Here is a 249,415-nt window from a genome sequence, read left to right on the forward strand (position 1 = left end):
CTTGGGAGACTGAGGCACGAGAATCGCTTGAATCCAGGAGGCAGAGGTTGCAGTGAGCCAAGATTGCACCCCTGCACTCCAGCCTGGCGACAGAGCGAGACTCCATCTCAAAAACAAACAAACAAACAAAAAAAACAAGGCTGGTTGCCGTGGTTCATGCCTATAATCCCAGCACTTTGGGAGGCTGAGGTGGGTGGATCACCTGAGGTCAGGAGATCGAGACCAGCCTGGCCAAGATGGTGAAACCCCGTCTCTACTAAAAGTACAAAGAATTAGCTGGGCGTGGTGGCAGGCGCCTGTAATCCCAGCTACTTGGGAGGCCGAGGCAGATAATTGATTGAACCCAGGAGGCGGAGGTTGCAATGAGCTGAGATTGCGCCACTGCACTCCAGCCTGGGTGACAGAGCAAGACTATGTCTCAAAAAAAAAAAAAAAAAAAACAAACACACACACAAACCAAGACCCTAGCGGGCACTCACACAGGCAGCTGGACAGCATAAAAGTGCACTGACAGGTATGGGCAGGCCAGCAGGCCATCCACGAGCCGAATGATGTAGAGTTTGGCCAGAAGGTGGGAGGAGAGCCGCTGAGTGGCCTGACTCAAGGGGAATACCACCTTCCCACTCCATCTCCCTCTGGCTCACCCATCTGCTGAGAGCTACTTCCATTTAATAAAGCCTTGCACTCATTCTCCAAGCCCACGTGTGATCTGATTCTTCCGGTGCACCAAGGCAAGAATCCTGGGATACAGAAAGCCCTCTGTCCTTGCGGTAAGGCAGGGGGTCTAATTGAGCTCACTAACACAAACTGCCTATGGATCCTACAAACGGCAAAACTAAAAGAGCACCCTGTAACACACGCCCCCTGGGGCTTCAGAGCTGTAAGCTTTCACCCGTAGACACTGCCGTGGGGTCACAGCCCCACAGTCTGCCCATCTGCTTGCTCCCCCTAGAGGATTGAGCAGCGGGGCACTGAAGAAGCAACCACACCCCCATCACATGCCCTGCGAGGGGGATAGGAAAGGAACTTTTCCCATTTCAGTTTCATACATTCAGCATTTGCTGCATGTCTAGCTCTCTTTAGCACTGGAGGGACAATACTCTCCTGAAAGAATAGCGGGAATTAGCAGATTGAGAGGAAAGAAAGGAGGCCATTTTCGGTAGAGGGAACAGTATTGACAAAATCCTGAAGGCACTAAAGTTCAGGGCACATTCAGTGGCTGGTCTGTTGGGGTTAAAATATAGCAATGCCTCTGCACACACCCTAGCTGTAACCCTTGTTTTCCCTCCTCCATCCTCCTCCTTCCCTCTCTTCGGTCTCTCTCTTTCCCCTCCTCCCATGTCTTCTCTCCACAGAAATTGAAACAAACAAAAAGAATGAGACAGAGCGATATGCACTGATACAGAATGAGCTGCGAGATATATGAATAATGAAATAAGATGCAGGAAACACTAGTAGGGATAGATATGTTCCAGGTAGACACACACACACACAGACACACATACACACCCTGATCTATATAATTTATATACACACACACAATACACACATCTATCTATATCCTTTCTCTCTCTCTCTCTATCTAGTCATTCCTTGGTATCCTCTGGGGATTGGTTCCAGTACTCCTGGGAGATACCAAAATCTGTCCATACTCAAGTCCCACAGTTGCCCCTGTGGAACCCGTGGTTACAAAATGTGGGCCCTTGGTATACACGGGTTTCAAATCCAATGAATACTGTTATTTTTGGTTGGCATTTGGTTCCAGATGTGGAACCCACCTGTATGGAGGATTGACTGTATTTATTGAATAAAATCCACATATACATAGACCTGCACATGGTTCAAGGGTCAACTGTGTGTGTGTGTGTGTGTGTGTGTGTGTGTGTATACACAAAGAGATATGGAGAGAGAGGGCACAAAGCGACATCTGGAAGATAATGCTATAAACTGACAATTGTGTTTGCTTCTACAGAGAAAAGCTGATGAACCGGAGGTCAGGGCGGGAAAGAAACATTTTTTCCTGCATATTCTTTTTCTTCCTGTGTATTCTGTTGTATCATTTACATTTTGTAATAATGTACACATACTATTTAAAAGTAAAGAGAGCCAGGCGCGGTGGCTCACGCCCGTAATCCCAGCATTTTGGGAGGCCGAGGTGGGCAGATCACCTGAGGTCAGGAGTTCTAGACGAGCTTGGACAACATGGTGAAACCCCTTATTTACTAAAAATACAAATATGAGCTGGATGTGGTGGTGTGTGCCTGTAAATCCCAGCTACTCAGGAGGCTGAGGCAGGAGAATTGCTTGAACCCATGAGGTGGAGGTTGAAGTGAGCCAAGATAACACCATTGCACTCCAGCCTGGGCAACAAGAGCAAAATTCCATCCCCCCCCAAAAAAAAGATATTTGTGGATTTACAGATGTACAATGAGCCCTGAGACAGAGTTTTGCTCTGTTGCCCAGGCTGGAGTGTAGTGGTGTGATCTCGGCTCACTGCACCCTCCACCTCCTGGGTTCAAATGGTTCTCCTGCCTCAGCCTTGTGAGTAGCTGGAATTACAGGCATGCGCCACCACGTCCGACTAATTTTTGTATTTTTAGTAGAGATAAGAGTTTCACCATGTTGGTCAGACTGGTCTTGAACTCCTGACCTCAAGTGATCCACCCGCCTTGGCCTCCCAAAGTGCTGGGATTACAGACGTGAGCCACTGTGCCTGGATGATACTCATTTATTTTTATTTTTTTAGAGACGGAGTCTCGCTATGTTGTCCAGGCTGCCCTCAAACTCCTGGGCTCAAGTGATCCTCCTGCCTTGGCCTCCCAAAGTGTTGGAATTGCATGTGTGAGCCAATGCTCCTGGCTTCAATATCCCCTTTCTAAAATAGATATCTCAAAAGACATTCGGGCTGGGCATAGTGGCTCATGCCTGTAATCCCAGCACTTTGGGAGGCTGAGGTGGGCGGATCATGAGGTCAAGAGATCGAGACCATCCTGGCCAACATGGTGAAACCCCATCTCTACCAAAAATACAAAAATCAGCTGGGCATGGTGGCGCGTGCCTGTAGTCTCAGCTAGTCGGGAGGCTGAGGCAGGAGAATCACTTGAACCTGGGAGGCGGAGGTTGCAGTGAGCCGAGATCACGCCACTACACTCCAGCCTGGCAACAGAGAGAGACTTAGTCTCAAAAAAAAAAAAAAAGACTGAAATTCACGGATAACATAACTTTCTGACACACACAATTTTATTGTATTTTGCTTTGTGTTTAATTTTCTCAAATAGACCTCGAGTACCTTGAAGACAGGAATGTCTTAGTATCCCCCTCGGTGCATTTCACATAGTACATGTTCAATTTATTATTATAAATTTTTTCTTTGGAAACAGAGCCTTGCTCTGTCGCCCAGGCGTGAGTGCAGCGGCACGATTTCTGCTCACTGACACCTCCGCCTCCGAGGCTCAAGCAATTTTCCTGTCTCAGCCACTGGAGTAGCTGGGATTACAGGCATGTACCACCACACCCAACTAATGTTTATATTTTTAGTAGAGACAGGGTTTCACCATATTGGCCAGGCTGGTCTCAAACCCCTAGCCTCAAGTGCTCTGCCCGCCTCAGCCTCTCAAGATGTTGGGATTACAGGCATGAGTCACACACCCTGCCCATTATTGTAATTATTGAAAGACAACGTACATAGAGCTAAATGAACCAACTGCACTAATCAATCACTGGTTTGGTGTCTATCGTCTTCTATTAGTTTTGCCTGTTTTTTGATTTTTTTTTTTACTAGAGACAAGATCTCACTTTCTTGCCCAGGCTGGTGTGCAATTGTGAGATCCCAGCTCACTGCAGCCTTGAACTCCTGGGTTTAAGGGATCCTCCTAGCTCAGCCTCCCAAGTAGCAGGGACCACAGGTGTACACCACCAAGTTCAGCTAATGTTTTTTGTGGGGTTTTTGTTTTTTGTAGACATAGGGGCCTTACTATGTTCCCAGACTGATCTCAAACTCCTGGCCTCAAGCAATCATCCTGACTCAGCCTCCCAAAGCACTGGCATTACAAACGTGAGCCACTGCGCCTGGCCAGTTTTGCTGGTTCTTGAGCTTCATATAAACAGAAATTAAGGCATATACTCTTTTATACCTGGCTTCTTTTGCTGACCATAATACTTATGCGATTCATCCATGTGAAGTGCACCAGTATGGTAGGACATTCTTGTTTGTTTGTTTGTTTGTTTGTTTTTTGAGACAGAGTTTTGCTCTTGTTGTCCAGGTTGGAGTGCAATGGCGCGATCTTGGCTCGCCGCAACCCTGCCTCAAGCTATTCTCCTGCTTCAGCCTCACAAGTAGCTGGGATCACAGGCATGCACCACCACACCTGGCTAATTTTACTTTTTTTTTTTTTTTTTTTGGAGATGGAGTCCCGCTCTGTCGCCCAGGCTGGAGTTCAGTGGCCAGATCTCAGCTCACTGCAAGCTCCGCCTCCCGGGTTCATGCCATTCTCCTGCCTTAGCCTCCCAAGTAGCTGGGACTACAGACGCCCGCCACCTCGCCCGGCTAGTTTTTTGTATTTTTTAGTAGAGATGGGGGTTTCTCCATTTTGGTCAGGTTGGTCTCGAACTCCTGACCTCAGGTGATCTGCCCACCTCGGCCTCCCAAAGTGCTGGAATTACAGGCGTGAGCCACCGCGCCTGGTACAGTCATTCTTTTTAAATTCCTGAATGGTTTTCAGCTGAATGATGATACCACAATGTATCCATTCTCCTGTTTTTTTTTTTTTTTTTTTTTAAATGGAGTCTCACTGTGTTCTCCATGATGAAGTGCAGCGGCACAATCTTGGCTCACTGCAACCTCTGCCTCCCGGGTTCAAGAGGTTCTGGTGCCTCAGCCTCCGAATTAGCTTAGATTACAGGCATGCACCATCACACCTGGCTAATTTTTGTATTTTTAGTAGAGACGAGGTTTCATCATGTTTAGTAGAGACCAGGCCAGGCTGGTCTTGAAATCCTGATCTCAGGTGATCCTCCCACCCTGGCCTCCTAAAGTGCTGGGATTACCGGTGTGAGCCACCATACCTGGCCACATTATAAATAAAGCTTGTATCAACATTTTTTTCAATATTTACATCATATGTTTTAAACTTTTATTATTACGTACAGAGTAGTTTTTGTTATACATCCCTGTTGAATTGAATATTTTATTTTTTATTTATTTATTTTTTGAGATGGAGTCTTGCTCTGTCACCCACGCTGGAGTGCACTGGCATGATCTCAGCTCACGGTAACCTCCACCTCCTAGGTTCAAGCGATTCTCCTGCCTCAGCCTTCTAAGTAGCTGGGATTACAGGCACGTGGCACCACACCTAGCTAATTTTTGTATTTTTTAGTAGAGATGGGGTTTTGCCATGTTGGCCAGGCTGGGACTATTTTATTATTATGAGATGACACTCTTTATCTGCAGTAATACTTTTTTTTTTTTTTTTTTTTTTGAGACAGAGTCTCGCTCTGTCGCCCGGGCTGGAGTGCAGTGGCCGGATCTCAGCTCACTGCAAGCTCCGCCTCCCGGGTTCACGCCATTCTCCTGCCTCAGCCTCCCGAGTAGCTGGGACTACAGGCGCCCACCACCGCGCCCGGCTAATTTTTTGTATTTTTTTAGTAGAGACGGGGTTTCACCGTGTTAACCAGGATGGTCTCGATCTCCTGACCTCGTGATCCGCCCGTCTTGGCCTCCCAAAGTGCTGGGATTACAGGCTTGAGCCACCGCGCCCGGCCTGCAGTAATACTTTTTGTGTGAAAGTCTATTTTTTCTGATATTAATGTAGCTTTTCCAACTTCATTTTAGTTGGTATTGGCCTGATGTTTTTTATTAATTGCTTTTCAATATTTCTGTATAATAATGATATTTATACACATCTTGAAATAGCATATAGCTAGTAGCTAGATTTTTTCTTTTTTTTTTTTTGAGATGGAGTTTCACTCTTGATGCCCAGGCTGGAGTGCAATGGCATGATCTCAGCTCACTGCAACCTCTGCCTCCTGGGTTCAAGTGATTCTCCTGCCTCAGCCTCCCAAGTAGCTGGGATTATAGGCACCCACCATCACGCTCAGCTAATTTTTGTATCTTTAGTAGAGACAGGGTCTCACCATGTTGGCCAGGCTGGAATCGAACTCCTGATCTCAAGTGCCTCAGCCTCCCAAACTGGTGAAATTACAGGCGTGAGATACTGCACCTGGCTTATACTTATCATTTTTATACTTAGAATCATGGTGACTGAGGCACTGCAGTGCAGCTGGTAAGCAATGGATTTTACTATGTGTGTTGCCTTCAGTAAAGGAATTGTCCAAGTACAGCGAACAACTCTTGGTAAAGATCCCAATGAAGCAAAATACATCTTCCTTCAATGACCTGAGATTTTAGTCAGCTCAGGCTGCTATAACAAAATACCATAAACAGGGTGGCTTAAAAAACAATATTTATTTTTCACAGTTCTGGAGGCGGGAAGTCCAAGATCAAGGTGCTGGCAAAATTGATTTGGTGTCTGGTGAGGGCTCTGTTCCTGGTTTGCTGACAGCTGCCTTCTTGCTGTATCGCCACTTGGTGGAGAAAGAGATTACTTGTCTCATTCTCTTTCTGCAAGGGCATTAATACCATCATGAAGTCTCCCACCCTCATGACGTAATCTAGCTCCAATTACCTTCCAAGAGCCTCACCTTCTCACCTTCAAATACTATCACATTGGGGCTTCAACATATGCGTTTGGCAGGAGGACACAAACATTTAGTTCATACTAATACGTGATAGTTGAATTCTTGAAAAATTCAATGTATATTAAAACCAAGTAAGAAATACTTTGGGTTTAGACTGGGCACAGTGGCTCATGCCTGTAATCCCAGCACTTTGGGAGGCTGAGGTGGGTGGATCACCTGAGGTCAGGAGTTCAAGACCAGCCTGGTTGGCCGGGCGCGGTGGCTCAAGCCTGTAATCCCAGCACTTTGGGAGGCCGAGGCGGGCGGATCACAAGGTCAGGAGATCGAGACCACAGTGAAACCCCGTCTCTACTAAAAATACAAAAAAATTAGCCGGGCGCGGTGGCGGGCGCCTGTAGTCCCAGCTACTCAGGAGGCTGAGGCAGGAGAATGGCGGGAACTCGGGAGGCGGAGCTTGCAGTGAGCCGAGATCGCGCCACTGCACTCCAGCCTGGGCAACAGCGTGAGACTCCGTCTCAAAAAAAAAAAAAAAAAAAAAAAAAAAAAAAAAAAAAGACCAGCCTGGCCAACATGGTGAAACCCCCTTCCCTACTAAAAATACAAAAATCAGCCAGGTGTGGTGGTGCATGCCTGTAATCCCAGCTATTCAAGAGGCAGGGGCAGGAGAATTGCTTGAACCTGGGAGGCTGAGGTTGCGGTGAGCTGAGATCGCACTATTGCACTCCAGCTTGAGAGACTGAGCAAGACTCCATACTGAAAGAAAAAAAACTTTGGTTCATATATAATGTAAAATGAAGTTAGATTCTTAGCACATATTGTTGGATGTCCGGGGGTGGATATTAAAAAACCACTAAAATGTAGAAGAATCTCTCTTCATCCAGGACCATACCATGCATGGCAGGATGGCTTTGCTCTCTCCCTTTAAGGACACTGTCACATTCACGGTGAGATCAAAGCCCCCACAAACAAGCTTCCAAAATGACCCTAGGGGGCAGTACTACCCCACTGAAAGAAAGAAAAAAGAAAATATAGGAGTAAATCCTCATGACCTTGGATTTGGCAACAGTTTCTTAGATGTGTGTGGGGTTTGTTTCTTTGTTTTTTTTTTTTTGTTTTTTTTTTTTAGTGGAGTCTCGCTCTGTCTGCCTCCCAGGTTCACACCATTCTCCTGCCTCAGCCTCCCGAGTAGCTGGAACAACACAGGCGCCTGCCACCACGCCTGGCTAATTTTTTGTATTTTTAGTAGAGATGGGGTTTCACCGTGTTAGCCAGGATGGTCTCGATCTCCTGACCTCATGATCCGTCTGCCTCGGCCTCCCAAAGTGCTGGGATTACAGGTGTGAGCCACCGTGCCCAGCCCCTCTTTGTTTTTTAAGAGATAGGGTCTTTCTCTGTGCCCAGGTTGGGGTGCATTGGTATGATCATAGCTCATTGCAGCCTCGAATTCCTGGGCCCAAGTGATCCTTCCACTTCAGCCTCCTGAGTAACTGGGAGTACAGGTATGCAGCACAACACCCGGCTTATTTTATTTTATTTTATTTTTTGAGACAGGGTTTCATTCCTGTCACCCAGGCTGGAGTGCAATGGTTCAATCTCAGCTCAATGCAAGCTCCACCTTTCGGGCTCAAGCAATTCTCCTGCCTCAGCCTCCTAAGTAGCTGGGACTACAGGCATACCTTGCCTGGATAATTATTATTATTATTATTATTATTATTATTATTTTATTTTTTGGTAGAGACAGGTTTTTGCCATGTTGCCCAGACTGGTCTTAAACTCCCGGCCCAAGTTGTCCTCTTGCCTCCCAGAATGCTGGGATTATAGGTGTGAGCCACCACATCCAGCCTCATTTTATCATTTTTTAAATGTTTTACAGAGATGGAACCTTGCTATGTTGCTCATGCTGGTCTCGAACTCCTGGTCTCAAGCAAACCTCCCACCTTGGCCTCCCAAAGTGCTGGGATTACAGGCATGAGCCACTACACCTGGCTCCCACTTAGGTATGTTACCAGAAGCATAAGCAACCAAACAAAAAATAGATAAATTGGACTTCATCAAAATAAGTGTCTTTCCGTACCAAAAGACAATATCAAAAAAGTAAAAAGACGGCCGGGCGCGGTGGCTCAAGCCTGTAATCCCAGCACTTTGGGAGGCCGAGACGGGCGGATCACGAGGTCAGGAGATCGAGACCATCCTGGGTAACACAGTGAAACCCCGTCTCTACTAAAAATACAAAAACTTAGCCGGGCGAGGTGGCAGGTGCCTGTAGTCCCAGCTACTCGGGAGGCTGAGGCAGGAGAATGGCATGAACCCGGGAGGCGGAGCTTGCAGTGAGCTGAGATCCGGCCACTGCACTCCAGCCTGGGTGACAGAGCGAGACTCTGTCTCAAAAAAAAAAAAAAAAAAAAAACAGCTACTCGGGAGGCTGAGGCAGGAGAATGGCGGGAACCCGGGAGGCGGAGCTTGCAGTGAGCTGAGATCTGGCCACTGCACTCCAGCCTGGGCGACAGAGCGAGACTCCGTCTAAAAAAAAAAAAAAAAAAAAAAAAAAAGTAAAAAGACAATACAGAATGGGAGAATCAAATCATGTATCTTATAAAGGACTTCTGTCTAGAATATATGAAGAAATCTCACAACTCAAAAAGACTTCAGATCTCTGGCTCTTCAATAAAAAAAGACAAACAATCCCATTTAAAAATGGGCAAAGATCTGAGTAGACATTTCTCAAAGAACTATACATACAGTCAATAAGGACATGGAAAGATGCTCAGCATCATTAGTCACCAGGGACATGCAAATCAAAACCACAATGAGACACCACTTTACACTCACTAGAAAGGCGATAATGAAACCCAAACCAGCCAACCAAAACAAAACAAAACAAAACAAAAAAACAGAAAAGAGGCTGGGCACGGTGGCTCATGCCTGTAATCCCAGCACTCTGGGAGGCCAAGGACGACGGATCATCTAAGTTTAGGAGTTGGAGACCAGCCTGGCCAACATGGCGAAATCCCATCTCCATAAAAAATACAAAAATTAGCCGGGTGTGGTGGTGGGCGCCTGTAATCCCAGCTACTTGGGAGGCTGAGGCAGGAGAATAGCTTGAACCCGGGAGCAGAGGCTGCAGTGAGCAGAGATTGTGCCACTGCACTCCAGCCTGGCGACAGAGCAAGACTTCATCTGAAAAAACAAAAAACAAGAATTAGCCGGGTGTAGTGGCGCATGCCTGTAATCCCAGCTACTTGGGAGACTAAGGTGGGAGAATCACTTGAACTCGGGAGACTGAGGTTGCAGTGAGCCAAGATAACACCACTGCACTCCAGCCTGGGCAACAGAGCAGACTGTCTCAAAAACAAAAACAAAAAAAAGGGCAGGGGAATCGCTTGAACTGGTGAGGCGGAGGCTGCAGTGGAAAAAGAATGGAAAAGAGCAAGTATTGGTGGGGACATGGATAAATTAGAGTCCTCCTACACTGCCAGTGGAATGTAAAATTGCAGCCACTTTGGGAAACAGTATGGTAGTTCCTCAAAGGATCAAACAAAATTACCACCGACCCAGCAATTCCACTCCTTGATATTATCCGAGAGAAATGGAAAACATGTGTCCACACAAAAACTTTATACGAACATTTATAGCAGCATGATTCATAGTAAGTCAAAAAATTGAAACCCAAATATCCATCAACTAACAAATGGATAAATAAAACATTGTGGCTGGGTGTGGTGGCTCATGAATAATAATCCCAGCTCTTTGGGAGGCTGAGGCAGGTGGATTGCTTGAGGCCAGTAGTTCCAGTCCAGCCTCAGCAACATAGCAAGACCTCGTCTCTACAGAAAACATTTAAAAATTAGCCAGGCAGGGCCGGGCGCAGTGGCTCACACTTGTAATCCTGGCACTTTGGGAGGTCAAGGTGGGTGGATCACTTGAGCTCTGGAGTACAAGACCAGCCTGGACAACATGGTAAAACCCCATCTCTACCAAAAATATAAAAATTAGCCAGGTATGGTGGTGCGTGCCTCCAGTCTTAGATACTCAGGAGACTGAGGCAGGAGGATCCCTTGAGCCCAGGAGGTTGAGGCTGCAGTGAGCCATGATCATGCCACTGTACTCCAGCCTGGGTGACAGAGCAAGGCTCTTGGTCTCCAAGAAAACAAAAACAAAAACAAGGCCTCCAGTGCACACTAAGGCTTGAGAAACATGGGTATAATGTAATGCAAAGGTGAGAGGCAGGAGTCATATCATAGCATGATCAGAGCTGATGTTTATTGGGTGTTGACGTGATCTCATGTAGTTTCCAAAAGCACCTTATGAAGTGCTGGTGCTATTATTATCCCATTGGAGAGATCAGGAAACTGAGGTGCAGCGAGGTGAAGTGACTTGCCCAAGGTCATACAGCTAGTGAATGGCAGGGTTGGCACTTGAAAGTCAGTTCCTTCTGCCCTCCAAGCCCATGCTATTAACCAGTGGGTCAGCATTTCCTAGATCTGGGTCCACAAACATCACTGGTCGTGATGGAGTAGCCTCAGGGGGAACTTGTATGTTCATTTTAAACTCCAATAGTTACATAACTATTTAAAGTATAGTAGAAAATACATATATATCACTTCAAACTCATGATTTTAATAATGATGCTTCCCTTTAAAATAACTGAATTTATATTAAAGGTTAGTTGCTTTAATGAAAACTATTAAGTAAATAAAAGTACTACTGTTAGGTTCAAATATGGTAAATATATTAGAAAGGGTAACAATGAAGTATGAGAAACACTAAGCCAGACTCAGTTGTTTTTCTTTTTGAGACAGAGTCTTGCTCTGTCACTCAGGCTGGAGTGCGGTGGCACAATTTCAGCTCACCACAACCTCTGCCTCCTAGGATCAAGCAATTCTCGTGCCTCAGCCTTCCAAGTAGCTGGGACTACAGGTGCATGCCACCACACCTGGATCATTTTTTATATTTTTAGTGGAGACAGGGTTTTGTCACATTGTCCAGGCTGGTCTCAAACTCCTGACCTCAGGTGATCCACCCGTGCCTGCCTTGGCCTCCCAAAGTGCTGGGATTATAGGCGTGAGCCATGGCGCCTGGCCCAGACTCTGTTTACTGTAAAAATATGTAACAATTTATACTTTTTTTTTTTTTTTTTTGAGATGGAGTCTCGCTCTGTTGCCCAGGCTAGAGTGCAGTGGCACAATCTCGGCTCACTGCAAGCTCCGCCTCCTGGGTTTATGCCATTCTCCTGCCTCAGCCTCCCGAGTAGCTGGGACTACAGGCGCCCGCCACTATGCCCGGCTAATTTTTTTGTATTTTTAGTAGAGACGGGGGTTTCACCATGTTAGCCAGGATGGTCTCCATCTCCTGACCTCGTGATCCGCCCACCTCGGCCTCCCAAAGTGCTGGGATTACAGGCGTGAGCCACCGCGCCCGGCTAACAATTTATACTTTTTACTGTGTATATAAACTGTACCTAATAACAGGACTATAGGCCAGGAGCAGTGGCTCATGCTTGTAATCTCAGTACTTTCGGAGGCTGAGGCAGGATTGCTTGAGCTCAGGAGTTCAAGATCAGCCTGAGTAACATAGGAAGATCGCATCTCTACAAAAAAAAAAATTACCTGGGTTTGGTGTCGTGCACTTGTAGTCCCAGCTACTTGGGAGGCCAAGGTGTGAGGATTGTTTGAGTCTAGGAGGTCCAGGCCACAGTGAGCCATGACTGTGCCACTGCACTTCAGCCTGGGTGACAGAGTGCAACCCTGTCTCTAAAAATAAAAAAAATTATAAAAAATAAAATGCCTCAGCAGGGTGTGATGGAACAGTGAGAGGATAGATTTGATGGGGGCTGGACTACATGATAAAGCAACTGTAACAAAATGTTAACATAGAACCTGGTAGTGCACACTCAGGGTGATTCACTGCACAATTCTTTCCACTTCTCTGGAAACTTTCATGCTGGAAAGAATGTCCAACATGATTGTTTATAGATTGTACCATACAATGAATGCATGAATGAATGAATACATAAGGCCTAAAAATGGCAGAGGCCAGGCACAGTGGCTCACACCTGTAATCCCAGCTCTTTGGGAGGCCAAGGCGGATGGATCACCTGAGGTCATGAGTTTGAGACCAGCCTGGCCAACATGGCAAAACGCCATCTGTACTAAAAATATAAAAACTGGCTGGACGTGGTGGTGCACAGCTGTAGTCCCAGCTACTTGGGAGGCTGAGGCAGGAGAATTGCTTGAACCGGGAAGTGGAGGCTGCAGTGAGCCAAGATCGCGCCATTGCACTCCAGCCTGGGCGACAGAGCGAGACTCTTGTCAAACAAAACAAAACAAAAAAAAAAACAAACAAACAAAAAGAGAGGAATCTGCTGACATACCTTCCTGATGCTGTCTATATATAGGAAAGTGGTCATGTATTACTTTCATAATAAAAGTATTTTCTTTTTAGAGACAAAAACAGCACAAGAAGTCCATGGATAAAATCGGCATTTATTCAGAGGGCATGATGCCAGGAAGAAGCTCCCTGAGCGGGAGACAATGGCTAGGCCCCCTGCAAGGGGAACAAGGTCTCAGCCCTTCCCTACTCCCAGCCCTGCTGGAAAGGCCAGGAGCACAGTTCGTGGAGGGGCTCTAGGGTGGGCCTGGGTATGTGACCTGCCCCTCTGCCCACGGGTGAGTGTGACCTGCGTCCCAAGGATCCTGAGTATCAGGAGAGCTGGCAGAGGAAGTCGTGCAGAGGCAAAGCCAGGAGCCCCGACAGGGAGATCCCCAGCGTGTCAGAGATGCAGGTGGTCGCCATTGCAAACTCCCGGTGCTCATCACTGGTCTGGGAGGGCAGAGAGCAGGGGTGAGGCTTCAGTCCCAGACATCCCTGCCCTGGGTGTCCCTGGACAGGCCACCCACAGCCCTTGCCCGGCCGGTGCTGACCTCCAGGGCGATGTTGTGGAAGGTGTTCACATAGGCTGCGCCTCCCAGGAGCCCCTCATACAGAATGATCAGGAAGACGAAGTAGATGCTTGGCAGAAAGCTGAACCACACGTCCGCGAGCAGGAATGCCAGGTTGAGGGACTGTGAGCAGAGGGAGAGGCTGAGCCTGGGCCCAGGGTGGGGCAGGGAGGGAGAGGGGACCTCTCCTCCAGGGGCCCTTGGTTCTAGGAGATACTGGTGAAGGAGAGGGCTGCCAGGCCTAGATAAAATCTCAACACCAGCCCAGGGTGGTGGCTCACACCTGTAATCCCCAGCACTTTGGAAGGCTGAGGCAGGCAGATTACCTGAGGTCAGGATTTCGAGACCAGCCTGGCCTGGTCTCTGCTAAACATGGTAAAACCTCATCTCAACTAAAAATACAAAAATTAGCTGGGTGTAGTGGTCCTGTAGTCCCAGCTACTTGGGAGGCTGAGGCAGGAGAATCGCTTGAACCTGGGAGGCAGAGGCTGCAGTGAGTCAAGATTGCACCACTGCACTCCAGCCTGGGCAACAGAGAGAGACTCCATCTCAAAAAAAAAAAACCCAAAAATGCCAACCTCAGCCTGGTGCGGTGGCTCATGCAGGTAATACCAGCACATTGGGAGACCGAGGTGGGACGATCACTTGAGGCCAGGAGTTTGAGACCAGCCTGGGCAACATAACAAAACTCTGTCTCTATAAAAAATTTAAAAATTAGTTGAGCGTGGTGGCATGCACCTGTAGTTCCAGCTACTCAGGAGTCTGAGCAGAATTGCTTGAACCCAGCAGGTGGAGGCTGCAGTAAGCTGTGACTGTGTCACTGTACTCCAGCCTGGGTGACAGAGCAAGATCCTGTCTCAAAAAACAAACAAACAAACAAACAAACAAACCCGGAGGCTTCCTAAAGGAAGTGGGACCATTGAAACCAGGATTTCTCAATTGCAGCACTCTTGGCATTTGGTGCTGGTCGTTCTGTGTGGTGAGGGCTGTTCTGCGTACAGCAGTGCATTTAGCAGCATCCCTGGCCTCTGCCCGCTAGATGCCCATAGCATCCCTTAGTTGTAACAACCAAAGAGGCCGGGCGCGGTGGCTCAAGCCTGTAATCCCAGCACTTTGGGAGGCCGAGGCGGGTGGATCACGAGGTCAGGAGATCGAGACTATGCTGGCTAACATGGTGAAACCCCGTCTCTACTAAAAATACAAAAAACTAGCCGGGCGTGGTGGCGGGCGCCTGTAGTCTCAGCTACTTGGGAGGCTGAGGCGGGAGAATGGCGTGAACCCGGGAGGCGGAGCTTGCAGTGAGCCGAGATCACGCCACTGCACTCCAGCCTGGGAGACACAGCGAGACTCCGTCTCAAAAAAAAAAATAAATAAAAAAACAACCAAAGAATGCCTGCAGACGTTGCCCAACATCCCCTGGGCAGCAAAACTGCCCCTGTTTGAAAAACCACTGGTTCACTATGGTAAAACAAAGTGGGAGTAGGCGGGCATCCTATTCAGCTGGGCTTGAACTCCTGGCCTCAAGCAGTTGCTGCCCCTCTGCCTCAGCCTCCCAAAGTGCTGGGATTATAGGCAGGAGCCACCGCACTTGGCCAGGAAGCCTCCTTGATCCCCACCCCAGGGTGTAGGTCCCACCTCTGTATCCCAGTCTCTCAGGGAGGTGCCATTCTCCTAGCCCTGACCATGCCACGTTGCCTCTTGTGCGGTGTGTAGGCCACCTCCTGGCGGTTCATACTTTTCGTACACGTAAACATCGCCTGGGGATCTAGGTACAAATGCCCCAAGCAGGGCTTACCCTAGAGGTCCTGATTCATTAAATCTGAGGTGGACTTAAAGCTGAGCATTAAAAAGGACACACCCCTAGCCAGGTGTGGTGGCTCACGCCTGTAATCCCAGCACTTTGGGAGGCCAAGGTGGGTGGATCACCTGAGGTCAGGAGTTCAAGACCAGCCTAGCCAACATGGCGAAATCCCATCTCTACTAAAAAATACAAAAATTAGCCAGGTGTGGTGGCACGTGCCTGTAATCCCAGCTACTCAGGAGGCTGAGGCAGGAGAATCGCTTGAATCCCAGAGGCGGAGGTTGCAGTGAGCTGAGATCACGCCATTGCACTCCAGCCTGAGCAACAAGAGCGAAACTCTGTCTCTAAAAAACAAAACAAAACAAAACAAAAAATTATCCGGGCGTGGTGGCGTGCACCTGTAATCCCAGCTACTCGCAAGGCTGAGGCTTGAGAATTGCTTGAATGTGGGAGGCAGAGGTTGCAGTGAGCCAAGATTGCACCACTGCATTCTAGCCTGGGCAATGGAGCGAGACTTTATCTCAAAAAAAAAAAAAAAAATTATAGCTAAAAACATGTAGTTTAAAACCATAAGCTACATATTTCAGTGGTATCTAGAAGCACCCCAAGTTATAAATCTGGGGTTTTGTGGGTACAAACCCTGGGCTTGCAGCACTGCTCAGATAAATAAGGCAGAAGGTTGGAGAATATTTACATGCTTTTGCCATAATATTAAAGTGTAATTTTTTTTTTCTTTTTTTTTTTTTTTTTGAGATAGGGTCTCACCCAGGCTGGGATACAGTAGCATGATTATGGCTCACTGCAGCCTGGAACTCCTGGGCTGAAGCGATCCTCCTGCCTCAGCCTCCCAAGTAGCTGGGATTACAGGTGAATGTCACCACACCCTGTTTTTTGTAGAGATGGGGTCTCATGACGTTACCCAGGCTGCTCTCTCAAACTCCTGGGCTCAAGCAATTCTCCCGCCTGGTTTTTTTTTTTTTTTTTTTTTTTTTTTTAGAGATGGGGGTCTCATTATGTTGCCCAGTCTGGTCTCAAGCTCCTGGCTTCAAGTCCGCCCCCCACCCTAGCCTCCAAAAGCATTGGGATTATAGGTGTGAGTCACAACACCTGGCCTAAAGTATAATCTCTATTTCTGTATTTTGCTATCACAGAATTGAATTCCTAAGGTTTTTTTTTTTTTTGGAGATGGAGTCTTGCTCTGTGTGGCCCAGGCTGGAGTGCAGTGGTGCGATCTCAGCTCACTGCAACCTGCATCTCCCAGATTCAAGCAATTCTCCTGCCTCAGCCTAGTGAGTAGCTGGGATGACAGACAGATGCCACCATGCCCGACTAATTTTTGTATTTTTAGTAGAGACGGGGTTTCACTGTGTTGGCCAGACTGGTCTCGAACTCCTGACCTCAGGTGATTCGCCTACCTCCGGCTCCCAAAGTGCTGGGATTACAGGTGTGAACCACCACTGGCGGAGTTCCTAAATTTCAAGGGCAGAGGACTTTCCTGTCACAGTTGACAGTTTATTGTAACAGTGACCTCCAGGGACTGTGGATTTTTTTTTTTTTTTTTTTTTTGAGATAGAGTCTTGCTCTGTTGCCCAGGCTGGAGTGCAGTGGCCGGATCTCGGCTCACTGCAAGCTCCGCCTCCCGGGTTCACGCCATTCTCCTGCCTCAGCCTCCCACGTAGCTGGGACTACAGACGCCCGCCACCTCGCCCGGCTAGTTTTTTATATATTTTTTTAGTAGAGACGGGGTTTCACCGTGTTAGCCAGGATGGTCTCGATCTCCTGACCTCGTGATCCGCCCGTCTCAGCCTCCCAAAGTGCTGGGATTACAGGCTTGAGCCACCGCGCCCGGCTGGGACTGTGGATTTGTAACCTTGAAACAATGAATACTGGTTATATGAAACTCCTTTTATTAGACTGTTGTAAGGAAGGGTGTTTGTGCCCTTAAAGCTGTAAACTACTGTTTACCAAGGGCAGTGGAATTTGCTCACCACCCTTAAGATAAATAACCCATTGACTACAAAGTCACCAATTCTATTATAATTAACTATCTAGAATAAAGGAACTGCGCATTTTCTTATAGTTAGAAACATCATTTGAAAGCCTGTCTCTTTGCATGAGGTAAGTGACCTATGATCATGCCACTGTACTCCAGCCTGGGCGACAGAGGAAGGTCCTGACTTTTTCTTTCTTTCTTTTTTCGTTTTTCGGGAGACAGGGTCTCGTTCTGTTGCCTAGGCTGGAGTGCAGAGGCATGACCTTGGTTCACCGCAGCCTTGACCTCATAGGCTCAAGTGATCCTCCCACCTCAGCTTCCTAGACTACAGGTGTGCACCACCACACCTGGCTAACTTTTGTAGAGATGTGATTTTGCCATGTTGCCCAGGCTGGACTTGAACTACCAGGCTCAAATGATCCACCTGCCTCAGCCTCCCAAAGTGCTGGGATTACAGGTATGAGCCACCTGGCCCAGCCCAATCACCACACGGCTACACACACACACACACACACACACACACACACACACACACACAATACAAAACCTTGTTCTTCCATTCTTTCTTTCATCTCTATTTCTTACAATTACTCTGAAAAATAGGTATTGGCCACATCCAATTTATACATGAGGAAATTGCGGCTCAGAGTGGTTCTGAGACCTGCCCTAAGTCACTCAGTGGCTGAGTACTTGGCTCCTGAGGCTATACATTTTACATGGAGCCCTGCTGGACTTCAGTTCCCTGTGCTAAGAAATGATAGTATACAATTTCCACTTCCCTGTAATCCCAGCACTTTGGGAGGCTGAGGCCAGCACATCACCTGAGGTCAGGAGTTCAAGACCAGCAAATATGGCAAAACCCCACCTCTACTAAAAATACAAAAATTAGCCAGGTATGGAGGTAGGCGCCTGTAATCCCAGCTACTCGGGAGACTGAGGCGGGAGAATCACTTGAATCCGGGAGGCAGAGGTTGCAGTGAGCCAAGATTGCACCACTGCACTCCAGCCTGGACGACAGAGTGACACTCTGTCTCAAAAAACAAACAAACAAACAAAAAAAAACTACACTTCCTACTGATAGTGGGAAGCAGGGGAGTTTGGGGAAGCTGGGAGCCAAGGTGGGAATGGAGTGAGGGGCAGGGGTTTGGTACCTGCAGCAGGGCCAGGGCCCAGGTGAAACGGATGTGACAGCAGCGGAGAGAAGAGCGGGAGGCAAAGACGCCTGCCTGGTACAACATCTGGTACCTGAGGTTAGGGTAGGAAGTAGGAGAGGAGGCTCCTCCAGGGACCATCCCACTCCCCGGAGTCCCTACTGAGCAGGGCAGCCCCATCACCACGGCGCCCTCCCAGCCCACCGCCCTCGCTCCTCTTACCAGCGGTATTGCTGAGCGTGACTCAGGGAAGTGTTCCGGAAAAAGAGGAGTTCAAACTGCAGCAAAGACCAGACAGGGGAGATGGACGGGGCTGTGTGGGTCCCAGCCCCAGTCACCACCTCCACACCCCTCCCAGCACCCCTCACTCACAAGTCCCTGGTTGATGAAATATTCGGCAAAGTAAACCACGACCAAGGGGACGATGTACCACAGCAGACCCTGGAAAAGGCAGAAGATGTAAGTGGGGGGCCCGGAGGTGAGCAACCCCCATGGGGACACACCCCAGCCATCATCCGAACCTTGAACACTGTCCACCTTTCCCGAAGGGAGAGGCTGGAGCTGGAGCCTGCAGGGGAACAGAAAGAGAAGAGCAGATGAAGTTTTCACACTGAAGACTCGGCAAAGAGGCGCCGGGTGTGACAGAATTAACCAGACCACGCAACAGTGGGAAGTGACTTACATGCCACTGGATTGGATGTAACAAATTTTAAGAATTGTTAAAATGTTAAAATTTGTTAAAATGGCTGGGCGCAGTGGCTCACGCTTGTAATCCCAGCAATTTGGGAGGCTGAGGTGGGCGGATCACCTGAGGTCAGGAGTTCAAGATCACCCTGGCCAACATGGAGAAACCCCATCTCTACTAAAAATACAAAAATTAGCCGTGTGTGGTGGCGGGTGCCTGTAATCCCAGCTACTCAGGTGGCTGAGGCGGGAGAATCACTTGAACCCGGGAGGCAGAGGTTGCAGTGAGCTGAGATTGCGCCATCGCACTCCAGCCTGGGCAACAAGAGTGAAATTCTGCCTGTAATCCCAGCACTTTGGGAGGCCGAGGCGGGTGGATCACAAGGTCAGGAGATCAAGACCACGGTGAAACCTCGCCTCTACTAAAAATACAAAAAATTAGCCGGGCGCGGTGGCGGGCGTCTGTAGTCCCAGCTACTCTGGAGGCTGAGGCAGGAGAATGGCGTGAACCCGGGAGGCGGAGCTTGCAGTGAGCCGAGATCACGCCACCGCACTCCAGCCTGGGCGACAGAGCGAGACTCCGTCTCAAAAAAAAAAAAAAAAAGAGTGAAACTCCGTCTCAAAAAAATAAAATAAGATAAAAAAATAATAAAATGGTAAACTTCGAGTAATATACATACTTTTTACCATGATGGAAAAAAAAAAAAGCTAACCAGGTGAGACCTCTTCATATCTCTTTTTAAATTGTTTTTATTTTTTGAGACAGAGTCTCACTCAGTTGCCCAGGCAGGAGTGCAGTGGTGCAATCTCGACTCACTGCAACCTCCGCCTCCTGGTTCAAGCTTATCCCTTTGAACACTTCCAAAGGATCACTTGAGCTAGAACATCCCAGCTTATCCCCACCGCAGGACCTCAGCACTTGTGATTGGAATGCCTGGCACATGGTAAGTACTCACTTAATACCTCTCCATCCCTCCCTTTCTTTTCTTTCTTTCTTTTCTTTTTTATGACAGGGTCTTGCTCTGTTGCCCAGGCTGGACTCAAACTCCTGAGGTCAAGAGATCCTCCTGCCTCAGCCTCCCAAAGTGCTGGGATGTTATAGGCGTGAGCCTCTGTGCTGGGCCTCAACAAGTATTTCTCAAATAGACAAAGGCTTTTCCCATAACCAGTACACTCACTCTCTTTCCCCTCATAATTGTGTCCATTGCAGAGAGGAAAAGGCCAAACCCAGAGAGAAAGTGACCTCTCTAAGGGTGTCTCCTACCTGGCTTCGACTCCGGGGCCTCGGTTCTTATGAGGGGCTGCCGGGCTGAGCTCTCCGCCTCTTCTTCCCCTCCAGGGTCCTGGGCCTCAGGAGATGTGAGCAACAAGAAATAGCTAGGAGTAGGATGAAGGCAGGGTCAGAGAACCCTACTGGCTGGGAAGGTCCCCAGGGACTGTCTAGGCCACTCTTTTCCCAGGGAACACCTCTACCTTTGAACACTTCCAAAGATGGGTAGCTCACTGCCTCTAAGGTGCCTACAGTGTGGGGGAGAGCCCCAATTGTAGACAAAGGCTTCCTTCTTTGGAGCTGAATTTATCTCCTTGTTGTTCCTATTCATGGGCCTTTGTTTTGTTGTGATTTTTTTTTCAGAGACAAGGTCTTTCTCCATTACCCAGGCTGGAATGCAGTGGTGCAATCATAGCTCACTGCAGTCTCGACCTCCCAGGCTCAAGCAATCCTCCTGCCTCAGCCTCCCAAGTAGCTGGGACTACAGGCATTTGCCACTAAGCCCGCCTCATATTTTCCATTTTTTGTATAAATGGAATCTCGCTATGCTGCCCAGGCTGGTCTCAAATTTCTCACCTCTAGTGGTCCTCCAGGTTCAGTCTATTAAAGCACTGGGATTACAGCCATGAGCCACTATGCTCAGCAGGCCCTCATTTGGACTGCTGGCTCATATCAAGCGAGTCAGTTCTGTTTTCTGGCCATTATTATTCTAATGGTTGCTCTAGTTCCCATTAATTATACGTTCACTCTGTGCTAGGCCAGAACTTCCTCGATTTTAGTCACTTAGGTTCTGGCTTCATGTTATTTGCCATATCCACATTCCTCCTCTGTGTGTGTGTGTGTGTGTGTGTATATATTTACTTAATATCTTCCTTTAAATGGACTCACTTTTTCTACCTGGACTTGTCCTAAGCACTAATCTTGTGAAGGGTCAGGTGTGATTGGCTAGTTCAAAGTGTTTCCTTTTTTTTTTTTTTTTTTTTTTTGAGATGAGTCTTGCTCTGTTGCCCAGCCTGGAGTGCAGTGGCATGATCTCGGCTCACTGCAACCTCTGCCTCCTGGCGATTCTTCTGCCTCAGTCTCCCGAGTAGCTGGGACTACAGGCAAGCGCCACTAAGCCTGGCTAATTTTTGTATTTTTAGTAGAGACGGGTTTCACCCTGCCACCATGCCTGGCCAAAGTGCTTCCTAATATGCATGAAAATACAAGAACTATATCAGGCCAGGCATGGCGGCTCACGCCTGTATTCCCAGCATTATGGGAGGCCAATGCAGGTGGATCACTTGAGGTCAGGAGTTCAAGACCAGCCTGGCCAACACAGTGAAACCCGTGTCTACTAAAAATATAAAAAATTAGCCAGGCATGGTGGCATGGGCCTGTGGTCCCAGCTATGTGGGAGGTTGAGGCAGGAGAATCACTAGAGCCCGGGAGACCGAAGTTGCAGTGAGCTGAGATCACACCAGCCACTACACTCCAGCCTGAGTGACAGAACGAGACTTTGTCTCAAAAAAAAAAGAACTAATCAAAGTCCACCCTCATCCTATTTCTAATCACCTTGGGAACCACACTGTGCTGAATGCATTACCCTCATCACCTCCCACGAAAGCAAGAATGACTGCCATTTGAGATATGGGGAAACTGAGGGTTCAGAGGGGTGGAGTAACTTGTTCAACACCACACAGCTAAAAAGTAGCAGCTCCAGGACTCACACGTGGGGCTATCAGAGTCCAGATTCCACCTCCCTTCAGAGCAAGGTAGGGACTTGAAGGTTGCAATCATAATCAAGTTTTCTTTTTTTTTTTTTTTTTTTTTTCCTGAGACAGAGTCTTACTGTCGCCCGGGCTGGAGTGCAATGGTGAGATCTCAACTCACTGCCACCACTGCCTCCAGGGTTCAAGCCATCTTCCTGCCTCAGCCTCCTGAGTAGTTGGGACTACAGGCACCCGCCAACACACCTGGCTAATTTTTGTATTTTTAGTAGAGACGGGGTTTCACCATGTTGGCCAGGCTGGTTTCCTGACCTTAGGCGATCCGCCCTCCTTGGCCTCCCAAAGTGCTGGGATTACAGGCGTGAGCCACCACGCCTGGCCATGGCCAAGTTTTCTCTCCTTGGACCCCTCTCCCTCCCAGTTCAGGGCAGCTCACCTGGCCAGCAGCAGGGCAGGGATACCCAGCATGGAGAGCAGGGTCTGCTGGGGGGAGAGGCCAGCCTGGGTGAGGCCCAGGTAGGACAGGGCCCCCAGCAGCCCAGCTCCCCCAGTCCCTGAGGACCACCAGGAGATCACAGCCCTGGGAAGGAGAACACAGGAACATTCAGGAGGACCAAGGCCGACCATATGACAGCCTCTCCCCACATTCCCTGCTCCACCTGCTTACCTGGGGTAGAAGGCAGTGAGGGAGAGGAAGGTGACCTCCCCGAGGCCTGATGAGATGCTAGCCAAGACCACACCTGGGGGGAGGACAAGCAACGGGGTGGTAACACCTCGCCTTGCCACATCGCCCAGGCCCCTAAGGTGTCTAGCCATGGCCTCCTCCGTCACCTCATAGAGGCTCCAACAAACAGATCTCGCGTACAGGCCAGGTTCCAGGTCTGAAGCAGAGTCCCCCTCCCCTGTGTGTCCCTTCATGAAGAGTGGCACCTCCATCCACCCAGTTATCAGACCAGGAGCAGACATGCACCCTTGATGGCTCTGCCCCTCCATCAGTCTTTTTCTTTTTATTTTCTTTTCCTTTTGGAGATGGAGTCTCGCCCTGTCACCCAGGCTGGAGTACAGTGGCGTGATCTCGGCTCACTGCAACCTCTGCCTCCCAGGTTCAAGAGATTCTCCTGCCTCAGCCTCCTGAGTAGCTGGGATTACAGGCTCGTGCCACCACACCCAGCTAATTTTTGTATTTTTGGTAGAGACACGGTTTCTCCATGTTGGCCAGGCTGGTTTCGAACTCCTGACCTCAGGTGATCCGCCCACCTCGGCTTTCCAAAACGCTGGGATTATAGGCATGAGTCAACGTGCCTGACCCATCACAGAGTCTTGACTTTGTTCACCTCCATCTCCGTCTAATTCATCCATTTTCTCCCATCTCCTCCACTGCCTACCCCTTCAAATTTTCCCAGTATCCCATCTCCTACTGCTGATAGCCCTAGCAGGCTTCTGACGGTGACAGAATGAATCTCTTTCCTCTGGGAGGCTGGGGAGACTCTTCCCACAAATGCTCTGATGCGGTTCCTCAGGGACCCCCATCTGACACAGAACCGCACACTCACCACACAGGCCGGTCCCCACAGAATGAGAAAAGGCAACCAGGACGAAGCTTCCAGCAGCACAAATCCCACTGACAAGAACCCGGGGGCTGAGGGGGCCAGAACGGAAGAGAGAGGGAAGGTCAGTCTCTACTCTCAGCATCTCAGCCCTCCCAGCCTCCCCATTCTCAGCTCCTGCCTGCCCTGCCTCCTGCTACTCCCACCCAGACCTGTAGGGCAGCAGGTGAAGGCCAAGAGGAGCCAACAATTTGATGACGAGCGTGGGGAGGATGTCTGCCAGGAGCACGGCCTGGGACAGGAGAAAGGAGTGAGACCCCAGAGGTTCCAGGGGACAACCCTCCCAACCACGTGGCCAAGGAGAGGTAGGAGCTGGCCTGCTACAAACACAGGCTCTGGGGTCAGGCACACCTGGGTTCAAGTCTCAGCTCTGCCACTCCTTAGCTGTGTGTCAAGAGTTTATATTCTATCAGCTTCAGTCTCCTCATCTGGAAAATGGGGATATCATAGCGCCTAGCTCACAGGACTGCTGTGTGGATTAAATGAGCTAATATATGCTACATACAGAAAGGGCTCAGAAACTTTATATATATGTATATATATCTTTTTTTTTTTTTTTTTTTTGAGACTGAGTCTCACTCTGCCACCCAGGCTGGAGTGTAGTGACTCGATCTTAGCTCACTACAACCTCCACCTCCTGGGTTCAAGTGACTCTCCTGCCTCAGCCTCCCAAGTAGCTGGGATTACAGGCATGCACCACCACACCTGGCTAATTTTTGTATTTTTAGTACAGATGGGGTTTCACCATGTTGGCCAGGCTGGTCTTGAACTCCTGGCCTCAAGTGATCTGCCCGCCTCAGCCTCAGAAATTGTATTAAGGTCTCGATTATTACATATACCCTTTTTTTCCTCTTTTTCCTTAAGATGGGGTCTCACTATACTGCCCAGGCTGGTCTCAAACTCCTAGGCTCAAGTGATCCTCCCACCTTGGTCTCCCAAAGTGCCGGGATTACAGGTGTGAGCCAATGCGCCCAGCCCAGGTCTCAACGGTTTTAATCATGACAGTCCCAGTTGGGTAGTGAAGGGCTGGGAGTGGGGTCTATAGACCCAGGGGCCCTGGGTCAGGAGAGGACCAGGTGAGATTAGTACGCACAGCCGTAGAGACAGAGTTGCAGTCAAATCGTGATGAGCTGTTGTGGGGGATGGGCGCTGGGCCTGGGTCCACCTGATGGAAGAAAACGATGTCTTTCACCCTGGAAGCAGAGGGATAGACACCCAGAGCCAGCTCCCAGCCCAGCTCTGCCTTCAATTGAAGGATGGCTTTGGGTCGGCAGTGACTGACCTCTCAGGACCTCAGTGTCTCTGCATGCACGATGAAGAGGGGGTTTCCATATGAGTCTCACCCTACTAGACCACAGGCCACAGATGGCCCTGTAAATGGACTTTGTTTAGATAACACATTCAAGAGTTTTCTTTTTTTTTGAGACGGAGTCTCACTCTGTTGCCCAAGTTAGAGTGCAGTGGTATGATCTTGGCTCATTGCAACCTCTGCCTCCTGGCTTCAAGCAATTCTTCTGCCTCAGCCTCTTGAGTAGCTCAGACTACAGGTGTGTGCCACCACACCCAGCTAGTTTTTGTATTTTTAGTAGAGTTGGAGTTTCACCATGTTGGCCAGGTTGGTCTCGAACTCCTGACTTCAAGTGATCTGCCTGCCTCAGCCTCCCAAACTGCTGGGATTATGGGTGTGAGCCACTGTGCCCAGCCAGAGACTGGAAACTTTACCCCACCTTGTGCCATCCCTTGGCCACCCCATTCCATGAGTTTTTCAAGGGGGCCTCTGTCCCACAGGGACTAACCATGGTAGTGGTGGTAGAGAGTCACTTACATGGCTCTGGTTTCCTGATGTCCTCTCGTGGCTAAGGATGTCATGGGCAGCACTCAGCATCACCACATAAGAGAAGTTGTTGCAAAGGCCCAGCAGCCTGGAAGGAGCAGGACAGGTCTCAGCTCCCTCCTGATCCTGCAGCCATCTGTAGACTTTGTGCCAAACCTCCCCTTACCTGTGCCCTTCAATCAGCTCCCTCTTTTTTTTTCCCTCTATCACCAGATCCCATCTTCATTCAGTGTTGGGGTCAGAAATACAGGCTTTGGTGCTTGGGCAAGACAGTGAGACCCCCATCTCTACAAAAAATTAAAAAATTAGCCAGGTGTGGTGGCTCAAACTGTAGTCCCAGCTACTTGGGCAGCTGAGATGGAGGATTGCTTGAGTCCAGGAGTTAGAGGCTGCAGTGAACTGTGATCATGCCACTGCACTCCAGCCTGGGTGACAGAGCAAGACCCTGTTACAAAAATAAAAAATAAAAAGGAAGAGGCCGGGTACGGTGGCTCACACCTGTAATCCCAGCACTTTGAGGGGCCAAGGTAGGCGGATCACCCGAGGTCGGGAGTTTGAGACCAGCCTGACCAACATGGAGAAACCCCGTCTCTACTAAAAAATATGAAATTAGCCGGGAGAAGTGGCACATGCCTGTAATCCTAGCTACTTGGGAGGCTGCGGCAGGAGAACCACTTGAACCTGAAAGGCAGAGTTTGCGGTGAGCCGAGATTGCACCATTGCACTCCAGTCTGGGTTACAAGAGTGAGACTCCATCTCAAAAAAAAAAAAAAAAAAAGAAAAAAAAGAGGAAGAAATAGGGTCTTTGGGATCACAGAGTTGGATTCACTTCCAGCCTCCCAGGCCTCTCCCAGAAGCTCTCCATGACCACTCTCTCCTCTGAGCTCCCACTGTGACTCAGTTCCTGGGGCATTTCTCATCCTCTGATGCACTGCAGTACAGTAAAAAAAAAAAAAAAAAATCCTGGGGAAGTCGGGCGCGGTGGCTCACACCTGTAATCCCAGCACTTTGGGAGGCTGAGGGCGGTAGATCACTTGAGGCCAGGAGTTCGAGATCATCCTAGCCAGGAGTTCGAGATCATCCTAGCCAACATGACAAAATCCCGTCTCTACTGGAAATACAAAAATCAGTTGGGCGTGGTGGCTCACACCCGTAATCCCAGCTACTTCAAAGGGTGAGGCACAAGAATCGCCTGAATTGGGAGGCGGAGGTTGCAGTAAGCCAAGATTCTGCTTTTTTGAGACTCTATCTCAAAAAAAAAAAAAAAAAAAAAAAAAAATCCTGGGGCTCGAAACCAAAAGGACTGTGTTCAAGCACCAAGTCTGCTGTTTAGTAGTCTCAGTCTACTCATGTGCAAAATAGGGATACAAATTTATCTCCTGACTATCCCCCCCACAGAATGCTATATGGATCAAAACAAGATAAGACCAAAGGCCTTTAGGATTCAGGAAAGGTTCTGTTTGTTTACTCTCATCTCCCAGAGTTGCACTCAGTGATGGGAGGGAATCTGGGTCCGGTGCCAGAGATTTCATTAGGGGCCTTTTCACAAGACTTCGAAGTAGAACTATAATACTACTCTTCCCATTTGACTGTAGAGGAACCAGGGTCAGAGAGGTTAAGTGACTCTTCCAAACAGTACATGGGAAGCCACTTCTAACCCAGTCCGGAAGTGGGTGGAGGATCCAAGTCCTCAATGTTTAGGTTAATGCTAGAAGTATTTCCGGAGACTTGGTATTTGTATGATTTTAGAAAGTATATGGATGACCTTTTTAAAGGTTTCAGGGCGGGGCACGGTGGCTCACACCTGTAATCCCAGCACTGTGGGAGGTGGAGGCAAGCGGATCACCTAAGGTCAGGAGTTCCAGACCAGCCTGGCCAGCATGGTGAAATCCCATCTCTACTAAAAATACAAAAAATTAGCTGTGTCTGGTGACGCGTGCCTGTAATCCCAGCTATTCAGGGGGCTGAGACAGGAGAATCGCTTGAACCTGGGAGGCGGAGGTTTTGGTGAGCCAAGATCGTGCCCCTGCTCTCTAGCCTGGGTGACAGAGTGAGACTCTGTCTCAAAAATAAAATTAAATGAAAAAAAGGTTCAGGCCCGGCATGGTGGCTCATGCTTGCAATCTCAGTACTTTGGAAGGTTGAGGTAGGAGGATCACTTGAGGCCACGAGTTTAAGACCAGCCCAGGTCCCATAGTGAGACCCCATCTCTATAAAAAAATTAAAAAATTAGCCAGGTGAGGTGGTGCACGCCTGTAGTCACAGCTACCTGGAGGCTGAGGTGGGAGGATCACTTGAGCCCAGGAGTTCTAGGCTGCAGTGAGCTGTGATTGCTTTACTGCATTCCAACCTGGGCAACAGAGCAAGACCCTGTCTCAGAAAGAAAAAGAATAAGATAAAATAAATTTAAAAAATAAAAGTTTTAGTAGTGATGCATTTATTTAAACGTTCATTAGGAAAATGCTGGTTTTCCATGTGGAGTCGTGATTTAAAGTTTTCTTTTAAAAAATATGTGCATTAAAAAACTTTAAGGCTGAATTGGTTGAAGGAAAAAAGTAAATAATCCTACAGATGGTATGAGGATCTGGCTAAATCCCGAAGGTGATAAGGAGTGAAGTTTGGAAATTTTACATGCTGCCCCCGGGCAAACCAGTGGATTCAGTAAATATTTGTGGGTTCAGCTCCTTTGCGCAGCTTAACTCCTTCTTCCCCCTTTCCTCCTGTCACTTCCTTCTTCCCACGCCATTGTCACTTGCTGAACTCTCAGGCCACTCACCAGAAGCCCACCGCGTTCTTCCAATGCGCGCCCTGATGGTCCAATAGAGGGAGCCGTGGCTCCGGGACGGTCTCCTCACCTGGGAGAGCGAGAAGAGGGCATGACCCCCACCCACTCTCTGGCGCACGACGGCCCCATGCGTGTCCTCCCGGGGCCGAGTCAGCTCTCACTCCCCTCAGGTGGGCTGCGAGCCAGAGGTGGTCGCTCCAAGAGGGTGGGCCAGATTACTCACCCTCGGAATCCGAAAGGCGCCGCCGCGAGCCCGCACAGCCTCCCATCGCATCAAGTTCAGGTCCCCCAAGGGTCTAGGGTCATAGAGTGTCCAAAAGGGGCTCCCACGGGAGGGATGAGGGTCTGCGACAGGCGACAAGGATCAACGCCCGATTGCCGGTCCCAGCTCCGGCTTGTCTGGGGCACTCGCGCCCCGCGATCCATCAAGGAAGCTGGGGGCTCCATCTCGAGCGCCCTACGACCCACCACGCCCCACCCATCGCACTCTGCCCCCGCCCCGTCTACAGCAGGGACCCTGCGGCCTGTACCTTTAAGAGCAGCAGAACATTCTGCACTTTGCAGAGGCCGGCTGTCGGATCACGTGACAGAACCCGCGTGTTCCCCCATCACGTGCTCAGAGGTTTTCCCTACTTCCGGGTCCTCTCTATCTTCGCTTTGGGCCTTCTCGGCTTCGGAGCGTGAGAAAGGGAGGGGCCGGAGAACCTTGGAACCGCAGGTTTTAAACTGGAGCGGGTGGGAGCAGCAAGCAGAGCTATGACCTTAGATCAGTGGCGCTCAAGACCGAGACGGTATCCTGCCAGGACCAGTTATGGCTGTGGGAGGCTTCAGTTCCTTTCCTTCAGCACTCACTTGCCAGAAACAAATATGGACCTGCCTACTCCTCCCTTTTTGGTTTTTTTTTTTGTTTTTTTTTTTGTTTTTTTTTGAGGCAGGAGTGTTTCTGGTTTCGAACAAAGACGACTAGCTTCAGGTCATTCTTATCCCCATCTGTTGACTTTACAAATTGTTTTAGAGACCTAAATAAACATAATACCCATCTAAGGGGATTTCATGAATTATCTATTAGCAGTATCCAAGATGTTAAGAGATCCCTATTTCCAAATTATCCTAGAACCAAAAAATATCACAGCACTTCAACCCCTGGTGTTACAGATGAGAAAACCAAGGTACAAATATATATATAACTATATATATGTATAATATATATACATATAAAACAAAAATTAGCCAGGCGTGGTGGTGCATGCCTGTAGTCACAGGTACTTTGGAGGCTGAGGTGGGAGGATCACTTGTGCCTAGGAGGTGAAGCTACAGTGAGCTATGATCATGCCACTTGCACTCCAGCCTGGGCGACAGAGTGAGATCGTCTCTCAAAAAAAGATCCTCTCTCAAAAAAAGATCCTCTCTCAAAAAAAGAAAAAGTAAAAAAGAAAAGAAGAGACACATATATACGTGTGAAAAAAATTGGAAAATTGCTGACGATCATACAATGTTACACATAAAGGTGACTTTAGAGACCTGTATAGTGATAAGAAATAGAGCACCAGAGGGCCACTGGGTTGGCTCCAGGCTGCTGCAGGATTCCTGCCTCCATCAAAGGTGGTGCTTAGACCAGATTTTTTTTTTTTTTTTTTTTTTTTTTGACAGGGTTTTGCTCTGTTGCCCAGGCTGGAGTGCAGCAGCAGGATCTTGGTTTGCTGCAACATTGACCTCCCAGGCTCAGGCGATCCTTCCACCTCAGCCTCCTGAGTAGCTGGGACAGCAGGTGCGCACCACCATGCCCAGCTGATTTTTGTATTTTTTGTAGAGACGGGATTTTGCCATGTTGCCCAGGCTGGCCTCAAACTCCTGAGCTCAAGCAATCCATCCGCCTTGGCTTCCCAAAGTGCTGGGACTACAGGCGTGAGCCACCGCACCTGGCCAGACTAAATGTTTTTAAGGCCTAAGATTCTGATGCTGTGATTTCATCCAATTGCCCTAATTGGAATAGGAAAGTGGGGCTGGAGAGGGGAGAAGGAGGGTATGGGGAAGAGAAGTAGAGCAAGGTCACTTTATGTAGTTCCAAATAAGGAATCATATTCTTACCTTCCTCTAGGTGGAAAGTGGCATCCTGCATTCTCTTCTTGTCCTCGGCCTCATCTCTGCTATGGGCTGTGCCAGCTCTATCCGCTCTTTCTCACCACCAGGCCTTCAGAATGCTGTTTGAAATGTGCCCTCTGGTCTAGGCGTGGTGGCTCACATCCATCATCCCAACACTTTGGGAGGCCAAGGTGGGCAGATCACCTGAGGTCAGGAGTTTGAGACCAGCCTGGCCAAATGGCAAAACCCTGTCTGTACTAAAGATACAAAAATTAGCCGGGCATGGGAGGCTGAGGCAGGAGAATCACTTGAACCAGGGAGGCAGAGGTTGCGGTGAGCCAAGATCTCGACACTACACTCCAGCCTGGGCGACAGAGTGAGACTGTCTCAAAAAAAAAAAAAAAAAAAGAAAAGAAAAGAAAAAGAGGCCGGGCGCGGTGGCTCAAGCCTGTAATCCCAGCACTTTGGGAGGCCGAGACGGGCGGATCACGAGGTCAGGAGATCGAGACCATCCTGGCTAACACGGTGAAACCCCGTCTCTACTAAGAAATACAAAAAAAAAAACTAGCCGGGCGAGGTGGCGGGTGCCTGTAGTCCCAGCTACTCGGGAGGCTGAGGCCGGAGAATGGCGTAAACCCGGGAGGCGGAGCTTGCAGTGAGCTGAGATCCGGCCACTGCACTCCAGCCTGGGCTACAGAGCGAGACTCCGTCTCAAAAAAAAAAAAAGAAAAAAAAAGAAAAGAAAAGAAAAAGAATGTGCCCCCTCTAGCGTGCCTCCCAGGTCACTCAACTGCTGGAAAATGGAATCCTACTACCGTGCAGGGCTCTAGAAATTCAGCAGCGTTTCATACATGGCATCTGCCATCAAGGAAGTCACAGGAAGGTGGGAGGAAGACACAGATAGCCACAATATAAAGTTTAGCCAAGTTCTCTTTTGCAAGGCTAATCATAGATGAGGGGATGCACCCTAGAGCCACCAATCCGGCCCCTTCCGCCCCTGGCGGAAGCATTAATGACACTGAAATGTGTCAGAGCTCCCACCAGCCCCCTCTTCACTGCTACTCTTTCTTCCCAGGCAAAACAGGAACCACAAACCCCAGCTTCCTCTTGCAGAGTGGCTGTGGCTTGTAGGGGAGACGGAAATGGCTGAGGTGCGCATACAAGACCTGAGTCACTTGAGCTGCTATTGCCGCATGTCTCCTCCCTCTCCCCCTCCCCAGTTCTAAGGTCTCCTGCTCCCACTTTGACTTTTCTGGCCTCTCCCTTACCCTTTATTTCCAAATGTGCACCTGAGTCCCCTGTGTGATGTACACCCATTTCCCGGGCTGCAGTGGGGGCTGCTGTGGGCATCAGGGGCCGTGGGCAGGGCCTGGGGTGGGGACACATCAGGGAGACACAGGGGAAGAGGAAGTGCCTTCGGTCCTCGGGAAGATTGGCTTGTCTTGGTGGGTGGGGACGGTCATTATCAGCTTTCTGGACACACAGACACAGACAGGATGGACTTCCTCCGGCTACACCTCCCTGGGCTGCACCAGGCCTTGAGGGGGGCACTGGTGAGAGGGGCAGACAGCTGCCAGAGACTTGCACCCCATTCCCTGGGGCCTCACCTCCGGGCACCTCCCCTGGGGCCTCACCTTTCCCCTCCTCCTCCTGATGTCCTCAGACTGGAGATTGCTTTCTCAGGATCAGGCAGACTCCTGGCCTAATCTTTTCTGAATTTTAGACCCCACCTCCACCCATGCGTCCTCATACCCCCAATCGATGCCCTTTCTGGCTCCTTCTGCAAATCCTCTTCTCCTCTCAGATCTCAGTACCCTGTTCCTTAACCTGGGCTCCTCCAGCCAGGACCCCCAGGGAAAGGACTGGGACTCCCCTTAATGCCTCTCCCCTCCCTCTTTTTTCCTAGGATTCCCTCGGCACCTTTGTCTCCTACCTCTTGGGAGATGCAGTCCCCACTGTAGAGCGGGAGGCACAGGCGGCTGAGGAACTGGGGGCGGTGGCCGTGGGAAGGACAGGGAAGATTGTAGAGGAGGAAGCCCAGGAGGCCCTGGAGGGCCTTAGAGGCAGCCAAAACGAGGGGGCTGGAGGGCTGAGAGGGCCTGGAGAGGACAGAAGACGTGAAGCGGGGAGCTCAGCTGTGGAACAGACCTGGAGCTGGGGAGATGGCAGCTCCCATGGGTCCCAAGCAGAGAGGCAGGACAGTGGGGCTGGTGAGACAGCCAAGGCTGCCAGGTGCCAGGAGCCAAGTGCCCCCTTGGAGGCCAGAAAGAAATCCAAGGCAGGGTCTGGGGCTTGCCAAGAGAGGAGCGGCCAAGCCCAGGAGAGGCAGGAGCCCGATGAGCAGGAAGTGAACAGAGAGGAGAGGCTGAGAATCTGGGAACAGGAGGAGGAGGAGGAAGAGGTCAGGGCAAGAGAGCCAGGGATGGCCAGAGGGGCGGAGTCAGAGTGGACCTGGCACGGGGAGCCAGAGGGGAAGGCTGGTGCTGGCGGGCCAAAGGCGGCGGGGGACAACCGGGAGACGGAGCAGGGGGTCAGGAAGGCAGATGCAGGGGAAACTGAGGAGCCTGGGGCCGAAGGGGCTGGGAAAGGAGAAGAGGTGGTGGTGGTGGAGAAGGCCTGTGAAAGCACTAGGGCATGGGGGACGTGGGGCCCAGGGGCAGAGCCTGAGGACTGGGGAATCTTAGGCAGAGAGGAGGCCAGAACAAGCCCAGGCAGGGAAGAGGCGAGGACAATTTTAGATGGGGAGGAAGCCAGGACAATCTCAGGTGAGGAGGAGGCCGAGACAGCCTCAGGCGGGGAGGAGGAGGCCGGGACAGCCTCAGGCGGGGATGAGGCCTGGACAACCTCAGGCAAAGAGGAGGCTGACCTCCCGGGAGTCAGACAGACAGAATATGGAGCAGTCCCAGGAGAAAGGCTCCTAGAGGCTACTGGAAAAGTCTGGGTCCTAGAGGAGGAGGGGGATGAGGAGAGAGAGGCTGAGGTGAGCCCTTTCCCCAAACAGGCCCAGGTCCTGGGCACTGAGAGAACAGAAGAGGCTGCTGAGAGCCAGACAGCAGGGAGGGAGGCTGTGGGAGGCCAGGAGGCAGGGGAGAGCTTTGAGGGTCAGGCGGACCTGTGTGGGAAGGAGGCTGAGATGAGATGGGACTTGGAGATCAGGGCCGACTGGGCCAGGCTGGAGGAGCTGATACAGGCAGAGGAGGCCCAGGAGGAGAGAGAGAGTGGCAGGGATCTAGCGGCTGAGCTGCCCTCAGATGGAGAGGCTGAAGGCGCTGCTGACTTGGAGGTAACTCCAGAGGCCAGGCCCGAGGAGGAGCTCACAGGGGAGGAGAGCGAGGCGGCCCAGACTAGCTGCGGCCCACTGGGGGTGGAATGGGGTGGCCTCACACACAGGGTCACCAAAGGCCAGGGACCTGAGCTGATGGGAGGCGCCCAGACCCCAAGTAAGCAACCCGAGGAAAGAGAGGCAGGTGAGGTGGAGCTCCAGGGAGTTCTGGCCCGGAGCAAAGAGGAGCAGGAGAGGAGCCTGGAGGCAGGTCCCAGGCACGCAGAGTCTGTAAAGCCCGAGGCCTCCGAGGCCTTCCCAGGAGCCTGGGAAAACCGCACGAGAAGGGACATGGAGAGAGGAAATACCCAGGAGGATGCGGCCGATGGCGAGCAGTGGGAGGAGGAGGCTGCGGGAGGCCAGACCCCGGTGGCTGAGGCCAAAGGAGACCAAGAGTCTGAACTATCAGAAGTCCCAGAGGCAGGCGGGGAAGGGCCGACAACCCAGGACACGGGATGTGGAATTGAGGAGGGAGAGGCATCTGTCTCAGAGAACCAGGATCTGGATGGAAGCACAGGAGCAGACGCAGGGCCTGGCCTGTCACTGGGAGAGGCCTATGCCAGAGAAACCAAGGATGGGGAGGCGGAGGCTGACAGAACGCCCAGGAGAGGCTGGAGGCTGCAGGTGGTGGCTGTGGACCTCCAGGACCATGAGGACGCACAGACTGGCACTGTGGCTGCTGAGGTTATGGGGGGTGAGGTGGACCCAGACGTCAGCGCTGCTGGTGCTGGTGAAGCTTTGGAAGGGGCGCTTGGGCAAGGCTGGGACTTGAAAGAAAGGGAAGAGACAGCAGCAGGAGAGCATGCAGGTGGGCAGGAATTTGGCCTGGAGGGCTCAGCAGAGGAAGAGGTGGCAGGCAGAGGTGGCCAAGCAGAGGCTTCTGAGGCCAGGGAGGGAGGACCTGGGGGAGGGCGGGTAGAGGCAGAGGAATCTGCAGGTGCAGAGGACAGCTGTGGGCTGGATCGCGTGGGCTCCCAGACAGCGAGGGCAGACGGGATGGGAGCCACGGTGGAGGCTGCAGGGCTTCTAGAAGAGTGGATGCTGTTGGAAGAAAAGGCTGTCAGATGGCAGGAGAGAGAACAGAGGGAAGACAGGGAGGGGCGGCGTGGGGACCACCACCCTGAGGGAGAGGCACCAAGGCTCCTTGATGCAGAGGGTCTCATGGTGACCCGGGGCTGGAGGGCAGAGGCCAAGGAGACTGAGCCAGAAAGCCTGGAAGACGTCAGGGGCCACGAGGAGTGGCCAACACACCAGGCCCCTGCAGAAGCTGCGCCAGGGTCAGTCGGGGAAGCCGAGACGGCTGAGGCCACAGGCAGTGCCAGAGGAGGTGCTGCCAGCAGCTGGAGTGAGGTGAGGGCTCTTAGTGGGGTCTGCGGGGGGGGAATGAGTGGAATCCCGAAGCCAGTCCCATGGTCCTCTGTGCTCTCTTTCCTACAGGCCCCGCTCCCTGGGTTCCTCCTAGACGTCTCTGTCCCAAGGAGCCGCGTGCACCTCTCGAGAAGCTCCTCACAACGTCGCTCCCGGCCCTCTTTTCGTCGGACTCCAGCCCTGGAGCAGCAGGAGGAGCCCCCAGCCCCCAATCCTCCTGAGGAGGAACTGTCGGCCCCTGAGCAGAGACCCCTCCAGCCGGAGGAACCCCCAGAGCCAAGCCCTCTGAGGCATGATGGGACCCCGGTGCCAGCCAGGAGAAGGCCCCTGGGACATGGGTAGGCACAGGGCAACTCGGCTGGGGTGGGGAAGAGACCATGGGCACCTGGGAACCCGTTCTCATGGGCCTAACTTCTGCCTTCAGGTTTGACCTCATGCACCCCGGCATGATGCAGGAGCTGCAAGCCCGTCTGGGCCGGCCTAAGCCCCAGTGACTGAAACCCGGCGCTCTGGGAGCCAGGCCCTGAGTGGGGGCCAGAAGTCTCGCTCCGACGCCACTGAGCCCTGCTCCCTCTGCCACCGTGGACACATCCTCTCCACTCTCTGGGCCTCAGCGTCTTGATGTATCATTCATGGAGCAGGCAAAACCAGACGTCTGGGAAGACCTTGACTTAAGGAGTCTGATTCTCCAACACAGGCTGGTGGACCACCTACTCCACTGAGACCACGTCTCAGGGTGCCTGCCCTGGTTCCTCTCCAGACTGAGTCAGCTATCTGGACTGCATGGAGGCTGGGCACGGGGGCTCATGCCTGTCACCCCAGAGCTTTGGGAGGCCAAGGTGGGAGGAGCGCTTGAGACTAGGAGTTTGAGACCAGCCTGGGCAACATAGCAAGACCCCCATCTTTTAAAAGCAAAATAAAAAAATAAAGACGGCAAGGAAGACTGAGAGGGAACAGCGATCATTCTCCTTACAGGCCTCCCTCTCTGACTTCCGCTTCCCAGCCCAACTCCCTGCACCAAGACCCTCAGAACTGAGCAGGCGTAACATTAACCTCTGGAGTCGCATCCAGGCCAAAGGAAGGTGGTTAGGGGGGCTTAAGGAGCACTGCTCAGAATCAAAGACGAGCTGCCTTGAGCTTCCAAAACGGTAGCTCGGCCTCAGGATGCCACTGGTTACTATGGCAACTGCCTGGCGGAGCAGGACATAGTAGGGGAAGATGGGCCAGGGACCCCAAAAATGTAGGAGCAGAGAGGGGTTCAGGATGGCTAGAGGTTGCTGACCCCGTTCCAGGCTGCCCTGCCCTCTGGGTGTCAGCAACCCTTCCCAGAAGATAAGCGGAGGCCAGGGGTGGATGAGAGTGCTTTATTGGGCACCCAGCATGGGGGCTCGGCCCAAGGAGGACCAGCAGGCTCCGAGACAATAAATAAACCATCATCTCTCTAACAATAAATAAATATCCAAGAAATAAATAGCTGGCAAGGACCAGAGGGGCTTTCAGTTACTGGGTAGGGCCTGGGGCAGGGGGCTGGAAGAGCCCTCCCTTGTCCAACGCTGATGATGCGGAGGCTGCCCTGATGCCAAGACTCCAGTCCTAAAGTACTAAAGGGTGAAGGGCAGGGGGCTAAGAAGCCACCCAATCAGGGCTGGGGGCCCAATGTTGGGAACCCCAAGGGCCAGACTGAGTGCCCGGCCTTGGACAGCAGCAGCAAGTCCCGCACGGCCCGAGATAAGACGAGCTCCAAGGAGTGCAGCAGGCGGTAGGTGGAGAGGAGTTGGGGCCAGGACACCTGGGCCGGCCCCTGTGAGGCATTGCCCAGTGCCCCTGGGAGCAGCCCCTTCCTCTCCTCCTCCTCCTCCTCCTCTTCCTCCTCCTCCTCCTCTGGGAGGTGGAATCCTGCAGCCAGCACCTGTGAGGAGAAGCCATGGGTTAGGGAGGGGCCAGGCCGAGAACCTGAGCGAATCCTCATTCCCTATTTGTGCCCAGCGGCTTCTAATGACATCAGTGACCACAAGGTCATGATTTCCCCGGACATTCCCTACTTGATCTTCCATGATGTCACCCGCTAACGCGTCTCACCTCATCTTTCAGTTAGAGAAAATGGAAGTCAAGGAGCAAGAGGATGCTCACAGAGCTAGATCACCCCAAGGACTGCCCCGAGGGGTGGGTTCAGGAAGTTTCTGCTGTTAAGGTTGCTCTTGGGTTGGATCAGCAACAGGCAGAGGGTGGCATAGCTCAGATTCCCTGCTGCTTGCCCTTCCTTTCTCTCTCTCTCTCTCTTTCTTTCTCTCTCTCTCTCTCTCTCTCTCTCTGTCTTCCTTTCTTGGAGTCCCGCTCTGCCGCCCAGGCTGGAATGCAGTGAGGTGATCATGGCTCACTGCAACCTCTGTCTCCTCAGTTTAAGCAATTCTCTCCTACCTCAGCCTCCCGAGTCATTGGGATTACAGGTGCCCACCACCACGCCTGGCTAATTTTTGTATTTTTAGTAGAGATGGGGTTTTACCCTGTTGGCCAGGCTGGTCTTGAGCTCCTGACCTCAAATAATCCACCTGCCTTGGCCTCCCAAAGTGCTGGGATTCCAGGCGTGAGCCACCACGCCTGGCTCTGCTACTTGCATTTTCTATTCTCATTTCATTAAGTGTAAAATTCTGATTTCCCTTTGAAAGGTTCTGGAAGATCTGGGTGACATCAGAGAATCACAGGGAGAAGGGAAACAGGAGGCAGAGGCTGTGCTGGGCGCTCAGGACAAACCCCGAGTGACCTCACAGCCCAATGGCCTCCTGTTCAAGATGGAGCCCCAGGAGAATGCCAAGATTGAGGGGTGGCACCAGGGCCTGGTGTGGCTGCACGCGCCCGCGCACACACACGAACACACTCACACACATACTCATTCTCACAACGCAGTCACACTCATTCCCATACAGTCACATTCACACAAAACACATTCATGGCTGGGCACAGTGGCTCACGCCTGTAATCCCAGCACTTTGGGAGGCCGAGGCGGGCAGAGCACAAGGTCAGGAGTTCGAGACCAGCCTGGCCAACATGGTGAAACTAAAAATAAAAAAAAATTAGCCAGGCGTGGTGGTGCATGCCTGTAATCTTAGCTAGTTAGGAGGCTGAGGCAGGATAACTGCTTGAACCAGGGAGGCAGAAGTTACAGTGAACTGAGCGTGCCACTGCACTCCAGCCTGGGCGACAGAGTGAGACTCAGTCTCAGAACAAAAAAAAATTCGTTCACATACCCACACAGTCACACTCACACTCATCCTCACACACTGACACACCTATACCCAAACTCTCACCCACACACCTCACTTTGACACAACACTCACATTCACACACCCACCCACACACTCACACACTCTCACACTCAGACCCACACACTCACACACTCACACTCACAGACCCACACACTCACACACTCTCACACTCACAGACTCACACACTCACACACTCTTACACTCACGGACCCACACACACACAGTCATGCTCACACTCATACAGACCCCCCCCACACTCACAGTCACACCCACACACTCTCACACAGACCCACACACTCACACACTCACAGTCACACACATACAGACCCACATACACACAGTCACACACTCACACAGACCCACACACACAGTCATGCTCACACTCATACAGACCCACATACAGTCACACCCATGCTCACACTCACAGACCGACACACTCTCACACTCATGAACCCACACACACACAGTCACACTCACACTCATACAGACCCACACACAGTCATGCCCACACACTGTCACACTCACAGACCCACACACAGTCACACACACACTAATGGACCCACGTACACAGTCACAGTCACATTCATACAGACCCCTCCACACACTCACACCCATATACTCTCACAGTCACATATACTCACACAGACCTACACACTCACACACTCACACTCATGGACTCACACACACACAGTCACGCTCACATTCATACAGACCCCCCCACAGTCACACCCACACACTCTTACACTCACAGACCCACACACACACTCTCACTGTCACACACACACACTCACGGACCCACACACTCACAGTCACGCTCACACTCATACAGACCCACACACACAGTCACACCCACACACTCTCACACTCACAGACCCACACACTCACACACTCTCACAGTCACACACTCACGGACCCACACACACACAGTCATGCTCACACTCATACAGACCCACACACACTCACTGTCACACCCACACTCTCACAGTCACACACTCTCACACTCACAGACCCACACACTCACAGTCATAGTCACACTCTCACACTGTTGGACCCACACAGTCACAGTTATGCTCACACTCTCACACTCACACACACTCAGAGCATGGGATCACTGGATGAGCCAGCCAGTCTTCCTTCCCACGTGGTCTGGGGTGGCCGGGCTTTACCTGGAAGCGCAGGTGCCGCTGCAGATCGCGGAGGTCCAGCCTCATGGCCCACAGCTGCATCCTCTCCGTGTTGGTCCAGCGGCCCTGGGTCCCCAGCCCTCCCAGCAGGGCACGGAAGGGTTGAAGCGTGGTGGAGAGGAAGCAGAGACGCTCCAGGTCCTGAAGGGAAGGCAGATGGTCAGGAAAGGCCCACAGGCCAAGGATGGACATGTCACACCCACCCCCTCCCTATCCAGGTCTCCTTCCCATTCCACACTCCAGCCTCCAGTCTATCCCCATAGCTCCTCCCCACCTCAGCCCAGCTCCGTCCCCACCTCAGCCCAGCTCCGTCTCCATTCCTTCCATCTCCACTGTCTGGGACATTTGCCCCATCTCCTTTTCCAGCCTCCCTTTCACTCCCATGCCCATGATCTTCTCTAACCCACCCCTCTCAGTCCCTGAAGCACTCTCCTTCTGCAACCCTGTTCCCTTCTCTCCTTCACCACCCCATCATACCTCCTGCCCACGCGTTTCCATCCCATCTTCAGCCTCATTCCCATTTCTAACCCCAACTCCGTCCTTCCTCCATGTGCCCAGACTCACTCTTTCAATTTTTCCATCCCATCTCCAACCTCATTCCCAACCCCGTCCATTCCCTTCCCCACCAGCAACTCCCATCCCTTCTCCATCCCCTGCTTAATGTTCAACCTCATCTCCAACCTTCTCATCTCTAGCTATCCGCATTCTCACCCCCAGTGCCACCTCCACCCACCCTCCATGCTGCTGTGATCTCTCTCCAGTCTCATGCCAGTCCCCTGCCTGCCGCATTCCATGCCCAGCTCCACTCTTACCTCTTCCTAACCCCACTTCCTTATTCCAGCTTCATCTTTATTGTTTGTTTGTTTGTTTGTTTGTTTTGAGATGGAGTCTTGCTCTGTTGCCCAGGCTGGAGTGCAGTGGCGCGATCTCATCTCACTGCAACCTCTGCCTCCTGGGTTCAAGCAATTCTCCTGCTTCAGCCTCCTGAGTAGCTGGGATTTCAGGCACACGCCACCATACCTGGCTAATTTGGTATTTTTAGTAGAGACGGGGTTTCTCCATGTTGGTCAGGCTGGTCTTGAACTCCTGATCTCAGGTGATCCGCCCTTCTCGGCCTCCCAAAGTGCCGGGATTATAGGCATAAAGCGCCATGCCTGGCAGTTTATTTATTTTTCTGAGACAGGGTCTCCCTCTGTCCTCCATCCTGGAGTCCAGGATTATAACTCACTGCAGCCTCCAACTCCTGAGCCCAAGCAATCCTCCCATGTCAGCCTCCTGAGTAGCTGGGACCAAAGGTGTGTACCACCATGCCTGGCTAACTCTTAAATTCTTTTGTAGAGACAAAGTCTCACTATGTTGCCCAGGCTAGTCTTGAACTCCTGGCCTCATGCAGTCCTTTCACCTTGGCCTCCTAAAGTGCTGGGTTTATAGGTGTAAGTCACCGTGCCTGTCATCTTTATGTCCAATGACATATTCAACATCATCCAGGTTCTATCCCCAATGCATCTCCAGCTCAATCTCCAGCCTCATCTTGCACCCTGGCCCCAGTCTATCACAAGCTTCCCGCCCCATTCCACCAGCCCTCACTCACAGAGAGGCGGCGCCAGGTCTGGAAGGTCAGGGAAACATCAGGGAACTGCTCTCCCAGGGGCAGGAGGTCCAGGTTCACTCCTGGCAGGTGAGATTCCGCCTGGGGGGCAAGGTCTGTTAGTGGGGGCCAGAAGGGATTGGGGGTCTGCCCGTCCCCAGCACCAGCTGCATTATGGGGACTTACAAAGCGGTGGGCCTGGCCCCGAACCTCGGAGAGCAGCTTCCTGGCGAGATGCAGGCTGACCGTGAACTCCCTCTGCAGCTTCTGCACGCTCAGCTGGGGCCTCCCTGGGGGCCTTGGGAATCCCCAGACACCAGCTTGAACCAGGAGCAAGGGAAGCAGCAACAGGCTGAGCCCTGGAGAGGTGGGGAGAGGGTGGGCGAGACAGGGAGAGAGCTTGAGAACTCGGGAGAAGGAACGGAACATGCCTTTTCTGAGCCTGTGCTAGCTGTGAGCATAGTGCAGCCACTTTCACCATCATCATTCCTCTGCCTCCTCAAAACCACAGTGGAGGCCAGGTGCGGTAACTCATGCCTGTAATCCCAACAATTTGGGAGACTGAGGCGGGCGGATCACCTGAGGCCAGGAGTTCAAGACCAGCCTGGCCAACATGGCAAAACCCTGTCTCTACTAAATATACAAAAATTAGTCAGGCATGGTGGTGCATGCCTGTAATCCCAGCTACTCAGGAGGTTGAGGCAGGAGAATCGCTTGAACCCGGGAAGCAGAGGCTACAGTGAGCTGATATAACACCACTGCACTCCAGCCTGGGCGACAGAGCCAGACTCCGTCTCAAAAAAACAAAACAAAACAAAACAAAACAAAACCCCACGATGCAGCCAGCATGGTCCCCATATGGCATCTCTGTATGGAGTGCCCACTTTTGCAAAAAGACCAGAAGCCTGATCCTGTTTTTTTTTTTTTTTTCTTTTGAAACAGAGTTCTGTTCTATCACCCAGGCTGGAGTATAGTGATTTGATCACAGCTCACTGTAGCCTTGAACTCCTGGGCTCAAGTGATCCTTTCGCCTCAGCTTCCCGAGCAACTGGGACCAAAGGGACACACCACTGTGCCTAACTGTTTCTATTGTTTTGTAGAGACAGGGTCTCACTACATTGCCCAGGCTGGTCTTGAACTCCTGGCCTCAAGAGATCCTCCCGCCTCAGCCTCCCAAACTGCTGGGATCACAGGCATGAGTCACTGTGCTGGGACAGAGCCTGGATCTTTGACCCCCATAAACTCCCTTGGCCAAATGCCTTTTTCAGTGAGCAACCTGCACAACCACATGTGGCAGCCTCAGTGCTATTGTTCTCCCCATTTTGCAGATGAGGCTCAGTGAGGTTGACTTGCCCAAGGTCAAATAGCCAGAAGGTGGGAAACCAGGACTGGATTCCAGATTTTTCCAAATGCAGGGCCCATGGGTTTTCCCCAGAGAATGCAGAGGGAGGCAGCCACCTGCCCCAGGAGTGGGCACACCATGTTCTGCCAAGGATTCTTTGGGCTCAGTCAAGCGGCTCTGATGGCTTGAACTGGCCATGAGGTCCCCAGGGATGGGTTAGCAATGCCAGAGGCTCTATCCCAGGGAATCAAAAGGACAGGTTGGTCCAGTTTCCATAACGGCAGGTGGATCCTGGCAGGGTAACCTGCCTGGGGCGAATCCACAGTGTGGGAGCTTTTTTTTTTTTTTTTTTTTTAAGACAGAGTCTCACTCTGTTACCCAGGCTGGAGTGCAGTGGCGCGATCTTTGCTCACTGCAACCTTCATCTCCTGGGTTAAAGCAATTCTCCTGCCTCAGCCTCCTGAGTAGCTGGAATTACAGCCATGCGCCACCACGCCGGGCTAATTTTTATTATCTTTAGTAGAGAGGGGTTTTGCCATGTTGGCCAGGCTGGTCTCCAACTTCTGACCTCAGGTGATCCACCTGCCTTGGCCTCCCAAAGTGCTGGGATTACAGACATCAGCCACTGCGCCCAGCCCAGAATGGCTGAATTCCGAGTGTGCTTCCTGACCTGTGTTTTCCTGGAAAGAGGGGCAGCGGATGGGCGCTCTAGGAAGAGGGCAGTATTCATCAATTTCCCCCTCAGGGAGAGGAAATCTAGCAAGCACAAGAGTTACACAATTCTCCTCGAAACACAAACCAAAACTGGCCCGAAGTCCATCCTACTCTCCCTACTCTCCCTACTCTCCCTGCCTCTTCCCTGTCCTCTCTCAATCTCTAATCCCTGAGCTCTGCTCTTCGAAATGTCCCGATAAAGGTGAAGGGGAGCTTTTAGGGATGTCTACCTCCCTCATGGACTTCTAGATGTGGTGGGCATTGCCTAACCTAAGATCTCTGGCATTCAGACTCCCTGGCTTGGGGGCCACTCGGACCCTCTGACATCCTGGAGACTTAAGGCAGAGTGGGGTTCTTCCTAGCTCAATGTTAGGGACAGGGTGGTGCCCCCAGGCCCTGGTGGATCAAGCCCAACCATAAGTGAGCTGTGCCATCTCCGACCTGAGCTCTGGAGCCCCCAGACCCCCTCCTTACCTCCTTACCCTCTGCAGCCGATCCTGGGTCATTGGCTCTGGCCTTTGAAGGTTCTGTCTCCATCCTCCAGCCTTTGGTCCCTACCTGCCCTATGTAGCATGTTACCTTCTCCTCTGCCTACTGCTCTGGTTCTAGCCCCTGAGTTCTGCAGCCACCAGCCACAGATTGGACCTCCTTCTAACATCAGACTAAAGACCTTTGACCCAGTGAGGCTGCTGACATCTTGGTCCCAGTGCCCCACTTGTGCCAGCACTTGTTCTGTTCTTCCTTCAGCCGGCCCCATTCTCAGTCTTAGCCAAGCTGTTTGGCTTCTGCTTATTCACTCCAAACCCTTCATTTATCTGTCTAGACCTGGTCCTTGTCAAATCGCTGGTCCAACCCTCCCCATTCCTGCTAGCCAAGGCTTCCTTCCCATCCTCTGCCCAGCCCTGGGTCAAAACACCACCCCACTGCCCCAGGCCCCCAGCCAGTCACTCCAGCCTCCCCTGCCATCCAGCAGCCAGCCAAACCCTCAGTCTTGGCCAAGTTGCTGCTCTCAGCTCTCGACCCCATGCACCAGCCAAGCTCGTCCATCCTCTGCCCAAACTCAACCAAGCCCCCCATCCCTGGCTTCAAACTCACGCCAGCCAAGGTTGCCTGCCGTCTGGCCCATGGCGGGGCCCGGCCTCTTTGGTCAGCCATCTCCTGGGTAGGGGGGGTCTTATACTGGGGGCTGTGCCCGGTTTCACTTTCCGTCCTGCTTGTACTTTCAGCTTTGTGTTCACTCACTCTTCCCTCTCGCCACCCCTTGCTAAAATGGGGAAATGTAATTTCCCTTCCCGGAGGGGGTGGGAGGTATGATGGGGGGTGACGGGAAGCTGGGGTTTCAGGACACCCAAGCTCCAGACTCACTGCTAAGCTCCCACGGCCAGCTCTGCCCTCAGTGCCCCATGCTTGGGTGAGCCATCCAGCCTTATTCACTGGTTGATCCCAGAGTCCCAAATCCCCTCCTGATTCTCGGCTCTGCCACCACCATCCTAGGGTCTACTGTCCTTCCAAAGATGGATGGCCAGGTAAGGGGATTGCCCACCCGAGGGGACTCGGGGTTTTGAGTCATCTGACTCCCTTATGGTTTACCAGATGGCTGAGGAAGGTGGCACAAAGAGAGTCAGTGCTTAATGGGTGGCTGGGATGCACCCTTGCTTGGGGCCAGGAAGAGGCTCAGTGTGATGGTGGGATTGGAGCTCAGTTTGTAACTAGGATCAGGGCTGGATAAAATTAGGTCCGAGGCCATATCTGGGACCAGGGTTAGGGCTTTTTCCAGGGTCAAGGGCTCTGTCTCCATCTTTAACCAGAGTCAGATATAGGATTCGAGTTCAGTCTATAATCAGGATCAGGGACTCAGTGTACAGCTGAACTCACGGCCTAGTCCCCGGCCAATATCCTGGCTGTGTCTGTGTTTAGGGTCACAGCTATCGGTGACCTGGGGCTTTGCTTGTGGCCTGTAGGGTTGGGTCTAGAGCTTGGTCTTTGGCCAAGGTGCTGACTGGGACTGGGACTCAGTAGGGGGTCCAGGCCTGGGCTGGGATGAGAGCTCAGTCAGTGACCAGGATCGGGGCTCAGCTCGTGGCCAGGCTCAGGTTGAGTGAGGTCAGGATCAGCGCTCAGCCAGGCCCAAGAATAATCTTGGTGTTTCTGCTCTGTAGAAGCCATGGTCAGGGCTGGGCCGCATGGACCACAGATCTCCCTTCCAGCACAGCCCCACCCTCAGCCCCGCCCTGGATTTCCCATCTTCAGGGAGAGGATGGGGTTTCTTGGTCTTCCCCGAGAACAACTGCTGCCACTTTCTTTTTAGGACCTGTGGGGTTTCCCTGCCGGGTCCCTGGTGTGAGATAGAAACCAGGGGGGGCTTCCCCTTCCTGCTCTCTGCCTCCTTGGCCTGCCTGGGCACTGCCCACCAGGCCACGTGGGAATAAGTGCGCCAGGGAAATACCAACATCTGCTGAGGGAGCAGCCCCACAGGCCACTGGAGACGGACAGGGAACTGGGGCTGTAGTCCAGACAGGTTTCCCCTGCAGCACCCCCCAGTGGTGGCAGCTCACTCCCCGGCAGCCCATGCAGCTGGGGCTCCCCACAGCGGGTCCTAGAGGCATGCCACCTGCTCACCCCCTTGACCACATGGGGCCTCCCTTTGGCTCTCTCCATGGTCCCTCCCAACCTCTACTGTCACCCAGAACTTCCTTACCTCTCAAATCTTGAACCCTGGCTGGGCAACTTGGCTCTCACCGGTAATCTCAGCACTTTGGGAAACTGAGGTGAGAGGATCCCTTGAGGCCAAGAGTTCCAGACCAGCCTAGCCAAAATAGCAAGACCCCATCTCTATTAAAAACAAAATAGGCCGGGCACGGTGGCTCAAGCCTGTAATCCCAGCACTTTGGGAGGCCGAGACGGGCGGATCACGAGGTCAGGAGATCGAGACCATCCTGGCTAACACGGTGCAACCTCGTCTCTACTAAAAAATACGAAAAACTAGCCGGGCGAGGTGGCGGGCGCCTGTAGTCCCAGCTACTCGGGAGGCTGAGGCAGGAGAATGGTGTAAACCCGGGAGGCGGAGCTTGCAGTGAGCCGAGATCGCGCCACTGCACTCCAGCCTGGGCGACAGAGCAAGACTCCGTCTCAAAAAATAAAAATAAAAATAAAAAAAATAAATAAATAAAATAAGGCCAGGAAAGGTGGCTCACGCCTGTAATCCCAGCATTTTGGGAGGCCAAGGTGGGCTGATCACGTGAGGTCAGGAGTCTGAGACCAGCCTGTCCAACATGGTGAAACCCTGTCTCTACTAAAAATACAAAAACTAACCAGGCATGGTGGCTCACGCCTGTAGTCCCAGCACTTTGGGAGGCCAAGGTGGGCTGATCACGTGAGGTCAGGAGTCTGAGACCAGCCTGTCCAACATGGTGAAACCCTGTCTCTACTAAAAATACAAAAACTAACCAGGCATGGTGGTAGGCGCCTGTAGTCCCAGCTACTTGGGAGGCTGAGGCAGGAGAACTGCTTGAACCTAGGAGACAGAGGTTGCAGTGAGCCAAGACTGTGCCACTGCCCTCCATCCTGGGCAACAGAGCAAGACTCCGTCTCAAAAAAAAAAAAAAAAAGAAAAGAAAAAAGAAAGGGTAGGGGGCGGTTGGCTGGGTGCTGTGGCTCATGCTGGTAATCCTATCACTATGGGAAGCTGAGGCAGGAGGATCACTTAAGCCCAGGAGTTCAAAGTCAGCCTGGGCAACATAGTGAGACCCCCCCTTCTCTAATAAAAAAAAAAAAAATTCTGCCGGGCGCGGTGGCTCAAGCCTGTAATCCCAGCACTTTGGGAGGCCGAGACGGGCGGATCACGAGGTCAGAAGATCGAGACCATCCTGGCTAACACGGTGAAACCCCATCTCTACTAAAGTACAAAAAAAAAAAAATTAGCTGGGCATGGTGGCGGGCGCCTGTAGTCCCAGCTACTTGGGAGGCTGAGACAGGAGAATGGCGTGAACCTGGGAGGCGGAGCTTGCAGTGAGCTGAGATCTGGCCACTGCACTCCAGCCTGGGTGACAGAGCGAGACTCCATCTCAAAAAAAAAAAAAAAAAAAAAAAAAAATTCTTAGGCTGGGTGCAGTGGCTCATGCCTGTAATCCCAGCACTTTGGGAAGCCGAGGCGGGTGGATCACAAGGTCAGGAGTTCGAGACCAGCCTGGCCAGCATGGTGAAACCCTGCCTCTACTAAAAATACAAAAAAATTAGCCAGGCATGGTGTTGCGCACCTGTAGTCCCAGCTACTCAGGAGGCTGAGGCAGGAGAATTGCTTGAACCTGGCAGGTGGAGGTTGCAGTGAGCCAAAGTCACGCCATTGCACTCCAGTCTGAGTGACAGAGCAAGACTCTGTCTCAAAAAAAAAAAAAAAAAAAGAAAATCTTGAACCCCATCTTCTCTTAGGGCTCCCTGACACCCCCCAATCCCTTGCTGCTCCTTTGCGCTTCTGTTTTTTTTTTTTTTTGAGATGGAGTCTCTATCACCCAGGCTGGAGTGCAGCGGTACGATCCCAGCTCACTGCAATCTTTGACTCCCCGGTTCAAGCGATCCTCCCACCTCAGCCTCCTGAGTAGCTGGGATTATAGGAGTGTGCCACCATGCCTGGCTAATTATTTTACTTTTATTTTTATTTTATTATTATTTTTTGAGACAGAGTCTTGCTGTGTCACCCAGACTGGAGTTCAGTGGCACGATCTTGGCTCACTACAACCTCCGTCTCCTGGGTTCAAGTGATTCTTGTGCCTCAACCTCCCCAGTAGCTGGGACTGCAGGCATGCACCACCGCGCCTGGCTGATTTTTGTGTTTTTAGTAGAGACAGGATTTTACCATGTTGGCCAGGCTGGTCTTGAACTCTTGGCTCCAAGTGATCCACCCGACTCAACCTCCCAAAGTGCTGGGATTACAGGTAAGAGCCACTGAGCTTGGTCTGTAGTTTTAGTAGAGACGAGGTTTCACCATGTTGGCCAGGCTGGTCTGGAACTCCTAACCTCAAGCAATCTGCCCACCTTAGCCTCCCAAAGTGCTGGGATTACAGGCATGAGCCACTACGCCTGGCCTCCTCTCCTCTTCTTAACCTGGCTTCAGCCAATGCCTCCAGCCTCATGCCTCATTTTCAACCTATGCTAGCTCCAGCAACTTGCTGCTTGTGTGAAGGTGATGAGCCATCTGGTACTTCCTGGCCCTTGTGCAAGCTCTTCTCTCTGCCTGGAGTTCCCTCTCCCCAATCCCTGTACCATACCCCTCGTCTCTGGCTCCCCCACTGAATGGCTATCCTTTCCTGCCATAATTCTTGTCTCGAATGAACATTTCACTTTTACATTTTTTTTTTTTTACATTTTAAAAAGTTTTTTCACTTTTACATTAATTTAAAAAATTATGTATGTATTTTTGTAGAGACTGAGTCTTGCTCTGTGCCCAGGCTGGAGGCAGTGGCGCAATCACGACTCACTGAGGGCTCAAGCAATCCTCCCACCTCAGCCTCCTGAGTAGCTGGGACTACGGGTGCGCGCCATCACACCTGGCTATTTTTTAAATTTTTTGTAGAGATAGGGTCTTGCTATGTTGCCCAGGATGGGCTCGAACTCCTGGTCTCAAGCAATCCTCCTACTTTGGGCTTCCCAAAGTGCCGGGATTCTAGGCTTCAACCAACACGCCTGGCCCCATTTACTTTTTTGTCTGTCTCTATTCATTAGAATACAGGTTCCACAAGCCGGGTGGGTCTTGGCTGATGGGCTGAGGCTTGGGTTAGTGCCAGCAGGAAATGGAAGGAAGGTAGTGAGGGGTAAGGACAGAGAGAAGGGAAATTGGGAAGCCTGGGATGTAGACACCTGTGTGTAGCCACCCCTTCTGGTCACCCCAAGGAAGTCACTGGCCTGCTCTGGACTTCATTTTCCTCATTGAAAAGTGAGAACAGGCTGGGCATGGTGGCTCATGCCTGTAATCTTAGCACTCTGGGAAGCCAAGGTGGGAGGATCACTTGAGCTCAAGAGCTCAAGACCAGGCTGGGCAATATAGCAAGACCTCGTCTCTACTAAAAACCAAAAAAATTAGCTGGGCATGGTGGTGCACACCTGCAGTCACAGCTACTCCGGAGGCTGAGGCAGGAGGATTGCTTAAACCCAGGAGGTCAAGGCTGCAGTGAGCCATGATCACACCACGGCACTCCAGCCTGGGTGACAGAGTGAGACCCTGTCTCTAAATAAAATAAGAAATAGCCGGGCGCGGTGGCTCACGCCTGTAATCCCAGCACTTTGGGAGGCCGAGGTGGGCGGATGACAAGGTCAGGAGATCGAGACCACGGTGAAACCTGGTCTCTACTAAAAATACAAAAAAAAAATTAGCCGGGCGCCGTTGCAGGCACCTGTAGTCCCAGCTACTCGGGAGGCTGAGCCAGGAGAATGGCTGGAACCTGGGAGACGGAGCTTGCAGTGAGCCGAGATCGCGCCACTGCACTCCAACCTGGGCGACAGAGCGAGACTCCGTCTCAAAAAAAAAAAAAAAGAAATAAAAAAGAAAAGTGATAGCAAACCATTATTATTACATAGGGAAATTAAAATGTGGACAACAACAACAAAAAAAAAAAAAAAAAAAAGAGAGAGAGAGAGAGAAGAAAAGAAAAGACCCACGCACCAATTTTTGGGTTATTTTCCAAGTCCTGTTACGGCTCTGACCCTGTGGGGCACTCCGTGGGCTTGCCTGGGAATCCTGAGCTCAGTACAGAAGTTGGAGGCTTCAGATGTGACATGAGGATGGAATCAGGGAGGGGAAGTCTCGTTCAAGGTCACAAAGCCGGTTGGTAGCAGAAGGAAGACTGGAACTCAAGTCCCCTATTTTCAGCGTGGGCCAGCGCGGGGAATCCCTGCACTCCATGATGTCAGCTGCAAGGCCTGGAACTAACCCCTCGGTGAAACCAACATGGTTTTGTGAAGACAGGAAGGCTGGGGGAAAGTAAAGCCAGGCTGGAGCGGAGCTCTCGCCTCAGAGGCTCCCGAGCACAGATGGTGAGATCCCGAGGCTACGACAGCTCCTGTCCCCCAGGAAAGGTGCTGTGGCTGAGACCCACAGTCCCTGGACCTCTGATACCTGGACCTCCCTCCCTTCATGCACACAAACCTCACACCACACTAGGCCTGGACTCTGCCCAGACTTCTCCAGCAGTGTGCACTCAGACAGCAGCAAGAGGCTTGTGGGTCCAGCCCCCTCCAGCCCACTGTTGGGACTGTCCCTACGTGTTTTTTTTTGTTTTGGTTTGTTTTGGTTTGTTTGTTTGTTTGTTTGTTTGTTTTGAGACAGAGTCTGGCTCTGTTGCCCAGGCTGGAGTGCAGTGGCCGGATCTCAGCTCACTGCAAGCTCCGCCTCCCGGGTTTACGCCATTCTCCTGCCTCAGCCTCCCGAGTAGCTGGGACTACAGGCGCCCGCCACCTCGCCCGGCTAGTTTTTTGTGTATTTTTAGTAGAGACGGGGTTTCACCGTGTTAGCCAGGATGGTCTCGATCTCCTGACCTTGTGATCCGCCTGTCTCAGCCTCCCAAAATGCTGGGATTACAGGCTTGAGCCACCGCGCCCAGCTGGTTTGTTTGTTTTTTTTGAGATGGAGTCTCACTGTCTCCCAGGCTGGAGTGCAGTGGCACAATCTCAGCTCACTGCAACCTCTGCCTCCTGGGTTCAAGAGATTCTTCTGCCTCAGCCTCCCAAGTGACTGGGATTACAGGTGTGTGCCACCACACCTGGCTAATTTTTATATTTTTAGGAGAGACGGGGTTTCACCATTTGGCCAGGCTGGTCTCGAACCCCTGACCTCAGGTGATCTGCCTGCCTCAGCCTCCCAAAGTGCTGGGATTACAGGTGTGAGCCACCGCGCCCAACCTGCCCTTAAGTGTTATATCTGTCATGGGACCAACAACCCTGGGAAGGAGAGCCTGGAGAGGGGGAAAGGGTTCTCTCCCTTGGTCTTATCTCTTTTTTCCTTGTAAGGGGGATGCCGGCTACCCCCATACTCTTGCAGCCATGGTAGGCACCTGGGGAGGCCTGAGAGGAAGAGATTGAGGGGCCACTCTTCCCGGATATAAATGACATGTGAACGCAGGCCTGGGAAGACTGAGATCTGAGGGTGTGGGAAGGTGAGAGGCCAGGAAGAGCTTGCAGGAGGCAGGGGCTGCAGAGGAAGATCACCAGCCTGTGCATGAAAAGTCCCAGTTCAATTTCTGGCTGGGCTCTGCCACTTCCTGTGTGTGCCCGCTTGGGCAAGATGGCCACACACTCTAGGCTTCAGTTTCCCCCTCTGTCAAATGAGGCCTATGCTCCCAGCCTTGCCCACCATCTGTCCCAAAATGAACTTGGAGCCGGGTGCGGTGGCTCACGCCTGTAATCCCAGCACTTTGGGAGGCCAAGGTGGTTGGATCACCTGAGGTCAGGGGTTCGAGACCAGCCTGGCCAACATGGCCCTGTCTATACTTAAAAAAAAAATTAGCCAGGTGTGGTGGCAGGCATCTGTAATCCCAGCTACTAGGGAGGCTGAGGCAGGAAAATCACTTGAACCCGACAGGCGGAGGTTGCAGTGAGCTGAGATCGTGCCATTGCATTCCAGCCTGGGTGACAGAGGAAGACTCAGTCTTTAAAAAAAAAAAAAGACGAGGCTGGGCGTGGTGGTTCACATCTGTAATCCCAGCACTTTGGGAGGCCGAGGCAGGTGGATCACGAGGTCAGGAGATCGAGACCATCCTGGCTAACGCGGTGAAACCCCGTCCCTACTAAAAATACAAAAAATTAGCTGGGCGTGGTGGCGGGCGCCTGTAGTCCCAGCTACTTGGGAGTCTGAGGCAGGAGAATGGTGTGAGCCTGGGAGGCGGAGCTTGCAGTGAGCCGAGATTGCACCACTGCATTCCAGCCTGGGTGACAGAGCGAGATTCCCTCTCAAAAAAAAAAAAAAAAAAAAAGACAAACTTGAAAGTGGTCATGGATCCAAGACCCTCCGGCTGAGTCGGGAGCCAAACAGACCTCCACCCCTTCCCTCAGAACTGCAGCGCTTCCCAGTGTGTGACCTTGATCAAGGCCTGAAGCTGCTCTGTGTTTGTCGGCTCAACTGCCAGTTGAGTACCATGCTTATGGCAGTTGGAAGGGACCTGCTGTGACCATTATGCATCTAAAACAGCTCTGCCACTGAAGAGCTCTGTGATCTCAGACAGGTTACTCAACCTCTCTGTGCCTCAGTTTCATCATCTAGAATGTGAGGGAAATAATACAAATGCATACAACTGCTTAAAGGATTCAGTGAGTTACTGTGTGTAAAGCACTTAGAACAGGGCCTGGCCTGTGGTAAGACTCACAGGTTTTAGCTGTTATTAGCAGCACAAGGCCTGACCCACAGGAAATTCTCCAGACACATCAGTTGTCATAAATAAATGCAAGGGAAAAAAGAATTAGCTGGGCTGGTGGCACATACCTGTGGTCCTAGCTACTCGGGAGGCTGAAGTGAGAGGATTGCTTGAGCCTGTGAGTTCGAGGCTGCAGTGAGCTGTGATTACACCACTGCACTCCAGACTTGGTGACAGAATGAGACTCTGTCTCCCACCTCCCCCTGCAAAAAAAGGCAAAGGAAAGCCACACAGGGAGAAGTGGATGGAGTCGTAAGTCAGAGCAGAGTTCAGGCCAGAGGCAGAAATCTCAGGGGCCCGGCCAGTCAGGCCCTGGGACAGCGTGTGCGCAGCCTCAGATGCAAGGACCACTGGGTGGGACTCAGCTCCCAGACCAGCTGGGTGGGGTGGGCTCTACCCCAAGTGCCACTTGTATTCAAAGCCCTCTCCTTGCACAGCGGCAGGCACCTCTGGCCGGCTCATCGGCCTCCCTGGGATGAGGACACAGACAGGCTGATCACCCCAGGACAGGCCCTGCCCAGGGTCTGAGAGGGGCAGCAGGCCCTGGGCCGACACGCCTGGTCCTCCAGTGGCCCCTGGCTCCCAGGCTAATACGGGGCCCCATGCCTGTCCCAGCGCCCTCAGCTGGCTGCCTCCATGGGGGCTCAGTCACTCCTGACTGTCATGTCCTGTCCACTGCCGTGGAACCCCCAGGCGAGTGCACCGTTTACTCCTCGAGGACACACCTGAAACATGTGTCCACTCGCTGCTCATATTTTTATGTATTGGTTGATTTGTACAAAAGAATCTACGGGCCAGGTGCAGTGGCTCACACCTGCAATCCCAGCACTTTGGGAGGTCGAGGCAGGTGGCTCACTTGAGGTCAGGAGTTCGAGGCCAGCCTGGCCAACATGGCAAAACCCTGACTCTACCAAAAATAGAAAAATTAACCAGGCATGGTGTCTCACGCCTGTAATCCCAGCTACTCAAGAGACTGAGGCAGGAGAATCACTTGAACCCAGGAGTCGGAGGTTGCATTGAGCTGAGATCCCACCACTGCACTCCAGCCTGGGCAACAGAGTGAGACTCCGTCTGAAAAAAAAAAAAATCTATGAACCATGTATGTTTCTGCTGCCCCCCCCACCTTGCTTCCTCTGCCTCAGTTCTGGTTTGGGGTCCCAACAGGCTGCCTACAGGATTTGCTCCCTAATTCACATGGCTCCACGTTCCTTTTCTCTTTTTTGAGACAGTGTTTTGCTCTGTCACCCAGGCTGGAGTGCAGTGGCACAACCTCAACCTGCTGTGTTCAAACAATCCTTCCGCCTTAGCCTCCCCAGTAGCTAGGACCACAGGCATGCACCACCATGCCAGGTTAAATGTTTTATTTTTTGTAGAGATGTGGGTCTTACTATGCTGCCCAGGCAGGTTAAACTCTTGGGCTCAATCCTCCCGCCTTGCCCTCCCAAAGTGCTGGGATTACAGGTGTAAGCCACTGTGCCTGGCAAGAATTTTTTTTTTTTTTTTTTTTTTTGAGATAGTGTGTCCCTCTGTCACCCAGGCTGGAGTGCAGTGGCACAATCATAGCTCTCACTGCAGCCTCGACCTCCTGGGCTTAAGCGGTAAGAATCTTGATTATTATTTACTCTGAGCTCCTAGATCCAACCATTTCTTTTTTTTTTTTTTTTTTTTTTTTTTTTGAGACAGAGTCTTGCTCTGTCGCCCAGGCTGGGGTGCAGTGGCCGGATCTCAGCTCACTGCAAGCTCCGCCTCCCGGGTTTAGACCATTCTCTTGCCTCAGCCTCCCGAGTAGCTGGGACTACAGGCGCCCGCCACCTCGCCCGGCTAGTTTTTTGTATTTTTTAGTAGAGACGGGGTTTCACCGTGTTAGCCAGGATGGTCTCGATCTCCTGACCTCATGATCCGCCCGTCTCGGCCTCCCAAAGTGCTGGGATTACAGGCTTGAGCCACCGCGCCCGGCCGATCCAACCATTTCTGAAGTAATTACTTCTGAAATGTTCAGTTTCATGAGTCAGTCCTGAGTTTTTGTTGAGCCAGTTCGATCTGTTTCTGCCACTTGCACCACATGTTCCCCTTCATTTTGATCTACTCTTCTAAATTAATTTTCTAATGTTAAAAATCAGACTAGATAGGCTGAACGCAGTGCTCATGCCTGTAATCCCAGCACTTTGGGAGGCCGGGGCAGGCAGATTGCTTGAGGCCAGGAGTTCAAGACCAGCCTGGCCAACATAGTGAAGCCCTGTCTCTACTAAAAATATAAAAATAATTAGCTGGGTGTGGTGGGAACCTGTAATTCCAGCTACTCAGGAGGCTGAGGCATGAGAATAGCTTGAACTGGGAGGTGGAGGTTGCAGTAAGCCAAGATCGCACCACTACACTCCAGGCTGGGCGACTGAGCAAGACTCTGTCTCAAAAAAAAAAAAAAAAAAAAAAATCAGACTAGATAAAGAAATCATGGCCGGGCACAGTGGCTCATGCCTGTAATCCCAGCAATTTGAGAGACTGAGGCCGGTGGATCACTTGAGGTCAGGAGTTTAAGACCAGCCTGGCCAACATGGTGAAACCCTGTTTCTTCAGAGAAAAAGAAACCTAAATACACAAAATTAGCCAGGTGTGGTGGCATGAGCCTATAGTCCCAGCTACTCGGGAGGCTGAGGCAAGAGAATCGCTTGAACCCGGGAGGTGGAGGTTGCAGTAAGCCAAGATCATGCCATTGCATTCCAGCGTGGGCAACAGAGCGAGACTTCATCTTTAAAAAAAAAAACAAACAAAAAAAACATGACAAAGTCAAACAGTATATTACAGTGGAAAGAGCATCATGTCAGAAGCCAGCAGCGAGGGCAATTTAGATAAAAAAAAGTGTCAATATTTCAGTCAATATTTACTGAGCACCAAGTCAGCATGCCCCAGTCATTGTTCTAGGCATTGGAGATACAGAGGTGAATGAAGGTGATACAAAGCTCTGTCTGTGTGTTTATATGGAATAAAATAACCACTAAAATAGAATCAAATGCTTATATGTGCCAGGCACTTCTCAACTATTGGCTTATTTAATCTTCACAATAGGACAGGCACAGTGGCTCATGCCTGTAATCCCAGCACTTTGGGAGGCCGAGGTGGGAGGATCACTTGAGGTCAGGAGTTTGAGACCAGCCTGGCCAACATGGCGAAACACCGTCTCTACTAAAAATACAGAAAAAGTAGCCGGGCGTGGTGGCAGGTGCCTGTAATCCCAGCTACTTGGAAGGCTGAGGCAGCGCAATCGCTTGAACCCAGGAGGCAGAGGTTGCAGTGAGCTGAGATTGTGCCAACGCACTCCAGCCTGGGTGACAGAGTGAGACTCTGCCTCAAAAAATAATAGCAAATAAGTAAATAAATAATACATAAATAAAATCCTCACAATAGGTTATATATTATCTAGGTTATTGCATGTTTTACCTACAAGTAATATTATTGTTCATGTTTTTTTTTTTTTTTTTTTTTGAGACGGAGTTTTGCTCTGTCGCCCAGGCTGGAGTGCAGTGGCCGGATCTCAGCTCACTGCAAGCTCCACCTCCCGGGTTTACGCTATTCTCCTGCCTCAGCCTCCTGAGTAGCTGGGACTACAGGCGCCCGCCACCTCACCCGGCTAGTTTTTTTGTTTTTTTGTTTTTTTGTTTTTTTTTTTTTTTTTTTGAGATGGAGTCTCGCTCTGTCACCCAGGCTGGAGTGCAGTGGCCGGATCTCAGCTCACTGCAAGCTCCGCCTCCCGGGTTCACGCCATTCTCCTGCCTCAGCCTCCCGAGCAGCTGGGACTACAGGCGCCCGCCGCCTCACCCGGCTAGTTTTTTGTATTTTTTAGTAGAGACGGGGTTTCACTGGGTTAGCCAGGATGGTCTCGATCTCCTGACCTCGTGATCCGCCCGTCTCGGCCTCCCAAAGTGCTGGGATTACAGGCTTGAGCCACCGCGCCCGGCCGTTTTTTTGTATTTTTTAGTAGAGACAGGGTTTCACCGTGTTAGCCAGGATGGTCTCGATCTCCTGACCTCATGATCCGCCCGTCTCGGCCTCCCAAAGTGCTGGGATTACAGGCTTGAGCCACCGCGCCCGGCCATTTGTTCACGTTTTTTAAATATTTTATTTTATTAATATTATTGTATTGTATTATTTTATGTTTTATTTCATTATTTTATTGTTTCCTGAGGCTGATGCTGGGGCTGGAACCAGGGCTGGGGCTGGTTATGTTCATTTTATACAAAAGATGAAACAGGCCCAGAGAGGTTAAGTGACCTGCCTATGGTCACAGAGCTAGACTTCAACTCTAGGCAGTCTAGCTTTCTTTCTTTCTTTTTTTTCTTTTTTTTAGACTGAGTCTCACTCTGTCACCCAGGCTGGAGTGCAGTGGCACAATCTCGGCTCACTACAACCTCTGCCTCCTGGGTTCAAGCGATTCTCCTGCCTCAGCCTCCTGAGTTACTGGGATTACAGGCGCACGCCACCACACCCAGTTACTTTTTGTATTTTTAGTAGAGACAGGGTTTCACCATGTTCGTCAGGCTGGTCTCAAACTCCTGACCTCGTGATCCACCTGCCTCGGCCTCCCAAAGTGCTGGGATTACCGGCGTGAGCCACCATGCGTGGCCAGCTTTCTTAACTACTGTACGATGCTGCCTGGTGTGGCGGCCAGCATTTACTGAGCCTCCCCTGTATGCCAGACACTCTTCTAGCAGCTTTACATGCAAAACTCATGTACAGTAGCCCCCTTATCTGAGGTTTCATTCTCTTGCTTGAGTTATGCTGGGTCAACTGTGGTCCCAAAATAGGTGAGTCCGTGAGTTTTAAGTCAAGGCTAAGTTAAAGATAGGTGAATATATTACAATAAGATATTTTGAGAGACAGAGGGAGAAAGAGAAACTACATTTACATAACTTTTATTACAGTGTATTGTTATAATTGTTCTAATTGTTATCTATTGTTATTATTTTATTATTACTTATTATTGTTAATCTCTTAACTGTACATAATTTATACATTAAATTTTCCCATAGGGATCGGGTGCAGTGGCTCTCACCTGTAATCCCAGCACTTTGGGAGGCCAAGGTGGGTGGATCACTTGAGGTCAAGAGCTCGAGACCAGCCTGGCCAATATGGCGAAAGCTCATCTCTACTAAAAATACAAAAATTAGCCTGGCATGGTGGCAGACACCTGTAATCACAACTACTCGGGAGGCTGAGACAGGAGAATTGCTTGAATCCAGGAGGTGGAGGCTGCAGTGAGCCGAGATCTCACCACTGCACTCCAGCCTGGGTGACAGAGCAAGGCTCCGTCTTAAAAAAAAAAGAAAAAAAGAAAAAAGAAAAAATTCCCATGGGTATATATGTATAGGAGAAAACAGTATATATAGGGTTTGGTTTCAGGCATCCACTGGGGGAGGGGGGGAGTCTTAGAACATGTGCCCCATGGATAACAGGAGGCTACTCAGATAATCCATTTTACAGATGAAGAAACTGAGATTAAATAACAGTGACAGAACTGACATTTTTTTTTTATAGAGATGGGGTCTCACTCTTACCCAGGCTGGTCTTGAACCCCTGGGATCAAGTGATCCACCCTCCTTGGCCTCCCAAAGTGCTGGGATTACCAGCGTGAGCCACTGCACCTGGCCCAGAATTGAACTTAAAATTTTTTTTTTTAAATTTTTTACTTTTTTTCTGAGACGGTCTTGTTCTGTCACCCAGGCTGGAGCACAGTGGCACGATCTTGGCTCACTGCGACTTCTGCCTCCCGGGTTCAAGCAATTCTCCCATCTCAGCCTCCCGAGTAGCTGGGATTACAGGCATGTGCCACCATGCCCTGCTAATTTTTGTATTTTTAGTAGAGACGAGGTTTCACCATGTTGGACAGGCTGGTCTCGAACTCCTGACCTCGTGATCCACGCTCCTTGGCTTCCCAAAGTGCTGGGATTACAGGCATGAGCCACCATGCCCAGCCAACTTTTTTTGTTGTTGTTTTTGAGACACAGTCTCGCTCTGTCGCCCAGACTGGGGTTCAGTGGTGTGGTCTCGGCTTATTGAAACCTCCACCTCCCGGGTTCAAGCAATTCTCCCTGCCTCAGCCTCTTGAGTAGCTGGGATTACAGGCACTTGTAACTATGCCCAGCTAATTTTTGCATTTTTTTTTTTAAGTAGAGATGTGGTTTCACCATGTTGGCCAGGCTAGTCTTGAACTCCTGACTTCAGGTGATCTGCCTGCCTTTGCCACCCAAAGTGCTGGGATTACAGGTGTGAGCCACTGCGCCCAGCCCAGAACTGAAATTTGAACCAAAGCAGCCTGGCTTAAGTGTCCACATGCTTAACCACTAGTCCATACTGCCTGTAATGGATGAACAAGAAAATGAAGAGAGGGCAGGGCTGGGCCCAGTGGTTTATACCTGTAATCCCAGCACTTTGGGAGGCCACAGCAGGCAGATCACTTGAGGTCAGGAGTTCGAGATCAACCTGGACAACATAGTGAAACCCCGTCTCTACTGAAAATACAAAAATTAGCAGTGTGGTAGCAGATGCCTGTAATCCCAGCTACTCTGGAGGCTGACACAGGAACACTTGAACCTGGGAGGCGGAGGTTGCAGTGAGCCGAGACTGCACCACTGCACTCCAGCCTGGGCCACAGATTGAAACTCTGTCTCCAAAAAGAAAAGAAAAGAAAAGAAATGATCCTACGCATATTCATTCTGAGAGCGCGGTGGAGCCTACTCTCCCCACCTCCCACATCTTGACCCAGTGGCTGGACCTGTTCGTGTTCCTAGCATAGAGTCTTGCTGTGATGACAACAGTGTGTAATGGAGGTCAAAAGCAGCGCAAGGGACTGGGGGTGGTGGCTCATGCCTGTAATCCCAGCACTTTGGGAGGCCGAGGAGGGTGGATCATGAGGTCAGGAGTTCGAGACCAGCCTGGCCAACTCTTTGAGACCCTGTCTCAAATTTAAAAAAAAAAAAAGTTAAAAAGGCAGGCAAGGAACGGAGAGACAACGAGAGGGTAAAAGGGAAGAGTTGGGCGTGGTGGCACAGACCTGTGGTCCCAGCTACAGTGACTCAGGAGGCTGAGACAGGAGAATCACTTGAACACGGGAGGTGGAGGTTGCAGTGAGCCAAGATCATGCCACTGCACTCCAACCTGGGTGACAGAGCAAGACTCCGTCTCGAAAAAATACACAAAACAAAACAAAACAAAAATAATAAATAAAAAAACATAAATGAGAAGGTAAAAGGGAAGAAGGTGTGGGAGTCAGGAAGTCTCCCAACCACCTGGGACTCCACACATTCCCCACCAGAAATCTCATAGCCATTCCCCCAATTCTCCTATCGCTCTGGTAATTCAGGGGTATGAATAGGCATTCCAAGCTTTCTCAGTAAATGCCAGGAAATTCTTAAGAACCTAGCTGTAGGCCGGGCGCGGTGGCTCAAGCCTGTAATCCCAGCACTTTGGGAGGCCGAGACGGGCGGATCACGAGGTCAGGAGATCAAGACCATCCTGGCTAACACGGTGAAACCCTGTCTCTACTAAAAAATACAAAAAACTAGCCGGGTGAGGTGGCGGGCGCCTGTAGTCCCAGCTACTCAGGAGGCTGAGGCAGGAGAATGGCGTGAACCCGGGAGGCGGAGCTTGCAGTGAGCTGAGATCCGGCCACAGCACTCCAGCCTGGGTGACAGAGCGAGACTCCGTCTCAAAAAAAAAAAAAAAAAAAAAGAACCTAGCTGTCAGAAAGGGAGCTGGGGCAGGGGTCAGAGGTCACAGCCACATTAGGCTTTCCCAGTGCACTTCTTTGACCCCCATCCTGGCTCACACCCACCTCTGCAGGTGATGCAGCTTGTAGGTAAACTGTTCCTGCTCACCAGGTGTCTCCCACGCAGAGCTAGTTGGTCAGGACATCAATGTCTTCACCACCATTGTTGCTGCTCTGAGCCTCAGAAGACTACAGTCCCACTTGGTACTGAAGGAGAATAGAGCAGGCCCACCTAACTCAAATAGCAGCAGCAAAGTGATACCGACCAGCCCTGTCACTCTGTTCTCATTTAAAGGGGAAGCAGGCCTGTGTGGTGCCTCATGCATGTAATCCCAGCACTCTGGGAAGCCAAGGTGAGCAAATCCCCTGAGGCCAGAGTTCAAGACCAGCCTGGCCAACAGAGCAAAACCCTGCTTCTACTAAAAATACAAAAAGTTAGCTGGACGTGGTGGTGCATGCCTGTAGTGACAGCTACTCGGGAGGCTGCGGCAGGAGAATTGCTTGAACCGGGGAGGTGGAGGCTGCAGTGAGGTGAGATCGCACCACTGCACTCCGGCCTGGGCGACAGAGTGAGACCCTGTCTCAAACAAAACAAAACAAAATAAAACAAGGGGAGGCAGATATAGACACAAACTACCCTAAAGTAGGTGGGACTGTAGCAAGAGGTGCAAAGAGTATAAGCTCTGGGTAAGGAGAGAGTCATTCTTATGAGGAGATGTGGCCGGTGAGCCTCGTCCACCTGTGGGCAAGCCATGCACGATGTCGCTCATACACACTTGCTGTCTTTCACTGTCCACTCGAGGGAAGCTAAGAACCCTCCTGAGCTGAGGGCTTTGCCTGCATCATCCTGGCAACTACAAAGGGATGAACAAGATACAGGGGGCTTTGCTCATTGCAGATGGGAGCTGGGGAGCTATAACTCTAGGGCTGTTACCACTGGAGAGCTGTGCTGGACCTAAGGGCTCTTTTCACAGTGGTTATCTTTCCTGGAGACTAACAAGCCATGGGAACCCTGGGAAAACCTTTACCAGGACCCCAAATTAAAGGCCATTGGCACCATTTGGTGTCCATGGACAGGTGAGTGTCCTCTTTGCCTCCCCTCGACACCTGGTGAACCAGGACATGAGAACAGGGCCCCTGGCTTGGTGGCCAGTTCATTGTCCCCATGCCCAGGATGGGAGCACAACTCGCTGGCTACGTCCTCGTTCTCCCTCCCTTTTCTCTCTCTCATTCTCTCTCTCTCTCTCTCTCTCTTTTTTTTTTTTTTAGAGACAGGGTCTTGCTCTGTGGCCCAGGCTGGAGTGCAGCAGTGTGATCTTGGCTCACTGCAGCCTCGATGTCCCAGGCTCAAGCGATCCTCCCACCTCAGCCTCCTGAGTAGCTGGGATTACAGGTTCGTGCCACGATGCCCATCTATTTTTTAGTTTTTTAGAGATGGGGGTCTCACTGTGTTGCCCAGGCTGGCCTTGAACTCCTAGGCTTAAGTGATCCTCCCATCTCTGCCTCCCACAGTACTGAGATTACAGGCCTGAGCCTCTGTGCCAGCTCCGTCACCCCTTCCCTCAGATGTTTTTCTCTTTAGTTTCCAATAACCGAGCGATTGGCGATTGCACTTTTCCTGTTCTTAGTGCAGAAATGCACGCTTATACGTATTTTGTGCCTTTGTAGTCTGCTTTGGCTATGTGGGCAATTGTTTCTATTTTATGTTAGGCAGGATATGTTGAATTGTTTTTTTTTTTGTTTTTTTTTTTTTTTGAGATAGAGTTTCCCTCTTGTTGCCCAGGCTAGAGTGCAATGGTGGGATCTCGGCTCACTGCAATCTTCGCCTCCCAATTCAAGTGATTCTCTTGCCTCAGCCTCCCAAGTAGTTGGGATTACAGGCGCCCGCCACTACACCTGGCTAATTTTTGTATTTTTTTTTTTTTTTTTTGAGACGGAGTCTCGCTCTGTCGCCCAGGCTGGAGTGCAGTGGCCGGATCTCAGCTCACTGCTGCAAGCTCTGCCTCCCGGGTTTTTACGCCATTCTCCTGCCTCAGCCTCCCGAGTAGCCGGGACTACAGGCGCCCGCCACCTCGCCTGGCTAGTTTTTTTTTTTTTGTATTTTTTAGTAGAGACGGGGTTTCACCGTGTTAGCCAGGATGGTCTCGAACTCCTGACCTCGTGATCCGCCCGTCTCGGCCTCCCAAAGTGCTGGGATTACAGGCTTGAGCCACCGCACCCGGCCAATTTTTGTATTTTTTTATAGAGACAGAGTTTCACCATGTTGGCCAGGCTGGTCTCGAACTCCTGACCTCAGGTGATCCACCCAAACTGCTGGGACTACAGGCGTGACCCACTGCGCCCGGCCCTGTTTTGAAGCTTTTGTTATTTTGAGAGGTCCCACGCTGGGGTGACTCTTGGACACCAGAGTCATGTGTTTCCTGCTAGGATTGTGGGCTGGAGTCCCACTGTAGGGGGATATTGTGGGCTGGAGTCCTACTGTGACTGTTGGCTGCACCCTTCCTCCCACCTTACTGCTGGCAGTGGGGTGGTTTCCAGGCCCTCGGTGGCTGAAACCTGAATGCTCTGAATTCTTTGGCATCTCTCTATGCTCTGTTAGCATCTTTTTTGGTCATCTTTGTCATCCCTCTTTTGCCCAACACCATAACACTATCTTTACTTTTTGTGGAACTCAGACTATGAGTCCTGTCCCCTATTTTCACCTCTCCTTCCTATTTTCACTGCTCTATCTGTACTTTGCTTATTAAAACACCTCTTTGGTTGCATTCCGTTTGCTAATCGTGTCTCATAAGTCACTTTGGTTGCACCCTGCTGACTATACTCACTCCCTCTTTGCAGGAATTGGTGGTGATTGCCCTGCTGAGCTTTCTTGAGGAAAAAGAGAGGTGGGAATTTGAATGAAAAAATAACTGCACTCTAGCTAGACTTAGAAAACTCCCAGTGTCTAGTAGAGCTCCTTGGTGTTTTTTTCTATTTTTATTAGATATGGTCTCGCTATGTTGCCCAGGCAGGTCTCAAACTCCTGACCTCAAGTGATCCTCCCACCTCGGCCTCCCAAAGTGCTGGGATTACAGGCATGAGCCACTGCGCCCAGCCTAGTTGTAGAGATCCTTGTTAGACAGGGGGACAAGAATGAATGACTTGCCACCAGAGTGCCTTTTAGGCTATTGGAGCAGATTCCTTCATGAACCCTTCCTATCTGCTTCCCCTAGGACACCCATGCCTGCCCCTCTGCCTCGACTCCCTGCCTCCTCAGTTCCCTGATTCTCAAGAGGGTTCTTCCAGTCTTCTGGTGCAGGATTCTACACCAGGTCATCAGACACCCCTCCTTATCCAACGAGCCCCAGCCTATAACCCCTGCTTCTGGAGGAAGTAAGTTTAACCAGTACCACCAGGAGTGGACCCCATATCAGCCCCTGAAGTCGAACCTGTGTTCATTGAGGGAGGCAGCTGACAGAGCTGGAAGGACATTCAGAGCACACGTGCCTTTTTTTAATGTCTGATTTAGCTTTTTGCCAGGAGAAATTTGGCCGGGTTTTGGAGGATCCAGGGAAGTTTATAGAGGAGTTGTTAAGTCGACCATGTCCTTTGACTTAAGTTGGCATGACTTGCAAATATTGTTTGCAAGTAGGTCACTCCTGACTTCAAGTGATCTGCCAGCCTCAGTCCCCCAAAGTGCTGGGATTACAGGCGTGACCCACCATGCCTGGCCTGGGACTTACTTAATAGAAGGTATGAGGCTGGGCACAGGGGCTCACGCCTGTAATCCCAGCACTTTGGAAGGCCGAGGCAGGTGGATCACCTGAGGTCCGGAGTTTGAGACCAGCCTGGCCAACACATCGAAACCCCGTCTCTACTAGAAATACAAAAATTAGCTGGGCGTGGTGGTGCATGCCTGTAATCCCAGCTACTTGGGAAGCTGAGGCAGGAGACTTGCTTGAACCCAGGAAGCAGAGGTTGCAGTGAGCCAAGATCGTGCCACTGCACTCCAGCATAAGTAACAGAGACTCCATCTCAAAAACAAACAGACAAACAAACAAACAGGATGTTGCAGAGAAGCCAGCTCAAACCAGCTAGGACTAGGAATTATAATACATTTGCATAAGACACTTCCACCAGCACCATGACAATTTACAAGTCCCATGGCAATAAACCCAAAAGGTACCTTATCTGGTTCCAGGAACACCCTGCCCCCTTTCCAGAAAGTTTGTGAATAGCCCACCCCTTAATTAGCATGTGATTAGAAGGAGGTGTCAGTAGAGCCAGCTAGCAATCAGGGAGTGCCCTCTGCCTGTGGGACAGGCCTGCTCTGTCTGTGGAGCAGCCATCTTGTTGTACACTGTTGCGCAAATAAACTTGCTTGCTTTCACTGTCTGCTCACTCTTGAATTCTTTCCTCCGTGAAGCCCAGAACCCTCCTGAGCTGAGCCCTGATTTTGGGGTTCTCTTCCATCCTCACCAATGGCTGATCCTCCAAGAGGCCTTTCCTGGTCATCTGACAAAGATTCCCTCCTTGGCCAAGCTAGCCAGACACCAACATAGTTTTTTCTGTATTTTTATTTTGAGATCAGGTTATGATGTAGCAGGACCAGCTGCAGACAAAACTCCTCAGATGCCGGATTAAAGAAGGAAGAGGTTTATTCAGCTGGGAGCGTCAGCAGACTTGTGTCTTAAGAGCCGAGCTCCCTGAAAAAGAAATTATTGGCCTTTTGAAAGGCTTCCAGCTCTAAGAGGTCCACATGAAAAGGTGATAAATCGAGCAAGCGCAGAGAATGTGACTGGGGGCTAAACGCATCAGCTAAGAGAACAGAATGTTTTGCAATACTTTTTCATACAATGTCTGGAATTTACAGATAACACAAGTAGTTTAGGTCAGGGGTTGATGTTATTATTATTACTTTTTTAACTCCTAGGGCTGGGTGGTGGTGCCAAGGTTGTCTGGCTATTTATCTTACTTTTGTTTTTTTAACTTTCTGCTTTTTTTCTTTCCTCCTGTCTTGTAAACTAGGCAAGGTGGGGGAAGGAGGACAGTAGGAGTAGCAGTGGTCTCCTTCCTTATCCTGCCCTTATTAAAAAAGTAATAATAATAACATCAACCCCTGACCTGAACTACTTGTGTTATCTACAAATTCCAGACATTGTATGAAAAAGCATTGCAAAATTTTCTGTTCTGTTAGCTGATGCATGTAGCCCCCAGTCACATTCCCCATGCTTGCTCGATTTATCACGACCCTTTCACGTGGACCCCTTAGAGTTGTAAGACTTTCAAAAGGCCACAGATTGCTTTTTCAGGGAGCTCGGCTCTTAAGACACAAGTCTGCTGATGCTCCCAGCCGAATAAACCTCTTCCTTCTTTAATCTGGCGTCTGAGGAGTTTTGTTTGTGGCTCATCCTGCTACAGTGAGACTGGCTAATTTTTGCATGTTTTTGTAGAGATGGGGTTTCACCATGTCGCCCAGCCTGGTCTCGAACTCCTGGGCTCAAGTGATCTGCCCACCTTGGCCTCCCTAAGTGCTGGGATTACAGCCATGAGCCACTGTACCCAGCCAAACACTGACATAGTTTCTAATAGTTCAAGGTCTCATCCCTGGAATGATCCCCTGAAAGTTACCTGCATGAGAAAACTCAAGGTTGCCAAAAGAACTCACTGTTTGTTCCAGCCAACACCTGAGGATAGGGCCCGTCTCCCAGCCCCTGTGGGAGAGTACAAGCCCAACGTCGCTGCTGATAAGCACCAGTTAGCAAGCCCAGATCTGGGCCAACGCCTCCCCTCTTCATGTGTTTTGTAATTTTTCACTGCCTTAACTTTACTGAGCCCCTGCTCCTCACCCCCACTCCTGTTCCCTCATTCTCTGTACAAATAGAAGTTGAATTCAGTTCACGCTGGACTCTGTTCCCTATTACAACAGTATATTACAGATTAAGATCTGTCCTTGTGACTTTAACTGCTGTCTGGCTTTGTTTCCCTCTCTCTTGCCCTCTTCTTTGGTTTTTGGTGTTTTTCTTTTACAGATAGGGTCTCGCTCTGTCACCCAGGCTGGAGTGCAGTGGTGCAGTCATAGCTCACTGCAGCCTCAACCTCCTGGGCTCAAGTGATCCTCCCACCTTAGCCTCCTGAGTAGCTGAGACTACAGGTGCATGACACCATATGTGGATAATTTTTTTTTTTTTGTAGAGGCGGGGTTTCACCATATTGCCCAGGCTGGTCTCAAACTCCTGGCCTCAAGCAATCCTCCCACCTCAGCCTCCCAAAGTGCTGGGACTACAAGCGTGAGCCACCATGCCTGGCCCTGCTTATTTCCTTCAAAGCATTATTAGTCCATCAATATTTATTAAGCACCTACTATGTTCAGGCACTGAGGAGACAATGGTAGAAAAAAATCAGCCAATAAATAAATAAGTAAAATACATAGCATGCCAGATGGTAATAACCTGCTCTTAAGGAAACAAACAGGAATTTCAGCATGACTGAAACTTCCTTCTGACCTTTGCTGAAGTGCCTCCTCAGTGAAGCGTTGCTGAAATTCTTATTTATTTGTTCACTTGTAATTGTTTGTCTGTCCCCACTGGAAGGTAAGTTCTACAAGGAAAGGACAGTGTGTGTAGTTACCATGGTGTCTGCAGTTTTAGACTATTCCCTGGCGTATGATAAGTACTCAGAAAGTATTTGTTGAGGGAATAAATGATATTTCCCCGAACAGTTAAAGAAATGAAACTTTCCAGTCAGGTGTGGTGGCTCACGCCTGTAATTCCACTACTTTGGGAGGCTGAGGCAGGCGGATCACCTGAGGTCAGGGGTTCAAGACCAGCCTGGCCAATATGGTGAAACCCCGTCTCTACTAAAAATACAAAAATTAGCTGGGTACGGTGTCTCACACCTGTAATCCCAGATACTTGGGAGGCTGAGGCAGGAGAATCGCTTGAACCTGGGAGATGGAGATTGCAGTGAGCTGAAATCATGCCACTGCACTCCAGCCTGGGCGACGGAGCAAGACTCCACCTAAAGAAAAAGAAATGAAACTTTCCAAACTAGTTTCCAGAAAAGAGAACAGGATATGGTTGCACAGAGCTGATATGAGAATTCCATGAAGTACTGATTCCATGAAGTGCTGAGAGAGAAACATTAATTTTATAATTTAAATGTTTTTGCAGGCCTGTCATGGTGGCTCATGCCTGTAATCCCAGCACTTTGGGAGGCCAGGGCAGGAGGATCGCTTGAGCACAGGAGTTTGAGACCAGCCTGGGCAACATAGTGAGACCCACCCCCTACCCATCTCTACACACACACACACACATACACACAGAAATATATATATACACATACAAAAATTAGCAGGGTGTGGTGGCATGTGCCTGTAGTCCCAGCTACTCAGGAGGCTGAGGTGGGAGGAACACTTGAGACCTGGGAGGTCAAAGCTTCAGTGAGCCGAGATTGCACCACTGCACTCCAGCCTGGGCGGCAGAGCAAAAGCCTGTCTCTAGAATAAAACATAAAATAAAAGTAAGTGTTTTGCAAAAGTTGGAGTTCAGTCATGGGGACAAAGGACAGACAGACCAGAGGATGGAGATTATCTTGCGATTCCACAGCAATAACTTCTTTTGTAATCAGAAAAGAAAACTTTTGTTTTACAAAAAGAAGAAAATGTTTCTATAATAGTTGACAAAGCCCTGGGTGCTGATTCCAGCTGCCAAGGAGAGATCTCCTCTGTCAAGGCCGCTGATAGCAGGGTACTTAAGGACTGGGTGCTCTAATCTTGCTCCCCTGGGACTCCTTGAAGGCCACAGAACTCTCTAGAAATCAGAGGCATGGGTATCAGCACACTTGGTTCGCTCTTGGCTCAGCCTCCAACCAGCAGTGAACCCATGACCCAGGTGTTTTTCCCTCCTGCAGGCTTCGGTAAATATCCAGTGTGATAATAATTGCTGTGGCTGGAATTTTTTTTTTTTTTTTGACAGAGTCTCACTCCCAGGCTGGAGTGCAGTGGCATGATCTCGGCTCAGTGTGACATTTGCCTTCTGGGTTCAAGCAATTCTCGTGCATCAGCCTCCCTAGTAGCTGGGATTACAGGCACGAGCCACCATACCTGGCTAATTTTTGTATTTTTAGTAGAAATACAAAATTTCTACTAAATATGGTTTCGCCATATTTACAGTTAATTTCTTTATTTTATTTTATTTATTTATTTTTTTGAGATAGAGTCTCGCTGTGTTGCCCAGGCTGGAGTGCAGTAGCGCGATCTCAGCTCACTGCAACCTCTGCCTCCTGGGTTCAAGCGATTCTCCTGTCTCAGCCTCCCGAGTAGCTGGGATTACAGGTGCCTGCCACCATGTCCAGCTAAATTTTTTTGTGTTTTTGATAGTGATGGTGTTTCACCATATTGGTCAGGCTGGTCTCAAACTCCTGACCTCAGGTAATCCACCCTCCTCAGTCTCCCAAAGTGCTGGAATTACAGGCGTGAACCGCCGTGTCTGGCCTACAATTAATTTCTAATTATGACATATGACCGTGGGTTTCCATTGGTAGTGGTTATATGCTGTAGCTTCCTTTTTAAGTATATTTGAGTGAAAAAGATAAGGAGGTAGTTTTGTTTTGTTTTTTTGAAACACGGTCTTGCTCTGCTGCCCAGGCTACAGTGCAAGGGAGCGATCTCGGCTCACTGCAACCTCTGCCTCCCAAGTTTAAGCAATTTTCCTGCCTCAGCCTGCCGAGTAGCTGGGATTACAGGTACCCACCACCGCACCTGGCTGATTTTTGTATTTTTAGTAGAGATGGGGTTTCACCATGTTGGCCAGGCTGGTTTCGAACTCCTGACCTCAGGTGATCTGCTTGCCTTGGCCTCCCAAAGTGTTGGGATTACAGGTGACTGGCAGGAGGTAGTTTTTAAATGCTAAGTAAATATAGCATAATAAATAAAGTATAGTTTGAATGTACAGACAGCAGAAATCAATCACAAAAGTGCTATGGGAAAAATTAAGTTGGGAAAACCCTAAGGTAGATCATCAATAATGGTAGCTGGGACTATTACTGTCATTAGCGTTAACTTTAGGGGATTCTAGTTACAAAATCAATTCTGGGGCTGGGCACAGTGGCTCATGCCTATAATCCCAGCACTTTGGGAGGCCGAGGCAGGAGGATCACTTGAGGACAGGAGTTTGAAACCAGCCTTGGCATCATAGCAGCGAGACCTCGTCTCAACAAAAAATTAAAAAATTAGCCCAGGAGGTTGAGGCTGCAGTGATTGCACCACTGCACCCCAGCCTGGGTGACAGAGTGACACCCTGTCTCAAAAAAGAGAAAACTCAGGGTGATGCTGAAATTTAAAAATGTACTCCTGTATCTGTGAGCTGGCCTTTGAGAAAGGGGAAGGTGGAAGAGAATCAGGTTGTTTGCAGAACAGACAGACAATCCCACAGTGAGTTTCTCAGTTCTCTGCAGGGAGTCGGGAGTCCTTTGAGTTATAGAAGCCTGACAGGGCCCATTCTGTAAGCCCCTGGGGTGGAAGAGAGGTCAGTGATGGCTCTGGTTCTCAAGGGGATCCCCCCAAAATGGGGAAACAAATATTGCATGCAACCAGAAGAAAAAGAAAGGGTTTAGGAAAGGGGATGGAGACAGAAGAGGAAGATTCTGGGTAGGATCACTTCGGATCCAAAAATTCTGCAATTACAAAAATTGCCTTAATTCCCAGAACAGCCACTTAAAGGCCTCTCAGGCAGAGGCTGTGCCAGGCAAGGGCGAGGCCAGGAAAGGCCAGTCAGAGGCCAGGAGGGAGGGGCACTGTGTGAGGCCTCCTGGCTGGTGTCAAAGGACCCAGGACAGGGAGTCGCCATTCCAGCTAGGGACACAATGCTCCCCAGTCTCCATTTTCTCTTTTGACACAAGAGAGGCCAGTCTCACCATTTGACAGGTGAGGAAATCCAGGCCCAGAGGAGTAATTTACCAGAAATTAACGAGAGTTTGGGATTCCTCATTGTCCATACATGGTTCTTCCCAGGCATGTAGCAAATAGGAAAAAAATCCAGGCTTTAAAATTCAGACAGACCTGAGTTCATAATCCCAAGTCCTACAGGTTGTGGCTGTGTGACTTTGGGCAAATTACTTAACCTCTCTGAACCTCAGTATTCTGGTCTGAAAACAAAGGGGATCATTAACAGTATGTCCTATTGGGTTATTGTAAGGACTAAATGGAGCAAAGCCTATAAAACACTTGTCACAGAATAGGAGAGATGTTTCTAGGATTTTCTGAAGCCAACACGCCAGGTCTGTGCTGGGCTGAGGGCCGACTGCCTGGTGTTGTTCCTGCTATTTGCTCCCTGGGTTCTAGAGCTGATAGTGGCCCTAGACCTGGTTCCAGTCATATCAGGATTCTATTTGTCCCTCTCAGCAGCACAGGCCTCCAGCAGGGTCCTGGTAACTCAGTAGGCATCCAATAAGCATTGACTGAGTTAATACATAATTGGTATGGAAAGAGGAGTTGGAGGCAAAATCTGAAGGATTTCCAAGATAGACTGTAAGATTCTGGGCCCAGGCTTCTGTGTGATCCCAGAGGAGGGGTCGGCCCGGGGTGGAGGTCAGGAGATGGGTGGAGGATCGCAAGTCAAGGAAAACTTTGGTTTTGGGTTTTTGTGGGTTTTTTTGAGACAGGGTTTCACTCTAACGCCCAGGCTGGAGTGTGATCATGGCTCACTGCAGCTTCCACCTCCCAGGCTCAAGAAATCCTCTCACCTCAGCCTCCTGAGTAGGTGGACCCACAGGTAAAAGCCACCACACCTGGCTAATTTTTTTTTTTTTTGAGACAGAGTCTTGCTCTGTCGCCCAGGCTGGAGTGCAGTGGCCGGATCTCAGCTCACTGCAAGCTCCGCCTCCCGGGTTCACGCCATTCTCCTGCCTCAGCCTCCCGAGTAGCTGGGACTACAGGCGCCCGCCACCTCGCCCGGCTAGTTTTTTGTATTTTTTAGTAGAGACGTGGTTTCACCGGGTTAGCCAGGATGGTCTCGATCTCCTGACCTCGTGATCCGCCCGTCTCGGCCTCCCAAAGTGCTGGGATTACAGGCTTGAGCCACCGCGCCTGGCCTAATTTTTAATTTTTTGTAGAGAGAGGGTCTTGCTATGTTGCTAGGCTGGCCTAGAACTCCTGGGCCCAAGCAATCCTCCCACCCGGCCTCCCAAAGTGCTGGGATTGCAGGTATGAGCTTCTGCACCCAGCCATCAGGGAGGACTTTGAAGAGACGGAAACACCTAAGCTGAGCCTCACGAGGTGGGGTAGGGGGAGGAATTAAAGTCATCTCAGACAGAAAGGACCAGAAAAACATAAGCTTATTTAAGGGCAGGTATGAGAGACAGATTTCAGCCCACATGAACGATTTGCCCTGAGATAGAATTAGGCAACCTTTGCCGGGTGGTGTGGCTCAAGCCTGTAATCTCAACACTTTGGGAGGCCGAGGCGGGCAGATCATCTGAAGTCAGGAGTTCAAGACCAGCCTCGCCAACATGGTGAAACTCTGTCTCTAGTAAAAATACAAAAATTAGCCGGGCATGGTGACACACACCTGTAGTCCCAGCTACCAGGAAGGCTAAGGCATGAAAATCTCTTGAACCCGGGAGGTGGAGGTTGCAGTGAGTCGAGATTACACCACTGCACTCCAGCCTGGGCGACATAGCGAGACTCTGTCTCCAAAAACAAAACAAAACAAAACAAAAACATTCGGCAACCTTCAAACACAGCAAGTTTCCCCTCCATAAGTGGTATTCAAACAAGCAGAGGCAATCCCACTGTTGAGTGGGGAGAGTTGGGCCAGAGGTCTTTAAATGTCCTTTCCGGTCATGGATTCATTCTATGACTGTGATTAGGCTGGACTCAAGGGAAGCAGATAGACACAGGTCTCCAAGGGTTCAAGCTGGTCGTAGTCTGACGTGCATCTGTTCCTGCTCTATCAGGTACCTTGGTCCTCTGTGAATGTCCTTGGGTCCCCAAGAACCACTGACTCCAAGTTCTGCAGGGTGGGACTTACGTGAAAGGGACAGGCGAAAAGGAAACAGGCTCTGCCCGGGGCCCAGTCTCAGAGTTTTCTCTCCCCCAACATCTGTTGAGTCTGCATGTGGGCAATGTTTCTTGCTAGCTTCTTCCTGCATTCACTCTCTCTGGTTTCCTTTCATCATAAAACCCTGCCTTTGCCCAAGTTTTGGCTACCACGTGGCTAAGTAGCTAAATGCTACATTTCCCAACCTCTCTTGTAGTTGGGTGTGGCCGTGTAACCACATTCCCAGCAGATGTGATGTGTTCTACTCTTAAGTTATGCCCTAAAATTGAAGAGGTGTGGCCTCCTCTGTCTCTTCCACACTCTGTTTCCACAGGCTGATATGCAAATGTGATGGCAGGTCCTGGAGTAGCTATTTTGGGCCTCAAAGTGGAAGCCATGTTTTGGATGTGGCAGAACAATGAGTAAAAACAGCTGGAATCCTCAACACAACGGAGCTTCCATTTGAACCCAGGAGGACTTGGGGCTAAGTAAGAGAGGAATAACTTTCTATCCTGTTTGATTCTTCATAACAGCAACCCACCTGTATCTCAATCAATGAATCATCTCAGCTCCAACCACACTTCTTGTTTGCCCCATATTTTTCTGCAACTCTGGTCCTGAGACACAGCACTGGATAAGAATCTCCCTCCCCCATCTCACTTCCCAGAACCCTGTCCCACAGCCCCCTTGGCCTGGGGACCCACTTCACATCCGAAGACAATAAGATCCCTGAATATGAGCCCTGAGTGAGCAAGGGCAAATCCCTCAATATTTCCTTCCCTCCCTCCCTTCCTTCCTCTTTCTTTCCCTGCTTCTCTCTCTCTCTCTTTTTTTTTTTTTTTTTTTTTGAGATGGAGTTTTGCTCTTGTTGCCCAGGCGGGAGCGCAATGCGCGATCTCGGCTCACTGCAACTTCTGCCTCCCAGGTTCAAGCGATTCTCCTGCCTCAGCCTCCCAAGTAGCTGGGATTACAGGCATGTACCACCACGTTCAGCTACTTTTGTATTTTTAGTAGAGACAGGGTTTCTCCATATTGGTCAGGCTGATCTCAAACTACTGACCTCAGGTGATCTGCCTGCTTCGGCCTCCCAAAGTGCTGGTGTGATTACAGGTGTGAGCCACCGTGCGCACTCTCTCCCTCCCTCCCTCCCTCCCTCCCTTTCCTTCCTTCCTTCCTTCCTTCCTTCCTTCCTTCCTTCCTTCCTTCCTTCCTTCCTTCCTTCCTTCCTTCCTTCTCCTTTCCTTTCCTTCCTTCTCTCTCTCTCTTTCTCTTTCTTTCTCTCTCTCTCTCTCTCTCTCTCTCGCTCTTTTTCAATACATGGTTTCACTCTGTTGCTCAGACTGGACTGCAGTGGCACCATCATGGCTCACTGCTGCCTCCAACACCTGGGTTCAAGATCAGCCTCTGGGCAGCTAGGACTATAGGCATGAGCCACCATGCTTTGATAATTTTTAAATTTTTGTACAGACAGAGTCTTGGTATGTTGCCCAGACTGGTCTTGAACTCCTGGCCTCAAGCAGTCCTCCCTCCTTGGCCCCCCAAAGGCTGGGAGGCTGAGGTGGGCAGATCATTGGAGGTCAGGAGTTCGAGACCAGCCTGGCCAACATGGTGAAACCCCATCTCTACTAAAAATACAAAAATTGGCTGGGCGTGGTGGCTCACACCCGTAATCCCAGCACCTTGGGAGGCCGAGGCGGGTAGATCACGAGATCAGGAGATTGAAACTATCCTGGCCAACATGGTGAAACCCCGTTTCTACTAAAAATACAAAAATTAGCCAGGCGTGATGGCAGGTGCCTGTAGTCCCAGCTACTCAGGAGGCTGAGGCAGGAGAGTGGCTTGAACCCAGGAGGCGGAGGTTGCAGTGAGCCGAGATCATGCCACTACACTCCAGCCTAAGCGACAGAGTGAGACTCTGAATCAAAAAAAAAAAAAAACAAAAAAACAAAAAAATGTGTAGAGATGAGGTCTTGCTATGATGCTCAGTCTGGTCTCGAACTCCTAGGCTCAGGTGATCCTCCCACCTCAGCCTCCTAAAGTGCTGTGATTTCAGGCATGAGCCACTGCTCCCGGACTTTAGTTTTTTTTTTTTTTTGAGACAGAATATCCTTCTGTCACCCAGGCTGGGGTGCAATGGCACGATCTCGGCTCACTGCAACTTCCACCTCCCAGGTTCAAGTGATTCTACTGCCTCAGCCTCCTGAGTAACTGGGATTACAGGCGTGCACCACCATGCTTGGCTAATTTTTGGTATTTTTAGTGAGACGGGGTTTCACCATGTTGGTCAGGCTAGTCTCAAACTCCTGACCTTGTGATCCGCCTGCCTCAGCCTCCCAAAGTGTTGAGATTACAGGCATGAGCCACTGCGCCTGGCCCTGGCCTTTAATATTTTAAATCTCAGTTTTCTCCATCTTTTAGATGGCATCCATAAGTAGCATTCCCGTCTATGAACAGGACATAATCAACAAAAACAGGCGCTGGGGAGGGCCGTGTTTCATGGGCAGTATCGCAAAAAAGCAGAAGAAATTGTTTTCCACTACGTAGGAGCCCACAGAAAAATGTATGCACTAAAATATATGCAAGCAAAAACAAACGAACCAAAAGCCACATTCACAGCGTAGACCCCTGTAAGAGCAGGAATACTCCCTGCCCCAGATACATATACCAAACACTAATACACACCAAAGATGCTCTCCCGGGCTCATGCATGTGCAGGCACAGGCAGGCACACACGTGCCCGAACAAAAACACAGAAAGAGCAAGGATGAAAACACACCCAAGCTGTGGCTGCCGTGCGCGTCTATTTATTGGTGCTGCTGCCCTAGAGGAGCCCCAGCTTCTTCTGTAGCTTTCTTTTCTGGGGGTATCTTCCTGGCTCTGCCTCTCCATTCCCTTCCTCTCACTCCCCATCTTGCACTTTTGCTGGGGTTGGAGGTGCTTTCCTGGTAGCCCCTCAGAGACTCAGTCAGCGGGGATAAGTCCCAGGGGTGGGGGGTGTGGCAAGCTGGCCTGGATCCTGTCTTGGTTCTTCCTTCCTCCGCAGTCCTGTCTCCATTGCTGGGTGTAGTGTCCATGGTCCGGCCTCATCTAGGGGGCGAGGAAAAGCAGGTGATGAAAGGGACAGAGATCTGGGTTCTAATTCTGCCTCTCCCACTTACTTGATTTGTGACTACAGGGAAGGACCCACCCTCTCCAGCCTCAGTTTCTGTCTCTGTAAGTCAAATTTCCCTCCAATTGGAAAGGTTCTGTGTTCCCCTTTGCTCTGGCCGCTAGAAAACAGCCAAACGTGTGTCTCATTTTATTCTGCATTGAGATAACAGTTGTCTGATCCCTCCTCCCCACCCAACCGCGCACCTTCCGGCTGTCCTTCATGGCAGAGGCGCCACCTTGAGCTCTCTGGGCCCCCCGACTCCTTACCTCCAGCTCTGTCTCAGCGTCGTGCCCCTCGCTTCTTCCTCTCTGAATTCTGCAGCTTGGTCACCAGTTTCCTCTCGTGCCCGCCAGGGCTGGGGCGGTTGGTGTTGGCAGCAGCTTCTCTCTTGGTGCGACCTTTCCGGCCTCCACCTCCTGTAACCAAGGCAGGAGGCAGAGGTGAAGTGGGCAAAGGCACGATGAGACGCCCTGTCAGAGGAGAGGCAGGGGGTTGGAGTTGCGGGGATGGGAAGAGCAGGGGGAATTCTGCTGCTTCCCCTCTGTGGAATGTGGGACCCCAGATGTGTGTGAGGTCCCAGGCTGAGTAACACAGCACTCTTGGGATAAGGGACTAGACAGGGGTGACGTGAGGGTCCAAGGAACACGTTGGCTAGAAAACGGTGAGTGGGCTGGGCAGGGTGGCTCACTCCTGTAATCTCAGTGCTTTAGGAGGCCAAGACAGGAGAACTGCTTGAGCCCAGGAATTTGACATCAGCCTGGGCAACATAGTGAGACCCCACCTCACCACTACAGGTGGTGCACACCTGAAGTTCCAGCTACTCGGGAGACTGAAGCAGGAGGATCACTCGAGCCCAGGAGTTTGGGGCTGCGGTGAGTTGTGATCACACAGCTGCACTCCAGCCTGGGTGACAGAGTGACTCTCTCAAAAAAAAAAAAAAAAAAGAAAGAAAGAAAGAAACGAAGAGGAAAGGAAAGGAGAGGAGAGGAAAGGAGAGGGTGGGAAGTCTATGGAGGGGTCCTGATTTCGGGAGAGGAGGAAGGACCGTGGAGATGGCCGAGTGGGCCTTACCCAGGTAGGAATGGGCCAGGCTGTAGAGGTCAGATTCATCCAGGCTGGGGTCCTCGTCCTCTGGGCCTCGGGGCTGCTGGGGGGCGCTGGTTGCTGGTGGGAAGGTGGCCATCGTGCCCGGCTTGTCCTCCCTGCCTGTCTTCTTCTCCTAACGCTTTGTCTTTCTCTGCTTTCCTGGCCCCGTGCCTCTCCACTCCCAGTCCACTCCCTCAGCTTATAAGGCTGTGTCTCCTCCTCAGACCACAGTCTGGCTCCAGCCCATCAGGCCCTGTCTGATGCAATCTGGCCCCTTCTCAAAATCCAGCCCAGTAAACACAGTCATGAGACGGGAAGAGTTGGTCCCTGAGTCCGGCCCCACTCACCTCCTGCCTCCCAGGCTCGCCCAGCTGGATATTTTCCACAGAGGAGGTCCCGCTTCTCGGCAGAAAGCAGGGAAGAGGCAGGATCTGAGCTTAAACACTCCTTGGGATCATGGCCTCACCTGATCGAGGGCTTCACCTGGGCCTGGGGTGATGGCCACATAGCTAACCCCAGCACGCCAATTCTCGCTGAGATGCAGGATGTGAGGAAGGAGGGGGAGGGGATATCAGCACACTTGTGCCAGGGACAAGTCAGCGGCTTCCACCCAGTCACACTCAACATCTTGTTTTTTTCTTTTTTTTTTTTTTGAGATGGAGTCTCTGTCGCCTGTCTGGAGTGCAGTGGTATGATCTCGGCTCACTGCAATCTCCTCCTCCTGGGTTTAAGCAATTCTCCTGGCTCAGCCTCCCCAGTAGCTGGGATTATAGGCCCCTGCCACCACGCCTGGCTAATTTTTGTATTTTTAGTAGAGATGGGGTTTCACCATGTTGGCCAGGCTGGTCTCGAACTCCTGATCTCAAGTGATCTGCCTGCCTCAGCCTCCCAAAGTGCTGGGATTATGGGCATTAGCCACACCCTTTTTTTTTTTTTCTATGAGAAACATCTTGGAAAACCCCTTCATATCCTGAAACAGGGTCCCCAGTAATGTAATCTCCCTCACCTAGGAGGAGGGCGGCAGAGGGTTGGAGAGTTCAGGGTCTGGAGCCAGATGCCCTCGGTTCAATCCCCTGACCCACCACTTTCCGTGTGACCTTAGGTGGGTCCCTTTACCTCTCTGTGCCTTGGTTTCCAATTCTGTAAAACAAGGATGATAATAATTGTATCTTCTTCCTAGAGTTGGGGAGAGGATCAAATGAGATAATGTTTGCAAGAAACTTGCCACAGTGCCTGGTGACAGAGAGAGACCCTGTCTCAAAAACAAATTATTATAAAATATTATGTATTTCAAAATATGTATTTCAAAATATGGATTATACTGAGGCAGAAGACATAATGAGGTCAAGCGCAGTGGCTCACGCCTGTAGTCCCAGCACTTTGGGAGATCCACAAGGCAGGTGGATCACCTGAAGTTAGGGGTTCAAGACCAGCCTGGCCAACATGGCGAAATCGCATCTCTACTAAAAATAAAAAAATTAGCCGGGTGTGGTGGCAAGTGCCGGTAGTCCCAGCTACTCAGGAGGCTGAGGCAGGAGAATCGCTTGAACCTGGGAGGCAGAGGTTGCAGTGAGCCAAGATCGAGCTGCTATACTCCAGCCTCAGCGACAGAAAGAGACTGTGTCTGAAAACAAAAACAAAAACACAAAAAGCTGAACTTCTGCTTGTGTTTCTCCCTTGCCTGAGCTGGAATTGAATTTAGCCTTTGTTTTCCCAGATTTAGATGATGTATGAGTTGCTTAACATCCAGGAAATGAAAGTGAAGACAGGATACTTTAATGAAAACAAGGTTGGGGCAATAATAACAGACCAGGTGATCAGAGAAAGAGGAAAATAATATTAAATTAAGCAAAGATTGGCCTAGTGTGGTCGCTCATGCCTGTAATTCCAGGGCTCTGGGAGGGTAAGCTGGGAAGATTGCTTGAAACTGGGAGTTCAAGGCCAGCTTGGGCAATAGAGCAAGACTCCGTCTTTTTTTGTTTGGTTGGTTTTTCTTTTTTCTTTTTTTTTTTTTTGAGACGGAGTCTCGCTCTGTCGCCAGGCTGGAGTGCAGTGGTGTGATCTCGGCTCACTGCAACCTCCACCTCCAGGGGTTCAAGTGATTCTCCTGCCTCAACCTCCCAAGTAGCTGGAATTACAGGCATGTGCCACCACGCCTGGCTAATTTTTATATTTTCAGTAGAGACGGGCTTTCACCATGTTGCCCAGGCTGGTCTCGAACTCCTGACCTCAGGTGATCCGCCCGCCTTGGCCTCCCAAAGTGCTGGAATTACAGGCGTGAGCCACCCGGCCAGTATCTTTTTTATTGTTTACTTCTCCATTATTTGTCCCCACTGGTTTAGTTTAGTTAATGGTTAAAGGAGTAAGCTCTGGAACAGGGCTTCCCGGGTCTAAAGCTTGGTTCTACCCCCTAGTTAGCTGTGTGCCCTTAGACAAGCCTAGCCTCCACGTTTGTTTACTCATCTAGACAATGGAGTTAATGGCACCTAGGCTGGGTAAAGTGAGGCACACCTGCAAACCCACTGTTTGAGAGGGTGAGGTGGAAGGATCACTTGAGGCCAGGAGTTCGAGGCTGCAGTGAGCTATGATCGTGCCACTGCACTCCAAAAAGAAAAAGAAAAGAAGGCCAGGGTCGGGCACGGTGGCTCACACCTGTAATCCCAGCACTTTGGGAGGCCGAGGTGGGTGGATCATGAGATCAGGAGTTTGAGAGCAGCCTAGCCAAGATGGTGAAACTCTGTCTCTACTAAAAGTACAAAAATTAGCTAGGCGTGGTGGCGGGCGCCTGTAATCCCAGCTACTCAGGAGGCTGAGGCAGGAGAATTGCTTGAACCCAGGAGGCAGAGGTAGCGGTGAGCCGACATCGCGCCACTGCACTCCAGCCTGAATGACAGAGTGAGACTTGGTCTCAAAAAAAAAAAAAGAAAAGGCTTAATGCAGTGCCTAGAAGATAATCAGTGTGCAATAAATGCTTGCTATTTTAATTATCATTATTCTTGGGGCAGGAATCTTGCCTGACATATTGTATTCTCAATGCCTGGCACTCAGTCTCAGCTCAGTAAATGTCTAGTTGAATACACAAGGCTCTGCTAAGATCAGTGTTGCTTGTTCAGCTTGCACCTGCTCTGCAATGCAGGAACTGAGAGACCAATTCTAGCCTCAGAGGGGACCACAGAAACACTGTGATTGTCCCAGATGGAGCCAGGGAAGGAGGTCTCCCTGGCCTTGATCTTGCAGGTGCTGGAAGAAGGAAGCCTACAAGAGAGAAGGAGGCGGGGCATGGTGGCTCATGCCTGTAATCCCAACACTTTGGGAGGCCGACGAGGTTGGGTGGGTCTCCTGAGGTCAGGAGTTCGAGACCAGCCTGGCCAACATGGTGAAATCCCATCTCTACTAAAAATACAAAAATTAGCCGGGCATGGTGGTGGGCGCCTGTAGTCCCAGCTGCTGGGGAGGCTGAGGCCGGAGAATGGTGTGAACCTGAACCTGGGAGGTGGAGCTTGCAGTGAGTCGAGATCGCACCACTGCACTCCAGCCTGGGCGACAGCGTGAGACTCCGTCTCAGAGAGAGAGAAAGAGAGAGAGAGAGAGAGAGAAGGGACTGCGGGAACCCATCTGGCATGGACCTGCAGGGCTCTAGACATGGCTCCATGGGAAAAATAGAGGTGTGTTTTTTGTTACAGGACCAATAGATTTGTATGCCCACTGCCCTGTCACAGACCTGTTACACTGGACAGCAGGGATGCCGTAGAGAGAGTTTCATGATCACAGGGCACTGTGTGAGGGGATGGGAGGAGACCCGCAAATGCATCTCCCCAGGGAATTCTGGGATGGGGCTTTTTTTTTTTTTTTTTTTGAGACGGAGTCTCGCTCTGTCCCCCAGGCTGGAGTGCAGTGGCCAGATCTCAGCTCACTGCAAGCTCCGCCTCCCGGGTTCACGCCATTCTCCTGCCTCAGCCTCCTGAGTAGCTGGGACTACAGGCGCCCGCCACCTCGCCCAGCTAGTTTTTCGTATTTTTTAGTAGAGACGGGATTTCACCGTGTTAGCCAGGATGGTCTCGATCTCTTGACCTCGTGATCCGCCCGTCTCGGCCTCCCAAAGTGCTGGGATTACAGGCTTGTGCCACCACGCCCGGCCGGGATGGGGCTTTTAAGGGGATTATGGAGAGTGAGGGGCTTGAAAATTGGGGTCACTGGTAATAGCAAGGGAGATGAAATCATCACGATGTGAAAAAGACATTTTTGGGGAGTCAGCTCCCGGTGGGGTCCTTCAGGTTGGCGGAATCAGTCGCTTCACTGGCACACAGGACCTAAAGGAATTTCTCAAAAGGAACATTTAATGTTTCATAATGTTCAAGTTGCTATCTATAGTGCAGTTAAGGGGAACTATGATCTTGTAACCAGGTCTACATGATTCTAGAACAGCAGGCACCAGACAACTAAGAGGAAGCAGATCAGGGGCAGCTGACCTCATGGTCAACGCTGGGTGTGCTGCAAGCCTGGCTTGTTTCCATTTCTCCTCTCTGTTCTCTGATTAATTTCATGAGGTTTACAGGGACGGTCTCATTTTCCCATTCTCAAGCCTCCAGGTACATGTAAAATCTGCCACGAGGAAGTTGATTTTCTTCCTGCTTAGGGTGATACCTTCGTGACGCTGCTAGGCACACCCATGACAACGCAGCGCCATCATCCTGGAGTAAACGCAGAGCTCCCAAGAGGGCGCCTAACCTCTCTGGTGATAGGGAGATGAAGGTACACTTCCTGGAGGAGGTGAAACTTGTTTTCTAATTCCTTTATTTTAAAATTTTTTATTTATTTATTTTTTTAATTTTAATTTTCTTTTCTTTTTTTTGAGATGGAGTCTTGCTCTGTCACCCAGGCTGGAGTGCAGTGGCACGATCTTGGCTCACTGCAACCTCTGTATCCCGGGTTCAAGTGATTCTCCTGTCTCAGCCTCCTGAGTAGCTGGGATCACAGGCATGCACCACTATACCCAGCTAACTTTTGTATTTTTAGTAGAGACAGGGTTTCATCATGTTGGCCAGACTGATTTCGAACTCCTGACCTCAAGTCATCCGCCCGCCTTGGCTTCCCAAAGTGCTAGGATTATAGGTGTGAACCATCGCGCCCGGCCTGTTTATTTATTTTTGAGACAGGTTCTCACTCTGTCGTCCAGGCTGAATACAGTGAAGCAATCTCGCTCACTGCAGCCTCAACTCCTAGGGCTCAAGGGATCCTCCCACCTCAGCCTCCCAAGTAGCTGGGACTTTAGGCATGCACCGCTATGCCCAACTAATTTTATTTTTTGTAGAGATGAGGTCTCCCTGTGTTGCCGAGACTGGTCTTGAACTCCTGGGCTAAAGTGATCCTCTTACTTCGGGCTCCCAAATTGCTGGGATTACAGGCATGAGCCACCACGCCAGGCCTGGAGGCAAAGTTTGAACAAGAATGGCTGTTTGTGGGCCAGATGCAAAGGCTCAGCACTTTGGGAGCCTGAGGCAGGAGGATTGCTTGAGCCCAGGAATTCAAGACCAGCCTGGGCAACATAGCAAGATCTCATCTTTACCAAAAAAAAAAAAATCCAAAAATTAGCCAGGTGGGGTGGTGCATGCCTGTAGCTCCAAGTACTCAGGAGGCTGAGGCAGAAAGATGACTTGAGCCTGGGAGGTTGAAGCTATAGTGAGCCGTGATCACACCACCACACTCCAGCCTGGGCAACAGAGCGAGACTTCCTCTCTGTTGGATAGCCTGAGGGATGTACAAAGTCACTAGCTCAAAGAAACAGAAGCTTCCCAGGCTAAAGGCAGGATATGTAATTAAGGCAGATTGGACATTGCTGTGTTCCAAAAGGACACAAGAAATCTAAATGAGGTTAAACAAAATATATCCATATGATCTCACAACCCCATTCCAGATAAAAATGTCAAATCTCACAGCTGCATTTGGAAGTTTTCTTGGCTGTGTGATATCATCGTTTTAAATGTCAATGGATGCTGTCTTATTTATTTTATTTTATTTTATTTTATTTTATTTTTTGAGACACAGTTTCGCTCTTATTGCCCAGGCTGGTGTGCAATGGTGCAATCTCAGCTCGCTGCAACCTCCACTTCCTGGGTTCAAGCGATTCTCTTGCCTCAGTCTCCCTAGTAGCTGGGATTATAGGCAGATGCCATGATGCCTAGCTAATTTTTGTATTTTTAGTAGAGACGGGGTTTCACCATGTTGGTCAGGCTGGTTTCGAACTCCTAACTTCAGGTGATCCGCCCACCTCAGCCTCCCAAAGTGCTGGGATTGCGGGCATGAGCCACCACACCTGGCTGGATGCTGTCTTGAATGGGTGGTTTGGCAACATTGATAAGATTTTGAAATGCTCATATCCCCCTGATATTGCAGTTCCACTTTCAGGAGTCTCTCCTACAAAAATCCTCCTAGCGGTGAGTAAAGAGGCAGGTACAAGGAAGTTCACTTCTTTGTAGTAGTGAAAAACAGGAAACCCAGCCTGGGCAACATAGCGAGACCCCATCTCTTTAAAAAAAAAAAAAAAAAAAAAAAAAAGGCCTGGCGTGGTGGTGTGTACCTGTAATCCCAGCTACTCAGGAGGATGAGGCAGGAGGATCACTTGAGCCATGATGGTGCCATTGCACTCCAGCCTTGGCGACAGAGTAAGACGCTGTCTCTAAAAAAACAAAAAATGGGAAACAACCTAAATGTCCATCAGTAGGTGACTGATCAGTTTCCTTCTGTGAAACACTAGCCATTCAATACTCTTTAGAGAGAGTCTGTGTCTCTATCTCTGATGAGGAAGGCGTCCATAATACATTGTTAATGAAAAACACAGGTTGCAGAACATCATGTACACTACAAATCATATTTTTGCATTAAATATATAGATAACTATGAGTAATACACAGTTTTCACCATAACAGAGGTGTGACACTTTTCTCCTGACAACTAAAATAGACAGATAGCCAGATAAAACACAGTAGTAGAAAAATCTAGAATAAGGCCAGATGCGGTGGCTCATGCCTGTAATGCCAGCACTTTGGGAGGCCAAGGCGTGTGGATCACCTGAGGTCAACAGTTCGAGATCAGCTCGACTAACATGGTGAAACCCCATCTCTACTAAAAATACAAAATTAGCCGGGCTTGGTGGCACATGGCTGTAATCCTAGCTACTTGGGAGGCTGAGGCTGGAGAATTGCTCGAGTCCTGGAGGTGGAGGTTACAGTGAGCTGAAATTGCACAACTGCACTCCAGCCTGGGCAACAAGAGTGAAACTCCGTCTGAAAAAAAGAAAAGAAGAAGAAGGAGGAAAGGAAAGGAGAGGAAAGGAGAGGAAAAGAGAGGAAAGGGGGAAAAGAGGAAAGGAGGAAAGGGAGAAAGGAAGAAAGGAAAAGGAAGGAAGGAAGGAGAGAGAAGGAAAGAAAGAGAAAGGAAGGAAGGAAGGAGAAAGGAAGGAAAGGAAGAAAGAGAGAGAATGGAAAAATCTAGAATAATAAATTATATTACTGGTATCTTCTGAGAGATCAGCAAACCCAACCCCATTTAACAGAAGAGGAAAATAAAGACCAGAGAGGCATGCATTCTCTAGTCTACAAATGTTTAGGGTACTAACGATATGCCAGGCACTTGCTTGGTGCTGAGGCTATAAAACTAAACATGGGGCCGGGTGCGGTGGCTCATGCCTGTAATCCCAGCACTCTGAGAGGCCGAGGCGGGTGGATCACCTGAGGTCAGGAGTTCGAGACCAGGGTGGCCAACATGGTGAAACCCGGTCTCTACTAAAAATACAAAAAATTAGCCAGCGTGGTAGCAGGCACCTGTAATCCCAGCTACTTAGGAGGCTGAGGCAGAAGAATCACTTGAACTTGGGAGGCAGAGGTTGCAGTAAGCCGAGATGGCGCCATCACACTCCAGCCTGGGCAACAAGAGTGAAACTCCATCTCAAAAAATAAAAATAATAAATATAAACTTGGGCCAAGCGCAGTGGCTCTTTCCTGTAATCCCAGTATTTGGGAGGTCAAGGTGGGAGGACCGCTTGAGGCCAGGAGTTTCAGATCAGCCTAGGCAACAAAGCAAGACCTTGTCTCAACAAAAAATGAAAAATAATTTTTTTTTTTTTTGAGATGGAGTCTCACTCTCACCCAGGCTGGACAGCAGTGGCAGGATCTCAGCTCACTGCAACCTCTGCCTCCTGGGTTCAAGCAGTTCGCTGACCTCAGCCTCCCAAGTAGCTGGGATTACAGGTGCCCGCCATGGTGCCCGGCTAATTTCTGTATTTTTAGTAGAGACGAGGTTTCACCATATTGGTCTGGCTGGTTTCGAACTCCTAACCTCAGGTGATCCACCTGCCTCAGCCTCCCAAAGTGCTGGGATTACAGCTGTGAGCCACTGTGCCCGGCCAAAAAATAAATTATTAATAGCTGGGTGCAGTGGTACGCTCCTACAGTCCCAGCTACTCGGGAGGCTAAGTTGGGAAGATGACTTGAGGCCAGGAGTTTGAGCCATGATCGCACCACTGCACTCCAGCATGGGCATCAGAGTGAGACCCTATCTCTAAAAAATAAAAATAAAGTAAACAAAACATAGTACCTATTGTCAAGGAGTTCACAGCAGAGTGGATGACTGTGCGCCATGAGCAGGACATTATCATACAGCTTAATGAGTAATGAGAAAAACATGTTCAAGTTGCAATGCGTACCTAATCTAGGCTTGGGAACAACTCCCAGAGAAGGTCATGTGTGAGCTTTCAGACCTGGAAAGAATAAATAGAAGTCATATCAGGAGGTCAGGGAACAGTGTCCCAGGAAGGCCAAGGTGAGAGAGGACACAGTGCATTTAGTTAACCAAAGGATTTGGAATACAAGGGAATTTTAGTCCTGATTTAGGGGACAATAGCTTCCTGACTCCCAGTTCGGTACTGTTTTCAAAATACTTTCTGTCAGCCAGGCGTGGTGGCTCATGACTGTAATCCCAGCACTTTGGGAGGCTGTGGTGGGCGGATCACCTGAGGTCAGGAGTTCAAGACCAGCCTGGCCAATATGGTGAAACCCTGTCTCTACTAAAATTACAAAAATTAGCCAGACGTGGTGGTGCATGCCTGTAATCTCAGCTACTCGGGAGGCTGAGGCAGGAGAATGGTCTGAGCCCAGGAGGTGGAGGTTGCAATAAGCCATTGCACTCAAGCCCGAGCGACAGAGCAAGATTCTGTCTTAAAAATAAACAAAAACAAAACAACAACAAAAAAACTTCCTGTCTCTCTAGGTCTATTGACAAGTATGTGATGATTCAGCACATATAGCAACACTCTTGCACAGAAAAAAAGGAAACAGCTGGACCTAGTGCTGTAATCCCTGCAATTTGCCAGGCCAAGGCAGGCGAATGGCTTGACCCCAGGAGTTCGAGACCAGCCTGGGCAACATGGTAAAATTCCCATCTCTACAGAAAACACAAAAGTTAGCCAGGTGTGGTGGCTCATGCCTGTGGTCCCAGCTACTCAGGTGGCTGACACCAGAGGATCACCTGAGCCTGGGGAGGTCACGGCTGCAGTGAGCAGTGATTATGCCCCTGCGCTCCAGCCTGAGCAACAGAGTGAGATCCCGTCTCAAAACAAAATTTAAAAAAAAATTTTTTTTTTTTAAAGAAAGAAGGAAAAGGGGAATATGCATGGCTTGTGCTTACCAGGTGTAGACATAAAGATTTTTCCAAACCCTCTTGCTTAAAATGTATCTTTAAAGAAACAGTTACTTCATAGTGTAGATTTTCCTTCAAGCTAAAATGTTTATAGCAATTGGGTCATGCCATAAAGCTCTTAAATATCTGGAAAGAATTTTAAGGGAGCATTTTGGGACAGGGCAGTGGGAGCAGTCCCCCACCCTGGTCCAGGCTGTCTGTAAAGAACTTCAACATTAAACTCATCCAAATCATTCTGCCTTTTATTATCACTATCAATTCCCAACAATGTCAGTAATAAAATATGCTTCCCTGCCACTGCGAACTGCTCCTAGGGACTCCTCCTTACCTCTTAGTACTGTTTAAAAAAAACGAGGCCAGGCATGGTGGCTCATGCTGTAATCTCAGCACTTTGGGAGGCTGAGGAGGGCAGATTGGTTGAGCCCAGGAGTTTGAGACCAGCCTGGGCCACATGGCAAGACCTCGTCTATACAAAAATTAAGACCGGGAGTGGTGGCTCATACCTGTAATCCCCACACTTTGGGAGGCTGAGGCAGGCAGATCACTTGACGCCAGGAGTTCCAGACCAGTCTGGGCAACATAGTGAAACCCCTGTCTCTACTAAAAATACAAAAACTAGCCCAGCATGGTGGTAGGCACCTGTAATCTCAGCTACTCAAGAGGCTGAGGAAGGAGAATCACTTGAACCCCCGGAGGCAGAGGTTGCAGTGAGCCAAGATCGTGCCATTGCACTCCATCCTGGGCGACAGAGCAAGCCTCTGTCTAAAAAAAAAGAGGAGGAAAAAAAAAACCCACCACACACAAAAAGCAAAAATTAGCTAGCCATGGTGGTATGTACCTGCAGTCCCAGCTACTTGGGAGGCTGAGGAGGGAGGATCGCTTGAGCCGTGGAGGCAGAGGTTGCAGCGAGCTGAGATTGTGCTATTGCACTCCAGCCTGGATGACAAAGCAAGACCCTGTCTAAAAAAAAAAAAAAAGAAAAGAAAAAGAAAACCCTGAGGTACCTATATTAGCCATTGATTCAGCCCATTCACTTTCTTTCTTTCTTTCTTTTTTTTTTTTGAGACGGAGTCTCGCTCTGTCACCCAGGCTGCAGTGCAGTGGCGCGAACTCAGCTCACTGCAAGCTTCACCTCCTGGGTTCAAGCAATTCGCCTGCCTCAGCCTCCTGAGTAGCTGGGACTACAGGTGCCTGCCACCACACCTGGCAATTTTTTTGTATTTTCAGTAGAGACGGGGTTTTACCGTGTTAGCCAGATGGTCTCGATCTCCTGACCTTGTGATCCGCCCGCCTTGGCCTCCCAAAGTGCTGGGATTACAGGTGTGAGCCACCGCGCCTGGACCAATTTCTTCTATAGACAGGTTGATTAGTCAAGATCATACTTACAAAAAAAAACCATAAAAATGTCTACCGTCCTAAACTTACGATATTTAAGCTCCAGTGAAAATTCTCAAGTCTCAAATGTGTCTCCAGCTGGGGTCACTGACATCTGATGTCCAATGCTGTAACTTCTGGGTTTTCAGGTTCCTGGTCATCTTCTCCACTGGGTTGTCTGGCCCATGCCCCACAGGGTCAACATGGAGGGGTCTTTAACGCCCAGGTGTATGTCAAAAAAACAGGGAGGGCAACACTGGACTGCAATTTTTGGTAAAGGCTTTTTGATTGGGATAGCAATTCAGGTTTCATCTGCTCTGGCTGACTTTCTGCCTGAGCGCCCCTGGATAGAGGCACGCTCATTGTGCCGCTTGGTGGGTACTGGACTTCAAAGGTGGAGTTCTGCTGAAGGTCAAGAGGATCCCAGGGCTTGGTTGGGGGGACCTTGGAGCTCTGCTTGGCGGTTTGTCTAGCCTGCAGCATCAGTCCATCCTCTTAGGGAAGATGTATTCAGTTTCTTGCAGGTCAAGTGCGTCTTCCTGGTGTCCTGTCCCTAACACAATGGGTGGACCTGGGCCGGCTCCACTGGGAAGCGGTGTGGGTGTAGACAGGGTGCCCTACAAACAATGCGTTGTCCCACCCCACCCACCCCTGGGTCACAGACACCGTCCCCTACTCTCCCCCCTCAGGCCAAGGGGCCGTGCTCCCCTACCCCATGCTCCATCCCATGTAGAATGAAGTGAACCCAGACATCATTGTTGCCCCTGGCAACGGCACATCTATGCTCCTATTTTTGTAAAAAAAATTGTTTTTTCTTTTTCTTTTTTTTTTTTGAGACGGAGTCTCACTCTGTCTCCCAGGCTGGAGTGCAGTGGTGCGATCTCGGCTCACTGCCTCTGCCTCCTGGGTTCCAGCGATTCTCCTGCATCAGCCTCCCAAGTACTGCGTAGCTGAGATTACAGGTGCGGGCCACCACGCCTGGTTATTTTTTGTATTTTTAGTAGAGACGGGTTTCACCATGTTGGCCAGGCTGGTCTCAAACTCCCGACCTCAGGTGATCCCCCCACCTCGGCCTCCCAAAGTGCTGGGATTACAGGCATGAGCCACCACACCTGGCCAGAAAATTATTTTCAGTATTGAAAATAAAAGTGGGGGGGGGGACAATGAGATGTGAACCAAACTCTCCAAAGTGGTTATATCCTAGACTGGGGTTCTGGATAATTTTTACTTTCTCCATTATAGACTCTAGATCCCTGCAGTGTTGGATTTTTGCAGAATGTGTATCTATTTTATGATCAGAAAAAAAGGCAACATTTAAGAGTTAATGTATTTCATCTCCTTTTTCCCTTTGGATTGCAGGCATACTATGCCACCTTCTGGTCATGATATGGCTACATGTGCCTGCAGCAGGGACAAAAACCATTAAATTGTGAATAGTTACAATTTCCTCTTTGCCATGGGAGATCAGATCCTGAGACAGCTCTGTGTGTGTGTGTGTTTGTGTGTGTTTGTGTTCTGAGAAATGGTCTCACTCTGTTGTCCAGGTTGGAGTGCAGTGCAGTGGCATATTCACAGCTCATTGCAGCCTCAACCTCTTGGGCTCAAGTGATCCTCCCGGCCCACCTCCCTGCCCCCAACCATACTCGACTGATTTTTTTTTTTTTTTCTTTGAGACAGAGTCTTGCTCTGTCACCCAGGCTGGAGCGCAGTGGTGCAATCTCAGCTCACTGCCATCTCCACCTCTCGGGTTCAAGCAATCCTCCTGCCTCAGCCTCCCGAGTAGCTGGGACTACCGGCGAGCATCACCGTGCCCAGCTAATTTTTTTTTTTTTTAATGAGGCTGGAGTGCAGTGGCACCATCTCAGCTCACTGCAACCTCCGCCTCTTGGGTTCAAGCAATTCTCCTGCTTCAGCCTCACCAAGTAGCTGGGATTACAGGCATGTGCCAGCACACCCAACTAATTTTTGTATTTTTAGTACAAACAGGGTTTCACCATGTTGGCCAGGCTGATCTCCAACTCCTGACCTCAGGTGACCCACCCGCCTTGGCCTCCCAAAGTGTTGGGATTACAGGTATGAGCCACCCTGCCTGGCCTGATTTTTAAATTTTTTGTAGAGATGAGATCTCACTCTGTTACCCAGGCTGGTCTTGAATTCCTGGGCTCAAGCGATCCTCCTGCCTCAATTTAAGTAGTAGCTGGGACTACAGGTGCATGCCACCATGCCTGGCTAATTAAAAAGAATTGTTTTGTAGAGACAGGATCTTGCTATGTTTTCCAGGCTGGAGTGCAGTGGCACAATGATAGCTCACTGTTGCCTTGAACTCTTGGCCTCAGTGATCCTCTAGCCTCAGCCTCCCAAAGCAGTGGGATTGTAGGCATGTGCCACTCTGGCCAGAATAGATGAGGGGAGATCATTTAAGACGGCATTGCTCAGTCTCACTAGTGGGCATACATCTCAGAGAAATCTTCACATAGACCACAGGGAATGAGCGTGAGGTTGTTCACTGTGGCATTGTTTGTGGTAGCCAGTAGTAGCTGGAGGCAACTTACAGGTCCATCATAACTAAAATGTGAGTGCCCACTTTGAAATACTGCATAGTTGCTATAAGTCATAGGTAAAGTGTGCACACAGTAACAGGTGTTGAAAGCAGAGGGCTGAGGCCTGGCACGGTGGCTCATGCCTGTAATCCCAGCAACTTTGGGAGGCTGAGGTGAGTGCATCACCTGAGGTCAGGAGTTTGAGACCAGCTTGGCCAACATGGTGAAACCCTGTCTCTACTAAAAATACAAAAAGTTAGCTGGGCGTGGTGGTGGATGTCTATAATCCCAGCTACTCTGGAGGCTGAGGCAGGAGAATCGCTTGAACCCGGGAAACAGAGGTTGCAGTGAGCTGAGATCATGTCATTGCACTCCAGCCTGGGCGACAAGATTGAGACTCCATCTCAAAAAAAAAAAAAAAAAGGAAAGAAAGCACAAGGCTGAGTAGAAAAAGAAATCAATGAGGTTTATAGCACAATACCATTTAGGTAAATTGAAAATACACACACACACTAAACAACACATGTTTTACAAAGACATTCCCACACACTTGGCAAAGGGGTGAGGAGAGGAGGAAAGGGTTAAAATGACATAAACATATAAAACAATGCCTGGCACGGTGGCTCACACCTGTAATCCCAGCACCTTGGGAGGCCAAGGTGGGAGGATCACTTGAGGTCAGGAGTTCAAGACCACCCTGGCCAATATGGTGAAACCCCCATATCTACTAAAAATACAAAAATTAGCTGGGCATGGCAGTGGGCACCTGTAATTCCAGCTACTTGGGAGGCTGAGGCACAAGAATCGCTTGAACCTGGGAGACAGAGGTAGCAGTAAGCTGAGATCGTGCCACTGCACTCCAGCCTGAGTGACAGAGAGAGACTCTGTCTCAAAAAAAATTTAAATATAACAAATAAATAGAGAGGCCATGCAGAGCCCAATGACGAAGCATGTCATTAAGTAGAAATAAGTAACTCAACCTTAGCACCAGTGATTAAAAAACAGAAAGCCTTTGGCCGGGCGCGGTGGCTCACATCTGTAATCCCAGCACTTTGGGAGGCCGAGGCGGGCGGATCACAAGGTCAGGAGATCGAGACCATCCTGGCTAACATGGTGAAACCCCATCTCTACTAAAAATACAAAAAATTAGCCGGCATGGTGGCAGGCACCTGTAGTACCAGCTACTCAGAAGGCTGAGGCAGGAGAATGGCGAGAACCCAGGAGGCAGAGCTTGTAGTGAGCCCAGATTGTGCCACTGCAGTCCAGCCTGGGCAACGGAGTGAGACTCCGTCTCAAAAAAAAAAAAACAAAACAAAACCAGAAAGCCTTTGCAGTTGTTTAGGGAAGGTGTCCCTACCTTGGCCTAGGGTGGATGTGGTGGAAATTAAAAGTAGGTGGATTGTGTTATATGAATGAATAAGTATAAAGGATTTTGAACCCGGTGCATAGCAAGTGCCCAACGAATGCATTTTTATATTGCAGACATGTGGTGGATTGAATGAGGAAGGGGAGGGAAAAGGTGATGTCAGGGATAACCCCCAGGTGCTGGCTCAGGACATTGTACTGAGTAGGAGGCGGGACATGAAAACTGAGTATAGATCATTCTTTTGAGAAATGCGGATGTGGAGAAGACAGAGCAATTCCTTACATGTGGACAACACTCTAAAACACTTTTTAAAAAGTTAATCAATACATGTTTATTGTAGAAAAATCAGAAATTAATAAATTTTTAAAACGGGGCAGAAACCAAAATAATTTAAAAAACAACTGTGAGCTCCAAATCTCTCCTGATCAGTGACTAGGGTTGATTTTTAAAATTTATTTTATTTTTTATTTTTTGAGACAGAATCTTACTCTGTCGCCCAGACTGGAGTGCAGTGGCGCAATCTTGGCTCATTGCAACCTCTGCCTCCTGAGTTCAAGTGATTCTCTCCTGCTTCAGCCTCCAGAGTAGCTGGGACTACAGGTGCGTGCCACCACACCTGGCTAATTTCTGTATTTTTAGTAGAGACACGGTTTCACCAAATTGGCCAGGCTGGTCTCAAACTCCTGACCTCGTGATCCCCCTGCCTTGGCCTCCCAAAGTGGTAGGATTACAGGGGTGAGTCACCGCGCCTGGCCTTGGGCTGATATTTAACAATCAGGAGAAAGAGCCCATAAGACCTTTACAAATGCAAAATTCACAAAATCCCTCAAAGCATAACCTTCATAAAAAGTAGTAAGTCAAACTGCAGCTGGGTGGGTGGGCATGTCATTCACTGACCTGGAGCCCACAGAAAGAAATGCAAGTGTGATGGAAAAAAATGACGCATTAATTTTTGGATTAAAATAGTTTCAGTGCTAACGCCTGAGATTCTCTAATAAACAGAAAAATACTGACGAGGCTGAGCATGGTGGTTCATGCCTGTAATCCCACAACTTTGGGAGGCTGAGGCAGGAGGATCGCTTGAGCCCAGGAACTCAAGACCAGCCTAGGCAACATAGCAAGACCCCCATCTCTACCAAAAAAATTTAAAAATCAGCAGAATGTGCTGGTGTGCGCTTGTAGTCCTAGCTACTCAGAAGCCCTGATAGCACCACTGCACTCCAACCTGGACAACAGAGCGAGACCCTGTCTTAAAGAGAAAAAAAAGAAAAAGAAACGTGATGGCTAGGCACTGTGCTAGGTACTAGGAATACACAGGTGAACACAAGATGATCCTAATCTCATAGGACTTGCAAGTTTATCAAATAATCTACAAATAATTACAGACATTTGTAGGGTTATGTAAGAAATTATAAGATACCAAGATGGATTTCGATAAATACCACTGAGGCTATGCGTCCATTGCACGTCCATATCCTTAATACTTTCCTGAGAAGACCCCCTAAAAGTGCTATTTCTGGGTCTAAAGGTCTGCTTGTTTTTTTGTTTTTTGGTTTTTTTTTTGAGATGTAGAGTTTCCCTCTTGATACCCAGGCTGGAGTGCAATGGCGCAATCTCCGGTCACTACAACCTCCGCCTCCTGGATTCAAGCGATTCTCCAGCCTCAGCCTCCCAAGTAGCTGGGATTGCAGGCACCCACCACCACGCCCGGCTAATTTCTGTATTTTTTAGTAGAGACAGGGTTTCACCATGTGGGTCAGGCTGGTCTCGAAGTCCTTAACTCAGGTGATCCGCCCGCCTCAGCCTCCCAAAGTGTTGGGATTACAGGCGTGAGCCACCGCGCCCGGCCTGTTTTTAATTAATTTTTTAACAATAGACTTTATTGACTTTAGTTTTTAGGGCATTTTTAGGTTCACAACAAAATTGCGCAGAAAGTACGGTTTTTGTATTACCTGCACCCACTCCTCTCCAGCAAGCAGCAATCTCTTCGTTTTCAAGTTGGGTTTTTTTTTTTTTTTTTTTGCATTTTGTTTTAAATAGTCTGGGGGAATGGGAGAACGCTGAAAACGCACAAGCACTTTGGCTGGTTAAATTAGGGTTCCGACAAGAGCCGGAGCGGTGTGCCAAGTAAAAACTACATTTCCCACCCGGCAGCGGGTCACGTCACAGAGGAACGACTGCGCATGCGTTCAAGGTCCTCCGCGCGCGACTGCGCTCATAAAAGGAAAAAAAAAAAACGTGTGCGGCTCTCGACGTGCCGCCAATCTTCGAACGCAGGTCCGTGATCATCCGCAGACTCCGAAAAAGCGTTCAAGGAACGCGCCAGCTTCCCTCGTCGCAGTTTCCAGCCCGAAGACCTTGTTTTCTGCGAGACTCGGTAGGTGGGGACGGGCCGTGGCCTGAGACCTCCGGCGAAGCGCGGGAGCGAAGGGCTAAACCCTCCCTCAGCGCCCAGGCTCCCGTCCTCCTTCAGGCGGCGCTCTAGGGACGGTGCGTACGTGCTCTGAGCGGGAGGGGGGCGGGAGGGGCGGGGCTGGGGGGCGGGAGGGGCGGGACTCGACGGTGGGGCGGGCCCTGCGCCCAGCCGTTCGAGGTCTGCGCGTGCGCGCTTCCATCCCGGGCTAGGGTGGGAGACAGCAGCACGCCGGGCTTGGCAGGGAGGCAGCCCCCAGGTCGGGTGCATGGCCCGGGTCACGAAGATGCGGACAGAAGATGGGCCCCGAACTCCAGCATTTATTTTATTATTTGCACAAAAATTATCTTTTTTTTTTTTTTGAAGATACACTAACAGCTCGTAATTTGCCCAGGCTGGTCTCGAACTCGTTGGCTCAACCTCTCGCCTCGGCCTTCCAAAGTGTGGGGAGTATAGGCATAAGCCCCCGTGCCTGGCCAAAAAATGCCCATCTTAGGAACAACAAAGCAGCCCCCTTCACCCTCGCTGTCCTCCAGTTACCTCCTCCTCGCCTCCGGTTTGCAGCCAGAGGCCTCAGTCTACCCTCATTAGTGCCTTTTCTCCTTCAAGTCTTGAACCTTGAGCCTCTAGTCAGGCTTTGGTCTCCACCACTCCACTAAACCGGCTTCTTGTCAAAGCCACCAGTGATCTCTAGATGGCCAAATTCATTGTTAAGTTAGGTCTCAGTCCTGTAGCAGCATCTGGTGCTGTTGATCGCTGCACTTTCTTGAAACACTGTTTTCATTTGGCTTGCTGAACGTTCTCTTCCTTTGCCTCTCCTCACTCTGGCTTCTCCTCTGCTGATTTTAACCTAGGCATCTCACTTTTTTTTTTTTTCTTAGAGACAGGTTCTCTGTTGCTCAGACTGGAGAACAGTGATGCTATCACAGCTCACTGCAGCCTCTTGCAGCCTTGAACTCCTGGGCTTAAGCAGTCTTCCTAACCAAAGCCTCCCCAAATGCTGGAATTACAGGCATGAACCACCACAATCCCAGTTTCACATTTTAAATGTAAATGCCAGCCAGGCGTGGTGGCTCACACCTGTAATCCTAGCACTTTGGGAGGCTGAGGCAGGCAGATTGCCTGGGCTCTGGGGTTTGAGACCAGCCTGGGCAACGTGGTGAAATCCAGTCTCTTCTTAAAAAAAAAAAAAAATTAGCCGGGCTTGGTGGTGCGCACCTGTAATCCCAGCTACTTGGGAGGCTGAGGTACAATAATTGCTTAAACCCAGGAGGTGGAGGCTGCAGTGAGCCAAGATCGTGCCACTGCACTCTAGCCTGGGTGACAGAGCAAGACCCTGTTTCAAAAAAGTCCTAAAGGTGGAAGAAAATCCACATATAAGTGGACCTGCACAATTAAAACCTGTATTGTTCAAGGGTCAACTGTATAGCTATATTGAAAGAGATTTATTGTGATGGATTGGGTCACACAATTACAGAGGCTGAGAAGTCCCAAGATTTGCCTTCTGCAAGCTGGAAGCCCAGGAAAGCAAACCCTCTGGAAACTCACAAACACACTCAAAAGTATTTCACCAGCTATCTGGGCATCCCCTAGCCCAATCAGGTTGACGCATGAAGTTAACCATCACATTTCCCTAGCTTTGTTTTTCAGTTGCCTCAGTCATCATTTTACTGGTGATACTTTGAGTGTTGTCATAATAGCCTAATGGTGGTTTGGCAGCTTCCACTTCCATGATCTCTTTTACTCTTGAATATGCTGAAGTCCTGACAAAACTTGGAATTGAGAGGAAGAGCATAGATTTTAGAACCTGCAGCCTTGCAGCCCCAGCTCAACTACCTATTTTTCCTGAGTTACCTAGCATAACCTATCTGAACTTCAATTTCCTTACTATACGTACCATTCTGTTATCTATTTTATAGGATTGCTGTAAGGTTTAAATGAGAAACACTGGCATAAGTTGCAATACAGAGGCATGAAGGAAAAAAATTGTCTTCTTAATGTCTCTTTAACCAATTGATGAATATAGATTGTATTTATTTATTTATTTATGGGATGGAGTCTTGCTCTGTCACCCAGGCCGGAGTGTAGTGGTGCAATGTTGGCTCACTGCAACCTCTGCTTCCTGGTTGTAGCTGGGATTACAAGCATGCACCACCATGCCTGGCTAATTTTTTTTTTTTTTTGAGACAGAGTTTTGCTCTTTGTTGTCCAGGCTGGAGTGCAGTGGCGCAATCTCGGCTCACCACAACCTCTGCCTTCCGGTTTCAAGCAATTCTCCTGCCTCAGCCTTCTGAGTAGCTGTGATTACAGGCATGTGCCACCACACCTGATTAATTTTGTATTTTTAGTAGAGACAGGGTTTCACCATGTTGGCCAGGCTGGTCTTGAGCTCCTGACCTTAGTTGATCCGCCGGCCTTGGCCTCCCAAAGTGCTGGGATTACAGGTGTGAGCCACTGCGCCCAACCTATTTATGTTTTTTTTAGAAACAAGGTCTTACTGTGTCACCCAGGCTGGAGTACAGTGGTGCCATTGTAGCTCCCTATTCCCAAACTCCTAGGCTCAAGGGATCCTCCTGCCATAGCCTCCTCAGTAGCTAGGACTACACATGTGCACCACCATGCCCAGCTAATTATTTTATTTTGTTCTTGTAGAGACAGGGCCTCCGTGTGTTGCCCAGGCTGGTCCTGAACTCCTGACCTCAAGTGATCCTCTCATTTCGGCCTCCCAAAATGCTGGGATTATGGTTGTGAGCCACTGCACCCAGTTTGCAGATTATCATTGCTAGTGACTGGATTGAGAGTGTGGGATCTGAGTGTGGGGTATTAGGTTCCTCTTTCCCTTTGACCCAGAACAAAGCTCTTACTGTTTTCAGCCCTGTGGAATTAATCTTAGAGTGGCTTAAGTGTAGGATGTTTGGATTTGTTTATTTGGGGCCTTAGATGCTATTACAGTAAAAGGGCCAGCAATTTTAGGCTAGGTATTAGTGGTTAACACGCGCTTCAATCCTGCAGCCTTTGTCCCTCAGAATTGGCTGTCTCTTCAGACTGTGCTTAATGAAAGTTCTTCTTATTAGTCAAGCTACTCAGTTGCAGATAACAAAAAGCTACTCTGACTAGCCTAAGCGTGAAAGGGGTGTTTGTTGACTCTGTGATATTGTAAAATATATGTCTGGTCTGTATCCCAGTTTGGAGCTTCCTGGAGGGTGGTGTGCCCAGGCAGGGCATGGAAGCTCCTCACTCTTTCACACGTGCTTTGCCCTGTGCACCTCTTCCTTCAGCTGTATCCATTGTGACATCCTTTATAATAAGCCAGTAAACCTAAATGTTTCCCTGAGTGCCAAGAGCTGCTCCTGCAAATTAATGGAACCCAAGGAGGGAGTCATGGAAACCCTGATTTATAGTCAGTTGGTCAGAAGCACTATTAAAGCAACTGGGGGCTTGTGACTGGCATTGAAAGTTGGGGGGACATGCTCATGGGACTGAGCCCTCAACCTGTGGGGTTTGACACTCTGTCCGGGTGGATAGTGTTGGACATAAACTGAATTAGAGGACACCCAGCGTGTATCCACTGTAGACTCGATGGATTGATTGTTGCTGGGGAGAAATCCCCATGCATTTGGCCACAGAAATCTTCCGTGTTGATTATTGCACATTGTGACAGCAGAGGAGAAAATTTGTTTTTTTTCCCTCAAACTCGAGCTGAAGAGTCTTGGAGTAAATCAGCTCCAGGTGGGACTCTATCCAGAAGCCCAAGTTATGTCACCAGTATTTTGTGTTTTTCTTTCTCTCTCTCTTTTTTTTTTTTTTAGAGATGGGGTCTTGCTGTGTTTCCCAGGCTGGTCTTGAACTCCAGGCCTCAAGAGATCCTCCTGCCTCAGCCTCCTGAAAGCTGGGACTACAAGAGTCCACCACCACACCTGGATACTTTTTTTTTTTTTGAGACGGAGTCTTGTTTTGTCGCCAGGCTGGAGTGGTGCAGTGGTGCAATCTCTACTCACTGCGACCTCCGCCTCCCAGGTTCAAGTGATTCTCCTGCCTCAGCCTCCCGAGTAGCTGGGCCTACAGGTGTGCACCACCACGCCCAGCTAATATTTGTTTTTGTATTTTTAGTAGAGATGGGGTTTCCCCATGTTGGCCAGGCTGGTCTCGACCTCTTGACTTTGTGATCCGCCCGCCTTAGTCCCCCAAAGCACTGGGATTACAGGCGTGAGTCACCACACTTGGCTGTACACCTGGGTACTTTTTATTTTTGATGGAGTTAGAGCCTGGCTATGTTGACCAGTTTGGTCTTAAACTCCTGGGCTCAAGCAATCCTGTGTACTTGGCCTTCCAAGGTGTTGGGATTACAGGCATGAGCCACTGTGATCTGCCTGTTTATTGTTTTTTTTTGTTTGTTTTTTGTTTTTTTTTGAGATGGAGTCTCACTCTGTCGCCCAGGCTGGAGTGCAGTGGCGCGAACTCGGCTCACTGCAAGCTCCGCCTCCTGGGTTCACGCCATTCTCCTGCCTCAGCCTACCGAGTAGCTGGGACTATAGGCACCCACCACCACACCCGGCTAATTTTTTTGTATTTTTAGTAGAGACAGGGTTTCGTCGTGTTAGCCAGGATGGTCTCGATCTCCTGACCTCATGATCCACCCGCCTCGGCCTCCCCAAGTGCTGGGATTACAGATGTGAGCCACCATTCCTGGCCTTATTGGTTTTGTTAAATGCCTTGTCATGAGGCGTTAAAAAGTCCGTCATGGAAAGAAAATAGCCCTACAGATGGGGTTCCAAATTCTTCATATAAAAGTCTTCCCCAACCGCTTAAATGTCCATCAACAAATGAATGGATTAAAAACCAGATCTATCCATACAATGGAATGTTATTTAACCATAAAAAGGAGTGAAGTTACCGATATATGCTGTGACATTGATGACCCTTGGAAACATGCTAAGTGAAATAAGCCAGACACATAAGGTCACAGAGTGTACGATTCTATTTATATGAAATGTCTAGAATAGGCAAATTTACAAATATGAAAGTAGAATAATGGTTGCCAGTGACTGAGAGGAGAAGGAAGTGGGGATTGACTGCTAATGAGTATAAGGTTTTAAGGAGAGTTGGTGAAAATGTTCTAAAATTAGATAGTGGTGATATTTGCACAACCTTGTGACTAACGTAACACTGAATTGCACTGAATTGGGGTGGGTGCGGTGGCTCACATTTGTAATACCAGCACATTTTGGGAGGCTGAAGCAGGAAGATGGCTGTCTCAGATAGATAGATAGATAGATAGATAGATAGATAGATAGATAGATAGATAGATAGATAGATAGATAGATAGATAGATAGATAGATAGATAGATAGATAGATAGATAATTGTATGGCATGCGAATTATCTCCATTAAGCTGTTTTTGTTGTTGTTATTGTTGTTTTGAGGCGGAGTCTCACTCTGTTACCCAAACTGGAGTGCAGTGGTGTGATTTCAGCTCACTTTAACCTCCGCCTCCCGGGTTCAAGCGATTATCGTGACTCAGCTTCTCAAGTAGCTATGATTACAAGTATGCGCCACCACACCCAGCTAATTTTTGTACTTTTTTAGTAGAGACAGTGTTTCACCCTGTTGGCCAGGCTGGTCTCAAACTCCTGGCCTCAAGTGATCCGCCCACCTTGGCATCCAAAAGTGCTGGAATTACAGGCATGAGCCACTGCACCCAGTCCATTAAGCTGTTATTTTAAAAAGTCTGCCTAAATCTCTGAACTAGACAAACATGGGGCACATTCCAAGCAACTTAGCCAAGTTTAAAAGGTGAGTACAGATTTCAGCTGATGCGTGCCTCAGGGAAGCTGGATTTGGAGTTTGAGTTCAGCTGTGATTAACTGCTTGCTAACAGAAACAAAACACCAAACTAACTCTCAAGAACATAACAGAATCCAGAGTCTACAACACATCATCTACAATGTCCAGGATATAATCCAAAATTCTTAGACACAAGAAACGGGCTGGGCGTGGTGGCTTATGCCTGTAATCCCAGCACAGCACTTTGGGAGGCTGAGGCAGGCAAATCACTTGAGGGCAGGAGTTTGAGACCAGCCTGGCCAACATAGCAAAACTCCTTCTCTACTAAAAATACAAAAAAAATTACCTAGGTGTGGTGATACACAGGAAACTCAGGAGGCTGAGGCACAAGAGTTGTTTGAACCCAGGAAGCGGAGGTTGTAGTGAGCTGAGATCACGCCACCACTCCAGCCTGGGCAACAGAGCAAGACTCTGACTCAAAAAAAAAAAAAAAAAGGCCGGGTGCAGTGGCTCACACCTGTAATCCCAGCACTTTGGGAGGCCGAGGCGGGTGGATCACAAGGTTAGGAGTTGGAGACCTGCCTGACCAACATGGTGACACCCCGTCTCTACTAAAAATACAAAAATTAGCTGGACGTGGTGGCGCATACCTGTAATCCCAGTTGCTCAGGAAGCTGAGGCAGGAGAATTGCTTGAACCTGTGAGGCAGAGGTTGCAGTGAGCCGAGATTGTGCCATTGCACTTTCAGCCTGGGCAACAGAAAGAGACTCTGTCTCAAAAAAGAAAGAAAGAAAAAAAATTTTTAAATATATTTTCACAGAACAGGAAAATATGATCTGTGTTCACAAAAGAAGGCAATCAATGAAGATCAACCACAAGAGGACGCAGATGTTGGTATCAACTGACAAGAATTCTAAAGGAGAATCAAAATAATTAGTTAAAATTTAAAAAATTCTTTTTTTAATTTAAAGTAGTTATTAAAACTTTGTCAGGCCAGGTGTGGTGGCTCACACCTATAATTCCAACAATTTAGGAGGCTGAGTTGGGAGGATTGCCTGAGCCCAGGAGTTAAAGACCAGCCTGGGCACCATAGTGAGACCCCATCTCTACAAAAAGTTTAAAAATTAGCTGGAGGACAGACACAGTGGCTCACGCCTATAATCCCAGCACTTTTTGGGAGGCTTAGGCCGGCAGATCACCTGAGGTCAGGAGTTGGAGACCAGCCTGACCAACATGGTTAAACCCTGTCTCTACTAAAAATACAAAACTTAGCTAGGTGCGGTAGCCAGCCCCTGTAATCCCAGCTACTTGGGAGGCTGAGGCAGGAGAATTGCTTGAACCTAGGAGGTGGAGATTGCAGTGAGCCAAGATCGTGCCACTGCTCTCCAGTCTGGGCGATAGAGCCAGACTCTGTCTCAAAAAAATTAAAATTAAAAATAAAAATTAGCTGGGCCTGGTGGCATGTACCTGTAGTCCCAACTACTCGGGAGGCTAAACTGAAAGAATTACTTGAGCCTGGGAGGTCGAGGCTAGAATGAGCCATGATTGCACCACTGTTGTCCAGCCCAGGAGACCAGAAACGAGACTGCCTCTAAAAAATAATAAAATAATAATGATCCCAAACTATCACCAAAGTGCCATCAAAAGAGAACTGGCTAAACTAGTGTGTTCATATGATAGCCTGCTACTCAGCAATGAAAAGGAACAAACTACCGATATAAGATGGATGAATTTCAAAAACATGTTCAGTGAAAAAATCCAGGCCCTAAAGAATACATACTGAGTGATTATGTTTATATGAAGTTCCTGAACAGGCATAAGTAAACTATAGTGTAAAATGTCGGAACAGCTTGTGTATCTATGTGTAGAGATAAAAGGCGTGTATCTATGTGTAGAGATAAAAGGCATGGTGGCTCACACCTGTAATCCTAGCACTTTGGGAGGCCGAGGTGGGTGGATTGCCTGAGCTCAGGAGTTCGAGACCAGCCTGGGCAACATGGTGAAACCCTGTCTTTACTGAAGTACAAAAAATTAACCAGGCGTGGCAGCGTGCGCCTGTAATCCCAGCTACTCGGGAGGCTGAGGGAGGAGAATTGCTAGAACCCAGGAGGCAGAGGTTGCAGTGAGCCGAGATCACACCACTGCACTCCAGCCTGGGCGACAGAGCAAGACTCTCTCTCTCTAAAAAAAAAAAAAAAAGGTGGGGGAGGGGGAAGAAAGAAAGAAAAGATGTGGCCTTCTAAGTCAGTGGGAAGATGAGCATGCTAGGAGCCAAAAAGTTTAGGGTACTGGGCGTTGCCTCAGCATTCCTAAGAATGCTTGAAACCTTGCTGGAATTCCTGAGCCTCTCACAGTTTGGGACTTTTTGTTTATACGAAGGAATTGTGATAAGATTAGCTGGCACCGTTGGACTCATAAAACCAGCAGCTTGGCCTGGAAGTGCAGTGTCTGGCCTTCCAATTCATCATAGTTCCAACCCCAGGGCCTCATTCCCACTTGCTTTGCACCAGCAGGCTTGGCATTTGTTCTCAGAAGGTCACAGAAACCTTCGCTTCTACTTAGAACACGTTTCCTGGGGAAGTTTAGATTTATGACTGACCAGATCCAGAGATAGCAGCACTTTGATGTAAAATCATAGGAAGAGCTTGTTCTGTCAGACAAGCCACTAACCAATAGGCAAAGCTCAAACAAGAGAGCCCTTGAACGGTGTGGTCTTTGGCCAGGCCGTCATCGCGGGGTTATGCCCAGATTTGGCAAGCGTCAGCGTTTCTTTTGCTTATGCAATTGGCTCTTTCACTCAATGTAACAGCAGGCCCCTGGCCTCCAGATGAGAAGGGCCACTAGCGTTCACTAAGTGCATGCTCTGGGCCAGCCACTGCCTAGGACCTTTCTTAGATATTTGATCATCAAGTAGGTGCTCTTGTTTTAATTTTATTGAGACCAGAAAGGTTAAGTAATTCATCCAAGGTGAGTGTGAGGCTTTATGAGAACTTTACAGTTGTTCTCTCCCTTCCCCCTCCTTGGACTATTCCTGAAACATGAAGGTCGGTTCCTTACCCTGATGGCTGTATGGCAGGTTGTGCTTCATTTCTTTGCGGGACATTGTACTTGTATTGGTGCTGGGCATGCTGCTCACCTCTTCAGTGTTTTCACAAGTAGGGTCTGACAAACGGGGATCCAAGCCCTCCTGTATTTCAGGCTTTATTTTGGGTACCAAGGTGCAAAGACAATCCATTAAGACTTAGTTCTTGGCCGCTCACGATGGCTCATGCCTGTCATCCCAGCACTTTAGGAGGCTGAGGCGGGAGGATTGCCTGTGCCCAGGAGTTTGAGATCATCCTGGGCAACAAGGCAAGACCTCATCTCTACAAAAAAAATTTAAAAATTAGCTGGGTGTGATGGTACATGCCTATAGTCTCAGCTACTTGGAAGGCTGAGGTGGGAGGATGACTTGAGCCTGGGAGGTGCAGGCCACAGTGAGCCGAGATTGGGCCACTGCACTCCAGCTTGGGTGACAGAGTGGGACCCTGTCTCAAAAAAAAAAAAAAAAAAAAAAAAAGACTTAGTTCTTCTACTTTTAAGGGGCTGGAAGTCTGAGAAGTAGACTCTTCCACACATAGAAAGCGATCTTAAAAGGGTGTGTGTGTGCTCTGTTTGTGGTTATATAACATTTACAGAAGGTGGATACAGAATGAGAAATCACTTGAGGTTGTTGGGATTTGCTTTAAAACATCCTTTATGTTGCATTTTTTTTTTCACCTTAATGAGGGGAAAAAGGGAGATAATTGGAAACAGGGGTGACCGGAGTGCTCTGGGGAGGCAGAGATACTGTAGTAACTGTTGGTAACCAAGGAGGCCGCAGAGAAGAGAGGGTGTTTGCGTGGTAAGAGTGTGTTGCCATTCACCAGGTACGTGCCAGAGGCAAGGGGCATCAAGGCAGTGGGCACAGTTAGATGGTCTGCTTTGAGAGTTCATGGCTGATGGGATCCAGGGATAGCAATAGCTTATTGTGAAATTATAAAATGATGTGGTTCTGCCAGGCAAGGCACTACCCAGTAGACAAAGTGATCCTCCAGACCACGTGGTCAGCTCTCTCCCTGAAAGTTTCAACCTCAGTTTGTGTGTGTGTGTGTGTGTGTGTGTGTCTGTATCTGTATCTGTCTTTGTCAGCAAAAGCTTTTATGAGATATGCAGCATTTTTTCTTGTTATATGTATATGGGATATCTTTAAAGGAATACCCCAGGAACAACTAGTTGCCTGTAGGGATAGATTTTGTTGTATTTCAAAAATAATCTGAATTTTTTTACTACGTGCATATATTGTTTACTCAAAGTTTTGTGTTTGTGGTATGTGTGTGTTTTTTTTTCCAGAGAGAAACAGACTTTTTTTTTTTTTTTTTTTTTGAGACGGAGTCTCGCTGTGTCACCCAGGCTGGAGTGCAGTTGTGTAATCTCGGCTCACTGCAACCTCCGCCTCCTGGGTTCAAGCGATTCTCCTGCCTCAGCCTCCTGAGTAGCTGGGATTACAGGCACCCGCCACCACACCTGGCTAATTTTTGTATTTTTAGTAGAGACGGGGTTTTGCCATGTTGGCCAGAGCTGGTCTTGAACTCCTGACCTCAGGTGATCACCCGCCTCGGCCTCCCAAAGTGCTGGGATTAGGGGCTTAAGCCGCCACGCCTGGCCAAGAGAAACAGACTATATGAACAACCACATGAGACAGTGAGACGGGTGATGAGGGCCTAAACTAAAACAATGACAAGCGTGGTGGGAGAGAGGGGGCTGGATTCCCAGCTTGGGAAGCCAGCTGTGCAGCGATGCTGTTAACCAGCATCTAGAAGGCAGAGCAGTGCGGGACTGGAAGTATGAGCATCTGCGGTGCATCTCGGTGGGATTATTTAGGAGACAGTTGGAAGTCTGAATTGGGAGCCTTGGAAAAAGGTCAGGGTTGATGACACTGATTTGGAAGTTTAGCCTGAAGCTGATGAGAATGCTTAGGGAGTGCTTAGAGAATAAGAAGAGGATCCCAGAGCGATCTTCCACTGGGGTAGAGAAGGAGGCAGCAAAAAACCAGAATGGTAGTTAGAGACACTGGGGAGCATGGAGGCCTGGTGTTTTAGCGTTCTGCAGAGGGACAGAACTGATAGTATATATATAGACACATGAGTTTATTAGGGAGAACTGCCTCACACGATTACAAGGTGAAATCCCATGATAGGCCATTGGCAAGCTGAGGAAAGAGAGAAGCTGGTAGCATAATTCAGTCCAAGTCCGCCAGCCTTGAAACCAGGGAAGCCAACAGTGCAGCTCTCAGTCTGAGGCCAAAGGCCTGAGAGAGCCCCTGAGAGGTGCAAGTCTCAGAGTCTAAAGGCCAAAGAACCTGGAGTCTGATGTCCAAGGGCAGGGGGAGAGGAGGCCAAGTGTCCGGCATGGCACAGAACAGAGCCGGCACGCGGACTCAGCAAGCTGCTGGTCCCCCTTCTTCCGCCTGCTTTGTGCTAGCCATGCTGGCAGCCAACTGGATAGTGCCCATCCATATGGAGGGTGGGTCTTCCTCTCCTAGTGCACTGACAAATGTCAGCCTTCTCTGGCAACACCCTCACAGGCACACCCAGGAACAGTGCTTCACCAGCCGTCTAGGCATCCCTCAATCCAGACAAGTTGTTACCTAGGATTAACCATCACACCTGGAAATCTAGAGTGGAGTTTTGAGGTGCAGCACGTAAGCAGGTATGCAGTGCAGCAGAAAGGTCCAGGAGCTCGCTGGGAGCTTGAGGGTGGGCTGAGGCGTGAGTGGGAGAAGTGATGATGGCAGGTTTTTTTTTTTTTTTTGAGATGGAGTCTCGCTGTGTCACCCAGGCTGGAGTGCAATGACGCAATTTTGGCTCACTGTAACCTCCGCCTCCTGGGTTCATGCAATTCTCCTGCCTCATCCTCTAGAGTAGCTGGGACTACAGGCACCCGCCACCACACCCGGCTGATTTTTGTGTTTTTAGTAGAGAAGGGGTTTCACTATGTTGGTCTCAAACTCCTGACCTCGTGATCCACCCACCTCGGCCTCCCAAAGTGCTGGGATTACAGGCGTGAGCCACCGCACCCGGCCCGGTATGGTAGTTTTATGGTGAAGAAAAGGATAGTGATTCAGTCAGTATTTATTGAGAACCCAGGTGCCAGGCTCTGTGCTAGGTATGGAGAATAAAGTGATCCCTGTCCTCCAAGACTGGACAAACTAGGGGAGGAGACAAGTATATACAAAGAGGATTTGAATGTGATTTGGTAGGTACAGTGCTAGAAAGAGGGTCTTAGGGGGCCGGGTGAAGTGGCTCATGCCTGTAATCCTAGCACTTTGGGAGGCTGAGGCGGGTGGATCACGAGGTTAGGAGATTGAGACCATCCTGGCTAACACAGTGAAGCCCTGTCTATACTAAAAATACAAAAAAATTAGCCAGGCGTGGTGGCGGGCGCCTGTAGTCCCAGCTATTCGGGCGGCTGAGGCAGGAGAATGGCGTGAACCGGGGAGGCAGAGCTTGCAGTGAGCCAAGATCATGCCATTGTACTTCAGCCTGGGTGACAGAGCAAGACTCAAAAAAAAAAAAAAAAAAAAAAAATGAGGGTCTTAGGGGAACAGAAAGGCAACTTAACCCCGCCTAGGAGACTGGGAGTTTCAGTTTGTGATCAGTGGAGGAGGTGACTTGGTGCTAAGCTAGATCTTAAAGATTAAGTAGTTAACTGGGAGGATTAGGAGTAATCTGGATGTCCCAGATAGTGGGAACAGTGTAAACATAGGGCAAGCATGGAGATAAGAAGTTATGTGGGGCTGAGCGTGGCGGCTCACATCTGTAATCCCAACACTTTTCAGAGCTGAGGCAGCAAATCACTTTGGGCTCAGGAGTTCAAGGCCAGCCTGGTGCAATCTTGGCTCACTGCAACCTCTGCTACCCGGCCTCAAGCAATTCTCTCTCCAGGCTCAGCCTCCTGAGTAGCTGGGACTACAGGTGTGCACCACCACGCCCGGATAATTTTTTTGTATTTTTAGTAGAGACGAGGTTTCACCATGTTGGCCAGGCTGGTCTCAAACTCCTGACCTCAAGTGATCCACCCGCCTTGGCCTCCCAAACTGCTGGAATTGCAGGGGTGAGCCACCACACCACGCCAGTTCATTGGCTTCTAAAGTATATTCAATTATAACAATATTACCATAATCCAATTTTAGAATATTTTCTGGACACACTGGTTTTCTTTTCATTTTCTTGACTTTTAAAAATATTATTTATTTTTTAAAGCTTTAACTGCAATATGATTTTTTAAATATTGTTTTTATTTTGGAAAATTTCTAGCCATAGAGAAGTAGAACTGTATAAGGAATATCCATGTTAAGCATAGTAATTTGGGGTCTTCTCTGGATAGAGATGTTCAACCAGTGAGGGAGTATCTTAGTTCATTTGGGTTGCTGTAACAAAATACCTTAGGCTGGATATTTATAAACAACAGAAACATATTGCCCATAGTTTTGAAGGTGCCATCTTTGAAGCACAGAGCAAGCCCTCACTGGATGCTAAATCTGCTGGCACTGTGATCATGGACTTCCTAGCCTCTAGAGCAATGCGTTTCTGTTGTTTATACATGACCTAGTCTAAAGTATTTTGTTACAGCAGCCAAATGGATGAAGACAAATTGGTACCAGAAGTGGGGCGCCGCTATAACAAATACCTGAAGATATGGAAGCAGCTTTGGAACTGGGTAGTGGGTAGAGGCTGAAAGAATTTTGACGTTCGTACTAGAAAAAGTCTACATTGTCATGAACAGGTCATTAAGCACAGGTGTGGTGAGGGCACAGGGGGAGAGCTGTAGAGAAAGCCTCAATCTTCTGAGAGATGCCCTAAGAGGGCGTGAGCAGAATGTTGGTAGAAATGTGGATGGTAGGCCGGGCGCGGTGGCTCAAGCCTGTAATCCCAGCACTTTGGGAGGCCGAGACGGGCGGATCACGAGGTCGGGAGATCGAGACCATCCTGGTTAACACGGTGAAACCCCGTCTCTACTAAAAAATACAAAAAACTAGCCAGGCGAGGTGGCGGGCGCCTGTAGTCCCAGCTACTCGGGAGGCTGAGGCAGGAGAATGGCGTGAACCCGGGAGGCGGAGCTTGCAGTGAGCTGAGATCCGGCCACTGCACTCCAGCCTGGGTGACAGAGCGAGACTCCGTCTCAAAAAAAAAAAAAAAAAAAAAAGAAATGTGGATGGTAAAGGCCATTCTGAGGCCGGGCGCGGTGGCTCAAGCCTGTAATCCCAGCACTTTGGGAGGCCGAGACGGGCGGATCACAAGGTCAGGAGATCGAGACCATCCTGGCTAACATGGTGAAACCCCGTCTCTACTAAAAATACAAAAAAACTAGCCGGGCGAGGTGGCGGGCTCCTGTAGTCCCAGCTACTCGGGAGGCTGAGGCAGGAGAATGGCGTAAACCCGGGAGGCGGAGCTTGCAGTGAGCTGAGATCCGGCCACTGCACTCCAGCCTGGGCGACAGAGCGAGACTCCGTCTCAAAAAAAAAAAAAAAAAAAAAAAAAAAAGGCCATTCTGATGAGATCTCAGATGGAAATGAGGAACATGTTAGTGGAAACTGGAGGAAAGGTAATCTTTGTTATAAAGTGGCAAAGAACTTGACTGATTTGGGTTTGTGCCTATTGACCTAAAAGAACAAGCCTAGGCAAAATTAATGTAGAGTTTATCTGGGCCAAGGTTGCAGACTGCAGCCTGGGACACACTTGTAAGTTGCCTTGGGGAGTGCTCTGTTTGGCCTTTGTTAGAAGCAGATTTTTAAAGGCAAAAGGGAATGAGGAGTAGGCTCACAAAAAGTTGTTTGACAGGGGCCAGACGTGGTGGCTTACACCTGTAACCCCAGCACTTTGGGAGGCTGAGGCGGGTGGATCACCTGAGATCAGGAGTTCGAGACCAGGCTGACCAACATGGTGAAACCCCATCTCTACTAAAAATATAAAAATTAGCTTTGGTAGTGGTGTGTGCCTATAATCCCAGCTACTCAGGAGGCTGAGGCAGGAGAATTGCTTGAATCTGGGAGGTGGAGGTTGCAGTGAGCCGAGATCATGCCATTGCACTCTAGCCTGGGCAACAAGAGCAAAACTCCATCTCAAAAAAAAAAAAAAAGTTGTTTGACAGGAATTCTCATTGAGTTACAGAGATAACATGAATTAGTGACTGGCTATACGTTGTTGAACTATAGGATATGAGAAATGACAGAAAATGCCAGTGTAATGCATTGTATGGCTACTTTGCATGAGTTAGTCTAGAGCTCACATAGCAAGTGGCTTCATGAGGTGATTATTTAGCTTAAGTGTAGAATGAGACATGACTGCTGTTGGATCTCATTGCTTCTCTGGGCTTGATAATTAAGGGGTGGGGCGGGGTCACATTCTTCAGATTAAAAATTTCTTGGCCAGGAGCAGTGGCTCATGCCTGTAATCCCAGTACTTTGGGAGGCCAAGGCGGAAGGATCATGAGGTCAAGAGATCGAGACCACCCTGGCCAACATGGTGAAACCCCGTCTCTATTAAAATACAAAAATTAGCGGGGCATGGTGGCACACGCCTGCAATCTCAGCTACTTGGGAGGCTGAGGCAGAGGAATTGCTTGAACCTGGGAGGCGGAGGTTGCAGTGAGCTGAGATCGTGCCACTGCACTCCAGCCTGGTGACTGAGTGAGACTCCATCTCAAAAAAAATAAAAAATAAAAAAAAAATTAGCCAGGCGTGGTGGCGTGTGCCTGTAATCCCAGCTACTTGGGAGGCTGAGGCAGGAGAATCTCTTGAACCTGGGAGGGGAAGGTTGCAGTGAGCTGAGATTGCGCCGTTACACTCCAGCCTGGGCGACAAGAGCAAAACTCTGTCTCAAAATAAATAAATAAACTAAAACAAATAAATAAAAATAAAAGCTGCTTTTCTTTCTTATGTCCTAGTATTTTCTGGGATAATTTAAGAGTGATGAAATAGGATATTTGGTGGATGAAGTCACTAAGCAAAGTGGTGGCATGGCTTCTCTTGATGGCTTATAGTAAAATGTTAGAAGAGAGAAACAAATTAAATACGGAATTTAAAACCAAAAGGGAAGCAGAACTTAAGCATTTGGAAGATTCTCAGCATGGCCATGTTGTAAAGAATGAAAAAGTAGGCTGGGCACAATGGGTTATGCCTGTAATCCTAGCACTTTGGGAGGTTGAGGCAGGTGGATCACTTGAGCTCAGGAGTTCAAGACCAGCCTGGGCAACATGGTGCAACCCTGTCTCTACAAAAAATTAGCTGGGCATTGTGGCATGTGCCTGTGGTCCCAGCTGCTCAAGAGGGTGAGGTGGGAGGATCTCTTGCACCTGGGAGATTGAGGCTGCAGTGAGCTGAAATTGCGCCAGTGCACTCCAGCTTGGGTGACAGAGTGAGAGCCTGTCTCAAAAAAAAAAAAAAAAAAAAAAAAGAATAAATGTATTTGGAGAGAATATGAAGGGTGTGGCCAAGCTATCCTTTGATAAGGAGACTAGTATAGATGTGGAAGCCAGGTACTAATCAAGACAATGGAAGGATGACCCTGAAGGCATGTGGGGGCTGTCACCCCCATCACAGGCCCAGAAGGCCACGGTGTTGGGGGCAGAACCATTTCAAGGCTCTGTTCCTAGCTTTCTGGGGTAGTGCTCCTTGGCAGCCCCAGGTAGTTTGGCAGCATCCACATGGTGCTGTCTCTGCTGGTGCACAGAATACACAAGCTTTTGGGGCACGGCTACTCCCACCTAGATTATACAGGATGCCCTGAAGAACCTTGGGCCCAGGCAGAGAACTGCCACGGGGTAAGGCCTCTGCAGAGAGTCCCCATTAGGGCATTGCCTAGCAGAGCCATCAGGGTAGGGTTGCCTCTGAGACCCCAGGCTGGTAGAGCCACCAGTGTGCAACTCCAACCAGGGAGAGCCACAGGCATGCAACTCCAACAAGTGAGGGCTGTTGCATGGGCTGTGCCCAGCAAAGCTGTGCGGGCAGGGCGGCCCGGAGCCCAGCACCATGTCCCTGCCAGTATGTCCAGAAGGTAGGAGGACATAGAGTTGAAGAAGATTGTTCAGAAACCTTGAGATTGAATGGGGTTTGCTCTGTTGGGTTTTGGACTTACCTGGGACCTATTACCCCTTTCTTCTTTCTTATTTCTCCCTTTTAGATTGTCTGTCCTATGCCCATCCCACCATTGTATTTTATAAGGGCATAACACATTTGATTTCACAGGCTCACTGCTGGTGGGGAATTTGCCCCAGGATGAATTGTACTTTGAGTCTCATCCATACCTGATTGATTGATTGATTTAAAAAAAATTTTTTTTGGGAGGGGCAGAGAGAGAGTCTCACTCTGTTGCCCAGGCTGGAGTACATTGGCAGGATCTTGGCTCACTGCAACCTCTGCCTCCCAGGTTCAAGTGATTCTCCTGCCTCAGCCTCCTGAGTAGGTGAATTTCAGGTGCCTGCCATCATGCCCAGCTAATTTTGTATTTTTAGTAGAGACAGGGTTTCACCATGTTGGCCAGGCTGGTCTTGAACTCCTGACCTCAAGTGATTCACCCACCCTGGCATCCCAGAGTGCTGGGTTTACAGGCGTGATACACCACACCTAGCCACCCATATCTGATTTAGATGATAGATGAGACTCTGGACTTTAGACTTTTGAGTTGATGCTAGAATGAGTTTCTATTTGGGGCCATTGGGGTGGACTGAATGTATTTTGCATGTAAAAAGGACATGACTTTTGGAGGTTCAGGAGCCAAATGCTGTGGTCTGAGTGCTTGTGTTCCCCTAAAATTTGTATGTTGAAACTTGATCCCCAACATGGTGGGGCCTTTGGGAAGTGATTAGGCTATGAGGGCTCCGCTCTCAAGAATGGGGTTAGCGCCCTTATGAAAGAGGCCTGAGGGACTTGTGTTGCCCTTTCTGCCATGCTGAGAATGCAGTGAGAAGGCGCCATCTTTGAAGTGGAGAGCAGTGACAGATCTGCTGGGGCCTGGATCTTGTACTTTCCAGTCTCCAGAACTGTGAGCAATAAATTTCTGTTGTTGGCCAGGTGTGGTGGCTCACGCCTGTAATCTGAACACATTGGGAGGCCGAGGCAGGCAGATCACCTGAGGTCAGGAGTTCGAGACCAGCCTGGCCAACAAAGCAAAACCCCATCTCTACTAAAAATACAAAATTAGCTGGGCGTGGTGGCAGACACCTGTAATTCCACTACCTGGGAGGCTGAGGCAGGAGAATTGCTTGAACCAGGGAGGTGGAGGTTTCAGTGAGCCAAGATCACGCCACTGCACTCCAGCCTGGCGACAGAACTAGACTCTGTCTCAAAAGAAAAAAAAAAAATTCTGAATCTTTGGGAAGCCCTCTGGGCTGGGGATCGATTTGGGAGTCAGTACCATGTAGTTCATAGTTGATGCGGTAGCTTGCAGAAACCAAGGAAAGCCTACACTTTTTTTGTTTTTTTCTTTTGAGACGGAGTCTAGCTCTGTCACCCAGGCTGGAGTGCAGTGGCGCGATCTCGGCTCACTGCAAGCTCCGCCTCCCGGGTTCACGCTATTCTCCTGCCTCAGCCTCCTGAGTAGCTGGGACTACAGGCGCCCACCACCATGCCCAGCTAATTTTTTGTGTTTTTAGTAGAGATGGGGTTTCACTGTGTTAGCCAGGATGGTCTTGATCTCCTGCTCTAGTGATCCACCCGCCTCAGCCTCCCGAAGTGCTGGGACTACAGGCGTGAGCCACTGCACCCGGCCAAGCCTATGCTTTCTAAAAAAAGTTTGGAAGAGTCAATGTAAGGAAATTCAAAATGGACCTAACTGTGGAGAAGGGGGTCAGGGAAGGAGAGAGTTGGGGTGTGAAGTAGTGAAAATTAGAGAAGTTCCTGCTACATCCCTGACGCTACTAATGAGTGGTGATTGATGAAAGCAGAGATTTCCGTTCTTGCCTGAGAGCTTCTAGTCTGTTGGGGAAGAAAAGATACACCAATAGCAGCTGGCTAGAAGGCCAGTTTCTTCTTTTTTTAATTTTTATTTTATTTTATTTTGAGATGGAGTCTTGCACTGTTGCCCAGGCTGGAGTGCAGTGGCGCGATCTTGGCTCACTGCAGACTCCACCTCCCGGGTTCATGCCATTCTCCTGCCTTAGCTTCCCTGGTAGCTGGGACCACAGGCACCCACCACCATGCCCAGCTAATTTTTTGTATTTTTAGTGGAGACGGGATTTCACTGTGTTAGCCAGGATGGTCTCGATCTCCTGACCTCGTGATCTGCCCGCCTCAGCCTCCCTAAGTGCTGGGATTACAGGTATGAGCCACCGCACCTGGCCCTTTTGTATTTTTTTTTGAGACGGAGCTCTTGTTGCCCAGGCTGGAGTGCAGTGGCACAATCTCGGCTCACTGCAACTTCCACCTGCTGGGTTCACGCAACTCTCCTGCCTCAGCCTCCCGAGTAGCTGGGATTACAGGCACCTGCCACTACGCCTGGCTAACTTTTGTGTGTTTAGTAGATACAGGATTTCACCATGTTGGCCAGGCTGATCTCGAGCTCCTGACCTCAGGTGATCTGCCTGCCTCGGCTTCCCAAAGTGCTGGGATTACAGGCATGAGCCACTGCGCCTGGTAGAAGGCCAGTTTCTAAAGGTGTGTTGCAGAGTCCATGTCAGTTCTAGGAAGAATCAAGCAAGAGAAAAGTGTGGTTTATTTAGGACTAGTCAGGCAAGTGCAGTCTTGAGCCAGAAGGGAAGGGGCTTTACACGTAGGAGTGGGGAGGCAGCAAGATCGTGTGTCTGAGACAGTGTAGAGGGGACAGGCCAGAAGGAATGTCAGCTGAGCCCGGGAGGTGTCGCTGGGTATGATCCAGTGCTAGAGCCTGTCTCTCGCTAAGCCTGCCTCCTCTCACACAGCCCCCTCTTCTGTCCCTGGCTTCTCAGCATGAAACTCCCCCCAGCCACATGGTCACGTTCCTCTGTGTCACTTTCCTCCATTCAGCACCTCCCATACCCCTTCCTGCTCACTGGTCCCCCAGCCCTGCTTCCAGACACAGTAACCTACATTTGCTTCCTGCATTTGCCTCCCCCTCCTGTGTGTTGGCTTCTGTCTCTTCCACCGAAAGTGTTTTCCCCAAGGTCCTCAGTGACTTCCTCAGCTTTGGGAGACCCCTCTGAGTCCTCTTCTGTAGCATTTGGTGCTGTTAATCATCCCTTCTGTGACTTTCCTTTGATGGACTTACAGATTGGGAGATGGCACTACACAGCCGGGAAGTGGGGGTGAGGACCTGGGGGGGGTGTGAGAGATGGCCAGGCTCCAGCCCAGAGGAGGAACTGGAGGTGGGTGGCCGGCGAACTGCCAGGAGGGAGGCCCTGAAGCCAGAGGAGAAGCGGGTAGCACCATGTCAAGATCAGAAGCCAGGTTGGAAGAAGCAGAGAGGGCACTCACGCTTCCCCTGCAGGGGCTGTTGGCTCCCTTGATGAGAGGCTGGTGAGGACAGAGCTAGGGAAGTGGGTTGGAAAGTGAAGTGGGGACAAGGAAGCAGCTGCGGATCCCTGCACGGTTTAGGGAAGAAGTTTTGCCGTGAAGAGGAACACAGGTGGGGGGCCTCTAGAGGGATTTGGAAGCTCTTTTGTGTTTTTTCAAGATGAGTTCTCCTCAAGTATGCTTGTTCACTGGTAGAGGAGAAAGGATCATCTGACAGTCGGAGGGGAGATGGAGTTCAGAACACAAATGAGGGACTGTTTTTCCCTCTTTAGGATGAAGGCGGAGGTGTCAGGCGTTGCTCTACAGAGCTTGTAGTTTTGATGGTGGGAATAAAGGCTCTGGCTTCTCTTCTGAGTGAAGTAGGAACCTCAGATATCAGCTAATAGGACCCAGGCCTGGATCTGAGGGCAGCAGCAAGGATATTGAGGAGAGAGAAGGTTTGAAGTGTGCTAAGGGAAGGCTAACCAGACAACCTGGCTGCGTGGTTGCAGCACGTCTTGCTGTTTGTGACGGTGCCGTGTAAAGTAAACCCTGTCCAGTGGTGGGGCTATTAATAGGGCTCAGGTGCGGGCATGTGCAAGGCGGGCCAGTGGTTTGTTCCGGGCGGAAGGTATCTGAGTTACCAGCAGCACATCTGTACAGGTTTGCAGCAACCTCACTTCCTGCCTGTTAAGAATTCGTCTCGGGCACAAGGCAGGAAAAGAGACCGAGGCAAGTTTCAGAGCAGAAGTGGAAGTTCATTAAGAAGCTTCGGAACGGGAAAGAAAGGAGAAATACACTTGGAGGAGACCCATGTGGGCACTGACCCTAGGACGTTCTAGGACCAAGGCTGGCCCTTTCCCATGATTCTTCCCTCACAGTGAGCTGCCTGCATGCACAGTGCGCTCCTTACCGTTGGGAGGTGGGCACACACACGGTGTGTAGAAAGTTGTACGGATGCCCATCTGAGGCTTTCTTCCCTGTTCTGGTGATGTGCCCCCGGGAGGCCATGCTTTGCCATTTGGTCTCTTAATGTGCATGCTGGGGAAGGTGCGTCTCTCTGGTGACTGCATTCAATTAACACTTTAGTGCATCAGGTGTGGACCATCAGGAAGTGGCCTCTCCCTGGCAGCAGCTGCCAATTCATCTCTTTTAGAGAGGCAATGTGATAATTGCCAAACCATTACCCAATATTCCTAGTGGGTGGGGGAGAGCCCCGCTTGTGCCTGTCTAACTCCCTATAACAGTTTCAGCCAGGATTCCTGCTTTAGCAGGAGAGAATAAGCCTTTCTGTGCCAATCCACACCTTCCCTAATCTCGCCACTGAGCTTGCATCTTCTGTCCGCACCTTCACTTTCTTTGTTATGGCTCACTGGAGTTCTTTCCTTTTTCCTCACTTAGCAGATAATCTCTAGCCTCATCAGTTCCCAAGACTTTAGCAACAGCCTGCATGCTGATCATGCTCAGATTTATCCACTTCCAATCTGTGATCTAAACTCCAGTTTTATTCTTTTGTGTGGTTTTAGCTAATGCAACTAGGGAGGCTAAAGCAACTTCGTCCTGGATGCTAATTCACCGTGTTCACTTCTGATTAATTCCAGTTCTGGGAAGGACTCCAAGATTTCCAGTTTGTCTATTGTTCCTTGTGTAAGAGTACATACTGACCAGAAATCCTGCCCTGGGGTCACACAACCTTGATGCTATCATACTTCAGTTGTCCAGTTGTCTGAACCACCCCTTCCCTATGGTATACAAGCCCTGGGGGTACTGGCACCAGGATCCACCATCTGGCCTCACCGCCACCCGAGACACAGACGTAGCTTCTGTTCCTAGGGCTCTAAATGTTTCTAAGGAGATGTGTTCTCTATATGACAATGCATTGTGTAAAGCTGTGGTGGCAAAAACAGTGTCATACATGTGGGACAACATAGATCAATATCACAAGCAACTAATGAAAAAGAAATTGGTCTTCATAAAAATTAAAAACATGTGCTTCCAAGGACACAACTCAAGACAACTGGCTGGATGCGGTGGCTCACACCTATAAGCCCAGCACTTTGGGAGGCCAAGGCAGGTGGATCACTTGAGGTTGGGAGTTTGAGACCAGCCTGGCCAACATGGTGAAACCTTGTCTCTACTAAAAGAAATCCAAAAATTAGCTGGGCGTCGTGGTGCATGCCTGTAATCCCAGCTACTCGGGAGGCTGAGGCAGGAAAATTGCTTGAAGCCGGGAGGCAGAGGTTGCAGTGAGCTGAGATTAAGTTACTGCACTCCAGCTTGGGCGACAGAGTGAGACTGTCTCAAAACAAACAAACAAACAAACAAAGACAACTAACCAAACTTTAAAATGGTAAGATACACAGATGGCCAACAGCATATGAAAAGATGCTCAATACCATTAACCGTTAGGGGCACACAAATCAAAACCACAATGAGACTCTACTTCAGACTCACTAGAATGGCTGTAATCAAAAAGAGAGAGGCCAGGCATGGTGGCTCACATGTGTAATCCCAGCACTTTGGGAGGCTAAGGTAGGAGGATTGCTTGAGCCCAGGAATTCGACACCAGCCTGGGCAACGTAGTGTGACCCTGCCTCTGCCAAAAATAAAAAAGACAGACAGAGACAATAGCACGTGTTGGCGCAGATGCAGAGTGGGAACGCACATTGCGAGTGGGAATGTAAGATGGTCACCCCGTTGGAAACAGCATGCAGCTCCTCAGAAGGCTAAACACAGTTTATGTTTATGCTTATTAAGATAAACATAGTGTAGTACGTTAAAAAAAACACACACACATTAGTAATTCTACTCATAGATATGTACCCAGAAATGAAAACATGTCATGAATACAAAGAAGGAAACAACAGACATTGGGCGGGGGAGGGCGGGAGGAGGGAAGAGCAGGAAAGATAACTGTTGGGTACTGGGCTTAATACCTGGGTGATGAAATCATCTGTACAACAGACCCCCATGACACGTATTTACCTGTGCAACAAACTTTCACATGTATCCCCAAAACCTAAAAAATTTTTTTTTGTTTTTTTGTTTTTGTTTTTGAGAGGGAGTCTCACTCTGTCACCCAGGCTGGAGAGCAGTGGCGCAGTCTCGGTTCACTGCAAGCTCCCCCTCCCGGGTTCACGCCTTTCTCCTGCCTCAGCCTCCCGAGTAGCTGGGACTACAGGTGCCCAACACCACACCTGGCTAATTTTTTTGTGTGTGTTTTTAGTAGAGACGGGGTTTCACCGTGTTAGCCAGGATGGTCTCAATCTCTTGACCTTGTGATCTGCCTGCCTCGGCTTCCCAAAGTGCTGGGATTATAGGTGTGAGCCACCGTGCCCAGCCCAAAACCTAAAATTAAAGTTAAAAAAGAAAGGCCAGGCGCGGTGGCTCACGCATGTAATCCCAGCACTTTGGGAGGCCGAGGCAGGTGGATCACCTAAGGTCAGGAGTTTGAGACCAGCCTGGCCAACATGGTGAAACCCCGTCTCTACTAAAAATACAAAAAGTAGCCGGATTTGGTGGTAGGTGCCTGTAATCCCAGCTACTTGGGAGGCTGAGGCAGGAGAATTGCTTGAACGAGAGAAGCATAGATTTCAGTGAGCAGAGATCACGCCACTGCACTCCAGGCTGGGCAACAGAGCGAGACTCTGTCTCAAGAAAGAAAAACAAAAAGAAAACATGCCCACACAAAAACTTGTACACAACGCTTATAGCAGCATTATTCATAATAGCCAAAAAAAATGGATGTAACCCAATGTCCATCAGCTCATGAATTGACATGTAAAATGTGATATAGCAAAACAATGGAATGTTATTTAGCAATAAAAAGAAAGTGCAGGCCTGGCATGGTGGCTCACGCCTGTAATCCCAGCACTTTGGGAGGCCGAGGCAGGTGGATCACCCAAGGTCAGGCGTATCACCTAAGGTCAGTTGTTCGAGACCAGCCTGGCTAACATGACGAAACCCCGTCTCTACTAAAAATACAGAAATTAGCCAGGCGTGGTGGCGGGCGCTTGTAGTCCCAGCTATTGGGAGGCAGGAGAAACACTTGAACCCGGGAGGCAGAGGTTGCTGTGAGCCAACATCGTACCATTGCACTCCAGCCTCAGTGACAGAGTGAGACTCCGTCTCATTAAAAAAAAAAAAAAAAAAGTGTAGACTACATAAATCTAAAGAGACAGAAAGTAAATTAATATTTGCCTGGGAGTGGGGTGGCCGTGTACCATGTATTTAAAATGTGCAACTCATTGGTTTTTAGTATATTCAGAGTTGTGCAACCATCAGCACAATTTTAGAACATTTTCATCACCTGGCGAAAAAAACAAAACAAAACAAGACAAAAACCCATATTCATTAATAGTCACCGTCCTTTCTCTCCCAACCCTTCCCCACCCAGCTTTCTATGGATTTAGCTATTCTGCATATTTCATGTAAATGGAAACACAATATGTGGTCTTCCATGACTGCGGCTTCTTTCACTTAGCATAATGTTTTCAGGGTTCATCCATGTCATAGCGTGTCTCAGTACTTCATTTCTTTCTACTGTCAAGTAATATTCCACTGTATGGATAATATCACACTATATGCATTCGTACAGTTTCTCTACCTCCTTCCCAACTCTTGTCTCTTTTTTATCATAGGTGTGAAGTGGTGTCTTCAGTGGTTTTGACTTGCATTTCCCAATGGCTAATGATACGGAGCATCTTGTCATGTGCTTGGTGGTCATTTATATGTCTTCCTTGGAGAACTATCTATTCAGATCATTTTTGTATGTGGGCTGAGGTAGGGAACCAGATTCATTCTTTTACATGTGGATATTCAGTTGTCCCAGTACCATTTGTTGAAAAGATTATTCTTTCCCCACTAATTTGTCTTGATGCCCTTGTTGAAAATTAGTCAGCCATTTCTGGTCTCTCAGTTCTATTCCATTGAACTAGATGTCTTTGCTTATGCCGGTACCACACCATCTTGATTACTGTAGCTTTCTTTTTTTTAAGTTAAAAAATATATAAAGTGGAGGGGGGCTCAGGCTCGTCTGGACCCCTGGCTGCAAGTGATCCTCCCGCCTCAGCCTCCCAAAGTGCTGGGATTACAGGCGTGAGCCTCTGGGGCCTGGCCACAATTGATTTTTGTTTATTGATCTTGTGTCTGCAACTTTGCTGTGAGTTCTAACCTTGTTCTTAGTCCTAATAGTTGTTTAGTGGATTTCTTAGGGTTTTCTATATACAAGGTCATGTCATCTGCAAATGGAAATAGTTGTCCTTCTTCCTTTCCAGTCTAGATGCCTTTTATTTCATCTTATTGCCTCATTGCCCTGGCAAGAGCCTCCAGAACAATGTTGACTAGAAATGACAAGGGCCCATGCCCATCTTGTTCCTGATTGAGGGGAAAGCTTTTAGTCTTTCACCTTTAAGTCTGATATTCGTTGCGGGTTTTTCATAGATGCCGTTCATCAGGTTGAAGAGGTTCCCCTCTATTCCTAGTTTGTATGTTATTATACTTTTAAATAACAGCAACAGAGCCTGTAAGAAGATACGAATAAATACATGGAGAGAGGTTCACAGTTCATTAAGTGCGGGGAAGAGTTTGCTCCATTCAATGTGAATCTGATCTCTGAGTAGGAGGATGTGTTAGTTGAACAACTATTTAAAAAAAAAAAAAAATAGAGGTTGAGGCGGGTGGATTACAAGGTCAGGAGTTCGAGACCAGCCTGGCCAAGATGGTGAAACCCCGTCTCTACTAAAAATACAAAATATTAGCCAGGTGAGGTGGCAGGTACCTGTAATCCCAGCTACTCTGGAGGCTGAGGCAGGAGGATTGCTTGAACCCAGGAGGCAGAGCGTGCAGTGAGCAGAGATTGTGCCACTGCACTCTAGCCTGGGCGACAGAGCAAGACTCCATCTCAAAAAATAAATAAAAAATAAAAATAGAGACAAGGTCTTGCTATATTGTCCAGGCTTATCTCAAGCTCCTGGACTCGAACCATCCTCCTACCTTCACCTCCTAAAGTGCTGGGATTACAGGTGTGAGTCACTGCACCCAGCCTAAACAAACTTTGTAAGATGCAGGCTATTGTACAAAATTTTAGCACCCTAAAAATATCTCCTCTTATTTTATCAAATATACCTTTATCTTTAGGCATATGTCTATTTTCACCTAGTTATAACTTACACTTTTGATTATTTTTGGTTGTCTTTTTACTCTTGTTCTAATTATCTTTTCTTTTTCTTTTTTTTTTTTTTTTTTTTTTTGAGACGGAGTCTTGGCTCTGTCTCCAGGCTGGAGTGCAGTGGTGTGATCTCGGCCCACTGCATCCTCCACCTCCCAGGTTCAAGTGATTCTCCTGCCTCAGCCTCCTGAGTAACTGGGACTACAGGCGACCACCACCACGCTCAGCTAATTTTTGTATTTTTAGTAGAGACAGGGTTTCACCATGTTGGCCAGGATGGTCTTGATCTCTTGACCTCGTGATCTGCCTGCCTCGGCCTCCCAAAGTGCTGGTATTACAGGCATGAGTCACCACACCCGGCCCTAATTATCTTTTATTGTACAGAAGCATTTTATTTTCATCAGAGTACATTAATCTTGATTGAGATATTTTACAGTAGTTAATTTCTCTTCCCATGCTTGCTTGGCGTGGTGGCTCATGCCTGTAATCCCAGCACTTTGGGAGACCGAGGCAGGCGGATCACCTGAGGTCAGGAGTTTGAGACCAGCCTGGCCAACATGGTGAAACCCCATCTCTACTAAAAATACAAAAATTAGCCAGATGTAGTGACACACGCCTGTAGTCTCAGCTACTCAGGAGACTGAGGCAGGAGAATTGCTTGAACCAGGGAGGCAGAGATTGCAGTGAGCCAAGATCGCACCACTGCACTCCAGCCTGGGTGACAGGGCAAGACTCTGTCTCAAAAAAAAAAAAAAAAAAAAAAAAAAAATTCTCTTCCCACTATAAGAAAGTAACAGTGTTTTATGACTTGGAAAGTGTCTTCATATAAAATCTTATTTGAATCTCCCAAAATATAGCAGAGATGATTCCCATTTTATGGATTAAAATATGGATACCAGAAATGTTTGAATCATTTGTCAGGATATTGGCAGCAGAGCAGGGGCCAACAGTATGCTGTCTTTTTAAGGCACTTAATATTGACTCCTTGACTCCTTGACTTGGTCAAACATATGACATTCAAACATATCATTAGGGTAGAGGAGAATCTGAGGATAGCTTGCCACTGTATTCATTTCTTATGGCTGCCATAACAAGTTACTGCAAATTGGGTGGCTTAAGACAAGAGAAATTTATTCCATCACAGTTCTAGGGGCCATAATTCCAAAATCAAGATGTCAGCTTGGTTGCAAAGACAAGGGATTGGTTGCTTCTTGGAGGCTTAGAAAGGGCTGTTACTCCCTGCATCTCTCCCGGCTGGTTGGGTGGCTGCTGGCAGTCCTTGGCATCCCTTGGCTTGCAGCTGTCCAAGTTCAGTCTCTGCTTCTGTCTGCACCTGGCTGTGTGTCTGGATTAAGGGCACACCCTATTCCACTATGACCTCATCTTAGTGATATCTTAAATACTTCTGCAAAGATCCTAATTCCAAACAAGGTTACATTACAGGTACCCCAGTTAGGACTACAATGTATCTTTTTATTATTATTATCTTTTAAAGAGATAGGGTGTCATGTCGTGTAGGCTGGAGTGCAATGGCGCAATCATAGCTCACTGCAGCCTCGACCCCCTAGGCCCCAGTGATCCACTCACCTCAGCTTCTCGAATAGCTGGGACTACAGATATGTGCCACTATGCTGGGGCAAGTTTTTAATTTTTTTTTTTTTTTTTTGAGACGGAGTCTCGCTCTGTTGCCCAGGCTGGAGTGCAGTGGCCGGATCTCAGCTCACTGCAAGCTCTGCCTCCCAGGTTCACGCCATTCTCCTGCCTCAGCCTCCCGAGTAGCTGGGATTACAGGCGCCCGCCACCTCGCCCGGCTAATTTTTTTTGTATTTTTAGTAGAGACGGGGTTTCACCGTGTTAGCCAGGATGGTCTCGATCTCCTGACCTCGTGATCCGCCCGTCTCAGCCTCCCAAAGTGCTGGGATTACAGGCTTGAGCCACCGCGCCCGGCCTAATTTTTTTTTTAAAAAACGGGATCTCACTATGTTGCCCAGGCTGGTCTCAAACTCCTGGCCTTAAGCAATCCTCCCACCTTGGCCTCCCAAAGTGCTGGGATTACAATGTTAGCCTCCAGACCTAATGTATCGTTAGAGGAGGTATAGTTCAGCCCACAGCAGCCACTAACAGAGTTTTCTTCTGTCCTCACTCCCCCACCAGGCGCCCCTGTAGACAATGGCCCTCGTGTCTGCCGATTCCCGCATTGCAGAACTTCTCACGGAGCTCCATCAGCTGATCAAGCAAACCCAGGTAAAAAGTCACCACTCTCCATTTCCAGATGGAAACACAGGCTTTGATGCTGAGCTGTGAAGTGGGGGTGGTGGTTGTGTTCAGAGAGATTGGACACGCAGGAACCAAAATGATGTAACAAAGGTGAGAGGAAGGGAATTTGGGGTATGGCTACCATTCCTGTTGGATTTTCCACATGTGCAGGATTTCATGATTCATTTTGTTTGACAGCTATCCTGAGATAGAATTCACATGCCATACAATGCATCCATTGAAAGTGTATAATCCAGTGGTTTTTCGCAACTCACAAAGTTGTGCAACCATTACCACAATCAATTTCAGAACATTTTTGGCACCCAACAAAAATGCCCCATATCTTTCCTTACCTTACACCCTATTAATTCAGGCAAACAAAAACACTCTTTTTCTTTTTTGAAACGGAGTCTCACTGTGTCATCTAGGTTGGAGTGCAGTGGTGTGAGCTCGGCTCACTGCAAGCTCCGCCTCCTGGGTTCAAGCGATTCTCCTGCCTCAGTCGCCCTAGTAGCTGGGATCATAGGCACACACCACCATGTCCAGCTAATTGTTTTTGTATTTTCAGTAGAGATGGGGTTTTGCCATGTTGGCTGTCTCTACTAAAAATACAAAAATTATGTAGACGTGGTGGCGGATGCCTATAATCCCAGCCACTCAGAAGGCTAAGGCAGGAGAATCACTTGAACCTGGGAGGTGGAAGTTGCAATAGCACCACTGCACTCCAGCCTGGTCGACAAAGCAAGACTCTGTCTCAAAAACAAAAAACAGCCATTTTCCCCCTATTTGATATCTTTTCTTTCACAGATACAAGGGAGATGTGTATTGGTGCCTATACCTCACTTGGGCTCTCGGCATGCCCCACCATATTTTGCCCACGATAATCAGGGTTTATAGCTACACAGGGATCAGCTTGCTGGCAGTTGTGCACCACACAGCCAGGAAGGAGTAGATCCCAGAAATTCCTTCCCAAAAGATACCATTTTTAGGCGTAACCTGGAGAGTAAAAGTCAGAAGATGCCAGCACTCATTGCTAAGTGAAAGATGCCCGTCTGAAAGGTTACGTGCTGTCTATTCCGACTGTAAACAAAAAGCAAAACTAGAGAGAGTGAAAGGATGAGCGATAGCCAGGGCTTTGGGAGAGACAGGATGAAAGGGACGGATAGGTGGGGCACAGAGGATTTTAGGGGGTGGAACTCTTCTGCATGGTACCGTGATGGTGGGCACGCAACATGATGCGTTGTCCAAACCCGTAGAACTACAGAACACATGGAGTTAACCATCATGGGGATGGATGTAGTTAATTATCTAACAGTATCAGCTCATAAGTTGTAGCAAACACACCACACTAATGCAAGATGTTAACAATAGGGGAGACTGTATAGGGCAGAGCAGGTATACATACAGGAGCTCTGTGCCATCAGCTCAGCTTTTCTGTAAACCAAAACTACTCTAAGGAAGAGTTTATTAATAAAATGAATTGTAAAATAAAGGAAAAAAGGGCCGGGCGTGGTAGCTCATGCCTGTAATCCCAGCATGTTGGGAAGCTGACGCGGGTGGATCACCTGAGGTCAGGAGTTTGAGACCAGCCTGGTGAACATGGCAAAACTCCATCTCTACTAAAAATTAGCTGGATGTGGTGGTATATGCTTGTAATCCCAGCTACTAGGGAGGCTGAGGCAGGAGAATCACTTGAACCTGGGAGGCGGAGGTTGCAGTGAGCCAAGATCGCACCACTGCACTCCAGTCTGGGCGACAAGAGTGAAACTCCATCTCAAAAAAATAAATAAATAAAGGAAAAAAAAAGATACTGGCAGATTGCGCATTCCATTCAGTCATCCACAGACCAGTTTATCATCATCCCATACAACCAGGGTGTCCCTCAGACAGCTGCCGCCGAGTTCCCAGACTTCCATCTCACCCATCAGCTTCCAAAAGCAGGTGTGGTCCTGACAGACACAGGGCTTCGCCCTTTCAGGCACCCGGTGTAACTGACCTCTCTCTGAGCCTCTCTTAAGGTATGAATACAATGGATTTCCCTCATCGCATAACCCATTTAATTTGTTCTGTTAACTCGGCTACTATTTCTCCTCTCCATTTGTGATTGGTTTTCACCCAAACTTTTCCACCTTTGGAAGGGATGTTAGCTTTGGCCACTGTACCTGGTCCAGATTGCAGTGGCAGCAGTCTAGCACGTGTCCCCGCTGACCCCAATCCATTCCCATTTGTATGGGGTGGGGCCACACAGGTATAGACTATCGGCCTTCTGGAGCACTAGGCAGCTATGTTCACTGTTAACCTCATTTTGCAGGTTGTGGTGAAGGCACAACCCACCCATCAGGCACTTAAAAATTCTCACACGAAGGCTAAAAAGCATAGTCATAATTTCTTGCTTAGGAACCATGTCAGTTTCCAGCATCTTCAGTCACAGCTCTGCTCCCAGGACCACTGATATGGGAGGAATTGCACCAGTGTTCTTCCCCACTCCTTCTTCCCCACATCAGTTGATCCTACCTGTATGTGTCAATTTCTGGACTCCGGATTCTGTTCTGTTGATCTATATGCCAGTACCACACCATTGTGATTACCATAGCTTCATAGTAAATTTTGAAATTGGGAAATGTGAGTTCTCCAACTTTTTTTTTTTTTTTTCCCCAAGATTGGGGATAATCTGGGTCCCATGAATTTCCATATGAATGTTTGGATGAACTTGTCAATTTCTGCAAGGAAGTCAGCTAGAATTTTGATGGGGATTGCATTGACTGTATAGATTGATTTTGTCTCTTTGATAAAGGACTATTGTTAAAGATATCACTTATGATTTAACTTTAATGCCCTCTTTTTTTAAAAAAAAAAACAGAGTCTCACTCTGTCACCCAGGCTGGAGTGCAGTGACACAATCTCAGCTCACTGCAACCTCCACCTCCCAGATTCAAGCAATTCTCCCACCTCCACCTCCCACATTCAAGCAATTCTCCCACCTCAACCTCCAGAGTAGCTGGGACTATACGCACATGCTACAATGCCCGGCTAATTTTTGTATTTTTAGTAGACGCGGGATTTCACCATGTTGGCCAGGCTGGTCTTGAACTCCTGACTTCAAGTGATTTGCCCACCTTGGCCTCCCAAAGTGCTGGGATTACAGGCTTGAGCCACTGCACCAGGCCCTTTAATGTCTTTTGTAATGCTTTTGCATTAGTCAAAGGAGAAAATCATCTTGAACTCCTGAATTTGGATTTAGAAAATCAGGTCCATGGCCGGGCACCCTTGCCTGTAATCCCAGCACTTTGGGAAACCGAGGCAGGTGGATCACGAGGTCAGGAGTTCAAGACCAGCCTGGCCAAGATGGTGAAACCCTGTCTCTACTAAAAATACAAAAAATTAGGCCAGGTACGGTGTCTCATGTCTGTAATCCTAGCACTTTGGGAGGCAAGGTGGGCAGATCACGAGGTCAGGAGATCGAGACCATCCTGGCTAACATGGTGAAACCTCTCTCTACTAAAAATACAAAAAATTAGCCAGGCATTGTGGCGGGCGCCTGTAGTCCCAGCTACTCAGGAGGCTGAGGTAGGAGAATGGCGTGAACCCGGGGGGCAGAGCTTGCAGTGAGCCGAGATTGTGCCACTGCACTCCAGCCTGGGCGACAGAGCGAGACTCCGTCTCAAAAAAAAAAAAAAAAAAAGTTAGCCAGGTGTGGTGCTGCGTGCCTGTAATCCCAGCTACTCGGGAGGCTGAGGCAGAGAATTGCTTGAACCTGGGAGCCAGAGGTTGCAGTGAGCCGAGATCACGCCACTGCACTCCAGCCTAGGCAACAGAGCAAGACTCCATCTCAAAAAAAAAAAAAAAGAAAATGAGGGCTATGTTTTGGGGATGGGGACTCTGGCCTGGCTCGCAGGGTGCCACAGCAGCACAAAGGGCCACCGTCATGTCCTGCCGCTCTTTTCCTTACAGGAAGAGCGTTCGCGGAGCGAACACAACTTAGTGAACATCCAGAAGACCCATGAACGGATGCAGACAGAGAACAAGAGTGAGTACCTGGGCTCAGGAGAGAAAGGGGATGAGATGGGGCTGGGGTGGGTATGGCCAGGACTGGGACCGAGGTGGTCATTGTATTCAAAATAGATGTGCATGTATCTGCATATTCCAAAATGCAGCAGGGGGGACAGCTTTCCGTTAATCTGGGTGACCTGAAGAGCTAAAATCCCTCCACTCGGAGGATGCGAAAGGCACTGAAATGAGGCTGTATCTAGGGAACCTTGCCCTGAGAACACAGAAGCACCCCAGTTAGCTGGTGTTTTCTAGAAAGGAGCTTTGTTCCCAGGCGGCCCCTGCATATGCCCTGAGGCCCTCGGGTGGTCAGATTCTGGGGCTGGAGCTTTCTTACTCTGGGTAACTCTGAGAATTGTGTTTTCCTGGGTCCTGACAAATCATTTTCTGTGCGTGTCATGATGGGGAAAAGGTAAGACAGTCCTCTCGCAGATGTAGGGATGGCATTTGTACCATATAGAAATGTGGATTCGTGGAGCCTGGGGGTATCCGTCTGGGGAGCACTCCTGAGCCAGCAGAGCTCTGACTGAAGCTACGGCCTCTCTGTGCCTCCACGAGTGTGATTCCAGTGCATGGAAGCAGTGCCATGCTACTGTGCCTGCCCTGGCCCTGCATCCTAATCCCTGTTTCCTCTGCAGTTTCTCCCTATTACCGGACAAAGCTGCGTGGCCTTTACACAACCGCCAAGGCCGATGCAGAGGCTGAGTGCAAGTGAGTACTGTGCTCCCACTCCCCCGCCGCTCCCTCCTTGCCTCAGGGCTAGGCTGCAGGCACATTTGGACCAAGTCCCCAGCCTGCCTTCCTCCCATGGATAAGCTGATTGCTACTCCCGGCCTCTCCCTTGGGTCCGGCATTTCCTGTCCCACTGCTAGGTCCACTCTTCCAGTTACCTCTGCTGCTAACGCCTTTACAGAAGGCAGCAAGGCGTGAATCAACACTGCCATTTACTGGTTCTGTGACCTTGGCAGAGTCATTAAAATAGGAATATCAGGGGCTGGGTAGCTCAGATCTATAATCAAAGCATTACAGAGGTGATTGGGAGGCCGAGGTTAGAGGATAACTTGAACCCAGGTGTTTGAGACCAGCCTGGGCAACAAAGTGAGACTTCGTCTCTACAAAAAAATGTTTTAATTAGCTGAGCGTGGTGGCATGTGTCTGTAAGCTTGGCTGGGAAGTCATGCTCACATGACCTAAAGGTTTTATGGTTCTAAGATGGAGAAGTTTCACTTCCAGAAAACTGCTGCTTTTAAAATGATCTTAAGGCCGGGTGGGCACGGTAGCTCATGCCTGCAATCCCGAGTGGGCGGATCACCTGAGGTTGGGGGTTTGAGACGAGCCTGGCCAGCATAGCGAAACCCCATCTTTACTAAAAATACAAAAATTAGCCAGGTGTGGTGGCGCACGCTACTTGGGAGGCTGAGGCAGGAGAATCCCTTGAATCCAAGAGGTGGAGGTTGCAGTGAGCTAAGATCGTGCCACTGTACTCCAGCCTGGGCAACAGAAGGAGGCTCTGCCTCAAAAAAAAAAACTAAAATAAAAAATAAAATGATCTAAAAACATTGTTTCCCTGAATCTCTACAGTGAAACTGCAGTAACTTTAGGAACTTGAACATCACATTCCTCTCCTTTGAGAACACACTGGTTCTCAAGTCTGACTGTGCCCAGAGGCTGTGTTTATTTGGGGGGGAGCTCCAACATTGGTATTAACTATCTGGCATTTCCTCACTAGGAGGATTCAGGCTTCACACTTTGGCACAGAAGAGATATCTCTGGTGGATCATATTAGGCGGCATAGGATGCTGTCTGTCCCATTGGTTAAAGTGGTATCTTCCACGTTTCTCTTATATCAGATTACTGCTGTTTTCCATTGTGTGATTGATTGATTGATTGATTAAGACAGGGTCTCACTCTGTCGTCCAGGCTGGAGTGCAGTGGCATGATTATGGCTCACTGCAGCCTCAAACTGCTGGGCTCAAGTGATCTTCCTGCCTCAGCCTCCTGAGTAGCTTGGACTATAGGCGCATGCCACCACCCCACCTAATTTTTGTATTTTTTGTAGAGATGGGGTTTCGCCATGTTGCCCAGGCTGGTCTTGAACTCCTCAGTTCAAGCATTCCACCCACCTCGGCCTCCCAAAGTGCTGGGATTACAGGTGTGAGCCTCTGTACCTGGCCTCCGTTGCATAATTAGGAAGTGTCTTGTAGGGAGATACTTTGAGACTGTTAACTATCCCGTTTATATCAAACACACTAGTTTTAGCATCCATTTGTGATTTGTGCATGAAACAATTGAGATTTTTTAAAGTTCCCCCAGGAGATTCTGATGCCCACCAAGGTTTGAAAGCCACTTCAGTAACACGTCACAGAAGACAATTTAGGACAGGCTGCATAAAACTATGTCCTCCAAACAGGCCTGGCACCAGTGATGAGACTCTCAGAGTTCTCTTTGGCCCCGTGGCTCTTGCTCCTTCTCTGCTTTCTGGGGTCCCAGTGCTCACAGCCTGAGGTGACACTGGCTGGGCCATCCCTGCATCGTACGCAGCAGGCAAGCTGTTTCCTGTCCCTGCGTTTTTTTGGCTGCGCTTGGCCTACCTCCATCTTTTGGCCCTGGCCTGGTGACGTCCATGAGTCCCATGCCCTGGGGCACCCCCAGACACCTCCCGAGATGCTGCATCATGCCCAGTTCCTATGCGTCTCCCTCCTGCCGCACAAAGGTCTTTAGAACTCTGGGTCATTTCAGAAGCGCTTGCCAGAGGAATGGACCGGGGTTTGCCATGGTATCGGGGGAGAATAAAATGACCCAAAGTGGAGTTTGTGCTGCTGACTGCTGTGGAAATATTCTTATTTTTTTAAATGGAGTTTTGCTCTGTCACCCAGGCTAGAGTGCAGTGGCACGATCTCGGCTCACTACAAGCTCTGCCCCCAAGGTTCAAGCGATTCTCTTGCTTCAGCATCCCAAGTAGCTGGGATTACAGATGCCCGCCACCATGCCGGGCTAATTTTTGTATTTTTAGTAGAGAACGAGTTTTGCTATGTTGGCCAGGCTGGTCTCGAGCTCCTGACCTTAAGTGATCCCCCTGCCTCAGCCTCCTAAAGTGCTGGGATTACAGGCGTGAGCCACCACAGCCAGCCCTGCTGTGGAAATACTCTTTGGGAAGATTTCCTGAGATTTAGGATGAAGAAGCCTGACTTCAGCAAAGCTCTGTGTTTGCTTCTGCTGGGTTCTTTGGGTTCCTGCCACCCTGGAATCCCCATAAACGTCACAGAGGCTTCCTGCGGCTGCAAGGCCATGCAGCGGTCTGTCTTTGGGTGCAACCTTTCAGAAAGGATGAGTTCCTTCCACCCAGTACTGCTCTGAGCCAGCACCTCTCCCCAGAGTCTCCCCTCCTTTTGCGTGACCTGGGGTAGACCTGAGGCCCCCTCTCCTCATTTCAGGAGGTTCTGGCAGCCTTTCTGCAGGGTTTGCCGAAGGCCGCTTGCCTGTGTCCTTTCCTCTCTGGGATCCTGTATTCTCTTAGTTTTTGGCCTGCTGCTTTCTACCACCTTATTTTTTATGTTCTTAAGACTAAAAAAACACATACTGAAGATTTCTAGTTTTCTTTTTCTTTTTTTTTCCTGAGATGGAGTTTCGTTCTTTTTTGCCCAGGTTGGAGTGCAATGACGTGATCTCGGCTCACTAACCTCTGCCTCCCAGGTTCAAGCGATTCTCCTGCCTCAGCCTCCCAAGTAGGTGGGAATACAGTTACAGATGCTCGCCACCACGCCTGGCTAATTTTGTATTTTTAGTACAGATGGATTTTTGCCATGTTGGTCATGCTGGTCTTGAACTCCTGACCTCAGGTGATCCACCCTCCTCGGCCTCCCAAAGTGCTGGGATTACAGGCGTGAGCCACCACACCCAGGCAGATTTCTAGTTTTCACCAGTGAGGTTGGTCTGAATAACCCAGCCTGCCTTGACCAGAACAGGAAACTGCACACACCTGTCATTCCACCTGCGCAGGAGGGACTGCTGGAGCCTGGGACCAGCCTGGGCAATATAGGGAGACCCAAAACAGAAAAAATGGAAATGAAGTCTGTGCTATGTGTGTCAACCAAACCCTCTTTCTCCCTTCTCCCCGCCCTCAGCATCCTTCGGAAAGCTCTGGACAAGATCGCGGAAATCAAGTCTCTGTTGGAGGAGAGGCGGATTGGTGAGTGGGAGAGGATGTGCTGGGAGGTCCTTTGCTAGGACAGGGGAGGCCCTTCGGGCAGCAGTCACCCTCCCGTGGGGTCCTGCAGCCACCGCCTGCTGGGATCCTCCCACGGAGGCTCTGCCACTGAGAAGGGACAGGAGATCATTCCCAGCGCCCAGAGGCAGGGGTTTCCCAGTTCTCCCTCAGCAGCCAGAGATCATCCCACTGCAGCCCCTCATCACCTGCCCCTTCTGGGGCCTGGGCCAGTCACCCCCTCCTTCCTGCCATGGCCCATGCCCATCTCTTGTCCTGGCTGGTTCTGCAGAGCCACCCACTGTGTGTCATAAAGCCAGCCTTCCAGACCCCTTCAGCCTGCATTACGCTCTCCTACCCGTCTGCCCTCCCAACAGTCACGGTGGGCAGAATCTTGGCACATCAACGACCCACACAGCCATGCTGGTTCTGTGTGAAGTCAAGTGGGGTGTCCAGCCGTGCCTAAGGAGGTTGAAGGTGCACATTTAATTGTTGTGGCTCTTTTTTTTTTTTTTTGAGACAGAGTCTCATTCTGTCGCCCAGGCTGGAATGCAGTGGCTGGATCTCAGCTCACTGCAAGCTCCACCTCCCGGGTTTATGCCATTCTCCTGCCTCAGCCTCCCGAGTAGCTGGGACTACAGGCGCCCACCACCACGCCCGGCTAGTTTTTTTGTATTTTTTAGTAGAGACGGGGTTTTACCATGTTAACCAGGATGGTCTCGATCTCCTGACCTTGTGATCCGCCCGTCTCGGCCTCCCAAAGTGCTGGGATTACAGACTTGAGCCACCGCGCCCGGCCTGTTGTGTTCTTTTTAACTTTTTATTGAATTACAACGTATATTAATAGGAGAAAAGTACATGTAAGTGCAGAGTTCAATGACATATTCACTAACTAAACACACTTCTGTAACCAGCATTCAGATCAGCAAACACAGCCTGAACAGCACCTCGGAAACTGCTTTCTTTCTTCTGCTTCCTCCCCCTGGGTGTGCGCTGTGCTGCCCTCTCACTCAACTGTGGTTCAGCGCAGCAGCCCCTATAGGTGTTGACACATGGCCGATAGGGTCACAGTCCTGCTGGGCCCTCGGGCTCACTCAGGAACTGGGCGCTCCCAGGGGGTCCTCCAACAGCTCAGTGCAGCATGCTGGGGGGTCAGGGCCAGCACCTGTCCCTGGGGCCTCAGGCCTCCCTTCCTTCCCACAGCGGCCAAGATCGCAGGTCTCTACAATGACTCGGAGCCACCCCGGAAGACCATGCGCAGAGGGGTGCTGATGACCCTGCTGCAGCAGTCGGCCATGACCCTGCCCCTGTGGATCGGGAAGCCCGGTGACAAGTGAGGGCAGCAGCTGCGAGGGAGGGGCTGGTGCCCAGGGGCTGGGACTGACCCTTTGTTCTGCTCACAGGCCCCCACCCCTCTGTGGGGCCATCCCCGCCTCAGGGGACTATGTGGCCAGACCTGGAGACAAGGTGGCTGCCCGGGTGAAGGCCGTGGATGGGGACGAGCAGTGGATCCTGGCCGAGGTGGTCAGTTACAGCCATGCCACCAACAAGTGAGTGACACCAGCCCCGGGGCTGCTTTCTGGTCACCGAACTTGCCTGGGCTGCCGCTCTGCTTCCCGTCTGCACAGCAGGAGAAAAGCTCCCCAGAGGCCAACTGTGCAAGGAGCACCAGGTCCTCCCCCATCCTCACTCCCCGACAGGGACTGCACCCCTGGCTGCATCCAGCGTTTTCCTCCTTTTGTCCACAGGTATGAGGTAGACGACATCGATGAAGAAGGCAAAGAGTGAGTGTCTAGGCCAGGGCAGGGCACGGAGCCTGGGGGCAGCCTAACGTCTGGGAAGGAGCATCCCCACCTGGCCACATGTTGATATAAGCCCCTCTTCTCCCAGGAGACACACCCTGAGCCGGCGCCGTGTCATCCCGCTGCCCCAGTGGAAGGCCAACCCAGAGACGGACCCCGAGGCCTTGTTTCAGAAGGAGCAGCTCGTGCTGGCCTTATATCCCCAGACCACCTGCTTCTACCGTGCCCTGATCCACGCACCCCCACAGCGGGTAAACCAGCCTCCATGGGAGAGGCCATGGGTGATGTCAGGAACAGGCTGATCAGACAGACAAGGGGTCCTCTACCCCCTCCCTCCCCTTGTCCTTATCTCACAGGCTCCAAGCTGACAGCACCCACCAGCTGCCCTCCCTCTTCCACTCCAGCCCCAAAGGTCACCATCCCCTTGCAAGCCCTGGCAGTCTTGGCAAGCCCTGAGTCAGCAACTCCCTTTCTGCATTCCTAGGAGAACTAGCTCTGAGATGGGAAGCTCCTGCCCTGAGCCCCGGGCTCCTACCCCCTTATGCTCCTGGTGACATGGGACACAAGCCACCTGAGGCTAGGATCCCTACCTGCCACCATCTGGGTTGCCCTGGGTCCCTGAAAGGCAGCAGACCCTCCAGCTATGGCCCCATTAGGAAGGGAGTCAGCGCCCCTTCCTCTCCCCACCCTTTTCACTGCCCTGGGTCTCCAGCCACTGAGAAAAGAGCTGTGTAGCAGCAGGGACCGGGCCAAGACATCTTGACCCCAGAGTGAAGGATGATGAGAGTGGCTGAGAGTCCACAGCCCAGAGGCTCCTGTGGTCTAGGCTGGGAGAAGGGGGTGCCTGTCCTGGCCTGGGGCTCTCTGAGCAGCCCTCCTGTCTGCCTGCCACACAGCCCCAGGATGACTACTCGGTCCTATTTGAAGACACCTCCTATGCAGACGGCTATTCCCCTCCCCTGAATGTGGCTCAGAGGTACGTGGTGGCTTGTAAGGAGCCCAAGAAAAAGTGACGCTGCCTGGTGGACTCACCATCCCCCAACGACACAGGGCAGGACAGCAGAGGATGTGCTGGGATTAAACAGACATTCCTCCTCCACTCGTCTCCTGGGTTTTACTTCTCCAGACCCTCTCCCCTCTCCAAATAGGGCAAGTTGGGGAGCTGGAGTGGGGAGGTGGCCGTATTTGGCCCCAGTGGGCGATCACTCTTTCAGCTCATGGTTTCTCTTGGCTTGAAATGGAGACTCTGCATTGAACACAAATCATACTTTATTCTTGAGCCGCTTGGTCAGGCTTGATTCGCACACTCCCTCAGCAGTGACCGCGGGAGCCCCTCTCACAGCTCAGAGCGGAAGCTGAGGCTGCAGCCTGCCATCTTCTCCGCATAGTCCGCATCGAAGCGCTCATTCTGCGCCACGGTGAAGGTGGTTTTCCAGTCCCCAGTCATTCCTGGAGGAGGAAGGCAGGGAGCAAAGCTGGAGTCTCATCCCAGGGGAGGCCCTGAGTGCCTATGGGGAGGCTCCAGCCGCTGCTCCCACCCGCCCCAAACCCCCGTGCTGGCCGGTACCCACCTTTCCTCATGAAGGGGGAGATGCTGTGGTCCATGAACTCCTGGGGGACGGTGGTGTAGTTGGTCATAGGGTTCTTCTTCATCTCCTTGAATGACGTGTGTTGAACCATGAGGTCCACGGTCTCCTCTGGCAGGGAGCGCCCCACAAACTCCAGGATCTTCCGAATCTCCCTTTTGGGGTTCTGAGGAGCAGAGGCTCCTCAGTGGAGGCTAGGTTTGCTGATTGAGGAAAATAAAAGGGGTCCCCTTCTCTAACCTCAGAGGGGAACTGGCCACTTCCACTAGAAAACCCACAGAGCCAGCTCCTCGACCCCGGGGCCCCGGTCCCTGTGATCCCATCATGAGCTGGGCTTGGCTCCTATGGGTGAGGACCGGGATGGTCTTCTTCCGTGACTGTGGCCCTGGGTGGCATAACCGTTGGCAGGGAGAAGGAATCGGAATAGAGAGCTGATCCATGGAGGGTGACCATGGTTCAGGCCTGTAATACCAACACTTTGGGAGGCTGAGGCAGGCGGATCACCTGAGCTCAGGAGATGGAGACCCACCTGGCCAACATGGCAAAACACAAAAATTAGCCAGGCGTGGCAGTGTGGACCTGTAATCCCAGCTACTCAGGAGGCTGAGGCAGGAGAATCACTTGAACCTGGGAGGAGGAGGTTATACTGAGCTGAGATCACACCATTGCACGCCATCCTGGACAACAGAGCAAGACTTGGTCTTAAAAAAAACCAGCTGATCCGTGGCCACCCATGTAGCTGACTCAGGCACAGAAGATGAGAGCTGTGTGGGACCTGCTGCCAGGTGGGGCTGTAGCGGGGAGGCCTGGGCCAGGGAGGCAGGATGGGGAATCCGGGCCTGTTGTGGGGGCCGCCCAGGGAGGTGGCTGGGTGGCCTTGGCGTGTCCCTGTGAGGTGCCTGCCCCCAGGTGTCACATGAGGGGAAGCATCACAGGTGGTCTCACCTCCTTCATGTCTTCATAGAAGAGGTAGAGAACAGGGTGGGTGTGGCTCAGCTCCCACCACTCCCGCACGTGCTGGTACCAGGACCCGTAGGACACTGGAGAAGCGGGCAGGGGGCAGCGACACAGGGTTACTGTGCGTTGTAGCCACCACTTCTTGGCTCCACACCCTCCTTCCTCCCGTCAAACCCACCTTCTCCGGCCATGAACTTCTCCAGGAAGCTGTCCCAGGTCCCAGGCTCAGGGTGCACCTTGGCCATGTGGTAGAAGTGGTAGTAGGAGACCGCCACATCCTTTGCGTTGCGGGCAACATAGACCATCTGCGGGGACAGAAGACTCGACCCCAGCACCATCACCACACAGCCCGCCACAGGCCAGCTCATCTCTTGGTTTGGCAAAGGAAGAACCTGAGGCTTAGAGGCTGACTTGCTTGACATCTCACGGCACAGGTAGGATCAAGCCGGGGTCTGAACCCTGCTCAGAAGCCAAAATCCTGCCTGGTCCCTGAGACCATCATATTCTAAAGTAATATAATCTGCATCAATGCGTCACACCCTGATCTGGAGCAAGGCATGCTCCGCCAGGCATGTTCCCACCACCACCAAATTTTGTGGGCCTGTGAGGACCCACCCTCTACCTTTCTTAGATCTACACTGAAGTCTCATGTTCTTGGTCATCAGAGCAAGAGGCAGACAGTCCCCCTGCCGCGGAAGATGAGACAAGGCTGGAGGAAGTGAGGCGACTTTCTCAGAAGAACAGGACCAAAGCTGGGCTGAGCCGGGGCCTCCTTCCCTGGATTCACATGCCCCACACCTTACCTGGACCTTTGATTTTTCTGGTTGTTGTGTGTGTTGTGGGATTTTTTTTTTTTTTTTTTTTTTTTTTGTGACTCTCAGGAGCTCCTGAGCTCTGAGATTCTGTCTCAAAAAAAAAAAAAAGACCTTGGTCTTTCTTTTTTCCTGTCGCCCAGGTTGGAGTGCACTGGAGTGATAATAGCTCACTGCAACCTTGACCCCCCAGGCTCAAGCAATCCTCCAGCCTCGGACTTTTGAGCATCTGGAACTGCAGCGCCATACCACCATGCCCTACTGATATTTTGTATTTTTTACAGAGATGGAGTCTCCCCGTGTTTCTTGGGCTGGTCTAGAACTCCTGAGCTCAAGTGTTCCACCCACGTTAGCCTCCCAAAGTGCTGACATTACAGCAGTGAGCCATCACAGGTGGCAAACCTTTTTAAATATTTATTTGTTTGAAACGAAGTCTCGTTCTGTCTCCCAGGCTGAAGTGCAGTGGCATGATCTCAGCTCACTGCAACCACCGACTCTCAGGTCAAGCGATTCTCACACGTCAGCATCCTGACTAGCTGGGATTATAGGCGCCTGCCTCAACGCCTGGCTAATTTTTGTATTTTTAGTAGAGATGAGGTTTCTTCATGTTGGCCAGGAGGATCTCGAACTCCTGACCTTGGGTGATCTGCCCACCTCAGCCTCCCAAACTGCTGGTATTACAGGTGTGAGCCACAACAGGCCCAGCTCCCCCCTTTTTTTTTTTTCCTTGAGACAGTTTTACTCATGTTTCCCAGGCTGCAGTGCAATGGTGAGATCTCGGTTGACTGCAACCTCTGCCTCCCGGGTTCAAGCAATTCTCCTGCCTCGGCCTCCCAAGTGGCTGGGATTACAGATGTCCGCCACCACACCTGGCTATTTTTTTTGTGTTTTTAGTAGAGATGGGGTTTTGCCATGTAGGCCAGGCTGGTCTCGAGCTCCTAGTCTAAAGTGATTTGCCTGCCTCAGTCTCTTAAAGTGCTGGGATTACAGGCGTGAGCCACCGCGCCAGCCGGCCCCTCTTTTTATTCTTCATCTTTTTTTGAGACAAGGTTTCTCTGTCACCCAGTCTGGAGTGCAGTGGTGTGATCATAGCTCACTTCACTCTTGAACTCCCAGGCTCAGGTGATCCTCCCACCTCAGCCTCCTGAGTAGCTGGTACTACAGGCACACACTACTATGCATACCTGATTTTTTTTTTTTTTTTTGGACGAGACTGATTTGGAACTTCTGGCTTCAAGGGATCTTCCCACCTCAGCCTCCCAAAGTGCTGGGATTACAGATGTGAAACACTGTGCCCAGCCTCACCTTGACCTTCTGATCCAACAGAGTCTGGGGCAGCAGAGCCAGGGGCAGGTGTGTCTTCAGGAGCCGTGGGGCCGGTGTGTCTTTCAGAGTCTCCATCCCTGAGCAGTGGGTCAGGGAAGGTCTGGTGAGCTGAAGCCCCAGCCCTGTCTTCCTCCCCTCCCCTTGCACCCAGGACACGGTCACACACCTGAGGGAATCCCTGGGGCTTTGAACTCAAGGAAGGGCACCCGCATGAAGATGGGAGCTCGGTGACACTTCTCCAGGTCGCCACCTTGGTAGATCATGTCCAGAATCTGGCTCACCCAGGTAGTCCCTGGAGAGGGAGGGAGATGGGAGGTGAGCAGGCTGAGGGCACAACCTCGCTGGCCAAGGTGGGGACTGGCGCCTGGGAGAGGGTGGGTGGCCCTCCTCACCTACCGGACTTGGGGTAGGTGCTGATGAGCAGGTCATCGGGCCGGGCCTGGAAGCTCTGCAGGGGTCCCAGTGCCTCTGCAAAGTACTTGATGAGCGGAACCCCCTTCACGTACTCCAGTGGCGGGCGAGAGGTGTCCTGGATCAGCTCCATGTTCCTGTGTCAGGAGCCAGAGCCAGGCCCACTTCCTTTAACACCATCACAACAGCAAGAAAGCGGCATTCTTGCTTTCAGGGAAGTCACTGGGGCCTAGGGAGGCTGAGTGACTTGCCCATGCTCACAAAGCCAGTCAGTGGCGGGGCTGGGGCTGAAACCCGGTCAGCCTCTAATGCGGTGGTTCCCCAGCCTGGCCACACCTTTCATTCACCTGCAGAGCTGTTCAAAATCCCAGGGCCTGGGCCATGGTGCAGACCAGTGAAAGCACCCTCGCGGCGCGGGGCCCAGATAGCAGAGTGTGTGACGGTCTCCAGGAGAGTCCAGCTGCACTGAGGAAGCTCTAGGGCCTGGCTGTGCTGTCTCCCTACCAGCCAGTGCCCTTTGTCTCACCATTTCCTACTGTGAGCCCCCAGCCTCCACCCAGTGGGCTCCTGTCCCCGATGCTCCCCTCCTTGAGTTCCCTGTGCCCCTCACATGTGGAAACCTCCCAGGCTGACCAGGCCTGTGATCCACTTGCTCAGCCACAGTCCATCCGGGCTCCAGGACAAACATGGCCCATTGAGCAACTGAGCTGGTACTAGGGGCCAGAGCCTGCTGTGGGAATGAACAAAACTGATGACTCAGCAAGAGGACAGGCCCAGGCAGGGTGGCTCCCGCCTATAATCCCAGACCCTAGGGAGGGCCGAGGCTAGGAGTTGGAGACCAATCTGGGCAGCATTGCAAGACTCCATCTCTAAAAATCTTTAAAAAATATTTTAAAAAATTAACCAGGCAGGATGGTGAGTGCCTGTAGTCCTAGCTACTCCAGAGGCTGAGGCAGGAGAATTACTTGAGCCCAGGAATTAAAGGCTGCAGTGGCCAGGATCCCACAGCACTCCAGCCTGGGTGACAGCAGGACCTGGCCTCCCCAGAAAAAAACAAAAAAAAAAGCAAGGGAGGGGGATTCACGCTGGCGAGGGTTGTCTGAAATGGGATATCCAAGGGAGGGGGATTCACGCCGGCTGGGTTGTCTGAAATGGGATATCCAAGGGAGGGGGATTCACGCCGGCTGGGTTGTCTGAAATGGGATATCCAAGGGGAAAGCGCAGGGATGGGAGAGGCCTCGGCTTCTGGAATGTCTGAGCAGGGTGAGGGCGCCCTGGGCCCTTCCAGTGTGTCACTCACCTGAGCTCTCGGGAACCTGGCCTTGTGCCCTCCTCGCCCACAGTGGCTGAGTGTGGGTGCAATGTGGGGAATGCAGGGGTGTTGTCTGTGCTGAGGGTTTCGTAGGTCCAGTGTGGGAGGGATCTGGAGCTAGGGCCGGACTTAGATATGCTTCCGGAAGGAAGGGGTGGGGTTGGGGGTGGAGGAACTTCTCCATTACCCTCCTTAGTATGCCAGCTGGAGACAAGCTTAGAGTGATCTCCAAAGCCACGACTGGGTTTGGTGTGTAGAAAACAGAAGAATGAAAGGGGAAAGGGCCCAATGGTTTGTTTTTGTTTTTTTTAGCTGTCACGGGGCACCTGACCTGCCCCTGCCAAGCAGGCCAACAGACAAGCTTTTTCTAATTGACCCAGGCAAGAGAGAGGAGGGATTGGAGGAGAAAGATGGGATAGGTAGGACCAGGAAAGGTCACCTACCTGCCAGCTCCAGGCCAGTCTTGAAGGCGCCAGGGGTTCTGGCCCAGTGCAGCCCACAGGCCCCCAGCAGCCCATGCACTCCAGGCTCTGACCACAAGGCCAGTCTGGAGTGATGTGTGTGGGCAGAGTGAAGGGGCAGGAGGGGAGCAGAGTATGGATGCATAGAACAAGAAAGAATAAGGACAATGCAGTCCCCTTGCCCTGGGAACCAGCCCCAGCTTCATGGCTCCCAGGGGACCTCACAGAGCATCAGTAGAGGATCCTAGATGAACCCTGGCAGGTACCTTTCTTTCCCTGGGTTTGAAGGAGGCTCCACAGACAGAGGCCAGAGGAAGTTGAGGCTTGGAAGCCACAGGGCCCTGTGGAAGGAGGGCATCCCCCCATCCTCCTTGTTCTTTGTCCTCACTATTTAAAGTCCAAGGTCAAGCTGGGTGCGAGACAGGTAACCAACCATCTGAGTAAAGGTAAGTCTCCCAAGCCTTCCAAGAGCTGCGTGAGCTCAGAGGCAAGCGGGGAAAGCTGAGGCATGGGGCTTCCAGGCAGAGGAGAGGCTGCTCCCCTGCTAGGGCCACAGGCCCCACCACCCTCCTCTGTGCCCCTGAGGAATCCCCGTGACTGGCATGTCCTCCAGCTACTAGCTCTGCCCCTGCCCTAGCAACCTTCAGGAGGCCCCCTTGACTCAGACTTTGCATTGCACTCCAGTAACAACGGGTCGGACCCACACGGGGTGGCACAGAAAAGAGGCAAGAATGTGAGATTAATAGAGTGGTAGCAAGTGAATAGAAAATCCCAAGCAGCAGTTTCACATGACCAGAAGAAGGAAACTTGAAATAGCTGCATATACTAAGGGCCAATAAGTCCCTGAAAAATAGGATGAGGACCAAGCTGGCTCTGACCAACCAGACACAACATGGCGCCGTATTTGATGTAGGTTTCACCTAGGATCTCATTGTACGATCAGTAACATACGAAACCATACACCCGCCAGTGCCAAGATGGCTCCAGGAACACCTGGATTTGGGTGTAAATTGTGGCACCACGGTCTTGAGAAATCTTTACCTTTTCCTGGAATCTTCATGAATATACCCCTCTTTAGTTAAAGAAGCCCATAAAGGTTAGTCCCAAACCTCACAGGGCATGAGACACTCTCTTGAGGACCCCCACATTCCCCTTCTTGAGTGAGTCCTTTTGCTGTGCAAGATATCTCCCTACATTCATGACTTTCTGATTTGTCCTGAAATTCCTTCTGGCTAAGGTGTCAACAGCCTGGAGACTGATCGAGGTGGATATCCCACTGGTCTTTGAGGACCTCCCCTAGGCCACCAGTATCTGGAGGGGGTTGGGGACACTGAGGATCAGGTCTCCAGCAGGGATGTCCAGTGTGCCTGCAGAGGCAAGAAGGTTGGTCACAGGCAGCCCAGGGCAGGGTGTCGGGTAGGAGGCCGGGGCCAAAGCCCACTCACGTCTTCTAATTCTGAGTCTTCTATTTCCTTCGTGCCCATCCGGCACAGCCAGATCAGGTCACCCAAAGCAGTGACATCTAACAGCTAAAAAGGCATGGGGCCGAGAGAGATACAGAGTCAGGCATCACAACCCCCCTCCAGGCTCAGCCCTGAATACCAAGATCAGGACTCAGCTGCCCGGGCCTGGATTGCACAACTGGGCACCCTCTTCCCAGAGCTGGACCAGGCTGGGGCTGGGGGACTGCACCCACCGAGGACATTGGCTCTCTAGGGGCAGAAGCTGCCCTGGTTCTTCCTGAAGGAACTCCTCTGACAGGCAGATCACATGAGCTCTTACCCAGCAGCCAGGGTTGGGGCAACACAAGGGCCTCTTCATCCCATCCCAGGCAGCAGGCAGGTAAGAGACAAGGAGGTCTCCGAGAGGGAGCTGGTGGCAAGCCCCTCCGTGCAGCAGGCACTGTTCCGGGCATCACACAGCTCCATCCCGTGAGGAAGGGGTGACTGTTATTTGCATCTTATGGATAAGGAAATGGACGTGGGGGTTTAAAATCCTTGCCCGCTGGGACTAAGCTAGTGAACGTCCTGTGAGCATCAGCAGTGATTGATTGAGTCACAGCCTCACCACTGCAGCCGGACCTGAACTTCCTCACAGCTCAGCAACACCCAGCAGTCACTGAATTTCCCCAGGGCAAGTCCTCTACTCACTCACAATTAGCGGGAGCTCAGTAGAAGGCGCCCATCGTCCATTATTTTGTTGACTATTTCTTGGCCATCGTCTCTGTGCTGAACTTTGTTCTACAGCAGTGACAAGAGCTGTCCTCGGGCAGTTTAGTGCAAAGGTTAGGGTGGGAGAGACTAAAGAGAGCAATAAAACACCTAGCAGGTCAGATAATGACTAACGAGAGCAATAAAACACCTAGCAAGTCAGATAATAAGTATTCAGGAAAAGGAGCAGAGGGGGAAGTACTCAAGAGGTGCAATTTTATTTTATATTTTTAGAGACGGTGTTGCTCTTTTGCCCGGGCTGTAGTGCAGTGGAGCGATCATAGCTCACTGCAGCCTCCAACTCCTGTGCTCAAGCGATCCTCCCACCTCAGTCTCCCCCGTAACTGGGACTACAGGCATATGCCATGGTACCCGCGATCTCAGAGCTGCAATTTTAAATCGGGAGCCAGGGAAGACCTCCCTGTTCAGGTGGCAGGTTATCAAGACAGAAGGTGTAGAGAAGAACCTTCCAGTCAAAAGGAAAAGGCAGGTCCTGCTGTTCTCAGGAATGGCCAGAAGTACTATCATCCCCATCTTAGAGACGGGGACAGGGTCGCAAAATTGTCAGGGCGTTTCCTGGTTCCTCAACAAACAGCTGGATCCGAAGTTGTCTGGATGGTCGAGCATCGAAGTTGTCTGGACGGTCGATCATCGATGGAGCCTCCGTGCCTGGGGCGGACCTCCCCCGGAGCACGCGGGAGCTCAGGGCGCACAGGCCTCTAGGTTCCAGGGTCCGGCTTAGGCTCAGGCTGGGCGTCAGCAAAGGGACCTGCGGGGCTCCCTGGGGCGGAGGAGGCCCGAAGGCCAGTGGCCAGTACGGTGCGTCGGGCGGAGGTAGGGGTGCAGCAGGAGCGGGAGGCGCGCCCAGGGCGGGGGTGCCAGGCCCACTCCAACGGCGGCAGGGTACGGGGGCATCAGGGCAGCTCCTGGTAGGGGTCGCACCCCAAACCCCGACCACTAGCGGCCGCCGGCTCTCCTTCCTTACCCGCCGAAGGGCTGCCACGGCGGACAGGAAGCTGTGCACTATGAGCGCTATCTCCCTGGGGAGGAGAACGGGAATGTCCCTGGGAGTCCCGCCGCTCTCCACCGCCGGTCCCCTCCAATCCCACCCGAAAGTGACGTCCTCATTCCCCGCCTCAGCAGAGCCCCAGGCCCCGCCCCTGCCTGAAGTCACGCCCCTTGCACTTGCCCACCTCAGGCCCCTCCTCCAACCCAGGTACCCACCTGTCCCCACTCCTCTCCCTCCTGCGCGCCATCGGACCCCAGCGTGCCCACCATGCTGGACTGCAGCCTGGATCATCACCCCCCTCCCAGGCCCGCTCCTTCCCGGAGTTCCACCGCCGAGATTCCCAGGGCTCCCTGTCACACTCCTCCTCTGCAACAGGCCTCGTCCCCTCCCCAGACGCCCCACCCTTGTCACAGGCCTGGAGGGTCCCTCTCATCAGGCCTGTGCCTCGCGGGGTCCGCCTTCTCCAGGAAGCCTTCTTCCGGCCTCGGAGACCCTCCCGGTCTCACCAGGCGTGCAATGGCGCGATTCAGCTTGTTGGAACCAACGTCCTGACCCCCCGGGCTCTAGCGATTCTCCTGTCTCAGTCTCCCAAGTAGCTGGAATTACAGGTTCGTGCCACCATGCCCGGCTAATGTTTGTATTTTTATCAGAAACGGGGTTTCACCATGTTGGCCAGGCTGTTCTCGAAGCACAGCTGACCTCAAGTGATCCGACAGCTTTGGCTTCCCAAACTGCTAAGATTACAGGCGTGAGCGACTGAGCCCGGGCTGGGCCTTGTCTTTTGTGCGGCCCCCATTGTGCTACTGGACCCGAGAAGCAGGGCTGACAGTGAACCCCATGTAGACGCGGCCCTGGTGACGGGGGTTCAGGCAGTAGAGCAAGTAGATCCCGAAGAAGCGCCTCCGCCTCTCCGCGACCCCGCGGGATTCTTCCAATTTCAGGAAATTCTCATTAAATACACTTCTGGGTCAGCACTGACATGAGGAAGAGAACCTGACCAACACCTCGAAACCTGCTTTGTCCCTCCCTGGTTCCTCCCTCTGGGTGCCCACTGTGCTGCCGTCTCACCCATCTGTGGTTCAGCGTAGCAGCTGTGTAGGACACCTGGCCGATCGAGTCACAGTCCTGCTGGGCCCTCAGGCTCACTCGGGAACTAGGGGCTCCCAGGGGCTCCTTCCCACAACTCAGTGCAGCATGCTGGGGGGTCAGGGCCAGCACCTGTCCCTGGGGCCTCAGGCCTCCCTTCCTTCCCATAGCGGCCAAGATCGCAGGTCTCTACAATGACTCGGAGCCACCCCGGAAGACCATGCGCAGAGGGGTGCTGATGACCCTGCTGCAGCAGTCGGCCATGACCCTGCCCCTGTGGATCGGGAAGCCCGGTGACAAGTGAGGGCAGCAGCTGCGAGGGAGGGGCTGGTGCCCAGGGGCTGGGACTGACCCTTTGTTCTGCTCACAGGCCCCCACCCCTCTGTGGGGCCATCCCCGCCTCAGGGGACTACGTGGCCAGACCTGGAGACAAGGTGGCTGCCTGGGTGAAGGCCGTGGATGGGGACGAGCAGTGGTCAGTTACAGCCATGCCACCAACAAGTGAGTGACACCAGCCCCGGGGCTACTCTCTGGTCGCTGCACCTGCCTGGGCTGCCGCTCTACTCCCTGTCTGCACAGCTGGAGAAAAGCTCCACAGAGGGTGATGTGGGCGGGGCCAGCTGTGCAGGGAGCACCATGTCCTCGTCCTGCCCCGTCCTCCACGCTCCTTGACAGGGACTGCGCCTCTGGCTACACCCAGTGTTTTCCTCCTTTTGTCCACAGGTATGAGGTAGATGACATCAATGAAGAAGGCAAAGAGTGAGTGTCCAGGCCAGGGCCGGACATGGAGACTGGGGGCAGCCTAACAGCTGGGAAGGAGCATCCCCACCCAGCCACAGGTTGACACAAGTCCCTCTACAGCCAGGAGACACACCCTGAGCTGACGCTGGATCATCCCGCTGCCCCAGTGGAAGGCCAACCCCGAGACAGACCCTGAGGCCTTATTCCAGAAGGACAGCTCACGCTAGCCCTGTATCCCCAGACCACCTGCTTCTACCATGCCCTGACCCACGTGCCCCCACAGTGAGTAAAGCAGCCGCCATGCGACAGGCCATGGATGATGTCAGGAGCAGGCTGATCAGATATGCAGGAGGTCCTTGTTTGGACCAAGGCAGGGCATGGAGCCCAGGTGAGGCAGGAGAGGTAGTCAAGAAGACAACCACCTTCTCAGGATGCTGCGACCTTGGTGACCGCACGGCCAACACAGTAAGCCTCAGCATTCGCCTGGTCACTGAGCTCACGCAAAGCTATCTCCAGTAGGGACTTTCCCTTTTGAGAACGTGTGCATTTTGATTTTACCTGTCCTCAAACTGACCTTTTGCTCATTTTAATAGTAAAAACCACACCCCTGGGTGGAGATTTAAAATGCTAATGAGACATGTGTCCTAGGAACAGGCATGTATAGCAAATGCCCATGTGCACCCAGAGGACCACCCAGATCATGCTCACTAGTGACGCCGCTTCCCACCCATTATGAAAAATTGCGTGAGATTCCCATAAGGGGAGTTTCCCTGCAGTAATTAACACTGACCCACCCTGATGAGCAGCCTGTTCTGAACTCGCTCAAGGTGTATTGTCTACTATGCACTTAACTTTCAAAATACAGTTTTTCTTTTGCAATAAGTTACTTTATGCTGCACTTCTTTTGCTGTGTGTCTCCTGTTTAAATTATTTTATTTTGTTTATTTATTTATTTTTCAAGACAGAGTCTTGCTCTGTCACCCAAGCTGGTAGGCAGTGGCGCGATCTCGGTTCACCACAATTCTCTTGCCTCAGCCTCCCAAGTAACTGGGATTACAAGTGCGCGCCAACACTCCCAGTTAATTTCGTATTTTTGGTAGAGATGGGGTTTCACCATGTTGGCCAGGCTGGTCTCCAACTCCTGACCTCAAATGATCCACCAGGCTGAAGTGCTGGGATTAGAGGCATAAGCCACTGAGCCCAGCCCAAATCATAATTTACTTTATTTTATTCATTAATATTATTTTTTAGAGATGGAGTTTCACTCTTATGGCCAGGCTGGAGTGAAGTGGGGCGATCTTGGCTCACTGCAACCTCTGCCCTCTCCCACACTGGTTCAAGCGATTCTCCTGCCTCAGCCTCCGGAGTAGCTGGGATTACAGGCGCCCACCACCACGCCCCGCTAATTTATGTGTTTTTGTTTGTTTGTTTTCTTTTTTTTTCCATTTTTTTAAAATTATACTTTAGGTTCTAGGGTACATGTGTACAACGTGCAGGTTAGTTACATATGTATACATGTGCCATGTTGGTGTGCTGCACCCATTAACTCATCATTTACATTAGGTATATCTCCTAATGCTATCCCTCCCCCCAACCCCTCCCCACAATAGGACCCGGTGTGTGATGATCCCCTTCCTGTGTCCAAGTGATTTCATTGTTCAGTTCCCACCTATGAGTGAGAACATGCGGTATTTGGTTTTCTGTTCTTGCGATATTTGTTTGTTTTCTTTCAGTAGAGTTGGGGTTTCGCCATGTTGGCCAGGCTAGTAACAAATCAAATTTATTTTCATTAAACTCTTTATTTCTCAGGCAGGGATCACTCTGTCCCTCAGGCTTGAGTGGATTACCACAGTCACAGCCAACTGCAGCCATAACCTTCCTGGCTCAGGTGATCCTCCTGCCTTCACTTGCCAAGTAGCTGGGACTACAGGTGCCCACCACCACGTGCAGATCATTTTCTCAAATTTTTGTAGGGATGGCATATTGTAACATTGATCAGGCTGGTCCCAAACTCCTGTCCTCCAGTGATCCTCTGGTCTCAACTTCGAAAATGACTGGGATTACAGGCTTGAGCCACCCTGCTTGGCTCACAAATCATATTTTATTCTCTTTTTAAAAGCTGATTTTATTGGCTGGGCGCGGTGGCTCACGCCTGTAATCCCAGCACTTTGGGAGGCCAAGGTGGGCAGATCACAAGGTCAGGAGATCGAGACCATCCTGGCTAACACGGTGAAACCCCATCTCTACTAAAAATACAAAAAATTAGCCAGGCATGGTGGCGGGCGCCTGTGGTCCCAGCTACTCGGGAGGCTGAGGCAGGAGAATGGCGTGGGCCCAGGAGGCAGAGCTTGCAGTGAGCTGAGATCGCACGACTGCACTCCAGCCTGGGCGACAGAGCAAGACTCCGACTCAAAAAAAAAAAAAATTGATTTTATTTTGTTATTATTATTATTATTATTATTATTATTTTCAACAGAATCTCACTATGTTGCCCAGGTTGGTCTTGAACTCCTGGGTTCAAATGATCCTCCCACCTCAACCTCCCAAATTGCTGGGATTACAGACATAACCCACTGTCCCTGGCCCTCAATTCATATTTGATTCTTGAGCCCCTTGGTCAGGCTTGATTCTCACACTCCCTCTGCAGTGACCCCGGGAGCCCCTCTCACAGCTCAGAGCGGAAGCTGAGGCTGCAGCCTGCCATCTTCTCCGCATAGTCCGCATCAAAGCGCTCATTCTGCGCCACGGTGAAGGTGGTTTTCCAGTCCCCAGTCATTCCTGGAGGAGGAAGGCAGGGAGCAAAGCTGGAGTCTCATCCCAGGGGAGGCCCCGAGTGCCTATGGGGAGGCTCCAACCGCTGCTCCCACCCGCCCCAAACCCCCGTGCTGGCCGGCACCCACCTTTCCTCATGAAGGGGGAGATGCTGTGGTCCATGAACTCCTGGGGGACGGTGGTGTAGTTGGCCATAGGGTTCTTCTTCATCTCCTTGAATGACGTGTGTTGAACCATGAGGTCTACGGTCTCCTCTGGCAGGGAGCGCCCCACAAACTCCAGGATCTTCCGAATCTCCCTTTTGGGGTTCTGAGGAGCAGAGGCTCCTCAGTGGAGGCTAGGTTTGCCGATTCAGGAAAATAAAAGGGGTCCCCTTCTCTAACCTCAGAGGGGAACTGGCCACTTCCACTAGAAAACCCACAGAGCCAGCTCCTCGACCCCCGGGGCCCCGGTCCCTGGGATAAAATGAATTGCTCTCTGCCCTCTGATCCCATCATGAGCTGGGCTTGGCTCCTATGGGTGAGGACCGGGATGGTCTTCTTCCGTGACTGTGGCCCTGGGTGGCACACCCTTTGGTGGGGATAATCAATAGGACTAAGTATCTAATCCGTGGCCCCTCATGCAGCTGACTCAGCTGCGGGAGATGAGAGCTGTGTGGGGTCCACTGCCAGGTGGGGCTGTAGCGGGGAGGCCTGGGCCAGGGAGGCAGGATGTGGAATCTGGGCCTACTATGGGGGCCACCCAGGAACGGGGCTGGGCAGCCTTGACGGGTACCTGTGAGGTGCCTGCCCCCAGGGGTCACATGAGGGGAAGCATCACAGATGATCTCACCTCCTTCATGTCTTCATAGAAGAGGTAGAGAACAGGGTGGGTGTGGCTCAGCTCCCACCACTCCTGCACGTGCTGGTACCAGGACCCGTAGGACACTGGAGAAGCAGGCAGGGGGCAGCGACACAGGGTTACTGTGCGTTGTAGCCACCACCTCTCGGCTCCACACCCTCCTTCCTCCCATCAAACCCACCTTCTCCGGCCATGAACTTCTCCAGGAAGCTGTCCCAGGTCCCAGGCTCGGGGTACACCTTGGCCATGTGGTAGAAGTGGTAGTAGGAGACCGCCACATCCTTTGCGTTGCGGGCAACATAGACCATCTGCGGGGGCAGAAGACTCGACCCCAGCACCATCACCACACAGCCCGCCACAGGCCAGCTCATCTCTTGGTTTGGCAAAGGAAGAACCTGAGGCTTAGAGGCTGACCTGCTTGACATCTCACGGCACAGGTAGGATCAAGCTGGGGTCTGAACCCTGCTTGGAAGCCAAAACCCTGCCTGGTCCCTGAGACCATCATGTTCTAAAGTAATATAATCTGCATCAATGCGTCACACTCTGATCTGGAGCAAAGCATGCTCCGCCAGGCATGTTCCCACCCCCACCAAATTTTGTGGGCCTGTGAGGACCCACCCTCTACCTTTCTTAGATCTACACTGAAGAGTCTCATGTTCTTGGTCATCAGAGCAAGAGGCAGACAGTCCGCCCGCCGCGGAAGATGAGACAAGGCTGGAGGAAGTAGGGCGACTTTCCCAGAAGAACAGGACCAAAGCTGGGCTGAGATGGGGCCTCCTTCCCTGGATTCACATGTCCCACACCTGGACCTTTGCTTTTTCTTTTTGTTGTGACAATATTTTACTTTATTTTATTTTATTATTTATTTATTTATTTATTTATTTATTTATTTATTTATTGAGACAGAGAGTCTCAGAAAAAAAAAAAAGAAAGAAAAGAAAAAAAGATCTTGGTCTTTCTTTTTTCCTGTCGCCCAGGTTGGAGTGCACTGGAGTGATAATAGCTCACTGCAACCTTGACCTCCCAGGCTCAAGCAACTCTCCAACCTCAGACTGTCAAGTAGCTGGCACTAGAGCGCCATGCCACCATGCCCTGCTGATATTTTGCATTTTCATAGAGATGGAGTCTCCTCATGTTTCCCGGGCTCGTCTGGAACTCCTGAGCTCAAGTGTTCCACCCACCTTGGCCTCCCAAAGTTCTGGCATTACAGCACTGAGCCATCATAGGTGGCAAACCGTTTTTTTTTTTTTTTGAGAGGGAGTTTCGCTGTTGTTGCCCAGGCTGGAGTGCAATGGCATGATCTCAGCTCACCGCAACCTCTTCTCCTGGGTTCAAGTGATTCTCTTGCCTCAGACTCCTGAGCAGCTGGGATTACAGGCATGCGCCACCACACCCAGCCAATTTTGTATTTTTAGTAGAGATGAGGTTTTTCTGTGTTGCTCAGGGTGGTCTCAAAGTCCCAACCTCAGGTGATCTGCCCTGCTCAGCCTCCCAAAGTGCTGGGATTACAGACGTGAGCCACTGCGCTTGGAACCTTTTTAAAATCTTTACTTATTTATTTACGTTGTTTGAAACGAAGTCACTTTGTGTCTCCTAGGCTAGAGTGCAGTGGCTCGATCTCGGCTCACTGCAACCACTGGCCTGCCAGGTTCAAGTGGTTCTCCTGCCTCAGCCTCCTGAATAGCTAAGTATACCGGCACCTGCCCCAACGCCTGACTATTTTTGAATTTTTAGTACAAACGGGGCTTCCTGATGTTGGCCAGGGTGGTGGTCTCCAACTCCTGACGTCAGGTGATCTGCCCGCCTCAACCTCCCAAAGTGCTGAGATTACAGGAGTGAGCCACCACCTGCCTGATCCCCACCAACTTTTTTTTTTTTTTTTTTCTGAGACAGAGTTTCACTCTTTTTGCCCAGGCTAGATCTCGGCTCACTGCAGCCTCTGCCTCCCAGGTTCAAGCAATTCTTCTGCCTCAGCCTAGCAAGTAGTGGGATTACAGGTGCCCAGCACCATGCCTGGCTAATTTTTTCGGATTTTTAGTAATGATGGGATTTTGCCATATTGTCCAGGGTGGTCTCCAACTCCAGACCTCAGGTGATCTGCTGGCCTCAGCCTGTTAAAGTGCTGGGATTACAGGCATGAGCCACCGCGCCTGCCAGCCCCTCTTTTTAATCTTCATCTTTTTTTGAGACAAGGTTTCTCTGTCACCCAGTCTGGAGTGCAGTGGTGTGATCATAGCTCACTTCACTCTTGAACTCCCAGGCTCAGGTGATCCTCCCACCTCAGCCTCCTGAGTAGCTGGTACTACAGGCACACACCACTATGCATACCTGATTTTCTTTTTTGTTTTTTTTTTTGGAAGAGACTGGTCTGGAACTTCTGGCTTCAAGGGATCTTCCCACCTCAGCCTCCCAAAGTGCTGGGATTACGGATGTGAAACACTGTGCCCAGCCTCACCTTGACCTTCTGATCCAACAGAGTCTGGGGCAGCAGAGCCAGGGGCAGGTGTGTCTTCAGGAGCCGTGGGGCCGGTGTGTCTTTCAGAGTCTCCATCCCTGAGCAGTGGGTCAGGGAAGGTCTGGTGAGCTGAAGCCCCAGCCCTGTCTTCCTCCCCTCCCCTTGCACCCAGGACACGGTCACACACCTGAGGGAATCCCTGGGACTTTGAACTCAAGGAAGGGCACCCGCATGAAGATGGGAGCTCGGTGACACTTCTCCAAGTCGCCGCCTTGGTAGATCATGTCCAGAATCTGGCTCACCCAGGTAGTCCCTGGAGAGGGAGGGAGATGGGAGGTGAGCAGGCTGAGGGCACAACCTCGCTGGCCAAGGTGGGGACTGGCGCCTGGGAGAGGGTGGGTGGCCCTCCTCACCTACCGGACTTGGGGTAGGTGCTGATGAGCAGGTCATCGGGCCGGGCCCGGAAGCTCTGCAGGGGTCCCAGTGCCTCTGCAAAGTACTTGATGAGCGGAACCCCCTTCACGTACTCCAGTGGCGGGCGAGAGGTGTCCTGGATCAGCTCCATGTTCCTGTGTCAGGAGCCAGAGCCAGGCCCACTTCCTTTAACACCATCACAACAGCAAGAAAGCGGCATTCTTGCTTTCAGGGAAGTCACTGGGGCCTAGGGAGGCTGAGTGACTTGCCCACGCTCACAAAGCCAGTCAGTGGCGGGGCTGGGGCTGAAACCCGGTCAGCCTCTAATGCGGTGGTTCCCCAGCCTGGCCACACCTTTCATTCACCTGCAGAGCTGTTCAGAATCCCAGGGCCTGGGCCATGGTGCAGACCAGTGAAAGCACCCTCGCGGCGCGGGGCCCAGATAGCAGAGTGTGTGATGGTCTCCAGGAGAGTCCAGCTGCACTGAGGAAGCTCTAGGGCCTGGCTGTGCTGTCTCCCTACCAGCCAGTGCCCTTTGTCTCACCATTTCCTACTGTGAGCCCCCAGCCTCCACCCAGTGGGGTCCTGTCCCCGATGCTCCCCTCCTTGAGTTCCCTGTGCCCCTCACATGTGGAAACCTCCCAAGCTGACCAGGCCTGTGATCCACTTGCCCGGCCACAGTCCATCCGGGCTCCAGGACAAACACGGCCCATTGAGCAACTGAGCTGGTACTAGGGGCCAGAGCCTGCTGTGGGAATGAACATAACTCTGATGACTCAGCAAGAGGACAGGCCCAGGCAGGGTGGCTCCCGCCTATAATCCCAGACCCTAGGGAGGCCGAGGCTAGGAGTTGGAGACCAATCTGGGCAGCATTGCAAGACTCCATCTCTAAAAATCTTTAAAAAATGTTTTAAAAAATTAACCAGGCAAGATGGTGAGTGCCTGTAGTCCTAGCTACTCCGGAGACTGAGGCAGGAGAATCACTTGAGCCCAGGAATTAAAGGCTGCAGTGGCCAGGATCCCACAGCACTCCAGCCTGGGTGACAGCAAGACCTGGCCTCTCTGGGAAAAAAAAAAAAAAAGGAAGAGAGGGGGATTCACGCCGGCCGGGGTTGTCTGAAATGGGATATCCATGGGGAAAGCGCAGGGATGGGAGAGGCCTCGATTTCTGGAATGTCAGAGCCAGAAGCTGAGCAGGGTGAGGGCGCCCTGGGCCCTTCCAGTGTGTCACTCACCTGAGCTGTCGGGAACCTGGCCTGTGCCCTCCCCGTCCGCAGTGGCTGAGTGTGGGTGCAATGTGGGGAATGCAGGGGTGTTGTCTGTGCTGAGGGTTTCGTAGGTCCAGTGTGGGAGGGATCTGGAGCTAGGGCCGGACTTAGATTTGCTTCCGGAAGGAAGGGGTAGGATTGGGGGTGGGGGAGCTTCTCCATTACCCTCCTTAGTATGCCAGCTGGAGACAAGCTGAGAGTGATCTCCAAAGCCACGACTGGGTTTGGTGAGTAGAAAACAGAAGAGTGAAAGGGGAAAGGGCCCAGTGGTGGGTTTGTTTTTGTGGGTTGTTTTTTTGTTTTTTGTTTTTTGAGTTCTCACAGGGCTCCTGACCTGCCCCTGCCAAGCAGGCCAACAGACAAGCTTTCTCTGATTGACCCAGGCAAGAGAGGGGAGGGATTGGAGGAGAAAGATGGGATAGGCAGGCCCAGGAAAGGTCACCTACCTGCCTGCTCCGGCCAGTCTTTAAAGCTCCAGGGGTTCTGGCCCAGTGCAGCCCACAGGCCCCCAGCAGCCCATGCACTCCAGACTCTGACCACAAGGCCAGTCTGGAGTGATGTGTGTGGGCAGAGTGAAGGGGCAGGAGGGGAGCAGAGCATGGATACATAGAACAAGAAAGAACAAGGACACTGCAGTCCCCTTGCCCTGGGAGCCAGCTAGCTTCAGCAGCTTCCTTTCTGGAGCCCCAGGAGAACCAGCTCTGAGGTGGGAAGCTCCTGCCCTGAGTCTGGGGCTCTTGCCCCCTCATGCTTCTGGTGACATGGGACACAAGCCACCTGAGGCCAGGATCCCTGCCTGCCACCCTCTGGGTTGCCCTCAGTCCTCTGAACATAGAGTCCCTGAAAGGCAACAGACCCTCCAGCTATGGCCCCACTGGGAGGGAGTCAACGCCCCTTCCTCTCCCCACCCTTTTCACTGCCCTGGGTCTCCAGCCACTGAGAAAAGAGCTCTGTAGCAGCAGGGACTGGGCCAAGAACTTTTGACCCCAGAGTGAAGGATGATGAGAGTGGCTGAGAGTCCACGGCCCAGTGGCTCCTGTGGTCTAGGCTGGGAGAAGGGGGTGCCTGTCCTGGCCTGGGGCTCTCTGAGCAGCCCTCCTGTCTGCCTGCCACACAGCCCCAGGATGACTACTCGGTCCTGTTTGAAGACACCTCCTATGCAGACGGCTATTCCCCTCCCCTCAATGTAGCTCAGAGGTACGTGGTGGCTTGTAAGGAGCCCAAGAAAATGTGACGCTGCCCGGCGGACTCAACATCCCCCAACGACACAGGGCAGGACAGCAGAGGATGTGCTGGGATTAAACAGACATTCCTCCTCCACTCGTCTCCTGGGTTTTACTTCTCCAGACCCTCTCCCCTCTCCAAATAGGGCAAGTTGGGGAGCTGGAGTGGGGAGGTGGCCGTATTTGGCCCCAGTGGGCGATCACTCTTTCAGCTCATGGTTTCTCTTGGCTTGAAATGGAGACTCTGCATTGAACACAAATCATACTTTATTCTTGAGCCGCTTGGTCAGGCTTGATTCGCACACTCCCTCAGCAGTGACCGCGGGAGCCCCTCTCACAGCTCAGAGCGGAAGCTGAGGCTGCAGCCTGCCATCTTCTCCGCATAGTCCGCATCGAAGCGCTCATTCTGCGCCACGGTGAAGGTGGTTTTCCAGTCCCCAGTCATTCCTGGAGGAGGAAGGCAGGGAGCAAAGCTGGAGTCTCATCCCAGGGGAGGCCCCGAGTGCCTATGGGGAGGCTCCAGCCGCTGCTCCCACCTGCCCCAAACCCCCGTGCTGGCCGGCACCCACCTTTCCTCATGAAGGGGGAGATGCTGTGGTCCATGAACTCCTGGGGGATGGTGGTGTAGTTGGCCATAGGGTTCTTCTTCATCTCCTTGAATGACGTGTGTTGAACCATGAGGTCTACGGTCTCCTCTGGCAGGGAGCGCCCCACAAACTCCAGGATCTTCCGAATCTCCCTTTTGGGGTTCTGAGGAGCAGAGGCTCCTCAGTGGAGGCTAGGTTTGCTGATTCAGGAAAATAAAAGGGGTCCCCTTCTCTAATATCAGAGGGGAACTGGCCACTTCCACTAGAAAACCCACAGAGCCAGCTCCTCGATCCCCGGGGCCCCAGTCCCTGGGATAAAATGAATTGCTCTCTGCCCTCTGATCCCATCATGAGCTGGGCTTGGCTCCTATGGGTGAGGACCGGGATGGTCTTCTTCCGTGACTGTGGCCCTGGGTGGCACACCCTTTGGTGGGGATAATCAATAGGACTAAGTATCTAATCCGTGGCCCCTCATGCAGCTGACTCAGCTGCAGGAGATGAGAGCTGTGTGGGACCTGCTGCCAGGTGGGGCTGTAGCGGGGAGGCCTGGGCCAGGGAGGAGGATGGGGAATCCGGACCTGCAGTGGGGGCCACCAAGGAAAGGGGCTGGGCGGCCTTGACGGGTTCCTGTGAGGTGCCTGCCCCCAGGGGTCACATGAGGGGAAGCATCACAGGTGGTCTCACCTCCTTCATGTCTTCATAGAAGAGGTAGAGAACAGGGTGGGTGTGGCTCAGCTCCCACCACTCCTGCACGTGCTGGTACCAGGACCCGTAGGACACTGGAGAAGCGGGCAGGGGGCAGCGACACAGGGTTACTGTGCGTTGTAGCCAGCACCTCTCGGCTCCACACCCTCCTTCCTCCCGTCACACCCACCTTCTCCGGCCATGAACTTCTCCAGGAAGCTGTCCCAGGTCCCAGGCTCGGGGTGCACCTTGGCCATGTGGTAGAAGTGGTAGTAGGAGACCGCGACATCCTTTGCGTTGCGGGCAACATAGACCACCTGCGGGGACAGAAGACTCGACCCCAGCACCATCACCACACAGCCCGCCACAGGCCAGCTCATCTCTTGGTTTGGCAAAGGAAGAACCTGAGGCTTAGGAGCTGACTTGCTTGAGATCTCATCGCACCGGTAGGGCCAAGCTGAGATCTGAACCCTGGTTGGAAGCCAAAATCCTGCCTGGTCCCTGAGACCATCATATTCTAAAGTAATATAATCTGCATCAATGCGTCACACCCTGATCTGGAGCAAGGCATGCTCTGTCAAATATGTTCCCACCCCCACCAAATTTTGTGGGCCTGTGAGGACCCACCCTCTACCTTTCTTAGATCTACACTGAAGAGTCTCATGTTCTTGGTCATCAGAGCAAGAGACAGTCAGTCCCTCCTGTGGAAGATGAGACAAGGCTGGAGGAAGTGAGGCGACTTTCCCAGAAGAACAGGACCAAAGCTGGGCTGAGCCGGGACCTCCTTCCCTGGATTCACATGCCCCACACCTGGACCTTTGCCTTTTCCTTTTTGTTGTGGAATTTTTTTTTTTTTTTTTTTTTTTTTTGAGACAGAGTTTCGCTCTTGTTGCCCAGGCTGGAGTGCAATAGCTCATTTTCGGCTCACTGCAACCTCTGTCTCCCGAGTTCAAGCAATTCTTCTGCCTCAGCTTCCCAAGTAGTTGGGATTACAGGTGCCCACCATCACGCCTGGCGAATTTTTTTGGATTTTTAGTAGAGATGGGATTTTGCCATGTTGGCCAGGGTGGTCTCCAACTCTAGACCTCAGGTGATCTGCTGGCCTCAGCCTGTTAAAGTGCTGGGATTAGAGGCGTGAGCTACCGCGCCTGCCGGCCCCTCTTTTTATTCTTCATCTTTTTTTGAGACAAGGTTTCTCTGTCATGTAGTCTGGAGTGCAGTGGTGTGATCATAGCTCACTTCACTCTTGAACTCGTAGGCTCAGGTGATCCTCCCACCTCAGCCTCCTTAGTAGCTGGTACTATAGGCACACAACACCACGCCCAGCTATATATATATATTTTTTGTTTGTTTGTTTGTTTGTTTGAGGAGACTGGTCTGTAACTTCTGGCTTCAAGGGATTTTCCCACCTCAGCCACCCAAAGTGCTGGGATTACGGAAGTGAAACACTGTGCCCAGCCTCACCTTGACCTTCTGATCCAACAGAGTCTGGGGCAGCAGGGCCAGGGGCAGGTGTGTCTTCAGGAGCCGTGGGGCCGGTGTGTCTTTCAGAGTCTCCATCCCTGAGCAGTGGGTCAGGGAAGGTCTGGTGAGCTGAAGCCCCAGCCCTGTCTTCCTCCCCTCCCCTTGCACCCAGGACACGGTCACACACCTGAGGGAATCCCTGGGGCTTTGAACTCAAGGAAGGGCACCCGCATGAAGATGGGAGCTCGGCGACACTTCTCCAGGTCACCACCTTGGTAGATCATGTCCAGAATCTGGCTCACCCAGGTAGTCCCTGGAGAGGGAGGGAGATGGGAGGTGAGCAGGCTGAGGGCACAACCTCGCTGGCCAAGGTGGGGACTGGCGCCTGGGAGAGGGTGGGTGGCCCTCCTCACCTACCGGACTTGGGGTAGGTGCTGATGAGCAGGTCATCGGGCCGGGCCCGGAAGCTCTGCAGGGGTCCCAGTGCCTCTGCAAAGTACTTGATGAGCGGAACCCCCTTCACGTACTCCAGTGGCGGGCGAGAGGTGTCCTGGATCAGCTCCATGTTCCTGTGTCAGGAGCCAGAGCCAGGCCCACTTCCTTTAACACCATCACAACAGCAAGAAAGCGGCATTCTTGCTTTCAGGAAAGTCACTGGGGCCTAGGGAGGCTGAGTGACTTGCCCACGCTCACAAAGCCAGTCAGTGGCGGGGCTGGGGCTGAAACCCGGTCAGCCTCTAATGCGGTGGTTCCCCAGCCTGGCCACACCTTTCATTCACCTGCAGAGCTGTTCAGAATCCCAGGGCCTGGGCCATGGTGCAGACCAGTGAAAGCACCCTCGCGGCGCGGGGCCCAGATAGCAGAGTGTGTGATGGTCTCCAGGAGAGTCCAGCTGCACTGAGGAAGCTCTAGGGCCTGGCTGTGCTGTCTCCCTACCATCCAGTGCCCTTTGTCTCACCATTTCCTGCTGTGAGCCCCCAGCCTCCACCCAGTGGGCTCCTGTCCCCGATGCTCCCCTCCTTGAGTTCCCTGTGCCCCTCACATGTGGAAATCTCCCAGGCTGACCAGGCCTGTGATCCACTTGCTCAGCCAGGGTCCATCCAGGCTCCAGGACAAACATGGCCCATTGAGCAACTGAGCTGGTACTAGGGGCCAGAGCCTGCTGTGGGAATGAACAAAACTGATGACTCAGCAAGAGGACAGGCCCAGGCAGGGTGGCTCCCGCCTATAATCCCAGACCCTAGGGAGGGCCGAGGCTAGGAGTTGGAGACCAATCTGGGCAGCATTGCAAGACTCCATCTCTAAAAATCTTTTAAAAATGTTTTAAAAAATTAACCAGGCAGGATGGTGAGTGCCTGTAGTCCTAGCTACTCCGGAGGCTGAGGCAGGAGAATCACTTGAGCCCAGGAATTAAAGGCTGCAGTGGCCAGGATCCCACAGCACTCCAGCCTGGGTGACAGCAGGACCTGGCCTCCCCAGAAAAAAACAAAAAAAAAAGCAAGGGAGGGGGATTCACGCCGGCGAGGGTTGTCTGAAATGGGATATCCAAGGGAGGGGGATTCACGCCGGCTGGGTTGTCTGAAATGGGATATCCATGGGGAAAGCGCAGGGATGGGAGAGGCCTCGGCTTCTGGAGTGTTGGAGCCTGAAGCTGAGCAGGGTGAGGGCGCCCTGGGCCCTTCCAGTGTGTCACTCACCTGAGCTCTCGGGAACCTGGCCTTGTGCCCTCCTCGCCCACAGTGGCTGAGTGTGGGTGCAATGTGGGGAATGCAGGGGTGTTGTCTGTGCTGAGGGTTTCGTAGGTCCAGTGTGGGAGGGATCTGGAGCTCGGGCCGGACTTAGATTTGCTTCCGGAAGGAAGGGGTAGGATTGGGGGTGGGGGAGCTTCTCCATTACCCTCCTTAGTATGCCAGCTGGAGACAAGCTTAGAGTGATCTCCAAAGCCACGACTGGGTTTGGTGAGTAGAAAACAGAAGAACGAAAGGGGAAAGGGCCCAATGGTGGGTTTGTTTTTGTGGGTTTGTTTGTTTGTTTGTTTGTTTTTGAGATGTCACAGGGCTCCTGACCTGCCCCTGCCAGGCAGGCCAACAGACGAGCTTTCTCTGATTGAACCAGGCAAGAGAGGGGAAGGATTGGAAGGGAAAGATGGGATAGGCAGGCCCGGGAAAGGTCACCTACCTGCCGGCTCCAGGCTAGTCCTGAAAGAGCCAGGGGTTCTGGCCCAATGCAGCCCGCAGGCCCCAGCAGCCCATGCACTCCAGACTCTGACCACAAGGCCAGTCTGGAGTGATGTGTGTGGGCAGAGTGAAGGGGCAGGAGGGGAGCAGAGCATGGATACATAGAACAAGAAAGAACAAGGACAATGCAGTCCCACTGGGGGGACTCACAGAACATGGATAGAAGATCCTAGAAGAACAGCAGCCCATGGCAGGTGCTTTTGTTTCCTTGGGTTTGAAGGAGGCTCCACAGACAAGAGATCAGAGGAAGCTGAGGCTTGGAAGCCACAGGGCCCCGTGGAAGGAGGGCATACCCCCATCCTCCTTGTTCTTTGTCCTCACTATTTAAAGTCCAAGGTCAAGCTGGGCACGAGATAGCTAACCAACCCTCCGAGTAAAGGTGAGTCTCCCAAGCCTTCCAAGAAATTTGTGAGTTCAGAAGCAAGCGGGCAGGTGGGAGTGTGGGGGAAGCTGGGGCATGGGGCTTCCAGGCAGAGGAGAGGCTGCTCCCCTGCTAGGGCCACAGGCCCCACCACCCTCCTCTGTGCCCCTGAGGAATCCCCGTGACTGGCAGGTCCTCCAGCTACTAGCTCCGCCCCTGCCATAGCAACCTTCAGGAGGCCCCCTTGACTCAGACTTTGCATTGCACTCCAGTAACAACGGGTCGGACCCACACGGGGTGGCACAGAAAAGAGGCAAGAATGTGAGATTAATAGAGTGGTAGCAAGTGAATAGAAAATCCCAAGCAGCAGTTTCACATGACCAGAAGAAGGAAATTTGAAATAGCTGCATATACTAAGGGCCAATAAGTCCCTGAAAAATAGGATGAGGACCAAGCTGGCTATGACCAACCAGACACAACATGGCACCGTATTTGATGTAGGTTTCACCTAGGATCTCATTGTACGATCAGTAACATACGAAACCATACACCCGCCAGTGCCAAGACGGCTCCAGGAACACCTGGATTTGGGTGTAAATTGCGGCACCACGGTCTTGAGAAACCTTTACCTTTTCCTGGAATCTTCATGAATATACCCCTCTTTAGTTAAAGAAGCCCATAAAGGTTAGTCCCAAACCTCGTAGGGCATGAGACACTCTCTTGAGGACCCCCACATTCCCCTTCTTGAGTGAGTCCTTTTGCTGTGCAAGAAATCTCCCTACATTCATGACTTTCTGATTTGTCCTGAAATTCCTTCTGGCTACGGTGTCAAGAGCCTGGAGGAGGCCAGGCGCAGTGGCTCACTCCTGTAATCCCAGCACTTTGGGAGGTTGAGGCAGGCAGATCACCTGAAGTTGGGAGTTTGAGACCAGCCTGGCCAACATGGAGAAACCCTGTCTGAACTAAAAATACAATATTAGCCAAGCGCAGCGGCACATGCATGTAATCTCAGCTACTCAGGAGGCTGAGGCAGGAGAATGGCTTGAACCTGGGAGGTGGAGGTTGCGGTGAGCGAGATTGCGCCATTGTACTCCAGCCTGGGCAACAAGGGTGAAACTCTGTCTCAAAAAAAAAAAAAAAAAAAAAAAGCCTGGACACTGGCCGAGGTTGATGTCCCACCGGTCTTTGAGGACCTCCCCTAGGCCACCAGTATCCAGTATCTGGAGGGGGTTAGGGACACTGAGGATCAGGTCTGCAGCAGGGCTGTCCAGTGTGCCTGCAGAGGCAAGAAGGTTGGTCACAGGCAGCCCAGGGCAGGGTGTCGGGTAGGAGGCCGGGGCCAAAGCCCACTCACGTCTTCTAATTCTGAGTCTTCTATTTCCTTCGTGCCCATCCGACACAGCCAGATCAGGTCACCCAAAGCAGTGACATCTCACAGCTAAAAAGGCATGGGGCCAGAGAGAGATACAGAGTCAGGCATCACAAGCCCCCTCCAGGCTCAGCCCTGAATACCAAGATCAGGACTCGGCTGCGCCAGCCTGGATTGCACAACTGAGCACCCTCTTCCCAGAGCTGGACCAGATTGGGGCACGGGGACTGCACTCACCGAGGGGCATTGGCCCTCTAGGGGCAGAAGCTGCCCTGGTTCCTCCTGAAGGAACTCCTCTGAACAGACAGATCACATGGGCTCTTAGCCAGCAGCCAGGGTTGGGGCAACACAAGGGCCCATCTTCATCCCATCCCAGGCAGCAGGCAGGTAAGAGACAAGGAGGTCTCCGAGAGGGAGCTGGTGGCAAGCCCCTCCGTGCAGCAGGCACTGTTCCGGGCATCACACAGCTCCATCCGTGAGGAAGGGGTGACTGTTATTTGCATCTTATGGATAAGGAAATGGACGTGGGGGTTTAAAATCCTTGCCCCCTGGGACTAAGCTAGTGAACGTCCTGTGAGCATCAGCAGTGATTGATTGAGTCACAGCCTCACCACTGCAGCCAGACCTGAACTTCCTCACAGCTCAGCAACACCCAGCAGGTCACTGAATTTCCCCAGGGCAAGTCCTCTACTCACTCACAATTAGCGGGAGCTCAGTAGAAGGCGCCCATCGTCCATTATTTTATTGACTATTTCTTGGCCATCGTCTCTGTGCTGAACTTTGTTCTACAGCAGTGACAAGAGCTGTCCTCGGGCAGTTTAGTGCAAAGGTTAGGGTGGGAGAGACTAAAGAGAGCAATAAAACACCTAGCAGGTCAGATAGTAAGTATTCAGGAAAAGGAGCGGACGGGGAAGTACTCAAGAGGTGCAATTTTATTTTATATATTTAGAGACTGTTTCTTGCTCTTTTGCCCAGGCTGTAGTGCAGTGGAGCGATCATAGCTCACTGCAGCCTCCAACTCCTGGGCTCAAGCGATCCTCCCACCTCAGTCTCCCCCGTAACTGGGACTACAGGCATATGCCATGGTACCCGCGATCTCAGAGCTGCAATTTTAAATCGGGAGCCAGGGAAGACCTCCCTGTTCAGGTGGCAGGTTATCAAGACGGAAGGTGTAGAGAAGAACCTTCCAGTCAAAGGAAAAAGGCAAGTCCTGCTGTGCTCAGGAATGGCCATAAATACTATCATCCCCATCTTAGAGACGGGGACAGGGTCGCAAAATTGTCAGGGCGTTTCCTGGTTCCTCAATAGCTGGCTCTAAAGTCCTCTGGAGGATAAGCCGCCCTGCCTGGAGTGGACCTTTCCTGGAGCGCGCGGGCGCGCAGGGCGCACAGGCCTCTTGGACCCCGTGTCCGGCTCAGGCTCAGGCTTGGCGTCAGCAAAGGGACCTGCGCGGCGCCCTGGGGTCGGGGAGGCCAGCGCCAGTGCAGCGCGGCGGGCAGAGGTCCCGGCGGAGGTCGGGGTGCAGCGGGAGCAGGAGGCGCGCCTAGGACGGGGGTGCCAGGCCCATTCCAACCGCGGCAGGGTACGGGGGCGTCAGGGCGGCTCCGGCCACCACGGGGCAGACCCCAAGCCCTCGCCCGCCTGCCGCTGCGCTCTCTCCTTCCTTACCTGAAGGGCGGCCACGGCTGACAGGAAGGCGTGCAGCACGAACATCATCTCCCTGGGGAGGAGAACGGGGGTGTCCCTGTGAGCCCTGCCGCGCCCAACCGCGGGTCCCCTCCAATCCCACCCCAGAGATCGCACAACAGGCAGGGCCCAGGCCTGGCACGGTGGCTCATTCCTGTAATCCCAACACATTGGGAGGCTGAAGCGGTCGGATCACTTGAGGTCAGGAGTTCGAGAACAACCTGGCCAACATGGTGAAACCCCGTCTGTACTAAAAATACAAAAATCAGCCAGGCATAGTGGCACGTCCCTGTAATTCCAGCTACTGGAAAGGCTGAGGCAGGAGAATTGCTTGAAAGGTGGGGCAGGGGGCGTGGCGGAGGTTGCAGGGAGCCAAATCAGGCCATTGCACTCCTAGTGAGATGGGGAGGGTCTCTGTGCCAGGAGGAAGGCTTCCTGGAGGACGCGGACCCCGCGAGACACAGGCCTGATGAGAGGGAGTGGGCAGGCCTATGACATAGGTGGGGTGTCCAGGGCGGGGACGGGGCCTGTCGCAGAGGAGGAGCATGAAGGGGAGCCAGTGCCCTGGGAATCTCGGAGGTGGAACTCCGGGGAGGAGCTGGCTGGGGCGGAGCTGATGATCCAGGATGCAGGCCAATGTAGGGGTCTTGGTGGGCACGCTGGGAGGGAGAGAAGCGGGGACAGGTGGGTACCTGGTCTGGAGGCGGGGCCTGAAGTGGGCAGGTGCAGGGGGCGTGACTTCAGGCAGCAGCAGGGCCTGGGGCTAGGTTGAAGCCCCAAGTAAGGACCCCACTCTGGGTTCCTTCCCCTGGGTGCCCGCTGTGCTGCCGTCTCACCCATATGTAATTCAGTGCAGCAGCCCCTGTAGGACACCTGGCAGATCGGGTCACAGTCCTGCTGGGCCCTCAGGCTCACTCAGGGACTGGGTGCTCCCAGGGGGTCCTCCAACAGCTCAGTGCAGCATGCTGGGGGGTCAGGGCCAGCACCTGTCCCTGGGGCCTCAGGCCTCCCTTCCTTCCCACAGCGGCCGAGATCGAAGGTCTCTACAATGACTCGGAGCCACCCCGGAAGACCATGCGCAGAGGGGTGCTGATGACCCTGCCCCTATGGATCGGGAAGCCCGGTGACAAGTGAGGGCAGCAGCTGCGAGGGAGGGACTGGTGCCCAGGGGCTGGGACTGACCTTTTGTTCTACTCACAGGCCCCCACTCCTCTGTGGGGTGTCCCCGCCTCAGGGGACTATGTGGCCAGACCTGGAGACAAGGTGGCTGCCTGGGTGAAGGCCGTGGATGGGGACGAGCAGTGGATCCTGGCCGAGGTGGTCAGTTACAGCCATGCCACCAACAAGTGAGTGACACCAGCCCCGGGGCTACTCTCTGGTCACTGCACCTGCCTGGGCTGCCGCTCTGCTTCCCATCTGCTCAGCTGGAGAAAAACTCCACAGAGGGTGATGTGGGCGGGGCCAGCTGTGCAGGGAGCACCAGGTCCTCGCCCTGCCCCGGTCCTCCACGCTCCTTGACAGGGACTGCGCCCCTGGCTACACCCAGTGTTTTCCTCCTTTTGTCCACAGGTGTGAGGTAGATGACATCAATGAAGAAGGCAAAGAGTGAGTGTCTAGGCCAGGGCCAGGCACGGAGCCTGGGGGCAGCCTAACGGCTGGGAAGGAGCATCCCCACCCAGCCACAGGTTGACGCAAGTCCCTCTACAGCCAGGAGACACACCCTGAGCTGACGCTGGATCATCCCGCTGCCCCAGTGGAAGGACAACCCCGAGATGGACCTGGAGGCCTTATTTGGGCCAGGGTGGGTCATGGAACTTGGGCGAGGCAGGAGAGGTAGTCAAGGAGACAACCACCTTCTCAGGATGCTGCGACCTTGGTGACCGCACGGCCAACACAGTAAGCCTCAGCATTCGCCTGGTCACTGAGTTCAAGCAAAGCTATCCCCAGTAGGGACTTTCCCTTTTGAGAACATGTGCATTTTGATTTTACCTGTCCTCAAACTGACCCTTTGCTCATTTTAATAGTAAAAACCACACCCCTGGGTGGAGATTTAAAATGCTAATGAGACATGTGTCCTAGAAACAGGCATGTATAGCAAATGCCCATGTGCACCCAGAGGACCACCCAGATCATGCTCACTAGTGACGCCGCTTCCCACCCATTATGAAAAATTGAGTGAGATTCCCATAAGGGGAGTTTCCCTGCAGTAATTAACACTGACCCACCCTGACGAGAAGCCCGTTCTGAACTCGCTCGAGGTGTATTGTCTATTATGCACTTAACTTGCAAAATACAGTTTTTATTTTGCAATACTTTACTCTGTGCTGCACTTCTTTTGCTGTATGTCTCTTGTTTAAATTATTTTATTTTATTTATTTATTTATTTATTATTATTTTAGATGCAGTCTCGCTCTGTGGCCTAGGCTGGAGTGCAGTGGTGCAATCTCGATTCACTGCAACCTCCTCCTCCTGGGTTCAAGCGATTCTCCTTCCTCAGCCTCCCGAGTAGCTGGGATTACAGGGTTCACCACCACACCTGGCTAATTTTGTATTTTTAGTAGAGACGGGGTTTCGTCATGTTGGCCAGGCTAGTCTCGAACTCCTTACTTCAGGTGATTCACCCACCTCAACTTCCCAAAGTGCTGGGATTACAGGTGTAAGCCACCGCGCCCCGCCTGCTTAATTTATTTTAAACCAAGAAGAGGAGAACCCAGGTATCACAACAGCCATCAAGCTGGGAAGGAGGGCCCCCAGCCACAGATTGACACAACCCTGAGGAGACACACCCTGAGCTGGCAGTCACGGCCTCAGTGGAAGGCCAGCCCCCAGATGGACCCCAAGGCCTTGTTCCAGAGGAAGCAGCTCATCATGGCCCTGTATCCCCAAACCACCTGCTACCACCATGCCCTGATCCACACGCCCCCACAGCAGGTAAAGCAGCCTCCAGGGGAGAGGTCATTGGTGACACCAGGAACAGGCTGATTAGAGAGGCTAGCGTCCCCTTCCTTGTCCCCTTTGTCCTCATCTCCCGAGCTAATGGGACTTGCCAGCAGCCCTCCCTCTTCCACTCCAGCCCCAAAGGCCACTGACCCCTTGCCAACCCTGGTAGCCTTGGCAAGCCCCAAGTCAGCGGCATCCCTTCTGCAGCCCCAGGAGAACCAGCTCTGGATGGGAATCTCCTGCCCTGAGCCCTGGGCTCTTGCCTCCTTGTGCTCCTGGTGACATGGGACACAAGCCACCTGAGGCCAGGATCCCCGTCTGCCACCCTCTGGGCAGCCCTCAGTCCTCTGAACACAGCACCCCTGAAAGGCAGCAGACCCTCCAGCTATGGCCCCACTGGGGAGGGAGTCAACGCCCCTTCCTCTCCCCACCCTTTTCACTGCCCTGGGTCTCCAGCCACTGAGAAAAGAGCTGTGTAGCAGCAGGGACTGGGCTAAGATTTCTTGACCCCAGAGTGAAGGATGATGAGAGTGGCTGAGAGTCCACGGCCCAGTGGCTCCTGTGGTCTAGGCTGGGGGAAGGGGGTGCCTGTCCTGGCCTGGGGCTCTCTGAGCAGCCCTCCTGTCTGCCTGCCACACAGCCCCAGGATGACTACTCGGTCCTATTTGAAGACACCTCCTATGCAGACGGCTATTCCCCTCCCCTGAATGTGGCTCAGAGGTACGTGGTGGCTTGTAAGGAGCCCAAGAAAAAGTGACGCTGCCTGGTGGACTCGCCATCCCCCAACGACACAGGGCAGGACAGCAGAGGATATGCTGGGATTAAACAGACATTCCTCCTCCACTCGTCTCCTGGGTTTTACTTCTCCAGACCCTCTCCTGTCTCCAAACAGGGCAAGTTGGGGAGCTGGAGTGGGGAGGTGGCCGTATTTAGCCCCAGTGGGCAATCACTCTTTCAGTTCAGGGTTTCTCTTGGCTTGAAATAGAGACTCTGCATTGAACACAAGTCATAGTTTTGTTGTTGTTGTTTTAAGACTGAGTCTTGCTCTATCGCCCAGCCTGGAGCACAGTGGCATGATCCTGGCTCAATGAAACCTCCACCTCCTCGGTTCAATCGATTCTCCCACCTCCGCCTCCGGAGTAGGTGGGATTACAGGTGCACACCACCATGCCCAGCTAATTTTTATATTTTTAGTAGAGATAGGGTTTCGCCATGTTGGCCGGGCTGGTCTTGAACTCCTGACCTCAAGTGATCAGCCAGGCTGAAGTGCTGAGATTACAGGCATAAGCCAGTGAGCCCAGCTCAAATAAAAATAGTATTTAATTTAATTTAATTATTTATTTATTTTCAAGACAAGAGTTTTGCTCTTATGCCCAGGCTGGAGTGAAGTGGCACGATCTTGGCTCACTGCAACATCTATCCCTGGGTTCAAGCGATTCTCCTGCCTCAGCCTCCGGAGTAGCTGAGATTACAGGTGCCTGCCACCATGCTTGGCTCATTTTTGTGTTTTGTTTTTTTGTTTTTGTTTTTTGCTTGTTTGTTTTTGTTTTCTTTGTTTGTTTTAGTAGAGACGGGGTTCACCATGCTGGCCAGACTGGTCCTGAATCATAATTTATTTTAATTAAATTTTATTTATTTATTTCTCAAGGCAAGGTTCACTCTGTCCCTCAGGCTTGAGTAGATTAGCCTAGTCACAGCCAACTACAGCCACAACCTTCCTGGCTCAGCTGATCCTCCTGCCTTCTCTTGCCAAGTAGCTGGGACTACAGGTGCCCACCACCACGTGCAGATCATTTTCTCAGATTTTTGTAGGGATGGCGTCTTGTAACATTGACCAGGCTGGTCCCAAACTCCTCTCCTCCAGTAATCCTCTGGCCTCAACTTTGCAAATTGCTGAGATTATAGGCATGAGCCACTCTGCCTGGCCCACAAATCATATTTTATTCTTTTTGTTAAAATTGATTTTATTTTGTTATTATTATTTTTTTCAACAGAATCTCACTATGTTGCCCAGGTTGGTCTTGAACTCCTGGGTTCAAATGATCCTCCCACCTCAGCCTCCCAAATTGCTGGGATTACAGATATGACCTACTGTCCCTGGCCCTCAATTCATATTTGATTCTTGAGCCGCTTGGTCAGGCTTGATTCGCACACTCCCTCTGCAGTGACCCCGGGAGCCCCTCTCACAGCTCAGAGCGGAAGCTGAGGCTGCAGCCTGCCATCTTCTCCGCATAGTCCGCATCAAAGCGCTCATTCTGCGCCACGGTGAAGGTGGTTTTCCAGTCCCCAGCCATGCCTGGGGGAGGAAGGCAGAGAGGAAAGCTGAAGTCTCATCCCAGGGGAGGCCCCGAGTGCCTATGGGGAGGCTCCAGCCGCTGCTCCCACCGGCCCCAAACCCCCGTGCTGGCCGGCACCCACCTTTCCTCATGAAGGAGGAGATGCTGCGGTCCATGAACTCCTGGGGGACGGTGGTGTAGTTGGCCATAGGGTTCTTCTTCATCTCCTTGAATGACGTGTGTTGAACCATGAGGTCCACCGTCTCCTCTGGCAGGGAGCGCCCCACAAACTGCAGGATCTTCCAAATCTCCCTTTTGGGGTTCTGAGCAGCAGAGGCTCCTCAGTGGAGGCTAGGTTTGCCGATTCAGGAAAATAAAAGGGGTCCCCTTCTCTAACCTCAGAGGGGAACTGGCCACTTCCACTAGAAAACCCACAGAGCCAGCTCCTCGACCCCCGGGGCCCCAGTCCCTGGGATAAAATGAATTGCTCTCTGCCCTCTGATCCCATCATGAGCTGGGCTTGGCTCCTATGGGTGAGGACCGGGATGGTCTTCTTCCGTGACTGTGGCCCTGGGTGGCACACCCTTTGGTGGGGATAATCAATAGGAGTAAGTATATAATCCGTGGCCACCCATGCAGCTGACTCAGCTGCGGGAGATGAGAGCTGTGTGGGGTCCACTGCCAGGTGGGGCTGTAGCGGGGACGCCTGGGCCAGGGAGGCAGGATGGGGAATCCGGACCCGCAGTGGGGGCTGCCCAGGAAAGGGGCTGGGCGGCCTTGACGGGTCCCTGTGAGGTGCCTGCCGTCAGGTGTCACATGAGGGGAAGCATCGCACGTGGTCTCACCTCTTTCATGTCTTCATAGAAGAGGTAGAGAACAGGGTGGGTGTGGCTCAGCTCCCACCACTCCTGCACGTGCTGGTACCAGGACCCGTAGGACACTGGAGAAGCGGGCAGGGGGCAGCGACACAGGGTTACTGTGCGTTGTAGCCAGCACCTCTCGGCTCCACACCCTCCTTCCTCCCGTCACACCCACCTTCTCCGGCCATGAACTTCTCCAGGAAGCTGTCCCAGGTCCCAGGCTCAGGGTGCACCTTGGCCATGAGATAGAAGTGGTAGTAGGAGACCGCCACATCCTTTGGGTTTCAGGCAACATAGACCACCTGCAGGGCAGAGGACCCAACCTCAGTGCCATCACCACACAGCTCGCCCCAGGCCAGCTCATCTCTTGGTTTGGCAAAGGAGGAACCTGAGGCTTAGCGGCTGACGTGCTTGAGATCTTACGGCACAGGTAGGGCCAAGCTGGGATTTGAACCCTGCTCAGATGTCAAAGTCTGGCCTGGTCCCTGGATCCATATTCTACATTAATATAATCTGCATAAATGCCTTCACACCCCAATTTGGAGCAAGGCATGCCCGGTCCCCTCCACCTCCCTCCTCAGTGGCCCCGTGAGCACCCACACGCTGCCTTTCTGAGGCAGACACTGAAGAGTCTTGTGTTTCTGGTCATCAGACCCTTGCCAGAGCAAGAAGCAGATGGTGTCCCCGCTGAAGACGAGACCAGGTTGAAAGAAGTGGAGCGACCTTCCCGGAAGAACAGGACCGAAGCTGGGTTGCGCCGGAGCCTCCTTCCCTGGATTCCCATGCCCCGCATCTGGACGTTTTTTGTTCTTTTTGGTTTTTTTCTTTCTTTGAGTCGGGGTCTCTCTCTGTCACACAGGCTGGAATGCAGTGGTGTGATCATGGCTCCACTGCAGCCTCAAACTTCTGGGCTGGGTGATCCTCCCAGATCAGTCTCCCAAGAAGCTGATACCACAGGCACATGCTACCACACCTGGCTTTTTTTTTTTTTTTTTTTTTTTTCTGGAAAGAGACTGCATCCCTATGTTGCCCATGCTGGTTTCCAACTTCTGGCCTCAAGTCAACCTCCTGCCTTGGACTCCCAAAGTGCTGAGCTGATAGGCATAAACCACTGTGCCCGGACTCACCTTGACCTTCTGATCCAACAGAGTCTGGGGCAGCAGGGCCAGGGGCAGGTGTGTCTTCAGGAGCCGTGGGGCCGGTGTGTCTTTCAGAGTCTCCATCCCTGAGCAGTGGGTCAGGGAAGGTCTGGTGAGCTGAAGCCCCAGCCCTGTCTTCCGCCCCTCCCCTTGCACCCAGGACACGGTCACACACCTGAGGGAATCCCTGGGGCTTTGAACTCAAGGAAGGGCACCCGCATGAAGATGGGAGCTCAGCGACACTTCTCCAGGTCGCCGCCTTGGTAGATCATGTCCAGAATCTGGCTCACCCACGTAGTCCCTGGAGAGGGAGGGAGATGGGAGGTGAGCAGGCTGAGGGCACAACCTCGCTGGCCAAGGTGGGGACTGGCGCCTGGGAGAGGGTGGGTGGCCCTCCTCACCTACCGGACTTGGGGTAGGTGCTGATGAGCAGGTCATCGGGCCGGGCCCGGAAGCTCTGCAGGGGTCCCAGTGCCTCTGCAAAGTACTTGATGAGCGGAACCCCCTTCACGTACTCCAGTGGCGGGCAAGAGGTGTCCTGGATCAGCTCCATGTTCCTGCGTCAGGGGCCAGAGCCAGGCCTGTTCCCTTAACACCATCACAACAGCAAGAAAGCGGCATTCTTGCTTTTAGGGATGTCATTGAGGCTTAAGGAGGCTGAGTGACTTGCCCACGCTCACAAAGCCAGTTAGTGGCGGGGCTGGGGCTGAAACCAGGTCAGCCTCTAATGCGGTGGTTCCCCAGCCTGGCCACACCTTTCATTCACCTGCAGAGCTGTTCAGAATCCCAGGGCCTGGGCCATGGTGCAGACCAGTGAAAGCACCCTCGCGGCGTGGGGCCCAGATAGCAGAGTGTGTGACGGTCTCCAGGAGAGTCCAGCTGCACTGAGGAAGCTCTAGGGCCTGGCTGTGCTGTCTCCCTACCAGCCAGTGCCCTTTGTCTCACCATTTCCTACTGTGAGCCCCCAGCCTCTACCCAGTGGGCTCCTCTCCCTGATGCTCCCCTACTTGAGCCCCTCAGGCCCCTCACGTGTGGAAACCTACCAGGCTGGCCAGGCCTGTGATCCACTTGCCCGGCCACAGTCCATCTGGGCTCCAGGACAAACATGGTCCATTGAGCAACTGAGCTGGTATTGGGGGCCAGAGCCTGGTGTGGGAATGAACAAAACTCTGATGATTCAGCAGAATGAGGAGGGGACACGGTGGCTCATGCCTGGAAACCCAGAGCTTTGGAAGCCCAATGGGGAAGAATCACTTGAGCCTTAGACTTTGAGACCAACCTGGGCCATATAGCAAGACCCTATCTCTAGAAAAAATATGTTTAAAAATGAGCTGGGCAGCCAGGTGCAGTGGCTCACACCTGTAATCCCAGCATTTTGGGAGGTCGAGGTGGACAGATCACCTGAGGTCGGGAGTTCGAGATCAGCCTGACCAACATGGAGAAACCCCTTCTTTACGAAAAATACAAAATTAGCCAGGCGTGATAGTGCATGCCTGTAATCCCAGCTACTCGGGAGGCTGAGGCAGGAGAGTCACCTGAACCCGGGAGGCAGAGGTTGCAGTGAGCTGTATCACGCCATTGCACTCCAGCCTGGGCAACAAGAGTAAAACTCCGTCTCAAAAAAAAAAAAAAAACTAAATTAAAAATAAGTTTGAAAAATTAGCTGGGCATGGTGGCTCTCTCCTGTACAGCCAGCTACCCGGGAGGCTGAGGCGTGATGTTCATTCGAGCCCATGATTTTGAGGCTGCAGTGAGCTACAGTTTGGCCACTGCACTCCAGACTGGGTGTCAGAGCCAAGCCCTGTCCCAAAGAAACAAAAATAAAAAAGAAGGAAGGGAAGCCAGGCTGGGGTTCCCCTAGTGAAACTGGATATCCATGGGGAAGCAGCCAGTATGGCAGAGGCCTCGGCTGCTGGAATGTTGGCTGCAGAAACTGAGTAGTGTGAGGGCGTCCTGGGCCATTCCGCTCTGGTACTCATCTGAGCTCTCTGGAATCTGGCTCTCTTGTCCTGGTGGCTGAGTGTGGGGAGTGTAGAGCTATGGTCTGCCCTGAGGGTGTGGTAGGTCCAGTGTGGGAGGGATCCAGAGTCAGGGCCAGACCTGGGTTTGCTCCGGGAAGGAAGGGGTGTGATTGAGAGTGAGGGAACTTCTCCATTACCCTCCTTAGCACCACAGCTGCAGCCAAGCTTAGAGTAATCTACAAAGCCAAGATGGGAGTTTAGTGTTTAGTTGTGATTAGAAAACACAAGAATAAAAGGCAAAAGAGCTCAATGTATGCATCTTTTTAAAATTTAGTTTAATTAATTTATTTATTTATTTTGAGAAGGAGTCTTGATCTGTTGCCCAGGCTGGAGTGCAGTGGCATGATCTTGGCTCACTGCAGCCTCCGCCTCACGGGTTCAAGCGATTCTCCTGCCTCAGCCTCCTGAGTAGCTGGGATTACAGGCACCCACCGCCACACCCAACAAATTTTTGTATTTTTAGTAGAGACGGGGTTTCTGCAATGTTGGTCAGGCTGGTCTTGAACTCCTAACCTCAGGTGATCTGCCCGCCTTGGCCTCCCAAAGTACTGGGATTACAGGCATGAGCCACCACGCCTGGCCCTTTTTTTAAATTTTTTGAGCTCTCACCAGTTTCCTGAGCTGCCCTCTGAATTCCACCCTACAGGGCAGGCCAATAGAGGAGCTTTTTCTAATTGACCCAGCCAAGGGAAGTGAGCTGGTGAGTAGGGAAAAATGGGTACTCACTAGACAGAAACGGGGCAGGTCATGTTTCCCAGGGCAGTCTTGAAGGCACCAATGCTTCTAGTCCAGTGCAGCCTACATGCAAGCCCCCAGCAGCCCAGGCATTCCAGGCTCTGACCACAAGGCCAGTCTGGAGTAATATGTGTGGGCAGAGTTGAAGGGGCAGTGGTGGAGCAGAGCATGGATGCATAGAACAAGAAAGAACAGACACTGGAGTCCCATCACCCTGGGAGCCAGCCCCAGTTTCATGGCTCTCGGAGAAACTGTTCTCGGAGGAACAGTTTCATGGCTCTCGGAGTATCGCTAGAAGATCCTAGAAAAACAGCAGCTTGTGGCACATGCTTTTGTTTCCCTGGGTTTGAAGGAGGCTTCAAGAGACCAGAGGAGGCTGAGGCTTGGAAGCCACAGGGCCCTGTGGAAGGAGTGCATCCCCCCATCCTCCTCGTTCTTTGTCCTCACTATTTAAAGTTCAAGGTCAAGCTGGGCATGAGACAGGTAACCATCTGAGTAAAGGTGAGTCTCCCAAGCTTTCCAAGAATTGCCTGAGTTCAGAGGCAAGCGGGCAGGTGGGAGTGTGGGGGAAGCTGAGGCACGGGGCTTCCAGGCAGAGAAGAGCTTGCTCACATGCTAGGGCCACAGGCCCGTCCTCCCTCTGGAAGCCCCTTGACTGGCAGGACCATGGGCTACTAGCTCTGCCCCCGCCCTCAGCAACCAACAGAAGGCACCCTTGACTCAGACTTTGTATTGCATTCCAGAAAAAAGCCCCAGACCCGCAGTGGGTGGCACAGAAAAAAGGTGGGAGGGGCGTTACACAGATCAATCCTATGAGGCAGGGGTGACTATTATTCACATCTTAGAGATGAGGAAATGGAGGTGGGGGGGTTAAAATCCTTGACCCCAGGGACTAAGCTGGCCAGTGTCCTGTGAGCATGAGCAGTTATTGATTGAGTCACAGCCTCACCACTGCAGCCAGAGCTGCCAGGTCATTGAACCTCTGCAGGGCAAGCCCTCTACTCACTCAAATTTACCGAGAGCTCAGTAGAAGCCAGGACCATCCTCTGTTATTTTATTAACTATTTGTTGGCCATCGGCTCTATGTGGGACTTTGTTCTACAGCAGTGAAAGAGCTGCCCTCAGGCAGTGGAGCACACAGGTTCGGATGGGGTTTAATGAGATGCATAACATTTGTAGTACGGCAGACAATAAAAGTGTTCAGGAAAGGGGGGCGGGCAGGGAAGTGCACAAGAAAGAGCTGCAATTTTATTGTATTTTATTTTTTTAGAGACAGGGTCTTGGTCTTTCCCCCAGGCTGGAGTGCAATGGAGTGATCATAGCTCACTTCCGCCTCCAACTCCTGGCTCAAGCCATCCTCCCACCTCAGCCTCCCCCGTAGCTGGGACTACAACCATGTGCCACCATGCCCGGCTTCTCAGGGCTGCAATTTTAAATCGGGCGATAGGGAAGACCTCCCTGTGGAGGTGGCAGGTTATCAAGACAGAAGGTGTAGAGAAGAACCTTCCAGTCAAAGGAAAAAGGCAGGTCCTGCTGTTCTCAGGAATGGCCATAAATACTATCATCCCCATCTTAGAGACGGGGACAGGGTCGCAAAATTGTCAGGGCGTTTCCTGGCTCCTCAACAGCTGGATCCAAAGTCCTCTGGAGGATAAGCCGCCCTGTCTGGGGCTGACCTCCCCTGGAGCGCGCGGGGGCGCAGGGCGCACAGGCCTCTTGGGCCCCGGGACCGGCTCAGGCTCAGGCTCGGCGTCAGCAAAGGGACCTGCGTGGCGCCCTGGGGCTGAGGAGGCCCGAAGGCCAGTGGTCAGTGCGGTGCGGCGGGCGGAGGTCGGGGAGCAGCGGGACCGGGAGGCGCGCCCAGGGCGGGGGTGCCAGGCCCACTCCAACCGCGGCGGGGTACGGGGTGGTCAGGGCGGCTCCAGGCAGGGGTCGGACGCCAAATCCGGGCCACATGCCGCCACCCGGTCTCCTTCCTTACCGGAAGGGCGGCCACGGCAGAAGGGAAGCCGTGCACGACGAGCACAATCTCCCTGGGGAGGAGAACAGCGATGTCCTGTGAGCCCCGCCGCGCCCCACTGCGGGCGTAGCCCAGCGCCCTCGCCGCGGGTTCCCTCGTATCCCGCCTGAGAATGGGGTCCTCACTCCCGGCTTCAGCTGAGCCCCAGGCCCTGCAACTCCTGAAGGCACGCCCCCTGCACCTGCCCACCTCAGGCCCCGCCTCCAGCCCAGGTACCCACCTCTTCCCGCTCCTCTCCCTCCTGTGCTCCACCCGACCCCAGCGTGCCCATCAAGACGCCTGCGCTGGACCCCAGCCTGGATCATCACCCTTGCCTCAGACAGCTTCTCCCCGGATTTCCACCGCCGAGATTCCCAGGGCACAGCCTCCCCGTTAGGCTCCTCCCCTGCGACTGGCTCAGTCCTCGCCCTAGACGCCCCGCCCATGTCACAGGCCTGGCGGGTCCCTCTCATCAGGCTTGTGCCCCCCGGTTCCACTTCCTCCAGGAAGCCTTCCTCCGGACAGAGAGACCCTTCCTTCCCCTGTTATCAGGGACCTCGCCCACTGGTCCGCCTAGCTCCACCTTTTTGGCGGCCCCATTGTGCTGCTGGACCTGACGAACAGGGTTGACAGTGAACCCCACATAGACAGGGCCCGGGTACCAGGGATTCAGGCAGTAGAGCAGCTGGACGCTGAAGAAGTGCCCGGCCTCACCCCGACTCCCGCTGGACCCTTTGAATTTTAGGAACTTTTCACTAACGAAACACATTTCTGTGTCAGCACCGACATCAAGAAGAGAACCTCACCAGTACCTCAGAACCCGCTTTGTCCCCCGCCTGGTTTCTTCCCTCGGGTGCCTGCTGTGCTGCCGTCTCACCCATCTGTAGTTCAGTGCAGCAGCCCCTGTAGGCCACCTGGCCGATCGGGTCACAGTCCTGCTGGACCCTCAGGTTCACTCAGGGGCTGGGGGTTCCCAGGCGGTCCTCCAACAGCTCAGTGCAGCATGCTGGGGGGTCAGGGCCAGCACCTGTCCCTGGGGCCTCAGGCCTCCATTCCTTCCCACAGCGGCCAAGATCGCAGGTCTCTACAATGACTCGGAGCCACCCCGGAAGACCATGCGCAGAGGGGTGCTGATGACCCTGCTGCAGCAGTCGGCCATGACCCTGCCCCTGTGGATCGGGAAGCCTGGTGACAAGTGAGGGCAGCAGCTGCGAGGGAGGGGCTGGTGCCCAGGGGCTGGGACTGACCCTTTGTTCTGCTCACAGGCCCCCACTCCGCTGTGGGGCCGTCCCCGCCTCAGGGGACTACGTGGCCAGACCTGGAGACAAGGTGGCTGCCCGGGTGAAGGCCGTGGATGGAGACAAGCAGTGGATCCTGGCCAAGGTGGTCAGTTACAGCCATGCCACCAACAAGTGAGTGACAGCAGCCCGAGGGCTGCTCTCAGCCCCTTCTGTCCCCCTGCCCCACAGCCCCAGGATGACTACTCTATCCTGTTTGAAGACACCTCCTATGCAGAAGGCTACTCCCCTCACCTCAGTGTGGCCCAGAGGTAGCTGGTGGCTTCCAAGGAGCCCAAGAAAAAGTGACACCGCCCGGTGGACTCGACATCCTCCACCATCCTGGGGCAGGACAGCAGAGGATATGCTGGGATTAAACAGACATCCCCTCTCCACACATCTCCTGGGTTTTACTTCTCCAAACCCTTCTCCCTTGCCCAGACATGGTGACCTAGGGAGCTGGACGCTGGGGGAGAGGTGACCATATCTGGCCCACTGGGCATTCACTCTTTCAGCTCAGAGTTTCTCTTCCTTTCCAATACAGGCTCTACATGAACACAAATCGTATTTTATTTTAATTGAACTTTATTTTCTTTGGAGGGAGGGTCTTGCTTGTCATCCAGGCTGTCGTGTATGGGCATAATCGTAACTCACGGTATCCACAACCTCCTGGGCTGAAATGATCCTCCAGCCTCTGCTTCCCAAGTAGCTGGGACTACAGGTAAGTGCCAGCACATGTGGCTAATTACGTTACATCTTTGTAGAGATGAGGTCTCACTATTTTACCAGGCTGGTCTCAAATGTGTGGCCTATTGCGATACTCCCAGCTCAGCCTCCCAAATCGCTTGGATTGCAGACGTGAGCCACTGTGCCTGACTCAAAAATCATACTTTATTCTTGAGCCCATTGGTCAGGATAGATTCACACACTCCCTCAGCAGTGACCCCGGGAGCCGCTCTCACAGCTCAGAGCGGAAGCTGAGGCTGCAGCCTGCCATCTTCTCCGCATAGTCCGCATCGAAGCGCTCATTCTGCGCCACGGTGAAAGTGGTCTTCCAGTCCCCAGTCATGCCTGGGGAAGGAAGGGAGGAAGGGAGTAAAGCTGGAGTCCCGCCCAAAGGGAGGCTCTGAGTGCCAATGGGGAGGCTCCAGCTGCTGCTCCCACCGGCCCCAAACCCCCGTGCTGGCCGGCACCCACCTTTCCTCATGAAGGGGGAGATGCTGTGGTCCATGAACTCCTGGGGGACGGTGGTGTAGTTGGCCATAGGGTTCTTCTTCATCTCCCTGAATGACGTGTGTTGAACCATGAGGTCCACGGTCTCCTCTGGCAGGGAGCGCCCCACAAACTCCAGGATCTTCTGAATCTCCCTTTTGGGGTTCTGAGCAGCAGAGGCTCCTCAGTGGAGCAAAACAAAACAAGTCCCCTCTCTAACCTCAGAGGGGATCTGGCCACTTCCCCGAGAAACCCCGAAGAGCCTTGATCCCTGGGGCCCTGGTCCCTGGGATAAAATGAATTGCTCTCTGCCCTGTGATTCCATCATGAGCTGGGCTTGGCTCCTATGGGTGAGGACCGGGATGGTCTTTTTCTGTGACTGGGGCCCTGGGTGGCACACCCTTTGGTGGGGATAATCAATAGGACTAAGTATCTAATCCGTGGCCCCCCATGCAGCTGACTCAGCTGCGGGAGATGAGAGCTGTGTGGGACCCGCTGCCAGGTGAGGCTGTAGCGGGGAGGCCTGGGCCAGGGAGGCAGGATGGGAAATCCCGGCCTGCTGTGGGGGCCGCCCAGGAACAGGGCTGGGTGGCCTTGGCGGGTCCCTGTGAGGTGCCTGCCCCCAGGTGTCACATGAGGGGAAGCATCACAGGTGGTCTCACCTCCTTCATGTCTTCATAGAAGAGGTAGAGAACAGGGTGGGTGTGGCTCAGCTCCCACCACTCCTGCACGTGCTGGTACCAGGACCCGTAGGACACTGGAGAAGCGGGCAGGGGGCAGCGACACAGGGTTACTGTGCGTTGTAGCCAGCACCTCTCGGCTCCACACCCTCCTTCCTCCCGTCACACCCACCTTCTCCGGCCATGAACTTCTCCAGGAAGCTGTCCCAGGTCCCAGGCTCAGGGTGCGTCTTTTCCATACGGTGGAAATGGTAGTAGGAGACCGCGACATCCTTTGGGTTTCGGGCAACATAGACCACCTGCAGGGGCAGAGGACCCAGCCCCAGCGCCATGACCACACAGCTCGCCCCAGGCCAGCTCATCTCTTGGATTGGCAAAGGAGGAACCTGAGGCTTAGAGGCTGACTTGCTTGAGATCTCACGGCACAGGTAGGCCAAGCTGGGATCTGAACCCTGCTCAGAAGCCAAAGTCCTGCCTGGTCCCTGAGACCATATTCTATACTAATATAATCTGCATCAATGCTGTCACACTCCGATCTGGAGCAAGGCATGCCCGGTCCCCACCAGCCCCCTCCTCTGCTGACCTGTGAGTACCCACACATTGCCTTTCTTAAGTGTGCACTGTAGAGACTCACTATCTTGGCATCGGACCTTCATCAGAGCAAGAGATAGACAGTGTCCTCTCTCAAGATGTGATGAAGGCCGGGCACGGTGGCTCACGCCTGTAATCCCAGCACTTTGGGAGGCCAAGGTGGCCCGATCACCTGAGGTCAGGAGTTCAAGACCAGCCTGACCAACATGGCAAAACCCCATCTCTACCAAAAATACAAAATTAGCTGGGCGTGGTGGCAGGTGCCTGTAATCCTAGCTCCTTGGGAGGCTAAAGCAGGAGAATCGCTTGAATCTAGGAGGTGGTGGTTGCAGTGAGCCAAGATAGCATCATTGTACTCCAGCCTGGGCAACAAGAGTGAAACTCTGTCTCAAAAAAAAAAAGAGAGAGAGAAAGAAAAAAGGGCCAGGCACAGTGGCTCACGCCTGTAATCCCAGCACTTTGTGAGGTCGAGGCGGGAAGATCACATGGTCAAGAGTTCGAGATCCACTTGACCAACATGGTGAAACTCCGTCTCTACTAAAAAGAATACAAAAATTAGCCAGGCATGCTGACATGCCTGTAATCCCAGCTACTCAGGAGGCTGAGGTTGCAGTGAGCCGAGATCACGCCACTGCACTGCAGCCAAGGTGATAGAGCAAGACTCTGTCTCAAAAAAAAAAAGATGTGATGATGAGCCTCGTAGAAGTGAGGAGGCCCGGCCGGGCGCGGTGGCTCAAGCCTGTAATCCCAGCACTTTGGGAGGCCGAGACGGGCGGATCACGAGGTCAGGAGTTCAAGACCATCCTGGCTAACACGGTGAAACCCCGTCTCTACTAAAAAATATGAAAAAAACTAGCCGGGCGAGGTGGCGGGCGCCTGTAGTCCCGGCTACTCGGGAGGCTGAGGCAGGAGAATGGTGTAAAAACCCGGGAGGCGGAGCTTGCAGTGAGCTGAGATCCGGCCACTGCACTCCAGCCTGGGCGACACAGCGAGACTCCGTCTCAAAAAAAAAAAAAAAAAAAAAAGAAGTGAGGAGGCCCTTCCAGAAGAACAGGAACATGGCTGGGGGGCGCCTGAGCTCCCCTTCCTGGCTTTCCTTGCCACTCAGCAGGAACTTTTTTTTTTGTAGAGATGGTTTTGCTGTGTTGCCCAGGCTGGAGGGCAGCAGCAGGATCAGGGCTCATTGCAGCCTCCAATTCACATAAACAATCCTCCCCGCTGAGCCTCCTAAGTGGGAACAGTCTGTGCCACCACACCAGGTTTTTAATTTTTTTTGTAGAGATGGGATGCCATCTCTACAGCAATGTTGCCCAGGCTGGTCTCCATCTCTCGCCTTCAAGGGATCCTCCCACCTCAGCCTCAAACTGGGATGACAGGTGTGAACCATTGTGCCAGGTCTCACCTTGACCTTCTGATCCAACAGAGTCTGGGGGAGCAGGGCCAGGGGCAGGTGTGACTTGATGAGCCGTGGGGCCGGTGTGTCTTTCAGAATCTCCATCCCTGAGCAGTAGGTCAGGGAAGGTCTGGTGAGCTGAAGCCCCAGCCCTGTCTTCCTCCCCTCCCCTTGCACCCAGGACCCAGCCATGCACCTGAGGGATCCCCTGGATCATTGGCCTCAAGGAAGGGCACCCGTATGTAGATGGGAGCCCGGTTACACTTCTCCAGGTCGCCACCCTGGTAAATCATGTCCAGTATCTGGCTCACCCAGGTGGTGCCTGGAGAGGGAGGGAGATGGGAGGTGAGCAGGCCGAGGGCACAACCTCGCTGGCCAAGGTGGGGACTGCCACCTGGGAGAGGGTGGGTGACCCTCCTCACCTACCGGACTTCGGGTAGGTGCTGATGAGCAGGTCATCAGGCTGGGCTTGGAAGCTCTGCAGGGGTCCCAGTGCCTCTGCAAAGTACTTGATGAGCGGGAACCCCTTCACATACTCCAGTGGCGGGCGAGAGGTGTCCTGGATCAGCTCCATGTTCCTGCGTCAGGGGCCAGAGCCAGGCCCATTCCCTTAACACCATCACAACAGCACCATGTGCGGAATTCTTTTTTTTTTTTTTTCTCAGATAGAGTCTCACTCTGTCACCCAAGCTGGAGTGCAGTGGCACAATCTCAGCTCACTGCAAACTCTGCCTCTTGGGTTCAAGCAATCCTCCCACCTTGGCCTCTCAAGTAGCTAGGATTACAAGCATGTACAACCACGCTCAGCTAATTTTTTTTTTTTTAAGTAGAGACAGGGTTTCACCATGTTGGCCAGGCTGGTCTCGAACTCCTGGCCTCAAGTGATTCATCTGCCTCGGCCTCCCAAAGTGCTGGGATTACAGGTGTGAGCCAGCGCCCGGCTGCCCCTTGGCAGAGATTTTGCTTTCAGGGATGTCACTGAGGCCTAGGGAGGCAGAGCAACTTGCCCGTGCTCACAAGGCCAGTCAGTGGCGGGTCTGGGACTGAAACCAGGTCAGCCTCTAGTGCAGTGGTTCCCCAGCGTGGCCACACCTTTCATTCACCTGCAGAGCTGTTCAAAATCCCAGGGCCTGGGCCATGGTGCACACCAGTGAAAGCACCCTCGCGGCGCAGGTGTGTGATGGTCTCCAGGAGAGTTCAGCTGCACTGAGGAAGCTCCAGGGCCTGCCTGTGCCCTTTGTCTCACCATTTCCTGCTGTGACCCCCAGCCTCCATCCAGTGGGCTCCTCTCCCCAATGCTCCCCTCCTTGAGCCCCTCAGGCCCCTTACATGTGGAAACCTCCCAGGCTGGCCAGGCCTGTGATCCACTTGCCCGGCTACAGTCCATCTGGGCTCCAGAACAAACACGGCCCATTGAGCAACTAAGCTGGTATTGGGAGCCAGAGCCTGGTGTGGGAATGAAAACTCTGATGACTCAGCAAAAGGAGGGGCGCAGGCAGGGTGACTTCCGCCTGTAATCCCAGAGCCTTGGGAGGCCAACGGGAAAGGATCCCTTGAGCCCCGGAGTTTGAGACCAACCCGGACAACGAAGCAACCCCTCTCCTCTACAAAAAATAGTTTTCAAAATTAGCCGGGTGTGGTGGCTTGCTCTTGTAACCCCAGCTACTCAGGAGGCTGAGGCGGCTGGATTGCCTTAGCCTAGGAATTTGAGGCTGCAGTGGGCCAGGATCCCACTACACTCCAGACTGGGTGACAGAGCAACACCTTGTCTCAAAAATATACAAAGGAAAAGAAGGAATGGAGGGGGATTCTGGCCAGACTGGGTTGTCTAATTGAAATGGGATATCCATGGGAAAGGGCAGGAATGACAGAGGCCTCAGCTTCTGGAATGTTGGAGCCACAAGCTGAGCAGGGTGAGGGCACCCTGAGCCATTCCACTGTGTCACTCACCTGAGCTCTCGGGAACCTGGCCCGTGCTCTCCTTGCCTGCAGGGGCTGAGTGTGGATGCAGTGTAGGGAGTGCAGGGCTGCTCTCTGCCCTGAGGGTTTTGAAGGTCCAATGTGGGAGGGATCTAGAGTCAGGGCTGGGACTTGACTCAATTCCAGGAAGGAAGGGGTGGGGTTGAGGGTGGGGAAGCTTCTGTATTACCCTCCTTAGCACCACAGCTCCAGCCAAGCTTGGAGTGATCTACAAACCCAAGATGTGAGGCCCAGGCTGCAGTGCAGTGGCACGATCTCGGTTCACTGTAACCTCCACCTCCTGGGTTCAGGTGATTCTCCTGTCTCAGCCTCCCAAGTAGCTGGGATTACAGGTGTGCGCCACCAGACCCGGCTAATTTTTCCTTTTTCAGTAGAGACGGGGTTTCACCATGTTGGCCAGGCTGGTCTCAAACTCCTGAGCTCAGATGATCCGCCTGCCTCGGCCTCCCAAAGTGCTGAGATTACAGGCCTGGCTGACAAGCTTTCTCTAATTGACCCAGGCAAGGGAGGTGAGTGGATGGAAGGGAAAGGTAGGATACGCAGGCCTGGGAAAAGTCACCTACCTGCTGGCTACAGGCCAGTCTTGAAGGCGGCAGGGGTTCTGGCCCAGTGCAGTCCATAGGCCCCCAGCAGCCCAGGCATTCTAGGCTCTGACCACAAGGCCAGTCTGGGGTGATGTGTATGGGCAGAGTGAAGGGACAGAAGTGGAGCAGAGCATGGACGTACAGAACAAGAAAGAGGCTGAGCATGGTGGCTCACACCTGTAATCCCAGTACTTTGGGAGGCTGATGTGGCAGGATCACATGAGGTCAGCAGTTCAAGACCAGGCTGGCCAACATGGTAAAACCCTGTCTCTACTAAAAATACAAAAATTAGCTGGGCATGATGGCGGGCACCTGTAATCCTAGCTACTTGGGAGGCTGAGGCAAGAGAATCGCTTGAACCCAGGAGGCGGAGGTTTCGGTGAGCCAAGATCATGCCACTGCACTCCAGCCTGGGCAACAGAGTGAGACTCTGTCTCAAAAAAAAAAAAAAAAAAAAAAAAAAAGACCAGGTGTAGTGATTCATGCCTGTAATCCCAGCACTCTGGGAGGACGAGGCGGGCAGATTATGAGGTCAGGAGTTCCAGACCAGCCTGGCCAATATAGTGAATCCCCGTCTCTACTAAAAATACAAAAATTACCCAGGCGTGGTGGCACATTACTGTAGTCCCAGCTACTTGGGAGCCTGAGGCAGGAGAATTGCTTGAACCCCAGAGGCGGAGGTTGCAGTGAGCCAAGATTGCGCCATTGTGCTTCAGCCTGGGTGACAAAAAAAAAAGAAAGAACAAAAAAGGACAAGGACACTAGAGTCCCATCGCCCTGGGAGCCAACCCCAGCTTCATGGCTCCCAGGCAACCTCACAGAGCATCAGTAGAAGATCCTAGAAGAACAACAACCCTGGCAAGTGCTTTTCTTTCCCGGGGTTTGAAGGAGGCTCCACAGGCAAGAGATTAGAGGCTCCACAGACAAGAGACTGGAAGCCACAGGGCCCCCTGGAAGGAGGGCATCCCCCATCCTCCGTGGTCTTTGTCCTATTTGCATTCAATTCCAAGGTAAGTCTCCCAGGCTTTCAAGAATTGCATGACCTCAGAGGCAAGTGGGGGAAAACTGAGGCATAGGGTTTCCAGGCAGAGTAGAAGCTGTTCACATGCTAGTGCCAGGGGCCCCTCCTGCCTCCTCTGTGCCCCTGAGGAAGCCCCGTGACTGGCAGGACCTTGGGCTGCTAGCTCCACCCCCACCCTGGGCATCCACCATAAGGCACCCTTGACTCAGACTTTATTGTACTCAAGTAAAAACCCACCGGACCCGCGGCAGGTGGCACAGAAAAGAGGTAGGAGGTGGGTAGGGACACTGAGGATCAGGTCTCCAGCAGGTCTGTCCAGTGTGCCTGCAGAGGCAAGAAAGTTGGTCACAGGCAAACCAGGGCAGACAGCAGGGTAGGGAGCCCGCCACCAAAGCCCACTCACCTCTTCTAATTCTGAGTCTTCTACTTCTTTCTCAGTGTCCATCTGGCACAGCCAGATCAGGTCTCCCCAAAGCAGTGACTTCTCACAGCTACCAAGGAGAGGGGCAGGTAGGAGATACAGAGTCAGATGCCACAAGCCCCCGCCAGTATCGGCCCTGGATGCTGAGATCAGGACTCAGCTGCCTGGGCCTGGATTGCACAACTGGGCACCCTCTTCCCAGAGCTGGACCAGGCTGGGGCTGGGGGACTGCACTCACCTAGGGCATTGGCCCTCTAGGGGCAGAAGCTGCCCTGGTTCTTCCCGAAGGAACTCCTCTGCCAGGCAGATCACGTGGGCCCTTAGCCAGCAGCCAGGGTTGGGGCAACACAAGGGCCCCTCTTCATCCTGTCCCAGGCAGCCGGCAGGTAAGAGACAAGGAGGGAGAGGGAGCTGGCAGCAAGCCCCCTGTGCAGCAGACACTGTTCCGGGCATCACACAGCTGCATTCCGTGAGGCAGCAGCGACTCTTATTTGCATCTTACGAATGAAGAAACTGAGGTGCAGGGTTAAAATCCTTGCCCCTGGGACTAAGCTGGTGAATGCCCTGTGAACATCAGCAGTGACTGATTAAGTCACAGCCTCACCACTGCAGCCAGGACTGAACTTCCTCACAGCTCAACAACCCCCGGCAGGTCACTGAATCTCCACAGGGCAAGTCCTCCACTCACTGGCAATTACCAGGAGCTCTGTAGAAGGCACCCATCATCCATTATTTTATTAAATATTTAAGCCGGGCACAGTGGCTCATGCCTGTAATACCAGCATTTTGGGAGGCTTAGGTGGGCAGGATCACCTGAGGTCAGGAGTTTGAGACCAGCCCGGCCAACATGGTTGAAACCCCGTCTCTACTAAAAAAACAAAAATTAGCCAGGCGCGGTGGCAGGTGCCTGTAATCCCAGCTACTCCAGAGGCTGAGGCAGGAGAATTGCTTGAAACCGGGAGGCAGAGGTTGCGGTGAGCCAAGATCGCACCATTACATTCCAGCCTGAGAAACAGAGTGAGATTCCGTCCCAAAAAAAAAGAAAAAGAAAATTTCTGGGCCATCGGCTCTGTGCAGAACGTTGTTCCACAGCAGTGGTAAGTGCTGCCCTCCAAGAGTGCAGTATGGCAGTTGGGGTGGGAGTGACTAATGAGATCAACAAAACACGTAGCATGCCAGACAATATTAAGTGTTAAGGGAAAGGGGGTAGCAGAAAAGTGCACAAGAATGAGCTGCAATTCATTACATTGTTTTAGAGACAGGGTCATGTCCAGGCATGATGGCTCACGCCTATAATCCCAGCACTCTGGGAGGCTGAGGCAGGCAGATCACTTGAGGTCAGGAGTTTGAGACCAGCCTGGCCAACATGGTGAAACCCCATCTCTACTAAAAACACAAAAATTGGGCAGGTGTGGTGGCACGCTTGGGAGGTTGAGACAGGAGAATCGCTTGAACCTGGGAGGCGGAGGTTCCAGTGAGCTGAGATCACTGCACTCCAGCCTGGGCAACAGAGCAAGACTCCCTCTAAAAAAAAGAGAGAGATAGACAGGGTCATGCCCTGTCGACCACACTGGAGTGCAGCGGAGCGATCGTAGCTTACTGCAGCCTTGAACTCCTGGGCTTAAGCAATCCTCCCACCACAGCCTTCCCAGTAGCTGGGATTAGTCTCCTGCTTGCCACCATGCCCGACTACTCAGAGCTGCGATTATAAATCGGGAACCAGAGAAGACCTCACTGAGAAGGTGGTAGGTTATCAAGACAGATGGCCTAGGGAAGAATCTTTTCATCAAAGGGGAAATGGTGAAGGCCCTGAGCAGGTCCTGCTTTGCTCAGGAATGGCCGTAAGTACTATAGCATCTGCATCTTAGAGATGGGGATAGGGTGGCCAAAGAGTGTCAGTGGGTTTCCCTCAAGAAAGAGCTGGATCCGAAGTCGTCTGGACCCTAGAGCCACCCGTGCCTGGCGGGGACCTCACCTGGATGGTCTGGGCGCACAGGGAGCAGCAAGCCCCTGGATCCCCCTGGTCTGGCTCAGGCTCAGTGTCATCAAAGGGACCTGCGCGGCGCCTTGGGGCCGGGGCCTGGGGCGGTGGAGGCCCGAAGGCTAGGGGCACGTGCGGCGGCGGCGGCAGGCAGAGGTCCTGGCGGAGGTCGGGGCGCAGCCAGCGCAACGTGAGCGGGAGGCGCGCCCAGGGCGGTGCGCGCAGCATGTGCGCCAGCACGCGCAGGTGGAACGCGAAGGCCGTCTCTCCGCGCAGGCGAGGCCCCACGTGCGCCAGGCGGCGCGAGGCGTGAGGATGTTGCCAGGCCCACTCAAACTGCGGGCGGGGTACAGGGGCGTCAGGGCGGCTCGGAGCAAGGGGCGGACCCCAAGCCCTCACCCGGCCGCTGCCGCCCCGTCTCCTTCCTTACCCGAAGGGCAGCCACGGCGGACGGGAAGCCGTGCACGACGAGCACCATCTCCCTGGGGAGGAGAAAGGGGGTGTCCCTGTCGCAGCCCAGAGCCTTAGCCGAGGGTCCCCTCCAATCCCACCCAAGAGCAGGGTCCTCATTCCCGGCTTCAGCCGAGCTCCAAGCCCCGCCCCGGCCTGAAGGCACGCCTCCTGCACCTGACCACCTCAGGCCCTGCCTCCAGCCCAAGTACTCACCTGTCCCCCCCCCTCCTCTCCCTCCTGCGCTCCACCCGACCCCAGCGTGCCCACCAAGACCCCTACGCTGGAACCCAGCCTGGATCACCGCCCCCGCCCCAGCTAGCTCCTTCCCTGAGTTCCGCCGCGGAGATGCCCCGGGCACCGCCTCCCCGTCACGCTCCTCCCCTGCGACAGGCCCAGTCCCCGCCCCGGACGCCCCGCCCATGTCACAGTCCTGGCCGATATTTCTCATCAGGCCTGTGCCCCGCGGGGTCCCCCTCGTCCGGGAAGCCTTCCTCCCGGCACAGAAGCCCTCCCTGTCTCACCAAGGCCCTCGCCCGCTGGTCCGCCAGGCCCCGCCTTTTTTGCGGCCCCCATTGTGCTGCTGGACCCGACGAGCAGGGTTGACAGTGAACCCCACGTAGACGCGGCCCCGGTACCGGGGGTTCAGGCAGTAGAGCAGGTAGACGCCGAAGAAGCGCCCTGGCCTCGCCGTGACCCCCGCGGGACCCATCGGGCCTGTGGTTCGGGAACCGCAGCAGGGGGTTGATTGCCGTGACCTAGGGTCCAGGGGAGGGGTGGATCGCTAGGGCTGCAGGGTGCTTGCTTCGGAACAAGCTCTCGGGGACTATCCGGAGGCAGCCTGGAGGCCGCCGTAGCGCGAGTACTTGCCCCTCTCCTGTCTGGAGGCGGGTGTAGAAGTCCGACCGCGGAAGCCAGACTGCTGTCCAGTCAGCGAGCGCCTACCATTCAGCATTGGCTCCGCCCGAGTCCCACCTTCCTCAGGCTCTGATTGGCTGGTAGATGGCAAGCGCGAAAAGCCCGGACCGTTGGAAAGCCCGGCTGCTTGAGGGCGGAAGTACTGCGTTGACGTACGCCTTAGTAAGGGCGGAAGTGAGTTTCCCAGCGGAAGTGGCTCCTGTAAGGCTGCAAGGCAGCGTGGCCGGCGTCGGAGCAGGGGTTGTGTCCCCGCTGGGCTGCCGTCCCAGCTGGACTACCGCCATGGAACTCAGCGCCGAATACCTCCGGGAGAAGCTGCAGCGGGACCTGGAGGCGGAGCATGTGGTGAGTTGAGCCACCGGACGGGAGAAAAGAGCTCGGGAGGCGGGTTCGGCACCATTCATATTTTTCCGCTGGGTAGGAGGTGGAGGACACGACCCTCAACCGTTGCGCCTGTAGCTTCCGAGTCCTGGTGGTGTCGGCCAAGTTCGAGGGGAAACCGCTGCTTCAGAGACACAGGTGAGGCCCTGGGAGCACCTTGCCCAGCGCGGTCTCAGCTCCTGCACCACAACCCCAGCCACTCCCCCTACCCCTGCAACCTAACTCCCGCACTCCCCCGCGGCGTGGCTCAGGGACCTTGAGGATCCCGCTTTCGTGACCCCTGCTTCGAGTATTTCGATGTAGACCCTCTCCCCACGTACGTGTTCCCACGGCCCGGGGACTACAACCTTGGAGACACCCACAGTCTCTGGAGTCACTCTAGTCTCGGGGTGTGCGATCCTCGCCTGCCTTTTCCTAATCCCATCTCTCGCCCCAGGCTGGTAAACGCGTGCCTAGCAGAAGAGCTCCCGCACATCCATGCCTTTGAACAGAAAACCCTGACCCCAGAGCAGTGGGCACGTGAGCGACAGAAATGAGAGACTGGGATCTACACAGCCATTAAATTATAAATCTGGACCAGCTTCTGTGTCGGTGTGTGTGAGGGGTGCTGAGGCCGAGTCTAGGACCTGGCCTCTCCCTGCCCCGCCTCCGTCCATTGTTTTACCTTGGACACGTCCGTCTCCCCATCTAGGCCTCTATCCCTGCTTGTAAAATGAAAGTTCTACTGTAAAAGTCCCTTCCAGGGTCTACCGAGAAAGCCTTCTCTCTGTAACTCTGTGTAGACGTCTGGGAGTCTGTACTGCCACCAGCCACCCAACTCCCAGAGAGCTCAGGGTTCCTGCTCTCTGCTAGCCTTCAAGATGCAGAGATGAGAAAGTGATCCGGGTTTCAGGGCCCTGACCGGTTGAACAAACCTCTCCCTCTCCCCGACATCACTGCAGTATCAGAGGCACCATATAGAATTCCACATATTCCCTGCAGGTTCCCCCGACCTTCTCAGGCCCAAGAGGGAGTGTGCCCAAGTAGGGGCTCATCAACACCTGGAATGCTGATGTTTTCAGACCCGCTGGGGAAGGTTCCAGTGGCCCCATAGCCCTGGGCTTGGTGTGTCTACAGCTGCCCCTTGGAGGACCATGGAAGCTTTCGGAATAGTGGGTGTGGGACGGGGATTGGGGTGAGATTAGAGCAGGAATATAAGGCTGACCTGAGTCAGAAAATTGGGGCAGGTGATGCCCTGGTATGAGTCTTCACCACAGGTTAGTAGGGTTGCTAGGACTTTGGTTTTTTTAATTGTTTTTTGTTTATTTGTTTGAGACAGGGTCTTGCTCTGTCGCCCAGGCTGGAGTGCAGTGGCACTATCTCAGCTAATTGCAACCTCTGCCTCCCAGGTTGGAAAGATTCTTGTGCTTCAGCCTCCTGAGTAGCTGGGATTACAAGCATGCACCACCATGCCCGGCTAATTTTTGTACTTTTAGTAGAGACAAGGTTTCACCATGTTGGCCAGGCCGGTCTCAAACTCCTGGCCTCAAGTGATCTGCCTGCCTTGGTCTCCCAAAGTGCTGGGATTATAGGCGGGAGCCACTGTGCCTGGCCCAGGTTGCTAGGACTTTGAACAGAGGTCCTTGAGACCTAGGGAGGGAGCCCCAGTTGGGGCCAGAGCTTGTTGAGAGTGAGAAATTGCAAGTTTCAGCCATCACACACTCTGTTCTCCTGCGTTTTTGTTTGTTTGTTTGTTTGTTTGTTTTTTAGATGGAGTCTTGCTGTGTTGCCCAGGCTGGAGTGCAGTGGCGCGATCTTGGCTCACTACAACTTCCGCCTCCTGGGTTCAAGCGATTCTCCTACCTCAGCCTCCCTAGTAGCTGGGATTACAGGCGCACGCCACCACGCCCAGCTAATTTTTGTTTTTGTGTTTGTTTTTGAGACGGAGTTTTGCTCTCGTTGCCCAGGCTGGAGTGCAATGGCATGATCTCGGCTCACCACAACCTCCGCCTCCTGGGTTCAAGCGATTCTCCTGCCTCAGCCTCCCAAGTAGCTGGGATTACAGGTGCCCACCACCACGCCCGTCTAATTTTGTATTTTTAATAGAGACGGGGTTTCTCCATGTTGGTCAGGTTGGTCTTGAATTCCCAACCTCAGGTGATCCGCCCGCCTCGGCCTCCCAAAGTGTTGGAATTACAGGCATGAACCACCACGCCCGGCTTTCTTTTGTTTTCTTCCCACACCTCTACTGCCCAGGTAGTTTTCTATGGCATACTGAAGAGGTGGGGCCTGGAAATGAGGCCATGGGTGGTCCCTGCTTGATATGAACCAAACCCCACTATGGCTAAGACGCCCATCCCAGATAGCCCTGTGTCCTCCCATCTCAGGATCACCCACTAAGTTGGGCATCAAAACCTATTCCCACGCCCACTCCCCACAAGGCGTGACAGACCTGTTCTGGCCAGGTCCCTCACAGAGGCCAGGCCTAGACAGAACCCACAGGAAGGGCTAGAGAGGCAGAAGCGCTCACTACACAGGGGAAGACTCTGAACTCAAAAGGGGAGACACAGGGCCAGGCACAGCTGTAATTACGGCTCACGCCTGTAATCCCAGCACTTTGGGAGGCTGAGGCAGGCAGATCACTTGAGGCCAGGAGTTTGAGACCAGTCTGGCCAACATGGTGAGACCCCACCTCTACTGAAAACACAAAAGTTAGCCGGACGTGGTGGCTTACGCCTGTAATCCCAGCCACTTGGGAGACTGAGGCACAAGAATGGCTTGAACCCAGAAGGCAGAGGTTGCAGTGAGCTGAGATTGTGCCGTTGTACTCCATTTGGGCTACAAGAATGAAACTCCATCTCAGAAACAATTAAATAAAAAAGTGGGGAGACAGACTCTGACTTGGGCTCCACCCTTTAGTGAGCTGGGTTCCTACTCTCAGCCTCAGTTTCTTTGGTAAACTAGGGTCAGCCTGTTGCTTTAGTTCTGTCTTTTCCTCACAAAAAGTTCCCTTGTTTTCCATATAAAAACATATATTTATTTATTTATTTATTATTTTTTTTTTTTTGAGATGAAGTCTCACTCTTGTCCCCCAGGCTGGAGTGCAATGGCATGATCTTGGCCCACTGCAACCTTCGCCTCAGGTTCAAGCAATTCTCTTGCCTCAACCTCCCGAGTAGCTGAGATTACAGGTGCCTGCCATCATGCCCAGCTAATTTTTGTATCTTTAGTACAGACGGGGTTTCACCAAGTTGTCCAGGCTGGTCTCGAACTTCTGACCTCACCTGCCTCGGCCTCCTAAAGTGCTGGGATTACAGGCATGAGCTGCCGCATCTGGCCTATTTATATTTTTTAGAGACAGTGTTTTGCTCTGTCACCCAGGCTGCAGTGCAGTGGTGCGATGGCTCATTGCAGCCTCGACCTCCTGGACTCAAGGGATCCTCCCACCTCAGCCTCCTGAGTAGCTGGAACTATAGGTGCATACCACTATGCCTGGCTAATTTTTTATTTTATTTTTTGTAGAGACGGTATCTCGCCATGTTGCTCAGGCAGGTCTCAAACTCCTGAGCTCAAGTGATCCTCCCGCCTCAGCCTCCCAGAGTGCTGGGATTATAGACGTGAGTCCCCATGCCCGGCCTCCCTTGTTGTTTTTATCTTTGGACCTGCAGTTTAAAAGATGCCCACCCTGTAAGTGATGGTTGGTTCCTTTCCTCACAAGCAACAGTGCCAGCAGAGTCACGTGCAACCTGATGTTTTGGTTGATTAGGAAAAGCAGATTTTCGGTAAATTTGGGAATTATTGAGGTCCTAAGCTAGGGCCTTAAATAGCTCAGCTGCGTCAGCTCTGAGAAGGAGCTCGGAAACGGAGAGCAGCCTCCTGGCCCGCATCAGCATGGCTGGTTTCTACCCACGAAGGCCCTGTTCCCGTGATGTAGTAAGTCAGGGGGCATCCCACATCCCCTGCCATGGGTCAGTCCCCTCAGCACGGTAGAGGGGAAGCTCTATGGCTGGTCCATTCAGCAAACCCCACGTCTAGGGAACCAGTCATCAAGAGTCTGGGAGGTACCAGAAAATAAAGCCATTTTATTATGTTTTTTTTATCTGCCATGTGACTGGGAATGGGGAGTGAGTGGATGGGTGTGAATGGCTGACCCTGCTGAAGGCCCTGCGGGGCTCTACTTGGCCTGGACTGTCTCCTCCAGCCTGTCCAAGCGCTTCTGGAGCTCCTGCACCGTGGCCTGGAGCTTCCGCATCTCCTCCTCCAGCCGGGACACAGCATCCTGGGGACCCGGTGCTGTGTTAGGCCCAGCTCCTCCCTGGCTCCCCTTACCCCAGCATCTGCTGAGCCCCATCCCTAGAGCCCTGGCCTTGGGCCCTTTAGTCACTCAGCTGGTTGCTGCCTAGAGACCTGCAGGCCTATCAGTCTGAAACCTGTGTTCTGAGGCCTCAGGATTACCCACTCCCAGCCCCGCAAAGATTCCCAATGTTGTGAGTTGGAGCTGCCCCAAACGCCAGCCCCACCCCACCCTCCCAGTTTTATTCCCTGGCTCCCTGGCCCTCTCACCGAGCTGGGAGTGCCACTGGCCTCTGGTGCTGCCCTCCTGCGCCCGGTGTCGAGGCCCCGGTTGACCCTCAGCTCCCGGCTCTTTGGGGGTACGTAGCCATCCTTGAGGGAGATGAGGAGGGGCCCAGCATCCCGACCCCCCAGCCACTCCTCAGCCGTGAGGGCAGGGTCGGGCCCTGCGGTGGGTGGGTACAGGTCCTCCTGGAACAGGTCCGACTGTGGGCAAGGCCAGGGCTAGTGAGGAAAGCGCTTATGCCAGGACACCCCCCTGCAAGACCGCAAAGTCGGTGCGCAGCCCGAAGCCCGGGGTGGGGCGGGGGAGCATCACCTTTCGAGGCACTGTCATGGCAATGGGCTCACACCTCCGCTCGTGCAGCTTGTAGAACCTGTGGGAAGGGGAAGGTAAGCAGGGCCCACAGCCTGGTTGGGCGGGCTTGGGACTGCCCAAGGAGCATGCTGCAGTCAGGGTCGGGAGTCAGTCACCTGGCAATCTCACACTTGTTCACCTCCAGGCCACGTTTGGGCATGTAGCCCATGCCCCGCTGGGACTCCTTGGAACTGAACATGGAGAGATAGTGCAGGAACGGGGCCTCAGAAGTGATCTCAAAGTACCGGATCGAGCTGTCACCCTGTAGGTGGCGGGTGCGGAGGGAGGGTCAATACCAGCGGATGCCCACTGCTCTGGCCCTCTCCAGACCCATCCTGCCCATCTCCCACCCCCACCCCGTCTGATGAGGCCACCTTGCCACAGAGGTAGACAATGTTGGTGTCAGGGTCGAAGAAGGGCAGCAGGACACCGCTGCTGGTGTCCAGCTCCTGCAGGGACAGCGGCTCCTCCAGGTGTTTCTGTAGACACAGGTGAGAGGTAACATCCCAGGCCCTGGGATGGTGGTCTTCCCTGGGCAGTGACCTGTGAGGGCCCTCCTGACCAACCAGTGGGAACACCCATCTCATGCCTGGGTAAACTGAGGCCCATGGCCATCCTGCCAGGCAAGTGGCAGAGCAGGGACGAAACTTCCAGTCTGGTTCCCAGCCCGGGGACCCTCGGCTTCCTGCCCCGGCACTCACTGTGTCCCACAGCGCCACCTGCCGCTCACTCATGCGGCTGAAGCCCGTGGTCAGGATCTTCCCCTCTGACACGAACACCGCACGCACGGGCCGGGTCCCCTCATGGGGACGGTCCTTCTCCTGCAAGGAAAGGGAGGTGTTAAGTCAGGCACCCATACACACCTTACGGGGCCAGTCCCACGTGGAGGTGAGGGAGGGCAGCATCCAAGAGCCTGGTTGATGGTGGATAAGAAGGATAAAGTCTGTAGGGTCAAGGGTCAGGGTGGATGGCGACTCACAGCTACGACGGTGCATTTGCGGGGCTCAATGATGCGCACGCGCTTGTCGCGGCAGGAGGTACAAATGAGGCCTCCGTCTCGGCTCCAGTCCACACTGTAGATCGTGTCTGGGTGCACCTCTGGGCCCAGCGTCAGCACGGCTGCCCCAGTGCCCACGTCCCACACCATGATCACGTTGTCACAACCTGCACATTCCCCACAGTGTCAGAAGCCATGAGCCTCCTGCCCTCATCCACTGCAGGCCACCAGCCACCCCCAGGCCCCTCCTCCCGCAGCACCTGCACTGAGCAGCACGTTCTGGGCTGTGGGGTGCCAGGCCACAATGCCCACACGCTTGGTGTGGCCCTCCAGGGTGACGACAGGCTCCCGCAGGGGCAGCACCAGGCCCCCATCCGGGATCTCCCACACCTGCAGAGAAGGAGCCAGTGAGTCTTCAGCACTCCAAATGTCAGATCCCATCCTAGAGCCCCTCTCCCAGCCTATGGGTCCCCACCACCACTCACCATGACTGTGCAGTCCTCGGAGCCACTGGCAATGACGTTGTCATTGTGCGGGCACCAGGCGATGTCTAGCACAGGGGCTGTGTGGCCACAGACCGTGGGCGCATTCTTGTCCACACGTCCAGTCTAAAGGCACAGCAGGGCCTTGGATGGAGGTGCTTTTGCCCCCCAAACCCAATCCAACCTCCCCACACCTCCTTCAGAGAGGCCCAGAGAGGAAAGAAAGCTGTGGGGTCCCTGGGGGCTGGACCAGGGCCTGGGGTGGGGGGGTTCTTCTTCCCTTGTTCCAGTCCCCAAATGGCGTGGGCAAACCCCAGGAGGGCTGGCCACGCATAGCAGAGGATGGGGCCCGTGCGAAACCCTGGTGGAGTTCCCGCCCGTCTCTGTCTCAGTCTGTCTCTGCCCTTAGGGTTGGCACCCCCACCCCAGCTTTCCCGAGTGAGGCTTCCATGGGCACAACTGGCCCTGGAGTCAGGACAGGTGTATGAGGGCTGGGGGGGTAGGGGCGGCTCCCCAGAGAGTGAGTGTGAGGGGTGGGGCTGCAGACGTGGGTCCTCCCAAAAGGAGAGGGGTCGGGGAGCCTGTCATAACTGGCCCCAGGCAGAAGCAGAGGTTTGGAAATGGCTTCTTCCGGGGACAGCTGCTTCAGCAGGGCTTCCTGTGTGACAGCCGTGCGGGGTGCGGGCCCATCTCTCAGCCCCACAACCACTTCCTCTTCTCTTTGCTTCCATCGGCCCTTTTAAGGTAACAACTTGGGGCCCATCTCCCCTTCCTGTCTTACCCCTCAAAGAGCACAGGAGTGTGCTAGGGGTGTGGGGCAGCAGATAGCCAGCGGAGAGGGCAGCAGGCTCCAGGGGAGGGCAGGGCTGGGGTCGGGGAGAGTGCCTCTTGCATCATCCCTGCCTGCGAGCTGGGGGCCAGAGTTGCTAGGTCCTAAGACAGGCCCAGAGCCAGAGTCCCCCCCAACCCTGAGAATGCTGCCAGGGCCCCCAGACCCCATCCCAACCCTCTCTGTGTTTCCATGGGGAGAAAGCCCCAGGCTGAGGCTGGGGAGGGCTGGTCATGGGTCTGCAGGACTGTCTGCAGTCGGGGGCCCCCAGACCCCATCACAGCCCTCTCTGTGTTTCCAGCCCCAGGCTGAGGCTCAGAAGGGCTGGTCATGGGCCTGCAGGACTGTCTGTAGTCCTGGTCACTGGTGTGACCCATCTTGTGTTGGCTCCTTCTGAGCATCAGTTTCCACACAGCCACAGCACAGAGGAGCTAGAGGAAGTGTAAGGCTCATGGGGCCCAGCTCAGTTTTCCAGATGGCAACACAGGCCCTGGAAGGCCTGGTGACAGTCACCTAATCAGGACCTCCACAGAGCCATGGGTCGGGTGGAGGAGCTGCTACCCCCAGGGCCCCAGGGGCTCACCTTGCCCAGGGGCAGCACCAGGAAGGCCCCTCCCCCACTGGCCTCACAGATCAGGGCCACAAACTTAGGGTTGACAGCACAGAAGCCACTGTCCCAGGTGGTCTGTGAGACGCGCACATCTTCATAGCACTGGTCGGCCTTGGCTGGCTGTCCAAACACGTGGCGGAACTTGCTGGAGCGGACCACCTGCCGGCTCATTCTAGGGGCACACAGGATAAGAGCATTTCTCCCTTAGGGTCAACTCTGATCTTCCAGTGGTCCCCACCTCCCCCAGGACACCCCTCAGTCTGGCTTTTGAGGTCCCAGCATCATCTCCAGGGGCTCCCTATCCTTTCCTCTGTGGCTTATGCCCGCTCGCCTTCCCCGGCCTCTCCTTCCATCTAACCTGCAAGCCCCCTTCTCCCTGGCCCCAGGCCACTCTGAGTCACACACTCAATCTGTACCCTCAGCCTCTGCAACAGAGCCTGGCGTGGTGTTGCCCCCACTGCATGTTTGTTGACTGACTGGCTGATGGATACAGAGCCCGTCCTTCCTAATGGTTCAGACTCAGGCGTCATCAGCCCAGATGGCTCTGAGGGTGGGTTCTCTCTTAGTTACAGTGTCCAGAGCCCACCTCCCTCACACCCACACAGCGCTTCCTAAAGGCAGGGACAGGGGCTGGCCTCCTTCCCCTGCCGGTGCGGGGCTGGACACAGGAGGAAGTGGCGTGGGGGCTGCCCGAGGGGAGTGAGGTGGCAGGATGGCTTCCCCAGCAGGTCTCTGGCTCAGGTCCCAGTATCTTCTCCTCCCCATACCTCTGCCTCTTGCCTTCGCTCAGAAAAGCAGGTGCCCTTAAGAGCCATCTCCACCCCCATGTGAACTGCACACAGGAAGGGAGAAGCCACTCCAACTGCTCTGATGTCCAGCTAGGATGGTTTCCCCCAGTGTCTGGTGGGGAGCAAGGAACTCCAGGGACGACCTTGTGCCACCGCATCACCCTCCTGCTCAGGGAAGGGGCCTGTGCTACCGCTGAGAGGGTACCGTGCCCAGAGCCTCTGCCCCTAGCCTCAGCCTCGCCTACTCACTGGGGGCGCCAACACCCCTGGCCACCCCAGGACTCCCAAAGAGGCTGCTAGGTCGGCCTGCCCAAAGAGCGGTGAGGAGCGTACGTGAAGAGCCCCCGTCTTGAGGAGCAGCCAGGGTCTGGAGAGAGAGGAGCCCCGGACCAGAGGTGGGGGACAGGAAGCCATCGCCCCACCCTGCCTCCTCCCCCGCCGCAGGTACCAGGCCCGGAAACCACGGAAAGGGGAACTTGGTCTTTTCTTGTTTTGCTCTCAACCCCTTCCTGTCTCCAAGCCCAGGGCAGCTGCCCCACTCACCCCACCCTGTCCCCGTCCCCACCCTCCCCGAGACTTAATTCCGGGGGGAGTCGGGCCCTCGACGCTGTGCTAACCCCCGGCCGCCCACCTCCATCTTGGCCGCGGTGGTCCCTCGCCCTCGCCTCCGCAGAGCGCTCTGGGGCCCCGGCGGCCCCCACTCCAGGCAGCGTCCCCCCACGGGCTGCTGCGCCCGCTCCCTGGCCCCGGCGCTGGCTGGGTCGCGGTGACAGCCGCGCGCCCCCGCAACCCGCGGCTCCCACACGCGCGCCGCCCCACAGGTGGCCCTCGCCCCGGTCCACCCGCGCCTCCTGGGCCCAGCCTCACCTGCTGCAGAGAGAGGACAGTGACCCCCCAAAAGCCGGAGGTGGAGGAGGAGGAGGAAGAGGAGGAAGGAGCTGGAGGAGCCGGGGACTCGCCCGCTGAGGATGCTCTTGTCAAGACAATGAATGAGAAGCAGCCGTGTGCCCGCCTCCAGGGTGGCCGCGCCCCTTGGGGCGGAGCTCTTCCAGGCCCGCCCTGCGCTCCCGGGCCCCTGCTGCGGCCGCCTCCCTCCCCTGCCCCAGCCCGCGCCCCACGTTGGTTCCTAACCATAGCGCAGGCTGCCAGCCCGGCTCCGGGAAGCGAATCTGCACTTCTTTTTAAAATGTCAAAAGGCAAAAACACCCCGTTGCTTCTTTTCTCCCTGCGTCCGCCCCTAGCCTCCTCTCCAGCCTTTCCCTGGCAGGCACGAAAGCGCTCCAGGCCCGCCCGCCAGGCCTCGGTGTCCGCCCCAGCCCGGCGACGCCGCCCCCTCCTCCCGACCCCGCAGACGCGAGCGCGGGGAGCGCGGGGGGCGCGGGGGGCACGGGCGAGGAGAAGCCCAGAGCGCTCCCGGACCCAAGGGACCTGGCTCTTGCTTGGCTCCGAGATCTACACATGGGTGGCCCCGGGAGTCGCTTCTCCTCCCTGGTCTCCTGTCTTCATCGGGAACACCCCTGCCCTCCTGCTGAAATAATTCGGCATCACGGGCACCTACTTCGTGCCAGGGGCTACAGGGTCGAGCGAGGCAGGCGAGCCAGGCAGGCTCCCGCCCGTGAAGAGCCCAGCCTGGGGGAAGGAGGAGGAGCCCACGGCCGCTCCAAGCCCGGCTTTGGCGAAGGCTCGAGGGCAAGGAGGAGTAGTTCCCACCCTTAGATTCAGAGAGGCTTCTGGAGACAGCAACAGCGGGCAGGAAAGGCCTGCTCTAGAGTCAGACTATGTCATGAGTGCGACCGCAGCCTGTCACCTGCTGAGTGACATGTGGCCGCTACTTAGCCTTTCTCAGCGTCGGTTTCTCCCTCTGTAACAGTCATACCTGCCACGTAAGAGGTATGGGTATGATTACCTAAAATAACCCAAGAAAGTCAGTAAGGACCTCATCTAGAAAGTGGCGAGGGCTTAATAAACGTTAGCTCTCGGCCATGCGTGGTGACTCACGCCTGTAATCCTAGCACTTTGGGAGGCCAAGGCTGGCGGATCACCTGAGGTCAGGAGTTTGAGACCAGCCTGGCCAACATGGTAAAACCACATCTCCACTAAAAATACAAAAATTAGCGTGGTGTAGTGATGCATACCTGTAATCCCAGCTACTCAGGAAGCTAAGGCATGAGAATAGCTTGAACCCAGGAGGCAGAGGCTGCAGTGAGCCAAGACTGAGCCACTGCATCACCCAGTCTTCCCTGGGTGAAAGAGCAAGACTCTGTCTCATTAAAAAAAAAAAAAAAAAAAAAAAAAAGTTAGCTCTTGTCATTCTTGTTTACAAAGTATCTGGGCTGGGCCCAAAAGGATGAGGAAGAGCCAACAGGCAAGGCTAGAGGGGTGACCTGTAGGCTGAGGGACAGCCCTGTCATGTGGAGAGGTTCAAGGAACAGCAAGGGACGGGTTCAAGTCCCACCTCTGCCACTGACTGGCTGTGCGATCTTGGGCAAGAGGGCTGATCTCTCTGAACCTCGTTTTCTCATTGGTAAATGGGGAATTAATAAGATTTGTCCTGCCCACCTCACAAAGTTATGAGGCTCTGGCCAGGCACGGTGGCTCACGCCTATAATCCCGGCATTTTGGGAGGCCAAGGTGCGCAGATCACGAGGTCAGGAGATCGAGACCATCCTGGCTAACATGGTGAAACCCTGTCTCTACTAAAAATACAAAAAATGAGCTGAGTGTGGTGGCGGGAGCCTGTAACCCCAGCTACTCTGGAGGCTGAGGCTGGAAAATGGCGTGAACCCGGAAGGCGGAGCTTGCAGTGAGCCGAGATCGCAGCACTGCACTCCAGCCTGGGCGACAGAGCGAGACTCCATTTCAAAAAAAAAAAAAATTAGCTGGGCGTGGTGGTGGGCGCCTGTAGTTCCAGCTACTCAGGAGGCTGAAGCAGAAGAATCGCCTTAACCCAGGAGGCAGAGGTTGCAGTGAGCTAAGATTGCACCACTGCACTCCAGCCTGGGCAACAGAGTAAGACTCCATCTCAACAACAACAAAAAAGTTACTAAACTCAAACGAGACAATAAATCTGTAAATGTTCTATAGATTATGCAATTGTAAAAACCTTAGGGTTGTACTGTACTCAAAGGCCTGCAACTGGATGGGACTAGACCAAGGTGAGGTGGGTACTCTGATGTGCAGTCTCCAACAGAAGTGACAGGAATAATAACTGGCATTTATTGAGTGCCTACTGTGTGCTGTGCACTGTTCTAGAGACTATACTATGTTCATGTAATCCTCATAGCACCCCTGGGTAGCAAATACTATCTGAATTTTACAGATGCAGAAACTGAAGCACACGCTGACTTCAGCTCAGGAGGGCCTCATGTCCACACACAGAACAAGTGCATTGGTGAAGGACTTGGAAACCAGGTCCCTGAAGGTGGTGAGCCTGACGGCCCTGGAGAGGGCAAGGTGCAGGCAGACAGTGCTGCTTCCAGAGGCCAAGCAGGCCGCAGCATGGGAAGGGGTGAGCAGGCTTGGGGCTGCCACAAAGGACAGGAGCAAGGCCGGTGGGTGGAGGTTCTGGGAAGCAGATGTCCATGCAGCATAAGAATTAGTTACAGCAGTGAGTGGGGAAGGCCCTGGCAAGGCTCTCCATGTTTGAGAGGGGGCCAGCCTTCTGAAAGGGTTTCCTTATAAGGGGTGTCAGAGGGCATTTGCCCAGGAGCAGTGAAAGTTACTTGAGCCTAGGAGTTTGAGACCAGTGTGGGCAACATAGCAAGACCCCATCTCTAAAAAAAAAAAAAAAAAAATTGAAATTAGCCAGCTGTGGTGGCATGCGCCTGTGTTCTCAGCTGCTTAGGAGGCTGAAGTGGGAGGATTGCTTGAGCCCAGGAATTCCAGACTAAACAGTGAGCTGTGATTGTACCACTGCACTCCAGCCTGGGTGAGAGGGAGACCCAGTTTCAATTAAAAGAAAAAAAAAGGGGGACCTTTGCCTCTGTTGTTCCTGCTGGTCTAACCTCTTACCATTGCGTCTTTTTTTTTTTTTTGAGACAGGGTCTCGCTCTGTTGCTCAGGCTGGGGTGCAATGGCACGATCACAGCTCACTGCAGCCTCAGCCTCCCAGGCTCAAGCGATCCTCCCATCCATCCTCAGAGCCTCCCGAGTACCCGGGACCAGAGACACATGCCCACCACACCTAGCTAATTTTTAAAATTTTTGGTAGAGATAGGATCTCACTATGTGGCCTAGGTGGGTCTCGACCTCCTGGGCTCAAGCAGTCCTCCTGGGCTCAAGCAGTCCTCCTGCCTCAGCCTCCCAAAGTGCTGCAATTACAGGCATGAGCCACCGTGACTGGCCCCGTTGCCTCTTTATTGGATTTTCTTTTGGGGAACCAACCCTTCCTTACAGGCAGTCCATGAGGTTCAGGAAGGGACCTGGCATAGTCACATGACCTGTGCTTCCCAGCCAAAGCAACTGTATTCATTGGTTCACTTGATTCAACTTGTGCCCAAGACTCATCTCGGAGCTGCTGTGAAAAAGATGTCCTCTTTCCACTGGGGGTTAGGAAGCTGATAGGATGTATGCCCAGCACTGCTGGTGACATCTTATTGGCATGCAGGAAAAGCTGGTCAGAGCAAGGCACGGTGGCTCACACCTGTAATCCCAGCACTTTGGGAGGCCGAGGGGAGCAGATCACCTGAGGCCAGGAGTTTGAGTTGGAGTTTGGCCAACGTGGCAAAACCTGTCTCCACTAAAACTATGAAAATTAGCCAGGCATGGTGGCGTGTACCTGTAGTCCCACCCAGTTGCTTGGGAAGCTGAGGCAGGAGAATCGCTCAAACCCGGGAGGTGGAAGTTTTGGTAACCCGAGATCACGCCACTGCACTCCAGCCTGGACAATAGAGCAAGACTTCGTCTGGAAAAAAAAAAAAGAACAAAAAAGCTGGCGAGGATGAGTCATCTGTACAGAGGCCTGCAGAGGCGAGATACGAAGAAACATATTCTTCAGATCATTTGAGTATCTGGATCAAGCTGTGCCTGAAATCCTTAACTTTTCTGTTGTATAAGGCAATGCACTTCTTTTTCACATAAGCCAATAAGTATGACTTGGATTTTTGGCACTTGCAGCTGAAAAAATTCTGATTACACCTACCCTGCAGGTAGACAGGACCAGAGGCCCTTCCTAGGAGCCAGATACCTACATTAGAGGTGGACTGAAGTGTTGGGATCAAGTCCATACTCCTCTTTTTATTTTATTTATTTATTTTATTTATTTATTTATTTTTTTGAGACAGAGTCTCACTCTGTTACTCAGGCTTGAGTACAGTAGTACGATCTCTGCTCACTGTGACCTGCGCCTCCCAGGTTCAAGCGATTCTCCTGACTCAGCCTCCCGACTAGCTAGGATTACGGTGCATGCCACCTTGCCTGGCAAATTTTTGTATTTTTAGTAGAGAGGGGGTTTCACCATGTTGGCCAGGCAGGTCTTGAACTCCTGACCTCAGGTGATCCACCCACCTCAGCCTCCCAAAGTGCTGGGATTACAGGCATGAACCACCGTGCCCGGCCCAAGTCCAGAGTCTTTAGCAAGGTTCACAGAGCTTCCCTGGTCTGTCTTGCCCAAAGGAGGCTGTGGAGCATGGTGGGGTCAGGCACCCCGGAGAACCCTGGTTTCAGCATCTCCTTGCTGTCCCTGGCCAGGTGCGGTTTCCTCATCTAGGACAGCTGCACGGTGGCCCTCACTTTATAGAGGATGAGGACTAATGGAAACTGTCTATAAATGCTGGGCACAGTGCCAGGAACCAGACTGGAGTGTGCTGGCAACTTTCCCCACCCCCTCTGCCTTCTCCATGGAGAAAGTGTGGCCCTAGAAAGACACAAGTAGCATGCTGTCTTTGGGAAGTCACTTCTACTTGGAGTTTCTGCCCTTTGCATGGCAGCATGCTTTGTAAACATATGAAAGGGACTCTTTTTCTCACTTTTCTTTTTCCTTTTTTTTTTTTTGAGACAGAGTCTTACTCTGTAACCCAGGCTGGAGTGCAGTAACCTGATCTTGGCTCACTACAACCTCCACCTCCCAGGTTCAAGTGATTCTCCTGCCTCAGCCTCCCAAGTAGCAGGGATTACAGGTGCCCACCACCATGCCCAGCTAACTTTTTGAATTTTTAGTAGATACGGGATTTCACTGTGTTGTCCAGGCTGATCTCAAATTCTTGACCTCAGGCGATCTGCCCATCTTGGCCCCCTAAAGTGCTGAAATTACAGGCGTGAGCCACCGTGCCCAGCCCTTTTTCTTATTTTTTATTTAATTTAATTAATTTATTTTTGAGACAGCATCTTACTCTGTCACCCAGGTTGGAGTGCAGTGGTACAATCACAGCTCACTGCAGCCTCCACCTCCCAGGCTCAGCCTCTCAAGTCACTGAGACTTCTCCTCCCGCCTCAGCCTCTCAAGTCACTCTCAAGACTACAGGCATGTGCCATAATACCTAGCTAATTTTTAAATTTTTTGTAGAGATGGGGGTTTTGCTATATTGCCCAGGCTGGTCTTGAACTCCTGAATGCAAGCAATCCTCCCGCTTCAGCTTTTCCCAAAGTGCTGGAATTATAGGTGTGAGCCTCCTCACCCAGCCCTCTTTTAATTTTTTCAGAGACATGGTCTCACTGTGTTGCTTATTTTCCATGCTCTTCCTCACCTATCTGTCCATCCATCCACCCACCACCTACTTGTGTCCCAGGCAGGGTGCTTTGTGCCGGGCATTCAGAGGCTAATTAGCACACCCCTGCCATTAGAGAACAGCTGATTAAGAGAGGAGTGATGCCGGGCACGGTGGCTCAAGCCTGTAATCCCAGCACTTTGGGAGGCCGAGACGGGCGGATCTCGAGGTCAGGAGATGGAGATCATCCTGGCTAACACGGTGAAACCCCGTCTCTACTAAAAAATACAAAAAACTAGCCGGGCGAAGTGGCGGGCGCCTGTAGTCCCAGCTACTCGGGAGGCTGAGGCAGGAGAATGGCGTAAACCCGGGAGGCGGAGCTTGCAGTAAGCTGAGATCCGGCCACTGCACTCCAGCCTGGGTGACAGAGCGAGACTCCGTCTCAAAAAAAAAAAAAAAAAAAAAAAAGAGAGAGAGGAGTGATGAGCGCTGGCAACCCAGGCCAGGCCAACAGTGCCCTATGAACTAATTCCAGGCTTTCTTTCTTTCTCTCTCTCTCTCTCTCTTTCTTTCTTTCTTTTTGAGACAGAGTTTCGCTCTTTTTGCCCAGGCTGGAGTGCAATGGTGCAATCTTGGCTCACTGCAACTTCTGCCTCCCAGGTTCAAGCGATTCTCCTTGCCTCACCCTCCTGAGGAGCTGGGATTACAGGCATGCGCCACCACGTCCGGCTACTTCTGTATTTTTTTAGTAGAGACAGGGTTTCACCATGTTGGTCAGGCTGTTTTGGAACTCCTGCCCTCAGGTGATCTGTCCACCTTGGCCTCCCAAAGTGCTAATTCCAGGCCTTTAATTGGAACTTTCTGTTGGATGACTCACATTATAGGATAGAAGTCTAAGAAATGCTGGTAGTCATCTCACCTTCATCTGAAGCAAAACTACCTGAGAACAGAACCAACCTAGAGGACAGTAGGGTCACGAAAGGGAGCGAGCAAGACAGACTCCCAGAGCCCTGGGTCCAGCCGCACTTGAAGCTAGATCTTTCCATTATGTAAAGCAACAAATTCTCTCTCTCTCTCTCTCTTTTTTTTTTAATCAAATTTGAACTAGGTTTCTTTCTTCTTTTTTTTTTTGAGACGGAGTCTCACTCTGTCGCCCAGGCTGGAGTGCAGTGGCGCAATCTCAGCTCACTGCAAGCTCCACCTCCCAGGTTCACGCCATTCTCCTACCTCAACCTCCCAAGTAGCTGGGACTGACTACAGGCGCCCACCACCACACCCGGCTAATTTTTTTGTATTTTTAGTAGAGACAGGGTTTCACCATGTTAGCCAGGATGGTCTCGATCTCCTGACCTTGTGATCTGCCCGCCTTGGCCTCCCAAAATGCTGGGATTACAGGCAGGCGTGAGCCACCGTGCCCGGCCCTTCTTTCTTCTTTTTTAACTTTTGATGGTAATAAAGTTTTATTTTGTCTCTTATTATTATTATTATTTTGAGATGGAGTTTCACTCTGTTGTTCAGGCAGGGGGGCAATGGGGCAATCTCGGTTCACTCCAACCTCTGCCTCCCAGGTTGAGGCGATTCTTCTGCCTCAGCCTCCTGAGTAGCTGGGATTACAGATGTTCACCACCATGCCCAGCTAATTTGTGTGTATTTTTAGTAGAGATGGGGTTTCACCATGTTGACCAGGCTGGTCTCAAACTCCTGACCTCAGGTGATCTGCCTGCCTTGGCCTCCCAAAATGCTAGGATTACAGGCATGAGCCACTGCACCCAACCTATTTTATCTCTTTTTAAGAATTTGTGGCCGGGCGCGGTGGCTCAAGCCTGTAATCCCAGCACTTTGGGAGGCCGAGGCGGGCGGATCACAAGGTCAGGAGATCGAGACCACAGTGAAACCCCGTCTCTACTAAAAATACAAAAAATTAGCCGGGCGCAGTGGCGGGCGCCTGTAGTCCTAGCTACTCAGGAGGCTGAGGCAGGAGAATGGCGTGAACCCAGGAGGCGGAGCTTGCAGTGAGCCGAGATCGCGCCACTGCACTCCAGCCTGGGCAACAGCGTGAGACTCTGTCTCAAAAAAAAAAAAAAAAAAGAATTTGTGTCCGGGCGCAGTGGCTCATACCTGTAATCCCAGCACTTTGGGAGGCTGAGGCGGGCGGATCACCTGAGGTTGAGAGTTCGAGACCAGCCTGACCAACATGGAGAAATCCTGTCTCTACTAAAAATACAAAATTAGCCGGGCATGGTGGCACATGCCTGTAATCCCAGCTACTAGGGAGGCTGAGGCAGGAGAATCGCTTGAAACTGGGAGGCAGAGGTTGCAGTGAGCTGAGATCACGCCATTGCACTCCAGACTGGGCAACAAGAGCGAAACTCCATCTCAAAAAAAAAAGAATTTGTTAATTTTTTTTTTTTTTTTAATGAGGGTCTCACTCTATCACCCAGGCTGGAGTGCAGTGGCTCGATTAGTGCTCACTGTGGACTCAGCCTCCTAGGCTCAAGCAAACCTCTACCTTGGCCTCCTAAAGTGCTGGGACTACTGGCATGAGCCACCTCATGCAGCCGATTTTTTTTTAGACAGAGTCTCATTCTGTTGCCCAAGCTGGAGTGCAGTGCTGCAATCTCAGCTTACTGCAACCTTCACCTCCTGGGTTCAAGCAATTCTCCTGCCTCAGCCTCCTGAGTAGCTGGAATTACAGGCATGCACCACCATGCGCAGCTAATTCTGCATTTGTAGTAGTGACAGGGTTTCACCATGTTGGCCAGGCTGGTCTCCAACTGCTGACCTCAAGTGATCCTCTCGCCTCAGGCTCCCAAAGTGCTGGGATTACAGGCATGTGCCACCATGCCTGGCCTGTAGACATTTTCAAATACAGAAAAGGGAAATAATTATATAATAAACTCTTTGTACCCATCATCCAGCTTTAACAATGGTCAACATATATTGGCAATATTTGATTCAAACATGGCAATATTAGCAAACATTGATTCATTTCTTCTTTCACACTATTTTCTTAGAATATATTAAAACAGGCTGGGTGTGGTGGCTCACGCCTGTAATCCCAGCACTTTGGGAGGCCGAGGCGTGCGGATCACAAGGTCAGGAGATCAAGACCATCCTGGCTAACAAGGTGAAACCCCGTCTCTACTAGAAATATAAAAATTAGCTGGGCGTGGTGGCGGGCGCCTGTAGTCCCAGCTACTCAGGAGGCTGAGGCAGGAGAATGGCGTGAACCCAGGAGGCGGAGCTTGCTTGCAGTGAGCTGAGATTGTGCCACTGCACTCCAGCCTGGGCAGCAGAGTGAGACTTCATCTAAAAAAAAAAAAAAAAAAAAAAGAATATATTCAAACAAATCTCAGACATCATAGCATTTCAACTTAAATACTTCAGTATTAGCCAGGCACGGTGGCTCACGCCTGTAATCCCAGCACTTTGGGAGGCTGAGGTGGGTGGATCACTAGGTCAAAAGATTGAGAACATCCTGGCCAACATGGTGAAACCCCGTCTCTACTAAAAATACAAAAATTACCTGGGCATTGTGGTGCGTGCCTGTAGTCCCAGCTACTCAGGAGGCTGAGGCAGGAGAATCGCCTGAACCCAGGAGGTGGAGGTTGCAGTGAGCTGAGATCACGCCACTGCACTCCAGCCTGGCAACACAGTGAGACTCCATCTCAAAGATGCAGTGACTCAAACCTGTAATCCCAGCACTTTGGGAGGTCAAGGTGGGCAGATCACCTGAGGTCAGAAGTTTGAGACCAGCCTGGCCAACATCACAAAAACCTGCCTCTACAAAAATACAAAAATTAGCCTGGCATGGTGGCGTGTGCCTGTAATTCCAGTGTGGTGGCGAGATCTCAGCTCACTGCAACCTCTGCCTCCTGGGTTCAAATGAGTCTCCTGCCTCAGCCTCCCAAGTAGCTGGGATAGGTACATACCACCACACCTGGCTAATTTTTGCATTTGCTGTAGAGACAGGGTTTCACCATTTTGCCAAGGCTGGTCTTGAATTCCTGGGCTCAAGCGATCTTCCCACCTCAGCCTCCCGAAGTGCTGGGATTACAGGTGTGCACCACCATGCCTGGCGAATTCTTTTTATTCTAGTTGTAACGTTATTTTCCTTCTTTTTAAAACCAACTTTAATTACATACAACAAAACACATTTTAATTTTCTTTTTTTCTTTTTATTTTTTTGAGATGGAGTCTCACACTGTTACCCAGGTTGCAGTGCAGTGGCACAATCTCAGTTCACTGAAACCTCCACCTCCCAGGTTCACGCAATTCTCCTGCCTCAGTCTCCCAGGTAGCTAGGATTACAGGTGCACACCACCACACCCAGCTAATTTTTTGTATTTTTAGTTGAGACAGGGTTTCACTATGTTGGCCAGACTGGTCTCGAACTCCTGATCTCGTGATCCACCCACCTCAGGCTCCCAAAGTGCTAGGATTACAGGCGTGAGCCACCGCGCCCAACCCACTTTAATTTTCATACAATAAAGCACGTTCATTTAAGTGCATCATTCAGTTAGCTTTGACAAATATACATACCCTTACATGGGTATGTATTACATTTACTACCATAATCAAAACATGAAATACTCGCATCACCTGTAAAAGTTCCTTCCATTGGTCAGGCGCAGTGGCTCACGCCTGTAATCCCACCACTTTGGGAGGCTGAGGCGGGTGGATCACGAGGTCAGGAGATGGAGACCATCCTGGCTAACATGGTGAAACCCCGTCTCTACTAAAAATACAAAAAATTAGCCAGGCGTGGTGGCACGTGCCTGTGGTTCCAGCTACTCAGGAGGCTGAGGCAAGAGAATCGCTTGAACCCAGGAGGCAGAGGTTGCAATGAGCCGAGATTGCACCACTGCATTCCAGCCTGGGCAACAGAATGAGACTCCATCTCAAAAAAAACAAAACAAAACAAAACAAAAAAAACAGTTCCTTCCACAATCCATCCCCAACCTCAGCCCCAGACAACCACTGATCTGTTTGCTGTCATTATAGATTAATTTTGCCTGTTCTAGAATGTTCCACACAAATGAAATATGTAGTATAGTATGCATCTGCTTTTTTTCACTTTTCATGTTTTGAGATTCATCATATTATTGTATGTCAGATGAAGATTATTTTACCTAACCACAGTACCATTACGTAATACGTAATTACACCTAAAAAAACTAGCAATAAATTTTTTTGGAAATGTACTAAAATTTAATTATCCGTAAAAGCTTTCTTTTTTTTTTTTTTTTTTTTTTCCCCCAGATGGGCTCTCACTCTGTTGCCCAGGCTGGAGTGCAGTGGCACAATCTCAGTTCACTACAGCCTCCACTTCCTGGGTTCAAGCAATTCTCATGCCTCAGCCTCCCAAGTAGCAGGGACTATAGAAGTGCACCACCCCTCCTGGCTTTTTTTTTTTTTTCCCAAGATGGAGTCTCACTCTATCGCCCAGTCTGGAGTACAATGACATGATCTTGGCTAACTGCAACTTCTGCCTTCTGGGTTCAAACAATTCTCTTGCCTCAGCCTCCTGAGTAGCTGGGATTACAGGTGTGCACCACCACACCCAGCTAATTTTTTGTATTTTTAGTAGAGATGGGGTTTCACTATGTTGGCCAGGCTGGTCTTGAACTCCTGACCTCGTGATCCACCTGCCTCGGCCTCCCAAAGTGCTGGGATTACAGGCGTGGGCGACCGTGCCCGGCCAATTTTTGTATTTTTAGTAGAGATGTGGTTTTGCCATGTTGGCCAGGCTGGTCTCGAACTCCTGGTCTCAAGTGATCTACCCACCTCGGCCTCCCAAAGTGCTGGGATTACAGGCATGAGCCACCGCACCCAGCCCAGAGATATAATTTAACAGTAAAACAGAATAAGCTATGTTAGAGTTGGTTTAGTGCAAACTTGTGCAACCCCAGGATGGCCCAGGATGGCTTTGAATGCAGACCAACACAAATTTGTAAACTTAAAACATTATGAGATTTTTTTGTGATTTTTTTTTTTTTTTTTTTTTGGCCCATCAGCTATCGTTAGTGTATTTTATGTGTGGCCCAAGACAATTCTTCTTCCAATGTGGTCCAGGGAAGCCAAAAGATTGCACACCCTGGTTTAGTATATTATATATTTTATCTTTGAAAGCCATAGAAATCATTTGTCCCAGGCCGAGCGCAGTGCCTCACACTTGTAATCCCAGCACTTTGGGAGGCCGAGGTGGGCGGATCACAAGGTCAGGAGTTCAAGACCAGCTTGGCCAATATGGTGAAACCCCATCTTTACTAAAAATACAAAAATTAGCCGGGCCTGGTGGTGGGCACCTGTAGTCCTCGCTACTCTGGAGGCTGAAGCAGAGAATTGCTTGAACCTGGGAGTCGGAGGTTGCAGTGAGCTGAGATCATGCCATTGCACTCCAGCCTGGATGACAGAACGAGACTCCATTTCAAAAAAAAAAAAAAAAGAAAGAAATTTGTCCCAGTTTTTTCTATAAAAGATCCATTTTCCCAAAGCATTTTGCACAGATTTTAATTAGAATGCAATGACAGACGATATTTCATAATTTTTTAAAATATAAAATGAAGTCAATGACTCAAAAAAGTTATCCGCTGCAATGAATTTGAAAGGAAGTTTCATAATCTATATAATTGCAGATATAGAGTATAATGATTCAACTTTTCAGTGCTTGGCAGAGAGGAGTCATGATTAAAAGGTCAATATGAAATCATTTGAGGCTGAGTGTGGTGACTCATGCCTGTAATCCTAGCACTTCGGAAGGCCAAGGTGGGAGAATTGCTTGAGTCCAGGAGTTCGAGACCAGCCTGGGCAACATAGTAGGACCTTGTCTCTACAAAAAATTTAAAAGGAAAAAATAAATAACTGGGCATGGAAAAAATAAATAACACATGCCTGCAGTCCCAGCTACTCGGGGGGCAGCTGAGGTGGGAGGATTACTTAAGCCCAGCAGGTCGAGGTTGCAGTAGGCCATGATTGTGTCACTGCACCCCAGCTTCAGTGACAGAGAGTCTCAAAAAAAAAAAAAAAAAAGAGAGAGAGAGAATGAGAGAAAGAAGAAAAGAAATCATTTGATAATAGGCCAGGTGCAGTGGCTCATGCCTGTAATCCTAGCACTTTGGGAAGCCGAGGTGGGCAGATTGCCTGAGGTCAGGAGTTCGAGATGAGCCTGGCCAACAATGGCGAAACCCCATCACTACTAAAAATACAAAAATTAGCCAGACATGGTGGCACGCGCCTGTAGTCCCAGCTACTCAGGAGGCTGAGGCAAGAGAATCACTTGAACCTGGGAGGTGGAGGCTGCAGTGAGCCAAGATTGTGCCACTGTACTCCAGCCTGGGCGAGAGAGTGAGACTCTGTCTCAAAAAAAAAAAGAAAAAAAGAAATCATTTGATAATACTAGCAACATCTAACATTTGAAATGCATCCATGCTCTTCTGTATAATCGTATTAGAGTTGAGTGTACTTATTTTCACATCTGTTATAGCTGCCTTTGCAAAGGAAAAATACTATTGTCTTATTTTCCAAGAGATATACGCAGAGCAATTTTTTTTTTTTCTGCAGGGAACTTGTGCAAACCAACATAAGATCTAAATTCTCCACATAATATATAAAGCAGGAGAAGGCTCATCAGATTTCTTTTTTGAATTCTCGGATGCTGACACTTTCCAATTAGGCAACCGTTCTTCATCCTGCAGTTGGCTCAGAGCTGCAGCCGACTGTGGGCCTGCCATAGCAGACATGATTTCTTTTTTTTTTGAGATGGGGTTTTGCTGTTTCGTCCAGGCTGGAGTGCAGTGGCACGATCTCAGCTCACTACAACCTCCGCCCCCCAGGTTCCAGCAATTCTCCTGCCTCCACCTCTGGAGTAGCTGGGATTATAGGTGCCTGCCACCATGCCCAGCTAATTTTTGTGTTTTTAGTAGAGATGGGGTTTCACCACGTTGGCCAAGCTGGTCTTGAACTCTGTACCTCAGGTGATTCACCTGCCTTGGTCCCCCAAAGTGCTGGGATTCCAGGCACAAGCCACCACACCTGTCTAATTTTTCTATTTTTTTAGAGATGGGGTCTTGCTATACTGCCCAGGCTGGTCTCAAACTCCTGACCTCAGATGATCCGCCTGCCTTGCCTCCCAGATTGCTGGGATTACAGGTGTGAGCCACTGTGCCCGGCCTGAACTCGGTCTTGGACAGGAGCTTGCCAAGCAAAGAAGAGAGGCAAGACGGAGAAGAGCCATTCAGATGAAGGCAAGAAAAGATCATGACGTTTTAGGGAATGGAGAGCTGTCCCCCAAGGCTGGGGCCTCAGGTGCTTGGGGTGATAGGAAAGGTCAGAAGGCTGGGAAGGTCCATAGGGGCAGAGCATGGGGGACCTCAAACAGGGCCTTCTCAAGGCGTTTTCTTTGTTGGGTAGCAAGGAGCCCCCACCAGTCTCCAAGTAAAGAAGTAACAGAGTCTCACTGGCAAGTGGTTGCTCTCGTAGCCCGGCACCTCCTCATGTGGCCCTGATCTTCCATCTACCTGCAGGGTCAGCACTGACTCACATTCCAAAAGCGCTCCTGCCCAGGCACAGTGGCTCAGGCCTGGAATCCCAGCACTTCAGGAGGCCAAGGCAGGAGGATCATTTGAGGCCAGGAGATTGAGAAAAGCCTGAACAACATAGTGACACTCCATTTCTACAAAATATAAAATATGGGCCAGGTGCAGTGGTTCACGCCTGTAATCCCAGCACTTTGGGAGGCCGAGGCAGGCGAATCACCTGAGGTCAGGAGTTTGAAATCAGCCTGACCAACATGGTGAAACTCTGTCTCTACTAAACACAAAAAATTAGCCAGGTGTGGTGGCACACGCCTGTAATCCCAGCTACTCGGGAGACTGAGGCAGGAGAATCGCTTGAACCTGGGAGGTGGAGGTTGCAGTGAGCCGAGATTGTACCATTGCACTCCAGCCTGGGCAACAAGAGCAAAACTCTATCTCAAATAAATAAATAAATAAATAAATAAATAAATAAATAAATAAAATTAAGTATTAGCCAGGTGTGATGGCGTGTGCCTGTAATCCTAACTACTCGGGAGGCTGAAACAGGAGGATCCCTTGAGCCCAGGAATTGGAGGCTTCAGTGAGCTATGATCACGCCACTGCATTCCAGCCTGGATGACAGAGGGAGACCCTGTCTCTAAAAAAATGTTTTTAAAGTAATGGTTCTCACTGGGCCCAAGACCGATCCCTCTTGGGACACATTCCTCCCATTTCTTCAGTGACCTCACCCCATCGTTTCACCCTTTTCTCCTCTACTGCCAGGCCTCTCTCTGCAGACCCTCTCTTTTCAGGATATAAAACACACCCAGGTTCCTGTGTCAGGGGGAGCCTCTCTCAACTTGGCAACCTCAAACCACTTCCTTATTTCACTCCTATGGTTCACACATGAGTTTCTTGAGAGAGCGGTGGACACTCACTGTCTCCACTTCCTCATTTCCTACTTTTCCACCTACTTGAGTCTGGCTTCTGCCCTCGCCAGCCAGGTCCGGTGGCTCATGCCTGTTATCCCAACACTTTGGGAGGCTGAGGCGGGGCAGATCACCTGAGGTCAGGAGTTCAACATCACCCTGGCCAACATGGTGAAACCCCGTCTCTACTAAAAATACAAAAATTAGCTAGGGATGGTGGTGCACACCTGTAATCCCAGCTACTGGGGAGGCAGGAGAATCACTTGAACCCGGGAGACAGAGGTTGCAGTGAGCCGAGATTATGCCATTGCACTCCAGCCTGGGTGACACAGCAAGACTCCATCAAAGAAAAAAAAAAAAGATTTGCCCTCACCAGGGTCACTAGTAACCTCCTGGTCATCAAATCAGACAAACACTTTTTGGTAATCGTCCGATGTTACTGACTACGCCTCCCTCATGAACATGTTCCTTTCACATCTGCGATGCACCCTCCCCTTGTTCTCACCTTTCTTCTGTAGCTTTCTCTGTCAATCCCCTGTGGGGTGTCTCTTCCCCTGCTTTACTCATTATACCCACAGTCCTCCCAGGACTCCACCTCTTAGTTACTTATTTAGATTCAGGGTCTTGTTCTGTCACCCAGGCTGGAGTGCAGGGGCGTAATTACAGCTCACTGCAGTCTCAAAGTCCTGGGCTCAGGTGATCCTCCTGCCTCAGCCTCCCAAAGTGCTGGGACTAAAGGCATGCAACACCATGCCTGGCTAATATTTGTGGTTTTTGGAGAGGTGGTGGGGGGTCCCACAATGTTGCCCAGGCTGGTCTTAAACTCCTGGCCCTAAGCAATCCACCCATCTCAGCCTCCCAAAGTGCTGGGATTACAGGCTTGAGTCCCTGCCTCCATCTCTTCTTATTCCGCTCAAACTCCCCACACTATCTTATCCACATAGGCAACTTCGATTGCAAACTCTGATGATTCCCAGCCTGTCTCTGAGGTACAAACCTATCTCTGTGTTTCCTGGTTCTGACCTGCATGTCCCATTAGAACCCCAGGGAGGGCCTCCTGGAGTGAGGAGTCTTGACCTTGAATCTCCCTCTTTCTCTCCATCACCACCGACACTACCTGAGTTGAGTTGCTTCTACCATTGCAGGAGCCCCCTAAGTAATCTGCGGGCCAACTCACCTTCCTCTGATCCATCTTTTATTTATTTATTTATTTATTTATTTATTTTATTTTATTTATTTATTTTTTTTGAGACAGAGTCTCGCTCTGTCGCCCAGGCTGGAGTGCAGTGGCCGGATCTCAGCTCACTGCAAGCTCCGCCTCCCGGGTTCATGCCGTTCTCCTGCCTCAGCCTCCCGAGTAGCTGGGACTACAGACGCCCGCCACCTCGCCTGGCTAGTTTTTTGTATTTTTAGTAGAGACGGGGTTTCACCGTGTTAGTCAGGATGGTCTCGATTTCCTGACCTCGTGATCCGCCCGTCTCGGCCTCCCAAAGTGCTGGGATTACAGGCGTGAGCCACCGCGCCCAGCCTTTTTTTTTTTTTTTTTTGAGACGGAGTCTCGCTGTGTCGCCCAGGCTGGAGTGCAGTGGCCGGATCTCAGCTCACTGCAAGCTCTGCCTCCCGGGTTTTTACGCCATTCTCCTGCCTCAGCCTCCCGAGTAGCCGGGACTACAGGCGCCCGCCACCTCGCCCGGCTAGCTTTTTGTATTTTTTAGTAGAGACGGGGTTTCACCGTGTTAGCCAGGATGGTCTCGAACTCCTGACCTCATGATCCGCCCATCTCGGCCTCCCAAAGTGCTGGGATTACAGGCTTGAGCCACCGCGCCCGGCCTTTTTTTTTTTTTGAGATGAGGTCTTGCTCTGTCGCCCAAGCTAGAGTGCAGTGGTACAATCATAGCTGACTGCAGCCTCTAACTCCTGGCCTCGAGCAATCCTCCCGCCTCAGTCTTTAGAGTTGCTGGGACTATAGGCATGCACTACCATGCCTGGCTAATTTTCTTTTTTCCTTTTTGTTTTTTTTGAGACAGAATTTTGCTCCTGTTGCCCAGGCTGGAGTGCAATGGCGTGATCTCGGCTCACTGCAACCTCTGCCTCCCAGGTACAAGCAATTCTCCTGCCTCAGCTTCCCAGGTAGCTGGGACTACAGGCGTGCACCACCATGCCCAGCTAATTTTTGTATTTTTAGTAAAGACAGGGTTTCACCATGTTGGCCAGGATGGCCTCGATCTCTTGACCTCATGATCCACCTGCCTTGGCCTCCCAAAGTGCTGGGATTACAGGCGTGAGCCACTGCACCCGGCCCGCTAATTTTTTATATTATTTGTTGACTTAGGATCTCCCTGTGTTGCCCAGGCTGGTCTTGAACTCCTGGGCTCAAGAAATCCTCTTGCCTTGGCCCCTCAAAGTGCTAGGATTACAGGCGTGAGCCAACACACTGGGGCCATTATTTATTATTATTTTGTTTGTTTGTTTTGAAACAGGGTCACACTTGGTTGCCCAGGTTGGAGTGCAGCAGTGTGATATCGGCTCACTGCAACCTCTGCCTCTCCAGTTCAAGCAATCCTCCCACCTCAGCCTCCTGAGTAGCTGGGACCACAGGCGCATGCCCAGCTAATTTTTTACATTTTTTGTAGACACAAGGTTGCACCATATTGCCCAGGCAGTTCTTGCACTCCTGAGCTCAAGTGATCCACCCGCCTTGGCCTCCCAAAGTGCTATGATTATAGGTGTGAGCCACTGCACCTGGCCAAATTGACAACCATTTTGTTATTTCTCATTATTCTAGGATTTTAAGAGGAAGCATCCCGAGAAAGGAAGCAAAAGCATTTAGTCTACTGAAAGGATAGGCCTGTAATTGTCACGGAATAACTTCTACTACATTCTCTCGGTTAAGCAGTCATGGAAGCTGAGTGTGGTGGCTCATGCCTGTAATCTCAGCACTTTGGGAGGCCAAGACAGGAGGATCACTTAGGGCCAGGAGTTCAAGACCAGCCTGGGCCACAAAGTAAGACCCTTGTCTCTAAAAAGAAATTAAAAATTAGCCAGACTATAGGTGGCATGTGCCTGTAGTTCTAGCTGCTTGGGAGGCTGAGGTGGGAGGATCACTTGAGCCCAAGAGGTCAAGTCTGCAGTGAGCTATGATCACACTACTGCACTCCAGCCTGGGCGATAGAGTGAGACCCTGTCTATACACAGATAAATAAACAAACAAACAAACAAACCACTCTTTTTGGCGACAGATGGGGTTTCACCATGTTGGCCAGGCTGGTCTCAAACCCCTGAGCTCACGTGATCCATCTTCCTTTGCCTCCCAAAGTGCTGAGATTACAAGTGTGAGCCACCACACCCAGCCAACTCCTTTTGATGTGGAAATTTGCAAAGGATTGGCAACCGTTTTTCATCCACTAGAGAGGACTGTGCAGGTAACGTGAGCATCTGAGGCAGGGCGGGTGAACCAGAACAGGGAGTGGAGGGGCCATGGTGGTGCCAGCCACTTGTCACCATGGAGAAATGCTGGCCCTGTGTAGCCAAACTTGCTTTTCAAGATAAAGTGGAAATATGGATTTTTATGTGAAAGCTCTAGATCTTTCAATGTTGGCAACTAATTCAAAAATTTCTAAAAATGTTGTGTGAGCAAAACTAAATATGTCTTTGGTTTGGATGTGGTTTTTCTGGCCAGAGTTTTTTTTTTAAAAAAAAGAACTAGAGACAGGGATTTGCTATGTTGCCCAGGCTGGTCTGAAACTCCTGATCTCAAGTGATGCTCCCACCTCAGCCTACCAAAGTGTTAAGATTATAGGCATGAGCCACCAGGCCCTGCCCTGGCCAGCAATTTTTCTTTTTTGACTCTGTTTTTTGCCCTTGACATGGGCCTGAAATCTCTTTTTTAAAATTAATTTATTTATTTTTGAGACAGAGTCTTGCTCTGTCACCCAGGCTGGAGTGCAGTGGCACCATCTCGGCTCACTGCAACCTCCATCTCCCTGGTTCAAGCGATTCTCCTGCCTCACCCATCCGAGTACCTGGGACTACAGATGTGCACCACCATGCCAGGCTAATTTTTGTATTTTTTGGTAGAGATGGAATTTCATCATGTTGGCCAGGCTCGTCTCAACCTCCTGACCTCAAATGATCCATCCACCTAGGCCTCCCTAAGTGCTGGGATTACAGATGTGAGTCACTGCGCCTAGCCTAAATTTATTTTTAATTTATATATATTTTAGAGACAGGGTCTCGCCATGTTGCCCAGGCTTGTCTCAAGCTCCTGAACTCAAGCTATCTGCCTCAGCCTCCCAAAGAGCTGGGATTACAGGTGTGAGCCACCGTGCCCAGCCTGGACCTGAAATCTCTTACTGTTTGTTTGCTACCAAATTTTCATGTACCCTACTTATCCCTTAAAACTTGAAGAGGTGTGGTGGCTCAGTAAGCCGAGATCGCACCACTGTACTCCAGCCTGGGTGACAGAGTGAGACTCCATCTCAAAAATATACAAATTAAAATAAATAAATAAAACTCAAGTCAAGATTTCCTTCTCTGGGAACTGCCTCTCCCCTGACCCACTACCACTGCCCAGTGCTTTCCTTTCTGTTTTGTGTTAGTGGCCCTTGCTGTATCCCTCAATCATTGTAACTCGTACATTGGATAGTCGTTGTTTATATGTCCACCGCTTCCACAAACTGAGTTGTTGTCTGTTTCTTTGAGACAGGATTTTGCTCTATCACCTTGGCTGGGGTGCAGTGGTGTGATTATGGTTCATTGTAGCCTTGACATCCCATGCTCAAGCACTCCTCCTCCTGCCTCAGTCTCCCCAGGAGGTGGGCCCACAGGCACGTGCCACCGGAGCTGGCTAATTTTTCATTTTTTTGTAGATGAGATCTCACTGTGTCGCCCAGGATGGTCTTAAACTCCTGACCTCAAGTGAGCCTCCTGCCTCAGCCTCCCAGAATGCTGGGGTTACAGGCATGAGCCACCGTGTCTGGCCCTCAAAATGAATTGTATTTGCCCAGCACAGGGGCCAACACACGGCTGGCATTCAATAGATAAAATCCTCTTTCTTTTGCAACACTGCTAAGCAACCAGCTCTTGCATACTCTGCCTCCACTATGTTATTTCCTGGCCAGTCCATCCTCTGTCCCCACTGCCCACTACCCTGGCCAAGCAGAGCATACCTTACCTCCTCTTCCCCATGGTGATTGGTTTACAGAAGAATTTATGACCCACCGTAGACCAGTGAAATTCTTCCCAAGCGCTATTGCAGGAACTTTTGGGGATGATATTTCTTTTGACTCTGGTTGACAAAATGGCAGAAGGAAGAGGCTACCTGAAAATGAAGCTAACAGCTGGGCGTGATGGTTCACATCTGTAATCGCAGCACTTTGGAAGGCCAATGGAGAATCACTTGAGGCCAGGATTTCAAGACCAGCCTGGGCAACATAGCAAGACCCCATCCTTAAAAAAAATTTTAAAATTAGCTGGACAGGCTGGGCACGGTGGCTCATGCCTGTAATCCCAGCACTTTGGGAGGCCGAGGCAGGTGGATCATGAGGTCAGGAGATCGAGACCAACCTGGCTAACACAGTGAAACCCTGTCTCTAATAAAAATACAAAAAATTGGCCTGGCGCGGTGGCTCAAGCCTGTAATCCCAGCACATTGGGAGGCTGAGACGGGGGGATCACGAGGTCAAGAGATCGAGACCATCCTGGCTAACACGGTGAAACCCCGTCTCTACTAAAAAAAAAATACAAAAAACTAGCTGGGTGAGGTGGCGGGCGCCTGTAGTCCCGGCTACTCGGGAAGCTGAGGCAGGAGAATGGTGTAAACCCGGGAGGCGGAGCTTGCAGTGAGCCGAGATCTGGCCACTGCGCTCCAGCCTGGGAGACAGAGTGAGACTCTGTCTCAAAAAAAAAAAAAAAAAAAAAAAAAAAAAATTAGCTGGGCATGGTGGCACGCGCATGTAGTCCCAGCTACTCTGGAGGCTGAGGCAGGAGAATCGCTTGAACCTGGGAGGCGGAGGTTGCAGCCAAGATCGCGCCACTACACTCCAGCCTGGGCAACAGAGCGAGACTCTGTCTCAAAAAAAAAAAAAAAAATTAGCTAGACATTGTGGCATGCACCTGTAGTCCCAACTACTTTGGAGGCTGACACAGGAAAATTGCTTGAGCCTGGGAGATTGAGGCTGTAATGAACCATGACTGCACCACTGCATACCACCGTAGGCAACAGAAGGAGACCCTGTTTCAAAAAAAAAAATGGTGGTGCTTGCCTGCAGTCTCAGTGACTCGGGAGGCTGGGGCAGGAGGAATGTCTGAGTCCAGGACTTTGAGGTTAGAGTGAACTGTGTTGCACCCAGCTCTGGGCAACAGAGTGAAATTCTGTCTCAAAAAAGTGTTTTTTGTTTTGGTTTTTTGGTTTTTTTTGAGATGGAGTCTCACTCTTGCTGCCCAGGCTGGAGTGCAATGGTGCGATCTTGGCTCACTGCAACCTCTGCCTCCCAGATTCAAGCAATTCTCCTCCCTCGGCTTCCCAAGTAGCTGGGATTACAGGCATGCACCACTATGCCCGGATAATTTTTATATTTTTAGTAGAGACGGGGTTTCACCATGTTGGCCAGGCTGGTTCGAACTCCTGACCTCAGGTGATCCACCCACCTTGGCCTCCTAAAGTGCTGGGATTACAGGTGTGAGGCACTGCGCCTGGCCCAAAAATATGTTTTTTTAATTGAAGCTAAGACAGGTAAGGGATTGGTGAGACAAGTTCCTGATGACATTATTTGAACACCTATTCAGGCTTTCCTGAAGCCAGTTATACACAGGAATTTTCATTTACATCAATCAATAAATTTATTTCTGGCTTTATCTATGGCTCATGCCTGTAATCCCAGCACTTTGGGAGGCCGAAGCGGGTGGATCACTTGAGGTCAGAAGTTCAAAACCAGCCTGGCCAACATGGTGAAACCCCATCTCTACTAAAAATACAAAGAAAATTATCTGGGCGTGGTGGTGCACTCCTATAATCCCAGCTACTTGGGAGGCTGAGGCAGAAGAATCACTTGAACCCAGGAGGTGGAGGCTGCAGTAAGCTGAGATCGAGCTACTGCACTCCAGCCTGGGTAACAGACCAAGACTCTGTCTCAAAAAAAGAGAAAAAGAAAAAGAAAAAAATCAGAAAAAGAAAAAAAAAAAGAATAGAGGGGAGTTTCGCTTCAGTAAGAGAAGACTAGCGATGCCGGGCACAATGGCTCACACCTGTAATCCCAGCAGTTTGGAAGGCCGAGGCAGGCAGATTACCTGAGGTCAGGAGTTTCAGACCAGCCTGGCCAACATAGGGAAATCCTTTCTCTACTAAAAATACAAAAATTAGCTGGGTGTGGTGGTACACGCTTGTAATCCCAGCTACTCAGGAGGCTGAGACAGGAGAATTGCTTGAACCCAGGAGGCGGAGGTTGCAGTGAGCTGAGATCGTGCCACTGCACTCCAGCCTGGGTGACAGAGCAAGACTCTGTCTCAAAAGAAAAAAGAAGACTAGCGGCACAGATTTCACGAGCAACCTATATATAGCTATTTCAGAATCACAGAATGCAGTCATCTTTCTAAAACACAGCCTTAATGTTACTCTCCTGCTTTGTAAACTGGAAGAGCTTCCTGGCACTCTCCTGTTAAATCCAAACTCTTTCTTATAACTTCTATTCAGATTAAGTCCCTTCCAACAGAATTGCCTAATTTTAAGAGCTGGGAGATATTTCTGTTTACTATTTTACATTTCTTTTTTTCTTTTCTTTTTTTTTTTAAGATGGAGTCTTGCTCTGTCACCCAGGCTGGAGTGCAGTGGTGTGATCTCAGTTCACTGCAACCTCTGCCTTCCGGGTTCAAGCAATTCTCCTGCCTCAGCCTCCTGAGTAGCTGGAATTATAGACATGTACCACCATGCCTGGCTAATTTTTGTATTTTTAGTAGAGACAGGGTTTCACCACATTAGCCAGGCTGGTCTTGAACTCCTGACCTCGGGTGATCTGCCCACCTTGGCCTCCAAAGTGCTGGTGGATGTGAATTGCTATCTCTTTGTACTTTTTTTTCTTTTTTTTTTTTTTTGAGTCTCCCTCTGTCGCCCAGGCTGGAGTTCAGTGGCCTGATCTCGGCTCTTGGCAACCTCCGCCTCCCAAGTTCAAGTGATTCTCCTGCCTCAGCCTCCCGAGAAGCTGGGACAACAGGCACCCGCCGCCACACCCAGCTAATTTTTGTATTTTTAGTAGAGATGGGGTTTCACCATATTGACCAGGCTGGTCTCGAACTCCTGACCTTGTGATTCGCCCACCTCAGCCTCCCAAAGTGCTGGGATTACAGACATGAGCCACCGTGCCCAGCCTCTTTGTACTTTTCATTTGCGTTTACTTAATGACTAAAGATGTTGAGCATCTTTTCTTGTGCTTAATGGCCACTTGTACATTTTTGTAGAACTGTCTATTCAGATCCTTTTCCCATTTTTAATTGAGTTGTCTTTTTATTATTGAAATGTAAGAGGTCTTTATATATTTTGGATACAAGACTTATATCAGATATATGACTTGCAAATATTTTTTTCTTATTCAGTGGGCTGTTTTTTCACTTTTTTTTTTTTTTTTTTTTTTTTTTTTTGAGACAAGAGTCTCGTACTGATGCCCAGGCTGGAGTGCAATGGCGCAATCTCGGCTCACTGCAAGCTCCGCCTCCCGGGTTCCTGCCATTCTCCTGCCTCAGCCTCAAGGGTAGCTGGGACTACAGGAGCCCGCCACCATGCCTGGCTAATTTTTCGTATTTTTAGTAGAAACGGGTTTTCACCGTGTTAGCCAGGATGGTCTCCATCTCCTGACCTCGTGATCTGCCCGCCTCGGCCTCCCAAAGTGCTGAGATTATAGGCATGAGCCACCGCGCCTGGCCTGTTTTTTCACTTTCTTGATGGTGTTGTTTGAATCACAGAAGTTTCACTTTTTCGTTTCAAAAAAAAATTTTTTTTTTTTTGAGGCAGAGTCTTGCCGTGTCCCCCAGGCTGGAGTGCAGTGGCACGATCTCGGCTCACTGCAAGCTCTGCCTCCCAGGTTCATGCCATTCTCATGCCTCAGCCTCCCGAACAGCTGGGACTATAGGTGCCTACCACCACGCCCAGCTAACTTTTTCTATGTTTTAATAGAGATGGGGTTTCATCATGTTAGCCAGGATGGTCTCGATCTCCTGACCTCGTGATCAGCCTGTCTTGGCCTCCCAAAGTGCTGGGATTACAGGCGTGAGCCACCACGCCCAGCCACTAGCAAGTTTTTAAGTGTACAGTACTTTAAAGTATGATCACAACGTAATGCAGCAGATTCTAAAATTTTTCATTTTGCATAATTGAAACTCAATACTTAATAAACAGCAACTCCTCCTCTCCCCGTTCCCCAGCCTCTGAACACCACCTTTCTAATTTCTGTTTTGGTAAGTTTGACTACTTTAGATACCTCATATGAGTGGAATCATGCAGTTTTTGTCCTTCTATAACTGGTTTATTTCACTTAGCATAATGTCTTTGTGTTAAGCCGTTCTTGCTTTGCTATAAAGAAATGCGAGAGACTGGGTAATTTACAGTGAAAAGAGGTTTAATTGGCTCACGGTTCTGCAGGCTGTATAGGAAGCATGGTGCTGGCATCTGCTTGGCTTCTGGAGAGGCCCCAGGAAACTTAAAATCATGGCAGAAGGCTAATGGGGAGCAGGCATGTCACATGGTGAAAGCAGGAGCAAGACAGCGAGAGGGTGGGTGGAGGTGCCACTAACTTTTTTTTTTTTTTTTTTTTTGAAGACAGAGTCTGGCTCTGTAGCTCAGGCTGGAGTGCAGTGGCTGGATCTCAGCTCACTGCAAGCTCCGCCTCCTGGGTTTACGCCATTCTCCTGCTTCAGCCTCCCGAGTAGCTGGGACTACAGGTGCCCGCCACCTCGCCCAGTTAGTTTTTTGTATTTTTTAGTAGAGACGGGGTTTCACCGTGTTAGCCAGGATGATCTCGATCTCCTGACCTCATGATCCACCCGTCTCGGCCTCCCAAAGTGCTGAGATTACAGGCTTGAGCCACCGCGCCCGGCCTGCCACTAACTTTTAAAGAGTCAGATCTCGTGTGAACCCAGAGTGAGAGCTCACTTATTGCTAAGGGGATGGCTCAAGCCATTCATGAGGGATCTGCCCCTGTGATCCAAACACTTCCCCGCAGGCCCCACCTCCAACATTGGGGATTGCATTTCTACAAGAGATTTGGGCAAGGACACACATCGAAACTGTATCAGTCTTCAGGGTTCAACCCTGTTGTAGCATATGACAATATTTCCTCCTTTTTACAGCTGAATAATACTGCATTGTACGTCTGTGCCACATTTTCTTTTTCTTTTTGAGGCAGAGTCTTGCTCTGTCACCCAGGCTGGAGTGCAGTGGCATAATCTTGGCTCACTGCAAGCTCCACCTCCCGGGTTCACACCATTCTCCTGCCTCAGCCTCCTGAGTAGCTGGGACTACAGGCGCCTGCCACCACGCCCAGCTAATTTTTTGTATTTTTAGTAGAGACAGGGTTTCACCGTGTTAGCCAGGATGGTCTCAACCTCCTGACCTAGTGATCTGCCTGCCTCAGCCTCACATTTTCTTTATCCATTCATGTGTTAATGGACATTTAGGTTGTGTACACCTCTTGATTATTGTAAATAATACTGAAATGAACATGGGAATGCAGATATCTCTGAGATCCTGATTTCAGTTCTTTTGGATAAATACCCAGAAGTGTCCAGGCGCAGTGGCTCATGCCTGCAATCCCAGCACTTTGGGAGGCTGAGATGGGTGGATCACCTGAGGTCAGGAGTTCGAGACCAGTTTGGCCAACATGGTGAAACCCCGTCTCTACTAAAAATACAAAAATTAGCCTGGCATGGTGGTAGATGCCTGTAATCCCAGCTACTCAGGAGGCTGAGGTAGGAGAATCACTTGAACCTGGAAGGTGGAGGTTGCAGTGAGCCAAGATCACACCACTGCACTCCAGCCACTGCACTCCATCCTGGGTGATAGAGTGACACTCTGTCTCAAAAAACACACACACACACACACACACACACAAATTAGCTGGATGTGATAGCACACCCCTGTAGTCCCAGCTACTTGAGAGACCAAGGCACAAGAATCACAAAAACCCAGGAGGTGGAGGTTCCAGTGAACCAAGATTGCACCATTGTACTCCATTCTGGGTGACAAGAGCAAAGCTACATCTCAAAAATAAACAAATAAATACCCAGAAGTCGGATTGCTGGATCATATGGTAGTTCTATTTTTAATATTTTGAGGAACTTTCACACAGTTTTCCACATTAGCTGTACCATTTTACATTCCCACCAACAGTGCACAGGGTTTCCAATTTGCTCACATTCTTGCCACATGTATTTTCTGGTTTTGGGGATTTTTGTTTTTGTTTTTTATAGTGGCCATCCTAACAGGTATGAGGCAGCACCTCATTGTGATTTGGTGATATATATATACATCTAGGTTTTGTCCACAGTTCCTGGCTCACAGGTCCCATAGCTCTTGCTAGAATGCTGGAGTGCTGCAATCCTCTGAAGCAGGCCTCATTAAAAAAAGAATCCCTTGGCCAGGCATGGTGGCTCATGCCTGTAACTCCAGCACTTTGGGAAGCTGAGGTGGGTGAATCTCGAGGTCAGGAGTTTGAGACCAGCCTGGCCAAAGATGGTGAAACCCCGTTTTTGCTACAAATACAAAAATTAGCCGGGCATGATGACGGGTGCCTGTAATCCCAGTTACTCAGGAGGCTGAAGCAGGAGAATCGCTTGAACCTGGGAGGTGGAACTTGCAGTGAGCGGGGATCGCTGCACTCTAGCCTGAGCCACAGAGCAAGAATCTGTTTCAAAGAAAAAAGAATCTCTCTCTCTCTGTTTGATCTTGTCCTGTCCTCCTTTCATCTGCTTATTTTTCTTGCCAAGGTAGGAATCTTCCCCTATCTTTCTGTATTGCTCTTTATCAGGTAGAGGAAGTTGTCTTCTACTTCTAGTTTGTTGTGTGGTTTTTTTATTACGAAAGAATGTTGAATTTTGTCAAAGGTTTTTTTCTGCATTTATTGAGATGATTAATTGCTTCTTTCCATTTATTTTAATATTACAGTGTATTAGGTTAATGTATTTTCAGATATTGAACCAACTTTGCATTCCTGGGATCATTCTCACTTGATCATGGTGTACTGTCCTTTTGATGTGGTGCTGGATTCTGTTTGTTAGTATTTGAAGATTTTTGCCTCTATATTAATAAGAAATACTGATCTATGGTTTTCTTTTTTTTTTTTGAGACGGAGTCTCGCTCTGTTGCCCAGGCTGGAGTGCAGTGGCGCGATCTCGGCTCACTGCAAGCTCCGCCTCCCGGGTTCACACCATTCTCCTGCCTCAGCCTCCCGAGTAGCTGGGACTACAGGCGCCCACAACCGTGCCCGGCTAATTTTTTGTATTTTTAGTAGAGACGGGGTTTCACCGTGGTCTCGATCTCCTGACCTTGTGATCCGCCCGCCTCGGCCTCCCAAAGTGTTGGGATTACAGGCGTGAGCCACCGCGCCCGGCCTGATCTATGGTTTTCTTTCTTATGGTATCTTTTTCTGGCTTTGGCATCAGGGTAATACTGGCCTCATAAAAAGAGTTGGGAAATGTTGCCTCTTCTATTTTTGGAAAGAGTTTATGAAAAACTGGTATGAATTTTTCTCTAAATGTTTAGTTAAATATAGCAGTGAACCCATGTGGGCCTGAGCCTTTCTTTGTGGAAAGTTTGTTTTTTTGTTTTGTTTTGTTTTTTTCTTGAGAGGGAGTCTTGCTCTGTTGCCCAGGCTGGAGTGCAGTGGTGTCATCTGGGTTCACTGGAAGCTCCGCCTCCTGGGTTCATGTCATTCTCCTGCCTCAGCCTCCTGAATAGCTGGGACTACAGGCACCCACCATGACACCCAGTTAATTTTTTTTTTAGTAGAGACAGGGTTTCACCATGTTAGCCAGGATGGTCTTGATCTCCTGATCTTGTGGTCCACCCACCTCAGCCTCCCAAAGTGCTGGGATTACAGGCATGAGCCACCACGCCTGGCTTGTGGGAAGTTTTTTTATTACTACTTCAATCTATTTACTTGTTATATGCCTATTCAGAATTTCCATTTCTTCCTGAAATTTGGTAGTTTTTTTGTTTTTCTAGGACTTCGTCCATTTTCTAAGTTGTCTAATTAATTGGCATACAACAATTTATTGTATTCCTTTATAATACCTTTTATTTCTTTAAGGCTTGTAGTAATGTCCCCAGGGTGTCTAATAAGAGATCAGCTTTAGTTAAGTGGAGGCTGAAATAAATCATTTGAACCTCAAATCACTTTAGGGGAGGTCAGATACTATATATATACACACACATACACACACACACACACACACACACATATATATATATATATATATATATATTTTTTTTTTTTTTTTTTTTTTTTGAGATGGAGTCTCACTCTGTTGCTCAGGCTGGAATGCAGTAGTGTGATCTCTGCTCATTGCAAGCTCTGCCTCCCAGGGTCAAGTGATCCTCCCACCTCAGCCTCCCAAGTAGCTTGGAGCTGAGACCACAGGCATGCACCACCGCACCTGGCTAATTTTTTGTATTTTTTATAGAGATGGGGTTTTGCCATGTTGCTCAAGCTGGTCTTGAATACCTGAGCTCAAGTGATCCACCTAGCTCAGCCTCCCAAAGTGTTAGGATTACAGGTGTAATCCTAACTGTGACCAACCTAGTGCTACATATTAAATCTTTCATTTTTGCTGACATGAAAAGCTATCTATCTGTAAAAATGGAACCTATAAATTAATGAGATTAAGCAAAAACTTTACCTATGGTCTGTCCAGAACAGGCAAATCCATGGAGACAATAATTAGATTAGTGGTTGCCAGGGACTTGGGGAGTAGGGAGGGGACAGGGAGTGGCTGCCAATTAGTATAGAGTTTCTTCTTGGGGTGAAAATATTTTGGAATTACATAGTGGTGACAGATGAACTTTGTGAATCTACTAAAAACCAAACCCACCAACCTGTACACTTTGAAAGGATAAACTTAATGGTATATGTTTTATATTCCAATAAAGCTTTTTTTTTTTTAATTATATGGGCCAGGTGCAGTGGCTCACACCTGCAGTCCTAGCACTTTGAGAGGCTGAGGGCGGGTGGATCACTCGAGGTCAGGAGTTCAAGATCAGCCTGGCCAACATGGTGAAACCTCATCTCTACTAAAAATACAAAAATTAGCTGGGTGTGGTGGCAGATGCCTGTAATACCAGTTGCTTGGGAGCCTGAGGCAGAAGAATCACTTGAACCCAGGAGGTGGGGGCTACAGTGAGCCAAGATCAAGCCACTGCACTCCAGCCTGGGCAACAGAGCAAGATTCCATCTCCAAAAAAAAAAAAAAAAAAAAGGTGGCCGGGCGTGGTGGCTCACGCCTGTAATCCCAGCATTTTGGGAGGCCAAGGCGGGTGGATCCCAAGGTCAGGAGATTGAGTCCAGCCTGACCAACATGGTAAAACCCCATCTCTACTAAAAATACAAAAAAAATTAGCTGGGCGTGGTGGCACATGCCTATAGTCCCAGCTACTCGGGAGGCTGAGGCAGAAGAATCACTTGAACCTGGGAGGCAGAGGTTGCAGTGAACCAAGATCGTGCCACTGCACTCCAGCCTGGTGACAAAGCAAGACGCCATCTCAAAAAATAAAAGTTATATGTGAGCTCTGTTCCTAATTTTAAGTTATGCTGTATGTTCTTACCTTTCAATGATACAAGATGAAAGGAGAACAAAAAAGGAAAAGAAAAGAGATAAGGGCTGTCTTACTGTCAACTTATTGTATTACCCTTCTAAAACATAAACCGGGCCGGGCACAGTGGCTCACACCTGGATTCCCAGCCTTTTGGGAGCCTGAGCCGGGTGGATCACCTAAGACTAGGCCAACGTGGTAAAACCCTGTCTCTACTAAAAATAGAAAAATTAGCTGGGTGTGGTGTCGCACACCTGTAATCCCAGCTACTCAGGAGGTTGTGGCAGGAGAATCACTGGAACCTAGGAGGCGGAGGTTGCAGTGAACCTAGATTGGGCCACTGCACTCCAGCCTGGGTGACAGAGCAAGACTACGTCTCAAAAAAAAAAAAAAAAAAAGGCCAGGCGTGGTGGCTCACACCTGTAATCCCAGCACTTTGGAAGGCCGAGGCAGGTGGCCTGGCCAAGATGGTGAAACCCTGTCCCTACTAAAAATACAAAAATTAGCCGGGCGTGATGGCGGGCGCCTATAATCCCAGCTACTCGGGAGGCTGAGGCAGGAGAATCACTTGAACCCCAGAGGCAGAGGTTGCAGTGAGCCGACATCATGCCAAAAAAATAATAATAATAATAATAATTAAGTTTAAACTGACAAGTAGTTTGTTTTCTATACTTCTTCTCACTGATCTCCTCCTTTCAATTAATGAGTGCCCAGATAAGCTCTGTCCTCAATCTGTCATGCAGCCTAAGGGTGGCTACACACATTGGTAAACGAGTTTGATACTCCTGTGGCCCACATTGCTCAGCCCTTGATCATGTTTTCCTTTTCCTTCACATCCACCTATGATGCTCAAGCATCAGGTACAATCCTGACATCCCAAACTTCTATTTTTTCACCTGTTAACTGGTGCAATCAATGACATCACTCACACCAACCGGGGATGAGGGAACAGTACAAATTATCACATCCTGTCTATATTTGTAAATGTCTTCATCAACATTCAAATGTGCAAATGTTTTTACTGCAAGGCTCTGAAGCTGAGTAACAGGATAAAATGCTCTCATTCCTTCTAGCAGAAACTCCAGTCTTCTTATCCCAGCCCTCAGGACTTCTTTGCCATCTGCTGCTCCAATTGTTCTCCACACAACTTCTATTTTTTTAAATTGATACATAATATATTCCAGGCCAGGCACAGTGGCTCACACCTGTAATCCCAGCACTTTGAGAGACCAAGGCGGGTGGATCACCTAACGTCAGGGATTCAAAACCAGCCTAACCAATATGGTGAAACCCCATCTCTACTAAAAATACTAAAATTAGCCGGGTGTGGTGGCGGGCGCCTGTAATCCCAGCTACTCAGGAGGCTGAGGCAGGAGAATTGCTTGAAACCAGGAGGTTGCAGTGAGCCAAGACTGTGCAATTGCACTCCAGTCTGGGCAACAGAACAAGACGCTGTCTAAAAAAGAAATATATATATATATATATATAAAATATATATCTTGTATATATTACATCATATATCATATACGATATATGATATATATACCATACTTATGGGGTCCATGAGAGTATTTGTTCCATGCATAGAATGTGTAATGATCAAGCCAGGGTATCTGGGGTACTCATCACCTTGAGTATTTCTCCTTGGGGTTGGGAGTAATTCAAGTTCTCTTCTAGTTACTTTGAAATATACAATTCATTGCTGCCAACTATAATCACCCTACTCTGCTATCAGATATTAAAACTTTTTTTTTTTTTTTTTTTGAGACTGAGTGTTGCTCTGTGGCCCAGGCTGGAGTGCAGTGATCTTGGCTCACTGCAACCTCTGCTCCCCAGGTTCAAGCAATTCTCTTGCCTCAGCCTCTGAAGTAGCTGGGATTACAGGCACCTGCCACCATGCCTAGCTAATTTTTTTTTTTCCAGTATAGATGGGGTTTCGCCATGTTGGCCACGCTGGTCTCAAACTCCTGGGCTGAAGCAATCTACCTGTCTTGGCCTCCCAAAGTGCTGGGATTACAGGTGTGGGCCACCGTGCCCAGCCTAATTCTGTTCTATAGTCAAATAGTATTCCATTCTGTATACATACCATAGTTGATTTATCCACTCCTCCATTGATAGATACTTAGGTTGATTCCATATCTTTGCTTTGTGGATGATGATGTGATAAGAACATGACAGCTCTTTTTTTCCTTCAAGACAGGGTCTTGCTCTGTTACCCAGGCTGGAGTGCAGTGGTGCAATCACAGCTCACTGTGGCCTTGAATTCCTAGGTTCAAGTGATCCTCCTGCCTTGGCCTCCCAAAGCACTGGGACTATAGGCATGTACCACCACACCTGGCTATGTTTTTTAATTTTATATAGAGACAGTCTCACCCTGTTGCCTAGGCTGGTCTCAAACTCCTGGCCTCAAGCAATTCTCCTGACTTAGCCTCCAAAATTTTGTGATTACAGGCATGAGTCACCATGCCTAACCAAGACAAGGTTTACTTTTTAAAAGTTAGAATGGGCCGGGCACAGTGGCTCACACTTATAATCCCAGCACCTTGGGAGGCCGAGGTGGGTAAATCACCTGAGGCCAGGAGTTCGAGACCTGCCTGGCCAACATGGTGAAACCCTGTGTCTACTAAAAAAAAAAAAAAAAAAAAAAAAAAAAAAAAAAAAAAAAATTAGCCAGGCATGGTGGCAGGTGCCTGTAATCCCAGCTACTCTGGAGGCTGAGGCAGGAGAATCACTTGAACCCAGGAGGCGGAGGTTGCAGTGAGCCAAGATCACACCGTTGCACTTCAGCCTGGGTGACAAGAGCAAAACTCCACCTCAAAAAAAAAAAAAAAAAAAAAGTTAAAAGGCATCAGGCTAAATATAGTAGACTAAACACGTGTATTTACTTCTGTTCTTGCCCCAACCATAATAAAATGGCAGTACGAGAATCTTTCTAATGCCACACACACCCAGGAAGAGTAAGAATGGGAAAGAAGACAACAGGAACAAAACTGTTTAAGCCAGGCACTAATAGACGGACTCATGGTAACCAATTTACTAGAATCAAGGAAGCGGAATCGAGCTGGCATTGGAAAAAATGAGAAATTGCCAGGTTTTCTTTGCAGGAGCCACAAAAGACATAGAAATTGGCATCTTCAGGCAGGAATTGGAAGAATCTTCTGAAGGGACTGTGATCAAGCCAAGAGGTAAGACCTGAAGACAGTGACATCGGGAGCTCCCTGGGAAGCCACCAGCAAGGTCACCCCCTAGCACACAGTGCCACACAGTGGAGAGAGGGTTTTTTTTTTTTTTGAGATTAGGTCTCACTCTGTCACCCAGGCTGCAGTGCAGTGGCACAATTACAGCTTACTGCAACCTCAGACTCCTGGGCTCAGTCATCCTCCCACCTCAGCCTTCCTGGTATCTGGGACCACAGGTGTGTACCACCATCCCTGATATCCCTGATTTATTTATTTATTTATTTATTTTTGAGACGGAGTCTTGCTCTGTCGCCCAGGCTGAAGTGCAGAGTCATGATCTCAGCTCACTGCAACCTCTGCCTCCCAGTTCAAGTGATTCTCCTGACTCAGCCTCCTGAGTAGTTGGGACTACAGGCATCCACCACCATGCCCAGCTAATTTTTGTATATTTAATGGAGACGGGGTTTCACCATGTTGACCAGGCTAGTCTTGAACTCCTGACCTCATGATCCGCCTGCCTTGGCCTCCCAAAGTGCTGGGATTACAGGCGTGAGCCACCAGAGCCGGCTTTATTTTTTTATTTTTTGTAGCGACGAGGTCTTGTTATGTTACCCAGGCTGGTCTTGAACTCCTGGACTCAAGATATCCACCTGTCTTGGCCTCCCAATGTGCTGGGACTGCAGGCATGAGCCACTGTGCCCCCAGCCTGGGGAACTTTTAAAAGGCTTTTAGTAGCTCCAGCTTTAGTATGCACAGACACCCAAAATTCACCGCATGTTTGAGGAAGGCATCCAATATAGAAGACAGAGGGCTGGGCATGGTGGCTCACACCTGTAATCTCAGCACTTTGGGAGGCCAGGGTGGGCAGATCACTTGAGGTCAGGAGTTCGAGACCAGCCTGGTCAACATGGTGAAACCCTGTCTCTACTAAAAATACAAAAATTAGCCAGGAATGTGGTGACGGGCACCTGTAATTGCAGCTACTCCGGAGGCTAAGGCAGGAGAATCACTTGAACCCTGGAGGCAGAGGTTGCAGTGAGCCAAGATAGTGCCACTACACTCCAGTCTGGGCAACAGAGCAAGAGTCTGTCTCAAAATAATAATAATAATAATAATAATAATAATAATAATAATGACAGAAGCTGAAAGGATGAATGGATAAACAAATTGTGGTACCTACATACAGTGGAATATTATTCAGGCTTTTTTTTAAAAAAAGGAAATTTTGATACTACAACATGGATGAACTTTGAGGACATTATACTATGTGAAATGAGCCTGTCCCCAAAAGACAAATACTGCATGATTCCACTTATGTGAGGTATCTGGAGTCAGAGTCACAGAGATAGAAAGTAGAGTGATGGTTGCCAGGGGCTGAGGGGAGGGGAGAGAGGGGAGTTGTTGTTGAAAGAGTTCAGAGTTTCAGTTTTGCAAGATGAAGAGTTCTGGAATACATTCTCAGTGTGAGTGTACTCAACACCACTGAACTGAAGGCTAAAAAATGGTTCAGATGGTACATTTGGCCGGGTGCAGTGGCTCACACCTGTAATCCCAGCACTTTGGGACGCCAAAGTGGGTGGATCACCTGAGGTCAGGAGTTCAAGACCAGCCTGGCCAACATGATGAAACCCCGTCTCTACTACAAATACAAAAATTAGCCGGGCGTGTTGGCACACACCTGTAATCCCAGCTCCTCGGGAGGCTGAGGCAGGAGAACTGCTTAAGCCTGGGAGATGAAGGCTGCAGTGAGTGGTGATCGTGCCACTGCACTCCAGCCTGGCCAACAGAGCGAGACTCTGTCTCAAAAAAAAAAAGATGGCACATTTATGTTGTGTGTATTCTACCACAATCACAATTAACTTTTTTTTTTTTTTTGAGATGGAGTCTCGCTCTGTCACCCAGGCTGGAGTGCAGCGGCCGGTCTTGGCTCACTGCAACCTCTGCCTCCCAGGTTCAAGCGATTCTCCTGCCTCAGCCTCCCAAGTAGCTGTGATTACTTACAAGCGCCTACCACCACGCCAGGCTAATTTTTGTATTTTTAGTAGAGACAGGGTTTCACTATGTTGGCCAGTCTGGTCTCGAACTCCTGACCTCAGGTGATCCACCCACCTCAGCCTCCCTCCACCTTCTGGGTTCAAGCAATTCTCCTCCCTCAGCCTCCCTAGTAGCTAGGATTACAGGTGCCCATCACCACGCCCAGCTAATTTTTGTTTTTTTGTTTGTTTTTTTGAGACGGAGTTTTGCTCTTGTTGCCCAGACTAGAGTGCAATGGCACAATCTCTGCTCACCGCAACCTCCACCTTCTGAGTTCAAGCAATTCTCCTGCCTCAGCCTCCTGAGTAGCTGGGATTACAGCCATGTGCCACCACACCCAGCTAATTTTTTGTATTTTTAGTAGAGACAGCGTTTCTCCATGTTGGTCAGGCTGGTCTTGAACTCCTGACCTCAGGTGATCCGCCTGCCTTGGCCTCCCAAAGTGCTGGGATTACAGAGGTGCGCCTGGCCAATTTTTGTATTTTTAGTAGAGATGGGATTTTACCATGTTGGCCAGTCTAGTCTCCAACTCCTGATCTCAGGTGATCCACCCACCTCAACCTCCCAAAGTGCTGGGATTACAGGCGTGCAGGCGTGAGCTACCGCACCCAGCGTACGATGAGTGCATTCTTTTTTTGTTGTTGTTTTGAGACAGAGTATAGTTCTGTTGCCCAGGCTGGAGTGCAGTGGCACAATCTCGGCTCACCACAACCTCTGCCTCCCCGGTTCAAGCGATTCTCCTGCTTCAGCCTCCCGAGTAGCTGGGACTACAGGCATGCAACACCATGCCCAGCTAAGTTTTGTATTTTTAGTAGAGACAGGGTTTCACTATGTTGTCCAGACTGGTCTTGAACTTCTGACCTTGTGATCCACCCACCTTGGCCTCCAAAAGTGCTGGGATTACAGGCATGAGCCACTGCACCCGGCCATGAGTGCATTCTTATAAAGCCCCAAACAGGCAGAACTAAGGCTGTTTAGAAATGCATACATGGTGCAGTTGGGCACGGTGGCTCATGCCAGTAATCCCAGCACACTGGGAGGCTGAGGCAGGAGGATCACTTGAGCTCAGGAGTTCAAGACCAGCCTGGGCAACATAGCAAGACACTGTCTCTACAAAAAAATTTAAAGATTAGTCGGGTGTGGTGGCATGCATGTGTAGTCCCAGCTATTCTGGAGGCTGAGATGGGAGGACTGCTTGGAGCCCAGGAAGCTGAGGCTGCAATGAGCTATGATTGCACCACTGCACTCCAGCCTCCAGTACAGAGCAAGACCCTATCTCAAAACAAAACAAAATAAAACCAATAGAAAACGGAATATGTTAAAATGTGATAAAGGATTGACATGTGAAGGTAGCATTCAGGATTGAACTAGTATTACATAGCAAGCAAACACAGCAGCTAAAATGCAACATAATGAACTCAGTGTGGTGGAGAGGAAAGAAGAAAGAACAGTGCAGGGAAGAAGTGATTGTGGCAAGGGCATGGTTCAGCTGTGAACAGTGTTTATATAGCTACAGGATATAGACTCTGAATATCTGTATACCCAGAACCGAGGCACAGTGACATGGAAGAATGAAAACAGGAAGTGCACACGTGCATACGTAGGAATAGAGATGTGGGCTGTTGGGGAGAGGTGGAAGAATTGGAAAGCCTCAACCTTCAAAAATGATAACAGAGAAATCAGCAAGTGCAATATGAACATGCTGTTTAGAGACATGGAAGTCAGTACCAATGGCTCAGCCAAAGCGGTGGAACGTTCCTGCCTCTGGGGAACAGGAAATGGGTGATGAAGGAGCCCCGGTTTTTCATAATAAGCCTATAGAGCCCAGCCTCAGTGGTTCATGCCTGTAATCGTAGCACTTTGGGAGGCTGAGGCGGGAGGATCGCTTGAGACCAGGAGTTCAAGACAAGCCTGGGCGACATGATGAGACTCCATCTCTACAAAAAACTGAAAAAGTTAGCTGGATGTTGTAGCATGCACCTGTACTCCTAGCCACTTGAGGGGCTGAGAAATGGGAGGATTGCTTCAACCCAGGAGTTCAAGGCTGCAGTGAGCTATGATCACACCACTGCACTCCAGCCTGGGAGACAGAGTGAGACCTTGTCTCAAAGAAAAAAAAAATGCCAGGAGGCCATCTGCCGTGACTCTCACCTGTAATCCCAGCACCTTGGAGGCCGAGGCAGGCAGATCGCTTGAGGTCAGGAGTTCGAGACCAGCCTGGCCAACATGGTGAAACCCTGTCTCTACTGAAAATACAAAAATTAGCCGGCGTAGTGGCGCACGCCTGTAATCCCAGCTACTTGGGAGGCTGAGGCAGGAAAATCGCTTGAACCTAGGAGGCAGAGAGTGAGCTGAGATTGTACCACTGCACTCCAGCCTGGGAGACAGAGTGAGACTCCATCTCAACAAAAAAAGAAAGGAAAGGAAGGAAGGAAAAAAGGAAAGAAGGAAAGCCGGCCAGGTGCACTGTCTGACATCTGTAATCCAGAACTTTGGGAGGCATAAGTGGGAGGATGACTTGAGCCCACCAGTTCCAGACCAGCCTGGGCAATGTACTGAGTCTCTACAAAAAAATTTGTAAAAAATTAGCCAGGAGGCCGAGGCAGGCGGATCACCTGAGGTCAGGAGTTTGAGACTAGCCTGGCCAACATGGAGAAACCCCGTCCCTACTAAAAATACAAAATTAGCCAGGCATGGTGGTGCATGCCTGTAATCCCAGCTACTCGGAAGCTGAGGCAGGAGAATCACTTGAACCTGGGAGGCAGAGGTTGCAGTGAGCCGAGACTGCGCCATTGCACTCCAACCTGGGCAAGGAAAGCGAAACTCCTTCTCAAAAAAAAAAAAAGTTAGAGAGGCATGGTGGCGCACATCTGTAGTCGAGAGGCTAAGATGGGAGGATCGCTTGAGCCCAGGAGGTAGAGGCTGCAGTGAGCTGAGATTGCACCACTGCCCTCCAGCCTGGGTGACAGACTGAGACCCTGCCTCAGAAAGAAAGAAAAGAAAAGAAAAGGCATGGCGTGATGGCTCACACCTATAATCCCAGCACTTTGGCAGGCGGATCCCCTGAAGGCAGGAGTTCGAGACCATCCTGGCCAACATGGTGAAACCCCATCTCTACTAAAAATACAAAAATTAGCCAGGTGTAGTGATGGGCGCCTGTAATGCCAGCTACTCGGAGGCTGAGGCAGGAGAATCACTTGAACCCAGGAGGCAGAGGTTGCAGTGAGTCAAGATCACACCACTGCACTCCAGCCTGGGTGACACAGTGAGACTCTTATCTCAAAAAAAAAAAAAAAGTCCAACTGCGTTTTCACATACAGGTTGCCCCCTTACACACAGGCTGTGTGGTTTTCAGTCCCCTCTGGGCCTGAGCCTACTCTCCTGCCATTGCAGCGTAGACGACAGGCATGTGACTAAAGCAGCCATCTGCGAAGCGGACCCCCAGCCCCAGCTGTTCCCTCTCCACCCATTAGAGTTACCGTTGGCTGTTCGGGTCACCCCATCTGAGGCTGAGGCTCAGACATCACAGAGCATAGTATAGTTTTTCCCACTTTGCCCTTCCCAAACTCCACCCACAGAATCAATGAACATTTGAAAAAAAAAATGTAAAGGTGGTTGTTTCATGCCACTAAATTTTAGGATCGTTTACCACACAGTTGTAAATAACTGAAATGAAAGCTAAGGGAAAAAGCAGTATGTAATTGTGTATTAATGTACTTGAGGTGAACAAGACAATGCCTGTGACTATTAGGATGCTAAATTAATCATAGGATGCTAAAGAAATGAACAATTATCTCACTGCATGTGCTAAATATTTATCTGTGTTCCAATACTGAACTAATATGTATCATTATTTATCATTTCAAGAATATCCAACCTCCTCCTGCCTCCCCAAAAAACCAGCCACTCCTTCATTCCTTTCGGGTCCTGATGAAGAGGCAATCGGAATAGCATTTATAGGAGCCAAAGCGGCTACACAGAAAGTTCTGTAATAAAAGAAGATGTAAGAAGAGCCGCCTAACCTAGGGATAAACACAAAAGCCGGGCATAAACCTATAACAGTGTTGGGATGGCTGTAACTCGGAATGAGCTGAGATTACAAAATATACTATAGACAACAAAAAGGGCTTTGATAGCTATATCTGGAGCAAGAAAAAGGAAGAAATAGGCCCATTGCTTAGGGTAGATGTTGTAATATGAACAGATGACCAAGAGGAAGCAGAAGCTCTCCACTTTCATTTGGTTTCTCTTCTTTCTTTTTTTTTTTTTTTTTTTTTTTTTTTTTTTTGAGACAGACTCTCCTGCTCTGTTCCCCAGGCTGCAGTGCAGTGGTACAATCATAGCTCACTGCAGCCTCCATCTTCCAGTCTCCAGGGATCCTCCCACTTCAGCCTCCCAAGTAGTTGGGACTACAGGCACGCACTGCCATGCTCAGCTTATTTATTTATTTATAGAGCTGTAGTCTCCCTATGTTGCCCAGGCTAGTTTTGAACTCTTGGCTTGGCCTGGCACAGTGGCTCAACGCCTGTAATCCCAGCACTTTGGGAGGCTGAAGTGAGCGAATCACTTGAGGTCAGCTTGGCCAACATGGTGAAACCCTGTCTCTAGTAAACATACAAAAATTAGCTGGGCGTGGTGGCACATGCCTATAATCCTAGCTCCTCCGTAGGCTGAAGCACGAGAATTGCTTGAACTTAGGAGATAGAGGCCGCAGTGAGCTGAGTTCCCACCATTACACTCCAGCCTGGGCGACAGAATGAGACTGTCAAGAGGAGAGGAGAGGAGAGGGGAGGGGAGGGGATGGGAGGGGAGGGGACGGGAGGGGAGGGGAGGAGAGGAGACTTGGCTGGGTGTGGTGGCTCACGCCTGTAATCCCAACACTTTGGGAGGCGGAGGTGGGCGGATCATGAGGTGAGATCAAGACCATCCTGGCTAACACAGTGAAACCCCATCTCTACTGAAAATACAAAAAATTAGCCAGGCATGGTGGCAGGCGCTTGTAGTCCCAGTTACTTGGGAGGCTGAGGAAGGAGAATCGCTTGAACCTGGGAGGCAGAGCTTGCAGTGAGCCGAGATCGTGCCACTGCACTCCAGCCTGGGCGACAGAGTGAGACTCCGTCTCAAAAAAAAAAAAAAAAAAGAAAAAAAAAGAAAAAACTGCTGGGCTCAAGGATTCACCTGTCTCGGCCTCCCAAAGTCCTGGGATTACAGGAATGAGCCACTGTGCCCAGCCTGGTTTGTGTTTTCAATCTCTCTCTTTTTTTTTTTTTTTTTTTAGATAGATTTTCGCTCTGTCGCCAGGCTGGAATGCAGTGGCATGATCTCGGCTCACTGCAGCCTCTCTGCCTCCTGGGTTCAAGCAATTCTCCTGCTTCAGCCTCCCGAGTAGCTGGGACTACAGGCACGTGCCACCACGCCCAGCTAATTTTTGTATTTTTAGTAGAGACAGGGTTTCACCATGTTGTTCAGGACGGTCTTAATCTCTTGACTTCATGATCTGCCTGCCTCGGCCTCCCAAAGTACTGGGATTACAGGCGTGAGCCACGGCGCCTGGTCTGTGTTTTCTATAAAGAGAATGACACTCAAGATTAAAACGCTTTAAGGTCCATACTTAAGGGGAAATTGAAGCCCCAAAGAAGTGAAGAATGATAATAGGACACTAACTCAACTGAAATGTTCAAGACCCCAGATTTGGATGCAGTCCACCCCTCAAAATGCTGAAAGTCTCTATAGATAAAGTTTTGGAACCACTGAAGACCACCTTTGAGAAATTTTAGAAAATGGAGAAAGTACCGGGGATAGGCAAGTCTTGTTGTGGCTTTCAAGAAATTTTAAAAAGTGGCCGGGCAAGGTGGCTCGAACGCCTGTAATCCCAGCACTCTGGGAGGCCAAAGCAGGTGGATCACTTGAGGTCAGGAGTTCAAAAGCAGCCTGGCCAACATGGTGAAACCCCATCTCTACCAAAAAATACAAAAGTTAGCTAGGCGTGGTGGCGTGTACTTATAATCCCAGCTACTTGGGAGGCAGAGGCAGAAGAACCGCTTGAACCCGGGAGGTGGAGGTTGCAGTGAGAAGAGATCGTGCCACTGCACTCCAGCCTGGGTGACAGAGCGAGACCCTGTCTCAAAAAATAAAGTTAACATAAATAAATAAATAAAAATTGCCCCAGTCCCAGCCCGCACCCTCCAGCTCTGTTGCAACCTTGAAAAATAACAGCCCGGCCGGGCGCGGTGGCTCAAGCCTGTAATCCCTGCACTTTGGGAGGCCGAGACGGGCGGATCACGAGGTCAGGAGATCGAGACCATCCTGGCTAACATGGTGAAACCCCGTCTCTACTAAAAAATACAAAAAACTAGCCGGGCGCGGTGGCGGGTGCCTGTAGTCCCGGATACTCAGGAGGCTGAGGCAGGAGAATGGCGTGAACCCGGGAGGCGGAGCTTGCAGTGAGCTGAGATCCGGCCACTGCACTCCAGCCTGGGTGACAGAGCGAGACTCCGTCTCAAAAAAAAAAAAAAAAAAAAAAAAAAACAGCCCACATTCTCAATGCAACCTGGCAGCCCTCTGAGGGAGTAAAACGGAGCTGGAGTTCTTTCAAAGTTGTATTGCCAAAGAACTGTTATTACTGGAGATGTCTTGAGGTTCCCTAGAAGACTCCACTTACAAGTCCATCTGTATTTGACCTCACTGGAGCTGGCCCAGTGCAAAAGGCCTTCTCCCCAGGAGGCATTCTTCAGAAACATTTACAGGCAAGATTTTTTTTTTTTTTTCAGGGAGACATCATTGGATAACAGGTAGGATTTTTAACTTTGAGGCTGCCTAAAGTAGTAGACAGGTGTTGGAGCAAACAACACACTAACCCAAAAGCCTGAAAGGAAAAGCTGAGGGATGTGGTTTAGAACTGTGTCCCCACCCAAATCTCATGTCGCATTGCAATCCCCAGTGTTGGAGGTTGGGCCTGGTGGGAGGTGATTGGATCATGGAGCTGGGTTTCTCATGAATGGTTTAGCACCATCTCTTTGGTGCTGTTTTGGTGATAGTGAGTGCTCACGAGGTCTGGTTGTTTAAAAGTGTGTGAAGGGGCCGGGCGCGGTGGCTCAAGCCTGTAATCCCAGCACTTTGGGAGGCCGAGGCGGGCGGATCACAAGGTCAGGAGATCGAGACCACAGTGAAACCCCGTCTCTACTAAAAATACAAAAAATTAGCTGGGCGCGGTGGCGGGCGCCTGTAGTCCTAGCTACTCAGGAGGCTGAGGCAGGAGAATGGCGTGAACCCAGGAGGCGGAGCTTGCAGTGAGCCGAGATCGCGCCACTGCACTCCAGCCTGGGCAACAGCGTGAGACTCCGTCCCAAAAAAAAAAAAAAAAAAAAAAAAAAAAAAAAAAAAAAAAGTGTGTGAAGGGCCGGGCGCGGTGGCTCACGCCTGTAATCCCAGCACTTTGGGAGGCCGAGGCAGGTGGATCACGAGGTCAGGAGATCGAGACCATCCTGGCTAACACAGTGAAACCCCGTCTCTACTAAAAATACAAAAAATTAGCCGGGCAAGGTGGCGGGCACCTGTAGTCCCAGCTACTCAGGAGGCTGAGGCAGGAGAATGGCGTGAACCTAGGAGGCGGAGCTTGCAGAGGGCTGAGATCACGCCACTGCACTCCAGCCTGGCCAACAGAGTGAGACTCCGTCTCAAAAAAAAAAAAAAAGTGTGTGAAGGCATGGCACAGTGGCTCACGCCTGTAATCCCAGCACTTTGGGAGGCCAAGGTGGATCACCTGAGGTCAGGAGTTCGAGACCAGCCTGGACAACATGGTGAAACCCCGTCTCTACTAAAAATACAGAATTAGCCAGGAGAGGTGGTGCACGCCTGTAATCCCGGCTACTCAGGAGGCTGAGGCAGGAGAATTGCTTGAACCCGGGAGGTGGAGGTTGCAGTGAGCTGAGATGGTGCCATTGCACTCCAGCCTGGGCAACAAGAGCGAAACTCCATCTAAAAAAAAAAAAAAAAATTGGCCAAGCACAGTGGCTCATGCCTGTAATCCCAGCAGTTTGGGAGGCTGAGGTGTGTGGATCACCTGAGGTCAGGAGTTTGAGACCAGCCTGACCAACATGGAGAAACCCCATCTCTACTAAAAATACAAAATTAGCCGGGTGTGGTGGCACATGCCTGTAATCCCAGCTACTCAGCAGCTGAGGCAGGAGAATCGCTTGAACCTGGGAGGTGGAGGTTGTGGTGAGCCAAGATCGTGCCATTGCACTCCAGCCTGGGCAACAAGAGCGAAACTCTGTCTAAAAAAAAAAAAAAGCCAGTCGTGGTGGCTCGTGCCTGTAGTCCCAACTACTCAGGAGGTTGAGGCAAGACAATCACTTGAATCCAAGAGATGGAAGTTGCAGTGAGCCGAGATAGTGCCACTGCACTCCAGCCTGGATGACAAAGTGAGATCGCATCTCAAAATTAATGAATAAAAATAAAATAAATAAAGTGTGTAGCGCCTCTTCCCTCACTCCCTTGCTCCTGCTCTTGCCATGTGACATGCCAGTTCTCCCTTCACCTTCCGCCATGATTGTAAGTTTCCTGAGGCCTCCCCAGAAGCCAAGCAGATGCCAGCATCATGTTCCCTGTACAACCTGCAGAATGATCAGCCAATTAAATCTCTTTCCTTTATAAATTATCCAGGCTTAGGTATTTATAGCAATACAAGAATGGATTAATATACTGGGGGACATCAAAGTTCTAAGATGACAGGGCCAGAGCTCTGTGGACCTATTCCCCCAGCAAAACAAGCAAAGCTGGTGCAAACCATTTAAAAATAAATAAATAAATAAATACTTAAAGTTTCTGAGAATTATCCTAATGTCATATAACAGATGAATAAACATTTAATTTTATTTTTTATTGAGATGGAGTCTTGCTCTGTCGCCCAGGCTGGAGTGCAGTGGCACAATCTTGGCTCACTTTCTTTTTTTTTTTGAGACGGAGTCTCGCTCTGTCGCCCAGGTTGGAGTGCAGTGGCCAGATCTCAGCTCACTAGCTCACTGCAAGCTCCGCCTCCCGGGTTCACGCCATTCTCCTGCCTCAGCCTCCCGAGTAGCTGGGACTACAGGCGCCCGCCACCTCGCCCGGCTAGTTTTTTGTATTTTTTTAGTAGAGACGGGGTTTCACCGTGTTAGCTAGGATGGTCTCGATCTCCTGACCTTGTGATCCGCCCATCTCGGCCTCCCAAAGTGCTGGGATTACAGGCTTGAGCCACCGCGCCCGGCCTTTGGCTCACTTTCTTATTCAAGAAAATCTACTAAAACCTAGTAAGAACAGGGAGAATCTGTGGCATTGACCCTTTATTACTTTTATTATTATTATTACTTTGTAGAGATGGGGTCTCACTATGTTGCACAGGCTGGTCTCAAATTCCTGGGTTCAAGCGATCCTGCCACCTCGGCCTCCAAGTGCTGGGATTACAAGCATTGTTATCGGTGAAAGGTATCCAAGTAACTGGTGACAAATCTGTATGGGTCTGCAGCAACCTCAATTCTTGCCTCCACAGAAGAAAGAACTGTAGGGCATAAGGCAGAAAAAGAGAACGAGGCAAGTTTCAGAGCAGAAGTGGAAGTTTATTTTAAATGGCTTTAGAACGGGAAAGAAAGGTAAGTACATTTGGAAGAGACTCAAGTGGGCATCAAGGTCAAGTGTGGTGTTCAAACTTGATCCTAGGATTTTATAGGCTGGCCCCTTTCCCATGATTCTTCCCTGAGGATGGGCTGCCTGCACACACAGTGCCCCCCTTACCCTGGGAAGGTGAGCATGCACAGTGTGTGTAGGAAGTTGCATGCATGCCTATCTGAGGTTTTCTGCCCTTTTCCAGTGGTCTTACCCCGGAAGGTCATGCTCCATCATTTTGTCTCTTTCTTTTGTTGTTGTTGTTTGTTTGTCTGTTTTGAGACAGAGTTTCACTCTTATTTCCCAGGCTGGAGTGCAGTGGCCTGATCTCAGCTCACTGCAACCTCCACCTCCCGGGTTCAAGCAATTCTCCTCCTTCAGTCTCCTGAGTGCTGGGATTACAGGCGCCCACCACCACGCCTGGCTAATTTTGTATTTTTAGTAGAGACGGGGGTTTCACCATGTTGGCCAGACTGGTCTTGAACCCCTGACCTCAGGTGATCCTCCTGCCTCGGCCTCCCAAATTGCTGGGATTATAGGTGTGAGCCACCACGCCCGGCCCATTTTGTCTCTTAATGCACATGTCCAGGAAGTTGCTTCTCCCTGGTGTCTGCATTCAATTAACACTCTAACATAACGGCTCTGGACCGTCAGGAGATTGTCTCTCCCTGGCGCTGGCTGCCAAATTATTAATAACATTTAGAGAGGCAATGTGATCGTTGTTGAACCAGCATTTGACATTCCTGGTGGGTGGGGAAGAGCCCTCTCCAGCCCTCCTCATGCCTGTTTAACTACCTGTAACATTATGAGCCACTATGTCAGGCCATCTGTGGCATTTAAGCCAGGCGGACCAACTATCTCCTGACTGCCCTCCCCTCACAGTTCAGCTGGAAGGAAACTGCTCTCTGAGTAGATGTGGCCAAGAAGACAGGTTCCCTGTCCCCTCAGCTGCCAACCAAGGCTTACCACATCTCACCAGGAGGAGCATGCTGCCACCATTTTTCATCCCCTCCAACTCCAAATTAAAGAGGCTACGTTTCTGGTGAATGTGGTAAAGAAGTAGGGCACTCCTCCACCCAACACTCGCCCATACCATAGAATGAAGGCTCTACCATCGGCGACAGTCTGAGAATACGGGGACCATAATCACACTCCTCCCAGCTTGCTCATGGAACAGAGATCCCACACCGGGAGGGGCAAGCCATGAAGACCAGAGGCTACTGCTCCACCAGTGTCCAAAACAGGGGCTCAGAGGCTTTGCCCAGTGGGACAGACAGTTCATAAGAAAAGAGACCTGAGGGCCAGGCATGGTGGCTCACACTGTACTCCCAGCACTTTGGGAGGCCAAGGCGGGTGGATCACCTGAGGTCAGGAATTTGTGACCAGCCTGGCCAACATGGTGAAACCCCATCTCTACTAAAAATAAAAAATTAGCCGGGTGTGGTGGCACGCACCTGTAATCCCAGCTACTGAGGCAGGAGAATCACTTGAACCAGGGAGACAGAGGTTGCAGTGAGCCAAGATCGTGCCACTGCGCTCTAGCCTGGGTGACAGTGAGACTCTGTCTCAAAACAAACAAACAAACAAAAAATACAAATATTAGCTAGACATGGTGGTGCACACCTGTAGTCCCGGCTACTCAGGAGGTTGAGGCAGGAGAACTGCTTGAACCTGGGAGGCAGAGGTTGCAGTGAGCTGAGATTGTGCCATTGCACTCCAGCCTCGGCAACAAAAGTGAAATTCCATCTCAAAATAAATAAATTAATTAAATAAATAAACAAACAAGACAAAAAGAGACTCTTGGAAGCAGCAAGAGAAAAACAACTCATCGCGTACAAGGAAACTCCAGTGAGATTGACAGTTGATTTCTCATCAGAAACAACGGAAGCCAGCAGGTGGTGGGATTACACATTCAAAGTACAGTTGATTCTTGTCTCTGTGGTGGTTGTATTCCACAAAGTCACCACAAACAATGAATTAGAGAATACCGAACACTGTTCCTAGCGGAAACACACGGTGAAGTTCCTGCCAGCCTCTGATCGCCACACTTTTGTCAACAAATCAGTCCACAGCTGTGTGTTCATGTGATTCTGTTTTGAGTTTTGTTTGTTTTTGTAGGCCTTGCTCTATCGCACAGGCTGAAGTGAGTGGCACCATCAGAGCTCACTGCAGCCTTGAACTCCTAGGCTCAAGCAATCCTCCTGCCTCAGGCTCCCGAGTAGCTGGGACTACAGGTGTGCATCACTAGTGTGCCTGGCCCCCAAATCTATCTTTTCAGACTAGTTTCCCAGCCAGAGGTGGTGGTGTGTGCCTGTAGTCTCAGCTACTCAGGAGGCTGAGGCAGGAGAATCACTTAAGCCCAAGAGTTTGAGGCTGCAGTGAGCTATGATCAGGCCACTGCACTCCACCCTGGGTGACAGAACAAGATCCTGTCTCTAAAAAAGATAAAATAAAAAATAAGGCCAGGCACAGTGGCTCACAGTGGCTCACAGTGGCTAGCTGTAATCCCAGCACTTTGGGAGGCCAAGGTGGGTGGATCACGAGGTCAGGAGTTCGAGATCAGGCTGGCCAATATGGTGAAACCCCAACTAGGAAACTAGTCTGCCAGCTAATTTTGTGTTTTTAGTAGAGACAGGGTTTCACTATGTTGGTAAGGCTGGTCTTGAACTCCTGACTTCAAGTAATCCACTCCCCTTGGCCTCCCAAAGTGCTGGGATTACAGGTGTGAGCCACCATGCCCACTCCACAATTACTTTTGCTCCAACAAAATATAAGAGGGCTTCAAAGGGAAGACACCAGCATAATGGTCTTCAAGAAACTGTACAACCTAGCCAGGTGCGGTGGCTTACGCCTGTAATCCCAGCACTTTGGGCGGCCGAGGCAGGCAGATCACCTGAGGTTGGGGGTTCAAGACCAGCCTGACCAACATGAAGAAACCCCGTCTCTACTAAAACAAAATACAAAAAATTAGCTGGGCGTGGTGGTGCATACCTGTAATCCCAGCTACTAGGGAAGCTGAAGCAGGAGAATTACTTGAACCCGGGAGCCGGAGGTTGCAGTGAGCCGAGATCATGCCATTACACTCCAGCCTGAGCAACAAGAGCGAAACTCTGTCTCAAAAAGAAAAGAAAAGAAGAGAAATTGTACAATCTAAACTGGACATGGTGGCTTGCATCTATAATCCCAGCTACTTGGGAGGGTGAAACAAGAGGATTGCTTGAGGCCAGGAGTTCGAGACCAGCCTGAGCAACATAGAGAGACCCCTATCTCCTAAATAATTTTTTAAAATTAGCCAGGGGTGGTGGACTTCATGTGGTAGTTAATGGGAGGAATTAGGCCAGGAGCAGTGGCTCACACCTGTAATCCCAGCACTTTGGGAGGCTGAAGGGGAGGACTGGTCTCAAGCCCAGGAGCTTGAGACCAGCCTGGGCAACATGCCAAAACCCCATCTCTACCAAAAAAAAAAAATATATATATATATATATATATATATACACACACACACACACACACACACAAATTAGCTGGACATGGTGTTGTGTGCCTGTAGTTCTAACTACTTGGGAGGTTGAAGCTGGAGGACTGCCTGAGCCTGGGTGGTCAACGCTGCAGTGAGCCATGATGGTGCCACTGCACTCCAGCCTGGGGGACAAAGCAAGATCTTGCTCAAAAAAAAAAAAAAAAGGTTGGGGGAGGAATTAAAAATATATATATTGTAGTAGACACTGCTGTAACTGTCTGCTTAGCACTTTCTGGGGATGGTGCCCCAGTTTTCCTCGGGAAAACCATCCCTTCCCCAGCCTACTTCATGTCATGCCAGTAGAGATAACTAAACCCCCAATTCCGGCCGGGCGCGGTGGCTCACGCCTGTAATCCCAGCACTTTGGGAGGCCGAGGCGGGCGGATCACAAGGTCAGGAGATCGAGACCACGGTGAAACCCCGTCTCTACTAAAAATACAAAAAATTAGCCGGGCGCGGTTGTGGGCGCCTGTAGTCCCAGCTACTCGGGAGGCTGAGGCAGGAGAATGGCGTGAACCCGGGAGGCGGAGCTTGCAGTGAGCCGAGATCGCGCCACTGCACTCCAGCCTGGGCGACAGAGCGAGACTCCGTCTCAAAAAAATAAAAATAAAAAAAAAAAATTTAAAATAAATAAAGAAAGAAATAAACCCCCAATTCCACACTGATTCAGGTTGAAGGATTTGCACAGGCTTCAAACAAAACTAGTAACTGGCCAGGCATGGTGGCTCATGCCTGTTATCAGAGCACTTTAGGAGGCTGAGGTGAGTGGATCGCTTGAGGCTAGGAATTTGAGACCAGCATGGCCCACATGGCAAAACCCCATCTCTACTAAAAATACAAAAATTAGCCAAGCATGGTGGCAGGCGCCTGTAATCCCAGCTACTCGGGAGGCTGAGGCAGGAGAATCGCTTGAACCCAGAAGGTGGAGGTTGCAGTGAACTGAGATCGCACCACTGCACTCCAGCCTGGGTGACAGAGGGAGACTCTGTCTCAAAAAAACTAGTAACCAATGAGAGTCAAATCTGGGCCTTGCATTACAAAGGACAGAGACAGGGAGAAAGAGAGACAGAGAGACAGAGAGAGAAGAGCTTTCCCTTGCTGGAGTTACTGAAAATGTCAGACATGAATCTGCAAGTACTAGCTGCCATCTGGCTACTCTGAAAGGAAAGGGTGGCTGAGAATGGAACCAACTCAGAAGAAAGTTGAGCTAAGGGAGGGATCAAAGCCCTAATGATACTGTTTGAGTCCGTGGAGCCAACTGTGTCTTCACAGTCAGTAAGCCAGTGCACCTCCTTTCTTGCTTGAGTCCTTTTGAGTTGGGTCTTTGAAGACTTGTTACTGAAAGATTCCTGCTTACTACAACCTCATCGGGGCCATGTTTTAGGCATATCTGAGGAGGAAGGAGACAGACAGAAAGGAACCCAGTTAAGACCAGCCTGGGGCCAGGCGCAGTGGCTCACGCCTGTAATCCCAGCACTTTGGGAGGCCGAGATGGGCGGATCCCGATGTCAGGAGTTCGAGACCAGCCTGGCCAACACGGTGAAACCCCGTCTCTACTAAAAATACAAAAATTAGCCGGATGTAGTGGCGGGCGCCTATAATCCCAGCTACTTGAGAGGCTGAGGCAAGAGAATTGCTTGAACCCGGGAGGCAGAGGTTGCAGTGAGTTGAGATCGAGCCACTGCTCTCCAGCCTGGGCGACAGGGCAAGACTCCATCTCAGGAAAAAAAAAAGAACCAGCCTGGGCAACATAGCCAGACTGTCATGTCTACAAAAAATTTAAAAAATCAGGCCGGGCGCAGTGGCTCACACCTGTAATCCTAGCACTTTGGGAGGCCGAGGCAGGGGGATCACTTGAGGTCAGGAGTTTGACACCAGACTAGCCAACATGGTGAAACCCATCTCTAATAAAAATACAAAAAGAATTAGCCAGGTGTGGTGTTACATACCTGTAGTGCAAGCTACTTGGGAGGCTGAGGTGGGAGGATTTCTTGAACCCGGGAGGCAGAGGTTGCAGTGAGCCGTGACTGTGCCACTGCACTCCAGCTTTGGTGACAGAGCAAGACCCTGTCTCAAAAACAAAACAAAAAAAAAAGAAGAAGAAGAAGAAGAAAGAAAGAAAGAGAAAGAAGGCAGGAAGGCAGGAGAGACGGAGAGAGGGAAGGAAAGAAAGGAGGAAGAGAGGAAGGGAGGAAGGGAGGGAGGGAAGGGAGAAAGAGAAAGAAAGACGAGTTAATACAATAGTAATGATACAATACAATAGTAAAGGCAAAGTGACATGAGAATCACAAGGAAATATCAGACAAACTCAAACTGAGGGACATTCTACAAAATAACTGACCTGTAATCTTCAAAAGTCCAAGGCCATGAAAGACCAAAATACTACTACTACTACTAATAAGACTAAATAACTATTTCAGGTCAGGCATGGTGGCTCATGCCTGTAATCCCAGCACTTTGGGAGGCCAAGGTGGATGGATCACTTGAGACCAGCCTGGGCAACACGGTGAAACCCCATCTCTACCAAAAATACTAAAATTAGCTGGGCGTGGTGACACACACTTGTGGTCCCAGCTACTCAGGAGGTTGAGGTGGGAGGATCATTTGAGCCCGGGAGGCAAAGGTTGCAGTGAGCCATGACCGCACCACTGCACTCCAGCCTGGGCAACACAGCATGACAATGTTTCAAAAAAAAAAAAAAAAAAAAGTGCCAGACCTTGAAAATCACAAAAAGCTAAGAACTGGTTTAAGATTTAATCTGGAGCCAGCCGAAGCGGCTCATGCCTGTAATCCTAGCACCCTGAAAGGCCAGGGTGAGAGGCTCACTTGAGTCTAGAAATTTGAGACCAGACTGGGCAACATCGGCTAGACCCCTTCTCTACAAACATTCTAAAACTTAGCCAAGCCGGGCGCCGTGGCTCACACCTGTAATCCCAGCACTTCGGGAGGCCAAAGCGGGCACATAACTTGAGGTCAGGAGTTCGAAACCTGCGTGGCCAACATGGTGAAACCCCATCTCTACTAAACATACAAAAATTAGCCAGGCATGGTGGCGTGTGCCAGTAATCCCAGCTACTTGGAAGGCTGAGGCAGGAGAATCGCTTGAACCTGGGAGGTAGAGGTCAAGGTGAGCCAAGATTGTGCCACTTCACTCCAGCCTGGGCGACAGAAGGAGACTCCATCTCAAAAAACAAACAAACAAACAAACAAAAAACACTGGGCGCAGTGGCTCACGCCTGTAATCTCAGCACTTTGGGAGACTGAGGCAGGTGGATCATGAGGTCAGGAGATACAGACCATCCTGGCTAACACGGCAAAACCCCCTCTCTACTAAAAATACAAAAAATCAGCCAAGCATAGTGGCATGCGCATGTAGTCCCAGCTACTTGGGAGGCTGAGGCAGGAGACCCGGGAGGCAGAGGTTGCAGTGAACCGAGATTGTGCCATTGCACTCCAGCCTGGGCAACAGAGCGAGACTCCGTTTCAAAAAAAAAAAGAAATTAGCTAGGCGTGGTGTGTGCTAGGGCGTGGTGGCAGGATCAGTTGAGCCTAATAGTTCGAGCCTGCAGTGACCTATGATCTTGCCACTGCACTCCACTCCAGCCTGGGCAACAGAGCAAGACCCTGTGCTAGAAAAATAATTCTGCCAGTCACGGTGGCTCATGCCTGTAATCCCAGCACTTTGGGAGGCTGAGGCAGGTGGATCACGAGGTCAGGAGATCGAGACCATCCTGGCTAACACGGTGAAACCCCATCTCTACTAAAAATACAAAAAATTAGCCAGGCGTGGTGGTGGGCGCCTGTAATCCCAACTACTCGGGAGACAGGCAGGAGAATGGTGTGAACCCGGGAGGCGGAGCTTGCAGTGAGCCGAGATTGCGCCACTGCACTCCAGCCTGGGTGACAGAGAGAGACTCCATTTCAAAGGAAAAAAAAAAGAAAAATAATTCTAAGAATGCAGTGAGCTGTGAGATAGGTAATGAGCTACCCCGTGGGGTAAATTATTCCTAGACCCTTCCCACCTCTGTAAGCTTCCACATAATTTTCTCTCTCTCCCTTTTTTTTTTTTTTTTGGCAGGGTCCCTCACTCTGTCACCCAGGCCTGAGTGTAGTGGCACTCAGTGATAGCTCACTGCAGCCTCAACCTCCTGGGCTCAATTGATCCTCCCGCCTCAGCCTCCCAAGTAGCTGGGATTATGGACACATGCCACCACACCCAGCTCATTTTTGTATTTTTGGTAGAGATGGGATCTCACTATGTTGCCCAGGCTGGTCTCCAACTGCTGGGCTCAAGCAATCAGCCTGCCTTAGCCTCCCAAAGTGCTGGAATCACAGAGGTGAGCCACCACGCCCAGCCAGCATCATTTTCCAGTTAAATTTTAATAGTATCTACTTCATATGGCTGCTGTGAGGATTATAGGAGGTAGTGTACATAAAAGTATCTGGCAAGCCAGGTGCGGTGGCTCATGCCTGTAATTCCAGCACTTTGGGAGGCCAATGCGGGTGGATCACCTAGGGTCAAGAGTTTGAGACCAGCCTG

At 51.1% G+C, this 249,415-nt stretch overlaps 13 protein-coding genes, 6 long non-coding RNA genes and 3 pseudogenes across 67 annotated transcripts; 8 read left to right on the forward strand and 14 right to left on the reverse strand.

The window, feature by feature from the left end:
• Positions 1–6,444: 6,444 nt before the first annotated feature.
• Positions 6,445–9,248, reverse strand: LOC144337973 (uncharacterized). The gene is made up of 3 exons (XR_013411679.1): positions 8,539–9,248; positions 6,708–6,870; positions 6,445–6,619 (listed from the first exon to the last, which is right to left on the reverse strand). It is a non-coding gene; the product is annotated as an uncharacterized LOC144337973 (long non-coding RNA).
• A 3,910-nt stretch (positions 9,249–13,158) lies between these two features.
• CLN3 (CLN3 lysosomal/endosomal transmembrane protein, battenin) lies at positions 13,159–91,666 on the reverse strand. 19 transcript variants are annotated; one of them, XR_013411634.1, is made up of 17 exons: positions 28,999–29,053; positions 28,692–28,813; positions 28,460–28,538; positions 25,675–25,771; positions 24,943–25,014; positions 24,002–24,081; positions 23,796–23,881; positions 22,910–22,982; positions 22,679–22,822; positions 20,528–20,640; positions 19,101–19,147; positions 18,952–19,020; positions 18,802–18,857; positions 18,580–18,673; positions 15,655–15,779; positions 13,617–13,757; positions 13,159–13,515 (listed from the first exon to the last, which is right to left on the reverse strand). XR_013411634.1 is itself a non-coding variant. In XM_077985846.1 (17 exons), exons 3-17 carry the CDS (start codon positions 28,735–28,737, stop codon positions 13,396–13,398), a joined length of 1,317 nt encoding a protein of 438 aa, XP_077841972.1. In that variant the 5' UTR covers positions 28,738–28,813; positions 30,557–30,807; positions 91,481–91,666; the 3' UTR covers positions 13,159–13,395. The 19 variants fall into 19 exon arrangements, 18 of the variants coding, with proteins under 18 accessions (XP_077841972.1, XP_077841969.1, XP_077841970.1 ...); XM_077985846.1 differs by lacking the exons at positions 15,655–15,779; positions 28,999–29,053 and adding exons at positions 30,557–30,807; positions 91,481–91,666; XM_077985843.1 differs by lacking the exons at positions 15,655–15,779; positions 28,999–29,053 and adding exons at positions 30,557–30,807; positions 32,484–32,925.
• Positions 31,919–36,177, forward strand: APOBR (apolipoprotein B receptor). Its single transcript, XM_001103862.5, has 4 exons — positions 31,919–32,103; positions 32,457–35,222; positions 35,310–35,578; positions 35,665–36,177. The coding sequence occupies exons 1-4, from the start codon at positions 32,047–32,049 to the stop codon at positions 35,732–35,734; spliced, it is 3,162 nt and encodes a 1,053-aa protein (XP_001103862.3). The 5' UTR covers positions 31,919–32,046; the 3' UTR covers positions 35,735–36,177.
• IL27 (interleukin 27) lies at positions 36,591–44,583 on the reverse strand. 2 transcript variants are annotated; one of them, XM_077985888.1, is made up of 5 exons: positions 44,427–44,583; positions 41,462–41,634; positions 41,279–41,377; positions 39,670–39,828; positions 36,591–37,149 (listed from the first exon to the last, which is right to left on the reverse strand). In XM_077985888.1, exons 1-5 carry the CDS (start codon positions 44,455–44,457, stop codon positions 36,880–36,882), a joined length of 732 nt encoding a protein of 243 aa, XP_077842014.1. In that variant the 5' UTR covers positions 44,458–44,583; the 3' UTR covers positions 36,591–36,879. The 2 variants fall into 2 exon arrangements, with proteins under 2 accessions (XP_077842014.1, XP_028697194.2); XM_028841361.2 differs by lacking the exon at positions 44,427–44,583 and having other exon boundaries at positions 41,462–41,839.
• Positions 75,288–76,919, reverse strand: NUPR1 (nuclear protein 1, transcriptional regulator). Of its 2 annotated transcripts, none has more exons than XM_028840540.2 (3): positions 76,728–76,919; positions 75,923–76,072; positions 75,288–75,592 (listed from the first exon to the last, which is right to left on the reverse strand). In XM_028840540.2, the coding sequence occupies exons 1-2, from the start codon at positions 76,837–76,839 to the stop codon at positions 75,936–75,938; spliced, it is 249 nt and encodes an 82-aa protein (XP_028696373.2). In that variant the 5' UTR covers positions 76,840–76,919; the 3' UTR covers positions 75,288–75,592; positions 75,923–75,935.
• Positions 91,667–93,955: 2,289 nt separating the features above from the next.
• Positions 93,956–133,974, forward strand: SGF29 (SAGA complex associated factor 29). 3 transcript variants are annotated; one of them, NM_001257445.1, is made up of 10 exons: positions 93,956–94,092; positions 122,721–122,810; positions 126,774–126,849; positions 127,508–127,580; positions 130,994–131,058; positions 132,277–132,406; positions 132,477–132,623; positions 132,822–132,857; positions 132,964–133,126; positions 133,772–133,972. In NM_001257445.1, exons 2-10 carry the CDS (start codon positions 122,736–122,738, stop codon positions 133,886–133,888), a joined length of 882 nt encoding a protein of 293 aa, NP_001244374.1. In that variant the 5' UTR covers positions 93,956–94,092; positions 122,721–122,735; the 3' UTR covers positions 133,889–133,972. The 3 variants fall into 3 exon arrangements, with proteins under 3 accessions (NP_001244374.1, XP_014981381.1, XP_077839991.1); XM_015125895.3 differs by having other exon boundaries at positions 93,960–94,205; positions 133,772–133,974; XM_077983865.1 differs by lacking the exon at positions 93,956–94,092 and adding an exon at positions 119,056–119,179 and having other exon boundaries at positions 133,772–133,974.
• Positions 131,873–139,381, reverse strand: LOC114669765 (sulfotransferase 1A1). 5 transcript variants are annotated; one of them, XM_028840807.2, is made up of 9 exons: positions 139,268–139,381; positions 137,953–138,104; positions 137,723–137,848; positions 137,536–137,633; positions 135,597–135,723; positions 135,407–135,501; positions 134,447–134,627; positions 134,216–134,324; positions 131,873–134,121 (listed from the first exon to the last, which is right to left on the reverse strand). In XM_028840807.2, exons 2-9 carry the CDS (start codon positions 138,098–138,100, stop codon positions 134,091–134,093), a joined length of 915 nt encoding a protein of 304 aa, XP_028696640.2. In that variant the 5' UTR covers positions 138,101–138,104; positions 139,268–139,381; the 3' UTR covers positions 131,873–134,090. The 5 variants fall into 5 exon arrangements, with proteins under 5 accessions (XP_028696640.2, XP_028696641.2, XP_077841999.1 ...); XM_028840808.2 differs by lacking the exon at positions 131,873–134,121 and having other exon boundaries at positions 134,127–134,324; XM_077985873.1 differs by lacking the exon at positions 131,873–134,121 and having other exon boundaries at positions 134,127–134,324; positions 137,953–139,104; positions 139,147–139,381.
• A 1,585-nt stretch (positions 139,382–140,966) lies between these two features.
• On the reverse strand, positions 140,967–142,006 carry LOC144337967 (uncharacterized). The gene is made up of 3 exons (XR_013411673.1): positions 141,895–142,006; positions 141,186–141,269; positions 140,967–141,107 (listed from the first exon to the last, which is right to left on the reverse strand). It is a non-coding gene; the product is annotated as an uncharacterized LOC144337967 (long non-coding RNA).
• Positions 142,007–142,076: 70 nt separating this feature from the next.
• Positions 142,077–153,853, forward strand: LOC114674332 (SAGA-associated factor 29-like; annotated as a pseudogene). Its single transcript, XR_013411262.1, has 9 exons — positions 142,077–142,148; positions 142,490–142,784; positions 143,427–143,567; positions 144,216–144,345; positions 144,416–144,546; positions 144,769–144,804; positions 144,911–145,068; positions 146,520–146,523; positions 153,653–153,853. The product of XR_013411262.1 is annotated as an SAGA-associated factor 29-like (transcript).
• Positions 145,997–152,615, reverse strand: LOC704658 (sulfotransferase 1A1). Of its 6 annotated transcripts, none has more exons than XR_013411663.1 (9): positions 152,503–152,615; positions 151,271–151,422; positions 151,041–151,166; positions 150,854–150,951; positions 148,580–148,706; positions 148,390–148,484; positions 147,687–147,867; positions 147,321–147,564; positions 145,997–146,139 (listed from the first exon to the last, which is right to left on the reverse strand). XR_013411663.1 is itself a non-coding variant. In XM_077985878.1 (8 exons), exons 2-8 carry the CDS (start codon positions 151,416–151,418, stop codon positions 147,452–147,454), a joined length of 819 nt encoding a protein of 272 aa, XP_077842004.1. In that variant the 5' UTR covers positions 151,419–151,422; positions 152,503–152,615; the 3' UTR covers positions 147,216–147,451. The 6 variants fall into 6 exon arrangements, 3 of the variants coding, with proteins under 3 accessions (XP_077842004.1, XP_014981401.3, XP_077842003.1); XR_013411664.1 differs by lacking the exon at positions 145,997–146,139 and adding an exon at positions 146,566–146,710 and having other exon boundaries at positions 147,348–147,564; XR_013411662.1 differs by lacking the exon at positions 145,997–146,139 and adding an exon at positions 146,566–147,096 and having other exon boundaries at positions 147,339–147,564.
• Positions 150,762–152,328, forward strand: LOC144337965 (uncharacterized). The gene is made up of 2 exons (XR_013411671.1): positions 150,762–150,901; positions 151,026–152,328. It is a non-coding gene; the product is annotated as an uncharacterized LOC144337965 (long non-coding RNA).
• A 5-nt stretch (positions 153,854–153,858) lies between the features above and the next one.
• LOC709318 (sulfotransferase 1A1) lies at positions 153,859–158,304 on the reverse strand. Of its 4 annotated transcripts, none has more exons than XM_077985875.1 (9): positions 158,191–158,304; positions 156,911–157,062; positions 156,681–156,806; positions 156,494–156,591; positions 155,220–155,346; positions 155,030–155,124; positions 154,328–154,508; positions 154,097–154,205; positions 153,859–154,002 (listed from the first exon to the last, which is right to left on the reverse strand). In XM_077985875.1, the coding sequence occupies exons 2-9, from the start codon at positions 157,056–157,058 to the stop codon at positions 153,972–153,974; spliced, it is 915 nt and encodes a 304-aa protein (XP_077842001.1). In that variant the 5' UTR covers positions 157,059–157,062; positions 158,191–158,304; the 3' UTR covers positions 153,859–153,971. The 4 variants fall into 4 exon arrangements, with proteins under 4 accessions (XP_077842001.1, XP_077842002.1, XP_028696638.2 ...); XM_077985876.1 differs by having other exon boundaries at positions 156,911–157,093; XM_028840805.2 differs by lacking the exon at positions 153,859–154,002 and having other exon boundaries at positions 154,008–154,205.
• Positions 158,305–160,229: 1,925 nt separating this feature from the next.
• LOC144337968 (uncharacterized) lies at positions 160,230–161,283 on the reverse strand. Its single transcript, XR_013411674.1, has 4 exons — positions 161,160–161,283; positions 160,698–160,756; positions 160,446–160,529; positions 160,230–160,367 (listed from the first exon to the last, which is right to left on the reverse strand). It is a non-coding gene; the product is annotated as an uncharacterized LOC144337968 (long non-coding RNA).
• A 1,197-nt stretch (positions 161,284–162,480) lies between these two features.
• LOC100427384 (SAGA-associated factor 29-like) lies at positions 162,481–165,929 on the forward strand (annotated as a pseudogene). Its single transcript, XR_013411666.1, has 7 exons — positions 162,481–162,784; positions 163,171–163,276; positions 163,347–163,492; positions 163,716–163,751; positions 163,858–163,930; positions 164,988–165,077; positions 165,727–165,929. The product of XR_013411666.1 is annotated as an SAGA-associated factor 29-like (transcript).
• Positions 165,930–167,191: 1,262 nt separating this feature from the next.
• LOC709491 (sulfotransferase 1A1-like) lies at positions 167,192–169,914 on the reverse strand (annotated as a pseudogene). Its single transcript, XR_013411665.1, has 6 exons — positions 169,767–169,914; positions 169,537–169,662; positions 169,350–169,447; positions 168,374–168,524; positions 167,505–167,699; positions 167,192–167,382 (listed from the first exon to the last, which is right to left on the reverse strand). The product of XR_013411665.1 is annotated as a sulfotransferase 1A1-like (transcript).
• On the forward strand, positions 169,202–175,955 carry LOC710896 (uncharacterized). The gene is made up of 7 exons (XM_077985869.1): positions 169,202–169,397; positions 169,522–169,655; positions 172,470–173,923; positions 174,862–175,066; positions 175,182–175,311; positions 175,382–175,499; positions 175,586–175,955. Exons 3-7 carry the CDS (start codon positions 173,513–173,515, stop codon positions 175,667–175,669), a joined length of 948 nt encoding a protein of 315 aa, XP_077841995.1. The 5' UTR covers positions 169,202–169,397; positions 169,522–169,655; positions 172,470–173,512; the 3' UTR covers positions 175,670–175,955.
• Positions 173,344–174,537, reverse strand: LOC144337964 (uncharacterized). The gene is made up of 2 exons (XR_013411670.1): positions 174,452–174,537; positions 173,344–174,150 (listed from the first exon to the last, which is right to left on the reverse strand). It is a non-coding gene; the product is annotated as an uncharacterized LOC144337964 (long non-coding RNA).
• Positions 175,956–175,960: 5 nt separating the features above from the next.
• On the reverse strand, positions 175,961–181,310 carry SULT1A3 (sulfotransferase family, cytosolic, 1A, phenol-preferring, member 3). 3 transcript variants are annotated; one of them, NM_001194840.2, is given in 8 exon segments: positions 175,970–176,464; positions 176,591–176,771; positions 177,268–177,362; positions 177,458–177,584; positions 179,279–179,376; positions 179,466–179,591; positions 179,696–179,847; positions 181,220–181,310. In NM_001194840.2, coding segments are annotated over 7 exon segments (888 nt in total). In that variant the 5' UTR covers positions 179,844–179,847; positions 181,220–181,310; the 3' UTR covers positions 175,970–176,351.
• Positions 181,311–183,049: 1,739 nt separating this feature from the next.
• On the reverse strand, positions 183,050–186,627 carry SLX1A (structure-specific endonuclease subunit SLX1A). Of its 4 annotated transcripts, none has more exon segments than NM_001194449.2 (6): positions 183,050–183,178; positions 183,258–183,345; positions 183,514–183,641; positions 185,251–185,592; positions 185,687–185,738; positions 186,231–186,627. In NM_001194449.2, coding segments are annotated over 6 exon segments (828 nt in total). In that variant the 5' UTR covers positions 186,419–186,627; the 3' UTR covers positions 183,050–183,148.
• BOLA2B (bolA family member 2B) lies at positions 186,116–187,587 on the forward strand. 3 transcript variants are annotated; one of them, NM_001194470.3, is given in 4 exon segments: positions 186,134–186,307; positions 186,447–186,969; positions 187,046–187,143; positions 187,442–187,587. In NM_001194470.3, coding segments are annotated over 3 exon segments (459 nt in total). In that variant the 5' UTR covers positions 186,134–186,307; positions 186,447–186,708; the 3' UTR covers positions 187,542–187,587.
• Positions 187,588–191,048: 3,461 nt separating this feature from the next.
• Positions 191,049–197,436, reverse strand: CORO1A (coronin 1A). 5 transcript variants are annotated; one of them, XM_077985840.1, is made up of 12 exons: positions 196,488–196,611; positions 195,870–195,987; positions 194,806–195,004; positions 193,397–193,519; positions 193,172–193,301; positions 192,894–193,078; positions 192,616–192,735; positions 192,289–192,393; positions 192,031–192,176; positions 191,876–191,933; positions 191,548–191,763; positions 191,049–191,263 (listed from the first exon to the last, which is right to left on the reverse strand). In XM_077985840.1, exons 3-12 carry the CDS (start codon positions 195,001–195,003, stop codon positions 191,159–191,161), a joined length of 1,386 nt encoding a protein of 461 aa, XP_077841966.1. In that variant the 5' UTR covers position 195,004; positions 195,870–195,987; positions 196,488–196,611; the 3' UTR covers positions 191,049–191,158. The 5 variants fall into 5 exon arrangements, with proteins under 5 accessions (XP_077841966.1, XP_028696647.1, XP_028696646.1 ...); XM_028840814.2 differs by lacking the exons at positions 195,870–195,987; positions 196,488–196,611 and adding an exon at positions 197,179–197,436; XM_028840813.2 differs by lacking the exon at positions 195,870–195,987.
• LOC144337970 (uncharacterized) lies at positions 195,070–196,825 on the forward strand. Its single transcript, XR_013411676.1, has 2 exons — positions 195,070–196,064; positions 196,442–196,825. It is a non-coding gene; the product is annotated as an uncharacterized LOC144337970 (long non-coding RNA).
• Positions 197,437–249,415: the final 51,979 nt, after the last annotated feature.

This window comes from Macaca mulatta, chromosome 20 (assembly GCF_049350105.2).
Source record: "Macaca mulatta isolate MMU2019108-1 chromosome 20, T2T-MMU8v2.0, whole genome shotgun sequence".
NCBI classification, from domain to species: Eukaryota; Metazoa; Chordata; class Mammalia; order Primates; family Cercopithecidae; genus Macaca; species Macaca mulatta.

Bases quoted from the DNA above. Each gene is read 5' to 3' on its own strand.
- LOC710896 (XM_077985869.1), top strand. From the start codon at position 173,513: ATGTGCCACCATGCCCGGCTTCTCAGGGCTGCAATTTTAAATCGGGCG. The intron at 173,924-174,861 runs GTCAGTGCGGTG...TTTGAATTTTAG, and splicing joins AGGAGGCCCGAAGGCCAGTG to GAACTTTTCACTAACGAAAC. The intron at 175,500-175,585 runs GTGGTCAGTTAC...CCTGCCCCACAG, and splicing joins AGCAGTGGATCCTGGCCAAG to CCCCAGGATGACTACTCTAT.
- LOC704658 (XM_015125915.3), bottom strand. From the start codon at position 151,418: ATGGAGCTGATCCAGGACACCTCTCGCCCGCCACTGGAGTACGTGAAG. The intron at 148,707-150,853 runs GTGAGGCTGGGC...CTGCCCCCGCAG, and splicing joins TGTTGGATCAGAAGGTCAAG to ATGGTCTATGTTGCCCGCAA. The intron at 147,868-148,389 runs GTGAGATCATCT...TCTGCTCCTCAG, and splicing joins TCTATGAAGACATGAAGGAG to AACCCCAAAAGGGAGATTCG.
- NUPR1 (XM_028840540.2), bottom strand. From the start codon at position 76,839: ATGGCCACCTTCCCACCAGCAACCAGCGCCCCCCAGCAGCCCCGAGGC. The intron at 76,073-76,727 runs GTAAGGCCCACT...CCTTGGTTACAG, and splicing joins CCTGGCCCATTCCTACCTGG to GAGGTGGAGGCCGGAAAGGT.
- IL27 (XM_028841361.2), bottom strand. From the start codon at position 41,704: ATGTTCCGTTCCTTCTCCCGAGTTCTCAAGCTCTCTCCCTGTCTCGCC. The intron at 41,378-41,461 runs GTAAGTCCCCAT...CTTGCCCCCCAG, and splicing joins GGGGCCAGGCCCACCGCTTT to GCGGAATCTCACCTGCCAGG. The intron at 39,829-41,278 runs GTGAGTGAGGGC...CCTTCCCTTCAG, and splicing joins AGACCTGGCGCCGCCTCTCT to GACCTGGAGCGTCTCTGCTT.
- SGF29 (NM_001257445.1), top strand. From the start codon at position 122,736: ATGGCCCTCGTGTCTGCCGATTCCCGCATTGCAGAACTTCTCACGGAG. The intron at 131,059-132,276 runs GTGAGTGGGAGA...TCCTTCCCACAG, and splicing joins GTTGGAGGAGAGGCGGATTG to CGGCCAAGATCGCAGGTCTC. The intron at 133,127-133,771 runs GTAAACCAGCCT...CCTGCCACACAG, and splicing joins TCCACGCACCCCCACAGCGG to CCCCAGGATGACTACTCGGT.
- CLN3 (XM_077985846.1), bottom strand. From the start codon at position 28,737: ATGGGAGGCTGTGCGGGCTCGCGGCGGCGCCTTTCGGATTCCGAGG. The intron at 22,983-23,795 runs GTGAGTGTGCGG...TCCTCCCCCCAG, and splicing joins TGTGGGGACCGGCCTGTGTG to GTGTGGTCTTGGCTAGCATC. The intron at 20,641-22,678 runs GTGAGCTGCCCT...TCCTACTCCTAG, and splicing joins CCTGCCCTGCTGCTGGCCAG to CTATTTCTTGTTGCTCACAT.
- LOC709318 (XM_077985875.1), bottom strand. From the start codon at position 157,058: ATGGAGCTGATCCAGGACACCTCTCGCCCGCCACTGGAGTACGTGAAG. The intron at 154,206-154,327 runs GTGGGTGCCGGC...TTCCTCCTCCAG, and splicing joins CTCCCCCTTCATGAGGAAAG to GAATGACTGGGGACTGGAAA. The intron at 154,003-154,096 runs GTGAGAGGGGCT...TGTTCAATGCAG, and splicing joins CTCAGCTTCCGCTCTGAGCT to AGTCTCCATTTCAAGCCAAG.
- CORO1A (XM_028840814.2), bottom strand. From the start codon at position 195,003: ATGAGCCGGCAGGTGGTCCGCTCCAGCAAGTTCCGCCACGTGTTTGGA. The intron at 192,394-192,615 runs GTGAGTGCCGGG...CTGTGTCTACAG, and splicing joins AGGTGGCGCTGTGGGACACA to AAACACCTGGAGGAGCCGCT. The intron at 191,264-191,547 runs GTGAGAGGGCCA...CCGGGTCCCCAG, and splicing joins CCAGTGGCACTCCCAGCTCG to GATGCTGTGTCCCGGCTGGA.
- SULT1A3 (XM_077983266.1), bottom strand. From the start codon at position 179,843: ATGGAGCTGATCCAGGACACCTCTCGCCCGCCACTGGAGTATGTGAAG. The intron at 179,592-179,695 runs GTAGGTGAGGAG...CTCCCTCTCCAG, and splicing joins CAGCACCTACCCGAAGTCCG to GCACCACCTGGGTGAGCCAG. The intron at 179,377-179,465 runs GTGCATGGCTGG...CCTACTGCTCAG, and splicing joins TGATCCAGGGGATCCCTCAG to GGATGGAGATTCTGAAAGAC.
- APOBR (XM_001103862.5), top strand. From the start codon at position 32,047: ATGGACTTCCTCCGGCTACACCTCCCTGGGCTGCACCAGGCCTTGAGG. The intron at 32,104-32,456 runs GTGAGAGGGGCA...CTTTTTTCCTAG, and splicing joins AGGCCTTGAGGGGGGCACTG to GATTCCCTCGGCACCTTTGT. The intron at 35,579-35,664 runs GTAGGCACAGGG...TTCTGCCTTCAG, and splicing joins AGAAGGCCCCTGGGACATGG to GTTTGACCTCATGCACCCCG.
- LOC114669765 (XM_028840807.2), bottom strand. From the start codon at position 138,100: ATGGAGCTGATCCAGGACACCTCTCGCCCGCCACTGGAGTACGTGAAG. The intron at 137,849-137,952 runs GTAGGTGAGGAG...CTCCCTCTCCAG, and splicing joins CAGCACCTACCCCAAGTCCG to GGACTACCTGGGTGAGCCAG. The intron at 134,628-135,406 runs GTGAGACCACCT...TCTGCTCCTCAG, and splicing joins TCTATGAAGACATGAAGGAG to AACCCCAAAAGGGAGATTCG.
- SLX1A (XM_077983871.1), bottom strand. From the start codon at position 186,418: ATGGGTCCCGCGGGGGTCACGGCGAGGCCAGGGCGCTTCTTCGGCGTC. The intron at 183,346-183,513 runs GTGAGTGCAGTC...TCTCCTTGGTAG, and splicing joins CTAGAGGGCCAATGCCCTAG to CTGTGAGAAGTCACTGCTTT. The intron at 183,179-183,257 runs GTGAGTGGGCTT...TTGCCTCTGCAG, and splicing joins AAGACTCAGAATTAGAAGAG to GCACACTGGACAGACCTGCT.
- BOLA2B (XM_015125897.3), top strand. From the start codon at position 186,709: ATGGCAAGCGCGAAAAGCCCGGACCGTTGGAAAGCCCGGCTGCTTGAG. The intron at 186,970-187,045 runs GTGAGTTGAGCC...TCCGCTGGGTAG, and splicing joins ACCTGGAGGCGGAGCATGTG to GAGGTGGAGGACACGACCCT. The intron at 187,144-187,441 runs GTGAGGCCCTGG...CTCTCGCCCCAG, and splicing joins CCGCTGCTTCAGAGACACAG to GCTGGTAAACGCGTGCCTAG.